General features: G+C 42.3%; 3 protein-coding genes and 1 pseudogene across 6 annotated transcripts; 1 reads left to right on the top strand and 3 right to left on the bottom strand.

Moving 5' to 3' along the window:
* Positions 1-75,977: 75,977 nt before the first annotated feature.
* Positions 75,978-193,599, bottom strand: ARHGEF12 (Rho guanine nucleotide exchange factor 12; the record flags this gene model as incomplete). The annotated part of the gene is made up of 37 exons (XM_084249558.1): positions 75,978-76,492; positions 79,515-79,748; positions 80,062-80,141; positions 80,266-80,352; positions 80,842-80,929; positions 81,697-81,864; positions 82,378-82,453; positions 84,120-84,197; positions 87,513-87,613; positions 89,059-89,173; positions 90,771-90,896; positions 94,375-94,460; positions 95,437-95,583; positions 96,805-96,959; positions 97,286-97,321; positions 97,611-97,743; positions 100,448-100,663; positions 102,023-102,128; positions 102,874-102,988; positions 103,315-103,347; positions 103,857-103,994; positions 104,430-104,535; positions 104,818-104,860; positions 107,643-107,741; positions 108,311-108,421; positions 110,304-110,396; positions 112,615-112,689; positions 116,882-117,022; positions 118,629-118,748; positions 118,936-119,013; positions 120,280-120,458; positions 122,621-122,678; positions 125,251-125,300; positions 125,943-126,041; positions 139,008-139,093; positions 140,201-140,224; positions 193,568-193,599. 37 exons carry the CDS (start codon positions 193,597-193,599, stop codon positions 75,978-75,980), a joined length of 4,227 nt encoding a protein of 1,408 aa, XP_084105684.1.
* Positions 185,970-186,395, top strand: LOC311180564 (large ribosomal subunit protein eL32-like; annotated as a pseudogene). The gene has a single exon. The product of its transcript is annotated as a large ribosomal subunit protein eL32-like (transcript).
* A 6,399-nt stretch (positions 193,600-199,998) lies between the features above and the next one.
* Positions 199,999-202,402, bottom strand: TLCD5 (TLC domain containing 5; the record flags this gene model as incomplete). Of its 2 annotated transcripts, XM_084249072.1 has the most annotated exons (3): positions 199,999-200,107; positions 200,465-200,537; positions 202,138-202,402. In XM_084249072.1, the coding sequence occupies 3 exons, from the start codon at positions 202,400-202,402 to the stop codon at positions 199,999-200,001; spliced, it is 447 nt and encodes a 148-aa protein (XP_084105198.1). The 2 variants fall into 2 exon arrangements, with proteins under 2 accessions (XP_084105198.1, XP_084105199.1); XM_084249073.1 differs by having other exon boundaries at positions 199,999-200,537; positions 202,138-202,337.
* Positions 202,403-212,756: 10,354 nt separating this feature from the next.
* On the bottom strand, positions 212,757-285,560 carry POU2F3 (POU class 2 homeobox 3; the record flags this gene model as incomplete). 2 transcript variants are annotated; one of them, XM_084250815.1, is made up of 13 exons in its annotated part: positions 212,757-212,796; positions 213,796-213,931; positions 215,026-215,092; positions 220,382-220,543; positions 222,114-222,250; positions 223,808-223,949; positions 224,338-224,520; positions 226,760-226,842; positions 229,035-229,137; positions 230,552-230,689; positions 257,182-257,216; positions 279,113-279,181; positions 285,533-285,560. In XM_084250815.1, 13 exons carry the CDS (start codon positions 285,558-285,560, stop codon positions 212,757-212,759), a joined length of 1,323 nt encoding a protein of 440 aa, XP_084106941.1. The 2 variants fall into 2 exon arrangements, with proteins under 2 accessions (XP_084106941.1, XP_084106942.1); XM_084250816.1 differs by having other exon boundaries at positions 230,585-230,689.
* Between the last annotated feature and the right edge of the window lie 2,798 nt (positions 285,561-288,358).

Genomic DNA, 288,358 nt, shown 5'->3' with positions numbered 1-288,358 from the left:
GGAACCTGGAGAGGGGGAGGCGGGTCCCCAGAGGAAGCCTGCAGGGAAGGGGTTCCTGTGCCCATTGTCCTCTCAACACGCGCCCCCTCAACCGATTCTCAAGGACCTGATAACAGGCCTCACCTGATCTTCCTGTGCGCTGTTCCTTCACTTACTTGATTCAGGCCTGAATTTCTCCAGGCAGAGGCCATCAGATATGTTGTAGAGGGGACCCCCTTCATACGCTTCCTGCTAGTTCAAAGGGGCATGCACAGGGTTGTGTGAGAGGCAAAGGAGAGAGGCAATCATGCCCTCAACCCTTATAATCCACACTCTCTGCCACTGAGTAGACCGGCCACCCAGAGAATATCTAGGTCACATCACAGACCCTGGGTTTCCGCCTGGGAGCCCTGGGCAAAGCCCAAGCAAGGCTTCAGGATGCTAGATAGACATTACCCATGGGGCTGGCTAGAGAGAATGGGAAGGAGAGAAGAGACAGGGTTGGTGAGGCCAGATGGAGGGAGGACCATAGTGATGGCCAGGAAGCACTAGTCTTGACTATGGTAGGAAGAGCAGGAATACAGCTTAGAGGGAAGAAGGGAAGAAGAACACCAAGCATGAGCCAGCAGATCTGAGTAGGAGTCAGTCCTGCCACATACTGCCATGACATGCACGAGGGCCCTGCCATGCCTGGCCTTTCTAAAAGTCAAAATCATCCCACAAGATGAAGGAGGATTAACCTCCCCATGAAATCAAAGGACCATGTGGGTTAAAAAAAACAGGAGATCGAGCCCAGGGGCGAGGACACACCTGTGCACCAGGGGCAGAGGGCTCTGCCCTGGGTGGCCAGCACCATATTGTAACTCATCACCAAGTCCTCATCCACTACATTATGAAAAAGCTCCTGAAGGATGTGCTCCATCAAAACAATGGGGAAAAGCAAAAAAGAGGAAAAGGCCAGATCCCAGAAATAGGGACTATAAATCAGGGACAGGCAAAGGGAATTGCAGAGTAATCTCCATGTCACAGAACTCACAACAAAGCATGCAGACAGAATAGAGGCGTCCAGGAGCGATGTCTCCAAGAAACATGCTGGAACTGATTGATGGCCTGATGACACTGACCTTGAAAGAAATTATTCTGTGAGGCTCCTGGCAAGTACAAGGAAAAATTTAAAAAAAAAAAGCAAAACATAATTTAATAGTCAGCTGTGAATAACAGTCAAACAGGCATAACAATGTAAATCCTGAATATTAATTTAACTAAAAATTAAATACACCATAGGAGGTGGGGGGTTAAGAATCAGATGGGATGACAGTGTAAGAGAATTAAATCCTCATTATCATAAATGGAAATTCAATAGATAATGTGATCAATGCATTAAAATACAGTAAATATAGATACAATATTTAGAATTAAGAGGATATGTAAATGTCAGAAGAAACAAAAGTTGAAGTCCATTGCTTCTAAGAAGGGACACTGGTGGGGGGGGGGCGGGGATCGCAGGGAAGGGGTAGGGCAGGGAAATATTGTCTATGGTAGAAGGCTTATTAATACTATTTGACTTATAAACTATGAGCAATTATTACAATTAGTGAGTTTTTTTCTTCTGGTAAAATACACAAAGCGTACAATTTATCACCCAAACTATTTTTAAATGTACAGTTCAGTAACGTTAAGTATATTTGCATCATTGCATACAATTAATTAGCTTTAAAAATGCTCAAACCCTGACCCTTGCAGCTGGCAGTGGAGAGGCTTTCCAGAGAGGCAAGGCAGCAGGCTCTCTCTACCACAACACTGTCGCCACAGCTTCATCTCAGCCAGTGGTGGTGGGAGGTTCTCTGCCCCCTGAGGGCTGATACCAGCAGGGTGGTCTCAGGAGCAGCTGCCACCCCTTTCAGATAAAGCTTTGTATGGAGTTGGATGCTTTGCCTTAATCCCCACTAATGAGACTGGCAGGATTAAATAAAACTTCTCCAACAGCCTGGAAACGCAATGGAGAAAGAGAAAGTGCCTCTTCTACCCAAACTGGCCTCTGCCCGCTGGTTAGATGTTCTCCAGAGTTGCCAGCTCACCTTCCTGGCTCCTGACCAACTACAAAGAGAAAGCTCTGGTCCCCGTGCCCACCCTCCTCCAGCCACCCTGAGAGCCTCCTGGCCACTCCTGCTTCCCGGCTAACAGGCATCTTCCTCTCCCTCTTGCTCCCAGTGGCTGACGCTGTGGGGCACTCCCATTCAGGGAGCCCACACGTCCTCCACCATATCAGAATTCCATATAAACACTCTGACAGGTGTCCCGCAAGGGGACACCGATGTACAGAAATAGGGGGAACAAAGGAGGAGGAGCCTCTTAGTCTGAGACAAAGGAGAAATATATCCCAAAGTCTCAGTTTTCTCATCATTCAAGTGGGGATAATAGTACCTGCTCCTGCCCTGGGGAGGTTATCAGGATCCAGTCAGATAATAGCTGTCCCTTACAAACGCCAATTATTATGATCACTGTTAATGTTTTTTAAACTAGCAGACTACAGGAGATCTGTGAGTGGCAGGAAACCAGTGCACTGAAGTTAAAAGCCTCCTCCCCACTGGGCAGCCCTTTCCCAGGTGAACCACAGGGGTGGGACCTTGAGGGTCTGTGATGAGCCTTGCAGCGGTGCCAGCTGCCCCGCCTGGAGCTGCAGACGGCCGGGGCACAGACCTTGATGCTTCAAGCAAATAGATCCAAACACCTGTGCCACTTCCCCTTCATAAAATAAAATTGCTCACTAATGCTCCTCAGCTTCTTTCCCACGAATGGCAACAGCCGTTGTTCTTATTGGATTGTAGATGAATCACTTGGAAAATATTTTTGGGCACATTATAGAGGCAATAACATAAAAGTACCTGGGAAATGGTTCTGTTTTGTTTTCCACTTTGCAAACCCAAACTGGAGCCTGGGGTTGTATTACATATTTTTGTCTCCTTTTTTTTTTTTTTTTTTTTTTTTTTAACAGAAATGTTTTGCTCATTTCCTCTCCAGGCTGGGGAAAGGGACATGTTAATCACCCTGAATGGAGAGTGAAACCTCTCAGAGGGGCTAGCTCGGTCTTCAGCAAGATAAATCTGAGCTCGAGAAGAGATGGCTGGAAAAAAGGTGCGTTACATCTGTCTTCACCAAGGACAGAGCAGAAGAAAATGGCAGCGGTAATGACTTAAGCTGGACACCAGGAGGAAAAGTGGTAAAGTAAGGAATGGAGCAACATTTGGTATATCCCCTGAAGAGGTTGTAAGGCCTTTGTTGGAGATTTTATGTGGCTGGACACATGTGTCTGGAGGATCTTTTAGCCCTTTCCTGCCTTGGCCTTGCGGTAGATGAAGGGACAGATGACTTTGGAAAAGCCTAACTGTCATATGCTAGTCACATGTGTCTGAGAAGGGACTGTGGGCTTCCCAGCCTGGTCAGAGAAATCTCTCCATGCCAAGAAAAATCATCATTTCAACTCCTCGTCCCCTGCTCAGGGAGCACCAGCCTATCTCTGCAGGCTGTCTGACTCAAGGCTTTCCATCATGTGTCCACAGCCTACACTCTCAGCAGTTCTGACTCAGACACAGAAACCCCTCTCCAGCCCCTCTTTCATCAGCTGAGAGCTTTCTGAGTCTCGTTCCAATATTCAATTCATCAAAAACACTGAAGTGCGGAAGAACGAGGACAAAGTGCTGAGACGTGCCTCTAGAAACTCCCTCCTAGTTGACATCAACCCATTAGTTGCTCAACCAGTAATGGCTTCACTATATCAGGTCCCATTCAGGAAACTAAACCTAAAAAGGCAAAAACATGGAGACAATAAAAAGATCAGTGGTTGTCAGGGGTGAGGAGGGGAAAAGTTGATGAATAGACAAAGAACTGAGGCTTTGTAGGGCAGTGAAAATATTCTCTATTATAAGGATAGATACGTGTCGTTACACATTTGTCTAAACCCACCAAACAGACAACATCCAGTGAACCTTTAGATCAACTATGAACTTTATGTGGTTTTGATGCATCAACACAGGTTCATCCTGGCTAACAAATGTACCATTCCTATGAATAATACTGATAATGGGGCATTAATATTGATAATGGGGTGTTATATGGAAAATCTCTGCACCTGCCTCTGAATTTTATTGTAAACCTAAAACTGCTCTTAAAATAAGTCTTTAAAACTGAACCTGGGCCTCCCTGGTGGCACAAGGGGTTAGGCATCAGCACTATGAAGCTATCCACAGCCACTGAAGCATGAGTTTGATACCCAGTCTGCCAGGGAACTACCCACATGGCAGAGTAGACCTCTCCTGTCTCACCAGCTGCTCCCCTCAGCAGTGTATTTCAGTCAATCCACCTGTTCTGTTCCTCACTCTGTCCCTGGTGAATTCTCTCACTCCCCACAGTCTGGCCTGCACCCCAGCTCTTGTATGCATACATAAAAAAATCTTTAAAACAATTTTTTTAATAAAATAAAATAAAACTGAACCTACAAGCAACAAAGGGGTTGTTTGTTGTTGGAATCATTTATGATGGCTATGCTAAGTGCCTTCCTTGGTCCAACTCCAGAGGGTCCAAAACACTTTTGTTGGCCCAATCTAGTCCACAGATTAGTTTGCAATCAACTTAAACAGATGCTGTCTTAATACCACCTGGATTAATACCTGACAACCCAGGCCTGCATCGGTAGAAGGTATGTGGAGTCTGGGCTCTTTCTCTGGCAATTCCTGGCTGGATGACCCTGCACAGGGTGACTTCCTCTGAAAAGCAGACTAAATAATATCTCGCCTAGATCAGAAGATCTCTTGAAGTCCCTTACAAGTTCAAGAGCTACAATTTCTCACTAAATGACCCCCTACAAATGAAGAACTTCCTTTTCATCTGTCAAATAAAATCTGAGGCCTCGGGTGATAGGCAAAGGACAGGATCTGGAGTGTGAGGGACCCCAACCCCACCCAGGCTGCCACTGACCAGACCTGGTATGTGACTTCCCCTCGCTGGGCCTCTCAGTACTCAGTCATGGAAATACAATAGCAGAGCACCCACAGCTAATGCATAGTCAACAGTCTCACCCCTTCCAGGCTTAAGTACCAAAGTCCTTCCTCCCCCAAGCCCAGAAAGACCACATAACTGAATTCTTATTTATTTATTTATTTTACACAAGAACCGGGGTGCAGGCCAGATGCATGGGAGGATGAGAGGATTCACCAGAGACAGAGTGGGGAACAGAACAGGCAGACTGACGAAATACACTGCTGAGGGGAGCAGCGGGGGAGACAGGAGAGGTCCGCCGTGCCATGTGGGACCCTCGCCAGTTTCTTTTCCTTCTTTTTATTTTTTTAAAGATTTATTTATTTATTTTATACAAGAACTGGGGTACAGGTCAGAAGCGCGGGAGGAGCCAGAGTGGGGAGCAGAACAGGCAGATAGAGCGAAGCCACTGCTGAGGGGAGCAGCGGGTGAGGCAGGAGAGGTCTGCTGCACCATGTGGGTAGCTCCCTGGCCGGTGGGGAATCGAACCAGCACAGCAGAGGCTGCGGACAGCTTTGCAGCGCGGCGCTCAACTGCTGCGCCACTGGGGAGACCCTCTCCCAGTTTCTTATGCTGCCTTTTTTACTCTCTTTAAGACAAGATGACTTTGTCCATTCCCTACCAACTGATGTGCTATTAGTTAACTTTTTTCTCGTGGCCAGGTATTATGTCTGAATTCTCCATGGAAAGGCTGAGATGGAGGAAGGAGCCAGGGAGGCAGGGGTAATTAATGAGAAGAAGCCTGAATCCAGACCCTGTATTATGCTCAGGTCTCATTAACCAGGGAGTGTTGCCCTGGGTTGGCAGCATCTCCCCCTACCTGTCCCTCCCTACCCCCCTGTTCTCTGTTGTACCTCTTACAATATTGGATCTGTTAAATGCTTTATATTCCGTTTGCCAACGCAGGGATGATTCAGAACAAGATTGGGTTATTACAAATTCAGGAGGCACTACACACACGGCTGTCATGTTTCAGTTACCCTTTCTCTCCATTTAATAAAATTTGCCTCACTAATACAAAGCCATCTTTTATCGTTTTCCCTGCAGTTGTAACAACTTGTCCAGCTCCCTCCTGCTAATTAAAGGAGGAGATGCGGCAGCTCCTTGGAAAGCCAGATTCCAGGGAGGCTGTCAGTATCTTTGCAGCCACTTAGCTCCGGTTCTTATGGTCCTTTAGCCGCCTGTTCCTCCATGATAGGATCCCTAATGAGGTCAGCAGCCGGTGGCTACCAGGCAGCAAAGCCCCGCTTGGCGGCGGCCAGGGCACCTCCGCTGCTGGCAGGAGAGCCACCAGCTCTCCCCACCGACAGGATGACGCGCGCTCCGCAGTCCGCCCTCCCACGCCTGGCCCAGCATCACCTCCTGGGCCCTGACGCGTGACAGCCCCCCTGGCGAAGGGTCCCCGACAGAAGAACCGAGGTCGGGAAGTGGGGGCGGCTGGTCAGGACCCGCCCCTCGCGGAGCAGAGAGCCGGAAAGGGGGAGGAGTAAATGGGGAGAGTGTCTGGGGCTGTAAACAAAGAGCAGTCCTTGTGCAGAGTCCAGAGCCGGGTCCAAAGCAGCCTCTTCCGGAAGGCCCAGGCTGGGCTGGTCACCCTCTCGGGAGCCCGTGTGCAGCCAGGCCGGGGAGAGGCGCCAGTCTAAGCCGCCAACCTCTGCCTCCGCACCGTCCCCATCTGTCCAGCTAATTACCTGCGGCAGCAGCCGGGCCGCAGCTCTTTAAAAAGGAGGCGCGGGGCCTCGCCTGTGGCGCAGCGGGTTGAGCGCCGCGCTGTGAAGCTGTCCGCAGCCTCTGCAGCGCAGGTTCGAGTCCCGGCCTGCCAGGGAGATACCCACATGGCGCGGCAGACCTCTCGTGTCTCGCCCGCTGCTCCCCTCAGCAGTGTCTTCAGTCCATCTGCCTGTTCTGCTCCTCGCTCTGTCTCTGCTGAATTCTCTCACCCTCCCGCACCTTTGACCTGTACCCCAGTTCTTGTATAAATAAATAAATAAAAATAAAGTACAGAAAAATAAAAGAAATTAAAAAAAAAAAAAAAAAGGAGGCGCGGGCGAGCGGGTGCATTATCATTCCCGGCCCCGGCCCCGGCTGGCTGCCTCCCCTCGCGGCGTGGGCCAGCGCCAGCGGATCAAGGCCACCCCCAGGTCTGGCCACCCCCAGGTCTGGGCGGGGATGCACCCCGTCCTTGTAGGGGAGGAGGCGTCCTCCACCTGGAGATACCTTTCTGCTTTCTGGGTCCTAAGACCCTTCCCATCTGTGCGCACGGACCCCACTCCCCGGACCACGTCGGGGAACCGGAGCTGGCAGAGCGCGGGGCTCCGCTGGGGGTGCGCTAGGGCGCCCCTCCCGCCCCTCGGCGCAGCCCGCCCTCCTGATTAGCATGCGGCGGCCGTCGCCCCTCGCGTCCCCGGCGCGGCGGCCCGCATTCCCCTGCCCGCTCCCCGCGCACGCACACTAATAAGTTTACAAATGGTAGCCGGTGGCGCCGGTTGCAATAAAAGGCAGAAGCTCCACTCGGGCGCTTCAATGAGAGCATTTTCCCCTGTAACAAGGGGCTGGATTCAGCTGCCTGGTGCCTTCTGAGAGGGGCGAGTTGCCAGAGTAACGCGGCCCAGTGCACACGTGGTGAGGGGGAGCCGGCGGGGGCGCTTGGGCTCGCTGCTGCCACCGCGGCCCACTTCCAAGCCCAGGCCCTGGAACCCGACCTCATCCCACGATGCAGTCCTCCAGGGCGGCGCCGCCCCCAGCCCAACTTTCCCATTGGACAGGCTCTTTCCGATCCCCAAGGCCCAACCCCCAATCTTTTAAAAGTCTCCATGGAAGCGCCTGGAAAATTCATGAGACACACCTGGAGCACCTACCCGCAGCAGAAAAAGTGCCAGGCCCCAAGGCGTCTGTGGACACTCTAGGCAGGTCCACGGAGGCAGAGCCAACGCCAGGCGTGGAAGGTGCCAGAACTGGCACAAACAGCCAGAGAGAGCAGGTGGGGATTTATGGGCTTTCTGAAGAGGAGCTGGGCTTTCTGAATGCCTCAGGACTGGTAGGAATTCAGAACTGAAGAGCCAGAATGGCACAGCTAATTTCCTTGAGTGGGGGAGGACCAGAGGATAGAGCTCCAGAAGTTCTTGGGTCTGATAAGCTGAGGGAGGAAGCCAGCCAGATGGTGGACAAAACCCACCCCAAGACAGCTGCTGGTGCTTTCCCCCTAGCCCTCAGCCTAGCTTGGCCCAAACTTTTAGTCCTCAGTCTTCAAAAGTGCACATTTTACTCCCAATGGTGAAGGTTTCCCATCCATCCTGCTTTTCTCCAGGGGATGTAAAGATACAAGGCTTGTCTTACCCCCACTGACAAGCTTCTCCTTGGGCACTGGGTTCAATCCAGGACCAGGGGCTGTTCTCTGTAGCTCAGAGAGGCCAGGGTTCTGGGGAACCTGGAGCTGGGGGGGGGGGGTGGGGCAGTGCTGGAAGTACTACCAGAACCTCTCAGCTCCTCTCCTGAAGCTAAACTGAGGGCTTCAGGGCAGCTGCCTTCCAAGAGGCCATATGCTAAATACCAAGGAGACTGGGTCCAAAAAGTCATGTTCCTAGTCAAGCAATCCCTAGGCCACACAGGAACGCAACAGACAATGTCCGCATGTCCAACAGAGTCTACCTCATTTGTAACCAAAAAAAGAAGGGTTTTGCCTGGGGGGAAGATGAGGTGGGGAAGCAGCCAGAGAAGTAGCAGAGATCAGATCTGGGCCAGCTGAATCCCTAACTTCAAGACTGACATCTCAATAATCAAGCATCCCACTAAGATATCCAGTGGTTTTAAATACATCAGTTTCATCCACCTAAGACTAGAAGGGGCCCATGTCCACAGTAAAGACCCCCACTGCCACCAGGCAGGTAGGCCTTACTTAGATGGGTGTCCATCCTGATCCCTCAGACTTGATTCTTCTACACACATGATACCCGCCATGTCCAATCAGCATTGGTTCCTATCAACTCTACTTTCTAGAATCCCTCTAGAAATCCAGACATTAGTTTAAGCCACATACATTTCTCACAAATGTCTGTAATAGCCTCATGGTCTCAATACCTCCTGTCCAGCCACAGCACCAGCACAGAGGACCTCAGCCTGTGCTCCAAGTATAAATCCCCACAATGGCTTCCTGGTGCCTTTAGCCACTCGACAAGGACCCCTTGTGATCTAATCTCTGCTACCTCTCTGGTTTCTTCTTTCTCCCCTTACACCTTAGTTGCAGCCTGCTAGCTGTCATCTAAACACAAATCCTCATTAGTTTCTGAGTCTGTTGAAGCTCCACCCCAACTTCACAATGCCCTAATTCCCTTTGTCCCCTTTGCTGGCTCCTATATAGTCTTCTAGATTCAGTTCGGGCATCACCTCTTCCAGGAAGCCTTTCCTGATTTCTTGCCATCCATCCTAGTCTGAGTTCACCCCTCAGATAGACTCATCTGTTCCCCAACTAGACTGTGTCTTAGGGGCAAAGCCTGGCTGCCTGTTGATTTTCAAAAAAGCCTTACTGGCGAAAGATTAAAAGTGATTAAAAATCAGATATAGGTTTGATTCTCAGCTCTTCCATCTGAACAGATCACTTAATTAGGCTGAGTCACAATTTTGTTATTAAAATGGACAATACTAATATCTTAAGGCTCTTAGCATTAAATAATGTGTTTAAAAGATTTAGCATAATGCCCAACACCAGGTAAGACAGGCTTTTCTCTTTCTTGCTTGTATTTCTTTGGTATCTAGCACATCTGGCACATTCTAACTACTTAGTCATAATTGCTGAGTAAATGAACATATGAAAGGAAGAACATGACATGTTTGAGTCTCCTCACCAGCCCTGGCTGATCTTGGTTTGTTTAGTTTGTTTGTCTCAAACGGGTTACAAAGAACCGGTGACCCATTCCCATGCCCACTACCAGCTGTATACAGTGCAATGGAGGAGTGTCAGATCCTGACACATGACCAGGTAAGAAGGCAGTAAAAAGAATAGAAGATGAGGCTGGGGCCTCCCTGGTGGCGCAAGGGGTTAAGTGTCAGCACAATGAAGCTATCTGTAGCCACTGCAGAACAGAGTTCAATCCCTGGCCAGGGAGCTACCCACATGGCACAACAGACCTCTCCTATCTCGCCCGCTGCTCCCCTCAGCAGTGTATTTCAGTACATCTGCCTTTTCTGCTCCCTATTCTGTCTCTAGTGAGTCCTCTCACCCCTTGCATCTCTGGTCTGTAACCCAACTCTGTATGCATAAATAAATAAATATTTACTTATGACTCCAGGTCATTCTGGGCTTGGGGAGAAGGAGCCTGGTGATGGGGGTGTTTTTCTAGAAGGTAGAATCACAGGTAGAGGCCTCACCCAATCTCTTCACCCTTGGACATGGGTGTGCCACTGCCTTTGTGTGGTTTGGGGAGGCCCTTTCTCTATGGGAGACACCTCAAAATGTTTGCGTTTGCTGGGTGGGGGATGCCTACAAGGTACACAGGGAAGGCGCAGAACAGGTTCCCAGCAGCGCAAGGCACTAACAGAAAAGCCCTTGTCAGCAGCACCTGAGGCAGGGGAAGGGAGGGGACCCTGCCTATGAGCAAGAAGGCTGGGGGGAGGTGGGGGAGATGACAGAGGGAAGCTTGAAGCCCAGTAGGGGTGTCCAGGATGAAGATCCAGAACACAAAGAGAAAAGTCCTCCATCAAAACCGTCTGAACTTCAAAGTCCAGATGCTAATGACCTGCAGCAACCAACTGTCAGCAGACGCCCTTAGCCCTGCGCCTGCTCCAGTTCTGCTCTCCAGCAGCTGCTGCAGGAGCCCTTTGCCCCACCCACTGTCACCCTAAGACCACCCACCAGGGGGCTGGCTTCTTCCCAGGCTGGTTTGCAATTTTAATTTCTCACCTTCCTAAACAGCCAAGATTTATGGCACACTTGACAGAAATATTTAATTTTCCAAATGTCTATTATTCAAAGGCTGTGGAAATCTCCAGCCCTAACATTTCTGCATTAATATCCATCTAGCGCGGAGGCCAAATAAAGATCTTCCCAGAGGCGTGAAGGGGGGAGGGGGAGGAAGAAATCCTGGGCAGAGAGGAAGGGCCACAAGAAAAACTCCCACGGAGCTCATATTATTCCCACTCTTCGCTAAATCCAAATGGAAGCCTTTTTATTATTGTCATGAACATCACTGAGCCCTCACTATGTGCCCACTATCATGCCAGGCCATTTTAACCACCATGCTCCCCTTTAATCTTCACAATCCTAAAAAGTAACCCTATAATTAGCCCATTTTTGAGATGAGGAAACTGAGGCACAGTAGTCTAAGATCACCCACCCAACTAGTCAGTGAAAGCCCTGAGATCAGATTCCCAATTTCACTCACCTTCACCATCATCCTGTCTCCTCCATATACATCCTGTCTCTTCCATCCTGTCTCTTCCATATGTCATTTCCATATACAAAATGCTCTTTCCAGTATTCTAACTATGGTAAATTCCATTTAATTCCCTATCTCATTCAACAGATTCATTGATAAATTCACTGTGTACAGGGTCCAGGGTCCTAGCTATGCATGGAGCGCTGCTGTGGGGACAGCATAACAAATATAAGCTGAGGTCCGTTGTCTACCACAATCTGAAAGTCTATTTGGAGCCCTGGGCATATGTACAGACAACACAGCACTGACATAGGAATCCAGAAAGCAACCAAAAGGATTCAGAATAAAGAAGAGAGACCCCCTCCAGCCCCACTCGAAGCCTAATGCTGAGAGAGTTTATTCACAAAGAAGAGGGGGAGGGAAGCAGACAGGCTGGCAAAAGAGAAAAAAGAAAATCATATAAAAAGAAAAAATGGATAAAAAACTCAAGTCTGCAGTCCTGGGTCACTTGTGTTGGGGAAAACAGAATAAGGTTCCCCGGCTATTCAAAAATAGTGTTCCTGTTCCTATGAAACTTTTCCTAAGCCAAAAAGGCATAAAGTGAGGAAATAATTACCATTTCTATTTGGGAAAAAATGTGAGCATTACCAGACCCAAATATTAGCCTCCCATATAACACCTAAAACCTAAAATCACAGTCACATGTAGTGAGAAGCAAGAAAGAGAGGATATATGCATAGCCTGTAAAAAGCAGTTTCTGAAGAGGTCCAAGCTTGGCGGGGTCACTGCTGCTGCCCAGGGTGCCATCACCTCTAGAATGACTGCTGTAAAACAACACGGAATGCTATTTTCCCCTGTAGCCTTCCCTCTTAAAAGGGATTTCTTTCAGTGAGCGAAAACAGGTATTAATGCAACTCTTGTAAAGGCGAAATGGTAAAGTGATCTTTCAAAAAGCAAGGGTATACCTGAATCCTACTGTCCCCTGTAGATTGGTTCATTAGCACACAGGGTAGTAACGAATGTGCATATTAATGACTCTGAGTAATGAAAAAGGATCAATATGTTTTATAAATAATATTTAAGAAAGCACGCATATTAGACATAGCTTTTTTGTGTCCATTTGAAAGGAAATATTTTAAATGAACCAACTTTTTTTTTTAAGTTTTGATGCTTCAGTCATTAATTCTATAATTAAGTACCACTGCCAGTCAGGCCTAAGAGCTCCTGGTGGACCAGAAGACTCTGTCTGACACTCTGCTCTGAAGCCCACACAAGTAAGCACCCAACAAAAGATCGAGAGTCACAGGGTGCCAGTGCCCAGGTGCCTCACTCACGCACGGGCTGAGATGGGGCAGAGCCAGGCAGTCTGGGCCTCCTCCTTAGCCAGCGCTCGGAGCCAAGGGGCTCAAGGCCGAGCTTAGAGCAGAACTGCCACTACCTAGTCCAATGGGACCTTTGCTACCCAAGAAGCATAACCAGTCCAGACTTCTCTAGGACTCCTGATCTCTGATCTATGTCAGCTGATAAGACAGTAGTTTTCTCCATCTGCCTTCACCTGGAAATGGCTCTACTCTGCGGTTACCAAAAGGGGGACAGGAAGAATAAAGAAAGCATCACTGTGGTGAGGCCTTATGACCACCTTATCTTGGAAGACCTAGGAACCCCATACCACGCATGCCCGCCCACCTTCCTCCTATGTGAACCTGAAATGTCCCTGAAGGCATCTCCCTCCATTTAAAAAAATGTATTTCACTGATACTTGCATGTGATCTACTCACCTGTTAATTTTCTACCATTTATGACACATGCAAATGCCGCTATATCAGCATGACTATCTGAACCAAAGACAACCATGGGGTCCTTAAAGCTTACTTCCCTTGGGAGAAAAGAAACTAACCTACACAGAGTACTTGCTATAATATAGCCACTTCATGTAGGTTTATGTCACTGAACCTCCTATTTCTAAAGTAGTTAACTATTTCCTTTTTACACTTAAGAAAACTGAAGTTCAGAGAGGTTAAGGAACTCATTCAGAATTGCACAGCAAGTAAGAGTCAGAGCAGGGATTCTGTTTCATGGCCATCTGACCCTGATTCCAAGTGGCCTACCCATGATCCCTTCTTGATGTTATCACCAGCAAGAGAACAGAGAGAGGCTTCTCCATTGGCAAATCTGGGGACAAGACATACCCCTTCTGACTTCAGATAAGAACACTCCCTCTTTTTGGCCGAAGCCAGGCTGAGATTTCAGGGACTGACTTGCATGATGAATGGGCTTGGGGCACACAAGAGATGTAATAAGTCTTGATTTACTGAAGCGCTTGATAGGTCGTCTGATGAAATTTTACTTGCAAAATTAATTCAGATTGTCTTGGCTGGGTGCTCCCATCACCCAGACAGCAGAGAGGCTGGGAAACGGTAAACAAGTGGTCAGGAGAAGAGGCTAGTGACTGCTGCGCAGCGCCAGGGGCAGGGACTCCAGCAGCAGGAGGTACTCTGCTTTCTCCCCCCTCAGCCTCCAGTCTGCAGGCAGTGCAGAGATTGAGAGTGGATGTGAGGGCAGGGGTGCTGAACATGCGTACCCTGGACAGGGAAGAGGGGTTCCCCCACCGTTGGGACTTGCTTGCCAATGGGAGAAGCCAGGGGAGGTCACAGTCACCTTCTCAATCACCTTCTGGTCCCTGAACTCTCTACGGTCACAACACATGGCTCAGGACGAGACAACAGTCAGCCCGAGTCCGTGGAAGCTGCCATGAAGCATCTCCAAGAAGAAGCTGTGTCAGGGTGATGAAGTCACAGCCAGGTCAACCGGGCAGCGGGAGTTAGAGGCTTCTATGGGCAGGAGGCAGCCCGGATGGGGTCAGCTCAGAGGGGAATGTCAGCTCACCCCAAGAAGAGGAGATCCATACTGGCAGGCAGGAGGGAGGAAGGGTGGCAAGACACAGGGGAGGGAAAGCTCACTGGGTTCAGCTAAACTGACACAGGGGGTGGGAACGTGACTGCCATTCACAATTAACAGAGGAGCAAGCGGAGATGAATTACTGTAATTATGAACCTATGGAGCACAATTAAAAAAAAAGTGTCCTTTTGTGTATGTATGCATTAGGTAAGAAGAGGTGGCAATTTTTTTGTCTTCCTAAAGCAAAGGGTAGGGGGTAAACCCCCATTTCCGAAAGCAGATGTTACCCGTGATGTAGAGGAATGAAGCAGGGAGCTAGGGACCCAGAGAGAGTGGCTGAGAGGAAATGAAACCAGGCAGACCCAACAGAAAGCAGGCAGCAAGAAATCTTGATCCCAGCCTCCTGGAGGAATTGGCAAGAGGTAAGTGGAATTGATTGGGGGTTGGGGGGTGCGCCCTCCTGGATGCGCTCTGTGTTATCCTCCTGAAATGGCCAGATCTGACTTGCATTTTAAAAGGCTTGCTGTGGGTGTGATGTGAATAGACTGTGGGGAGGGGGCCAGAGGAGTCAGACAGAAGCAGGGAATTGAAAAGATGGTGGTTTGGACCCGGGTGGCTGTGGCTAGCCGAAAGTGAAGAGCAGTTGATGGGAGGTACATTTAGAGGGCAGAACGAGCAGGATTGTTGAGCAGTTAAATATGGGGTATGAGATAAAGAAGGACAATGAATGAATAAACAAAGGAACAAATGCCTGCCCCACTCTGACTGCATTACTTTGTGAACCCACCCAGTGGCAATGACTCTTTCTTCCCCCAGGCGGCCCCCAACTCCCCACTCTTTCTCTTGCATTTAAACTTTGTCCTAGACACCCCCCCCCAAACTATCTGATGATTTACTTTAATCCGACTTAAACAGCCCTTTATGTGTGGACATGGAAACGCACATCCATGAGAAGAGCTGGGTTCAAGTAGCCAACAGCCAATTTATAAATAAACTGCTAGAAATATGGCCTGTACAGAAGGGGGATGTGTCCATATAAACGCTGTCATAGCCTAAGTCGTCAAAGCCAAGGTAAACCAATTTCTGTGCCCCAGAGACGAATGGCACCCGCCTGGCCATGATGGGGGGCTGGGAGGGCAGAGTGTCCATAATGGTGAGGGTGAGACGAAGCCCAAGGTCTCTCCTGAGGACAGAGTGGTTGGGGATGGAGGTTAGCAGAGGCTACACAGAAGAGAACTTGGAGAGAAGGCAGGTCTTCTCTCTCCCCATCTCCCACCTCGCCACCTCCATGATGGCTAATTTTCAACTTGATTCACCAAATAAGGAACTGCCTAGGAGCAGGTGGAGGGTGAGAGAGGATGCCCACGGAGTGCACCTGGCAGCAGCCTGGGCCCCCGAAGTGGATTCTCCTGAGGGGAGATGAGAAGCCTGTGAGTGCTGGCTGGCGAGTCCGGTATGTAAGCAGGCCCTGGAGAAAGCTTTCTTAGCAACCTCTATGCAAATCAGACTTGGAGAAATAAAAGCCAGACCTATGACTGCTGTGTCAGCTCCAGAAATGCTTTCCCACTTCTCATCGGGCCCCCACTGCCTCGCTGTGCCTTCTGGTTCACCACCCAATAACGAGAGCTCCCAGACCTAATGAATGAATAAACAGGAAGCTGCTAGCCGGGCTTTGCATGCGGAATACTCACCAGTGAAAACAGTAGAAGCACGGGGAATTTTCCCGGACTTAATATCTCCATGTGCAGCAGTTAAGCATGAAGTGGTAAAGATGGGTGGACCGAACAGCCACATCTGCACTTTGCCCCAAATGTGCAAGGCCTGCAGGGCATCTGGGCAGCAGCTCCTCTGCTGTTTAGGTTTCCTTTTTCTCCAGGTTTCTCTAAGCGGTGCTGCAGAGCGCCAGCCTTCTCAGGTGTCCCAGGCAGCAGAAGGGACCTACAGTCCCATCCCAGGGGCCTCCAGGACTGAGGACTCCAGCCTTGCACGGGGGGGGGGGGGGGGGGGGGGGGGGGGGGGGGGTCGTCCTTGTGAAGGGGTCAGAAATATCAGGGCAAGTGACACATGGGCAGGCAATTCCTTGCCCCCCTTCCAGTGCAGGCCTCATCTCAGCACTCCCAGGCAGACATTTCTCACTTGAAAGGAAGGGGACAGGATGCATAGGATACCCCTGCCCCCCAGGATTGTGGGCTGCACATCTGTCTGGGGGATGGGGAGACAAACTTAAAGAAAAAGGAAACCTGAGGGGAGGCAGGAGCCCACGCAGGGGGGGCAGGATTGAGAGATACTGTCATCCAACAGGGGACCTGATCACCACCGTGACACTAAAGAGATGGCGAGACAAGTTGTGAAATGTGCCAAGGCTGTCACGGAGGAGTCCAGATTGTTGCCGCCGACTTTACAGGGCTATTTCAGAGCATAGCCTGTTCCTCCCAAAGATATCCTGGGCATAAAAACTCTTCCACCTATAGGTATTTTTGCTAATCCCATTTGGGCCCAACCCTGCTTTGTTTTTTTTTTTTTGTTTGTTTGATTGCTTTTTTTTTTTTTTCTTAAAATGACAGCTATTCATTCCCTTTGTTTCATCCATGGACACTTAGGGCACATGGCTATTCTAGGAACTTGGGGGGAACCTATTCCAAGGGGGGGGGGGAGCCTGTAACATTTTCCTTAAATGTAACTGTCCCAAATCCAGCCCAGTCACGACTGCTTCTCCCTCCAAATGGCTTTTCTGTATTAAAGAGTGGCCTTGACACTATGGCCTGGACCTTCCTCGGTCCTCCCTGTCTGCCCCCGTCTCCAGCCGCCGGTGATGGAGTGTGCAATCTACTTTACACAGAGGTCAGAAATCTCACAGCATAAGTGACACATGGGCAGACAATTCACAGTTACTCAGCTTGTTCCTATTCACTAGCAGCACAGGCCTCACGCCCAGTCTGTTCCCTGCGCACCCCTCCAACTTCTCCAGTGATGGGGTGCTTACTCAATTACAGCTCAGGTGGGCCCTGAGGAAGCCAAGGGCTGCACCCTGCTTCCAAATATAACCCCCGCATTCAGGTCCTTTTTCCCCCGTAGTCTCCTGGAAAATTAACACACTTATTTCTCCAGACCTGAGTCAGGTTTCCTCAGTTGCTGACACTTGTAATCCCTTTGACCCCGCTTGCTCACTGCTTCCATTTTCCCCTTCCCTTCTGCTCTACCAGCTCTCCAGGAGGTCACCAGCAGCCTCCAGGGCACTTCCTGGAAGCAGGAGTCAGGCTGGGCCACTCCTGCTCTTTCTTCCTCTTGGTTTCCATGGCACCGAGTTCAGTCTCCCCAGAAGGCTCCTCCACTCACCCCTTCAGTGTTGACTTCAGGCTTTGATTACAGGCTTTCCCCATCCCCCTCCACATGCCCCCCGGGCAACCTCCTCTAAACCTTTCACTTGCTGCCCATGAGCTGAAGATCCCAAACCTTTATTTCCAGTGTCTTTTCGCCCTAGGAAGTTCTTGGATTTATTCATGACAGCTCCTAATCACCCTCTCCCTTGCAAATAACCAATCCTACACCCAGTTATCTGTCTTCTCCATTCCTGCACCTCAGCACCTCAACACAGAAGGAGAACCCACAGAGTCAGGTCACTGCTTGCATTTTAATTCTATAACCACAAGCTTCAAACAGCCCCTCACATCACCCCAGTCTCTGCCCACAGATCCCAGGTAAAGTTCTTCCCAACCCTCACACACCGCTCTTCTATGCCTGTCCTCTCACCTCAGTGCCCCCAACACCCTTAGCCATCACCCTGCTCCATGGTCCATTGAGAAAACATTAAACAGGAACCCCCTAAACTTCCCACCACCTGAGCTACAGACCTCCCTCTCGCTGTTCTCTTGGCCCCTGCCCTCCCTCCCTCTCTGCTCCCTCCAGGCCAAATCACTTGTTCTCCACCCTTCAGTTTCTCAAGGTCTCCCTTCTAGAAGTTGGCCCCCTCTTCCCTGTATTAACTATCCCCCCTCTAGTAGTTCATTCCCATCACTAGACACACACAAGCTCTCCCGTCTCCCTTCTTTAAAAATAAAATGGTGGGCCTCCCTGGGGGCGCAGCGGTTGAGTGCTGGGCTGTGAAGCTGCCCGCAGACTCTGCAGCGCCAGTTCAATCCCCGGCCACTGGCGAGGGTCCCACATGGCACAACAGACCTCTCCTGCCACGCCCGCTGCTCCCCTTAGCAGCGTGTTTCATCAGTCTGCCTGCTCTGCTCCCTGCTCTGGCTCTGGTGAATTCTCTCACCCTCCTGTGCTTCTGACTGTACCCAGTACTTGTATAAATAAATAAATAAATCTTAAAAAAATAATAAAATAAAAATAAAATGGTGCCAGGAGTTAATAACCACAGCACTGTAAAGCTATCCGCAGCCTCTGCAGCATGAGTTTGATTCCAGGCCGGCCAGGGAGCTACCCACATGGCACAGCAGACCGCTCCTGATTTGCCCACTACTCCCTTCAGCAGTGTACTTTGGTCAATCTGCCTGTTCTGTTCCCTACTCTGTCTCTGGTGAATCCCTCACCCCCCACACCTCTGGCCTGTACCCCAGTTCTTATGTGTATAAATAAATAAATGTTTAAAAAATAAATAAATAAAAATAAAATGCCCTCACTGGAACTTCCACCAGCCCCTGCACCATTCCTCTGCTCCTGCTCATGACACAGAAAACCACCGTGTTCATCCAACTATCCCCTGCTCCCCTCACCTCTTCACCCACTCCAGTCTGGCTCCGGTCAAGGTCACCCATGACCACCACGTAGCCAAGTCCTGAAGACATGCTGCACCCTCCCACGTGACCCCTCAGCATGGGACACAGCCTACTGTGCCCTCCTCTCCCCCTTCTCGGCGATGCCCTGACACCCCAATTCCTTGGCTCCCCTCCTGTGTCCCTCCATTTGTATGGCTGGCCTTTCCACCTGTACCTGCCACTCATCTGGGCTAACCTTGGCACACTCCAGACTCTGTCACCTGTTCAGCCCTCTTCTGCGCAAACTCACAGTTTTCTCCCTACATTACTCACTTTCCTCTTAATCACTCATGACTTCCAAATTATCACTCCAGCCCTGACCTTTCGCCTGGACAAGAAACTGACACTGAACTGCTGACTTGCTATGGCTACCTCATTGTCTGATCAGCATCTCAACATTAACCTGCTCAAAGAGAACCCCCAGCCCATAGACACCCAAACTCAGCACCACCTACCAGCCCCCACGGCCCCCAGCACTCCAGATCCTCCCAGCCCCTCCATAGCAGGCTTGCTGGTTCTCCGTCCCTCGATACCACGACTCCGTTGGTGCCGCCCACCCCACCAGACCACCCCAGATTAAGTCACTTCTCCCTCCTGATGACCGCGAAGGCCTCCTGAGTAGCCCCCACCTGCCCCGACACCATTCATTCACCCCACTCAGCCAGAGTGATCTTTGTAAAATGTAAATCAGATCATGTCACTCTCAGCTCAAAATCCTTTAATGGCTTTTCATTGCACTTAGAACCAAATCCATTGCAAGTGACAGAAAGCCCAACTCAAACTGGCTTAAATGATAAAAACTAATTTATTGATAGAATGGCTGAAGCAATTGCAGACCTCAAATCTTCACACCTTGATATCTCGGAGGAGGTGGTAATGGGAGGCTTTTCTAAACACTACAGAGGGGCCAGGGAGGCTGGAGCAGCCCTGAAATTCAACTGGGAACCCCCAGTTGCTAAGCACTCTGTCCACTTAGTGGTTTCCCTGGTCTCCCCTCATTTCAGCCGTGGCCACCTCCTCCTTCCTCTGTACCCCAGCTGCTCTCAGCCTCTGCTCTTTCTGGTGCCAAGTCCAGGAAACCTACTCAGGCTTGGGGGGTACAGACTCCTGTGTCTCTGGCATCCTCTCTGCAGCCCCACATCTTGTAGAAGGAAAGAGGCTTTCAAACACATGTGACTGCAGCTCTCTACGAAGGTGCCACTTCGCCTTTATTACACTTTGCATCTGACCACATGTACCATCTAAAGTAGCCCATGGGGGCATGTTCCTTCTGATAAGAAATGGGGAAGAAACACGGCACCCCGCAGAGCCCCTGCGCTGCCTGCGAGGATGAAGCGAGAAGAGGGAGACCAGACACCCTACGTCCCGCATTTGCTGTTTGACCTCAGGTTCTCCCGGGGAGCCTGTGGCCTGAGCAGAGATGTTCTCAGAGGAGCATGGCCCTTCCTCCCACACACACAAAAGCTGCCCCCAGTGCTGAGAGACTTTCCATGCACCACTCAGCCACTCAGGGCTCTGATGTCCTGTCTGTAAAATGGAGGAGCTGGCACGGTGAGCCCAGGGCTGATTCTGCTTCTAAGTTGCAATGCTTCCCTGGCTGGGATGTTTCCAGTAGTCCAGACAGATGCCTAAGAGAATGTTTGCTGATGCAATGCAGAGGGGTCTCAGGACTGGGGGCAGGAGGGAGGGTACCACCCAAGAACGTGCCCCTGCTAGAGTTCTTACATTGACGGTAAGACCCTTGGTTCGCAGCCACCCTCCACACCACCATGACGATGCTCTTCCCAAGATACCAGGGGATCTTATGACCCTGAACCCATCACACAGACTCTCTGAATGCATTCCTGGAAGAGAAAGGTCGAAATCCCCCAGCAAGGCAATCAGCCGCTGTCTCCTGTCATTCCTGCAAGCCTGACTTACAGCCAGGTGAGACTCTCTGGACCTTTGCTGACGCCTCCTCCTTCCACGCCACCAGGCCTGCCTGCACTCAGCATTCCTTGTGCTTGGGATCCGATCCCCTGCCTCTTCCCTGTGTCTTGACCCACTGCAGTTCTACTTAATAATCAAGGCTCTGCTCCAATCTTTGTGCACACCTGCCCAGCCCCAAACCCGCTCCCCAGCACAACCAAAGGCAACTCATCTGGACATCCAGGCACTGGATCCTCTTCTATGCTCTGACCAAGGCAACACTTATCCCCTGGCACAGGTGAGTTTCACACATCAGGGAGCTGCTGGGTGGTAGGTGGGGTCAGGGAGAGTGCTGGGGGGGTAGGAGAGAGTGTGGGCTCTGGTCAGGCCTGAGCTACCATCACGCTTAGTTACCTACCAGCACCAAAACTACGCAGGATACCTACACATTAATTTCCCTAGTGTCCTTTCCACAGTGGACAGCACCCCCAGAGTCAGCACGCTGGCATGTATCCTCTCACAGGAACCCTCAGGAGTCACCCTGACACAGGCCAGTGACCCTGCTCACCCTGGTGGGCACCCAGCTCCACAAAGCTGCAGGTTCCCCTGCACCCAGCACATTCATCCCACTAATGAGAAGTTCCTTAAAGCCCTAATAAGGCTCTCTCCACCGAGCAGGTTCAGTAACAAATTCTTACAGAAAATAAATTCAGCACATTAAAGCCAGATTTCAGCACATTAGTGGACTCATGGGGAGGGGCCTGAATTTACCAAATACCAGGCAGTTGCTGTCTTTTAATTAAAAAATAATAATGAGGATAAGCTCGTATAATTTCTGGTCTCTCCCTAAGAAAGACTTTCTGATTTCCCAGGGAAGATGATCCGGGGGAAACGCTGCATGCTGATGTCAGGACAAAACCGGCTCCAAACAGCTAGAAGCAGGAAGAAATCTCTGACTGGCCCCAGCAACACAAACCCCCTGCAACTCCTCTTCCCCCACTTACCTGACTACTGCAGGGAGGTGTGTGAGGCTTCATGCCTGTGCAGGCCATTGCTCAGAGCGCAGCTCCCTGTCATATCTATTACGCTCTCCCTCCAGCCACCCTGTCACCTGTTGAAGCCACTGGGAGCAGGGAGCTAGATATGCAAAGATGCTTCGCGCAAGGCTCTGACCTCCGGGAGCCACAAGGAGAGCAAAACTGAGCCACAGTACAGCTGTGCACAGGTCACCTGGGGACAAAGAGGGGGTGACTTTCCAGGAGAGGTTTCACGGAGGGGATGAGTGAGGATGAGCAGAGGGCGGAGAGAGAGAAGGACACTTTAAGTAGATGGAACTACCCAGGCAAAGGCACTGAGGCACCACACGTCAGACACCACCATCAGGGAGAAATGCCAGGCAGCCCAAGGGGCAGCTCCTGGGGATGCCCCTAGGCTCTGCATGCTGACGTTGAGCCGGCTGGTCAGCCCCCCTCGCCATTCTGAAGCGGCACTCTGTCCCAGAGCAGTGGGATGAGAGACAGAGCAAGTTGTATTTGGTTCCTCTAGAAAGATGTGAACCTTCTTTATGCCCACTTCGTGGAGGCCTGAAGCCTCCCACAAATTCCATCCTAGCCTAGTCACCACACCATGGTGAAGGGACTTTGGGAGTGGGAAAGAGGCACCTGTGACTCAGAGAGGGAAGTGATGGACCAAAGCACTCAAGGAGGACGATGGAGCTGAGGCAGGTCCCAGGCCCTCCCCATGGACTTGACCTGCCATGGACTCTGTCCTTCACCTTCCAGGCGCTCCGTGTGACAGGACTCGCATCCTGTACCCACCACCCTACAGGTGCTGACCGAGGTGCAGACTGCATTCCCCTTCCTCTGAGAGGACCTCTCCAGAGAAGGAAATAGGCTACTGGTGACACAGAAGCTGCCACCCTCCCCAGTGTGCAGGAAGCGGGCAGGCAGAGTCTGGTCAGTTCTCCCAAGCTTCACCCACCACGACCCTGGCTCACCTCTTCTGACCCTCACCCAGCACGGAAATGGCCCTGTTCACTTCTCTGGCCCAGATCGAGTTCTAGGTCCTCTTTCTTGCAGTGCAGTTGTGAGAACTGCAGGAGTAAACCCACATCAACTGGGTTCGAACCAATTAAATGGGAATGGCTGAGCTAAAGCTAAGGGTGGTTTCCAGGGAGGGCTCCTGTATTTGTCTTCCTCCTTCTGACTCATTTTGCTTAGCATAATCCCTTCTAGTGCCATCGATGTTGTCACAACATCTTTTTTTAACAGCTGAGTAGCATTCCATTGTGCAAATAAACCACATCTTTATCCACTCATCTGTCCTTGGGCACTCAGGTTGTTTCCATAACTGGGTATAAATAATGCTGTAATGAACACAGGAATGCATATATCCCTTTGAATTCATTTTTTGCATTCTTTGGTAGACATCTAGGGGTGGAATTATTGGATCATATGGTGGATCTATTTTTAATATTTTGAGAAACCCCCATACTGTTTTACAGAGGAGCCAGGCCAGTCTACATGCCCACTAATAGTATAAAAGGGTTCCTTTTTCTCCACACCTTCACTAACACTTGTTGTTTCTGATCTTTTGATATGGGTCATTCTCAGAGGGAGGAGATGGTCTCTGGTGTGGTTCTGATTTGCATTTCCCTGATATGTGCTGATGAGCATTTTTTTCATGTGCCTGTTGGCCATCTGAATGTCTTCACTGGAGAAGTGTTTGCTTAGCTCTTCAGCCCATTTTTTGTTCAGTTGTGTGTTTCTTGTCGAGCTATATGAGTTCTTTGTACATTTTGGTGGGCACAGTGTGGTAACACACATCTAAAGCAGTGTGAACCTACATCCCCAAATAATATACCCTGTTATAAGCCAAAGTTACTGCAATAAAAAAAATTTTTTAAGTTGTTTTAATTAAGAAAATTAAACCTCCACATACTTGCAGCCCTGGGAGGATGCAGCCCCAAGGATCCTTTTAGGAACAGAGGCCCCCTGCCTCAGGGCCAAGACCCCGGCCAGTCCCTGAAGACCAAGGACTCTTGGCCATTGGTCACAAGGGTATTAAGGGGAGAACCCCATGGTAACTCCAGCAGCACCGTGGGACAGCGGAACACAAATCAGCACCTGTGGGACAAGTGTCAAGTAATCTGGGCCAGGGCCACTTCCTTTGCTGGGAGGAAAGAGATACGATTTCACTGTTCACACATCTCTGTAAGCAGGCGCTGTCAACGGAGAGGAATTCTCGTTATGATGTGTGGCGCCGCAGTTCTCAATAACTCTTACTCTGTCTTCATAAAGCCTGAGTTAAAGAACCTCTAGGTGCTGTTATCTAAAGATTCCTGAAACAGGTGGTCCCTCCCTGACAATTAGGATCAAGATTTCTGGAGTGCCAAATAGATAAACCCAGTAAATAGCCTCAACTCCTCCCTTTCAAAATTTATTGCCGCTGCTAATTTCACACAAGAAAGAGAGAGTGAAGGGCCCAGGCCCTGGAATCACACTGCATTTTGAAAAATCTTATCACGTCCCGGCTGTGTGGCCTTTGCCAAGCTACTTAACCTCTCTGAGTATGTTTTCCTCACATATTAAAAAATAATTATAGTGTCTTTAAGCACTTAGAAGAGTGCTTACTACATAGCAATGTTAGTTATTGTTATTAATAAGATATACACGGTAGGAGTGCGGTGAGCCCCACCCTTCTTACATTTTCAAATTTTCACTGTATTTTTAAACTCTTCCCAAGAAGCATATTCCACCATTTTATAACAAGGGAAAAAAGGATCTTAGGAAAATAACCTCAATTAAATTAATGTAATAAAGCTGCAGCCAAAAGAACATTCTAAAGATGAGAGATGAGGTGGGGAGTAGTGAGTGGGGTTCATTTCTGGAACGGCGACATAGCCCACAGAAGTGCTTACAGTCCCTTTGTGGCCAAGCCCCGCGTCCTTGCTCACAGCTGTGGCTGAAAAATTATAACCCCACAGCAAACCAGGGGCAGCTGGCGCACCCCCACTATGCCAGGCCAGACCTCTGGTTTGCTCACACCTTGGCCTCACCACTGGACTCTCAGCTGAGTTCTGACCCTAGTGCTGACCAGCTATGTGGCCCTATGTCAACAGTGCAACTTCTCTGCCTCAGTTTCCCCAGTCACAAATTACTGAAAACAGGAAGTCTCCAGCAGAGGGCTGCTGCTACCATCAAATGAGACAACTCAGACCCTGAGCCTCTCATGGTGCGGGAACCTGTGAACCTGAGCTGTGCCCGGCAAGCCTTGCCTCCTCTTCTCACCTATTCATCAGCCTCCATTTCCTGGCCCCCTGGTAAGATGGGGCAAATGTGGTTTCCACGATGACAACTCTGTTGACAGTTCCCAGCCCTGACTGCTCGCCCCTATTTTAGGACCAGAGCTCTGAGGCTCCACAGGATGTCGCTCTGGTAACTCAAACTTCATCTGTTTGAAACCCAAAGAGATATCACTGGGAGGCTGGAGGGCAGAGGACACAGCTTCCTAAAAATAGCAGTGCTGTAATATTTCTAATTTCCAAGGTTAAAATAAAGGGCATTTTGCTTTCTACTTACCTACTGTGGTCCTTTTGGAATTCTGGTCAATTCAACACATTGTATTTCAGGTTTACTCCAAAGGTTTATTCAGAGAAGACCAGCCCTGCCTTTGAGAAGTACCTAGTCTGGGGCAGGGGATGGGGAAGAAGTACCTAGTCTTCTTGGTGAAACAGACACCGAGTGAATCCTCCCAACATACTCACAGGTAAGTGCCTCCGTAAGCCTAGGAGCCTGACACTGGCATACGGAGGGGTGACCACCTCTGCCAGGGGAGGGTCATCAAAGGCCTGGTGTGGGTGGGAGAGGATAAGTAGGAGTCTGGCAGGTGGGAAAAGAGGCAAAGCTAGAGACAGAACAACACTGCAAAGGCCGTGAAACTTAAGCTATCCCAGCAGGTACAGGAAGCTGTCCCTAATGTGTGTTTGGACCCCAAGATAAGGGGTGGGGGACAAACTGATAAACTGGAGAGACAGGCCAGAGCAGGTGGAGAGGGCCTTCAATAGCAGGTGAACCAGTAGGTCTTAGATATTTGAGACCACACCGCTCTTCGGGAAGCAACAAATGCTATGGACCTCTTACAGGTTTCTCCTGCTACCTGAAAGTAGAGTGTTCCTATGAGGCCTTTCCTAAGCCAACACAGCGTCAAGAAGCATCACCATTTACTTATGTGGGAAAAATTTTGTTCATTCCCAGATCCCCAAAATAGCCTACTGAATCACATCAAATAACACACAAAAACCTAAAATCACACTCACATACAGTCAAAGCAGGAATGAGGTGAAAATACCAGCCTGCACGCAGTCGCTCCTGGGGAAGGAGCTTGTTGGGGCCATTCTCACCGCTCCAGGCGCCACTGCCTCTAAGCGGGCAGGTGCAAAGCAAGCACTGGGCCCTATCTTCATTCTCGGAGAAGCAAAACTCTGTTTGGATCTTTCAGTTAGCCAGAACTTACTAATGGAGATCTTTCATAAAAATGAAGTGGATTAAACTTTTATAAGGCAGGGGATACCTGCACCCGCCCCCCAAAAGCAGACTCACATTCTACATCCAACTGGAGAGGCTTCCCCGCTCCTGAACCTAATCAATGACCCCTTTATATTATGAAGCTCTGGTCATAAGCCCTGGGTGAGGCATTCTAAGGAGAAACCCCTGTATTATGACGACTTCCTCTTACTCAGACCCTACACTCTCTGACTTGGAATATTCCTCCCTAAAAATGCGTAGTCCCAGTTCCACAGCAACTCTGTTATTTAAAAATGCCCCTGGGTTGTTTCCATAGCTTAGCTATTGTGAATAGTGCTGCTATAAACAGGGGTGCAAGTGCCCTTTGGAATTAATGTTTCTGTGTCCTTTGGGTAAATACCTAGGAGTGGAATTGCTGGATCCTATGGAAGCTCTATGTTTAGTAGGTCCAGAAATCTCCACACAGCTCTCCATAGTGGTTGGACCAGTTTGCACTCCCACCAGCAGTGCAGGAGAGTTCCTTTTTCTCCACAGCCTCGCCAACATTTGTTGTTGCTAGTTTTTTTAATATGTGCCATTCTCACTGGTGTAAGATGGTATCTCATTATACAACCCAAATACCCAAAAATAGATGACTGGATCAAGAAGATGTAGTACATATACACCATGGAATATTACTCAGCAATCAAAAAAGATAAACTCATGCAATTTGCAGCAACATGGATGGAGCTGGAAGGGATCATGCTCAGCGAAATAAGCCAGAAAGAAAAAGAAAAATACCGGATGGTCTCACTCATAGCAGGAATTTAGAAAACCTAAATAAGGGACCAGGAAAAAGGGCTAATTATAATAAAGTAAAAATCAAAATCAACAAGCAACTATAAACCAGAGACGCACTACGGAGAGGGCAGGAGGAGGGATTAGGTCAAAATAAGGGGGGTGGAAATTGTATGGGGACTATAACCAAGACGAAAATGCATACATTGTGCAAAAATGGAAAATGATGTAAAAAATATATTAAATAAATAAATAAAATGAAACACCCCCGGTGGGGGGGGGGGGTGTGCAATCTGGAAACAGCCTTTGAAGCCAAGCAGGTTAGAGCTGCTGCTCCCCTACACCAGGCTGACTCCTCGGCCTTCCAGAGCATCATTCTACCATCCCAACACACACTCTCTTTGCAGAAACCCATCCTCTGCCCCCAAATCTCCACAGAGGCATTTGGCTTATGTATTGGGTGACCCTGCTCAGATAAGAGAAGTTGACATGGCTTTAAATATTTAACATTTTAAATGCATTTGTAGTGATAATAAGTCTGTGGATGACAACTCAAATTAAATTCCAGATCAAATAAGATCTGTTGAACCTAAAATACTTCCAGTTAACTCCCTGGCCAGCTTTCTGCACAGCAGATGGCAACCAGGGTCACCAGGGGCAGCTGTGTGTCCCAAGCAGAGCCTTGGACTTGGAGTCCATCTGTAACAAGGGGCAAATGGACCTTATTCCCATTGTGTTGTGAAAGCAAATGAGATCGTGTTTGCAAAAGTGCTTTCTTTGGTGACCTACTATTAAGCGAAAACAAATGCAAGGGATGGTTATCATGTATTATTGTCGTTATTATCATTAATAAAGATATTCCAGCTCATCCACAGGTGTCTAAGACAGATGTCTTAGCTAGAACCTTTTCAGAAGGGTGGGGACGCAGGCCTGGGATGGTTCCAGTCCCAAAAAACCACGCCAGCATCAGCAAGGAGGCTGTGCTCTCCTCCCACAGGGAGTAGTCCCTGTGAGGGCTCCATCTGCTATTTCCCACCCTAGGGCGCTCAGGTCCAGCCACAGCCTGACCCTTGTGTCTCTCAGCTGTTCTGGACATGGCTTTGGTCTTGGGGGTACCTAAGGAACTTTGGAGCCAGGTGATCAGAGTACTTCCCTGCCCTAATCCAGAACTTCCAGCCAGGAATGCCAGAAGAGGAGGAAACTCCAACCTGGCCCCCAGCCCAGTGAGGACCCCATTCTTCTCTCTGATACCTCCCTTGGGAGGACCTCAACCCACCCTGGTAGCCAGCCATCGCCTGGCATCAGCAGGATTGTCCTGTAGACCTGCTGTGAAGGGATTCCCTTGCCCAGAGAAAAACCCAGCGCCTTTCTTCTCCTGACTTGTGGAGTGAGCTAGTGTCCAGGAGGCTGCCGTGTAAAGACCTCAAGGGAGCAGCAAACTCCAGCACCTGGCCCATCTCTGCTCTTCAGGAAGAGAAGGAGCAGAGGCAGTGTGCTCGGCTAGCCCTAAGTGGCAAGGAAGCCAAAGATAGTGGCTAATGCAATACAGACTATTTCATTACTAATGCGAAAATTGATTCTAACTCACGGAGAAAGAAAAGGGAAATCTGCTTGGCATGTTAAGTCCCAAGGATGTGGAATACTGGATGTGCCGGCACTGGAAGAGTGAGCCTTTACAGCATCGACCTCCTGGGGAGGGAAGCAGACATCTGCCTGACAGACGGGAGTGGCTGTCACCTGGACATCTGCTTCCCTGAAAGAGCACCTGCCTGGAACCAACAACATGCCCCGTCCCTTCTTCCCAGGAGGAGCCATCACATCCAGAAAAGGGCCCTCACCCCAATGCCTGGGCACCAACCCTGCCCAGGAAGGCAGCCCGCCCCAGCCAGGCACACCTCAGAGGCACGTGCTGAATTACAGCGATGGATGATTTGGGTACTTAGGCTTCTCAGTATCTCTAAGAAAGATTTCTGCCCTCATTAGAGCTCTGTAATATATGAACGTCTGTGGCTGTGACATCAAAACATGCTTTTCTTGATTAAGGCTAAATAATTAAGACGCCGTTTTTATTTAAACATTGGTCTTGAAGATAAATCAGCAACTTGCTCTGTGGTTTTCGTAGCTGCGTGGCACACAAATCTCTCTCTATATCCTGCCCTCCACCCGGGGCCCACCCCCCTAGCAAGGAAAACCCACTCAAAGGTTGTTTTGGTTTTTAAGAACAAGCAAGTATGTGTTCCAACCTGTACACAGAACAGATTTAGACAACAGATTCTCTCATTCATTATTGAGCATCTATTTTGTGCCGGGCGCGGGGCCAGGACCGAGGTGTGAGATGAGGAAGGAGCACCACGGCGTGGTTAGGGGTGCACCATCCATAATGCACTCCCAGAAGTGTGCTGGGAGAGGCAGGAACCAGCAAAGTGTTTGGAGAGCAGAGAAGAAGGAGTGATGGATTCTGCCCCACGGGTTGGAGAGCGCTTCCAGGAGGAATTTGCATTTGCTTCTTTCACTGTGGTTTTCCAGTAGGACACCCCCACCCCAGTACAGAAGCTGCCCTGCTAGAGCTCAGAGATCTCATTTGTACACTCATCTGCTTTCTCTTCATGCTCAATAACAAGCGATGAGGCACCCCATTAAGGACAGTGCCTGTTCACTGTGGAGCTGGCTCTCTGGCTGGGAACCCAGGAAGCATGAAGACATCACCAGCTAGGAGCTCCCCTGGACCACAACCCAGATGTCCTCCTACTTTCTATTCTTTCATTCCTAAACAATCTGTTAATCAGCCACGGAGCAGATGATGGAACTGTGGGACAGAAAAGGAGGGGTTCTATGTGTCCACTGGGGGGCAAAGCATCAGAGACAGCACACAAATAGGGTAGACCCTCCCTCCTTCAGCCACACTTCATCAAATGTTGGAGCCATTTCCCTGAGTCTTCCCTCCCGCTTCTTGCACCCCCTTCCATCTGACCAGCGCACTCCTGCATGCACTGCCTCAGCACATTTCAACTTGACACGGTATATACTTATCAGGGTGCAGTGTGGGGAACATGCCTTTCAGCTGAACACATGGTCCCTTCCTCCCCTGGCATCTGGGTCTCATGGACCTGGTAGTCAGCCCCTCCTCCATGTTCTCTGCTAAGTCAGGCTTTCCTGTCTTTCATATAATTGGTTTTGTTTTGTTTTTTCAAGTAATTGATTTTTTTTTTAAATCCAGATTCAGGACTTTTCATTTGCTCATGGTTCAGTCCATCTTGTTGGTCTTGCTCCATCGTTCTGTGTATCGATCATTCTACAGGCCGATTATGTCATCGGTAGGAGTCGCTCTTCTTCCTCCCTGCCTGGGATCATGTGTGAATTCCTGCTTTCTCTCTTCATCCAAGTCCTCGATAAATATGTCACCCAGATGATGCCCCATGGCACTACAGATCTACAAGGGCCCAGTTTATATCTGTCACACAAATAAGTGAGTAGCAGAATGAAAAAACCGACCAATCTGACCCCTCTTGAGGTCCACTCTGATTCTTAATCACTGTTCAGCAAGCCCTGCACCCACCTACGGGCACCCGCCTATGGGCACCTCACGGTGGCTCCCAGCTTTCCCTCTTATCCCTAACAACACTATCAAGACTTGGCTCCATCAAGGCTCGCAGAGGTTCGCTGAAAGTACCATGCCCCAATTCTAAGATAGTTAGATATGCTGAGCTTTGTAAATAAAGAAAAGGAGGTGATCTGGACTTGGTTTGTCCCTCACGGACCCTTGCCATCCCCCACGGCACCTCTCGGGTCACCCAGAGCCCCCAAATCATCTGCTTCATACATCCTTTTAAAACATTGGAGGAAAATGCACAACATTTACTGCTTTATCATATTTTTTAATCTGCCTTTTTCTTCTCTGTAAAAACATCTGCTTGTCTTCAGACTCCTGGCACCTCTTACCCTCCCCACAATCTCTCAGCACAGTGCTTCTAGAACCTCATTTATAATCTTCCACTTCTCCATTAAGAATGACTTTATGGCTGCCTTTGTTTGTCGGGGTCTCAGATTTACCCTGAGCTTTGGCTCTCCAACGTATAAACGCAGCCCCATGGTCAGGAGCAGCCAGTTAAGCTTGCTAATACTGTATTCATGTGCATTCATGCCTACCATCAAAAAATAAAAATTATGCCCACTGATTGAAGGTGGCTGAAAGCATCACTTTCATATCTTAGGGCTGCTCATTATGTGTGAGCAAGGTATGAATGTGTGTGGCAATGCAAACAGGAGCAAATGCGCATATATATGTGTGCCCAAAAATTCAACACCCATTGAGTTCCTGCTATAATAATAACAGTTAATGTTTATATCACTTACTATGTTCAGTACCAAGTGCTTCAGATAGCTTACTATTTAATCCTAATATCCTGGGAGGTGACTACCATCATTATCCACATTTTACAACAAACACAAGCACACAGCTGTTAACAGTAGAGCCAGGACTGGGGTTCAGGCAGCCTGGCCCCAGAATTCAGGCTGTCAACTACTCTTGACTCTTTTTAGGCTTGCTTGCATGTATTAGCAGCACCCCATCCTTCAGCCTCTCAGTACATACCTCATTTTTACAGCTGGAGTCTCCTCCCTGCTCTCTTAAGACTCCATATACTTTCACAAAGTTGTGCCTCTGTTCATGCTATTGGCTCTGTCTGGAGTCTCCTTTCCTTCTTGTCCACTCAGAAAACTCCTATTCACCCTTCAAAGCCCAGTTCATTATTGCCATTTCTACGAATCATATCCTAGTCCCACCCACTGCAGAATGACTTGTTGCCTCCCTTCTGGCCCTACATGTACTATATCACAACCAGCTAGTTCACACTTCACAAACAATGAAAGACTCTAAAACTGGGATGTAAGAACTGACAAAAAATAGTAAGAAAGAAATAGGCAGATTATTTGGGCTTCTCACTTATTCATTCAACAAATATTTATTTAATGCCTACTGTGTAGCAGGCACTGTTCTAGATCCTGAGGCTAGAAGTCCTTCTGGAGCTGCTAGTGAGGGGAGAAAGATAATAACAGAACAAACAAGTCACTCAGCTACCTGCTGAGCATCTCCACATGGTTGCGCCACAGCTGTTCAAGCCAACAAAACCAACATGAAACTGAACCCTTCACCTTCTAAAGCCTTGTCCTGCCCATCTGCCATTTTGATGACCTCCTACTGCCCCACTAAAGACCCCAAGAATCATCCCAGCCCCCCCGCCTTTCACCCACTGCCCCCATCAGTCAACCAAAAGATGCCCTTGATTCTGCCTCCTTCCTGCTCCCTGGCCCCTGCTCTGCTCTGCACCCTGAAATCCCACCTCCGCCAGCCCCAGGACCACTGCTACCTCAGTAGCTGCTCTTGCCCGTCCTCCAGGCTGGGTCCGGCGCTACCCTCCTCCACACCATGGCTACAGTGACTGCTTCTAAAAGCAAATCTGACCAAGCTTTTCCTCTGTTTAAAAGTTCTTAGGGGCCCTGAATCTCTCAGGATAAAGTTAAACGTTATAGTATAAGACCCTCCATAACCTGGCTCTGCAGGCGCCCAGCCTTGGTGCAGCATCCTTGGGTCACACAACCTCTGTGGGGCAGCAGGGTACTGAAGGAGCCATCACCCCCAATCAGGCACCTGAGTCCCAGCTCTGATCCTCTACCAAGTGACTTGGAGCTGGGCTCAGGCAGCTCAGCAAAGACGGGAGCTAATGGACAACATGAAGGGCAGTTACAAGGGATAAACCAGACAGATAACCCAAAGGAAGCCATTAGACAGCGCCCCCCCACCCCATGCCCACTGAGTGCGTGGACATTACCATTATATAATTATTATTGGCCCCAGCTTACTCCTGGTCACCTCTCCTTCAAGTACCCCTCGGTCTGGCCACCACACTATTTCCCCTGCCCTTTGCCTGGCTAACTCCTTCGTCAGGCTCATTTCTATTTGTGCCTTGAAATTCAGCGCAAGCTGTATTACAAATATTGTTCTTCCTCCAGGAAGCCTTCCTTGTTCCCCACAGTATGACACTAATGTCCTCTCTGTGTCTCCACGGCCCAATGCTTTGCCCTCCACCTTTGCATGTCACACTACGTGGCATCATCTATTCACTTCTCCATCTTCATTACATAATATTCAACTCAGAAATTTGTTCCCTCGATGCCGAACACTGGGCCTCTAGTTGGTGCCTACAATATATTCGATGAAGGAATAAACAAACAGACGGACGGGTGTACAGAGGGACAGATGAATGAACATCCATGAAGCAGCAAAACCAGGATTCATCTGCTACATCTCCAGGCTGCTGCCCTTTCTGCCCCCTTCCAGAGAACAACTCAAAGCGTTGAAATCCCCCAAGGCAACGCACCAGGGCAGCTGCCTTTGTCCTGGCCCTCCGGGTACTTCAGAGAACTCCAGTGGAGGAATGAATCACAGGGATCCACTTGGGAGAAACTAGTGGCTACAGGAGGCCAAGGCTGGTGCCAGAAAACAAAACACACTCATTATGAAGCCAGTGAAATGAAACCAAGGTTGGGGGCTCAGAGAAGGAGTCCATGTTAGAGAAAGAAAAACGAGGGCAAAGCGAGCAAACTATTTAAGCAGTAGACTGAGACTAGGAAGGGAAGGACAGATTAAATCAAACCTCTGACAGGCAATCAATGGACATTCAATTAACAGTTACAATATTACTAATTTACACAAAATGTCTAAACAATACCCTTTCCCCCTCTGAGAAGACCTGGAGTCAATAGTTCCCAGCTGTTTGGACACTCCCCACTGGCCCGGCTGGGCCACCCCGTCCAGGGCAGACCCCATGGCCAATGGCCACCAGATCAACGATGCTAGGGAGGCGGCTGCAGAGAGTGTGGAGTGAGGCAGGCAGGATGATGTTGAGAGCAGGGGCCAGGTCACTTCTAGAATGGGGAGGGATCGCCAAGGACAGAGGCTAAATCGAAATCCAGCCACTAGCCTGCATGTGCAGCCCAGAGGTCAAGCAGTCACAGCACCCATCTCAGACCCTTGGTGTCTGGTGCCTACGGTGCTTTGAACACCTGCCAGGCCTTGGGAGGGTCCTCTGCTCAAAGCAACTAGGGATGGAGGTGGGAGCAAGGACTCCATTTGAGTGAAAGAGGAGAGGAAGTGGTGGCATCCACCCCACAGGGTCACCCCCAAGTCACTGACCCAATCCTGGGCTTGACATCCCTGGACCTGTTTTCAAGTGACCTCCCTGCTCTGGGCCTCAGTTTCCCGCTCTGGTGCCCACCTCAAGGTGGGGTGCCATATGTGCAAGCACACATCCCGCGGCGGGGGGGGGGGGGCGCTTGGCATTTAAGCACTAATGTGGGCAGCGCCACAGAGCAGGCACCCACAGCAGGGAGGGGAGGGGGAAGGGGAGCAGCGGGGAGGGCCTGCCGCTGCTCTGCCGACACACAAATCCCAAATGCCCTCACATTTTCTAAGCCTTCCAAAGTCCTGCATGAACAAAACAGCTTCCTGAAGAGAGTGTGAGTCTCCAATGTCTGACAGGCTAGCAGGACCTTGCTGTGTAGACAGCCTGTTCTCCCTCTTGACCCCATGAAGTGGGCCAGGCAGGTCTCACCATCCCATTTCACAGATGAGGAAACTGAGTCACAAAGGGGCTGAAGAACTTGCTCAAAGTCACATAAAACAAGGACTTTCTTAAATATATTTTGCAGGTCATGATGCTCTTGAGACACGAGCAGGACCAACAAATTATAGGGGCGGAGGTACTGGCGACTGTCAGAGAAGGGACCTAACAATCAGAGCTCACTCCAAAAAGCCATCCAGGTCCGAGCTCCCTCAGCATCCCAGGACCCCTCGCTCTTCCTACATTCCCTGACCTCATAGAGCATATGGTTTGTCCCAAGGTTTTTCTCCGAACCCTCTTACGTCTTGCCTGCTTGACAGAACCCAGGCAGCTCAGAACCCCGCCTGAGAAGGCTCACAGGCACGGGACAGCAGGAAGTGGCTTTCCAGCTAAGGATTTTCAGCACACATGACGGGAATAGACATTTGGGGAGCTACTCATGGAGCCAAGAGCCACCTTCTCAGCCTGGAGATGCCGCCACCATTGGCCAGTGTGCTCCTGAGCAGCTGTAACATGCAGAGCAACAACTGCCCGAACTGGACCCGGAATGGTGAGCTGCCCCCACCCCCAGCAGTCTTCCCATCCCCCAGCCTTGTAAGGACCCCGAAGTAGCTGAGTTCCCCTGTCACACCTCCCCATGAAATATCCTTCCCTGCATCTTCTCCCCATAGGCCATCGACCAATTCATTTGCTCAACATTATTTTTTAAACTCAAATTTTATTAGCACTGGAGCATGAGTAATAAATACTAATACACTGTTTGCACTTGAATTAGCCCTGCATGCCTGGGACCACAAGGCCATTTGTCAAAGCCAGACATCCCCCACACCTGCACTTTGTGGTTGGGACATTGGCCCTTCCAAGGTCACAGATTCTCAGGTGCCAAGCAAGGACAAGGGGTGCTCTGAGGACTCACACTGGGGCTCCCTGATTCCTAAGCAGGGCGCTGAGCTGCCAGGAAAGGCGGCAGCTGCAGTGGAACTGTAATGCTGCCATTAGAGGGACTGGATCCCAGCTCTACTGTTCACCGGCCATGGAGCCTGGGGGCATGGAGCATAACCACTCTGAACTTCCATTTCCTCATCTGTTAAATGGGTCAGTAACACCCACCTCCCAGGGTTGCTGGGGAGAGAGGGGAGTTAAATGAGAAGCTGCCTATGAAAGCGCATTGCACAAGGTGGGGATGGTGGTGGTGCAGATAGGAGGCAGTGCAGGAGGGACTCTGCCAGAAGTTGTAGGGTACCTGCAGTTCCTCCCACCAGGTTCCATGGAAGGATGAGTACCTTTCTTGGGTCTCCCTATCCCACTAGCTACAGGGGACTCATATATTCAGATATCCAGACATGTTCATGAGACACTATTGTGCCCCAACTGTTTGCAAATATTGGCACTCAGCACAGAATAAAACAGATGTGGTCACTGGTGCTCAGGCTATGCTCTAGACTCCCTCCTCTAGCAGCTGTTTTGGGGTTCAGAGTCAGCTGGAGGGAGTCACAGCCATGGGTGATCCTTTCCATACAGCAGCTGGATTCCCAAAAAAGGCTCCAGGAATCATGTTCCTCTCTTTGGCACTCGACAGCCTCAATTCTTTCAATAAACTTGTAGCAAGGTCCTCCCATGTGCTGGCTCCATGTAAGAGTTTAGGACACTAAACTGAATGTAATGGCCCAGTGTAATACCTGGTTTCCCAGAGTTGCGCCCAGTCAGGGAGGCTAAGCAGTGTGGGGAGAGCTCCAAAGGGGAAATATGCAGGAGCCAATGGGAGCACACAAGAACAGCCTGTTAAGGCAGAAGGAGGTAGTAGGAAAGGGCTTTCTAGAAGAAGAAATAAATATGTAGGAGTGAAGCAAGAGGAGAGGAGGTGGAGTAAAGAGCTCAAAGCAGGGTGAAGAGCATGTGCAAAGGTCCTGAGACAGAGAGCATCGAAGATATACTGAGGAACTAGAGTCAACCCACAGATGGGCACCTGCTAAGTGGACAGAATCCGACAATGGAAGAGTCCTCAGAATCTCTGCCCTCAGCCAGCCTCCAGGAAAATTGGAGTGAGAAGACCAATGCATGGGAGACAGACAATATAAAGCCATAGGCAACCAGGACATATTACTTTGCCTACTCTACTCGCAGCATATGTTCTTGCTGAGGGCTGGGATGTTATTAGGGGGAGCTGAAGGGGTTAATCAGGGCAGGCCTCCCAGAGGAGGTGAGGGGGGTTAGCTGGTAAAGAAGCTGCCCACCCTCCAGTACCCTGAAAGGCACCACCAGGTCCTTTTTCCCTCATCTGATTAGAAACCTTGGACAACAATAAGGCTTTATCTGCTTTGCCAGTTGCATATAAACATGGACACAATGCCATCTCTCTCCCACCAGACAAGGCCACACGTCAGGGTGGCTTAGGCTGAGTTAGGCTGACTTGCTTAGCCAAATAATAAAGGCAATAAAAGCACTTGACATCTCATCTTCCTCCCAGGCCCCAGCCCTCCCCCTGTAGCAGGTGCCCCAGGCTTCCCCTGGTGAGCAGTGAAGTCTCCAAGAAGATGCAAATCCACCTGACCAGGCTCTTGGACACAGCGAGGGAATTCACATTATGCAGAGGCAACTCTCTCCTTCAGCTGCCAGAGAAAGATCCCACTTCTCACTTTCTCACCTGGCAAAGATCAACCAGGGAGGGTTTTGAGGGGCAGCAACATCCTTTGCCCTGAAGCCTCCATCCTGACCCCTGCTCCATCCACCACAACCCTGTGAGATCCTGCACCTGGCAAAGCACATCCTGCCCTCAGTCAAAAGTGGTCCTCTGGCTACTGCTTCCCACTTACCTCCATGTTGGAAGCATCTACAGATCAGGGCTGGCGTGGGATCTGTGGCTGTTCTGCACCTTCCACTGAAGTGCCCAGCACAGTCAAGATTGCCAGGATAGCACAGACCCAACAGCCAGCCCCAGTTATGGAAGAAGGGGTCAGGGCAGCCCTGATGTCCAGCATACTCCACTGAGCATGCCAGCTCTGGAGTCAGACCTAGCTGAGCCCATCTCTGCTACAGGCTGGCTGTGTGACTTTGGGCAACTGAGACAACCTCTCTGAGCCTCAGTTTCCCCATTTGTCAAAATGGGGGGTGGTGTAAGGAGCAAATGAGCAAATGAGTATGAAGGGATTTGTGCATTGCCTTAAATGTTCAGCAAATATCAGCTACTATTTTTATTAATGTCATCCAGGTGTCCTCTGGGACCTTCTGTCAAGTGACCCAGACTCTAGCCGTTTAACCTGATCATCATATGCATTATAAGCACTTTAAAAAAAAGCTTTAAATTGAAGTGCAACGTATGTATAGAAAAGGTAGAGCTCACAACGTATGTATAGAAAAGGTAGAGCTCAGCGAATTTCCCATCGAACAGCTCTCAGGTGAAGAAACAGTATTATGGGGGGCCCCTTGAGGTCCCTTCCAGGGCATCAACCATCCTGATTTCTATTACCACAGATCACGTTGCCTGTTCCTGAACTTTATATGAATAAAATCACATAGTATGCATGTGATTAAAAGCACTGTATGATAAAAGAAAATCCTTTCATAGACGGTATCAGATTTGCTCTCCCCCAAATCCTGTGAGATTAGATTTTTAACTGTTCCCATTTTATTGCTGAAGCAAACAAAGGCTACAGATACAGTAACTGACTTGTCCAAAGCTGCACCATAAGTAAAAAGGCAAGGACTCCAAGCCCAGGCTGGCCAAGCCGCTCTCCTGTCACCTTTCCATCATACCAGGTACTTCCCATACAGCCTTCCCTGTGCTGCCTGCCAGGAAGCCTCCTTCTCCAGGAAGCTTCCTTGGATTGCTCATAGACAAGCCATCAGCCTGTCTACTCTGCCTCATTTCACATGGAAAACAGGTTTTAAGATGAAGCTGATCGAGCATGTATCCAATGAGTATGTGCTTCCTCCCTGCTCTGGGTTTGTGCAATGTCTCTGCCCACCTCCTGGGGTCACAACCTCCAGAGGGCAGCACCATGCCCTGCCCAGGACGATGGGGCTGGCTCAGTGCTGCAGTGGGGAGGGCACCACAGATTTCTGCCCACCCAGGTGGGGATCAGTGGAGCAGGGGACTTGCTCCCTCATTTGCTAAGAGGTTCCTTGTTAATTAGTCTGAGGATAAGACAAAAACGGACTGGGGGCAGGGGACCCCATTTAGAATTCTGATTGTGCAAGTCATGTAACTTTGGACAAGTTACCGCCCCTCTCTGAGCCCTGGTTCCTCATTAGTAACACAGAACGATGAGATTAGATCTGACGTGACCAATTCATTGGATCCTATGGCCACGGCAGATTTCCCAGGGAGCCCAGGCTTGACCCCTGGCTCCCCTCAACCCAGCACTGCAGGTACCACTGACAATCAGCAGAAGTGGCCCAGGAGGAATCCTGCCAGCACCACATGGCCAGAGTCACTACATGTAGATCCTGATCACACCCCAAGTCCACACAGTGGAAGGTCACCCAGGGACCATCTCTGGGTCCCGGGGAGCTCCTTATCATCCTACACAAAGGCAACCTCTTCCTGGGTTCCAGGCGTGGTCAAGCACTTACAGCCAAGGTCCAAACAGACGTAAGGTTGCCCTCTGCTTCACTGTGGGTGATAGTAATGCCAGAGGTCCCAGAGAAATGTGTTTTGAGATCCACACCACTGACTTTGATTCCATACATCTGTGAGCTAAAGCAACTCACCTAAGCTTTCCAGAGCCAAGGCTTACCACTAGCCCAGGATCCAGGGCCTCTGCAGACAAGCAGCTCACAAAAGGTGGTGTTTATTCAACAGACCCTTATGGAGCACCAGCTGGATGCCCACACTTTCCCAGATGTTGGGGCAAGAATGCTGAGAAAGACACAAGCCCCATGACAGCAGGACCTGTGCCTTACAGGGGAGATAGACAATGACCCCTGTTGACCTCCTGGCAGCATCCGTGAATGGCCAACCTGCCTCCAATACCACCCTGACCTTCCCCCAGGTGAGCTGCTTAAGTTCCTGACCTGCTGGGGGCCGGAGGCTCAGGTAGAGGCTCCTGCTGGCCCCACAGAGAAGCCAAGCAATGCTGTTTCAACATGACCTCGTGCAGGGTGCAGGGTCTTGGGGTATCCATCCTGTCCTGGGCCAGGGGTGTCCAAGGACAGATAATAACAAATCCCCTGGATGGAGGAATGACAGCGAGGGTTTGCAATGACATGTGAGGATGGACACTCCAGACCAAAAAAGAGTAGCAGCATCACTGGCCCGGAATGTGGGGCAAAGGACAAATCCACTTCTGCTCCTGAGATCCAAGGTCTGAGCATCCCCCCTCAACTAACCCTCCTCCACAGAGGAACGCAGGGGACCAGATCACCCACCAGCGCCTGCCAGGAAGACCTCCTGCTAATGGAAATGCACTTTCTCAGCTGACTTCCCACTATTCACACCGTCCAATTGCCTTGTTTACTTCCAATTTGCACCATACCTGGCAGATCTCATGTTCCAGCCTATTTACGCTGGACTCTGGCAGGACTCATACTTTGCAAAGGAGAGTGGAACAGGGCTATTTTAGCTCAAATCAACTGGCGAGCTTTCTCCACCTAGTTGCCCACTCTGTACACTCAGATTTGGGTCATCTGAATTTCCTGGCCCTCTCATGGGGTGTCTGCAGCATCCCCTCGCTTCCTGGGAGCTCAGAGAAGCAAGATCATCTCCATCCTCAGTCCCCTGTCCCCAGGACCTGAGGCCCAACCTAGCAGCTGACAGATTCAGAAGTCTGCACACACATTTGTCAGGGACCAAGGGTCAGGCGGCTCTCTTCCCAAGAGGGGAGTCCTACTGGGGACTTTTCTCTGGGCCCCCAGGCCATCATCTTCCTGGCCAGGGGACTCCCTCGGGGAATCTCAGACAACAACCAAGGTGGCGGGAAGCAGAATCCTGGCTCTGGGGCTTGCTCTGGAGGCAGAGCCACATGCCGCTGGAATAGGGAGAAGGGGGAAGTGCATTATGGGCCTGGGGTAGTTTCCTCGCAAGCATCTTCACTGCATAATTAATTGGCTGATGGTAAGGTTATTTTTCTGCAAAAAGGAAAAGGATGAAAAATAACAGGAGGACATTCAAAAGGACATAGTGAACTAATTGGCCATAGGACAACTTCGTCAAAGAGGGACACTCCAGAGGACATCCTAAAACACCAAAAATTAATTACAGAATTAAAGAGACAAAATACAAATATTTGAATGCATATAAAATGTGAAAAATACAATATTCTACCACATTTAAAACTGTATGTAGATTCATGACAATGCTGTGTGAAGAATTAACAGTCTTTTGTGAATTGTACCCAAATCATTCCATGTCTTTCAAGTCTTGTTGGTTCGCAGCACCATTTTTTTGTATTTTTCAGTGATTAAACTTACTATAAGAGTGAATTAGAGTGTAAAGCCAGATTCATGCTACTGTACCAGAAAATGATAACACATCCATTTGCAAAGAGTTGGTTTATTACTTCGTCAATGGAGAAATTCAGTAAATAGAGCTTAAATACAGTAAATAAAGCTTAAATACAGTAAATAGAGCTACCGAAGGCGGTTGATTGATTGATTCATCAATGGAAAAATGAAACCAAACTCTCAGTCAGTTCTTTTCTCTTTTATGGCCAATTAGTTATGCAGTAAAATGTTTGCAGTGAAACTGCTTATGTCAAAACCACCAGACACAGTACAAGGGACTCCAAGGAAGAGAACAGAGCAAGGACCAGAGAACAGAGCAAGGGACTCCAAGGAAGAGAAGCAGATTTGCCTTTTATAGCAGGTAAAAGCTTGTGAAATTTTCTGAAGAAAACCAGTAGCATTGGTGAGCCCCTTCTTTGTGCCAGGCAGTGGCAGGCACCCCCACAGGCCATGTTGTTCACAGCAGCCCAGGAGGGATGGCCAGCCCTACAAGGGGTCAAGACCTCCCCTCCACCAGGGGATGTCACCTTGGGCAAGCTGCCCCACCCCTGCCTTGGGTTTATTCATACGCAGAGTGAGACAACAGAAGTCCCTGCCTAACAGGGTCAGCTGTGGGCAGATCAGTGTGATACACAAAAAGCCTCTAAGCAGGTGAAAATGTTGGTTTTTCAGAAGACAGGGAGGAGGAAGGGAGAAGAGGCAGCTGAGGCTGCATAACTAGCCAGTGGATGTTCTGTCTGCAGACCAGAGGAGAGCATGAGGCAGGATGCTGAACAAATGATCCCAAGGACGTTCTAGAAATTCTATTCTATGATTCAAGGTACCTCCCAGGGTTTCAGTTTTCCCAGCAATGAAATGGGCATTATCACTCCTGGACCAGCACTGTTTTGTTCTGTGTAATACTCTCAGCCTTGGGAAAAGCAGGTGCCCAAGGACACTCCAGAAGGTGCTGGGTATGGACACAGCCCTGGATCTTGATCCAACCTCTCAATCAAATAACTCTGGTATTTGGCTAGTCACTCAAATTCTGATGGTCTGGGACAAAAATTCCTACCTGTTCTGTCTAGTTCTCAGGTGAGATCCCTGGGGGCGGGACAGGTCATCAAGAACATCGTAAGTCTCTGAATATGCAGTACCCATGTGGCAGAGGCAGCATCAGCATAAGGGCCCTTGTGGGGGTCCGGGAGCTGCTGGTGAGGAGCTCCACAACCTGCCACCCCCCCCCCCAAGCAGTGATGCCATAGTTGTTTCCAGACTCCCTAAACCCACTCTGGTCTTCTCTGCTTCTGAAAAGGCTCTGCTGCCTCCAGACATCCAGGCCTCATCTGTCATCAACCTTGCGGGAAGTTCTTTCATGAGCTTATGAAGGGAGCCAGGGGAGGCTGGAGAAATCAGTAAGAACCACAAGGTTAAGAGGACCTCTGGTCCCTGACTGCAGCCAGGTCCCGGGCAGCCACACCAGGCAGCTGGGTGTAAAGTGTAGGACCTTGGAGAGGCAACTGATGGTGGTGGACCAGGAAGGGTGGTCTCACCTAAGCCTCATCCCTGCTCAGGCTGTTTGGCTCATGAGAACATCTTCATGTCCTGCCTTTTTCCTGCCTCCATCCTAGGCTCTCCACAGCTGGCATCCATGATGGGCTGGGAACCTGACTCGGGGAACTCCACAGTAGGTCTGGGGGGATGGTGGTTCGTGGATCACCCAATATGCCCAGTGACAGCTCACTCCAGGATCTAAGAAATCAGGCCAAGGAAAGATCAGACCCACAGCCCCTCTCCATGCCCACTGCTGGTTAGACAGGCAAGCCCAGGGCTCAAGGCTATCAGCATAGAAATGAGCTTTTGCCCCTTTGGTTTGAGATGAGGAATAGGAGAAGAAGACAGGTAGCCACAGCCTGGGAAGTCAGGGGAGGCTCAGTGCACACTTCACAAACCCACGCATAAGTGCACACACCCAGCCTTTGAAACCAGACCTGGGTACAAACTGACTCTGCTCTGTAATAGCTGTGGGACTTAGGGCTAATTAATCTTCTACGCTGAACCTCAGACACCTCTTCTGCAAAATGGACATAATAATAACCTTAAAGTTAGAAAGAGGATGAAAGAAGGTAATACGTAAAGCACTTTGTGTTCAGTTAATACTGGCAATTCTCACCAATGGTAGTGTTGTTCGTTACTTTGTCCACTTACAAGTAACTCCTCAGAACCCACTGTGTCAGCCTGGTACTAGAGGCAAAGAGACAAGTCCACGTCCCTGCCCTCAAAGCCTTAAAGAATCAAGACTATCCTCCTGCTTGATAATCTCGCCCCAGCACATGCCCCAGCTCTGTCACTCCCCACTTTGTAACTTGGACAAGTGACTTAACCTTCCTGGGCCTTAGCATCTTTCTCTGTCTGAGGTTTGCACTAAACCCCCTCTAGAATTTTCTGATGATAGAAAGAAAAAGAAAAATCCCTGCTGCCTCCCAAACAGCCAGGGCCATGCCCCATGCCCACCTCTCACCAGCCTTGCTGGGGACATTAGTTTTGTTTTTTGTTTTTTTTTTTTAAGATTTGTTTATGCATACAAAAACCGGGGTGCAGGCCAGAGGTGCAGGGGGTGACAGGAGTCATCAGAGACAGAATAGGAAGCAAAACAGACAGATCTACTGCAATACGCTGCTGAGGGGAGCAGTGGGCTAGAGAGAAGAGGTCTGCTGAGCCATGTGGATTAGCTCCCTGGCCTGGATTAGCTCCCTGGAAGATCGAACCCATGCCATAGTGGCTGGCGATAGCTTGATAGCGCTGAGATTTAATCCCTGCGCCACCAGGGAGGCCCGCTGGGGATATTATTCTGTGTTCCTATGAAGGGGAAGGGGCTGGGAGAGACACTGGAGGGACGAACCATGAGCATCCTAATGGTGACAAGGCTGAGCATTTACTGGGTGCTCCTGCTGAGATCACAGGGGCTGCACTATGCCCAAAGTCACAGGCTACAACTCGGGCCACCCCAGAAAGGCAAACTGAGTAGACTGCCCCACAAAGGGGACAGCAGCACTTTATTCCCTTACCCCTGGCCCCCTACTTGAAACCTGGTGAGCAACAGCCATGTCAGCCTCCCTGAGCCCCAAGATGCGTCTCCACCCAACATGGCATCTTAAACTTTCCTTTTTTATTAAGTGAGCGTGGTAGCCAGCCTCTCACTTACACATCTTAACCTCCTCTGGGCTATTGATTTCTCATCCTATTAAATCCTCCTCTTTAACTCTGGCCCTTAAACTCCAATTCTAAACATGTGTTTACTCCACAGCCACTCTCCCCAGCCACGGCTGTGACCCCTGTCCTGGGGGTCATCTGCTCCCTCCCCTCCAGGCTGCCCCCTGGAGCCTTCTCTGACCACTCACTGAATCAGGGAGCAACTAACTCAGGGAGGTAGCTGAGGAGGCCCATGGTGAACAGAGGAAATTGAGGTGGTAATACATAACCTGCATTTCCTGTTTCTAAGCCTGGCAGTCTTTCCACAGGTCCACAGCACACCCTCTCCCCCCACAAAATGCTCCCAGAGACTCTGCACACCCCAGGCTCTCATGGCCAAGAGTCCCCCCCCCAGTACCCCAAATAGCAGTAACAACCACTTAGTTTCCCTTGTTTCCTATGAGCAAGCTGTTAAGCTTGAGGGAAAGGAAAGGCTGGGAACGTGAGGGCTGACATTCAGGTGAGGGCCGGTGACTTCCCGGTAAGGGCAGGAGCTCACAGCAAAGCAGCCCTGCCCAGGCCTCGCTTCAGCCTTACAGTCAGAATGAAGTAATAAGTGAGGCCTATCGGCCTTAGGACCCACTCTCCTACCCCCGTACTCAGGCCCCAGCAGCCGGGGGGTTGGGGGGGGCACTTCAGGCACTGGTGGATGGACATAAAGGAGAAGAGAGGGTCACAGATCGAAGTGCTGACATACCAAGGCCCCTGGGACGCCCCATGCCCAACGGCCCCTACAAGCCTTCCTCTCCCCTCCTCAGCCCCCACCTCTGTGGATGTATGAATGGATCTCTAGAACATGTCAAACGTAAGATGACGTCACTTAAAGAAGACAAAAATTTATGTAGTACCCGCCTGTGCACGAAGCTGATGGGCAGCACCCCTCCAGGTGCCCTGGAGGAGACAGAGCAGACACAGGTGAGCAGCTCCACTGGCAGTGAGGCCTGGCACAGGGATCTCAGTCCAGAAGGAGAGGCAGGGAGGCCCTCCTGGGTGGTGGTTTTCAGGCCTCGGGGGTGTCTAGAGCCAGTCCCCAGGCAGCACCTGCCCCGAGGTGCGGCACATACTCTCCGCATGCAGGGCCGCCCAGCTGCTGTCAGGCCCCCGCGGGCACCCAGGCCCGGTTCCCCATCCCTCACAGCAGGGCTGGGCACCAACTCACCAGCTTTCCCTCAGACCCGCCCCCCTTCTGGCTTCCCTATTTCTGAACGTGCCATCACATTCTCCCCAGTCTCCGGGCTAGAAATCTCAAAGTTCTCTCCACACTTCCTGCTCCCTCATCTGCTGATCCCAATCTGTCGGTGCTTCTGGTGTTGCCTGGAAATGTCACTCAAGAGCACCCCCTTCTGTCATTACCCCCAGGCTCCCAAGAGCACTGTGCCCCTCCAAGGCTCCCCAACCCTGCCAGGTCAGTTGACACTTCATCCCTTTGGCCTCTGAGGTCCTCCTGAATCCAGTTGGTCCCACCCTGCCCCTGCCTACCCTTCTTCCTGCTGACAGGACCCCTTCTTCGTATCCCTGTACCCCAGTCTGCCCTGCAGGTCCTGCCTCCCGGTCACTGGTCACTAAGCCCAGCCCCATGTGATGGCCTGCTTTGCTGGGGCCAGGGCACCGCCACACACAGCTCATGTCTAGCGGGGGGTACACCCTCTGTGTCCCCCTCCACATCATCACCCCACTGAAGGAGAGCCCTGCTCCACCGTGCTGACAGCCATGCATCCCTTGCTGGGCCCCCTGAAATGAGTGACGTGTTGGAGGCCCATGTCTAAGAGCAAGAACCCAGGTTCTGGAGCTCTCACTGGCCCATGACATGGGGGCGGGGGGTGTGATACACCACAGGGTCCCCTGTGGCCCCCTTTTCCTCATCTGTAAAAACGAGGTGCTCACATCTAACTCGCAGGGCAGCGGCAGTGATTGAGCAAAAGGAGTGGCGTGCGCAGTCAATACGAAGCTGAATTGATTCCCTCCTTCCTTCCATAATTTACCTCGCCTGGTACCGTAGCGTATAATTTTTTGCATATTGGATTTGCTAAATGTAAGGCAGACTCTATTTTATGTACCCAAATGTTATAACCAAGTATCAACCATTTCCTACGTTCCCACCATGAGCAGAGGCCAATTTACGGATGGCGAACGCCAGCGCTTGCTCCATTAGGTGCCGGAGCATGTGGAAAGGCAGCAGACAAAAGTCTTGCTCCTCGAGGGACTTGCCATCTGGGTGGGGGACAAACAGGGACAGACACCAACAGCAAACCGGAGCTGCATGATGAGGGAGCATGAGAGGAGCCCCACCCCTGGGCACCCACTGCGCAGCCTTGACAGAGCACGTCTCATCCCACTCATAATCAGGCTGAGACACCTTTCAGGCTTGTGAGGTCATCCCCACTTTACAGGTGAAGCAAGTGGGGCTCAGAGAGGTGAAGTGATTTGCTCAGAATCCCTCAGGGCGTGACATGAGGGGACCCGGGTCTGCCTGACACTTAATGCTGCAGCGGCACCACCCTCATTTGGAGGAAGGGCTGGGCTGGGAGGGGGCTGCCCCTGGAAGGTTGGGAGGAGACTGGGTGAGGAGGGTGTAAGTGCCAAGGGGGGAAGGTGGGCAGAGCATCCATCCTGTCCGGAGGCATGAAGCTGGGCCCGTATGCAGAGCCCCTGGGGTCCAAGTTGCCCCATCAGAACTTTGCCCAGCAGCCCGGGGAGCCTTTGAGGGCTCCTGAGAATGGGTCATAAGTTGCAAACACCTTCCTTTGCAGGAAGGCAGGTGTGGCCGCAGGTACCTGTAAACATCCTGCAGATGCCTCTCCTCAGTCCCAGTGACCCAGGAGGAGGCCTGGGGCCAGTAGGGACAACAGCAGCGGCAGCTCAGCGAGAACGGAAAGGTTAGAAGGACCCAAAACATCCGCGTTGAAGTGATTCGGGCCAGGAGAGTGGGCTGGGGGAGGCGGAGGATGCGGGAGGCAAGGGCCCTCATGTCCAGGCTGGGTGCTGGGAATGCCTGGAGTTCTCTCGGCAGAGGAGTAAGAGACAATCCAGGTCTGGGTGGGGGTGCAGGACACCACGGGGGCTGACACTGAAAGAACGTAGAATCAAGAAAGAGCCAGGCCCCTGGCAGGGGTGGGGAGCCACAAGGTCAGCCCCGCATGGCCTGCTGGGAAAAGCGCCGAGCTGACCCTGGAGAGGAGGAGATGAGCCTAAACCTGGAGCAGGGAGAGGAAGGGTCGGGCAGCCGAGGGCTCACATGCAACAGGTAGCAGTGGGCAGGGAGTCCAGGCGCCTGGAGCGCCTGCAGAGCCCCAGTTTCTGGGGATTGACAACAGCTCTCTCCCTGGCAGCAGTGGATCAAATGCTTGTAGGGCCGTAGTGGAGAGCAAGTGAGGTAATTTTTCTAAAGGCATGTGGAGAACTGCGGAGTTCAATAGGCGCACGGGGATTAGTACTATGCAGAAGTCACCAGAGAGGCCGTATGCTCTAGGCCACTGCCCACCCCCACCAGCCACTCGGCCCAGCCCAGGCCCCTCCTGCTGCACCTCTCCATGTCTGAGCAGCTCTGCCCCCTAAACCGGGCACCTCCCCACACTGCCTTCCCTCCAGCTGGGTCAGACGGAGACCCACATGGGGAAGGTAGGGCCCACCCTGCAGCAGCCACCGTCCCGCTGGCTGGGATCTTCTCCCTAGAGACTCCTTTTCTCTCCCACTCTGAAAAGTTCCTTCTCCATCCTCAGGGAAACCAAACCGGACAATCAGACCAAGAAACAGATCTAGTCTCCAGAAGAACTCGGAGTGCTGAGGAAAACACCAGTCGTTGCCGGAGCCAGCCAGGATGGGGGAATGGGAACCAGAGATGGCCCAAATGTCCTCCCCACAGAGCGTCCCCTGGGAACTACCTCTGCCCCATCGTCACTCCAGAGAGTTCAAGCTCAGGGTGCAGCCTGGCCTCTGGTCTTGGGTGGCAGGTCCAGAGGAGGACGGGGAGCGGAGGGGACAGAGTAGGAGAGGCAGGCAGGAGGCGGGTGGCAAGCCCAGGCTCCCCACGGAAGGCGCACACCCCATGAAATGAACAAAATAGGGAAAATTAACAAAGCCAGACATTGTAATGTGTGCATATGAGATTAACTCTCCAAAGGGTCATGACCTTGAGAAACACATCCAGCCAGTGAGGAAAATAATAAACCTGATTAATGAAGAGGCATGAGCTGCAGCTTCAGCAAATATAAGCAGCCTGCTGGTGCCCAGCGGAGCTCCCGGGGCTTCCTTCCCGAGTGGGACTGGAACGCGGCTGACCTCTCCAGGGCTCCTGCGCCCATCACAGGAGCACAGGCAGTCGGGAAGGGGAGCGGGACCAGGTTTCTTTCAGATGCCCACTGCCAACCCAGACGGCCTCTAGCCCATGGTACAGCGCGCCAGCTGTTTGCAGGTGCTCCCAGAAGTGTCACTATTACCCAAGTGACCCAGGGAAGCCAACATGAGGGTAGTTCTCTTTGTTCCTGGCAGGGCTCAGTGCTCTGGGCCAGTCCTGGGACCTCTTGGTCTGGTCTTGACAGATGTCCACTGCCTGGCACGAGGGTCCAGCTGAGCCCAGAGCTCTCCTCCTCTTTTCAGGCAACCCAGGCCCTTGGGAGACATGCCCAGGAGAGCCGCTGGAGGGAAGCAGGGAGGTGGCACCGCGTGGCATCACCAGACAACAGCACCAGGAGGAAGATGGCAGCATAAAGTAGAGATGCCAAGAGCTGGGCAGCCAAAGGTCCAGCGGGCAGAAGCCGGCTGCATTGCCCCACCAGTGCCAGACAGGCAGGCCAGAGGGCCCGCCCAGCCCCCACTGCTGCCTCCCCCACCCCAGAGGCCCTGGACAACTAGGTCCGGCCCCAACTCCTCCCCTCTCACTTTCTGCAGCCCAAGGGAGCCAGGCAAAGAGACACAGGTGCTCCCAGGGCCAAGAAGCCCCTGTCCCAGCGTCGCAGGCTGGCCCTCCGCCCCGGCCAGGTCTGAGCCGCTCGGCTCTGCCGTCCTCACTGGAGAGAATCTCCATCGGCGCCCCTCCCCCTCCGCCCAGCCCCCTCCCCCACCCCGCCCAATGCAGGTCTCTGGAGTTTCTCCCTCACTTCCCACTCGCGTGAACTAGGGTGGGATGGGCGAGAGCCCCACGCGTCCAGGGACGAGGGGCATCTCTGGCAGGACGCTGGTTTCCAGGCGAGCCGGCGCGCGGGGCGGGGGGTGTGGTGGTGGCCGGAGTCCAGGGCAGGGCAGGGGCAGAGGCGGCGGGGGGGGGGGGGGGGGGCTCCGTGGGCTCCGGGGCGGGCCGGGCTGGGCACCGCGGCCGGGGAAGCGGGGGGACGGGGAGCGGGGGAGACGCGCCAGGGCTGGGAAGGGGCCGTCATCCCTGCAGGGGGCAGAGGCAGGGCCGGGAGTTGCTCGCAGGAAGGGGAAGCCCGGAGCGCGAGGGCTGCGAGCCCCGAGGAGGGATGCGCAGGGGGCGGAGGGGGCTGGAGACCCGAGGAACTACGGGAGCAGCGCCGCGGGGTGCCGAGCCCCACCGCGCGCGGAGACGCAGGGCTCGCGCGCAGGGCACCGGCGGCCGAGGGCGGGAGCGGGGAGGCAGGGCGCAGGGGAGGGGGCGGGCTGGGGGGCAGGGCAGGGTGCGGGGCAGCGGCCCCGGGGGACGGGAGAGGCGGAGACGTCAGAAGTAGGGGGCGCGGGAGCGGGAGGGGGCGCGCGCGCGGGGCCCCGCGCGGATGGGACGCGGGGGGCGCAGGGGCAGCCCGAGGTGCGGGCGGGGGGCGCCGCGGCGGGCCCTGCCCTTACCTGGGCGGCTCCGCACTCCGGCGGCTGAGTCGGGGCCGGGCGCTGCTCCGCCGGCCGCCGGGCTGTTGTTCGCCTTTTTTTTCCTCTTCCGCAGCCGCCGCGGCGGCTCCAGCGCGATCCGCCCGCCGCTGAGCAGACTCTGTGTCCGGCGGCGCGCGAGCGGGGAGCGGGCAGCGCGGGAGGAGCGCGGCCGAGGCGCGGGGCGCCGCCCGGCGGGCAGCGCGGGAACTGCGGGCGGCCCGCGCACGCCGGCTGAGGGGGGGGGGGGCGCCCCTACGGGAGCCCTCGGCGTCGGCGGGGTACCTCGCCCGGCGCGCCCCGGAACCGCGGCACGCGGGGAGCGGGTCCGAGCCCCAGGGGTAAACTTCCCGCCGCGCCGCGGGGCCGAGGCCGAGCGGGAGGCGCCGGGCAGGCGCGCGAGGGGTGCGCGCGGCCGAACAGCCGCGGGGCCGGGGCCGGCGCTGCGGTGTAACGACCTCAGGGGGGCCGGGGCGCAGCCCGTACCCCGCACCGCCCTGCGCCAAGGGGTAGCCCACCCCGGCCCCCGGAGTTCGAGCCCGGACGGTTTTGGCGGGCAAATGGCGCCCCCTGGTGGGGCTCCGGGGAAGCGCGCGAGGGACGAGCGTGCGGGCGGCTGAAGAGACTGCGGCCTCAGAGGTGGCGAAGATGCGGAGCCCGAGGTGTCGGGAGAGAGAAAAGACCGAATTGTTCCGGGAAGCTGAGGAGAAACAGCTGGCATTTAGTAGTTCCAGGGCACTGTTTTATAAATACAAACATTTTGGGGGGAACGGTCATCCTCAGGTCCCGGATGGGACCCCAGAGTCTAGGACACTCAGGTCCCGAGGGGAAGAGCCGGCCCCGGAGCCCAGGGCTCCCGCTGAAGCAGGCAGCCCAGCATGAGGGCCAGGAGGGCAGCCAGGCTTCCTGACACAGGCCGGTGCGCCTCTTTCTACACCACAGCTGCTCTCAGGAAGAGGCCGGGGAAAGGCAGTTCCTGGGGAAGAGGACCCGGGAGACAAGGGACCTCCTCAAATGTTGCTTCTCTCTTCCAGCCCACACGGCCTTGTCAGACAAGGGGCCTGTCCCACCTGCCCTCTCTTCTCCCGTGGCCTAAGTGCCCACACCCAACCCACAGCCAAATCAAATTTGCTGTGAAGGGTTTGTTTGAAATGGCCTCAGCTGGGCCCTAAGCTCGAAAGGGTACTGTCTGGACTAGGGAGCATTGGCTGAAGGGTGGGGGGGGGCCTGGGGCTCACAGGTGGTCTCCCAGTGCCCCAGCTCCAACTCTGAGCACCTCAGGGAGGGCAACCACTTTTCCAGTCCAACATTATTGAGCACCTACTGGGTGCCACAGTGACAACACTTGGAGAAGTGATTTTCAATAACCACAACAACTTTGCTGGCTGTTAAGGTGACTCTCCCCCCATTTTACAGAGAAGGCCTGTGAAAGTTATGATCACCTGTAAGCCAAATGCAGCCTGAGGTGAACAGGTTACCCAGAACCCATTTCTGATTCCAGCCCTTGCACATGAGGCCTCATGTGCAAAATGGAAAGAAGGACCATGTGGACAGAGCAGAAAGTACACTGGGTTGGGAGGAAGAAAGGTGATCTCTGGGACTCTGGGGCTTCCTGTCCCTCAGCTTCGGTTTCCACGTCTCTAAACAGGAGGGGAGTGAACTAAATCTCTCAGTTTGCCTCAGTCTCTGAAATGCCAGGCACAGGCCCCTTTTATCAGAAGGATGCAAGATAGGTGAGACCATAGTGGCTTAAGCATTTGGAAAGAAAACTACTAAGTGAATCGCTTCCTCTTGTTTTGCTTGGTGAGCTCATCCTATTAAGCAGAAAGTGCAGAGGAGCTTTTGGCAGTGCCGAGCGATTGCTGGTGGCTCCAGAGGTAACCTTGTCTGTGGCCCAGCGAAGACCCCAGTTCCTGCCCTGCCACGTGGAAGGGAAGGACTTTCTTTCCATTTCTTTAACGTCTTTGCTCTGAAGTCAGGGGGTGACGACGCCAGATAGCCTGTTCGAGTCCCACCCACTTTCTAGTCTCTTCTCTTGGGTGCCTGCTGACTGCTCTTGAGGTAGTCCCTGCTTGCGCTACTCCTGATTATCAGTGCCACTTGTTCAATTAAAATGTAATTCCAGACAAGCTAGCATCCCCAAGCTCATCAGGGGAGAGGGGTCTGGGGAGGTCAGTGCAGTTCAAGTTTGGACTGCAGGGCAGGGGTATGTTTGTCGGACAGGAATGAGACTGGCCCAGCTGATCTATTGCTGAGGCTGCTGCCTTGAAGGAAAATGCATTGGAAAGGCCTCCCCGGTGGCGCAGCGGTTGAGCGCTGGGTTGCGAAAATGCCCGCGGCCTCTGAGGCGCCGGTTCGATCCCCGGCTGCTCCCCGGCCACTGGAGGAGGGTCCCACATGGCGCACAGACCTCTCCTGCCGCCCGCTGCTCCCCTCAGCAGTGTACTTCGGTCCTTCTGCCTGCTCTGCTCCCCGCTCTGGCTCTGGTGAATCCTCTCACCCTCCCGCGTTTCTGACTGTACCCAGTGCTTGTATAAATAATAAATAAATAAATCTTAAAAAAGAAAAAAGAAAATGCATTGGAAAAGGGTTGGGAAATGAGGCTCCCTCTCCTACAACCTCTCATCTAGAGCATCCCCCACAGGCAGCTGCTGTGCTGAGCTAGATGGACAGAGTTCACATGCTTCATCATCAAGGTTAAATCTAGTAGATCCGAGCTCTTAGGGAGCTAGAGACCACCAGGAAGGACTTTGTTCTCCTGGATTTATTTTTATCTTCTTCCTTTTTTGTATTTGCCTCAGGTGTGTGCACAAAGAATAGCTGATCTTAAATGTACCTCCTGTGTCTTTTCCAGCAGTCCTTTGAAGGCTCTCAAGTTCATAATAAACCTAGTGTATAAATTGGGCTAACTGAGGCACATTGACTGGGCGACCTGTCGTCATATTGCTTAGTGCCACCTGCCATCACATCAGTGTCTCTCAGAAACTATTGCCACAGTCTTTGAACTGGTCTCCCTGCCTTATTACCACCGGCTACCAGCAGCACATCCACAAACAGCTGCCGGAGTGATGGATCTAAAACAAACTTAACTGCTTCACAGCCTGGCTGAAAACCCTTTCTCCGCCCCAGATGACCCCCAAGATAACACTGAACCTAAACTCAGCGTAGCATCAAGCCCCTGCTTTCTCACATCCCTCACCCTCTTCGCTTACTGCCCATCTTGTACTCCATAGGTACTGAACTGCTTCTGGTCCTCTGGGCCTGCCCATTTTGTATATCTGTGTCTTTAACACATTGAATTCTGCTTGGAATCCACCCCCACCACTCCCCAGCGCGCGCACACACACACACACACACACAATCACAAGTCCATGTTATCTTTCAAAACTCACTTTACTTATCCCCTACTAGAAGTGTCTCCTACCATGCTATCTAGTCCCTTCCAAGCAGAATTCATTATTCCCTTATCTAGACTTCTCCCACATTTGCTAGAGCTTAAGGTAACTTACTTGCTTCATGTCTGCTTTCATTATGAAGTATGGACATAGGTTTATGTTTCACTTTCCCCCTCTTTGTGTTTGCCCCAGGTTCACCATGAAACGGAATACTTGTTCTAGAATTTACCTCTCCTCTCTTTTCCAAAGGTCCCCCTGAAGGTCCATCACAAATGCCTAAGGGAGGCAAGGACTTAATAAAAGCCTCTGTGCACAACTCAGCATCTTTGCAGTAGATGAGCAGTGAGTGTGTCCAGTGGGTGACTTGACATGGCGTAAAGGTGAGTAGGGCCGCCATCCTGGGAGAGGAAATCGGCCTCTGTCATTGGTCCAAAAGGGTTAGATGAAACACCTAACTGGCAGTATAAAACCATTGGTCCCCCTAAACGTGAAATCTTCACAAACCTAAGCCGAGATTGGGGTTCACATATGAGGAACTGGAGGTGCCAGAAAGCACAAGCTGCTGCACCTCTTTGTTGCCATAAATGCGGCAGTCCCACCAGACCACACACCTCGAACTCCAGATTAAATGAAAATCAATTCTCTGTCCTTTATGTCATCTGTCTGGGGGATATATGATTCATTCCTAAGGGATTATGTCTAACACAACCCGTTAGAAACTCCAGTTGAAATTTTATTATTTATTTTCAATTGAAATTTTGGAACAATCAGTGTTCTTTTTTACTCACCCCTTAGAGAGCAGGTGTGTGTGTGTGTGTGTGTGTGTGTGTGTGTGTGTGTGTGGACATGTATAGTCCCTAAGCCTGGCAGCAGCCTATTGCTCAGCCTGGTCGCTGCAAGACTATATATAATAGTAAAAAGCCCCACCTCCACTTGACAACTAAATTGCACGCTGCTCCCTTCCCCCAAACTCTCTTATCTCCATTTTATTAGTCTGGGCATAAAGAAGACTGCTCACACTGAAATTAAAATGAAAACTTGGATCACCCTTGATCAGGCTACAGTCTGCCTCTCATTCTGCAGCCCTGCTCCCATCCCTAATACAAGAACTGAATTCATTCCCACCACGTGTCAAAGTTTCCATTCACTACTCGGCAGAGGAGATAAGCTGCCATGGCAATTTATTCTTCAAGAAATCTTTGGTGCCTATTGATGTGCCAGGCCCTGGAGACAAAACAGAAAAGCAGACAAATCCAGGGCTTGCCCTCTTGGAGCTCATACTCAAATGAGGGGTATAGTAAAGGTAGTCCATTCTCCTTCTAATAGTTCTGTTCCATACTGACATAAGGTTCCCCATAGAATCAACTCTGTGACATGGTTATCAGCTAGGCGGGTGGACCTAGGGGGGTGAGGTAGAGGTATGTGGCAGTTTCAGGGTTGGAACAGAGGTCCTTTAGCATGCTGACTGGGAGTGTGCCCAGAATCCCCAGCCTGGACCTTCCACAGACCTACACTGTGGCTGGAGATCTCAGTACAGCTGCAGCAGGGTGGACGAGCACGTGCAGGCAATGGCCTCCACCATGAAAGGCCTGTAACTAGTACAAGAGAGTGGAGTGCTATGTTCATTTCTAAAAGCAGCCTTTTACCTATGATAGACTGTTTAATTCCAAATTCACCTTTCCTCATTTGATCCTCATGGCTAACTAAGGCAGGTTCCACTGCACTGTGGTCTGAACCATTTTGCAAGGAAGCAGCAAAGCTGGCTCCAGGGTAACACGCCAGGCTCCGGCCCCAGGAGAAAAGCCTACTTGCTGCATGAAGGACACTGTTCAAAGACCACTGTGAGAAAGGGCTCTTACTTAAATTGGGTAAAAAGTTGAATAAGGCCTAAAGAAGTTGTATCTTTTTTACCCTCTTACTGTTCAACTTTCAGTCTCTAGTGATAAGAGTGAATGAAGAAGCAATACATCAGAAAGGAGGAAGAGGAGTGTAGGGTGTAAAGTCTACCTGGGAGCAAAGCATAATCACTTTAGCAATGGAAGACACAGAGAGAAGGGTCTGCCTTCTCAATGCAACAACCCTAGGATATAAAAATAAGGGGACACTTCTGTTACCCAAGGTGTTTAGGACTTGCAATTTATCCAGAAAACAGTTTGCATGAACAGTGGCATTAAGTCTTCCTATGAACTATTATGAAATGACTCTGGGAGATTAAAGGTATTTGAAGGCAAAAAACTGTGTATGTTTATGTATGTATATATAGGTCTCTTAGATGATGGATGGATATTGTATGTGTGTATGTGTATGTATACATATATTTTATATATACCCAAAACATATATTTCAACATAATGTAGCCTGTTCTTATTTTCAGCTCAATAGAACAGTAATTCACAGAACAGCTTCTATCTGTCAGGTATGATATTAGGCACTATAGAGGACAGAAAGAAAAATTGAACATTGTTTCTACTTTCAAAAAGTTTATATTCTGGTGCTTTTACTTTTCCCCTCTAAAGGAAAAGCCTTAAATTTTACCTCACAGCAGTTTTTAGGTGCTGTGCTCTCAAGGAATTCAGAATAGCAAAGAATTAAGACAGGAGAATTTCTGTTTGTCCAGGACAGATCTCTTAGGAGGCCTAGCTAAATGAGGAATCTGCCTACATATACATACATAAACATACGCACAGTTTTTTGCCTTCAAATACCTTTAATATCCCAGAGTCATTTCATAATAGTTCATAGGAAGACTTAATGCCACTGTTCACGCAAACTTTTCTGGATAAATTGCAAGTCCTAAACATCTTGGGTAATAAAAGTGTCCTCTTATTTTTACATTCAGGAACTGAACAGTGGGCTGGGCCCAAGTTTGAAATATTAAGAGAGGCTTTACCAGCCAGGCGAAGTGGCAGAGGGAGTTTTGTATTGGGTGCCACATGGTCTAACACTGAATCATTTCCATCTTTGTTCTTCCAGGTTCTAGGCAAAAGTCTTAATTTAGAAGAATTCAGTTATCCTAATTTGAAAAACACTAAAAGGGACATGTGGTAGTTGTCATCAAGTACTTAAGATCTTTACTAAGATATTCCATGACTAGAACCAAAGGATAGAAGTTATGGGTCGATTTTAGCTCAGTAAGAAAGGAGTTAGGAGTTGCCAGCTCCTAACTGGCACCAGGAGATGACAGCTCCCCAGCCCTGGAAGCATACATGCAGGTGGACGCCGTCTTGTATACTTCAGCTTGTGGACCTCTAATTCTGGGGTTGCCACCAAGGTTAGCTCAGCACTGGATTAGGAGGTTGACTGAGGGACCCTCCACCTCTAAATTCTCAAATTCTCAATCTGAGTCCTTGACCCAAGGCAAGCAGGAAATTTTAATCTTTGGAGAACATAACTTATTATTGATCGTAAACTCTTGCCTATACCTGTGGGCCTTTCTCTTTAGAAGCAGTGACAATACCTAATACTAGAAAGTGCAGTAGTAATTTAAGAGCTGTGACAAAAGTATTGACATACTCCAGTGTTGCCAGATAAATAGCACTAAGGCCTTGCTTAAAAAAGGGAATATTTTTGCGAGAGGAGGATAGTTCCAAAATAAGACCAATCTGACCAGGAGGTATAGCTCAAGGTTAGAGCATTTGACTACAAAATAAGGCCAGTCTGAATAGATGAACATCATGCTTGCTTTTTCAATGACTTCTTATGCATGTTCAACATAAGAAAACTTCAAAGTCTGTCCCATGTGGGGATTGACAATGCCCTCCACCTCACCCCCCATGAATACTGCCTTTCCTGGTATCCTTAGCTATCAGATTTCTCATTCTCCTCTTTGCATACTCAAACTCATTGTTAAATTTGTTTCTTCTTGTTTAGAGGTCGTGAAACTCCAATTCCTACTCCAAGAGGAACAACAGCCAATCCAAACACCCCACTCCTTGGACTCGGTCTACACCCTCCTTCCAGAACCAGCATCAAGTACCAATCTCAATTCAGGGGTTAGCACTAGGGATACCATATCCCAGCCCCAGACCATAATCCCAGCTTTCTGCCCTGTTCAAGCCTAAGCAATTACAGAAGACTGATCTCCCCTCTCTCCTTCAACTCCCCAAAAGATTTTGGGCTAGATATAGTCAGGGACATTTGATAGAAGTATAGAGTAGAAAATTTAGAGTGTAAGTTTCACAAGTCCAGAAACCAGAGGTGGGAGGTAAAAATGATAAATGAATTGTTAAACCAGCTATGGAGGTTTTGCAAGGCCAGGAATTGGAGGTAGGGCAGAGATTATTATCAGTCATTACAGAAAACCAACCCAACCAAACCCCAAAGCGAAAAATTCCACAAAGAGATGAATCCATCAATGAACAATATATTGCTACAAGATCATCCCTTGTTCTGCAAAACACAGCTCTTTTCCCTTTAAAACTGCTGCCAGCCTGTGTTCTTTTTCTTTAAAAAACCTGCCATGTGCCACTAAACTAGAGACTGCCAAATCCTTTCCAGAAGGGACTAAGAAACTCACACATTGAACAGCAGCAGCTATACTATACAAGTTGGAAATGTGGAGTGGGGGGGTAGAAAGTTTAGGAAATAATGAAATTTATCACTGGGGAGACATTTTCAGCCTTCAGGTGGGTTTAGTAAAGAATATCTCAGGGGCCTCCTAGGCAAAGGGTCCTGCTGCTGGGAGGCAGGGATGCACATGTATTTGGGGAAATCCCTGCCCTGTGGAAGGCCCCTCACCCCTGTAGGTACCTTTGTAGAACTCATCCCCACTCATCTCCACCCTCAATCCAACACTGCTACCCTGCATGTTCCTTCCAAACAAAGTCAGTCGAAGTGTGTGTGTAAATACATTTGCACACATTGCTTCCATAAAATACATGCAATATAAATTAAGATTTTTCAGGACACTTCTCAATTCACAGTTTATAAGTGTCTTCACAGCTACTATCATATTGTTTCCCTATCAGGGCCCTCCTGCATCCTCCCAGACAGGAGAGTAACCTACCTCATAGTAAATCATTAACCTTCAAATTGTATTTTCTGACTTTCAACCAGGAAATTCCCCATCCAATACCACTGTATTTTAATCACCCCTCTACCATCTTAATGTCAGATAGAACCCAAAGTCAAGTGTTTAATTGAACAAAGCTAGGCCACTTCTGGATGAAGTGAGTCACAGTCCAAACTGGTGCTGCTCTAAGTGCCAGGCATTTTCCTTCTAACTCAGCCAAGCCACCAAATTTGCCTTGGGCCAAATGAAAAGATCAAAACATTCTTGTAGAATGAAAAACATAGGTGAGACCAAAATAGCTGGGAAATTCAACTTATCACTTGAAATAAGTGCAAAAGTTAAACCTTACTTTTAAATCAATCTTACTTTTAAAGTAAGTTCTCCAATGTATTCTATTTATATCTCTCATTTTGTGCCTTTTTTCATGTACGTTTCCCTTTTTTCCATATCTCTTCCAGAGGCAGGGTGGAATGTTTCATAATTTAATATAAAATATTTGGAGAACATCCCCTAGAATGCCTGTACACTGTGCAGTATACATTATTGTATTTTAGTCACCAGGGCTGAAACTAAACTCACCAGCATTCGCAATTTTGAATCCAAACAGTGCCATGCTAGCTCTGTGTTTAACAGAGCACATGGTTGACATTTAATAAATGTTAGATAATAAAAATAGAAGCAGGACTTCAAAGCCATAATATCTGAAGAATCTCATTAAGCACAAAGTGAGGTAAACAAGCGACCCCACACATCTGGATTCGCGTAGGTAGGCACCTTCCTGCTGCTATTACGGTAGACACAGACGGGCTGGTGGGTGCCCCACCAGATGTGCAGGACAGCATTCTTCACCGACACCATGGTGAGAGAAAGGAAAATAAGCTCTTTTGTTCAGCTCTCTTCCCTAATTACATGTCGGATCTAAATAAAGAAAATACAGCACACATGATCAGAAATCATTTAGAAATAAGTGAAAAGCAACCGAGTGGGGGATATAATCACATTATCAGTGACAGGGCCAGAGAAAATGGACAGATGGAAAGGTCAAATGACCCACAATGGCATGAAACAAAGGAACGTTCAAACCCAGAGCAGATGAGTCAAGAAATTAAACTTGGTTTCCATGTTAATTCAAAACTATTTGTTTAGGGGCTGAAGGAAGGAAGAAGCAATGATAACTCCAGCAGGGAAAGTGCTCATTAATGTCCTAGCAGGACAATAACCTCAGATAATAGGAAATATTATGATATCTCCAGAGAACACAGAAAAATTCTGATATACTCTCCCATCCATGGAGTTCAGTTTAATAGAGTATATTCAACAGAGCTGAATAAATATCAACAAGAAGGTTAAAACATTGATTAGGGGATATCCTTCACACTACTGACATCTGGAAATGAGTGAACCAGTTTAAAAACGCAGGCAAGAAGATTTAGGTGGTTTTATTCCTCTGAAAGCACCACTGGTGATTTGTGGCTCCTGATGCCCTGTGGGGGTGGGGGTGGGGAGTAAGAAGCAGAGGGAATGTGAGATGGGAGGAGACACTCCCTTGGTGCAAAAGCTATTGAAGGCTGCGGCTATTGGTTTATTACGTGTTTTATGAAGCAATACGAGATTACCCAGACATCTTCAGCTAACACCAGGATTGCACTAGACACATAATATAACAAATTGCTTGTAAAAGGTTACCAAATCTTCAAGATGATTGAACCTAAATAAATCATCTCCTGTCTAGGATATTGGTGGCATATCACTTTACAGTTATCTAACCTTAGCCCAAACAAGGATAAGATGTGAGATTAGGACCAGGATCTAGGAAACAACCTCTCTTCCCTTTCACATACCTTACAGACTACTTTTCTCTTAACATCTTTAGTTACCACAGGGCACAGGAAGGTTTGGGTAGAGTGCTCTACACGATGAGACTGCTCTCACCCTTGTCACTATCCCTGTTTCTTTTGGGGATGAGAAACATCAAGAGAATACACAAAGCAGTGTATTTTTTCATCTGCCTGTTCTGTTCCCACTCTGTCTCTGGTGAATCCTCTCACCACCCCCCCCCCACACACACCTCTGGCCTGTACCCCGGTTCTTGTATAAAAAATAAATAAATCTTAATAAAAAAAAATAAAAACAAAACAAAACAAAACCCACTAATTGATCCAATATTTGCACAACTCTTTTAACCTCATGGCCTCAATGTGATAGACTTCTGGGGCTATCAGAACACCAGAACATGCAGTGTTGTGAGTGAGGCTTCATTAAGTTTTTGGCGCTGTGAAAAGCAGGCAAGAAATAAGCTAGCGATCTTTTGTGAAGTGTAACTGTGTGCTAGGCCCTACACACCTTACAATGTTTCATTGGCATCAGTACCATCCTGTGAGGTACATACTATTATTACCCCCATTTTGCAGATGATGAAATTGAGCCTGCGTGAGATTAACTAGCCTGCCCAACACCACACAAGTTTGTCAGTGGCCGAGATAGGAAAGTCTAATGTCCAAAGTCCATGCTCTTTACCCACTGTGCCATATGTACCAATTAGAGGCCCCAAAACATGGAATGGGCTTCTGGGTGAGAGTAAGTTACTAAGACAGTGTAAACAGATGATGGAGGAAGACACTGACCCACTGGGATGGGGACAGAGTAGGTGATCTCTGAGGTACTTACTTCTTAGTGAGGTAACTTGGTTTACAAGATTTAGGGGTATAGGTTCACATCTGTTCAGATGTATGTTATCCCACCATGTCCATCACCAAAGCACCAATAATCCTTTTTTCCCCATTTTTTTTTAAAAAGATGTAACTCACATGCCCTAGAACTCACCCTTTCACAGTGTACAATTCAATGGGCATCAGTGTACAATTCAATGGTCTTTAGTATATTTGCATGGTTGTGTAATTATCAACACTAATTCCAGAACATATTCATCACTCCACACCCATTAGCATTCTCTCCTGTCCCCAGCCAATGGCAACCAACAATCTACTTTTGGTCTCCAGACAGTTCATATAAAGGATTCATACGTTATGGGGTCTTTTGTAACCGGCTTGTTGACTTAGCATCCAGTTTTCAAGGTCTGTCATGTTGTAGCATCTATCAGTACTATATTCCCTTTTGTGGCTAAATAATATTCCATTGTGCGTCCCATTGTGCTTATCCATTCATCAGTTGATGGGCTCTGCAGTATTTTCAACTGAGATTTTATAAACATAGGCCCCTGTCCTTAATCCAGCCAGAAACACTAACAAGTATATTTTCAGGGCTGCACTTGCCACTTCTTGGTGGGTAATTCTAAGTTGATATAATACCACTGCCTAAAACTCAACATGGCTGAATTAAACTCCTTTCCTGCTTAGGCCCATCTCTCCTTCATGCTACTTCTGTTAACAGCAATACTAACTTTTTAGGTTCAAAAAGTCTTATTTCTCCCTCTTCTGTATGTTACAAATCAACTTACATGCCAATGTCTGTAAATTCTATCTCAATTATACTATTTTCCCCTCCTATCACTTTACCAAATTTCAGCCTCTTGTTGGATGTAACAGTAGTCTCCCTACTTCCTAACTCCCCCTTCCTACTGTATACTACTCAGTGCAACTCAGTTCCTGAACTAATTTTTTTACGTTCAGCTATGCCCAAACCACACCCAGGATCAAACAGCTTGAATGAGTGCAAAGTTCTACCTCTTAGTCTAGTGTAACTGCAATTTAGTAAAGGAGAAAGTCAGAAGTTTGATTCACCTTTTTGCCTTGCTTTCACTACTTGACAGTAAATACTTTTTTTTTTAATTTATTTACACAAGCACTGGGTACAGTCAGAAGCGCGGGAAGGTGAAAGAATTCACCAGAGCCAGAGCAGAGAGCAGAGAGCAGAGAGCAGAGAGCAGAACAGGCAGACTGATGAAGTACACTGCTGAGGGGAGCAGCTGGCAGCAGGAGAGGTCTGTGCGCTATGTGGTGCCCTCGCCCTGCGGCCGGGGATCGAACCGGCACTGCAGAGGCTGCAGGCAGCTCTGCAACCCAGCGCTCAACAGCTGCACCACTGGGGAGGCCCTTGACTGTAAATACTCTTTAAGGGCAGAAGTTACTTCCATCGTGGGGTAATGAAGACAAAGCTTTAGAAGATAGACCTTGTCTTGAATTTGGCTGTTCCACCAGGAACATGATTGCCACTTGTGTCAATTACCTCATCTATTGGAAAAAAAAAAGGGGGGGGGCAAGGAAGAACTACTCATCCATCCAGGTGCTTGTGAAGTTTAGAGGAAACACATGTAAAGCAGACCCTACCATGCAGTTCACACTTAATAAACTGTAGCTACTACTTTTAACCCTCACTGTTGAATCTTCAGCAAGACATGGCACAATATTCTGCAGAGTGTGCCCTCAAAAATACTTGTTATCATTAAGTGGAGGCAGGGGCATCAGGCAGGGGAGGAGATACAACCAACCAATCTATCAAATTGAGTTGGCCGATAAATGACAAACATCTCAGAAACTAAACAGAGTTTAATCTCACTACAACACTAAGCATAAAGCTTGGGCAGGCAAACGCCATGATGAAACCAAGAGGAGGAAATTCATGCTGGAGTTTTAAGTATCCTCATGTGTGGCAAAATGATCTGGTGACAGTGGGAACTGAGCAAGGGGTAAACTGGAAAGATATTTTGAAAGGGGAAAAAAAAAAAACAAACCAAACCACAGGCTCTTTTAGAAAATACTGTGAATGATCTTACCCTGTAGTCTCATTCCCTAATTTTCTCCTCTCCAACTTAACTTCAAACTCTCAGTTCCTCAAGTCTTTGTTTCCTGAAACAAAACTGGGAATTAGTTGATTGATCAATTCATCAACTCTTCTCCCTATTGCCAAGCTATTCTGGCCCAGGATTGAAAGATTCCAGCTTATTTTAATCTACTTAGGTGTGCCTGGTCTTATTTGCAATTCATCTCAGAAGTTCTCTAAGAGAAAGGAAAAAGTTGAGAATATAAATTAATCATGATTCATATGTAAAAATCCTCAATCTTCCCCTCACACTTAGAGTAGAAATATCTCCAAAGGAAGCAAACTTTAGGCTTTCTATGTATTGTAGCTAAATGTCACTGATTGCCCAATCAGTTAGAATTGATCCCAGGAAGGCCAAATTCTAAAGAAAAAAAAGATAGTCAAGAGTATTGGGGTCCTTCAGTTTCCGTAGGTGACAGAAGAGTTTTGTCCCAACTTTTTCCTTCTACCTGAGCTGTTTATAAATAATTTGCATGAATCTTCCAAGTTTCTGGGACTTATTCTTGCTGGCTGTGGTAGTTTTTCTGATGGTGCAATTTGCCTGCTAAATCATCCGTCCAGCCAGCTCACACTCTGGGCACTCCACTGGTAGTGTCTCTAAGTTTGCTGTCTTTCAGGATAGGCCATCACTCTGAACATGAGCTGAAGTGGTGTTAAGCCCTTTCAGTCTCATTCAGTCAGAGCTCAAGACAGTATCCTCTGAACCAGGAATGTCAGATCTTTCCCCACAAAATCCCCTAAGTTTTTGTAAACCACTAGTGAGATCAGGGCAAAAGAAAAAAAAATGAAAATAATGATCCATCAGACTGCAGTAATACTGGATTAGCGAAAGCTAGCTAAAGAAAGATATTCTGAAGAATTGGAGAAAAATTAATTTTCAGGTCAGACTTCAGTGAGTGGTATTACACTGTTACTGGAGCTACCCACGAGGTTGGGTGTTTACCTGAAGTGAACAAGAAGTATGCTCTGTCTGTGTGCCCGTGTTACCAATTTCATAGTGTCAGAGTTTTTGAGGGCCCTAAAAGAGGATCACCATCCAACCTCCTCAGCGTAATGGAGACCCAATGACTTGTTCAGCTTAGATAACCAGCTAATAGCAGAAAAGAGACCAGAAAGAATGCAAGTTTGGTTTGGTCTTGCTTCCTTGGTATTTTGTATAGGTCTTTCCCTATGGATAGCAGAAGCCAGTGAAAAATCCCAGAAACCCTGCCATACACTTGACTTCAGACCATGATGTGGACCTATACAGTGTGGGCTCTCCAGAGAAGGCCTCAAAATACTATCATAATTTGAACTAGCGAGCTTATGCTGTTTAGTGCAATGGACATGGTAACCAATGCTTTTTTAGAAAAACACAAACTCATTAAATAATCACAATATAACTCAGTCTGTAAGTAGCTCATACATTTTGAGAATAAAAGATGTTTCAAAACTACCAATATCTAGCTTTATTGGAAAATAACTCCAGGTAGAATTAGTATTTTGCATACTAGGGGGCTTTTAGCAAAATGAAATTCACTAGTTACATACTGTTATTAAAGTTTCTGGAACATCTCCTTCCACCACATGCCACCCCCTTATAACAGAAGCACCAAACAGATCTGTCCAATATACAGATTTCTGTAAAACAGAATCACAAGCTTTTTCACCTTTCTTTACATTTTAAAGAACAATAAGGTTAGACAGCTACAGTATCATAGAAGTCAGTAACCTATTTTTAAAGGATAAACACACACAACATACACCCATACACACATCCCCTAAGAACGTAGGGTTTAGACACACAAAACCATTATAACACAGGAAATATATTTGTTTCAGTGAGAGATATTCACACATTCTAAGTTCATTAATCATTTTTTACCTCTTCTGCTTTAAGTACTCAGATCTGGAGTGGGGGAAAAAAATTTGGGGAGACATCAATCACATGCTTGATAATTCTCAATTATTCCACACACCTCTGTCAGGGTAAGGATTATTTAACCCAATTTATTAGAAGAAAATGGAAACTGAGAGGAGAACCTGCTCAAGTTCACATAGCAGTTAAAGAGCTAGAATTGAATCCAGATCATCTAAGTTTGCGACACTTCTCACAAAGTGGAGTTTCCAGACCCCCAAGAGTCTCTCCAGCTCTTTCAGAAGGTCTAGGGAGTTCAACTATTTTCGTAAAACTATGAAGACACCACTTGCCTTGCACCATGTTAACTGATGGCACAAAAGCAATGGTGGGCAAAGCTGCTGGCAACAGGCAGTGGAACCAAATTTTACTGTCATTGCATTATTCACTGCCATTTACTCACAGTACAAAAACAGCCAGTTTCACTTTGAAATATCCTTGAAATAGTTAAAATGAGCCATTTATTAAATATCAACCCTTGAGTGTACATATTTTAACATTGTGACAAAATGGAAAGTATGAATAAAGCACCTCTACCACACATGGAAGTACAGGTTTCCCCTGTAAGAAAGAACACGCCTATGAAAAATTTCCTAAGCCTAAATGACAAAAAAGTAAAGAAAATGTACACGGAAAAATGTTTGAGTGTTCCCAGACCTCCCAAATAACCTGCTAAATCAAATCAAATAGCACTAAAATAACACTAATATACAGTAAAAGCAGTATGATACACAACCTGTATGTAGTCATTCCCAGAGAAGGAGCTTGGTGGGGCTGCTTGGGGTGCCCTGCTGCCTCTAGAAGAGTTGCTGCAAAACAAATGCTGCACATTTGTTTCGCTTTTTGCTCACCTTTTCACCTTCTGCTGAAGTGGAAATCATCTTCACGTTTCTTTGTGACTAAAAACAGGTACGATGTATGCCTTTTGTAAAAGAGAGCTTTTGAAAAGCAGGGGTATCTGTAAGATGTTGTGTCAGAAGGAAAAGTACTTGTGCACTGAGTTGAGAACAAAAAGTAGCCACTTTTTTTTAAAAGACTGAACTTGAATGACTGGTAAGCAATGGCTGTTCAGTCAAGTATTTAACAGGTAATTTCTCAAAAATAGAAAAGTGATTTTGATTTTTACTTTATTATAATTAGTATTTTTCCTGGTCCCTTATTTAGGTTTTCTAAATTCCTGCTATGAATGAGACCATCCGGTAATTTTCTTTTTCTTTCTGGCTTATTTCGCTGAGCATGATCCCTTCCAGCTCCATCTCTGTTGCTGCAAATTGCATGAAGCAACTATAAACCAGAGACACACGATGGGCGGTGGGGGAAAGGGGTGTGGAGAAGGGAGTAGGATCAAAACAAGGCGGGTGGGAATTATATGGGGACGATAACAAAGATGAAAATGCATACATTGTGCAAAAAATGAAAAAATGATGTAAAAAATATATAAAATACAATTTAAAAAATAGAAAAGTGGGACTGACATTTGAAAGAAACTGTCACTATTTGCTGCCAATAATAAAATTTGCATTTGGAAGCAAAAATTAGACATTTTAGAGATTTACAACCACCACGAGACTTTTTTAATGAGAGTGGTATTTGATATAAAGAAACCTGAGTTTTTGATATTATATAATGGAATGTGTTAACATTTGGAAGACCTGAATCATTCAGTTAACCAGTACTTTCCAAATGACCAATATAGGGTATTATATAATCATCATAGGCAAATGACTCCTTTCTTCACATATTTAAAGTATAAAATGGGCTCATGGGTTTTAGTGTAACCAAGTATAAAAATTTGATTGATATAGTTCCTGATTCCACATTGCAGCAATCTTTTAAGAAACTACCACTTGTTAAATTTCAGTGTTGTATCTACCCACAATTACAGGAAAAGACCATTAAAACACCCTTTCAAAATATGTCTGATGCTGGCTTTTCTTCATATACTTTAACCAAAACAACAAATCACATCAGATTGCATGCAGAAGTAGATATGAGAATTTAGTTGTCTTCTATTATACTCAATATTGAAGAGATTTTAAAACTATGAAACACTCTTCTCAAATATTGTAGAAAGCAGCAATTTTCCATTAAGAATGTGAAATTATGTCAACCTGTAATGGCATCACCATTATTTTAAATGAATTACTATTTTTATTATTTCTCATTTTAATTTCAATAAAATGAATATCAACAGACATAATCTATATGACCATAAGCCCCCCCATCAGGTTCTCAATAATTTCTAAGCATGTAAATTGGCCCTGAGCTCAAAAAAATTGAGAACCAATGCACTTTATCACTGTGAAGTTAACATTTAAAGTAGCAGAAAAATTCTCCATATAACTACTTCTCTAAAATTTTAAAGATTACTGAGAAGTGTCCTAATACTGTTATTGGTCAAAATGTGTTCAGGAAGCCCCAATCCTGTGGTCACATGTACTAAGAAAGGAATACCCTGAAATAAAATATTGTACAGAAAGTCTTAAGTTATAGGTAAGCTAAAAAAAAGCACTAATCAAATTGGAGGCAAATACTAGAATAGAAGGAGAGCTCCACCTCTCTCAAATTATTTCATCCAGGGCCTCCGCTGATGCTCAAGGAGGATGGTGTCTCGTTAGTAATACTAGGTGGCAAAACAAACATATTTCCTGACAGCTAAAATTGAAGTATTTTCAATTAGTAATAAAAATTACACTTGATATTACAGGGAGAAAAAAGGGAAACACCTACATCTATCAGTAACATTTTATGACATTCATCATAGCAGGAAGACATCAAATTTAATTGAAAAGCAACTTTTTCCTTCAGGATACATCCACTTAGCTTTCAAGTTGGTATTAGTGTGATGAACCCAGTCACTTGGGTTGGAAGACGACAGCAAGAAGTAGAAGCAACTGCTCGCATGCAAAGACGAGTTTTGCTTTTTTCAGTGCTGTTAGAACAGGGCATCTAGGAGCAGGTGGGAATGGTGTGGGTATTTGTTTCTACCAGTTAGGTGTGTAGACAGAACAGTACGAACAGGTTCTCTGTAAAGTGTGCTTGAATATCCTTACTTTTTAAAAGGTTTAAAATAGCCTACAAAATGCTCAGAATTTTCTGTTAAGGTTATTAGATCAGCCAAAAATAACATCCTACAAATAAGTCAAATTATATCTATGTCAAAAACACTATACGAAAAAGCCATTTCAGAAAGAGCCATCTGAATTGAAATAGGCTCCATAAAAGCATAGAAATGGTGATATATCTGGGACTCCAGCATTAGGGATAAGAATGGCAACAAGGACATCGTATTTTCGCTTAGGGGGCCATTAAAATTATCTTCAAGTGAGCCATAAAAGCTGCCATGTCATAATTCAATAGAACTGTATGCTTAAAAGTGGTTAAAAATGACATTTTACACACATACACACACACACACCTCAAAATGTTTTAGAATGAATAAGGTAACATAACAAAATCACTCAACTGTACACTTTGAAGTGGGTGATTTATACGGTATGTGAATTATATCTCAATAAAGCTGTTAAAACAACAAAACTGCCCCAGATGGTAAGGCAATCCCAATTACTGGTGTCCTCATGGACAGGTATACATTATGGAGATAAACTGGCTGGTCTCACTAGTAAAGATGTTCTAAAAAGCAGGAAGATGTTTGATAGCCACTACTACTGAGATTAGACTCCTTGGTACCTAAACCTTTTTAATATAACTTGTATTAGACAAATCAATAAGAATACAAATAAAAAGTCACATACTTAGTTCCTTTAAGCATATTTAATATTTGAACTCTCATTTTCTATTTTCCCAGGCCCCAGAAAACAGAAAGGTTTTAGATGACCAATATTTTGTTCCAGAAACATATAGAGCCTTATCAGGTAATTCATAAAAGAGCTATTTTACAAAGGTACATCTGGATAATTAGAACAATAAAGTCTTTTAGGCATTTCAAAATGTGATCAGTAAAAATACATGATTATTAATAAAGTTTTTTAAAAGATAGTTCCAGATTTTTTTTTAAAAGTAATTTCTGTTAAAGAGTACATGATTGTATGGTGAACAAGGAAATAAAATGTTCTAGTAGGAAGAGGCTTATTAAAAATAACCAACAGTGTGCACATTACAGTTATCATTTTGCAGTATATCTGCTTAGCAGTTGGCACCTGGAAATGGCAGACAGGGCTTCCTTCTAGGAGGTTCATTATTTTTCTACCAATTATCAAAGCCATCAGTACCACTGGGGAAGGCTTATGGAATAAGGCAAAAGAAACTCTTTTCTTGAGGGAAGAACAAATTTGCAGATCACTTTGTAAAGGGGTGGAAAGTCAGGAAAAAAAAGGATTTATGAAACAAAAATAGTAATACTGGGGGAGGTGGGGTAGGGAGTGGCCAGTAGAAAGATGACTGGATGGTCCTGCTTTCTATTTCAAGATCCTCTGTACACACCTCTCAATGTTTCTCTGTGACACACAGGGAAGAAAATATTGACCAAAACTCTAGTATTTCAAAATAACATCATATGCCACCCTCAAAGGAGGAAGCTTCCCGTTTGAAATATGGAAGCTCCATGTAACACATCAATAGCTTCTCCTCTCCAAAATCCAAGAAACTTTTTAAAGGGGGCCTAACCTTTTTAATAGTCATTTGAAGTTATTTCAGGGAAAAGAAAGTCAAAATGCTTATGAAATATACCTCCCATACAGTATAATGCAATAGAAGTTACTGGATTCTAAAAGATAACTCAAACAGTCCAAGCTAGCTGATTTTAAAGTATGCAAAACATATGGCTTCGAGGGCAGTAATCATGATTTTAAATTACAGCACTTTGGGGCTGGCTGATTTGCCTTGATTAATTCTGTTCTCTGAAAAGGAAGGAGAGACTCCAAATATAATTTGCCACCTAATAGCAAAGAAGCCATTAGGCCCAGAGGAGAGAGAACAGGGTCACAGAGGGTCACTTCCATAGCTACCACCAGCTCTCCTGTTCTGGGAAAGTCACTTTGGCTACCACCCTTGCCTACTTCCACATGGAAGTGGGCTCCAACTTCTGATCACCTAACTTTGAGAAAACTGCTTTGATGGTAACCAGTGTCACTCAGACAGGATGAGTATCTAATTCCATCATGTTGAAAAAGTGTCATATAAAATGGGTGTGATTATAACGGCTAACATGAAACAGAAGGGGTGGGAGGCCAGGATGGAAAAGAAGATGAAAGAAGTTAGGCTGCTGAGATAAAAAGAACACTTAAAATTGGGGAAACTTTTCACAATTAGCCTTTGTTTGAAAGTCTCAACATGAATTTAATAGAAGTACTAGAGCTATGGTCAGATTATTTTTCCAGTTAGCCCTGTTCTTATTCCAAGGAGAGGTTAAACTGCAAGAAAAGAAAAGCAGATTGTTACTACGGATGAGATTCTGGCTAAGCTAGAAGAGAAACCAAAACTTTGCTAGCCTAGAAAGCTCCTTAATTGAGTGCCAGAGAATTATGTAATTACCCTGCAGTGTCTGAAGTTAAGATGAAAGTTCTATTTATATTTACCTTTCTCCTGATTAATTGCCTGCCAATGGTATCAGTGTCAAGTGGCTACAGGTGTAACCCTTTGAGTTGGGAGGGACTACATTTTTCCAGCAGCACTGTGTAACCATTTGGTTTCTACTTGCTTCTCTTAAGAGATACAGAAAATTCAAGTTCCAAGCTTCATTTATATATTAGCTTCTGCTTCTAAAAATTTTTAAGCCCATTCTGATTTAATTTATACTTGGCCTAGGACTCAAAATATAACTCTAATTTACAGATGAGGTCCAACAATCTAAACCAGATCAGTTTTGGAAAGACATAAACAAGAATCTGGACATAGATGTGCTTGCTAAGTTGTAGTGGTGTTTACAAAAGCAGTTGGGAACTTGTCATTTGTAATGAGGGGGAGAATGAATATATATATATATATATATATATATATATATATATATATATATATAGGACTGCAGGAAATAATAAAATTATATCCTGTCTACCCACAGAGTTCAGGGGGTACTACTGAAAGATTATGAGCAGTAGATGGACTCCCTGCACATTAACAAAATTTTAACATTTGACAAATAATTTAGTTTTAGTTGGCAAAATTACTCCAAAACATGTACTTGATGCACAAAGAAAACCACAGAAAGCCTATAGAATTGAAGGAGTACTCAAGTTACAATTCTGAAACATTTATCCTCTGTGGGGTGTTGCCAATGCTACTATTCATCCTAGAGCAGGCAGTTTCCAACACCTTGCCTGCAGGATCCAGTGTATGTTCTGGTCTGCAATTTTTAAGGTCAGTCATGCACCAGTGTGGAAAAAGCTCCAGCAGTGAAGGAAGTCAGAGGAAGTGCTTCTGGAGGTGGTTTGAGCAGCTCTGCTTTCTTCACCACATCTTTCTCCACTCCGCTCTCGGCTCTCCTTTGTACTCACAGAGCCCTTTGGCACCATCAGTGCAAAAATTAGAGTCAAACCTCCAGGTACTAAAAGTTTACTGGCCTTATAATCAGCAGTACCCGTGGCTAATAACAGCCATTGTTCAACTCAGTAGTGATTCAGTTAGATAACCTTCCCAAATCCTACCCGCTCCCAGCCCACCCTTCCTCAGCAACCCCCACCCCTGCCACCATCTGAAGCATCTCCATTTACTTGGTTTTACTTCCTGCTCAATCTGCAGGGATAATTTAACACAAGTGCCAAAGTCTAATGAATAATTATAAAAATGAAACAATACCAAGAATAACAAATTTATAGTCAAGAAAATAAAATTTGCTTTCCTCTCCCTCCCAAATCCCAACCCTCAATAGAAAAGAAGACAACAGAAGAAAACACCCATTTTCAAGTGCCTGCTATTTAGTACGTTGAGGATTCCTGTTAATTGGGGGTTGATCCCAGTTACAGAGAAGAGGTGCTTGCCTCAGGTGGGGGCTGTCCACCTACTCTGACCACCTGGGTAGCACTCAGTGCCAGTCCACTGCACATAGGAGCCACGGGCATACCACACCTTTGAGGTGACCCACAGAGAAGCAGCCTATTGGACAGCAGAGGGCATGGAGTACAGTTTAGTGACGGCAAGATGCTCCCCCACCCTCTTCTCACCTTCTCCATCACTCTCCCCAACCTCCTAATACCCCATTTGAACTCTGCTTCAGGAGCAACTGATCCTTGGGTGTACTAAATACGAAGGGCTAAAACTCTCACTACTCAATTAAAACAAAACATGGCAAAAAGAATTAAAATGTGCTTTCAAATATGGAATGAAGTCAAATAAATACATCTGATTTTTTTTCTTTTTCTTTAAGTCTAAGTAAAATTTCATATCCTACACCCAAAGCTCTATACATTTGGTTTTTGTTCTGAATCAAAATGAATTTCCAATAGTGAGGAGAGCAGAGTGAGAGAATGGATTCCCTCACTGACAGACTAGTGCAGCTGCCACACTGTGAAGAACTAGTCCCGCTATGGGCACCCTGGGACATGGCTAACCCCAGGGGGGTTCACAGGCAGATCCTCTGTCACACACTCTCTGTGTCCACACTGCAGCCAGGATGTGGTGATACAAGGTCGAAGCTCAAAATCCAACAACCTTCAGTCACCTCCAGGACACACGGCTCTAACTTTTATCTGAGAAGAATAAAAACAGGTGAACATCAAATTAAGAACAAAAAATTAACACTGTAAAGAGAACACCTATGAAATCTAGGGGAGTAGTTGTATCTGTGCTTCTGGATCAGAACAGTCTTATCCAAAAGCATGATGAGTGGAAAATGATGTGCTGAACACAGATCCATTTGCAGTTACTGTCAAGAGAGACACACAGGACAGCAAGACTTGAGGAGCACCTAGCCTGAAGCACCCCATCACAGCAGCACCAGCAAACCTCACCCAGGATCCAGGGTTTTACCAGGCTTACCACTGCTCTGCCTTCTGCTTTTGCAAAGCTGAAGAAAAACAGAGAAGGGGAGATGGCATGGGAAGTGACAACTGCAGCTCCTCTTAGACAAGGAAGAGCAGAGTCAGCAGACAACAGACTCTGCTTGATATATGATGTTTGGAAACAAGCAGCTTTTTAAAGACAGAAAAGAAATAGAATCTCAGAAGGCTTTCACTTTAAAGAATAATAAATCATTCCACTCAATGTGCTGTTCAAGCAGGATGATTCTAGAATCTGGAATCTATAATTCTCACCTGAGTGTTTGTCTGTGAGGGCTGATCCAGCCAGCCTTTGGCAAAGAATGGTGTAACTCTCTTCTACTTTCTGTAAAATAAAACCCACAGGTTTTTCACTTGAACATCATAAAAGAAAAAAAAAATTGAAAATAGTGAAAAAGGCTTTTTTATATAATAGGTACATGCTTCGAAATTTCAGTATTAACAGCATTAAAATTTGTGTTACTGGATAAAAAATATTCTATTCCTTTTAGGTAAAACAGGCTTTCTCCCTTGAGTGAATAACTTACAGCTTTCTCATGTAAAAGAGAAAGAAGGGAACACAACAGGTAAAGGTGATTCTCCTTCCCTGAGGAGTTACCCTAAAAACCGTCCTGCATGTGGCATGAACTCTCCTAGAGCCAACATCCCCACAGGATCTTTTAGATCTCTTACCTCATCAGCCACAGGATGAGACTACATGTAATCATGTGAAGAAGGAAAAACCAATCATATAAACTTAAAAGAAAAACTAAGGGAGATCAGTGTTCAGCTAACATGTTAAGAATACTTTTCACTCTCTCCTTAAAGCCTCCAACAAAATGATGCCATGAAAAAACACATGGGCTCTAGCATCTGTGTCTACTGATGGCAGGCAAATACAGAGGCCTTTTCTCAGAAACTGCCACACAAGTCAATTTTGCAATAGTGGTTAGTATAATGACATTTCCAATTACCAATTTACAAAAATCCCATTATTTCCGGGTTTTTAAATTGTGATGGTGACTGCAGCCAATTTCTACCTGGGAAATCACCACCATCAACTAATAATTCACAGATAATTAATAGGTTCTAGCATTTCCCAGCCTAGGTTCATAACTACACAAATCCCACCTTTCACAGCTTATTTTTCACAGCTTCTCATAGAGGACAATCACCCAAAATACATTTAGGCCCTTATACTCAAAAATCCACATTGACACACAGTTTATAGAGAGAGCTATTACTTTTCTGATCGTGTGATATGTAACCAGACAGACAATGTTGACCTCGGCTTTTTATCCAGGCCTATTCCTGGATAATGGTCAAAGAAAACATACAAATTCATGACCTAAACAAGCTTATAAGTATCAGCATTTCAATCATTCCACACTTCCTCTCTGCGAAACATATTTCTAAAAACCAAGTCCTAAGGATACTGAAGTCTGAAGTACCTTTAAGCGTTCAAGGTCAGCCTCTATCTTACGAATGTACTCCATGATCTGGCTTTGTGAATCTGCACAAGAGGAAGGACTCCGGACCTCAAAACAGGAATCCTCCATAGCTCCCCAGTGCTGCTGGACCAGGAATTCTGGGGTGAATGGTGAAACAGCCCCATCAGAATGAGCATTCTTAGGAGAATGTTGGTGCTGGTGGGCAGAGTCCATGGAGGGGATGCCTGCTCTGTGTTGCGGGGGAAGTGAGGAAGCAATCTCCTCATCCGTGGAACTCTCCTGCACTGTTTCATAGCCATCGAGGATCAAAAAGTTTCCTAGTGAAGAGACAGAACAGTCTGATGAGATCGGTACTGCCACCATCACAAAAAGAGATGACAAGAGATACGGTGAGACAATGACAACTGTAAAAGCTATTAAAGAGAAGAAAACGCTATCACTTTCTAAAACCTCATGTTTAGTTTTGAGTGCATAAGAATTTTCTCTCTTCAGGTTCAAGTTAAACTTAGCAAACTTTTGCAATAATTTCATAACTTTTTAATATTTCAAAAGTTACTTTAACTTAACTGCAGCATCCCTATATGGTCCTTTCTCCACTTCCTCTGCTAAACACCTCTCTTGTCTCATCTCCTACCATATTCTTCTTACCCTGTATTCCTGAACCACACAAAAATATGATCTTGCTGCAGAGCCTGTGTGCTAGTCTTCTCTACTGGAACACGTGGCCTCCAGATATTCATGTATTATCTCCCTCCCTTCCCTCTACTCAAATGCTGCCTCATGGAGGCCCTTTTCTTGGCTACCTTGTCTGCTCCCATTACTCAATGGCCATTAGTCTGACTATTTTCTTCCTAATACTTTAGGATGTCAGATAGTATCTGACATCTATTTATTTGTTTATTTATTTACCATTGTTCTTCCCCTAACTAGTACTTAAGCTCACAAAAAAAAAAAAAAAAGTGAATTTTTCTGAGTTTTATTAAATGTAATACCCAGCACCTAGAATGACCTCTGGCACTGAGTAGACTGAGTAATTATTTACTACATGAAAGAATAAATACCACAAAATATACACACATACACACACACTCACATACACACAATATGCTTGGATACCCAAAAACATCCATTTCAGCACACAGGACAGTTAACAACAATCAAAATCAAAGTTTGAATGTGAAAGAAACTTGCCTGAGATGCGTAAATTAACATCCTTCTCTTCCTTTTTAACTGTTCCATCAACTTCTGATGGATTATCATCACTATGTGCTTCACGGGCATCAAAAAAGTGCTCTCCACTCTCATCAAGACCCCCTTCTGGCTCTGTAGGAGGCATCTCTGGGGTCATAAGCATGTGGTCCATTATTAAAGTGTTACTTGCCTGGCTATCTTGGAATGCCAGTGCTACTGAATCTCGTGGAGCAGAAGATTCAGTTGAAGTCCGTGGACTATAACAAGTTGAAATGTCACCAGTTCCAGTTCTGAAGGGCATCTGTCCTTCACCAGGATGATAGGCCTTAATGTTTTCAGAGTTCTGGGTTTGACTGTCTGCCTGCCCCTCTGGAGAGGCTGTCCTGTGTCTGGGGAAATGTGGCCAGTCTTCCTGAGCACTCTTCTCAGTTAAACCCAGCTGTTGTACCAGCAACTGCTTCAACAAACCCACTAAACGATTTAGGGAGGAAGAAAAAAGAAAGTCACAATTATAACCTCAGATTGCCATAATTAAATTAGTCGAATCACCAATTATCTCTATTATGTACCTTTTTAATAATTTTAGTCAAAATATTAATTTTGTATAACCATTTGTTTTGTTTGAGAAATAAAATAAAACACCATTTAGAGAAGTTTTAACATTAAACTAGACTTGAAAAGACCTAAGGGGGTAATCCTGGTTAGAACTGCTAAATAACCAATACTATAGCTGCCTCTATTTTTTCTTTCATGTGACTAGAATAATACCCAAAGAAACTTAAGGATGCTGAAAAAAGTTGTGGTAAATCAGACCAAAAAACCCCCTGCAAGCTCTGCTCTTTCCAGAAGCAGATGCATATAACATGAAATTCTTTTTTATAATTTTATTACACAGAGAACATTAATTTTATCATTTATAATAATCCACAGAATCTCCCTACATGGTAAAGGAAAAATAAAACTGCACAGTAATAAAATTTAATTCCAGTGATTTGATAGCATGTATAATTTCCAAAGATAAAGAAACATTTTATTAGTTTTGAAAAAAAAGACCTTAGTAGCACAGCTTCCTTAGGTTGTTGAAAAGAGAACTGATTTAATTTTGAATAGACAAATGTAAGCTGTGAGGTCACTCATACAATGATAAGAGTTACTGGGATATTAGTCAAACCATCCAAAATCATGAAGTCTGTTAATTCAACAGAATTTAGAATGATCTAGGTTTTAAAGAACTGGATCAATTCCTTACTTTCAACTCTGCCTTAATTTCTCTCTTCTGTTTCTTAAAGTATACAGTTTCCACACACATCTGAATCCTTGTCCTTCTATCTTTTTGCTCTACATTTACTTCTTGATATGCTATACATTTTTTTATGGTTTTGACACTCAAACCCAACTCTCTCCTAAGTTCTAATCTTAAAACTCCCAACTACTGATGTTCTTCATCAGTTATTATTAGGAACATAGAAATCAAAACCAGTAAGACATCATCTCACACCTGTGAGAATAGCTATTTTAAAATACGAAGTGTTGGCAAGAATGCAGAGAAAAGGGAATCCTTGTGCACTGTTGGTGCGAAGTAAACTGGCTCAACCACTATAGAAAGAGGATGAAGAGTCCACAAAGGATCAAGAATAGAGACACCATGTGATTCAGTTATCCTGCTTCTGGTGTTTACCCAAAGAATCTGAAAACACTACCTTGAAAAGATATATGTACTCCTTTGTTTACTGGAGCATTATTTACAATAGCCAAGATTTGGAAACAATGTAAATGCCCATCAACAAATGAATGAATAATGAATATGTACATACACACACACACACACAGAGGAATCCTATTCAGCCATGAAAAAGCTGAAATCTTTGTGTTGAGCAATCTGATCATAAGCAAGGAAACTGAAAGAGCAATAAAAAAGCTCCCCCAAAACAAAAGCCCCAGTATCAGACTGCTTTACAAATGAAATCTTGCGATGTGTGACAACAGGGGTGGACCTTGAGGGTATTATGCTTAGTGAAATAAGTCAAATGGAGAAAGGCAAATACTGTATGACTTAACTCATACATAGAAGATATAGAAAGAAAACAAAAGTGAACAAAACCCCTTAGACTGTAATAACAAAATAATGGTTACTAGAAGAGGAGGTGGAAGTAGGGGCAGTAGGTAAATTGGGTAAAAGTGGTCAACTGTACCATGGAGGATGGGAACCAGTCTTCAGGTGGCAGTCAACATAGAGTATGTACATATCTCAAAATAATATGTTGTAGAGCTGAAATCTGTATAATGCTATAAACCAACGTTAACTGAATTAAAAAAAAAAAACAAAAACACTCCAACTTCCAGTTCATCACTGCCTTTTAAATGGCTTTCCAACCACTGTATTAATCTCAACATGTTTTAAAATTGAACCTATAATCTCTGGCAAATTAAAAAAAAAGGAAAGAAGACAAGTATGGCAGTGGGCAGTAACAAGAATACTGAAAGTATCCCTAAATATTCCCTTTCCTCTTGCCCTCACATGTAAACAAGTCAATTGTTTTAAGTATCTGTTGACTCTTCACTTTATTTTTATGCCACTGACACTATTCTAGTAGAAACCCTTTAAGCCCCAAGCCTAGATTACTACAATAGCTTAATAGTAAACGCACCACTCCAAACCTGTTTCCATTCAAATCCTGTTGCAGCTCTCAGCCAAATTAATCTTTTTTCCTTAGTCATACCCTGGCTTAAAACCTTCAAATAGTTCTCTACAGTTAGAGCAATCATTCTCAGCCCTTTCCCACCTTCAGTACACCTGAGAGATGTGACATACTCATAGTGTTACAAATGGGAATTTGTAACAGTGATACCTCTCCCTCTCTCTCTCTCCCCCCCCCCATAATTCTCCCTCCTTCCCACACCCCAGCCCCGAGTGTCATTTGGGAAGGCGAGCCCATTATGGAGAATACTACAACGTCCTCAAGAAAATTAGAGGAATACTTGTAGTTTGAAAAAAAACTTCAAATCACTGTGTATCTTTTAAGTATGGAGGACTTAATCTGAGATTTGAGGTTCACACAATGGAGCCCATCAAAACTACTTTCTGACTTCCCAACCTGATTCCCCATGACTCCTTTCACTTTTGTATGAGCTACCACACACCAACTGGTCTACTCCCTACTATGGGAACATCTTCAGATTTTCTGCCTCTTGTCTGAATGACTTCTATTCTTCTACATATCTAGCTGAATCTTACTCATTCTTGAAGGCACTAGTCACCTCTCTCTCTCATTTTCTTGGGGTCACTCCAACCAGACCAAATTTGACATACCTGTATCATGTGATTACATAAAAAGATGGGAGGTTTTTTATCATCTTCACAAGTAAACGCTAAAACTCTTGATGTGAAGTCACAATTTATATTTCCTTGGATTCTTCCTACATGATTAGAGTTGTATATTATACAACTCAGGTACTCAATAAGTATCTGTATTAATTTATGAAAAAAACTTACAATTCCTTAGTGCATCCAATGCCCACCGTTCTTCTGAGACAGGCAAATGTGGATCTGGGATTGTGATTTGATAATTTATTCCAACCTCCTTTAGAGTCCCATCTTCATGCGGCGCTTTTGCAAACTGTCTCTCAGTAGCAAAGAGATCATCTACCTCCGATTTTCCAGAGGTGTCCAGTGAATGTGATTGAGGTTTGGATGATATTAAGGGAGACACTAATCCCAAATCTCTCTCTATTCAGTAGAACAGAACAAGTGGAATATATCTTTAAAAAAAGATCTTTTTTAAGTTTTAACATTAAACATTCAGGAAATACTTGGGAAAAAAACAAGCACATGAGCTACAGAGATTATTTGTTAAGGAAAATACACAGAACTTAGAGCACTGTTGTAATGGCAAGAGAAGGCTGATAAGTGAAATTTGTTAGAGCAAATCATGCCACAAACTTCATAAACTTCATAAACTTTTATGAGTAAAAGTGTCTTTGCATTTTAACAACTAATTACAGACTACAGTCTTCTAGGTAAACTTAACAGATCGGTTTACCTGGACTCTGCATACCAGTGACTGAAATACCATGATGTTCCACTTTTAATTTTGGAGGTTCTTCTTCATCATTGTCTCCTCTATGAAAAAAAGAAAAGCTTTCAGCCTCATGAGGTGCCCAACATGACTGCAACAGAGAATGAGCCATTTCTTTTCTGACCAAATCACAAAGTCCTTCCTATGACTAGGCAAAAGTACACTCACTCGCAAGGTGATGACTGTGGCAATGGAATGGGCTTTGTAGATTGCTCCTTCACTGATGCAGCCATCCGACATATCAGGTCCTGCCAACTGCAGGAAGTTTGAAAGGAAAACAAAATACAAAAGGAAAAGGAAAAAGACATGCCCTTTAAATACACTCAGAAAGCAAAAATAAAAACAAATAAGCTAGACACCAAACAAACAACAAACTCTACTTTATCAGACAATATCTTTACTTAGACAATATCCTATTAAGTAGAAATTATAAAAACCCTATGCCTTAAAGAAAAACCTAACGACATTATGAACATACTGTCCACTAAAAAACTTTACTTGGCAACTTTACTTGGCACTTCTGAGAAATTTTTCTTTACAAAAGCGCATTCAATAGAATAGAATCACACTAAAAGACATCAATCTAAAAAGGAACAAGTTCTTACAATAACATCTATAAAAAATACAAAGTGCTTATTTCTACCTACTGTTTGATTTCCAAAGTTATAGTACAAAAACAAAATTAAGTTTATTGACTATTATATTCAGGATAATAGAAAAGTTAGAGCTATGTCTAGTACATACACAGTCTTTTCAGAAACTGTCTGTGCCACCAGTTCATAAATTTGGGCTCCGTTGTCTGACATGGAGATGACAAATAAAGCTTTGTTATCTGGAAAATAGAAAGCAAAACTTATTCTAACAATATGACCTACAGAGGACAGGGAGGATGTTTCTAGGGTTCTGGTGTTATTTTTTATCTTAATCGAGATAAAGATTACACAAATATTCACTTGAAAACATGAGCACTTTATAAAAATCCATCAAGTTAAACACTTAAAATCTATGCAACTTATATTTCATACTGTATCTAAAGTACTCAACTGAACACTATGACTCTTATGAATTTATTTTGAATTGCCCTTTTCCTGAACTCTTAATAATATTCAGTGGGTGTTGGAGAAAGAGGTCCTAAATTGATTTTGCCATAATGGAATGAACAACTTTCAAAAGAGATCTCTTTGTTGGTACAGTTAATATATAATCTGCTAACTTAAGCGGTTTTCAAAAAACCTATACTATACTTACCTCTTCAGGTTTTGCTCTTTTTTCCAAAATCAAAATCATACCACTCCAATGAAAGCCCTTTTTTTTTTTTTTTTGATATTACCTCCAAATTCAATGTTTGAAACATGGAATAAAGGCAAAAGTAACATGCAAAAAATTTTAAATGCAGAAAATGACTCAGAAAAATCATAGGCATCCTGAATCCTTAATTTACTTTCCAAACAGTGTGTGTGCATTTTTTTTTCATTTAATTTGTAGAAGAGTATAACAGGAACGAAACTGTATGCAAGTTGTGTTATTTAAACAACACTGACTATACCTTATGCAACTTTACAATAAGCCTAGACATCATATTACTCAGGACATAGTCACCTGTTGCCACTTGTCGAACCAACACGGTATTCAACTTAATGACAGGGCTAAATGTATGTTTGCTATCAGCTGTAGATGCTAGGATCTTACTATGACACCTTAACACCAGTCTGTCATCCTGCTTTTGTAACAGGACAAGAATGTCTTCCAGCAGCAATGTATATAGATCTAAGAAGAAAAAAGACAGAAAAGGTGATCAGTTCAGAAATTGAGATGTGCTTTGTAACTTTATAACAATTCGACAGAGAAATGTTATTTCTATTAAGTCTAATAAATTTAAATAATTGACTTGCTATTTTATTAAATTTCACTTTTAATAACTCATTTTTATTGTATTACACTAAAGTATCAATCTATGACTAACAAAAAATAAAGTTTCTCACCACAGGTAATTTGAGAGATAGTGGTCTAAAGAAAGCTTAGACTCATTACAATACAAGAAAGATGAAGAGAGGACCGAAGCATGATAAAGTTTCATGCTTCATCCCTAAGTGAATATTTGACACACTTCAAATATCAAATAACCTAAGTAGATCTGCAAATGCATAAGTAACACAAGGTAGCACTGTTAACTGCTGTAAATGAAAACTGTGAATGGTTATCTCTTCTCTTGGCATAAGAAATCTTTCTCACGCTTTTCTTATCTCCATTCTCACCAATAATGACAGACATGAGACCTACCAATAGATTTATCTCTATTCACTTTCCAGACCAATGGTCCTTCATGAATCATCTTCCTTTTCGTTAAATCCAAATTCTGCCAAAATAAAGAGAATTACACACAAATCATTTACAAACACTCGCTGAGATGATATTCTGTATCATCTGATTTCAAGAAATTCTTAACATAAAAGATCCCATTTACATTCACTATCATTATTGTATCTGTCAACTATTAAAACAGAATAAAGACCAAGTTAAGTGCAAAAAATTTTCCAAAAAGGAAAAGGTATCTTCCCCAAACACTCAGGAGTACTGGCTTCCAAATCTCACTCTACATAGGTTATGATAGCTTATGAAAATGAAGTTGCAAACACTCAGCCACTAGATTCTTAATCCATCCCTTAATTTTTCTATGAATAACTAGATGAGGATGATGCCTAACTCATCTATAAGAGGCCTCCAAGTTTCAAGGCTCTAGTTCCAAAGGAAATTCTAAGGAACAGCAATCATGAAAAGTTGAGCTTTCTCCACATGTTAATAACTCAGTAAGAAAATCTTTTTTCAGTATAAGTAGTTCTACAAAAATCTCATTCTCTAGAAATTAAGAAGCTAAAAGCACATCAGCAAGTCTATTTCAAAAGCCACCAAATAAATCTACAAAAACTACCACCTATGGAAATAGTACAAGAAATACCTAAAATCCTAAAAAAGTTATTTTTTTTAAAAAAAGATTTATTTATTTATGCATACAAGAGCTGGAGTACAGGCCAGAGATAAGGGGGGGTGAGAGGATTCACCAGAGACATAGTGGGGACCAGAACAGGCAAACTAACTGAAATACACTGCTGAGGGGAGCAGCGGGCAAGACAGGAGAGGTCTGCTACACCATGTAGGTACCTCCCTGGCTGGCTGGGGATCGAACTCGTGCTGCAGAGGCTGCGGATTGCTTCATGGTGCGGTGCTTAACCCATTGTGCCACCAGGGAGGCCCCTAAAAAAGTTCTCAATACAAAAGTCCATGTACTAGAAGTGGCACTTAGTACATGCTTCACTACCTTTCCTGTAATGTTTTCACCTTTTATCCTGTTAAAAAGCTTCAAGGAAAAACAAGTTACCTTGCTTTTTATTCAATAATCTAGAAAGTTCTCATAGTAAATAGCCTTGCTTTTACTCAAACTATGGAACACAATTAAATTTAATAGTAAGTACTACTTGCTTCATCTCCTGCAAATATTCCTGACCCAAAAAATTACAGTTTTGCACAAAACATTCCGCTAATGAAAGACTGAAGTAATCTTTATATAAAAAGGAAGGATAGAGGGCCTTCCTGGTGGCGCAAGGGGTTAAGACACAACCTATGAAGCTATCCGCAGCACTGCAACACAAGTTCGATCCCCAGCCAGGGAGCTACCCACAGGGCGCAGCAGACCTCTCTTGACTCGCCCGCTGCTCCCCTCAGCAGTGTATTTCAGTGGATCCACCTATTCTGTTCCCCACTCTGTCTCTGGTGAATCCTCTCACCCCCCACACGTCTGGCCTGTACCCCAGTTCTTGTATGCATAAATAAATAAAGCTTTAAAAAAGAAAATAATACTTCTAAAAACATTTAAAAAATAAGAAGCATAGAATCATAAATACAGACAAATCTAGGATATAAGAATTCCTTCAGGTACTGTATGTTCTCACTGAGATGTTAATTACCTGTCAGGTCTTTAGTAAATTTTATTTTATTTTTTAAATTATGATTAGACCATCTCTCACCCTGAGCTCTTCAACATTTGGGTACTCTGACAACTTCAGATTGGAGGTATCGAGGCGACGCTGATAATCTTCCAAGCGCTGAAAATTAGACAGGGTGGAGTCAGGATTATTGCTTTGAATATCAATGACCTTCCTGTTTTACTGAACTCCCTGCAACATTAGACACAGTGACAACTCACTCTTTCTTGAAACACTCCCTTCTCTTGACTTTGGTGGTATTACATTTCCCGGGTTTTCCTCTTACCTCTTTGACAGGTTTCTTCCTCAATCTTTTCAAACTCACTGGCCTCTCACAAGCCTGTATTTATTTTCTGAATATGTAATTCATGTACATGCTACAGTATATGGCACACAATAAATAGTAAATAAATATTTATAAAAAGTCTCCCTCCAATCTAGTCCTCTTGCATTCCCAGCCTCCAATTTTCTTTAAAGAAATAGGTATTTCTTGGGTAGCCTATGAGAAATATTCTAAGAAAATAGAATATATGTGTATATAAGTATGCTTGTTTCTATGCATACTGTGTATATATCCTTTTAAAAAAAGATAGAATAAATATTTATACATATATTACTCAAATAGTAACAGAATAGATTCATATGCATTACTGATCACCTCCCCACGTTTGTTTGTGTGTGCAGCTCATCAATACATCCTGCAGAATGATCCACATTAGCACATATAGAAAGAGCTGTCTCGTTTTTGATGGCTACATGGTATTCTAGACTATGAATGAACTATAATTTATTTAACTACATCTTAGTGGTAGTTACGTAGATTACTTTCGATCTTCTATAGCAAACAATACTGAAGTAAAATAACTGCACTCAGAAGCTTTAATACACATATACAGGATAAATTTCTAGAACTTTAGATAAAAAGGTACTTGCTATTTCCCCCATGATTATAAAAATTTCCAAATACAAAGAAAAGATTAGTCTAAATGTGGATAGAGAACATCCACCCATATACCCACCACCTACATCCCACAATTAATATCTGCTACATTTGCTTTCTCATATATCTATCCATTCATCTCTCTATCCATCAATCCATATTATTTTTGGATACATTTCAAAATAAGTTAGATATAAGCATACTTTTTTTTTATTTTATTTTATTTTTTTTAAATAATAAATTTTATTGTTATATTCCCCATACAATTGCAGCCCCCCCATTCTGACCCCAATCCCTCCCCTCCCACCCCCGCCCCCCTAAAAGTGTCTCTGGTTCATAGTTTTTTGTTGATTTTGATTTTCACTTTTGATATAAGCATACTTTTTACCTCTAAACATTTCGGCATTTATATCATTAACAAGAATCCAATATAGTTCTTTTTTAAGTAAAATTTACATACAGTGAAATGCATACATTTTAAGTGTAACTTTCACGAGCTTTTACAAATGCATACATCTATGCACTCAACTCCTATCAAGATACAAAACATTACTATCACCTCAGAAAGTTCCCTTGTACTTCTTCCCAGTTAATATCTGTCATTTAATATCATTAGTAACTTAATCACTTTTCTGTTAATTTTTACCTATTATAGATTAGTTTAGCCTGTTCTAGAGTTACATATATACTGATTATATGTATGTACTCTTCATGTCTGGCTCCTTTTATTCCACATAATACTTGTGATATTCATCATACTGTGTGTATCAGTAGTTCAATGTTTTTTATTGCTGCATTATTCTAGTTCATGACTATAGCACATTTGATTTATGCTCTAGACATTCTTATACAAATCTATGGGGTATATATTTTCATTTCTCTTGAGTAAGTCAATAGAAATAGAATTGCTGAATCAAAGGGTAGATGTATAATATGTGCATTTTAAATTTATGTGACTATTGCCAAACTGCGCTTCTGTGGTTTTATCACTTTACACATCAGATAATATTGATGCATTTGAAAGTATTTGTTTTTCTATACCCTCACCAACAGAGTTGCAATCGTATCATTTCCTAAGATATTATATCCATGTCCAAGGATACAATTAACATGTATGATTTCACAATCTTAAATTTTTTATCTTTAACAGTCTTTTAGATGTGAATCCATATAGCCAATTTGCTGTACACTTCACCCCATATCCCAAGCTCATCATCCTCCCCATAGATCTGGGGCTTCTCCACTCATGTCCATCTAAATGTGCAAGTCAGGGGTTTATTCTTATCCATCATCTTCCTTCAAATCCTTCTTTAAATTGGTCACCAAGTCTGTTAATTTTTCCTTCTAAATACACTGCTAATTCTTGTAATTCTCTAAGACACAATCATCAATCCTGGATTTCTGCTAATTGAGCCTTTTCCTCCACTCCTTTACTCCTTCTAATCCATTCACCAAGGATATTTAAAAAGTGAAAAATCTGAATGTGCTATTCAAAAATGTCTATAGTGAATTCCTACTGCTCTTAGGATAAAAAATAAAATTATTTAACAGTCTGCAGGCCCCTGTAGGACGCTGGCCAACTGTACCTCATTTCATACCACTCTGATTTTGTTTAGGAATGATCCACACTATTCTCACATTTCAGCTCATCAAATATACCATGCTTCCTTTTTTACCCCAGGACTTTTGTATACGCTGTTCCCTCTACCTATAGTCCCCTTCTATAGTCTTCTGGTTATTTCTACTCATCATTAAGAGCCTGGCTTCAATGTCAGTTCCTCCAGGAAGCTGTCTCTGATGGCCATTGCCTAATATGCTCAAACTAGGCTAGATTCTCTTCCTACACATGCCTAATACCCTGAAATTCTCCTTCACAGTAAGTGATACAAAATACTGGCACCATAGGGGTTAAAAATCTCAGTGTTATCAAGATTATTGCCAGCCATTGCAGCATGAGCTTGACCCTGGCCAGGGAGCTAACCCACATGGCATAGTAGGCCTCTCCTGTTTTGCCTGCTGCTTTCTCAGCAGCATATTTCAGGAGATCTGCCTGTTCTACAGATTCACCACTCTGTCTCTGGTGAATCCTCTCACCCCCTGTACCTCTAGCCTCCACTGCAGTTCTTGTATTCATAAATAAATACAATAAATCTTTAAAAAAAAATACTGGCACCTTAATGCACAAATTTTCTTAACCATTCTATATACTCAGTGTGTGTGTGTGTGTGTGTGTATATAGTAGAATCTCTGTAAATATAGTTAATTGAATAGATGAATGAAATGAATGAGCAAACAAGCAGATAGAGAGGCTCAAATACAACCCTAGTTTTCTATCACAAGTTGATCTGGATCTACTTATTATATGAATAGTTAACAAATGTCCTGACCTTTAATTATATAATGATAGCTTCAATTAGCATTTCACAAGTTCCAGGTAATACTAATTTAACATTCTCACTATGTCATCCTATATTTTCTTCCTTTTCCCATCTTACCTGCTTGTTTTCTGCTTCCCTGACAGCCTGATTTACATAATTTAAGATCTGACGACAGTGATCAGCAGCTTTCTTCACCTTCTCCCTTTCTATTGGCCATTCTAAATAAGGGAAAGAAATCAAAAATGGAAAATGGAAAAAAATCAGATATGATCTTATTTCATTTTAACAGTTGTAAGTATATACTAAGACGGTGGTTATTTTTATACCAGACTAAAATCTTTGGTAGAATCTCAATTCAGGTAATTTTTGGACAAGTGAGACTTCCAATGATGTTTAAAAATAAAGCATATTAGAAAATCCCAAATATAAGAAATGATACTTGTCCAATTAAGTATCAGGGCCGCTATGTTACACATTCCAGGGAGTGTTTCCCAGTCATACTGTAAACTATATAAATGGGATGAACCCTCTCCTAGAATTTCACAGTATAGCCTATGAGACTGTGTCCACTGACCTATTCAGCAACATTTTTTGAGTGATAACACAATTCAAAATACTCAAAGTAAGTTTCTTGAATTTGAGATTATGTTTAAACAAAGAAAATAAATTACAATATTTGGATTATTAAAAGAAGATGAAAATCACTAAAATGTGCTGAGATTATATTGAGGTCTACAATGTAAAGAATAGCAAAATCAGACTGTGTATAACTACAGTTTTCTAAGCAATAGCCCAATTTTACTGAACAAATCTATTGCAGTATAAAAATTAGTATGTGTGGTATAAGTCACTTTGGGTAGCAGGTACCATATTTTTAAATTGTCCAATTATGCATTCAAATTCTCAGGTATAAGAAACAGGAGTTTGCACAGAATTCAAAGCAAGTATGATAAATGCTACAGGAAGCATTGATAAACTTTTTCTGTAAAGGGCCAGATAATAACTATTTTACAACCTTACATGCTAAATGATCTTTGTAGTAACTACTCAACTGGGCTGTTGTAGTGCAAAAGCAGACAATGCCAACAAATTAGCATGACTATGTTCCAAAAGAACTTTACTTACAAAAACAGGTAGTGAGTCAGACTTAGTCCATGATGCATAGTTTGTCAAACTCTATGCTAGAGCTACTAATGAGATATATTAAATCAAATTAGCCTGAAGAAGTCTGGATTGAATCTTGTTATAAAATTTAGCTATACTGGGCCTTTCTGGTGGTGTAGGCGGTTGAGTACAGCGCTGTGAAGCTGTCTCCAGCCTCTGCAGTGCCGGTTCGATCCCCGCTAGCCACAGAGCAACATACATGGCACGGCAGACCTCTCCTGTCTCGCCTGCTGCTCCCCTCAGCAATGTATTTCAGTCAGTCTGCCTGTTCTGTTCTTAGCTCTGTTTCTGGTTCTTAGCTCTGTTTCTCACCCTCCCCCACATCTGGCCTGTATCCCAGTTCTTGTATAAATAAATAAATCTTTAAAAAAAATAAATAAAATTTAGCTATACTACTTGGAAATTCAACGTCCAAGCACCAGGATGCTGTGAGAGATTAGTTAGCAACTTATGGTTTTCTTTGTGCCTTAGCTTTTTTATTTCCGCAAGAATAATATACCTGTGTATTTGGCAATATTATCCAATAGAAGAGGGTACTTAGTAAGCCTCTGCATTTGGGTGGGTATGATATCCTTCAGTTGCAGACGACGACACAGTGGATTACTCTCAGCATCCTAAAATTAAAGTGAAATAATTGATTTTGTATTTCTTATTTGGACTAATTAAATACATATCATATATTCATCATAGGTGTCTATACAATCACAGGTCTAATTGTTAAATCAAAACTTACCATTTCCAAAAAAAACAAAAAAAAAAAAAACAAAAAAAACCAAACTTACCATTTCCACATCACGCTTTTGTTTTCTCCTTTACTCAGAAAATGGGGGAAGGTACCCTTTATCACTAAAGCAATGGCTTCTTATCTGTTTAGGGAAGGACTGAGAGCCTCCATAATCAACTCTAAGAATTGCTGTCTTGTGATTCAGAAAATATATTTACATTTTCCTAAGGGTAGCATGCCTACCAGTTATACCAGTTAATTTATACCAGTGCTGTGCAAACTTTTCAGTCAAGTACCAAGCAGTAAATATTTTAAATCTGTCGGGTCATACAGTATCTGTTATAACCACTTCAGTCTGCTATTTGCACAAAGGCAGCCACAGACAATACATAAAAAAATGAACAGAGTTATATGTAGTAAAGAGTTTTAAGATGACCTCTAACATTTCCATAGTGTAGCACACACCCCCTATATGAATCCTTTCCCTGGAGTAAAAATAACCCATCAATGTGATAGGACGGCACTCCCGTGAGAAGGTTACTATCAGCTGACTAGGAATTAATCCAAAAATCTGGTGAATCTGACCTAATCAGAGGAACCTTCAAAAATAAATAAATAAATAAATAAATAAATAAATAAATAAATAAATAAATAAAGGCTCTGCCAGAGAAACACATTCCTACTGGTCTGGAAAAAGGAAACATTCATTTTATAAACTGTCTGAAAAAGCCACATGCCAGAGATGTAGACATTTTCTAGGAGCTGAGAGTAGTTCCTAGTCAATAATAGCAAGAACACAGAGATCTTAGTCACACATTTATAAGGAAATAAATTCTGCTAAAAAACAGAGCTTAGAAGAGGAGCCCAAGGCTCAGATGAGAATTGAAGCTCCAGCAGACAAGGTGATTTCAGTCTGATAAAAGCATGAAGAGAGGGTTCAGCTAAACTATATCTTTTAAGCCACAAAAACTATGACATGATAAATCTGCATTGTTTTAAAAGTTGTCACATTTGTGGTAATTTGCTACATAGCATTAAAAATGAATATACTATGTTCTAATAAAACCTTGTTTACAGGTAAGAGGCTGAATATGGCCTGTGGGCTGAAGTCTATTGACCTTTGATAGATACCACTACAGACCTCAGAAAGTGTGACTGCTATTACAGTCTTTCCTGGGCTTGTTATAAGCCCCAATCCCATGTATTAACTATGTCATTTTAATAATGCACAGGGATAATTTCCTGACAATATCTATCTCCATGGCAATGTGGACTTCTCTGTCAAGTATTTTAATCTTGACATAGTATTTACTATTCATCACTCCAACAATATCCAGTAATTTAAGAATAATGCATGGCTTAAAAAAAAAGGTCAACATAGGTAAAATCTCTGTAAAAGGCTTAGTCTTAGAATTCCCCCAGTTCATTTTATAATTGATAATTTAAAAAATTGCATTTTTTTCTCTTACACAACTTATTCAACTCACTTGCACAAAAGTCTGGAATCGAGAATCCTTTTTTTGACGAGATTTGATCATTTCCAGGGCAAAAGGCTGGTTGCTGCAAAAGGTAGCAGCAGCTTGTTTCAACTTCTCCTCGCCTGGTCCACTGAACTGTGCCAAGAATGCAAAGAACACAATACAGAAGTGGGTACTGAGCTTGTATAAGGCCAAAGAGACAACTGCATTCTGTTCCATATTCCATTAAGTATTCTCTGGTGACAGCAGAGACCTATACATTTGTGTGCAGCATCAATGTTTCTCCATTAAAAAGGTCTGAGTCTGACACAGACAGACCTTTTCTGATCATATTCCAATGCATTCTTGCTCATTGATGCTTACCACGCTTAATACTTTTTCATTACCTTGCTAGACCACTTCCAAATTGTATAGAGAAGTTAACATTTACTGAATATGAAGACACAAAAACTTGAAGACTGAGATTAAACCTTCATTCTCATAGAATCTGACACCTTCACAAAAATTACTTTGCTATTGCTCCAGGAACAAGAGACTTGGGATTCTGGTCTTCTTTCTTACTCTGAAATACAGGGCTGGTCATAACTTTTCCAGGTTGCAATAAAATCAAATCATTGCTACAGCAGCTGGAGCGCCATGCCTTGACTCTCCCTTTGGGGAGGAAGCATCAGTATAATCTTTTGCTAAAACATTTTTACTTCAGTCAAAAAAGTAGAATCTTTTCCTAAAAAATTACATAATTACTGATTTTTTTAATTTCTAAATTTTTTTGTACACATCATGATTTAAAAATTCTGATAAAACATAATAATGTTTCACTCATAGTAAGTACTCTTAAAAGTACAGGTGGAATAACTTATTTTGAACCATCTTTATATTTGTAATAATTGCTTTATGGTTTATATGAAAATGTTTTATGAAAAATCCTTTTGAAGTACATATGTTGATATATTAAAAGTAACTTTTGTTCAACTAGGAACCAAAGTGTTATTTGAATAGGTTGCTCCAATGTTGTATTCATAATCTATAGTAAACTTGGCACTCAACATGTTTAATATGAGACTGGTAGCAATTTTGATATGTTAATCAAAGTACAGCTGGACTTAGAAAAGAAAATAATATCCCCAAACTCAAGCAATTTTATAGTAATTTTACCTAGTTAGTCAACTAACAGGATGATTTTAAGAGAACAATACTAGAAAATACTTTTCTATACTATCTTTAAAGATATAGTAAATCTAAAGGTTTATTTATTTTTGCCTTTTCTATTTCTGGTCAGTGCTTTGCTCTAAATTAACCCTCTGTCCCTAACAGTTACTGACCAAATTGGTTGGTCATTCTGTTTTTCTTCAACTTCCTATGGGTATATACTGATCACTGATCAGTAATACACTGATCAAAAATGCTCATCAAAAGATGCTGAGAGACACCTTTTTGGGGCCTCCCTGGTGGCATAGGGGGTAAGTCTCAGCACTATCACCACTGTGGCCCACGTTGGATCCCTACCCACACAAGGCACAGCAGACCAATCCTGACTTGCCTGCTGCTACCCTTAGTAGTTTATTCCATAGATCTGCCTGTTCAGCTCCCCATTCTGTCTCTGGTGTATCCTCTCACTTCTGCTCTCCCCAGCCCACACCCCAGTTCTTCTATGCATAAATAAATAAATTTTTTTTTAAAGATTTAAATCTTTTAAATCTTTTTTTTTTCTTTAAAAAAAAGATTTATTTATTTATGCATACAAGAACTGGGGTACAGGCCAGAGGAGTGGGGGGTGAGAGGATTCACCAGAGACAGAGTGGGGAACAGAACAGGCAGACTGACTGAAGGACACTGCTGAGGAGAGCAGAGGGTGAGACAGGAGAGGTCTGCTGCACCATGTGGGTTGCTCCCTGGCTGGCCAGAAACGAACCCGTGCTGCAGTGGCTGCGGATTGCTTCATAGGTTGCATCTTAACCCTTGCACCACCAGAGAGGCCCTAAATAAATAAATCTTTTAAAAAAAAAGACATTTATTGGTCCTGCTCTTTCTCAATTTTATTTTACCCTGTAATAGATTTATGGAGTCCAACGGACTGTGAAGAGAGAAGCAATTGCACTCTATCCCTTACCAGTAATGAATCTCATTTGACACTTGGTGCTGAGCATTGTTTATCTGAGATACAGATGAAATTCCTGAGGAATCAAGACTGATTATCAAGTACATACAACTTAGTTATTTTACTCCAAGCTTGACTTGCAAATTGATGCTACACTATGTCATACTACACATTTTCGGTTTCAAGTTGAGGAGAATGCTGCTAAGTCACTAGAACTATTACAACTTTCATTGCTACATAGAGATCAAGAAACAAAATGAATTACATTATAAAAGAGCAGTCATAGAGAAAGTTGAGCTTTTTAAGGACACTAAATCTCCTCAATAACAACAATGGCAGACTGGGCCTAAGGAAAAATGCTTTAGAAAATTCTATGAAGGCGAGAAAAGACTGGATTATGATTCCCTAATTCTGGTCTAAGAAAAGATCTACTGCTGAATCAGTAAGTTCTGGTCCAAGATCTAATCATTGATGAAAGGAGTAAGATAAAGATTGTTTTAGTCAACCAACTAGTATTTCATCTTTTGAAAAATTATCATTGTAGAGTTACCAAAATCTGTGGCATTTCTTCAAGCAGTCTACATATTGAAGCAGTATCTAAGCAGTTCTTGTTCAGGCTTAAGATTCTGAGAACTTCATTATATACTATTATCAGCTTTAACTATAGTATTTTCTTTAAAAGCTTGGTTAGGGCCTCCCCTGGTGGCACAGCGGTTGAGCGCTGGGCTGCGAGGCTGCCAGCAGCCTCTGCAGAGCCGGTTCGTTCCCCGGCCGCAGCCGAGGGTCCCACAAAAAATAAATAAATAAATAAATAAATAAATAAATAAATAAATAAATAAATAAATAAAATAAAAGCTTGGTTAAATCCACTTCCCCTAGGAGTATTTTCCATATGTTCGATTAAGTTTCCTTACTAAATATTCCCATAACAACCTGTACTCTCCCCTTTTGCAATACTCATCACACTTGAAATAATAACATTTTTTCCATCGATTATAAGCCCCACCATGGAGCAGAAACCATGTCTGATTTGATTGCTAGCATATTTCCAGCATCTAGAAAGATGCTTGACACATAAATATATACTGACAAAGAGTCAGGCAGAAAGAGTAACAGAATTTGACAGATACCAACGTCTCTGAACTCTTCCCTTATACTACAAACAAGTTAATTTTCACTTTTCTAATTTTATAAGGGTAGTTCTGGATCTAAAAATGTTTAACAATATACAATTCTGAAATTTAGATTAACAGATGATAGTTAAAATTCTACATCAGTTAAATTATTTTTATCAAGATCCACTTTATTCTATATTCTGTAGGACACAAAGAACTATTATTTTTAATTTGATGGAAGAAAAGCACTTTGAGCACTTATTCAAGAGAATACAAACTCTGAACCCTTTACATTAATTGTGAAAAATGAATGAGTTTGCATATTTAGAAAGGCTATTTACTTAATCTTGAATCTGGTAGTTGTTTATGAAAATATTGAAAAAATAGCAGATTTCCTTACCCAGGTCAACAAATCTTCCCCAATCTGATCAATAACAGAAGTCTCATTCCTCTTTCGAACAGCCTTCATTTGCTCATTCAATCCAACTAAGCAGGGGGGAAAAACAATGGAAAAAATTAAGTATGCACTCACTTCAGGATGAGTTATTGGTGGTACCAAGAACCTAAACTTTCAAAAAAATAATTTTCAGAAAAGTATAAATGCTTTTAATCTCCTTAAAAATAAATATAAACACAATTCTTATATCTCTAGATATCTGTGAGCTCTATCTAAAATCAGATGCCAAAGCATAAAACAATGTGTAAGCTTCAAGATTCATCTGTCACCATGTTTATAAAAAACTTAAATTTTAATAGTGCAGGTTTTAATAGTGCATTGTTTCTCTCAAAATGTCTGTGTTCACAGGAATGGATGAATTCAAGCCTGAAATTTTTCATGTATGCTGATGAAACCTAAGATCACCCACAAAAAAATAAAAGGCATCAATCTGATTGACAGGTACTGGTAGGTGGTATGGCATCCTTGGGGAGAGATAAGATATTTTGGGTCATGGGGAAAAGGTGACTGTCAAAGAGAGGAACTGATACTACTGTCTACAAAAGTCTAAACTGACTACACCAGGAAAGTCAGCAAGATGGAAATTTTATGTATGTACTCAAGTGTTCCAAACAACAAAACAATAAAATAATTCCTGAAAATTATCCTACTGTGGGATTATATACTGTATATGACTTTATAAAATGCACTTATACATATTATTATATGGAATATATATATTTTAAAACATTCATAGTATAATGGATAGGAAATTTTACACTATTGTTTTCATCTTGGATATTGACTAAATCCTGTGCTAACACTTTGTATACAGAAAGTTGAAAGCAGGGTTTAGATAGGTTTAAATAGCCAACTATTTCTTTATTTATGCTATATGCTCACATATAACTGTATAATTTAAGGAATGCTACCTGGATACATTTATAAGATTTTACTGTTACAGTGCATTTATGTCATTTATCCATTGAAAATGTTAGGAACAAAGATCAGAATCATTTCTCTTACTGTGAAGTTGAAGAATATCATCCAAGTTTGAAAAAATTTTCCGTAGTTCTGAAGATGACAGAATTCCTTCTCTGGACACTCGCTGATAGAACACCTGATCAAGAACCTTCAATGTTCGAACATGAGCTCTTTCAGTATAAAACAATTCTAAGCAGAAAAAGAGATATGAAATGTCACCTTACTTAGAATAATTCCATGCAACAAACATAAGCACTAGCTAGAATTATATAGCAAGTGAGTTATATAATAATTATAGTTTAGGACAGACATAGTTATCTCTGAAGTCATTTTCAGAATCTTGATTCCATGAAACTCTGCCACATACCAGCTCTAAGAGTTGACTACTGGCCAATGAAAAACATCATTCAATGTACTTAAAAATTAACAGTGCACCTCCAAATTCCTCTCCAAATCCCCACAAGTCACAACTACAACATGAGAAAACTGTAAACACTATCATATAGCCTTTAAATTGAACCCTTTTCATAAACAGCAGTACTTTTGGTTATTGAATTTGCCTATAAATACTCAGTCTGAAGACAGACTTGCAATTTCACTGTATCAACTTTTTTTTGTATCAACTTTTTTAAGAGCTAGGAAGGCTATTTTTCAAGTCACATCCTGAAAAGAGCAGCCAGTACAGCAGACATGTCCTATCTCTGTCACATACATGCTAAAGTAAAATAAAGAAACTGTACTAGACAGAATAATGGTAGACCTGGATCTTATTTTTCACCTATCACTTAAGAACTGTATGATTCTGCTTAAGTCAACCAACCACCCTGAGCCTTACCTTCCTCATTTATAATTGCTGCATAAAAATAACAAGTGATAGGGCAAATGTCTCAAATTTTTCAAGTTTAAGATCTACAAATCGGGCCTCCCCTGGTGGCGCAGCGGTTGAGTGCTGGGCTGCAAAGCTGCCCGCAGCCTCTGGAGCACCGGTTCGATCCCCCGCCACCAGAGAGGGTCCCACATGGCGTGACAGACCTCTCCTGCCGGTGCCCAGTGCTCCCCTCAGCAGTGTATTTCTTCGTCATTCTGCCTGTTCTGTTCCCCGCTCTGGCTCTGGTAAATTTTCTCACCCTCCCGCGCTTCTGACTGCCCAGTGCTTGTATAAATAAATTAATTAATTAAAAAAAATCTACGAATCTATGAATCTTAAATACCCCAACGGTTAAACACAGAATCACTTATGTTTTTTGAATTGGAAAGTTTAAGGATTATCTATCCGGTTTAATTTCCTTTGTTTAAAACAAAAGATTAGCAGAACTTTGACGCAAACTCCTAGACTCAGGGGTTAGTTTTACTCCTGAAAAAACTCAATATATGCGAACAACTATAACAACAAAAATTGATTGAACTCACCATTAATTACTTCCTGTCTTTTGATCTCACAAGGCTTTAGTCCCACTAACACATCTCGACCAACAAGCTGCTGCCAGTTGGGTGGATCTGTCTCTAAGTCATTTTCAAACTGTTCATCTTCACTTTGACTTTCTCCAAAAGCTGAGCTATCGAACCTTAAAAGGAAAAAATGATAAATTCTCCTTGAGGATATCAGGTGGACAGATGGCAAATGACACAAGTTTTTACATTATAGTAAATCAGATTTCTGAAGTATTGTATAGCAAAGAAGCTAAGGCGCAGTCCTCCTACAAATGGCTAATATGTGTTACATACACTCTATAAATAACTTTTCAATGATTAATGTTTATTAAGAACTTTGCTTTATACTGTCTAACAGATTTGTGTGCAGGAATTCTTTTCCTTTAAAATGAGAACTTTAGGGGAAAAGATATATTTCTTTAAATACGCTTCTCCTGAAAGCTATTTCAGGATTACTTACTTTCGAAAGGGCTTTGGTGTTCCATGTTCAGTCACCCTAAAACAATGGAGAATAAACAGTTAACATGAAAACAAAACTGTAATCAAGAAATTCATGCCCAAGAGAAGCAAAACTGGGTTAAACTACCACAGCTGACAAAGAATTCTTCAGGATTTAGCAGCAGATAAATGAAAAAACAGTTGAGTACTTGTAATAGTAACTCTAAGTTCTAATTCTTTCCCCCCCAAAAAAACACACGTGAGAGAAAAAAAACAATAGGAAAAATAGGAATACAGTACAGTCAAAAAACTTAAGCAATGTCTACCCTAAGATATCACTACATTACCTTTCTACTTCGCACTCCTCCTCCTGTACTTGGTCTAGTGTAGGAGGTGTGAAATCAAAGAGAGTGTTGGGTGTACGTGGTGTACCATCTAGAGAGTCTCCAGATGTTGGTGTTTCTCCAACTTGCTTTGATCCTGAAAAGACAATAGTCAGACATTAGGGTGGTATCAATTTTTAATAAGGACAATAATTACAAAACTGATTTAGTCCCCAAAAGAAGGTCCACCTAATCCATAGCCATATTCGTATTTAAACTGTTACAGGTTATCTAGAACCAAAATTCTAACATATAAAATGTTTATATGCACTAAAAAATAAATAGGAAAATCATTTGTTAGCAGTTTTTAAAAAATGAATGTAAGACATGACAACTCAGAAGAGCATATGATGAACAGAAACTTTTTGTCACCTGATTTACCCTCAGAATCAATCTTTTTTTAAAGTTTCAAATTTTAGTGACTATGGTAGTCCAATTCAAACCTCATACTTCTTATTCTTGATTTATTATCTTTAGGTAATAATTATTTCTTCCTCTGAGGATTTTGCTCACTTATACTTCTCGCCTGCACTTTCCCTCCATTTCTTCCCAATGTCTAGTAATTGTATTACTATTACTAGTTGGGTTATTGATTATTACCCAAGTTTCAATAGCATGACTATGTTTTTGTTACATGAAGGAGTTAGGATCTTAGCTCTCTTCTGTTAATGTGCTTCTGTGTCAGATAAGGTATTAGCATCATATCCTCCTCTCTAATTATATTCTTTCCAATTACCTTTCATTTCTTCCAACTAGTAACTATTTTACTTGTTTCATTAAAATTTTTTACATGTACATTCTGACCTGTAGCCCCAAATGAAAATACTGTGTTTTGCCTATCAGGTTGCTTCTAAAAGTCTTATGCCACTGTCTAATGTTTGGCATTACGTATTATCTTAAGTATTAACTCTAACAAGCAATTTTTACCAAGAATGAGCGGTGCTTTTCATATTTAAGAATGTAAGACTTGGATATGATTTGGCTTTCTTTTGATGCCAATATGTAAAAAGGTCGTTTAGTATGGAGCTCTCTAAGAAGGGAGTGTACCTCACATGCGCACTGTCAGGCTTTAGGCCCCAAATGTTAGAACTCTAGTCCACTAACACCATGAAGGACTTAACTATCCCTACATAATCATTCAATTTCTCTTAAAAAAAAAAAAAAAGAAAAAAAGAACATAGTGTTCTTCAGTATATAAATGACAGACTTCATATTTCCACACTGTAAAGATCACAGATTTCTGACTCAATTGTTTTGATTGTAGACCTTCAATTAATTCATCGTTTTCAGATTTACTTCTTACTCACACATTCCTTATCACATGCCAATTCTAAATCCAATTCTCTCCAGGGTTCCAATGGGCAGACTGGCTCCCACATTGGACTCAAAAACAAATTATAGGCTCCAGCTTCCTTTATGTTGTTTTATCCATCAAATTATTCTTGTCTCATTTCAATCTCCCCCAAATTTGTTGAAATCTTTCACTTCAACATTTTACCTTCCTTTCCCTACATATGTTTTTTCTTTTTTGATTACCTACCCTGTTTTCATTTCAATGAGAAACGAAAGCCATGAATTAATGCAGGGTCCTCAATTCAGTATCTTCAGAATTCCATATCAGACACAATCTCCAGACTATTCTCCAAATCTCATCCTTACTTCATAATAAATAAAAACCCACCGTTCTATCTTACATGGGTAATCTCTTCTCAAATAGAGGTGTTTCTGCCATATACTGTGGACTTGAGTGGAGATGAGATGGGTATTCTTTCCCTACTACTACTTTCAGATCATTATTTTTCCTTCTTCTTATAAAAGCCTTTGCTTCTTGGAGGCTCTCATTTTTTGGATATTGTCACATATTCTCCCTCCTCACAACTATCACCTACCAACAACTGCAACTCTGGCTGCAGGTCAAATGTTTCCTTTCTAGACTAATATCACACAAGGTAACCTCAAAACCCATGTATACTAGCTATTACCTTCTTTACGTCTAGTAACCTCCTCTATGCAACCTTAGTGTCCACTTCCAGAACTTTATCCTGGATCTGCCATCACCAGAGACTGAACTGCCTCCAAAACGCTAATGGAGCTAGGTAGTCCATTCTCCAACTATAACCAGTAGTCTCCCGACTCACTTACTTAAGAAGCCCATTGTAACAAATTATGAAAAAACATGGTAAGATCTTTTCCCAATTATCTACAATTAACTTCATATCTTTCTTTCCTTTTCAAAATCTTTCTTTCCTTTTCACTCTCAGTAAATAACTTTAACTTTCACATATACTCTGCATCTCCTCTCCCCTATCCTCAAATTAATGTTCTATTGGTTATGGAGTCTATCTCCTGTATCCCCAACACCCTTCTCTCAACTGGCACTAAATAACAAACAAGAAATCTTTAATATCTCAGATTTTGGAGTCTTTTTTAGACCAACCCCACATATGCCTCTAACCGCTATCCTTCAACACTCCCTTTACTTTCCTTTATTGGACACAGCAGTTTGAATATTTTATTTGTGTGACTATCTTCCCATAAGAATAACACATGGGACAGGAATCTATGTACATCTGGTACAAAATTAAATTCCGACAGAGAGCTCAATAAGTTATCATTCCGTATAGATTTGCCACTATTTACAAAATTTTAAAATGTTAAAACTAAACTAGATAGGAATTCAGTTTTAATTCAGAATTTAATTATTGATTAAAATAATTTGACATTCTAAGACTATCAAATTTCTTAGTGCTATTGTTTTAAAATTTTGATAGTCAAGAAGTTAAACTACACCATTAGCTCACCCGTATCATTCTCTTTCCCTCCTTCCTGAGAAAGAGGAACCCCTGAAGACATAGAAGACATGGAATTGGCTTGCAAGTATCCTATGTCTGCTCCATCGCTTGCTAAGCCACTCTGGCGCAACTTAGCAGAGTCCTGTGGTTCAGGACTCACAGATGAGGGTGTGGATAAGTGCTTAGGGTGGCGCTGCTTCTGTTGTAGTTCCATGGCCCTGCCAACTAAACAGAAAGCAATGCTTAACAATTTACATTGCAAGACAACTACAAGGAAAAAAAAAAAAAGATAATGTAAAGGATCTGGAAAAATGTTGGAACCTAGAAAAATCTATGGTGAATTATTACAGAGTAAAGAATAGATAGATTAGGTAGACAGGTAAATAGGTAGATAGTAAGTAGACAGACAGACAGACAATAGAGCGGAAAGGGAAGAAAGATGAAAGAGAGAAAGGCAGAGGATGGTGGGAAGAGGAGATCAAGCAAGGATGAAAGAAAAGGAAGGGAGGTGGTGGGAAATGAAATGGAGAGAGAGGACACAGATGAGATGAGAAAAGATGAGCGTGATGGTGAATGTGGGGAAAGGGAATGCCAAGATAGACACATACGGAACTATATATATTTCTATATGTAGAGCGAAGATGAAGCCTTTCAGCTCTGTGAGTTATTAGCAGCCCCTACCCCACTTTTCCTTGGCACTCTCAACTTTATTACAATACACCTCAGTGACCATCCAGACTAATCACTATCCTGATCATTATCCCTGTTCACATCACTTACAGTACCTGGTCATCACCCCACTAAGCACTGCATGTCCTTACAAAGATCTGTACATCCCTCATCCTGAAACTCTTCCTACAATTCTTCTGTATCCTTTGAAACTTATGGTCAGCATCTGTGAAATGCTCCATCTTCTCAACATTTTCTCTAAAAATTTCCTTCATTTTCTTGGTCTTTCTTGACAAGGGGCACTATGGCATCTGAGTGAGAATTTCTGCCATGTGAACATTCAGGATCACTGTGTCACATCAGCACCTCCACTCCAGCCATGCAAACGTTTTCCAATGCAGCACTGCTCAAGCTGAAGACCACTACAAGACCTAGCTTCCCTCCCACATCATCCCTACTGCTCTTGCAGTTCTCTCTGGGGAGCTAATATCTCGCCATTAGCCCTGAAGATAGAAAGAGATCAGGAAATGAAATGTAATGGAGCAATGGAGAAATTGCAGAAGTATGGAGAGAATGAGTTATATATGCATAAAGCGATTAAATAAAGTATGGTGGAAAAATCTATGTGCACTTTGCTTTTTTAATTTAACAATCTGAACTTGAATGCAAACAATCAAAACAGGCATGTGAATTATTCTATAGATACATTGCAGTACTCCATTGTCATTAAAGAAGATGTTTATGAGAATTATGTATTTACACGGGGGTATTTAATTCATAAATGACATCGAATGGAAACCAGGCATGCTGGAAATTCAGTGGAATCATTTCGAGAACACGTTTCTCCAGCAATTCATTCCAGCTAATAAGCATCTGATATTATGTGCACGAAGCAGCACCTGAACTGCAACCTACTTGCGCTGCTGTCCTGGCGGCTTGGTCTCCTCGGGGGCCCCAGGATGCTGGGGAAGCCTCTTCTTTTCCCTTTCTCTTCACCTTCCCTGTCTTTCTTCATGCTTTGCTAGAGACACAGCAAAGAGACAGGAGATACACAATCAGGTAGATTTTTTTTTGCTTTCAAATGCAGAAACACAACTCTAATGGTCTGTTGAAATGAACTGATTAAATATAAGTGAAAGACACACTCAACAAACATCACACCACACCAGACACGGACTTACCAGATGCGGGCGCACAATAACATGTACAAATCAAACTCAGAGTTATCTTTTCAAACTCTACATAGTTGACAATTTTAGATGATAAAAACATAGTTTATTAAACATTTATTGGGAGCTTGTTCTAAGCAATTCATTCATTCATTGAACAAATTATTTATTAAGCCCATAGTATGTGCAGGCACTATGCTGAGAGCCGGGTACAGTGATGAAAAAGGCCCTTGCCGGCACAGACCTTCACGATGAAACAAACATTAAGCAAAACCATAAACAATTACAAACTGGGATAGGCACCATAAATGAAAAAAAGAATATTCCATAACAGAGCTGGGGTTGGCACTCTGAGTAAAGTGCTATCTTTACTTTTCACACTGTCTAGTAATTAGTTTACAGGTCTGGATTTTCATTAGATTTTGAGTTTCTTGAGAACAGAGACCTTACAACTATTAGCACGTCTAGCATTTTACCTTACATCTATTAGCACGTCTGGCATTAAATTGCTGAAAAAGTAAACAGTAAGAAAAAAGAAAGCACTGCACCCAAATGCAAAGAAAACAGAAAACTGAACAACTATTACTTAAGTCTTACTTTGATTTTTGGAAGAAATCCAATCCGACCCCGCTTATGCTCCAAATTTCGTGGTTCTTTCACCTTTACTCCCAGATGCTTCATGTACATAAGAATAACATACTGCATTGTGGAACTGGAGGAGAAAGGATTAAGTAAAGTAAGACTTCTGAGAAGGAAGAGTGGGCAGAATAATGGTACCAAATGACTTCCAAACCAACAATGTTGAATTCTTAGAAATAATTCATCAAGTAAAAAGTATGGAAGTAGGCATTCACTGAAAACAGAAAAGGATTCTAACTCCAGACACTAGATTATTAGGTTAAAAAAAAAAAAATGCAGGCCACAAGAGGGAGACAGTCTATGTTTTTAAATTAAAAAAAAAGAAAATTTACAAGTTAGAAATGACAGGAGTAAAGACAGTTTCTTTTCCCTTGACATTTTAGGGAAAAAGTTTATTACCTCTTATCTTCTTCTACAGCCTGAGCAGTCATCCTAAAAAAAATTATTTTTAATGAAATATTACAGTTTAATAAAAGAGCTGCTTCTAAATTCAAGATACCTGAAACAACAAAACAGAGCTAAGTACTTTAGTTCCCACCCCGAACCTCTGCTGTCTGGAATAAAATACCAAAAAAACTTTAAGCCCCAAAGGAATCACTTGCTTTTCACATTCACATCATCAATTACAAACATTTCATAGTAAGATATAAGGTAAGTAATATATCTTTCCAAAGATATAATTCCAATGAAAGTGTTGAACCTGTTTTTGATCAGTTACTAGAAATTTTATAGTTAACTCATTTTACCAATACCCAGGAAAAAAAAAACACAAGAACTTTACCTAAAGTATCAGTCAAAATAAAAAATTCCAGTTTCTGGAATATTGTCCCAAAATAGACAGCTACACATACACAAAGCTCTTCTAAATTTATTTAACATGTACTTTCAGTATAACTAGAATTTCAGGAGAGGGAATTTGTATATGTATTCCCATTACTTACAACACTTCTTCAATTTTGGCAACAATCTGTTCTGCACATGCCCGTTCCTTGTCCAGAGTTGCCCGGTCCTTGTCTCGCTCTGCATCAAGTTTAGTCAGTTCACTTTCGGCTAAGGTCAGTCCCATACTACGTTTCTGCCTAAAGGGAAAAAGGAGAAATTTCCTGAGGTAACCTAGAGAAAATCTATCTCCCTCTGGAGATATTTCATCAGAGTTTCCATAGCTATGAGTTTCTAGCAACAAGCAAAATGTCACAGTTTTCTATTTTTGGCCCATGTCACCTAGGACACCAGAGGAAAAAAAAAATTCCAGAGGCAATCATTCAACAGAGCACAAATCCTGAAGGAACACACTTAGCAAAGAGCTAAGTACTGAGCTTAAACCCTGAAACTGTATGGAATGTGGACTAAGGACTCTCAGTACCATTACAGTCTTTTGATTTCAAATGTACACTATATTTTAAAAACTGGAATAAAGACCACATATGCTAAGCCAAGGACTTACTGTATAACTTTCCCTACCTAAAAAGAAAATTTAGAATGACCATATAGCTTCTATCTACCACCACGCTTACCGAAAATCTTCTAAGTGTCTCTGAACTTCTGGGTAGACTCTTTCTTGCATGGTTTGGATATAGTGACGATGCAGATCCTCAGGAATAAGCTCAGGTCTTCTTTTTTCTACAGAATGAAAAGGAAAGGAATGACCTGACCTAAAGGTATATTTTAACTTTGCAACATATCTATGCTACTTGGTAGAAATTTAAGTAAGACAAAGAGAAGTTCTTCATTGTAGCTCATCTCAGAATTCAGATCTCATTTACCTTTAAATGTATTATAGACTCTGCAGAGAGAGTGAGATGACCCACTAGTCACCTCTTGACAGATAAAACCTTTAAAGCTGAGCTGAGCTACATATCTAGAGAGATGTCATTCTCCAGGTTATTGGTACTCCAAACTTACCTAGATCTACTGATATCTCATCAGGAACAGGAACTTTCAGGTGCTAAAATAAAAATTGAAACAGAATATTAGGGACTTCTCAAGGTGAATATAAATTCTTGTATAAGTAAAGCGATATAACTTCAATTCCTGTTTTCTAAACCTGAAAATGAGTCCTTTCCCCAAGAACCACACTATAAAGGAAATACCTACAATCATTTTGCCAAATGACTAGGTGTTTCTGTGCCTCACATATTCCTACTGGCTTTGGCTTTCTAGAATCATTGGTTAATATAAGCAGTTACACATCACTGAACTAATATAGGTAAATAATGTTCATATTATCATATTAAAAATCCACTTATATGTAACCATGAATTGTATCTGCTGTATTTGAGATGGTTACGCCACAGACATCCTATCCCTAGTCACTTGCCTATATAAAGCTAAAGAATTCTCATGATAGTCACACTCCCAATGAGAATGTAATAGTGATCAAGGTTGAAGTTTTGGAGTCTTAAATTTTCAGCAACCATCTGTTGTTCTTACTACTGAACTAAGGTAATTTATCATGATTTGCTTCTTCTTAGTTAGGACTTTCCTTGTAATAATTGCAGTTTCAGTCCCATTACCAAACTGTTGCATTTCCCATCCCATCAATTTGGGAAATGTCTTGGAAAAATTATTAATAGTAACAATTAATAATTCTTACCATATTCATCATGTATACTTTGTATTGTAGACCTATTTAAGCAAGATACTTTTAAACTTTAAACAATCCATAAGCTCTGAAATTTTACACTGGAAAACAAGTCATTGTTAAAAATTAGAGATCTTTAATATTCATTTGAAAAACTCTTCAAAGCTTTTTCTTTAACTGAAGTTGCCACCCAGTAGCTCAAATCAACTTTCTTGAAAGCACTTCAAGCACAAATGTAAAAAAGTATATAAATGTTTGTTGTGTTTGTGGATATTTGCACGAAATAAATACCACAGGAGGCATAAAAGAATAAACAGCAAATTAATCTATCAGGGTTCTTATACTTCAATGTTGACAGGAGTAGCAAAATAGATTTTTAACTTAACCATGGAGCTCTCTTAAGAAATGTGAAATTCAAACATTCAAACATGAAACAGAACATTTCTTTGTGGAAGCAAATCATCTTAATAAATACTAAAAAAAAGTATATTTTAAACAATGGTAGTATAATCAAGATTCTAGGGCCTCCCTGGTGGCGCAAGGGGTTAAGACGCAACCTATGAAGCAACCCACAACCTCTGCAGCACAAGTTCAATCCTCAGCCAGGGAGCAACCACAAGGCGCAGCAGACCTCTCCTGTCTTGCCCGCTGCTCCCCTCAGCAGTGTATTTCAGTCAGTCTGCCTGTTCTGCTCCATGCTCTAACTCTGGTGAGTCCTCTCACCTTCCCGCATATCTGACCTATACCCTGGTTCTTGTATGCAAATCTTTAAAAAAAAAAAAAAAAAAGATTCTAACTAACAAGTTCATTCAACAAATACCTAAGTAATTACTCTGTACCAAGATCTATTATTCAGTGATGGGAAACAGCAGTGAACAAAGAGAACAAAAACATCTGCTCTAATGGTGCTCAGATTCAGGGCAGAAGTGCAGGGATATAAAAAAATCAAATAAATAAAGATATAGGCTCTATGAGCAAAAATAACACAGAAAAGGTGACCATTAAGTGAAGGGAATGAAATTTTAAATAGGCTGATCAGAGAAGATATCACTGAAAAGATAAGTGTATACAGCAGTGTATAGGGAAATAGGCAACCTTATAGAGAAATTTACAGAAAACAAGGAGGCTAAAGCAAGAAGTAGAGCCAAATGTTTCTCTGTGTGTGTGTGTGTGTGTGTGTTTAAGATAGTAGAGCTAATGATGGTTGCATGCTAATGTGGATGATTTGGTAGAAAACTAATATAAGAGAGTATGAGAATAAATGCTGGAATAGTATCTTTGACAAGGTATATGAAAATACAATCTGAGTTAACAGAGAAAGTGTTGACCTTAGATTAAAAACAAGGACTATTCCTCCATAGCATCAGGAAAAATGGCAGAGCATATGGGTATGATAGAATAGGATAAATCTAGTAAGAGTTAGCTTCCGTGTACTTTAAATTTCTCAAAGAAATAGCAAGGTCATCAGCTGAGAAAAAGACAAAAGAGATTTAGGAGAGAGGCATCAGTCATGAGAGAGACCTGCAAATGTTAAAGGACTAGAAACAAGCAGGATGATTATCCAGGAGGCATTAAGGATTAATGATAAAGCTTACTAGTGTAAAAAGCTAATGAAACTTTCTATTGGCAAAATAAAACACTATCACCCTTTATGTGAGTGTGACCTTTTCCACCACTTTAAACGTAAAACTCCAAACTTCTAAGAGGTCAACCAGAATTCAATTATGCAAATATTATCTTTAGGATCCTAATACAGCAAGCCCTCACTTAATGGAATCGACAGGTTCTTGGAAACCAACTAAGCCAAACCACATGTAATGAAACCAGGTCTTCAAATAATGTCAATGTTCATTCAATATAGGCTAGGATTCATTTCTCACTGACACTATAACAAAATGACATTGAAAGAAACAATTTTATTCAAGGACCTAATGCATATACCTGCATATCATTTGTGTTCTCTTTTTCAACTACCTCATTCTAATTATGTATATGTATAAACCCAAATATAGAATAATAACTGAGATATAAAATAGATGTCAAAAAGCAAAAAAAAAAGCTTAACAACATGGGAGGAGAGATTGAAAGCAGAAGGACAAATCAATGTTACTAAAGCAAATATTATAAAATTAACTTGGTAACTTACTGCAGATCGATCCAGGAAGAACTGATGAAATTCAAGAAATACACGACGAGTCTCCTTGGAATTGGTCTGTTTATATAGGTCTGAATAGAGATAACAGAGCTGTAATAGAGAAAGAAATGGAAGAGAGAAATTGAGAATTCAAGAAATATGTAAATCTGCTAGATCCTCATTGAACAGTAATGCATGAAACAGGCAGATCACTGTAAGCAATGTAGTGACTACTATATAACCAAGTCTTTAAAAATAAATTAATAACATTTTACATATCTTTCATACCTATTCTTAGATGTTTAGAAAACTGAAAGAAACTCATCTTGTAAAAGAAAAAAGTGTTAAGGTACAGAAATGTGTAAGAACTCCTAATTGGCTAAATCATAAAATACATTACCAGGGCCTCCCCTGGTGGCGCATTAGTTGAGCGCTGGGCTGCGAGGCTGCCAGCAGTCTCTGCAGCACTGGTTGGATCCCCGGCCACCAGCGAGGGTTCCACATGGCATGACAGACCTCTCCTGCCATGCCCTCTGCTCCCCTCAGCAGAGTATTTTGTCAGTTTGCTTGTTCTGTTCCCCACTCTGGCTCTGGTGAGTTCTCTCACCCTCCCGCGCTTCTGACTGTACCCAGTGCTTGTATAAATAAATAAATAAATCTTTAAAAAAAAAATACATTACCAATGTTGCAGGGTCAAACTGAGAAACCACATGGTGTAAGAAAACAGCCAGGTGAGCAGGACGAGATTTTAGCAGCTCAATGCTCTGGAAACAGCTACACTGCCCATTGATCTAGAAAAATAAAATTAATGATACACCTACAGCCCCAACACACAAATGCAAAATGTAATGTAAGCTCAACTGAACCTAACTATCCAAAAGTCACTTTGACCTAAAAATAAAAATCACAATTTTAAAAAGTTCACTAGAATTTACTAGCAACATAGTCTATAGAATCTCTTCTTCTGAAAATGAAACACTTGGAGTCAGGTTAGAAGAAGAGGTTAGAATAAAAACCATTCTGGGAGAATGTAAGTTTAAAAGATGATTATCAAGGATTTCAGATATCTACAAATCAGTATGCGAAGAACAGTCTAGCAGCACTTCTAAAAATGTAATGGAAAGCTTCTTGTCTAATAATAAAATAGTTGTTTTCCTTTTGGGGGGACTAATCACAGAAATGGTGGTAGGAAGTTGTATGATTTCAAATAAGACAACTTCTAAAGCACTTGGAAATTCCCGAAAAACACAGAACAGAGAAAAGAGTAAAAGCTAAGCTAGACGTAATTTAGAATCACAATTTCCATATAATTTTTCACATTTAAACAAATGAGGGAAGAAAGTTAACCCAGATGAATAATATCAGTTTGACACAATCCTTTTCAGAAAATATAAGGAGAAAGGAACATATCCCAACTCATTCTAAGAGGTCAGCATTACTCAACTACCAAAACTGGACAAAGAGATTATAAAAAAGAAAGCTACAGACAAATGCCCTGCATAAACACATATACAAAATCCTCTACAAAAAATTACCAAATTAAATTCAGCAATATATAAAAAGCAAAATATGATCAACTGGGATTTATTGCAGGAATGCAGAACTAGTTCAACATGATAATATTAATTCATAAATTTCCATATTAAGTGGCTAAATCAGAAAAACCACATGATCATCTCAATCCTTAAATAAAATTCAACCTCCTTTTATTTAAAAAATCAACAAACAACTATAAACCAGAGACACGCTATGGGAGGTGGGGTGGAAGAGGGATCAGAGTCAAAATAAGGGGGGTGGGAAATGTAGGGGGAATATAACCAAGATGAAAATGCACATATTGTGCAAAAACGAAAAATGATGTAAAAAATATATAAAAGAAAAAAAAAAAACGGTCAGCAAACTGGGAATAGAAGCTACCTTAACCTATTAAAAAGTATCTTCAAAAAACCTATAGTTAAAATGATACCTAATGGTGAAAGACTTTTTTTTTTTTTAAGATAAGGAAGCAGGCAAGGATATCCTGTCTCACCACCCTAATTCCATCTCATAATGGAAGTCCTAACCAGAGCAATAAACATAACAACAAGAAATAAAGATAAACAGACAGTAAACAAGGAGATAAAAATCAACTTTATTTAGACAACCTGGTTGTCTATGTAGAAAATCCCCAAAAGTTATTTTAAAAAACTCTGCAATATAGTGAGTTTACAGGTATCAAGCCCATTCCATTCCTAAATGCCATCAATAAACAACTGCAATTTGAAATTTAAAAAATTTACAATTAATACTCCACTCCTCTAAGGAAGGACTTAGGATTGGTACAGGAGGTTAGGTGGAGGGTAAGTGAAATATGGGCACACATGGAGGAGTATAAATGTAACCCCAACGTTATACAGACTTGTCAAAATGAAAAAATTAATAGAAAAAAATGATAGCCTCCTTCCCCCAAAATGAAGTATTTAGGCATATATCAATGACTACTTACCTGCTCTAAACGCAAAATCATTTCTACTGGTCAAAGCAAAATCAGGCAATTAACCAGTTAATCTTAGTTCTAAGACTTAGCTTCAAAGTCTTACAAATATTATCTCAATTTCAAGAAATGTTCACTTTTGCAACATATCTAACAGCTCACAACATTAATTTGGTTCTTAGAAAAAAAAATGTCACTACCTGTTCATGTTCAGTACCAAAATCATCATCCTCTGCTCCAATAATATGAGGTGCTGCACGGGTTGAGGGACTCCCAATAAGTGAGTGACTGTCCTGGTAACATTCAGATAACAGAAATAAAAAAATTATCTGAGAGTCATAGGCAAAGAATAAAGTCAAACCATCAAAAAAAGACATGGTTCACTAGTGGCATTTCTTCATGTTTATTTTCTTTAGTACTTAATTTTCAAGTTTTCAAGGCCTTGAACCACTTAAATAAAGAAAACCACACAGTATTGATGCTACTTTGTGGAGCGGGGTAGAAGGGAGATCACCTGGAAAATAATAAACACGCTTTGCTCACTACACTCTTGGTTTTCTGATTCTAGTACTTTCTGTATAGTTCCTTTCATATACAGATTGCATTACAAAAGAAACTTATTTTACATTAAGTAATTTAATTAAATAAGGTTATATTTTAAAAGGTGAATGAAGGAAAAGAACAAAGGAAAAACACAAGCAGAAATGGTAAGACAAAGTTAGAAGAGATTAACTCCAAAATGTCTATTAATGTCTAGCTGAAAACTGTCACTGAACCCTATTTTTTCTTTTTGAATTTACTGTCATAGGCCCTAACATAGGATTTTTCAGTGCACACTGGCACTGATGACATTTCAGGTCAGGTAATTCTTTGTTGTGGGGGGTTGTCCTGTGCATTTTAAGTTGTTCCAGCAGCATCCCTGACCTCTACCCAACCACTAGATGCCAGTAGCAGATTCATAGTTATGACAATCAAAAATATTTCCAGACACTGCCAAATGTTTCCTGAGGGACAAAATCACTCCTGGTTGAAAACCACTGGCATAATACAATAAAATTTTCAAGTAATCATAAACACTGCTATAGAAACAAAGATAACAAAACTGTAAAATGAAATTGTAAACTGGCAGACCTCACTCCCATGCAATAGCTCATCCATCTGCCAATTCACATACAAAGTTGGATTTAGTATGAAAAAGATAGGGTAGAACTATTAATGTATAATGTAAAAAGCATAAGATGTGTGAAGACCATAAATACTAAATCTAGATCATACAGAATTAGGAGGAATGAAAATTTTCAAAGAAACAAAAAGAATGAGTTTGGTTTAAATCTAATAAATAAACAAGGAGAATGGGGTTATGATTATTTTGGAGTCATCTGCAGGCAGTTATAGCTGAAACTATGTAAATGGATCCAAAAGTATAAACTAAGTGAATAATATGTAGCTATTATATTTCCTGCTTAAGTATGTTTCAACAGTATATATTTCCATTTCCCTAACCTGGTTCTGACTTTTTTTAACCTTTTCTTTTTATAAATGCCAATGCTTTAATAATTAAAAAAAACCCAATGAAATGATAGAAATTTACTGTAGTCAAATGATTCAAATCTGATTATTTTTCAAATCTCTTATTTTTCAAGTGTTTGTTTTGCTAATAATGCATCATAATATGTTGTTAAATGTTTTACCATACAACTTTTTAAGTCTAATTAAAAATAAAAACTCAATGTTAAGATATCCAATTAAGAATATGCAAGATCCAGCAATTCTGTTTCTGAGTACATACTCAAAGAATAGAAAGGAAAAACTGGAACAGATATTTGTACTTAGCATGTTCATAGCAGGACTATTCACAAAAGCCAAAAGGTCAAAACAACCCAAGTATTCATTGATAAATGAATGGATAATCAAAATGATTATAATGGATTATTATTCAGCTAAAGGAAGGAAATTCTGAACATGCTACAATTCAGATGATCTTTGAAGACACTGTGCTAAATGAAATATGCTAGTCACAAAAGGAAAAATATGTATGGTTTTATTTATACGAAGTACCAAGAGCAGCCCAATTCATAGAGACTGAAAGAAGAATGGCTGTGGGGAGAGTTATTTAATGAGTAACAAGTTTTAATTGGGGAAGATGAAAAGTTCTAGAGATGCATGTAATGATGATTGTACAATGATGTGAATGCATTTAATGCCAGCGAACTGTATACTTAGAAACTGTTAAAGTGGCACTGGCAAAGATGTAGAACAATGGTATTTCAAACAATATAGAAATTTAAAAAAAAAAAAGCTGTTAAATGATAAACTAAGTTACTTTTATGTTATTACAATAAGAAAACATTAAACCAACTAATAATACTACAAAGTAGCAACTCATTTATACAATCTTTATTTCTTTAATAAATGTACGCTTTCTCTAAAAAAAAAGTATCAGATACATCTGCCATCTAATTACAAGGAAAACTAAAGAAAGGACTGTCATTTCATGGATTCAATACTTACAGTGTCCTGAATTATTTCACTTTTCTCAATGTTTTCCTCTAGATAAATCCTCTCTTTTAAGCCACTCTTGGGACTCTTTGGTGGGGGTAGGGGGGAAAAAAGACATTCAGTTCATTTCAAAAAGTTTATCAACAAGGGATAAGTAAAACTAGTGTGAATGAACAATGATCTGAATTTCAACTTTATATTTATATTGAGGTATTTTATATAATACCTCACTCTCCTAGTTTTTCCTGATTTTGGCAAGTCCCCTATTCACTCAGTTTTTTAGTTTTATGTGGATATAAATAATATAAAAACAGTAGAATAGTTTTAATTCTTTCCAGGCCCAAGGACTAATTTGTACTCAGTAACTTTACCTAAATATATATCTCCAACTGTTATCAAAATCAAAATCTACCCTCATACATTGTTTCTAAATCCCTCTATCCCAAACTATTCTTCCTATTCAAGTTAAAAGCATTTCTGTCTATTTTACATGAATAAAATTAAGCTCCTACTTTTCTGTTACTACACGTGAAGCTGATATATAGGTTTTTATAAAATTAACATAGCATATCTGAGATGACCTCCTATCAAATATAAACTATATGATATGCAGGACTTCAATTTTGTGCAATGAGGAACACCCCAAAGCAATCCAAGCCATTTTTCAGAGTTGCTGACAATGAGGTGAAGACATTTTTATATGAATGCCAACAGGGAAGATATATGTTACCTAAACACATAGCAAGATAAAGAAATCAGCAGTTTCAAATAAATATAAGCTCCACCTTGGAGAAATGGATGGCTTTGATTCTTAAAAAAGATAATTATAAAAGATAAAGCTAGAATAATCTTTCCACACCAAACAGCTATCAAAAATATTGGGGAATCATGTTAAAAGAACACAGGAGACAACCCAGGGGGCTACCATCAGTCAAAAAGTGGACTATTTAAGCATTAAAAAGAATAATGAATTGAAGCACAGCAACAAGGAATATGAATTAAAAATATTACACACACATTGTTGATCTTTGGAGTTTGTTAGGGTACCACTCTTTTGGGGAAAATGCATTAAAAAAGTTCATATAGGAACTTAGATAGAAGCTTTATTTTAGGATAACCTAAAATAAACTCATCTAATAAAAAGAGAAGAAATGACACAATTATAATATTATTTTGGAACTGCTAATTAAATGATGGATGCAAGCATTTTGATAATCAATGGCAGGTATAACTTCAGTTTCTAGAGAACTTCGGAATGAAAAAACCATGCTGACACCATCTGAACACCTTTAATTTAACTTCACAAAAAGACAAGCAGACATTCACCTCCTGACATTAATGTGATAGGATATACACTGTACCACCCATGAATGTTCTTGCCAAACAACTCTCAAACCTTAATCTGATCAAGACTCTAGATCTAGCTATCAGCTTTCAGAAAATATTCACAGAGGAATATATTAGCAATATCATGAAAATATCATTAGAATGTAGGTTGTTCTAATGGACACAGGACCTAGTTTCCTCAACAACAACAACAAAAATAGGGCAGGAAAAGAGACATAAATTAAGAGGTGTAAAATGACTCTCAACCAAAGGCTAAGGATATGGACTGTATCCTGATTCAAATAAACCAACTGCAAATAATCTCTGTAGTAGAATTATAGTAATTAAATTGCATATTCTTTTTTTAAAAGATTTATTTATTTGTTTATTTGTTTATTTATTTATACAAGCACTGGGTACAGTCAGAAGCGCGGGAGGGTGAGAGAATTCACCAGAGCCAGAGCAGGGAGGAGAGCAGGCAGACTGATGGAAGTACACTGCTGAGGGGAGCAGCGGGCGGCAGGAGAGGTCTACGTGCCATGTGGGACCCTCGCCGGGCTGCCGGGGATCAAATCAGTGTTGCAGAGGGTGCGGGCAGCTTTGCAACCCAGCACTTAACTGCTGCACCACCAGGAGGCCCAAATTGCATATTCTTAAGATTTGACAATGATACTGTGGCAATATTTTTGAAAAGTGTTCTTTTCTCTCGAAGATATATCTTAATGAAATAACGTCTTGGATTTAGTTTCAACTATCCAGTGTTTGGAGGGGGTGAGGAATAAAAGATATAAGCCAAACAAGCTTGTGCACATGTTGATGATTGCTAAGGCTAAATGATATGTGAGAGAGGTCATTAAATTAGTCTCCCTATGTTGGAGTAAGATTGAAAAATTTGCAAAATAACTCTTTTAAAATATCAGTTACAAATTAAAAAGTCAAGAGAAACAGATACTCTGAAGTTTAGATGATGATTTGTGATTAAGTTGCTTCTCTTGTAAGAACTAAGTATGTGGGTATTTGTCACCACAGAAGAATTATTTTCTAAAAATAAGCAGACAATGGAAAAAATTAAAAGCACAGACTCAAAAGATTAGAAGACTGATTGGTTCTTACAATTTTAATACAACACAACTGAAACAAACATGGAAATTCATAAGCACAAAGCAGCACCTCTTTAGCTTTAATGAGACACAGGAACTAAACCTGTTTGCAATGTGTTTAATAGAGATCCTACTCTGTACTACATTATCTCTCACCTGGATTTTCACAATTTCCAATTATTTATTTGGCCTTAGTTGCTTCCGTCTATAAACTATTGTTTTTTTAAGACTACTATGAGTTAAAAAGAATACCTGTAAAGCTTTCAGTACAAATGCTGACACAAAGTGCATAATCAATAATGCTAACTAGACATTCAATACACATTTAAGTTCCTATTAAACCATACAGACTTCGCTTCTTACAGATCTACCTGTTACTCTAAATCATTTTCCACAGTGGAAATGTTTCCACAATGAGTATCTTTCTGGTTATGCCTCTCTTCTGCATGCAAGATAAAGTCTATACTCTAAGGATTCATTTTGTTATTCATTCATATGCTTATTAAACACCAATTACATGTCAAACAATCTGAATTTATTGGAATACCTGTTTCTATACCTGCCAATTCAATCTTTATAAAGTTTAGTTTCCTCAACATCAATTTGATGAACACTATTATATATGAGCTTTTAATTCCAGAATTCACTTTTCCCTTGGATATCACTGCCAAATGTTTCTTTTGAGGAGAAACTTACTTGGGTAAGTCTGGCAAATTAGTTAATTTCCTTTGGCCTCAGCTTTTCTTCTGTAAAACTATGATAACAACAACACTGTTTATAAGGCTGTTTGGGGAATTACCTAAGAAATGGGCCCAATCAAAATGCCCAATCAAAACTATCATCATCTTTCATAAAAACATTGACAATTTTTCATTTCTCAAGGAACTGAGTCATTGCGTCTAAGTGTTAAAAGGTAGCCTGAATGATGGCTTAGAACAATGGCTTTTTTTTCTTTTAACCACAACCTTAATAAGAGAAAAATTTAACACTGTTAACTACTGTGTGTGTGTACTACTGTGTGTGTGTATACACACATACACACTGCATTGTATGTGTATACAAGTTACAAGAAGTAACATTTACCTCCTCTACATGCAAAGCATTCTTATTTCCTATTTTATTCTTTTTTATGCAAATTCTAACCCACTAAATTGATTTCAATACCTAAAGTTTTAAAAACACTGGTTTAGATTACTTTTTCATACTTTTAAAGAGGGTGGTCAATTTTTAAGTTATTATTCCTATTATTGCATGCTGTGTACAAAGTATTGCTGAGTAAGTTAAAACCAAATGTATTATTCATATTAACTAAGGTACACATCATGCACAACTTAAAATATTTTCTTATCACCCTCTTAACAAACATCCATGCTCATCTGGCAATTTCTGGGCTAATCATGAAAGTGTTACTAAATAAGGGCTATTAACTGAGATCTATCTTACAGGACTAAGGCTTTTCCTCTTTTGATGGCAAAGTGCCCCGTGATTCAAGACTGAGTCACTCTGCCCACAAATGGAATATTAACATGCTCTTAAAAGATATCAACAGTTGGCCTCTCGGTTCAGTAAGAAAGCACTGGCATTATTAACTTCTCTACCCACAAACAAAATGCCTGCTGGGAAATTCCATCTCCTCAAAAGAAACATTTGGCAGTGGTGTCCAAGGGAAAAAGTGAACTCTGGAATTAAAAGCTCATATATAATAGTGTTTAGAATTTCTGTTCATCAAATTGCTATATTAAAGATGGCATAAATAAGTAATGAGAGAATATTTCCAATTCATTAACTTAAAATCAAATCTAGAAAGGGGCTATGAAGAAGAAAACAAGAAGATAAAAATGCAGAATACTTACATCTGCACTGTCACTACTGGGCCGAGAAGCATCTCCACTGCTATATTCAATTCTGCCCAGTCCATCACTAGAGTCTGCTTCTATTTCGCTGACTGTTAATGTGTCACCTAAAGGCTTTGAGGGTATAACTACAGCTCCATCCTAAAACAGATTAAACACACACAAATACATTAAAAAAATCTTTCATTATTGACTATCTAAGATACAGAGTTGTACTACAAATACAGAGTTGTACTACAAACTAAATGGAGACTTAAAAGTTGGACAGTTTTATGTGATCAAAATGCTTTTAAAAATGCATGTGTGTGTGTGTATATATATATATACACTCCATTAGTAAAATTTTTCAACCACGTACTTAATTCATACCAACAAAAACTGAGTCAAAAAAAAAAAAAAAAGAACAAGAAAAAAGCATGCTTAGAGCTCTAAAAATTATTAAGAGCACATCTACTAATTCTGTGTATCTAAAATGGCCTGACCTTAAGGAGAGGAAAGTGGTATTTTAGTAAAAAGAATAAAAGTTCAACTTTCCTATTAGGTTAAGAATGTATAATAGTTTGTTACTTTATATAATTTGTATTTCCTGCCCAATAATAAATATTAATACAGTATAAACTTCTGGTTAACTATCTTCCAACACTTTCAATGAATTGCTAATTTGGGGGGGCATAAACTATAACATAACTCATAAGTTTTTACTCTAGAAACCACATTTTTACTGTTAAAACAGTAAGATTGTTGTGTTTGCTAAGTAATAAAACTGCAAACATTATTGAGGCATAATACTCAAAACTTCATATAGTTATTATAAGTCATTCAACCAGTTCAGGCCAAGTTTTCTAAACTACAACATTGTTTTTTAATTTAGAGTGAGCAGATTAGGTAGATGATCTCAAAGAATACTTTTAGTTCTACACTTCTATGGCTTTCACTTACAAACCAAACTCAAGAAGAATGACAAATGGACAGCTTTTGCTAAATTTAAATGGTGCACACAATTTGTCCATTTTCCTTTAAGAAGCTGTGAGTATAAGGAACTTTTCACATTTTAAACATGATTATTACAGAATACAAATCTGGTTGATATATAAATGCTGAGTTTTTTTTTCTAATGAGACCATAATCTTCTCCCTCACTTATACCTATCTAGAAAATTACACTGAAATCTATTTTTAATTATAATAAATATATGGTTATTAAGAATATGAATGTACTTTGAATTCATTATATTGGATATGGATTCCAGTTTCATTCCAGCAATTTTGAGCTACATGACCTCAGAGAAGTTATTTAAACTTAGTTTCTGTTAGTGTATATGTTAAATGGGAAAAAACAACAGCAGAATCCAATCTCAGAGGGTTGTTATGCAGATTAAACAAGAATTTGCTTGTCTATGTATTTTAGCACAATTCTTTCATTTTGTAAAATTTTATATATCTCTAAATAAAAACCTCAAAAATGCAAACATATGTATCTAGATACATTTCAGTAGCTTGTGACATCAAAACAAAAGCACTCCATTCTTTTTTAAAATTATTATAACAAACATGTTATAAGCAAGCAATCAGAAGAACACCTATCTTTTAGTTAATAATTATTTCTGTAACGTCCTAAACAGGACATACTGTTGGCCTATCCTAGGAAAAAATAACTTTAAAAAAGGCAACTGCAACATTCTCTGACACATTCCCAGAAGGTAATTCTCCTGCAAAAAGTTGGGTAGCACTTTTAATAGTGATGCTACCTGAGCAGAGCCTGTGGCTTTGGATAACTGCTCTTGCAGCTGAGGAATGTGTTTCTTGGCCTCTTGGATTTCTTTTAGCAATCTTTGGGCAGGTGTTCGGTTGTACTCTTCCTGCAATAACTGAAAAGTTATAAAAATATTTTGAGAATTAATACTTATATCAAGAAAATATAGAAAAATTCCATTCTTAATAGTTGATGGCATTGAATACAATATTGCTTGATTGTGACTATGATAAACACCAACTCAACTATGCCAACTCACAGTTTTTACTAGCCTGTAAACAGCCCCATTTCTAATTTAGTACCTGTAGCTGTTCCTGCTCTCTCTGTAACATTTTTCTCAGAATTTCTACTTTCTGGTTATGAACCACATTGTTTTCCTCCTAGAAAAAGATAAACACGAGAACCAATACAGGGAAAATGCAGGTAAAATAAACAGTGAAAAAGAGGCATAAGTTATTCTTTCACTCCAATTTTCAATACCTATTTAGATTTCATTTTTTTCCAGCAGTTATGAGGACAGGCTTTTAGATATGACATTTTTAAAGATAAAAGGTTACAAAGAAATTTCAGCTATTCTATTTCATTTTTATTAAACTAGGTTCACAAAAACACTAGTATTGCTATTAGTTGGAGAAAAGAAGTTGATTTAAGTATAAAATAATCTTATTTATTTCCCTCCTTTGGATCTTGCTATCAATCCTCATAAATGATTCAAATCCCCAGTGCTTTCTACTTTAAATATGAAGATAGTTCCCTAACTCATCTCCTGCCATCCCCCTAGTTTCACAACCATATAATATTTTATCAAATTAGTCTTCCTAAAACTCTGTATAATCACATTACTCTCTTGGCTGAAAATAATTTTAATGGATTTTACTGCCAACCCAATTACATGTAAATTAGCCTGATAGTTGTAATTTTTCAGACTAAATAGTCCAAGTTTTCTCAAGCTTATCTCAAACACGCACACACACACACACCCTTTCATGGCAACAGTCAAACAAGAATCCTGGCTACCACCCAAAAATATTGGTGCTTTCTTGACACTTTACCTCTATTTATTCCTCTTTCTCTCTCTGGGTTGCCTTCCTCCCCCATGGTCACCATTTATAATGTTACTGTTAACTGCTTTTCAAGACTCAATTAAATGAATAGCTTTCCTTAAAAATCCTTCCTTATCATAACTGGATATGCTTTTCTCCGTCCTTTGAATTCTCAAGAACTTAATATTTTTTCCTGTCATAACTTATAATTACTTGTTTACTTTTGATTCAGTCTCACACAAAAAGGTTTATTAAACATCTACTATATGCCGAACAGTATTTCAATCACAAAATAAAGAGAATAAAACCTATGGCCTCTTCAGTAGACATTCTAAGATAACTAAGGCCTTGAACATGGGTTATCTTAATTATATTTTTGTGAGTGGCACACTGAGTTATATATGGTAGGTGTTTAATATTTGTTGGATTAAATCCATTACCCTAATACTCTATAATCATTCCAAATCACTACAAAATTTTTCTATTAGGAAATTACTTCTAAGAATTTTGAACTTTACCAGCTCAATATTGCAAAACTCTTAATATAAAGCAAAGGCATCATGATGCAACTAAGCATTTATAAATCAGTTTCCCCACTCTTACCCCCATGAGCACAGGACTAGTAATTCTCTCCATATTCCCAGATGCTCCAGGTGAATGAGGGGATGCCATGATGGGAGACATATGTCCAGAGACTGATGGTTCTACTTCAGAATCAGCAAGAGGAATCTGCGGTGATCCAGGTGGGCGTCCCTGAACAGTGAGAGCTACAAAGGAACCAGCTTGGGATGGGGAGAAGAAAGAAAGGGGAGGAAAAGGAAAATAACATCGTCAAAATATGTTTTAGAGTATTTTACTACGTTTTGACATTTCCAAGGGATCCAGTTATATCAAAAAGTTTCATCAGCTGCCAACCATTTTGCCAAAGAATAGGGACTCAACTTGTCATTTCTCTTTTACAACCCCCGTAAAAATCTAAAAGAACAATGTCCACTTCATATAGCAAATCACTACTCATAAGATCATATATTACTTAAAAGTAAATTAAATTTTAAAAAAGCAAGAATTTTTTTTAATTTAGGGGAGGCAATATCAACCATCCACTAATGGCTATGTTCAATTAATTTCTTAAAATTAAATTTTTAAAAACTGTATTTTAACATGATACCAATTAGATAGATTAATCTCCTGGAATGTAATGATGCCATTTAGAGTTAAATTTACAAAAAGAATATGACCAAAATATTCCACAAAAAAGGAAAAAAATAAAATTTGGAGGAAAGGATAGAAATTCACTAGGTATAAAAAGGAAAAAAAAAAAAACCATAGAAAGCAAACTTAGCCATAACCAGGAAGACTGATCAAGAGACATTCATTATTTAGCTAGCACCAAGAAATGAGACTTTGCAAATAAATGACATTTCTATATAAATGACCTATAAATAACAAAAAAAAGACTTTTCAGCAGAACTTTTAAATGTATTTCACACTTTTCTCCCAATTTAATCCTTCCCTGGAACTCCCTGTTAGTTATTCCATTGGTCTAGGTTTTAAAAATTACTTTTTCTTATAATTAATGAAGACGCCAGCTATGATTTGGGAGATCATAAATATACACACTTTTTAAACTTTTTAATTTCATTTCTTTCTGTTAGAAAGTCATCTACTATTATTTATCCATATACTTGCCTCTAATAGCTTCCTCTAACAGCTGTCTTTAGCTGTTTTAAATTGCTATGATTTGACATCACTTTTATTATGTCTACAATATGCATTAAAAATAGGGCATGAGAGTGCTCTATTACAGGTACACAAATTTTAGGGAAAATTTACCTGTTTTGGATACTCAGAGTGTTTCATGCTTACTTTAAGTTTTTAGTTATGCTCTCACTATTGGATAAGTGTACTCTATTTCTATAGTCCTAGTATCTAATTCTTTAAGTAAAATTTATATGGGAATGAGTAAACATATAACCTAAAAAGATAAAGATATATAATCTTCCTTTTTGTACTCTGCAATAGTTATCAGGCACATATTTATCATAATAAATCATATTTCTACAGCACATAATCATGTATAAATCACAATTTCTTTAAATAAGTAATCAATGGTATTCAAGTATAGGGCTCTAATTTAAATTATTGCATTTTTAAAAAATGATCTAAAGTTAAGAACTATGATTGAAATGACCACTGGTTGCTGATGAACAGTAAAAGAATTCTTATGTTGCTTTACTTAAGCAATAAGTAGGAATTCGATTCATCGAATTTATTCTAAAGATGCCCACTATATAAAAAGAAATATGATTCAATAAAACAGTATTGTTTCTGTTTGGCCACAAACAACTGTCTTATTTGTAGTCCACTTTACTGTGGAATTTCCGATACGGAAGATCATAAATTTTAACTCTGGAGATTTCCAAGAGAAGATCACTACCCTGGATTAATCATTCTCTTATCTAAGAGAAAGTGATTATGCTACATAATATTTAAAGTTCCAGTTAGTTCATTTAGGCCACTGTATCTGATTTCCCACCCTCTTCCCTCTCAGATGATTCACACATTTTCTCAAATATATGCTATCAAAATTACTGAGAAAGACAGGATATTACAATCAACCACATACATGAAGTTGATGGAAGATAGTTATTAGTTATTAAAAATTTTCACCTCAGACTTTAATTTAGTGGTTGGCAAACCCAAGCCAAGGGGCTAAATCTAATCCATAGATTATTTTGGCAAGTCAAGTTTTACTGACATTGCCATGCCCATTCATTACCTATTATCTATGGCTGCTTTGCTGCTACACTGACAGAGTCAAGCAGCAGAACATATGGCCCCAAAAGCCTAAAATATTAACTATCTGCCTTTTACAGAAAATATTTCTGAACCTTGCTTTAAGGGTTTCAGAAAACAATTAAAATTGAGAATAACATTCACCTACATTTGATTAGCTCCACCACCTGGAAATGATTTGAATGAGTCACCAGAGTTCCATTCACCTATAAGAAAATGATAATAATGTATGTCAGGTACTTTTTAGTGAGAAAATGGATGAACTGGCTTCAGGAGTTATACATAATACTACTAGTTATACTATCATACACTAAACAGAACAGTATTAGATATATTTGACTCAATATTCACTCCATGGGGCCCTCTGGTGGATTAGGGGTTAAGTCTCAGCACTGACACCACTGTGGCCAGAGTTCGTCCCTGGCCATAGGTAAGGCCATTCCTAACCCACATATGGTGCTGCAGACCTCTCCTGCTCCACCTACTGCTCCCCTTAGTAGTGTTCTACAGTAAAGCCACCTGCTCTGCTTCCCAATCTGTCTCTGGTGAATCCTCTCATCCCCCACACCTATGGCCTACACTCCAGTTCTTCTACACACACACACACACACACAAAAAAAAACACATTACCATTCTGTAAGGTATAGACAAACCAGACCTTGATTTAAAAGACATTATAACTTATTCACCAGGACAAATGACAAAACATAACAAGCAGATTTATAAATCCTTCACGGTGAAGAACTCGTGCAAACAGAAAAGATGTATTTGTTTATAATTATAAATTTGCTGATATGTCAAAACCATAAATTTTTTAAAAGATCAAAAACTAATGTGGAAATCTGCAATATCCAATTTATTCTGTTTTCCAGTCATGATCTAACCTTTTAAAAAGGGCATTAATTTTCAGACAGATTAAATGTAGGCTATGTTATCCAAAGTCTTCACTATGCCAAAGAAATTAAGATAAAAATATCAAACTTGGAAAACAACTCAGATGCCCAAAAACAGATGACTGGATCAAGTTGTGGTAAATATACACAATGGAATACTATTCAGCAATCAAAAAAGATAATCTAATGTCATTTGCAGCAACATGGATGGAGCTAGAAGGGAGTATGCTCAGTGAAGTAAGTCAGAAGGAAATAGAAAAATATCGGATAGTTTCACTTATAGGAGGAATATAGGGGAACCAAATAAGGTATCAGGGAAAAAAATAAAAACAATAAAAAAAAACACAACAAAACAAAAATAAGTAGGCAACTATAAATCAGTCATTCCACAAGGGAGGGAGAGGGATCACAACGAGGGCGGGAAGAGCACAAAGGAATATGGTGATGGTGCACAGGTGAATTGGAAATTCTATAGGGGCTACACCTGAGAAAAGAAAGCAAACATTGTACAAAAATGCACAATGATGTAATATATATATAAAATAAATAATTTTTAAAATATATCAAACTTGGATCTAATACTAATACTATATATTTCTCTGAGGCAAGTAACACTAATTAATTCCTAAAAGCTTAAATATATCAGTGCATAAAGTAAGTAAGAGTATTCTCATCATGCTCACCAAAGATAATTACTGTAAACAATGATGTTTAGTATCTTTGATATTATACTGTAATAGGATATACACACATTCATACTTCAAGTGTTTTTTTCCCCTGATATATTCTCATAAATATATTATTTACTTTAATTACTTTGGCAAATTACCTGATAAAATTCTTTGCCCATTTTTCAACTAGGCTATTCTTAGTATTTTTAAAAAGTATTAAGGATATCATACACTGTGTAATAAGTTTCAAATATTGTTTCCAGATTGTTCTTTACTTATAAAATATGTTCATGGTTCTTTTCCTGTACAGCAATTCGATTTTAAGTAATCAAATTAATCAGCTCTCTCAACAGTAATTACTGTCTAAGCCTTTCTTCCCCCTCGTGATCAGAATGCAAAGCCTGTTTCTGGACTCTATTGTGTTCCAATGATAGGTCTATATCTAGATTAGAGTTACTTGCTTAAAATTAATTCACACCATCTTACCTTATACATACCCATATATATAACACACATTTTACTTTAGCTATTCCTATACTTTTGTAAAGTTTAGTTGGAAGATTAACTTTCACAAGTAACAACATATTTCCCCAGCTCTGTTAGTATATTTTGAAGAGAATTTTTTTTTAAAGATTTATTTATTTATTTATTTATTTATTTATTTATTTATTTATTTATTTATTTATACAAGCACTGGGTACAGTCAGAAGCGCGGGAGAGTGAGAGAATTCACCAGAGCCAGAGCAGGAGCAGAGCAGGCAGAGGGACCTAAGTACACTGCTGAGGGGAGCAGCGGGCGGCAGGAGAGGTCTGCGTGCCATGTGGGACCCTCCTCCGGTGGCCAGGGAGCAGCCGGGGATCGAACCAGCGCAGCAGAGGCTGCAGGCAGCTTCGCAACCCAGCACTCAACCACTGCACCACTGGGGAGGCCCATGAAGAGAATTTTTGCAAAAAGATTAATCTGAGAGAAATGATCTTTACAAGCTATTCTCCTATAAAAGGACAAAGATGACTTCACTTATTCACATGTGAATATTATGCTCTTCAAGTAAAGGGTAGTATTAATCTTTAACTATATGAAATAAGTTTTTACAGCTAACAAATTCATCATATATAGTGTGCTTTTCATAAAAATCCAAGTTAAAGAAAAAACAAAATGATTAATATATGCAGTCTTTAAATTCCACCAGAAATTCCGTAATAGTCTTCCTTACCTTGATGATACGATCGCCTGTCTGTACTCCAGCCCGCATGGCTGCTCCATCTGTAAGAGAAATTAATTCCTTAAAATGCAATTCCTTTGCATTTACTGACAATCTTCTTAAAAGACAGGAAGTGTAACAGAGTGGTTTAAAACATGGGCTACAAAGTCACACTTTGGTTTTCTATCACTTGTTAGTTATGGGACTTGTTGAAAAACTAACACACTTGTTAGTTTTTCTTTCCTATAAGCCTCAATATCACCTATAAAATGGGGATAAAAATACCTATCTCAAATTGCAGTGCCCAATATAAAGGAAAAATTCAATATATAGTAACAGTATTAGAAGACATTATTGATGTTTTTGGGGAAAGCATAGATGTATTTGAGCCTATATACATCTTTCTGTATCAAAATATCTCTGGTGCCTTGAAGAAATAAAATTCCACAAACTTTCTAGTGATGATGCAGAAAGTATCATGGCCAAGGAGTCATGATTTCTAAAACTATGTAGTTTGTAGAATACAAAGAAAATCAACCAGGGCAAATACATTCCTATAATTATGACATTGGAACTCTGGCTCAATAGGCCATATGACACATATGATATATGTGATTATTTTATGCTTAACTAGACATTATTTAAGTTTTTCTATTTCTCTGTTTGGTCCTAAATGACAACTGTTTAAAAAAAAAATGCCTTGCCTTCTTTGACAGACTGTACGAAAACTGGATTGTCTCCACTGACCGTCAGCCCAAATCCATTGTCATCCTTCTGGATGATTACACAACGCTGAACAAGACCTGCACAAGAGCCAAAAGGTAAAGAGAGAAGAAAGAGAAAACAGAGAGGGGGGGGAAAAAAGACAATAATTACATATTAATAATGGACTGTATTCTCTCTGGAAAAACACAAGGTAGCACATGGAAACATACATAAAATAAGAGTACTAACCCCATCGACAAAACAAACACAAGAACATTATTAAGAGTTTACATATATGTAATTATAGGCACTATACATTATATATAATGTATAGAACACTAAATAGTGTTGTATATATATCATATATGTGTGTTGGTTTCTCACTTAAGAGGTATGGAGGAATTGCTCCAAGATTAAAAAGAGCTGTGGTAAACTGGAAAAGATGAAGTATTAGAAGAAAATTAGAATGTAAGTCCATTCACATCTATGCTGTTGCTTTGTTAATAAAATCTTCCCCTGCTGCCCTGTGTTTTTGGTGCTCTAATTGGTATTTAGCCCCCCAAAATCAAACATTTTGGGACATTAGGCTAGGAACATTATCCCTAAAGGTAAACTCAGAGAAACAGACTATACAAAGAAAGAGGTGTTGCAGGGCACCTCCCAAGCGGGAGAAAGGAAATAGTCAAAGGGAAGGAAGACTCTGGCTCACAGAAAAAATAAACAGAAAGGAGAAAAAAAGTAGAAAAGACCAAATTCTTTCACCCAATTCTTTCACCTTTTCCATATACTTACATGATTCCTACAGGAGAATTTGCTTTTCTTTCAGTTAAATAGCAAATGAAAATTGTCCAAGCAAGGTTAAAAAAAAGAGGACCACAACCAAAGGAATAGGACTGACCCATGAGAGAATCACGATTAGTACCAAGGGCTGTTTTATCATAGATCAGATCTGAAGATCCTGAACTCTGTGATGTACAAAACCAAGGATATGTAAAAGGATGCACAAATATATGTGTGCATATGTATTTCCTACTGTTAATTAAATATCACGAGTATGTGAACCTGCTACAGAAGAATGGAATAACCAGAGGTCAGAATGGAAAATATAAACCTTGAATCTTAACTCATAACCCTACAAGAATTAACTACAAAATCTTCTAAAGATACTGATAAGAAGACAAAAAGGCAAGCCACAGACTGGGAAAAAATATTCATAATACAGATAATTGGTAAAGAACTAGTATCCAGGTAAAATAAAATAAAAAAAAAAAACTCAACAATTCAATAATGAAAGACATTTTAAAAGGGACAAATCCCTAAAAAAGAAATGGTCAATAAGCAAATGCAAACACAAAGATGCTTAATATCTGTAGTCAGTCATCAAGAAAATAAAAATTAAATCCACAAAATACCATTGTGTACTAACTAGAGTGACTAAAAATAAAAATACTGCTATCCAGCATTATCAAGGATGCAGGGCAACTGGAACTTGCATATATTGATGATGAGAGGGTAAAATGGTACAGTAATTTGGCAAACAGTTTTAAATTTTCTTATAAAGGTAGGAATATTTTTACATTTGATCCAAGAATTTCACTCAAAAGAGAAATGAAAACTCAGGTCCACATAAAGACTAGTACACAAATGTTCATAGCAGTTTTGCTCATAAGCGCCTCAAACTAGAAAAACTCAAATATCCATTAATAAATGAACTAGTTTTTAAAAATGTGTTATGTCCATTACAATGAAATACCACTTAGCAAGAAAATTAAGGAACTACTCAGACACTCAAAAAATATGAATGAATTATAAAAACACCATGACATTAAAGCAAAAGGTGGCAGTTACAAAAAAGCATACACACAATATGATGCCAGTGTACAACAAGCAAAACGAAACTATAACAAGAGGAAACAGATTAGAGGATGCAGGGTGGGGAGGAGAAGTAACAATGACTACAAAAGGACTTGAAGGAACCTTTGAGGTGATGGACATATTTTCTATCTTAATTAAGGTAATGGTTACATGAAAATATTCATATATCAGAATTCACAGAACTGAACAGTTACAAGTGCATCTTATTTTATGTAAATTGTACCTCAAGAAAGTTTGTACTCAATATTAAAAATGTGTTACCTCTCAATTCTACAGACTACTAAATACTCAACAGTATACAAATTCACAAATCCACCAATCCCACAAAATAGTGAATTATAACCCATCAAAATTCAGTCTTTTTCTTTTACTACTTCAAGTAATTCGGAGATCTACAAGTAGAATGAACTAAAAACACATAAAATCAAGAAAAAGGTATTCTTTATACGATTCTAGTATACCTAGTATATGATATATAAAAATCAGAGAACTTCAAAATGAAAAAAAAAAAAGGAGTGTTCTACAGGAATGTTTTAAGGTCCATGCCTGGATTTGGAAACATAAACAGTTGATGATCTCCTTTACAGTTACTTGAAATTTCAGAATGAAATTAGATAATATAACTTATAAATCAAAAAAACTGTAACACTGGATATATATTTATTCATACTGTATCCATCCCTCCCAATTCTCCTAAGAGCTGAAAGTCAGTGAATTAAAGATTGCCAGTATTGTATTTTCTGTGCTAAGCCACTGGGCTTAGTAAACAGATTTTTTTTCCAGATTCCCATAGAAAACAGAGTGCCTAAAAGAGAGGGAAAGAGGTAGAAGGGGTTATGAGTTTGCTATGTATATTTTACTGGAATTTTTGGTGTAATGCCTGACAAATACTAATGTTAGGTATTATTAACAAATACATTTTAAGTATTATTTTATTATGATTGAAGGTAGGATACCCTTGAATTTTCCTGCTCAGAAATAATACTCTTCTGTCCATGCCAGTGATTAAAAATCAATTCAAAACACGTTAAATTCCTGTCATTAACACAATTTCTCCCTAAGAGGGTGTAGCCTCATTCACGTCTTTGTCTAATGCTGGTTTTAACAGACAAGCAAATTAGTTTTGAATGGAGAAAGTAGAGGGAAGGCAAGTCTCACAGATTAGGGTTTCTTGTGATAGGTAACTTTAGAAAATAAAGTATAGCAAGAAGGCCTCAAGAAATAAATCACCTCCTCTTGGAAGAACTTCCTAAATATCCAGACTGGATTAGGTGCCCTGCAATAGACTCATTGTATCCTCTATTTGTTTTTATCCTCTCATTATATTATATGCTCCAAGAGCAGAGCACAAGAACTCTATCTTATTTACAGTCTTATCTCAGAAACCAATGACATATGTTCTGGCACAGGAAAAAAATTTTAATTGCTAATGAATTAATGAAAATCAAAAAAAGAGAATCTAGAAGTGGATGAAAGCTCAGAAAGGGAGCTGATCAGAGAAGAAAACAAATTACCAACACATATTTAATTATAGCAAAAATTCCTATGCTCCTAACAGACTGCTAAGGAGCAAGTAAATATAAAAGAGTATTTTAGAAAACTGTTATCTCTAATTCAAAACTGCTTCAACCCCAGACTTTCCTTTACAATTCTACATCAAAAGGAGAAGATAAAGCACAAAGGAAAAGAGCTATGTGCATAAGCTATACATCTTTCTCCTCTCCCCAGCCTCACTCTATTATCCATTTATTATTATTATTCTAAATCTATCTAGTTATCTGAGAATCTGATGTACTTTAACATATAAGAGTAACTAAACTAATCAAAAAAGAAAACACACCTTATACACATAACCAATTCAGAATCGATGGAATTCAAATTAATGAAACTATCATGTCCTATAAATCTATGCCATCTTTACAAATTAGATTTGGGGTCATAATTAAAACAGCTCTCACACCATTAAAACAGCTCTCGTACCATTAAAACAGCTCTCATACCATTAAAAATTCAGAAAACCAGTCTCTCAATTGTGTAGGCCTATTATATTATACTACTCTCCATTCGAAAACAAATTGAATGCTTTTCATTTTTCTTGAGAGACATGTTTTCCTTATTGTAGACTAGGAGCTGTTTTAACCCACCACAGAGGATAAATTCCACCCTTAACATTAAAATCACCAAGAGTGACTAAATTACCATCTCTTCGAAATGTCCTCTTTGACAAAAAATATCCATTTCTTTGTTTTAGTAGATTTGTACTGAACATCTGTCCGCTAGCTATTTAACACCGCAGTCTCTAAGTGCTGTGAGGAATAATAAAATACAAAGTCTTCACTCTCAAAAAATTTAAAATCTTGGCAGGGAAGACAATACAGAAGAAATATGACAACAATGATAATACCTAAGAATTAAAGCATGGTATAGGTAATAGGGTCTATTTGTCATAACAGAAGGGAAAGATAAAAGTAGACTCCAAGCTCCAAAAGTCATTTTCAAATTTGATTAAAAAAAATTCTATGGTTGGGGCCTCCCTGGTGGCGCAAGGGGTTAACTATGAAGCAATCCACAGCCTCTGCAGCATAGTTCAATCCCCAGCCTGCCAGGGAGAAACCCACATGGGCCAGGGAGAAACCCACATGGTGCAGCAGCATACCTCTCCTGTCTCTCCCGCTGCTCCCCTCAGCAGTGTATTTCATTCAGTCTGCCTGTTCTGCTCCCCACTTTGTCTCTGGTGAATCCTCTCACCCCCCACATCTCTGCCCTGTACCCCACCTCTTGTATGCATAAATAAATCAATCTTTATTAAAAAAGAAATCTACGGTTTTTACAAATACATATATAGTTCATTGTTTGTTGTACTGAATCCCTTACAGTCTACTATAAAGAATGCTCACTATACCAAAGGTGTTTGGTGTTTATCTCTAAATATGAGGGTTTTTTTTTTTTAAGATTTATTTATTTAATTATACAAGCACTAGGTACAGTCAGAAGCAAGGGAGGGTGAGAGAATTCACCAGAGCCAAAGCGGGGAGCAGAGCAGGCAGAAGGACCGAAGTACACTGCTGAGGGGAGCAGCGGGCAGCAGGAGAGGTCGGCGCGCCATGTGGGACCCTCCTCCGGTGGCCGGGGAGCAGCTGGGGATGGAACCAGCACTGCAGAGGCTGCGGGCAGCTTCACAACCCAGCGCTCAACCGCTGCGCCACTGGGGAGGCCCTAAATATGAGTTTTTATAAGATCATATAATCACTTCAATATGAATTGTATACAAGTACTATGTAAGAATAAGGCAGAGGGCTTGTTCAACAAGTAAGATAATAATAAGACTTAACCTTTCCTGAAACTTAGAGCAATCCTTCATTTTCACTGTTCTTGGTACGCCATGAAGATTTTTCCCACTATTTTTTAAATACATATGAAGCAGTGGTAAACAAGTACAAATTTCTATTATCGCACTCACAAAATATATTACAATTCTTTCTTTTGTACTGAACTGTGAACTATAGTACAGTATCCTATTATTTTTATATTCCTTTCCCTTAATAGCATAGTCCCTGCCATTTAGTAGGTGTTCAATGAACAGTTACTAATTTGAATTTATTTTGCATAAGGGAAATTTTAAATAAACCATACTTAATCACATTTTAAGAAAAAGTAAAATCATAGTCCTGAAAACCATGCAAAATAGAGAAATATTTCTAAAAGCATTAATCTTCTGCCCTGGTTAAATTTTAACTAAAATAATTTTATTTCCCATCTACACTAAAATAACTCCTCTTCTTACAAAACTTTTTGTTTCATTTCCTATTTTTCAAGGATTATATTTCGCCTGCAAGTTGATAAAGGAAATCATGCTTCATATCATCAGTGGAAATAAAAATGTTCTATTAAATTTATTTAAATACTATCCTCCACTAAAGTTCTGTTTGTAACAAAGGACATTTTTCTTTCTGTGTTAACAACATGGTATCTGAAACCAATATAGTAAGATTGCGTTCTCTCAAAAGATAATCACCAAGGATTATATTTTGAAAGCAAAAAAATTAAGTCTGGTAATGCTTTGGCTCAGGGAGAAGTCATAAAATAGTATTCTGAAAAAGGTAAAAAAAAACTCACAAGTTTCACTATAGTGAAACAACTTCCTGAAAATGGCAACAACTGTAGTGACAATGAATGAAAAGGGAACGTTAGATATGTAAGGAAACATGCTAAACCTTCCATAGTGCACTTACTTTGTTAAAAGCACATTCGTCTCTCTTCACCTTTGATTTTATTACATGACCAAACGTCTCTAAGTCTCACCTCTTAAGAATTAGCTTCAGGGAAGGGTGTGGAGAAAGGCCCATGTGCAACCTCATAAAAACAGCTCATTTTTTAAACTGCTGCCAGACATTTGTGTTTTATGAGTAAGACCTCAGATAATCCTTTGATTAAGAAGCTTCTTGATTCCAAATGCACAATGCTGCAAGCAAGAGGAACCTTAAGTTCCAAGTATGCTGATTTCCTTCTTTTAAACTATTATAAGCAGTAGTTCCTTTCCTAAGATGTATTTTAATCTACCTTAAATTTTTTCAGAAGAAAAATCCAGTTAAAGTGAGTCACATTTTATTCCATCAATTCTTGTTATAAAATACTTCATCCTAATCCCAACAATGGCTGATTCAACACTCAGTACAACCTCCAGAGTATCAGGCAACATACAGACACAAACATAAATACAAACAACTAGATACAAACAAGATATCAAAGTTCAGACAACAAATATAACTGGGCAAACCTAGAAAGGCCCTGAAAAGAAGTAAGTATTTGAACTGGGACTTCAAGGATGTGGAAGACTCAAACAGGGAGTTAGAGATGGTAAATGCATTCAAGACAATGGGGATGATATGAGCAAAGAAAAAGCAAAGAAAGAATACCAAGCCATATTTGGGAAACAAAAATTTAGTCTGGTATCTTTAGGTGAATGGAAGCAGATTATTATAGAAAGATAAAGTAAAAACAAAAATAGGACACATCTTAATATCCACTTGCACTCTCCTAGCAAATGAATGGCCAAATCCTTACTTATAGTAATCTGAACATAGTAGAACATGGTAGAACACAGAACATAGCAGAATGGAGAAAAGTCAACAATGTGAAATCAAAGTAGAAGAAAGATTTAAGTCTACATAATATGAAAATATTCTAATGGGGCCTCCCTGGTGGCGCAGGGGTTGAGACACAACCTAAGAAGCAATCTGCAGCCACTGCAGCAGGAGTTCGATTCCCGGCCGGCCAGGGAGAAACCCACACGGACAGACCTCTCCTGTCTTGCCCGCTGCTCCCCTCAGCAGTGTACTTCGGTCTGTCTGCCTATTCTGTTACCTACTCTGTCTCTGGTGAATCCTCTCGCCCCCCCCCCCATTTCTGGCCTGTACCCCAATTCTTGTATTAAAAATAAATAAATCTTTAAAAAAATTTTCTAATGAAATGATGAAAAACTGAGCAAAGTATTGCCGATGGAACCAAAGAGTGAGGGATCAATTGCATTGTGAAGGTAGAATCAATGAGACCTGGCAAACTGACTACAGAAAACAAGGGGAAGGAAAACATCAACAATAACCGTAAGAAAATAAAGCTGGGTGTATGAAAGAATGACATTAAAATGTCATGAAAGAATCAGGGAAATTAAGAGAAAGGCTGATCTCTAGCCACAGAGAACTATGATAAATTCCAGACTGGTCATTCTGAATTTGAAGGACAGTCAGAGTTCAAATATTCAGCAAACAATTAAAAATATATGACTATAAATAGGAAGCAAGATCAGGAACTGAAACTTGGGTCATGCCAACATTTGTGAAAGGGAAAAAGAAGAAAAAATAATTACAAAGATAAAGAACCAGATTGATGTAATATTATAGAAATGAAAGAAAAGTTATCTCCATTGCCCAATATTCAGAGTAAAAGTGGGAACTGAGGATTTTCAATTAGGATATTTTGGTTCACCTTCCAAATAGCTTGTGTTCAGACTTGAGAGTAGAATTAATAAGCATATGATTTATGACGACAAAGAAGTTCATATTGTAAAACGCTCATTGTAAAAATGAAGAAGAAAGCAAAGAGTAACTTGGGAGGGAGTAACAATCAAAACAAGAACCTGCTTTTTTATAGATATGAAAAGCCTGAATAAGAAAAATATATGAATTTTTTAAAAATACATTCTGAACTAACCAAAGCAGGATATTCCAAGTATTAACAGTGTACGTCTGTTATAGACTGAATGTTTGTGGCTCCCAACACCCATATGTGGAGGCCTGACCACCAAGGTGATGGTATTTGGAGAAGACTTGGAGAGGTAACTGGGGTTAGATGAAGTACTGAAGAGGGGGGTCCTCCCCCACAATAGGATTAGTTCCCTTATAAGAAGAGACACCAAGGAATGTATATTCTCTCTCTCTGTACTTGCACCAAAGATAGTTCATGTGAGCATGAAGCAGGAAGGGAGCCATCTGCAAGCCAGGAGGGAGACTGACCATGCTGGCACCTCCAAAACAATGAGAAAAAAATATTCTGCTGTGTAAGCCACCAAGTCGCTGATATTTTGTGATAGTACTGCCAGCAGACTAACACAGTTTTGAAAAAGACATGGCTTATTTTCCTGGAAATAATACTATTACCTGTAAATAATGCTACCACCTGTAATCCCATAAATATTACACCCATTAAAATTTTAGTGAAAAAATAGGAAATTAAGTATCATTAAAATTATAGATCAGAAAGCATAGCTATACATATTCAACAGACTCCAAAAAGTCCTAAGGACAAAGTAAAGGGAAACGAAATGAATTATTCACCTAATGAAATTCTACAACGAGCATATATTTAACAAAAGAAATCAATATAAAACAAATATTTGACTACCTTTTATCTCACAAAATAATTCTAAAAATGGTGACGCTTAAAACAAATTTTTTTTTTTAATTTCTTTCTTTATGCGTTCAAGAACTGGGGTGTAGGCCCAGGTTGTGGGCGGTGAGAGGATTCACCAGAGACTGAGTGAGGAGCAGAATAGGCAGAGATCTACTGAAATACACTGCTGAGGGGGGGAAGTGGGAGAAACAGGAGAAGTCTGCTGTGCCATGTGGGTAGCTCCCTGGCTGGCAGGGGATTGAACTCGGATAGCTTCACAGTGCTGTTTAATCCCTTGTGCCACAAGGGAGGTACAAAACAAATAACTTGTAAGTGAACAAACAGCATTTGTGCTAAGTACAAAGCTAATGAGTTCTACAAGAGAAGACAATGTATAATCTCAAAAGTTATAAGTGGGCTTGTTAAGAGGCCCCACACCAAAGCAATGCCATCAGTTGATATGATTGTACTCAGCCATATTCCAATATTTCCCAGCTCTTTTTGGCTCCCTAAAAATTCTGATTCACACATGCTGATGGCCTACAGTCTGAAAAACTGTATTCACACAGGTGATAAATTATTTGCAATGTCAAAGAGATTTAAGTTAGCATGCTAATACTATTCTGATCAACACATTTCCCTGCTAAATGCTTTCTGAGGTCTCATGGCTCAGTTCCTTCCCAAAAAAGTATATCAAGGGCTCTCGAAACACACAGAGAAGCCACACCTTACTTGCCCATTACTAGGTAAAATGCTTCTTATTACTACCAACCTGATGGCATGTCTGAACTAGTGATAATAACCCTATCACTAATAAGAAAAATATTAGTATAGCATCTAGTCATGGATTCCTAAATTGTTAGTCCTCATTCAAGGAAAACAGTGGGGGAGATGAAATACAACATAGCAAAAGTTACTGGAAAAGACTGGTATTATAGTCTTCACACTTCTAAGGGGAGAATAAACCAGAGGAAGCTCTTTATAGAGAACAGAAAGACAGGATCTGGGAAAATTTGGAAGCTACTTCTGACTTATGAAGCCAAATATTTTAGAAAGGGAAAAAAACCAAAAAAATCAAACAACACTTGACATGCCATAAAGCATGGCACACATTTCCCATGGAACTACTATAAGGTTTAACTACATAGAAAAAACACTGGTCACAAAAAACCAAACTAAGAACTATCAATATGTATATATATCTAACATATAAGCATTAGCTGGTTTAAAACCAAATACTGAGGCCTCATAGTATTAAGAAATATCTTATATTACGGGCTCAAGTGCCAGGAGATACAAACAATAAAAGGGAGGAGAGAGAGTTTTGTAGATATTTTCCTTTCATATATGTCAACCTAAGAAACAAGCAGTAGGGGAAACGTCCACTTGATAGTAGACTTCGACTCTGTTAGAAAAGGCCTGGTTTTGCTTTGAGGCTGAATTTGGCCAAATGTGGGCTCTTCTTAAAAAGAAATAACTTAATAGTCTTTAAGAAATTAGTTTAGGGCCTCCCCAGTGGCGCAGCGGTTGAGCTGCGCAAAGCCTCTGCAGCACCGGTTCGATCCTCGACTGCCAGGTGAGGGTCCCACATGGCGCGCAGACTTCTCCTGCCTCCTGCTGCTCCCCTCAGCAGTGTACTTTGTCACTCTGCCTGTTCTACTCTCCGCTCTGGCTCTGGTGAATTCTCTCACCCTCCCGTGTCTCTGACTGCACCCAGTGCTTGTATAAATAAATAAATAAATCTTAAAAAAAAAAAAGGAAAAAGAAAAAGAAATTAGTTTAAAAATCTTGTTTCCAAGCTGTGCTTCTCCTATAAACTTTTCTCAAAAAACTAATTAGATACCCCAAACAAGGGAAGAGAGCAAGTAAAACTACGCAAAGGAAAAGGAAAAATTTGCACGAACTTCACAAACATGACAAAGAGGTCACAGTCAATAAATATTAAGTATTTTAATCATCTATTGTAAAAGTTGATGATTCAGGTTAAACCTGCCCTTTGTGAAGACTATTTTTTTAAAAGTGCCATTTTGAAAATTTCTCATTCAGAATAAGCTTCAGAAAAATTTGAGACAAATCAAAGAAATTCTTCAAGCTACAAAGATAAAAAATACTCAAGTATTTTCGCTATTGTGGCTAGATTACACAAGAATGGCATTTACAAAATAAAGGAACAAAAAAATAAAATAAAAATTGCAAAGAACTGCTAATATGTCTGATTACAACAGTACTATATTTAGAGGAAATACTGGTAACACTGATGAAATGCTACATGATGCAAAACCTCAAAATAGGACATGGGAAGAATATGCCAAGAATTCAAAGCCCATCCATATTATTTGGAAAAACCTTACCAAACAGATTAGAGATAATCACTTTCCTAACAAACATGATGAGAGAGAAGATTAATTATGTGGCCTATTCTTACGCTACAATGTTAGTGTCTAGCAACCTTAAGCTTCCACATCACAGTCACATAAAAACCCCAGGCTCCCTTTCCCTGCAGTAGATCATGCCATGCAGAGCGGACAAGAGGAAGGCTGCAGTTATTTAAAAAAAAAAAAAAAAAGAAAGAGAAGAAAAGAAAGAAAGAAAAAGGACACAGCATGAAGCAAGCTCCATAGGTGCAAGGCTGAATTGGCTACATTAGCTTACCATATATCTCCGATCTACTCTCCTCTGAACTAGACTTTGTCTTCTTGGAGGAGCTATCTGCACAAGAGCGGGGGAAAAAAGGAGAGAGATATAGAAAATATGGAGACCAACATAAGGGGAAAAATTCATGGGGAGGGGGAAAGAATGAATCATGATCAAGTTAAATTATGCAAACATGAAGTATGAACATCACAGGTGATAGCACTTAGAAATAGTCACGAACAGCACAGGTAATGACATATTTTAAAGATTTATCAAAGAAAAGACAGTGCAATAAAATATGTTTAAACAAAACAACACATGAATAGTCTACAAAATGTATCATCTGACAATTGTAGAGATGACAAAGCACTAAAAGCTGTAACAATCTCATTATGAAGGATTATATAATACTACTTTGCTAAATCTGTCTTTGGAGATGGCAACACACCACATGAACAATACAGAATAAGTGGATCTAACAAGACTATAATACTCTTACAAACACAGGGCAGAAACCTGTGACCCTCATTAGCAAAAACAATAACCAGTCATATAAATGAAAGCCTCTGTGCCCCATGCAAAATTAGCTGTCAGAAATTAAGAATTACCTCTTAAAGGAGACCCAGAGTTACAAATGGCATAGTCCTGCCATCAAAACCTCCTAAATTGATGATTGGGATTTCATTTTTACCTGCTACCCAAGATAGAGGTACGTTATTAAGTATTAACTGACTACTTTTTCCTTTCTATATGATTTATAACATTTCTTCAAATAAAAGCAGTTTATACTAAAAGTATGAAACATCTTAACTAAATACAAAAACTTCACTCATTCTCTTAAAATTTTAGATATTTCTAATCTAAAATATCTGAGAGTACATACATATACCTAAGACCTTAGCATTTACTTAATCTTTTTTCACAGGAACAAGTAACTAAATAAAATAGTATGTGTTCAAAGAATACCTATGTTTCAAATTACAAAAGCAAAATTATCAAGCAATTTTATAAAATTAAATACTGAGTGAATTTACAAGGAGATAGCAAAGCCTATAATTTACAAGAGGAGTTCAATCTATCTGTATAAAATTAATAGTAAAAATTCTGTTAACATCAAAACTCTAGGGAAGGTCAACACTATGGAAGGTAAAAGACAATTCTCTGAATTCAGAATACTTTTTAACTAAAGAAAAAGGAATTTCTATTCATTTTCTTACTTTAAACTGAAGTCATTACTGAAAAACCACGGATTAAGTTGTATTTTATTTGATACTTAAAATACCATGAATGTTTAAATTACTACAGAAGTCTGTAGTTGTTATAACCTTGATTTTATGACATACTAGCTCATCTATCTGGTCAGACAGTCCTTGGTTTGACCAAAATCTTGAATTATGATGTAACTATTTGTAATTATCATCATTATTTTTAAAAACAATATGTTCTACAATGATGTTTCCATAATGGAATCCATAATTTGTTACTTAAAATGTTTACATTCCTCCTGAATGCTAAAGGTTTTATGTTATGTAAATGAAGAAAAAAGGAGACTCCTAAACAGCTTAAATAACTATTTCTCCGTGTTTCAGGGAATTATGTAGCGTAAGCTATAGGATTCTGAACTTCATGACTCTTGATATTCTTTAGAAGAACAAAATGTTTTTTACCTGTGGGGTCAAAATCATGTGATGCACTGCGCTCAACTTTCTGCTTCTTATCTGTTGGTGACTCTCGGTTCAAAATACTTCCATGCCTAAATTTAATCAAAGCAATCAAATATTTACTAAAAGGAAATCATTAGAAAAAAACTTCAATTTAAAAATCCCAAGTGTGCTTTACAAAGAGAAACCAACAAATCAGTTTATACAGTCTCATAAACTTCTCAGTTTTAAAATTCAGTCTACCTTATGTGCAATACAAATACTTGGTTATAAAATGTGTTTAAACCTAATAAAGTAGAATTAATTAATATTTAATAATTAGTATTAAAGTCTATTTTATTCTTATAAACAATTGTTTAAATTACTTTAGGGGTTTTCATAAGTTAATCACTATTCTTTCCATTTAACAGATTAAACAAAAATACCTAAAAGTAATCAAACGCATTCCCCAACCTTACATATACTATATACTATAAATCACTGTATAAGTATAGCATAGATGAGAAGAGTTTTTAAAAATTGTCTTAGGCAAGTTCCAGTTAAAGCCTGCCCTTAGTTCTCATCACAGAATTGTTAGCCAACCCCTGATGACTCTGGACTTACCATTTCTCCTATGCCCTAGCCAATTACATTGATTAGAAAATGGGTGGGTGGCAAGTGAGACCATAACTGTAAGACATATTAAATTGATTAATTAGAAGGCCAAGATTAGCATTGGTATCTTGGGCTATGCTATCCCTTAAAATAGTAAAAATACTATAATAATTAGGAATGACATACTGCCTACATTTTAATTAACTAATAGCAGTTACAGTTATCCAAGTGATAAAACACATCAAAAACTGGCAATCCATTTATACTGCCCCCACTAAGCTACTTACATCTGAAAAAAAAATCACAAATTTTTAAATAAAACCTCTTCATAAAGAGTGACCTTAAGGATCAAAACATTGATATTTAAATGTTTTGTTTTAATACTTAAATATTTTGTATTAAAACATTGAAAAGGTAATCAAAACAATGTTGTCTTAAGAAAAAAATATACAAGTTCTGTAATATTTTAAATTTGTAAAGCATTTTGATATTTTGAACCATTTAAATTGTTTTCAAAAACCACAAAAATCCACTATAATTTCAACGAAAAGCTTCTAATTAAAATATAACTTAAACCTATGGTACACAACTGAAGTCTGACTTACCTTATAGGTTTTTTGAGGGGAAACCTGAAACAAACAAAAAAAGAAGGGTAGATACAGTTATTTCACTTGTAAGATCGTTACTAAATTTATTCTTTCTACTAAAGCAGAATAAGGGATTAAAATCATATGCTAAAACAAGACTCAACAAACATGTATAATAAAAACTTTATTTTGTTAAATCTTAATTGCAAACATATTTACCATTCATTAGCTGTCCCTTAGTATGGGTTCTCTTTTTAAAAATTATAATAATAACAGCAATAGTGAAATTTATTGAGCACTTACATGAAGCTATGCATTATTCTAAACTCTTCTCCTTATCTTATTTAACCCTTAAAAAAATAACTATTAAGATGTTTCCATTTTGCAATTTCAAAAAATGAATGAAGAGAAATATTTTACCATTAAAACAGTATACTTAGTTTAGCAGCAAAAGTTCCTTCCTGCCCATCACCTCTCCCCTCCAGCAAAAAAACTGGGTGCTGATCACTGCTCTATTTATTATGATCTAACCTTTGATCATAATAAAACTATGATCTTCAATCACTTGTTTAATTTTAATAACAGAAATCTAGAAAAAAATTACCACGGAAATACCATCAGTCATTAAAAATGTTCCAAAAGGGGGTACTTTTTTTTTTCTTTTTTACAGTCTGTAAACTAAAATACAGCATTTCCTACTGGTTGTCTTTTTTTTTTAAACTAGAGGCTTCCTGACAAGAGTGTAGAGCTATTCATAAGCAGTAACCTAAGTCAAAAAGAATGTTCTTAAATCTTTTCCCATTCCTCTTTCCATTTTCGTCCTTTTAAGAAATTATCTCAACCTATGACATTTCCAGTAAAGATTATTTAGTGTAGGTAGTAACAACAGGGCCTATTAAGTCATCAGTGAAACTATTTTTCTTTTATAAAAGGTTATTAGTAAAGACAGTATGAAACAAAACAGTGATACTTGAGTGATTTTTATTTGGTGTGGAGGTAATCTAATAAAAAAACTCTTCTCTTAAAATATATAGAGTGCTGTAAACTAATATTACATCAATTAAAAAGGGGGAAAAAACTTTAAAATATAAGCTTAACTACAATTTCCTTTAATTCCTATATAAATCAAAACCGATCCAAAGATAAAGACAAATCTCCCCTAGTAAGTGATGGCGCGCTGATCCACAACAGAGTTAGAGATAACAAGACATTACATCTTCAGAAGAAAAACAAGTTCCTAAGTAGTCTATTCTCACTTGTGGCAGGGAAAGTGTGTGTGTGTGTGTGGGGGTGCTAATATGTTTTTTTTTTAATTTACAGACGAATATTTAAGTTGGAGTAAATGGATTCCCAAATGGGTTTTTGCAAAGGATAACAGCCTGCAGTTAGCAACCTTTGCCACGCAGCCTTACAGACATTATAAAAACTTCAACCCTAAAACAATACTGCTTGCGTCAGGGAATGCAACATCTAGGGAGATTCTGGTAAAGAATCCCGGAAGTTCCCAGCCTACTGATTGTAAACCAGTTTCCTGAGCTATTTTCTCTTACAAAGGAATGGAAAAGGAGGGGAAAGAAGAGGACAAAAATGGAATGAAAAGATGGACAAGGACCACCTACAGTAAAACTTAACATCATCTACTTACCATATTCATCAAGTACAGATAAGAAACTCAAAAAAAAATTTTTTTAATCACAATATTTCTCTAATCACTAAATTACTTTAAATCATGTGGAAAAACAAAGACTTACATACATATGTCTGTGTAGTTTCACATATACTAAACAATGTCAAGGGACTTTCCTGCTATTTCATTTGTTCTCTCTGCTCCAGGAGACTCCCACAAATTTGTAAAGTCCCTACTATGTGCTGGATTGGACTAATGCTCCACTGAGATGGAGATATAATTATATAACTGGCAATAGGAAGTTAGAACCCGAGAGAAAAGCCTGAAGACAGAATTGAAGATTGGAGTCATCAACACACTGGTGATTGAAAATTAAAAACAAAAACAAAAAAAAAAAAAACAACCAAGGATCAAATACTAGGGCTGAGACTAAGAATGGATGGAGATTAAAAGAGAAAGGACTATCCCAAGGTCCAAGAAAGGCAATAACACTGTCAAATGCTATAGTCAGTTGTAAGGTTAAAAAAGCAAACATATTCTAAGAAACAATTGAGACCAACATTAGAATGACTAAAAATTCTGGTACAAAATCCTATTATTTTCAAGTTCCTGTTCATTGTGTAGTTCAATTATAAAACCATGACAACTCTGTTGCTTAGATATTTGTGTAAAAAGCTATATTTGAATGCTGACATAGTGTTACATGTGCCTAATTAAACTGGGTCTGGCTTTGGAAAATACTGTGTTAATGACTTGGATATTGAGCAAACAATGAATGTGTCTTTCTATGTGTGTGCATGCATTTTTCTAGATATAAGACAAAATCAAAATACCAACATGGACAACGATGATAAAGGAAAAGATTGTCAGGAATTTGAGTCGTTGGGGATAAGGTGACTAAATGATCTTACTTTGGACTACCTATGCCAAATATACTTGTATATGCCAGAAATCCTAACCAGGGGCTTCAAATGTCACAAAACATTTACTCACTTGACACATGATATCTTTTCCTTGTTAGTTCTGACCTTAATAATTAAAGTCATATAAAGCAACAGTCCTCCCCCCAAAAAAATATGTATTTGTTACTATAGACAACCGTAACTTGGTGATTAAATAACCTTACCCAAAAAATAACATATATTGGAGTAAGACTTCCATTTTTAGCCAGGTCTAACTATTCTCAAATGTATATATACACACATATATATGGTTTGCTAATTGGGATATCCCTTTAGGATAGAATCTCTTCTGTATTAATAAAATTCCACAGAACTGCCGAAAGTTTTGTATTAAGACCTATTTGTTATAATAGCCCACTAGAAATCATATTTTCTTAGTATTGATTTTGGTGAGGAAAAAAGCTAGCCTTTTGACACTACTCAGAAGAGAAGCATTCTGCAGGACTAAATAGTGATATATACTCAAATCTTAATTTCCCTCTCTCTCTCTTCCAAGGTATTATAAATCCTCTCCTTGGGCTTAGTTATGATGGGGAATTTGGAAACCTAGATAGTTATTATCAGGACTGATCTAAATGAAGGGGAAGATGTTAAAGAAATTTTACTTTTATTGGATACTGGTCAAGCATTCATTAGTAGCAGAACAATGCTACTTACTAAATTTAGAATTAAAAAATTCCCATTGTTAAGAGACATCCTGATTTTACCAATGTTAAAATGCAAGGGGAAAAAACTGTGCACCCAGGAATCAATAAAATATAGTACAATTTTATTATAAACCATCCGAGTGAGGAGTGTTACTAGACAAAGAAGTCTGCAAAATATGTAATATGGTAATTCTGGGGTTCAGCCTCCATAAGATGATGATAAACATCAGTGGAAAAATACATACTATTTCAATATTGTTAAAGTCAACAAAAATTAGATGTGAACTCAAGGTTTTAGGGGCAGGGACTCCTGAGAAAATAAATATATCTAGGTTCATATTCTAGTTTCACAATGTAAAAGCTGCTTGAACTTGAACATGGGCAATTTGCTTAATCTCCCCAAGTGTCAACTGTAAAAATAATTTAGTATTAGTACCCATCTCACTAATTTCTTTAGAAGATTAAATTAGAAAATGAGAAGCACTGTCTAGCATATATTAATTAATATTATTCACTCAATTTTTTGTTTAGATTTATTTATTTATGCATATAAGAACTGGGGTGCAGAACAGAGATGCGGGGGAGGGGAATTGCGAGGATTCACCAGAGAGAGTGGGGAGCAGAACACGCAGATCTACTGAAAGACCTGCTGAGTGGAGCAGTGGGCCAGACAGGAGAGGTCTGCTGCCCCATGTGGGTTGCTCCCTGGCCAGCCTGGGATCCAACTTGTGCTGTAGTGGCTGGCAATAGCTTGACAGCACTGTCTCTAACTCCTGCACCACCAGGGAGGCCCCTTTACTGGATATTTAAGTATCATTCACTATTTAGAAGAACAAAAATAAAATCCAAACTGCATGCCATGTGAGATCCTCACCCGGTGGCTGGGGATTGAACCGGTGCTGCAGAGGCTGTGGGCAGCTTTACAACCCAGCGCTCAACCGCTGCGCCACCGGGGAGGCCCAGTACTTTCTTTTTAAAACCTGAATTTGTGTTGACCATATCTGCCACTTCTTACCACACAGTCCATTACTTCCTCATCTCCTTTAAAATATCAAGGGGAGTTCCTTTTTCTCCACACCCTCGCCAACATTTGTTGTTGCTAGTTTTTTTAATATGTGCCATTCTCACTGGTGTAAGATGGTATCTCATGGTAGTTTTGATTTGCATTTCCCTGATGACAAGTGATGTTGAACATTTTTTCATATGCCTGTTGGCCATTTGCATTTCCTCTTCAGAGAAGTTTCTTTTAAGCTCTTCTGCCCATTTTTTGACTGGATTATTTTCTTTGTTGTTGTTGAGTCTCATCAGCTCTTTGCAGATTTTTGTGATCAGTCCTTTATCAAAAGAAAAATACCGGATGGTCTCACTCATAGCAGGAATCTAGAAAACTTAAATAAGGGACCAGGAAAATGAATAACTATAAGAAAGTGAAAATCAAAATCAACAAAAAACTATGAACCAGAGACACTTTTAGGGGGGCGGGGGCGGGAGGGGAGGGATTGGGGTCAGAATGGGGGGCTGCAATTGTATGGGGAATATAACAATAAAATTTATAAAAAAAAAAATAAATAAAAAATAAAATAAAATATCAAGGGGCCTCCCGGGTGGCGCTGCGGTTGAGCGCTGGGTTGTGAAGCTGCCCGCAGCCTCTGCAGCGCCGGTTCAATTCCCGGCTGCTCCCCAGCCACCGGAGGAGGGTCCCACATGGCGCGCAGACCTCTCCTTCTGCCCTCTGCTCCCCTCAGCAGTGTACTTCGGTCCTTCTGCCTGCTCTGCTCCTCGCTCTGGCTCTGGTGAAATCTCTCACCCTCCCTCGCTTCTGACTGTACCCAGTGCTTGTATAAATAAAAAATAAATAAAATAAAATATCAAGAATGATTAAAGTAATCTGTATCCTGGGTGTACAGGTTTTCATTTGTCTGTTTCTAAACAATAATTTACATGCCTGGAGCATAACTTAAAATGTGAAATTACTCTAATATGAATATGAACCAGCTTGTTCTAATACTGTATAATTTTCCACAAGTAACAAAACAGCTAAAAGGGCATTTGTCTACAATACATAAATACCCCTAACTGCAGGGACCTGGAACACAGTGCTGACTTCATCTGAACCATTAATTGCATCTTTAGATTTTTGTACAGTAAGATTCATAGAACCGAAGCAGTAAAAGACTACTATCACTACTGAGAATACCATTCATAAATCCTTTTTCCACCTATAATTTATAACTAGTCTATAGTTTATAGTCACTAAAAGAACTAAAATTTGTGAAACTGGTCCCCCCCCCAAAAAAACAAAACAAAACAAAAAAAAACCCTGAACATTATCTATTCTATCACTGCACTTTTTTCCCCATTAGCAAAGAGATCCAAAGCATGAAAAGTTAGCAGAGCTGGCAATATAAAACATGAGTTATAACAGTAGGGCTCGAAAGCAAAAGCTACAGCTGACAGGATGACTGAGAGAATATTTCTAGGTGTTATTAGTTTTAAATTTCTGGATCTTGCAATACAAACCACAAGATGTCAAGGACCAGAAAGTTGAGTTCTGACGTAAAATCCAAAGATGAGTCACAAGAATGTAATGTAAAATCTCAAATTAACTTTTAAAACTAGTTTAAAAAACACCTAATAGCCTGTATCACTACAATTAAATTTCCTTCTCCATGAAATGTTTTATTTTCTTCTGAGGAAATTCTTTTACATTAAAAATACTTTTACTGGCTATGTAAATAATGAAGGAGCTAATGAAATACTTTGTTTCAAAGTAATTTCTCCTTACAAATGTTTTGGTTCTGGCTTCACATATCAACAATTCCTCAGTTTCTTATAGCCATCTACTTAGTTTATCATAAACCCCAATTTTCTGCTGTCAAATCTGTATACTTCAAATTTTCAGACTACCACAAAGGAACAAAAACCTCTGATTTTGCAGGGGGAAAGGTGAGAAGTTTAGTTCTTGCCATTTCACACTTTTTTCTACAAGAACTTTTCTTCACCCAAAATCAAGGAATTAGAGCTGGGGTACACTCTTTCAATAACAATCACTCACCACTACACTGAATAGAGCGAGTGGGAGGGCCAGGATAGGGTTTGACAATTACCTTCCAACACCCCAGAATTGGGCATCACTGATTTACAAGTTCATTTTCTCACTTACTGACATTCAATTCTACTATCTCCCTTAGATGCTAAAAATAGGACTTACCCTAATATACTTAATATGTAAAATTGACATTAATAATGTTTATATAAATCTATGTTCATGATACTGTTTTCATGACATTTTCGAGATAATTCCTACTTCTTTCTACTGGTTTTCTACTTTTCAGTATGAAGGAATGTCTTTTTATTTCCAAAGAAATACATGTAGAAAATTTTTAAAAAATAAGCAGATACACAGAAAACAAAAATCATGCATAATCTCAATGCCCTGCATGATCAAAGCTCCCCATCTTTTCTCAAGACACAGATTTCTATTTCTGTTTCTGCATAGAATGTAAATACAGTGTATTGCTTTTATAAAAATCAAAACAGAAGTACTGTTTGGTAATTTTTTAGCCTAGTAAAACATCAGCATAATTTTATACTATTAAATATTTCACTGCAGCACTGGATTTAAATTGTGCTGCTTAAAATACTAGAGGTTCCTTAGAGAATGGGTAGATGGAGCTCCAGGTTCCCCATACGTCAGAGCTATTAACTTGTATTTATTTTATATATTGAACTTCCAAATAAAATGAAGATATGGGAAAAAAAGAGCTCTAATTAATCTTGAAACTGCAAAGTGTTTTGTGATATGGCTATTTAATTAATTTAACCAATTCCCTGTTGTAAATATTTAGACTAGGTCCAGTTTTTCAGTATAATAAACATGTTGTAACAAAATATCCTTGTAACTCAAGTTATGCACTCCCTCTTGATTTCCTCCTTAGGATGAATTTATTTATAGTAAGGAATCCACATGGGAGTTTGGACTAGAAATAAGAGGAATCTGTGTGTGTATCAGATAAACAGAGAGGATGCACCAGTCCCCTAGCTCAATCCTATTTACTTATGCCTACCTTTGTGAAGGTGATTGGGGCTATTTTAGGAAGAGACCTTGTAAGACACTGGGCCAGGGTAACATTACGTTGCTGCCCAAGTGACAATGTGTGATATAACATAGATGATCTCTATCTCTGTTTAAAGTAAAAGCAAAATAGGGACCCACGTAGTAGCAGTTAAAGGTGTATTATTCACAAATTGAATAAATGTCAAAAGGCTACAATGAATTCATATTTGAAAACAAATCTGTATTTTATTAACTATATCATTTCATTGGGAAAAAAAGTAGATAGGGAAGATGCAATACTCTGAAGTATATGAACTATACAATAAGTATATATAGAGACTCTTAGATTCCTTGCATTAAACATGAAAACAATTCCTAAATTGGGAACCATTACATTTGTTATATGTTGAATTGTGTACCCCAATAAGATGTTATAGGGATACGGAAATTATTGACAATGAATGGATCTGTCAATTTGTCCTCACAACTGCATCGATTTTTTTTGGGGGGTGACTCCCTGGTGGCGCAGTGGGTTGAGCGCTGCGCTGTGAAGCTGTCCGCAGCCAATGTAGTGTGTGTGGGGGGGTTTCCCCCACATGGCAAAGCAGACCTCTCCTGCTGTGACCCGCTGCTCCCCTCAGCAGTGCTTTCAGTCTGTCTGCCTGTTCTGCTTCCCACTCTGTCTCTGGTGAATCCACTCGCCCTCTCACGTCTCTGGTCTATACCCTGGCTATTGTATAAATAAAAAATAAATCTTTAAAAAAAAAAAAAACAATTGCATCAATTTTTGTTTCATGAATTTTGAAGTTCTCTTACTAATTTATAAGTTCAGAACTGTTTGTTACATCTTTTTTCTCTTTTATCATTATCAAATGACTTTCTTTATCTCTAATAATATTTTTGCTCTAAAGTCTTCTTTATCTGACATTAATGTAGTCATTCTAGCCTTCTTTTGACTAGCATTTGCATAGCACAGCTTTTCCCATCTTTTTACATTTAAACTATATGTATACTTTTAAAGTGTGTTTTTTATAGGCAATAGTTAAGCTTTGATGTTTTATCAAATTGATAATCTCTGAATTGGGATATTTAGACTATTTATCTTTAATGTGATTATTGATATGGAGAGGTTTAAGTTTATCATCTTGCTGTTTGCCTTTTGTCTCATCTATTGTTTCTACTTTTTGCTTTCTGACATCTTTTGAATGTCAGAAAAATTATTTTAGTAAATCAATTGACTTTCATAATAATTTTTAATATTCTGTTAATTTAAATGATATACTTAAATTATCTGATTTTTGTATTCTAATTAACAGTATAGTTTTGTGCACATTCTTGATAATCCAGTACATGTTTACTAAATGAATTCACTCATTAAAAAAAATTCTATTTAGATTATAGAGGATATAACTGATTCTCAATCCATAAATAACAGTCTTCCTTCTTAGAAAACACCAAGTTTATTCAGTTATCTACTACTTTCCTCAGAAACCTGCTGACTCGGGGAAGTCAACAACATTTACAGCAACAGAGATGGGCTTTTTGGCCTAATGGTAATTCCATTCTTGGGTCAAAAAGAGAAAACGAGAATAGAAACAAGGTTCACAGGAAGCATCTGTGAAAGTATTTTTTTCACTGTTAAGAAAAAGATATACACATGAATCTTTTCTTCTCGCCCACTGGACATGAGTAAGGAAGCAAGTAGGCTGATTGTTCTCAGTATTCTTAAGTACTAGTTTAGGATAGAGGTGACACGGATGGCAAGAAAGTAAAAATGTAAAGAACCTGGGCCTTTGATAGATGAAGCCACTAAATCAAAAATCTCTGAAGCTTCTATATTAGTATTTGAGTATTTGAGCAAGAGATATATTAAAATTTATTATTTTCAAATAAACATTATTATATAATAAAAAAAAATCTGAAGCTTACCTCTAGACTTCTTTTTATGTGATCCAGTAAATGCCCTTACTGATTAAGTCAGGTCAATTTAGGTTTCCTATGACAGCCAAATACATACTAAATAACACAAACAGCAATCTATGCCAAACACTGTGCTAGATACTGGAGGTTACATCAGCGAACAAGTAAATGTCTCTGCTCTCAAGAAGCTTACAATCTATTAGAAACCTAACTAGACAAGAAACTACCAAAATAATTTCAGATAGTGGTAAGTGCTATGAAAAAAATAAAAGAGATGTGACTGTGACTAAATGAGTTAATTCAGTTTACTCAAAGAAGATCTCTAAGGTTTTTGAGTCAATACTTAAAAGAGCCAATTATGAGAAAATCTAGGGATAGCGAGTTGTAGGCAAAGGGAACTGCTAATATAAGGATTATAAGAGAGATCAGCCTAATGTATTTTTGAAACACAAAGTTCACTGTAGCTTGACTATAGAAAATGACCATTAGAGCTATACTGAGATGAGATCAAAGATGTAGACAGGGGTGAAAGGATGTAAGAACATGAGCCATGTAACAAAATCAAAGTACAATGGAAACCAATGGAAGGTTTTAAGTCATGACCTGATTTATGTTTTTTTAAAAGAAGATTTATTTATTTATGCACACAAGAACTGGGGTACAGGCCAGAGGTGTGGGGGGCGGGGTGAGAGGATTCACCAGAGACAGAGTGAGGAGAACAGGCAGACCTATTGAAATACACTGCTGAGGGGAGCAGCGGGTGAGTCAGAGAGGTTTGCTGTGCCATGTGGGTAGCTCCCTGGCTGCTAGGGATCAAATTCGTGCTGCAGAGGCTGTGGATAGCTTCACAGTGCTGTGCTTAACCCCTTGTGCCACCATGGAGGCCCCTGATTCATGTTTTAAAGGAATGGTCTGATGTATGAATATACCTTCATATTCCATAGATTTGAACACGAACAAAGTCAAATTCAGTCTATGTTTATAGTAACACTATATTTTGCCTCCCAAATCTAATATTTATGAAGCACCTAAACATGTGGAGACCACCACAAAAAGTTCATAATGTTGATATAGCCTGACCCTGCCAAGCATGAATTCCACTTTACCTTGAAGTTAGATTTTATTTAGGAAAAAGAATAACAGGAGGAGACACTAGGAAAAGAATGGCGGAGGGGGCGGAGTGAGGCCCTTAAATTGTCCTCTCTACCCTATTTTTTCTAGATAATGTCTGAAACTCATATTTTTATTTATTTATTTTTTTAAGCATAACATGACATGAGTGTAACATGACTGAAAGGCATTTGGTAAACTTAGAAGTATAGTTCAGCCATTTAGTCCCTGCCCAGGCAAGTGTTTCGGCACTTGTTCTAACACAAGCATTTGGATTTTTCCAAGAGCTGATGTCAGGGCTTTTCAGAGAGACAGAACTGCATTTACAGGCCAGAGAAGGAAAAAGGGTTTCCCCAGCAGCTATGCTCAATGTGGCCTTTGTACTGTTCCACTGGTAAAAGCAGGAAGATCCTGCTAGATAAAGCTATTTAGTTTCTGAAAAAAATTCTACACTGGGATGGTGAAGAAGAGTGAAAGGCTAGTCTCCATTAAAGGAACCCAGCTTAATTTCCTATCATTGCTCAAACCTGAATTTAAATGGGATCATCATCAGAGCAAAAGTTTCTGAATTTTTTGGTTTTTTTTTTTTAAATATTCTATTTTTTTATTTATGCATTCAAGAAATGGGGTGGAGGCCAGAGGGGCGGTAGGGTGAAAGGATTCACCAGAGACAAGAGTGGGGAACAGAACAGACAGATGTACTGAAATAAACTGCTGAGGGGAGCAGTGGGCCAAACAGGAGAGGTCTGCTGCATCATGTGGGTAGCTCCCTGGAAGGGGATTGAACTCATGCCACGGTGGCTGGTGATAGCTTGATAGTGCTGAGATTTTAACCCCTGCGCCACCAGGGAGGCCCAGTTTTTGAATTGTAATGAGAAAAACTATTCTGCTGTGTTTATATTTAAAGAGGTGAACTGGCTGGAAATAAACATAGAGAGGTAAAAAAATAATACAGTAAGCCTTTCCATATTTCCTGGGGTTGGATTTCCCTGACAAATACTCATTTGGACCCAAGGATCTGTTGAGGAACATCCAACTATGCTAGGCAGACTGCTCCATATATGTCCTACATAATCCATGATAAGAGTAATGATTATCAATTTAAATCATGATAATAGCTAAAATTTACTTGATGAGTTCTGAGTAACCATATGTCAATTACTGCATTAAGTAGTTTATATACATTAGCTCGTTTATTCTAATAATTCTGTAAGATACTATTTTTAGCCTTATTTTATAGCAGAGAAATGTGAAGTTCAAAGAGATTCTGTAACTTATATAAGCAACAGATGGAGAACCTTTGATTCAAACTCTCACAGTCTAACTAAATGACCTGCTCTCAACCTCTAGACCACCACCTTACAACAAAGCATTTTCTTTCCATTGGATAGATTTTTACAGTTAACCAAAAGTTTTCACATGAGTGAGATTCAGGAAGTGAGATATGGTTAACTACAAAATATTTTGCTAGGAAGTACTCACTCTTTATTTAGTTGGTTTAAAGGTTTATGTATTTATGCATACAAGAACTGGAGTACAGGCCAGAGGTAGGGGTGGGGAGAGGATTCACCAGAGACAGAGTGGGGAACAGAACAGGCAGATGTACTGAAATACACTGCTTAGAGGAGCAGTGGGAGAATCAGGAGAGGTCTGCTGCGCCATGTGGGTAGCTCCCTGGCCAGGGATCAAACTTGTGCTGGAGTAGCTGCGAATAGCCACCAGGGAGGCCCACCAGGGAGGCTCCTCTTTATTTAGTTTAAAGAAAAGGTAAGCCAATATAAACTGTTAACAAAAGAACTTCCAATCCTACAGAATCTGCATCTCCAAATCCCAAGTGGTGGAGTTAATATCTACTTGCATATGGGCAGCTTGCCAGCTACACATCTAAGGAGAAATCGGTTTCATCTGAGTATGCTTCCTCATGGCAACATTTTTACAAACACCTCATTCCCTCAATAAATATGCATTAAATTCTAGGTAAGGAAGGAAGAGACCAAAAAAGTAATTTTATGCCACTAGCCTCCCTTGACACTAAAAGCAAAAATAGAGAGGGGAAATTTCATCATTCATGAAAGAAGGACATGATTATAACCTTAAACCACTAATTACAAAACATACTTGCCAACTCTATTAAATTCTGGATCCATACCAAGGAAGTCTTGTAAGCTTGAACAGGAAACAGATTTCCCTAAACATAAGAATCACCGACCTGAAATGTACATCAATCTATACAATCTATACATTGAAAGCAATAGGTAGGTATGTGGATAGAATAAGAGAGAGGATTCTATGAAGACTCAGAACAGCAGGAGAAAGTAAAATCAAAGGGGGGAAAAGCATGCAGACACATTCCTAGGTTTAGGATATGCGCCAACCAACTGCCTTCTGGGCAGATCCATTTAGATATCCCACTGACAGGACAAATTTGATAAAATCAAAACTAAATTCTTACTTTGACTCTCAAAATCTGCTTCTCCATCTCAATAAATAGACATCGATCCATTGAGCTAATAATCTAGGCAGAAATCTGGAAGTCATTAATGACACCATTCTCTCTCTCAGTCCCCACATGTAGTGAGTGCATCTCACTCCCATCCATTCACAATGTTTATTGGATATTTACTGTATTCCAGGCACTGCAGTCAGAGGTTGAAGACACAAAATAAATGAAACTCCCTATTTTCATGGAGTTTATTATCTTGATTGTAGTGGATGATTTCTCAGATGTACATATGTATCAAAACCCACTGTATCCTACTGATTCTACCTCCAATGCATATCTCAAATTTGTCTATTCCTGACCTTTGCGTTGCTAGCTTACAGCTAGTTACCTTGTCTCAAGCCTAAATTATCCAAATAGTTTAAAAGATCTTGCCACTTCTAGTCTTGCATAGAACATCCAATTCATTTTCCCAGATAGCAGCCATATAATTTCAAAACACAAATTTTATATATTATGTGCCTCCCCTGCTTAAGTTCTTTTAATACCTTCCTCTTCCATTTAGGAAAAAACTGAAAACACCAAACATGGCAAGCAAAGACCAAATATAAAATATAGCTCTTATTACAATTCTAATCTTAATCTCTACCATTATCCTGGCTCACTCACTATCCTTCAGCCACAACAGTCTCCCCTAAAAAAATGGGTATCTTGCATAGTGCTCTATCTAGGGCACCATCCCCACTAACCCAACTTCTCAGTAAGTATACTGTAGGTCTTTGTGTCAAGGATGCTACCTCAGAGAGGCCTTTCTTGACCTCTCTTCCATAATTTAAAATATTTTCCTCCTTTTACTGTGCCCCATAATTACCATTTTTTTTAAACTATCATTTACCACATTTCTAATTATTTAATTATTTTGTCTTTAATGTTGCTCTATAATCATTAGAGAGCCCAGTAAGTACCCGGTAAACCTGGGACCTGGCACAGTTCTTCAAAGTGTTCAATAAATATCTGTTGAACAAACTAATAATTCAACCAAGGAAAAGAGACAAGAGTACAAATTCTAAGCAAAGGCAGAAGCATATGCTGATGTGTTTGGAGAAAATGCAAATAGTTCAGCATGACTGAAGCATGTGGGTTGAGGTGGAAGAAAGTACTGATGTCTAGAGAGATGAACGGTAGTGAGCACAACAGGAGTCTACATACTATATAAAGAAATTTTAACTTGTGGTCTGTAGTGGTATCAATTACATTTCCAGTGTTATAATAATAAACATTCCTAAAAAACCTAATCTGATAAATGATATCCATAAAAAACCTACAGCTAGCATCATACTTTTAATGGTAAAAAACTGAAAGATCCCTCTACCCCACGATCAGGAACTGAATTTTCCACCTCCAATTCTCTCCTCCCACCTGCCCCAGAGCCACCTCATCTCACTTCCCACCTCCCCTCACACCACTTCTACTCCACATTGTAGTATATACAGTAAAGTAAAAAAAAAAAAAAAAAAAAAAAGAACAAACAAAAAAGACATCCAGGTTGGAAAGAAGCAAAACTGTCTCTTCGTAGACTACATAATGATCTATGAAGAAAATTCCAATCAACAAAAATGCTATCAGAGCTAATTAGTAAGTTTAAGTGAGGTTGCAGGATTCAAAATCAACCATCAATTTGTAAAATTACAAATTTTACATATTGTCCTAGCAATGAACAATGAGAAATGAAATGAAAGCCTACAACCCTAGAAAGACATGTATGAATAAAGCGCTTTCTTTTTTTTTTTGTTTTTTGTTTTTTGCATAGAACTGGGGTGTAGGCCAGAAGTGCGGGGAGTGAGAGAACTCACCAGAAACAGAGTGGGGAGCAGAACAGGTGGATTTCACTGAAATACACTGTCAAAGGGAGCAGTGGGCGAGACAGGAGAGGTCTGCTGTACCGTACGTGGATTAGCTCCCTGGCAGGGGATAGAACTCAGGCCTTAGTGGTGACAGTGATGAGATTTAACCCCCAGATGACCAAGGAGTCCCCTCGAGGCAATTTATTCTTAATACTCAAAAACTTGAAACAATCCAAATGTTCATCAAGGGATGAATGGATTTACAGACTATATATAGTATGTCCTGAAATTAGAATATTACTTTGCAATACACAGGAACATGGACAACTTTTAAAATAATTATGCATAATGAAAGAAGTTCAACAAAAAAAGAACAATGAGATTCCAATTATATAAAATTCAAGAAAACACAAATTAATCTACAATGATAAAAAAAAGCAAGAAGATGCAACAAACCTATAGTGTTAATATTAGTTGGTACCTGAAGATTGATGAAAGGGAAGATCCACAAAACACATGAAGGAACAAGGAAGCTTTTTGGGTAATGGACATATTTATTCTCCTGATTATGGTGGATGGTTTCCCAGATGTGTACCTATATCAAAATCTACCAAACTGTAGACTTTATATATATAGTTTATTACACACCAATTATTCTTCAATAAAGCTGTTAAAAAATCTCAAAAAGCTTAATATTCAAGCACATCAAAAATCAATAAACACTGCCATATTTTATGAAATATCTTCTAAGTATAAGACCAATGATCTGAATATTTTCTACCCATTGTAAACTAAGCCAAAAAGGAACTTTGCTACCATGTTTCTCTTTGCTTATATGGAATCATTTAATAAAACTTTAAAGCATTTTAAAATAGAATATTGAGTAAATCTATGGTTATCAAGATCTGTACTATCAATAATTCTGTATGTTGAAATTCCAGCAAAGTTAAGTTTACTTAACTAAACATAATCATTATTTAGGTTTTCTTTTTTAAAGATTCTCACACTAGTTTCTTAAAGGATCGTTGTAACAGTAAACTGAGTAATTTTAGCCCTTAAAGAATTTATGAAGATTAAAAAACATGAACATACTTACATAGTCTGACAATGTATGAGATAAGCCTGTTTCCCATTCATTCATTCATTCATTCATTCAATACATAGATTTATAATTGCATACTACATGTCAGGCACTCTGTAGTCTAGGTCCTTGCAATGTATTTGGGAGAAGGGAATGGGGGGGACAAAAATGATCTTAATAAATGCACACTGCAATATATTAGGTGGTGATAAACATTAGTGTCATTATCCCCACCTCACCCCCCAAGAAAAGCAGACCAGGTTCTAAGAAGCAGGAATGGAAACTAGATATATTGATAATAAAAACTTCAAAGTAATAACATTTACTTCAATAAGCCAAACATGAAAATCTCTTACAATGAGTAGAATCATATAATGTTAGAATTGAACTTCTGGTGACCTAGTTCAATCTTCACACAGATTAAAGTAAGTGACTTAACCAATCAGTTTTTGGCAAAAACTAAGGTCTCTACCTCCTTTTAAAGCTACTAGCATCACTTTTTTGGATGTCAAGGCATTGTCTTACTCTGTTGCTATGGAAACAGCGAAGTGTTTTTGGAGTTTGAGGGGTAAGCTCTCGAAATATCTATGTCCTCATCTATAAAAGAAGAATGGTGGTAATTTTGTCACTGGATTGTTATGAGGACTATTGGAGTAGTTTATACCTACATGTCAGTACATAAGTATATAACCAACTAATGTATTCTAGCACCAAAAATAGTGAATCAGATGCACAAGTTCTTTATATCCTTTACTAGACTATAAACCTTATGTATATCTAAATGAGTAAATACTAATAAGCAGTTGTTAATATTCAGGCTTCAAAATGTGGCAAACAGTGTAACTCTTATCACTGTAATGGAAATAATGAAATTAATGAAAGTTTCAGGGTATGTTTAAAATGTTTTTGGTCAGCCTCTTATGAACAGAAAAGTCTGTAGCACTGAATAGCTATAGGTCCTGGGTCTTTCTATAGACAAGAAATAAATTTCACCATAAAAACACCTTCAGAAGAAAACAAAATGCCTGCAGTATTTTATTCCACTTCTACTTTTCACACTCATGCTGCTGGTTCCGTATTCACAGATCTCACTGCAAGCATACACGCGCGTGCACACACACACACACACACAAACACACACACACAAACCGGAATGCAATCCTAGTGCCATCACATAGTAATCCAGCAGCTCCTACATGTTTATAACCAACATTTTAGCTGACAAGAGCAGAAATACCAGAAACTAAACAAAGGATAAAATAATTCAAATTGATAAGAGTGTTTGGTGTTTCTGATACCCCCTTTTCCAAATGACTTCATTTCAATTTGGTTTCAAATGAAAAAGCAATAATGAAGATTACTTTGTAAAAGCATTCCCTTCCCCCACTATAGGATAAATACCCACCCACCCTGCATTCCCCATCCAAGGACCCTGGGGTATCAAAGGGAAACAACCATCCTGAAGCTTCAGATAATTAAATCACAATTCACAGAATAATAAATCAAAGTCCCCAGCTAAGATTCAAGACGTTACAGCAATTCAGGTCTAAGAAGGTAAAAGAAGGATGTTTCATCCTATCCTTCTGGAAAAAATATTCCAGCAATGCTGAGTGTTAAAACCTTTGTTCTCAAGCTAAGCAATTAAAGCACAGGTTTTCAAAACTAACTAAAAATTTTCTTCCTTTAGGTTAAATTAGACTTTTTAAAATATGAAAAAACCTCAAATCCTATTGTAAAAAAATGAGCAATGTAAAGATATCCTTATCCTTTATTTATTTATTCCTCTGTTAAAGGTACATCCCTTTCACTGAAGCTATTTTTCTACCATTTTGCTACATTTCATACACCACAGAGAAAACAAAGACTACTACAGATTACCTGGATCACCGGACAAATCAGCAGACAGTGAAAGCTCAAAAGGCTTGTTTCCAGGAAACAGAGAATGAAATCCTCACCCAAACACCACTCCCTTAACAATCCTAGGCTTTCCCTTTATACATACACTCGACATCCTTGGAAAGGCATTTTGTCGGATGATTTCACTGACCACAAGAGGGATGATATGAAGAAACCCCACCTCTTCTCCACCCCCAATCATCTACCATCACCAACTGAAGCCCAACGCTGCTAATGGGAAGGCAAAGGACAGCAACCATGTATACTGCTCTAGGAAAACTCCATAAATGACAAAGAAAGCAAAGATGTAGCTGACAGTTTTTTAAGGGCGCAGGCCAACCAACTCCCATGAAATTAAGAATGCTTGTTAAAGATCCAATTATAGAGCCACAAAAACATAATTTTCTCCAGAAATTCCTGAATAAAGAATGAATTTTAGAAAAACATCAGTGTGTCTACCAAAAATAGAGTTCCTGAAATATCTTAAAATTTTGTTGTTGCTACTGCTCCTTTTCCTAAATAAAACCAAATAAACACAATAAATTAGGATTTGTCAAAGAAAGAGCCTACTTTTGTGGTATGTGACCCCTTAAATGACAATTTGGGACAGGAGATGGGGGTGGAAGAACAACAGATAAAATGGGAGGAGGAAAAATATTTTCTGCCCCAATAAAGTCTTACTAATATGTAACCAAGCCTGGGAAGATTAAAATTTCTTCCTGCTACTCTCTGTTTGATTACTGTAAATTTGTCCTGGTCTTTAACTATGCCCCAGGCATTATATCTGAAACTCTTTTAACTAGCATCCCTGCCACTTTCTGTAGAATAAGGGAGTGTGAAGAAACACATTCACTTTCAATCTAATCCTCAGAAATCACATAATTTTGATAAAACAATAATTTATCTCAAACACTGCTCTCTAACAATTGCAGTGCCATAATGAGAAGACTGATATATTACTATATATTAGATATATATTAGCCTCTTTCCTTTTCTGAAGCATCACCCAACTTGACAATTTACACACATGCGGGATCAATATATTAGTAATATATGATATATATATATACACTGCTTTATGAAATATATCCCCTAAAACATTAAATACATAATCTTAAAGCCCAGTATACATTTCAATCACATAAATATTAGCCCAGGATTATGTGAATTTGTTTATAAATTCAGAATCACAGTTAGTGATATACAAAGAATAAGGTTCCAAGGTCCCATACTTTGGCAAATACATTTTGCAATAAATCAATAAAAGTACCAAAAATCTATTCATAGATGGATGAGTATATTTTTTAAAAAAGGTTTATTTATTTATGCATACAAGAGCTAGGGCACAGGCCAGAGATGGTGAGGGGGAAGTTGGGGGCAGGTGTGAGGATTCACCAGAGACAGAGTGGGGAATAGAACAGGCAGACTAACTGAAATACACTGCTGAGGGGAGCAGTGGGGGAGACAGGAGAGGTCTGCTTTGCCATGTGGGTTGCTCCCTGGCGGGTCGGGGATGGAACTTGTGCTGCAGAGGCTTTGGATTGCTTCATAGTGCGGTGCTTAACCCCTTGCGCCACGAGGGAGGCTCTGGATGAGTAGATTTTGTAGATTTTCTAAACTACTACAAATGACTTTAATGATTTCCTTGGGCAATACAAAAGAACAAAATTACTGAATTCATAATTTATAAATACTTAATAGACTGGTGATACGACTAAGCATGTGACTCAGAACTCACACAAGTGATTTGAAAATATAAGTCTACATAAAAACCTGTCCATGGATTTTTACAGCAGATTTGCTCATAATTATTAAAAACTGGAAACCACCATCTTCTCAACAAGGGAATGGATAAACAATCATTTATCCATACAATTGATTACTATTTAACAATTTTAAAAGAATGAACAACTCACATAACGATATGGATAAATCTTAAATGCATTTTGCTATGTTAAAGTCAGAAGCAAAATCCTAAACCTTTCATATCATTCCATTCATAGAACACTGGAAAATGCAAAATTAAAACAGATCAGAGGTACTAGTGATTAGGGAGGGGGAGAGTAGTTAACTACATAGGAGACACTCGGGGGAACACTTCCAGTGCAGAATCTACTCTGTACAATACTATGCTGGTGGACCCATGACTCTACTATAGTTAGAACTCACAAATCTACACACTATGAAAAACAAACGTTAATGAATAATAACCAAACAGCCACCAAAAAATCATCAACCAAAAATGTCCAAGAGTCTAACATGACATGCAGACTGTGACAAATTAATCTAACTGCATTACAAATTATGATATACTACACTGAAGGGGTAGGGAGAAAGGAACTGGCCTAATTAATTTGGAAAACATTGTTTTGACCAGAAAGTGTATGACTAATGACAAAAATAAACACTCAACACTAACTGAACATTTTGCTTTTGTGGGTATAGGCATTACCAGTTCTGAAATAGCTTTTCAGCTGGGGTTGAACTAATAGGTAAGTGGATATAAATACAGGTTTCTCACTGTCAGATAAGGAAGTCACATAAACAAGAAAGGAAGACTAGTATGAAACCCGTAGTACTGATTTAAAATCAGAATGAATGTATGTTTAACTTAATATATATACAAATGGATCAATAGAGAACATGGGTTAGTATACAAACATGTATTACCTTCCTCTGTCCTGAGCCTAAAAGCAATGCAATAGCAAATAGCACATCTGCAGTTCACATTTTGGTTTCTAAATACCATTTCCTAATATTAAAAAAGGATGGGGGAATATGGCAGATTCTATAACCAGAGGAAAGAAAATATAAGACGCACCTGGAATACCTTATAGTACCACAAAGTAAGGAAGTGCTTAAGAAACAAGTTGGGGGGACTCCCTGGTGGTGCAGCGGGTTGAGCCCAGCGCTGTGAAGCTGTCCACAGCCTCTGTAGCGCCAGTTCGCTTCCCAGCCGGCCAGGGAGAATCCCACATGGCGAGGCAGGCCTCTCCTGCCTCGCCCGCTGCTCCCCTCACCAGTGCTTTCGGTCCATCTACTGTTCTGCTACCCGGCTCTGTCTCTGGTGAATACTCTCACCCTCCCGTGACTCTGACCTGTACCCCAGCTCTTGTATAAATAAAAAGAAATAAAAAGAAAAAAAAGAAAAAGAAACAGGTTGGGACAATATAAGCAACAAAATAAAAATACAGTATTAGGTTAGAATTCAAAGTACAAAACCAATGTACATTAGTCCATACTGATCTAGTTGAATAAATAAATAGATGGAGGGGAAGACATAAATCTTCCGTACAGAAGAATTCCAAATCATATGTAGATACTTCTCCCTACCCAAGTGGACTGAACTTGAATGACTTGCTCCTAAAGAACAGAGTGTGGAAAGAGGAAGAGAGTAACTTTTGAGTAGAAAAATCTGGCAATTACTACTCTAGCCCAGATTTATAGTGATTATCATAGGGATGTCATGTGAACATTTATATATATTATATAATATATATTATATATATATATATATATATATATATATATATATATCACTCATAAGATTAAAAGGGGATTTCTCCTTTATGGCATTCTTTCTAAAATTGCATCACTCCAGACAATTGATAAGAAATAGCAGCAAATCCAGACAGGAGGACATTTTAAAAAATACCTGGCCAGCTGGCCAGTACTCAAGACTCCTTAAGGTCATGGGGAAAAAAAAAAAAAGACTTAGAAACTGGGGCATCCCCGGTGGAGCCGGGGGTTAAGCACTGCGCTATGAAGCAATCCACAGCCACTGCAGCACCAGTTTGATGCCCGGCCGGCCAGGGAGAAACCCACATGGTGCAGAAGACCTCTCCTGCCTTGCCCGCTGCTCCCCTCAGCGGTGTATTTCATTCAGTCTGCCTGTTCTGTTCCCTGCTCTGTCTCTGGTAAATCCTCTCACCCACCCCATCTCTGGCCTATATCCCAGCTCTTGTATGCATAAATAAATAAATCTAAAAAAAAAAAAAAAAAAAAAAGACTAAGAAACTGCCACAAACTGGAAGACAGTACAGAAACTTGAAAACTAAATGCAATGTGGTGTCCTGAACTCGATCATGGAACAAAAAGAGACAATTAATGGAAAAGCTGGTGAGAACCAAAGAAAGTCTGTAGTTTAGTTAATAGTAATTTACCAATGTCAGTTTCTTAGTTTTGAGAGATATACCATAGTAAAGTAAGATGTTAATGAAGAAAATTGGGTGGGAGTTATCTGAGAACTTTCTAGATTAACTTTGCAACTTTTCTAAAGTCTAACATTATTCTAAAATAAGAAGACTATTTAGTAATTAGTATATGATGTTTGAAGTCAGAATACTAGATGCCTTTATGAAACAGTGATTTCAACTATTGGTTAAAAATACTCCCCTAAAGAAAATTCCAGGCCCATAATACTTCACTGGTGAAAAACAAATGGCAAAGAGCACACTAAATACTTAGTGTCATTAGAGAAATATGAAGAAAAAATACAATGAAATGGTCATCACAAAAATGACTAAAATTAATGACTGATAATACCAAGTGCTGGCGTGTACATGGAGCAACTGAAACTTATGCGTTGCTGCAGAGAATGTAAAATGATAGTTTGAAAAATAGTTTGACAGTTTGTTATTGAGTTAAATATATATAAATCAGCAATCCTCCCCCAAGGTGCTTACCATAGTTAAGTGAAAATGCATGTATCACACAAAAACTCAAATGCAAATGCTCAGGTTTATTCAAAATAGCCACTACTGAAACTAATCCAAATGTCTACCAACAGGTCAACATGTTTATAAAGAAGCTTATATTGTAATCACACAATGGAATACTATACAGAAAGAAAAACAGTGCAACTATTACAAGATGCAACAACTTGGATACATAAAAAAAAAAAAAACACTGCAGTAACAGACACAGATAACAGACAATGATATTATTTAGATGAACTTCTAAAAAATGCAGTATTTTTGACAGAAATCAGATAATTGATGTAGGGGACTAAATGAACTTTTTGGGGTGATGGAAATGTACATCTTAATTATGGCAGTAATTTAACACTATATACTTTTGCCAAAGTTCATCAAAGTATATACTTTAAGTAAACTTTATTATGTGTCAACTGTATTTTTTTAATCCTCCACAAAACCACCCGTGCCCATACCCTGTCTGCCTCCATGCCCTATCCCCTCACCTTTTCCTCTATTCACCCTGGTAACTATTATATTCTTTTTTTTTTTACCAAGTTCAAGTTTCATTTCTTCTATTGCTTTCATGTAATTGTTTTGGGGGGTTATTTCTATTCTGCAATTGAGTGAAGCCATCCAAAATCCGTCTTTCACTTTTTGGCTGATTTTATTCAAGATAATCACCTCCAGGTGCCAAAAGCCACCTCTTCATCTTTCATCACAGCTGTATAATATTCCACTGAATATATGTGCCATAGTTTCTCTATCCATTCATCTGTTGAAGGGCACTTGGGATGGTTCCATGACTTAACAATTGTAAACAGTACTGCTATGAACATAGGTGTAGCTAGATCTTTACTTGTCTGGATAGACACCTAGTAGCGGTATTGCTGGGTCAAATGGGATTTCCATTTTTATTTTCTTGACACATCTCCACACCATTTTCCACAAGGGCTAGTCCAGCTTGCATTCCCATCAACTGTGAATGAGAGTTCTTTTTCCACCACAATTTCACCAATATTTGTTAATTCTGTTCTTTTTTTAAGGCCATTCTCACAGGGGTGAGATGCTATCTCAGTGTGGTTTTAATTTGCAGTTCTCATAATAAGTGATTTTGAACCTTTTTTCATCTGTTTATAGGCCATCGGAATGTCTTCTTTAAAGAAGTGTATATTGAGGTTCTTTGCCCATTTTTTAACTGGGCAATTTTAGTTGTTAATTGTCTTTTAAATTTGTCTTTTAAAATACAAATTAAAAAAGTTGTAGTTTTTTAAAAGATAAAAGGAAGAGAGTTAAGTCCAGATTTTAAACAGCTGATACACTGACCAATTTCTCTAACTTCCTACTTAAAATATTAAAACTTAAAAAAATTTATTAAAACCTAAGTTGTTGCTTTAAAGAAACACAAAAGCTCTAGCATTCCATAGGGAAATTAACCTTTATTTCAAAATTAAAACCTGAAGACCAATTAATAATATTACCAAAAGTGAAGCAGGGAAGGGAGTAAGTAAAAGGAGACAACTGTTTGGTGAAGGACAGAATTGGATTTTTAATGGTAAATTTAATGTAGTATATACATGTTGAATTTTAATGATGTACCCATAAAACTTATGTTATAATGCAATGTTACTTCAATAAAAAATAAATAAAACGTGAAAGGCTGAACATGCAAAACTTTTGCTTTTAGCTGAGTGTATTATTTATTTATTTGTAAAAATAACATTTCAGTGAGCAATTTATCAATATAATTTGGTAAAGTCCAACCAATTATAAGAGCTATTCACCTAACTAGAATATTCATACCAGAATATTCTAACACTCTATAGTAAAGAAATCTGACAAACACTACTTTGGCCAAGTGATCACGGTCACCAGCAACAAAATTATTTTCATATTATGTACACTTGATATGGTGAAAACGCAATTTAAAATGGTGATCTTCCTTCCAACAACACATAAGCTCCAATCTAATCGTGACAACAATATCAGACCTCCTACAAAACATCAGACGAAAAATCTTCAAAACTGTGAAGATCATGAAAAGCAAGGCAAGTCTGAGAAACTGTCACGGCCAAGAGGAGCCTAAGAAAACATGACAACTAAATGTACTGTTGTGTCCTTGACTGGATTCTGGAATAGAAAAAGAACATTACATAAAAGGTAAGGGGTTACTCATGGGTGCACGCGCGTGCGTGCGCGCGCGCACACACACACACACACACACACCCCAAGGAAATCAAATAAACTTTGGACTTCAGCTAATAATGCATCAAGGGCCTCCCCTGGTGGTACAGGCAGTTGAGCGCAGCATTGTGGGGCTGTCCGCAGCCTCTGCAGTGTGGGTTCGATGCCAGCCAGCCGGCGAGACTCCCACATGGCACAGCAGACCTCTCCTGTCTCGCCTGCTGCTCCCCTCAGCAGTGTATTTCAGTCACTCTGCCTGTTTTGCACCCTGCTCTGTCTCTGGTGAATCCTCGCACCCTCCCACACATCTGGCCTGTACCTCGGTTCTTGTATGCATGAATAAAAAAAAAAATCTTTAAAAATAATAATAATAGTAATAGCGCATTAAAACTCCACTGATTTTAACAAATGTACCACACTAATGTAATATGCCAATAAGGAATCTGGACGTGAATGGGGAGTACATGTTCCCTCTATACCAGCTTTTCAATTTTTCTATAAATCTAACCCAGTTCTAAAAACGTAATTCTTAAAAACACTCTCTTTCCCACTACTCTCTTTCCCACTCTCTTTCCCACTACTACCCAATTAAAAAATCTCACTCTTTCCCACTACTACCCAATTAAAAAATGAAGTCCAATTTCCTATAGAGTACTATAGGAAAAGTAGACACAGAGGAAGGTAATCAAGAGAAGGATTATATGGATATTATTTTAAAGTATATCATTACAGCTTTGGTAGAAAATTATATAGCTTTTCCCCCCTATTTAGTGGAAGAGAAAGGATGAAGATAAAAGGAAGGGTCAAAAGATGATCTAACAGGGACTTTAAAAATACCATTTACACTGCTTATACAGCTGTATTGGTGTTTTGACGTCAATCTCAAAACTCCCATGGATTACAGCAACAATTCAGTCTTTGGTGTTTGTTGTGTAAGTCTCAAAATAAAACCAGTTGTTAATGAATGTTCACAGTTTTCATGATGAGAAAACTAGCTTTGCTTATAATTTGAGAAATAGAGTGGCTAACTATGAGGGCATCAGAGGCCTGAATGGAGAGGACCATTTTGAGCACGCTTACTTGAATTTAGCTTTTTAAGATATTTAAGTTAGCTCTTAAGTTCCTTATTTTCTCAATTTTTAAATCTTTGTTAGGAGAGTAAACTGAAATACTAATTTCCCGCATTTCATTCACAAGTCTGGAAAAGATTTAGTGGGTAAAAGCAAATTATTAGTGTGCCCTTCAAAACTAAAGAGCTGATATCAAAAAAAATTCTGAAATTTCAAAGTCCAGCATATCTGTATATTATGTGGTAGAATCAATTTAATAGAGATATGTTAGTAATTTGAATACTTACTTGTAAGACTCAATGTTACAAGTTATTCACAAAAGCATATTCTTCTGAAACCATTATATAAATTCTTCACTATTCAAAGAGAAATGCATTTTAAGAAAATCCACTTTTTACCCACAATTCATAAGGTTAATTTTCTAACTGGAAGGCAATTTCTGCTATGTTGTATATAATCAAGAGTATAATCAAGAATCAACAGTCTGAGCTTTGTTAACCTCTGGAGCTGAGCAGAAAATGTTCAGTAGCTCTAAGACTCTCTTTATATCAATTATCATAACTTTCACAGATACTTGGCTATACATAATAATGCAACTTTATCTCAAGAAGTAACTCTGTACTCTTTACAGGTGATTACCTCAAAAGGAGTGAATATTCTCTGCCCAACAATAAAATATCCAAGCAATGTCAAAATTGCAGAACTGCCAGGGAGAGTTAAAACAATTCTAACTATGCAATTCATTTTTATGAGAAAAGGGATATCTAAAAGGCATAGCATGGCTCCTCACTGAGCAAGGGTGACACTGTAAAACGATCACAGGAGGACACAGGAGTCATTTCATGAGAGCCACTAGATGATATTTAAAGAAAGGCACAATAGAAGACAGACCTTTAACCTGGGGCATACGTAAGAAATAACATATTTCAAAACAATTTTTTTCTCAAATTTTGTTTTATTTCCAGCATAATTTTTAAAAATGTTCATTGAAAATAATATGGAAAAGAAGTATAAAAGAGAGAAAACATCTAAAATTCTACTGTCCATCACCATTCTACTAGTTAAATTAATAAGCTATTAATACGCTATACAAAGTGGTTATTGTACAGTCACTGAACATAAGCACTCACAGAGAAATAGGAAATTTTAAAAGTATATAGCCAGATGAAAATTTCAAAGTTATAAAACAGTACATGGGGGCTACTGCTGGTGAATCAAATTAGGCAATTTGGGAGAAGGGAAGGAACTTGTCACTCTATACCATCTTCTATGGCTGAAAAAAAAAATGCTAGAGGGGAGATTCAGCTCAATAGCCTTTATTTTTTTTTTTAATTCTCAAAGTAGGTACCTCAGTTAGATTACCCTTAAACAAAAATGATCAACCCACTGTAATAAAATAATTCTTTTCAAAGTATTGTTCAACATTCCTTGAAGCAAATATCATAGTGTATGTACAGATCAGCAAAACAAAAGCTAAAGAGGCTAAGAAATTTTAAGTTAAAGAGGCTAAGAAATTTTCTCAAGGTGACTTAGTTAACAAATGGTAGAGAGCGGATCTGAACTAATCCATCTGACTGCAAATTCTGCCTGCTTTCTATAAAAAGTTGGAAAATTTAGTGGGGGAAAATCCCACAAAAATGGGCCACCTTTTCTAGCTCTAAAAACCAAACTTTAGTTTTCCATAAATAAATCTTTCAAATACAAGAAGGCAGCCAAGAAAAGACCCTTCTACTTTCCATTGGTCCTTTGTCTAGAGTTATCAGATGTCTGAGAATAGACCTGAACCCTGTAAAGTAAAATCACTTAATAACACAATGTTTAAAAAGGTCTGTTGGAAAGAACTGGACCAGTACATGACACAGGATACAGTAAATCACAAATAACTTCAAATCTGAAGTATTAAATATCAAGTCAATGTTAAAGGTGTGTATCTCTTAGAATATAAAAGAACTCTGCTCCTTGAATACAGAAGAAAATATTATCAGAGCGTATCAGAGCAATAAACAGTCCTACTGAAACACAGATTGTAGTGTTAACAGCGCTGGTTAAATTGAGAGATGGCCATGGATTCCTTCGTAATTTATTTTAAAAGATTTATTTATTTATATAAGCACCAGGTACAGTCAGAAGTGCGGGAAGGTGAGAGAATTCACCAGAGCCAGAGCAGGGAACAGAACAGGCAGGCTGACGAAATACACTGCTGAGGGGAGCAGCGGGTGCAACAGAAGAGATCTGTCGTGCCACGTGGGACCCTCGCCCAGTAGCCGGGGATCAAACCGGCACTGCAGAGGCTGCGGACAGTTTCACAGCCCAGTCCTCAATCACTGCGCCACCAGGGGAGGCCCTCTTTCATAATTTATAAAAGCATTTCTACTGTCTTAGTGGTTACCTTGTAGTTACGACTACTTATCTAGCATTCTCTTGAAAATTTTAAGGGTGCACCAAAAATTCCAATATTCAAAAGTATGAAGGTAACACAAAAATGTCGAGTACCACTTCTCTCGATTATAATTCAAGTTAGTGCTTTACACATTAGATTATAAAACATCTAAGTAGGTCAGTCTACTCAAAAAAACAGTTCTGGTGAACTATGCTTTGTCATTCTCTCAGTTTTTGACTAAAGGTCATTAGGAAAGACATTAAAAAATTGCTCATGACTTGTCATGAAACTGTTGTATGTGGACAATAGTTTTCATGAATTTAATGGCCAATAATGAAAGTTTGACTCTTTTGTTACAAGAGGAACTATACCCACAAATAGAAACAAATCATTTTTCTCTTCCTGTCATAGCATCCTGAAAACAGAGAGGCTTAATCACAAGTCATATTTGCATTTACCTCACTTAATAAATTTTCTATTTTTATTTTAACACCTTAAAGGGTGTGTGTGTGTGTGTCTATTATAAACCTCTTCATATCCCCCTTGGGGAGATAGGGGATAGGCATCATTTTAAAAAGTCTAAATATGCTTAAGTACTCAAAGGATTTTTCTAGTATTGATTAAAATCAATACTATAGTCTGTTTTTTTTTGGAAATGGGGCTCTCCTCCACCCCAGACATAACTTTTTTGCAACGAATGTTTAATTAGGGGGGGAAAATCTACCTATGAGAGCCATAAAATATTTTTCTACCTATCAAAATATATTATTCTACTATATAAGTAGAATTAGACTCAAAAAACAGTCTACCTAATTATTACGTCATTGTCAAAGGACAAAGCTAGGTCTCATTTCCAGCAATTCTGACTGCCATACGCTGTCCTCAATACATACCTCCTTAATAGAACATTCGTCAAGCAACAGAAAATTGAAATATTAGGTGATAAGGAAGGGAAGAAAGGACAGAAGAAAGGAGATAGGGAAGGGGAAGGAAGGGAAATAAAAGAAAGGAAGAAGAAAGGAAGAAAATAGTATTGGAAGGGAGAACAAAGGAAGGAGCGGGGAGAGAAGGAGTAAACCAAACAATCATTCATAATAGCAGTGAAAATCATAAAGTATCTAGGAGTACACTTGAAGTGTTTTGAGGTCTCTATGGAAAAAATTATTAACATAAGAGAAGTCCTCATAGTTCTAAAGGAATCTCGTGATCATATTTATACAGCTAGACAATATAATAAAGATGTCCATTTTCCACATACTAAATTTTCAATGCAATTACAATATATACTATTGTATATATATATATATACATTTACATCATTTTTCATTTTTGCACAATGTGGCAACTATATATATATAGTATATATATATATACAATAGTATATATTGTAATATTGTACTATTGTAATATATTGGAATACTATTCAGCAATCAAAAAAGATAAACTCATGCCATTCACAGTAACATGGATGGAGCTGGCAGGAATTATGCTTAGTGAAATAAGCCAGAAGAAAAAGAAAAATAGATGGTTTCACTTGTTTACAAAAGCTAAAGCAACTGAGTCTGGTGTTGGTATAGAACAAGTCAAATAGGTAGCACTTCTCCGCCTTTGCAGGCAATCCTTTTTCTGAATAAACCTGCCCCTTTCAAAATGCACTTTCTGTCCAGTTGTCTTTTTCCTTAATAAACCTGCCCTTTTACAAATGCAAAAGAAAAGTCAAATAGCCAAGGAAACAGAACAAAATGCTAAGAAACAAATCCCCAAAATATATGACAAAGGTGGCAGAGCAAATCAGGGAAAAAGAGATAGACTGCACAACCAACGGGGCAAAACAACTGGTTACTCATGAGAAAAAACAAAACTCAATCCTTATCTCACACTATATTGATAATATTTTATTAATTAAAAAACACCAGCTGCAGAATACATAGGATATGAATTCAATTTTTAGAGTCAAAAATCTGCAAGACTATGCCGCAACTCTATGTTTGAAGATATATAACTATGTGGCAACAGGATAAAAACATGCATGGTAGCAATGAATACCAATTTTACCATATATACATAGTGTTTACTTCTGGAAAGGGAAAAAAAAGAATAGGATCAACGGTAAGTATGTTGGAGAGCTTTGACTTTATCTGTAATTTTTCTTTTTTCCTTTCCGTCAAACAAAGACAATGTTAGGTAATATGTGGATGGCTTCATATATCATGCTATTATATGATTTCTTTTTTGCCTTATACTTGTAGTATTTTACAACAAAGTAAAATAAGACAAAAAAGAAAATTTAAAAATTATCTGTTGTATCTAATTGGGGCTTCTACCTACCAACACTAAGAAAAGCACAGCCTTTTTTCTTTTATATATTTAGAATTAATTTGCTTAAAAAAATGAAACACGGGCCTCCCCTGGTGGCGCAGCGGTTGAGCGCTGGGCTGCGAGGCTGCCCGCAGCCTCTGCAGCGCCCAGCCTCGCAGCCCAGGTTTGTTCCCTGGCCAACGGCGAGGGTCCCACAAAAAAAGAAAAGAAAAAAAAGAAACACGTACCTCCAGAATACTAATTTAGCTTAAACTGTATCACTAATTAATCTATACGAAATGACAAAAGTAATGCCTAAATGGTTTATACCACCAGTTCATTGACTTATAGCTCTCTAAAACTTATCAACAAGTTTATTAGAAGCTTTCACTAAAAACCAAAGATTTGAGTGTATACTACTGAGCTTACCATGTTATGCAGATCTGGTTATCACACAACTTAATTAAGTGTGCAATCACCTACTTTTTCAGCAGCTAAATAATGACCACTGGCACTATATGCTGGCAAATAATAATAATTTAACGGCCAGATGATGTTTATTTATAAGGGTTTTTTTTTAACTACATGGGTAAAAGTTTAATGAAGAATAGAATATTAACATATTCTCAAAGTAATTCCTCCCAAATTACTTTCTTTTTTTTTGTACAAATATTGTATAGTATCTTCTTTTCTAATTTTAAGTTTTTAATTTTATGTATTTTTACATCATTTTTCATTTTTGCACAATGTATGCATTTTCATCTTGGATATAGTCCCCATACGATTCCCACCCTCCTTGTTTTGATTCTACCCCCTTCTCCCCCCACCCCCGCCCCTGCCACTGCCCCAGTGTGTCTCTGGTTTATAGTTGCTTTTTCATTTTTACTTTATTATAATTAGTCTTTTTCCTGGTCCCTATAAGGGATATTTTTTATAAGGGAAACATACATAGAAAAAATATGGGTTTTGGTATTGGTCAGAATGAAGTTAAAACCTGCCACAGTGACTCAATGTGACACTGAGCAGATTAATGAACTTCAATGAACCTCAATTTCTTCTCAAATGATTAAACTAAGTACTTGCTTTACAGGAATGTTGTGAGGATTAAATGAGATAAGTGATACAGCCCAGTATTTAGAATATACCGGGTAATAAACAAATGCTGATTCCTTTTAATAAAAAGGTTACTCAAGTAAAATACTATTTAAAATTTCAAATAAGTTTTCCTCGCTGTTCTATAATGAAATCTTTGGGTCTTTATCATTTAAAAATGTGCTCTAAAACAACAGAAATTTTGTGTGTGTGTGTTCTGTATACCTTAGGAAAAAATCCCATTAACATATTTCCTTCCCCCCCCCAAAAAAAATTATAGGGATAGTTTCAAAACTATTCACATATTAAAACAGTTTTAAAAATGAAAATGCATACATTGTATAAAAATGAAAAACTATGTAAAAAAATATATAAAAGGAAAAAAAAAAAACAGTTTTACGACATGAAGAGCCAAACTACAAATCAATCAATACTCCTTTCTTCCCATGCTATGTGATCCCTACTTGTGTAACCACCAGAAAAATCAGGTGCAATAAAACTGTTAGAAACATTAAGCTTCTTAACTGCAGTGACTGGTTAAATATATTTCTATTCTTTTCATTCCTATCCACCTATAGAATATGCTATTGTGTGACCCGGGGGAAGGGAAGATGGTACATTTAGAATGAGGAAACAGTCAAGGTGTTGTGGTCACTGTGGTCATGTTAATTTACCTGCTGCTCACGCCAGAAAAAGGAAGAGGTCAGATAATACTTTTACGGAGAAATGTATTTGACATGCAAGAACAGAGTCCTCACTTGAATTACCACCCACAGCATCATGAAAAAGGTCAAAAATAAATTTAATGTAACTCCTTCAAACCAGATACATTTAAATTTAATTTTGTTTCCTCAAGAAAAAAATCCCCTTAGTATTGTTTTCTTTTTTATGATTGAGTAGTATTTTTTCTTTTATTATTATTATTTTTTAATTTTATATATTTTTTACATCACTTTTCATTTTTGCACAATGTATGCATTTTCATCTTGGTTATAGTCCCCATACAATGCCCCCCCCCCTTGTTTTTAACTGACCCTTTCTCCAGAATCTAGCGACAGAGAAATAATTGGCAGGATCTTTCTTCCTGCTATTTTTGTTGTTGTTGGAAGCGCTACCAGGGGTACATGTAATTTCTATAATTTGGCCTAAAAATTTTCTTTCCCTACTAATACTTATCAAGATAACCAATTCACTGGCTGGCAATCCAGAGTGACAGATGTCAGAAACAAGTTACCTTCACAATCACACCACCTGTGTGTTCTCTTTCACCTTAACAAATTGAAAATAAGATCTACAACAGAAGACTTAAGGAATTAAAGTACACACACACAGAAAACCCAGGAAGCTGAACCTAATGACCTCACTAAATTTAAATATTCTCAAACAAGAAAACTTTTTTTGAAAAGTCATGTTTTCATCTCAAATTCTTTATATTTACCTTAAATATCCAGAAACATGGGAGTCATGTTAAAATCCCTCATTTTCTTTTATTCCTCTCTTACTGGCCACTGTAGCTGTCTCCAATCTATCATTACACCCCTATCTCCACAAGCCTCCCAACTGTATTCCTAGTCTCAAGAATTACTTCCCTCCCTCTCATCATCTATTGAATCACCATAATTTTTCATTAAAATAAAAAAGAATAAGAAATCAAACAAGTATATAAATAAAACTACTTTTCACTTAAAATCCAAAGTAACACATATTCATTACTGAAAGGCTAAAAATACAGATACATTGACACAAAGAATCACCATAATCTCACAATTCAGAAATACTTTTAAAATTACATGTCTAAAATAAAATGAGTACAAGTCACAGAAGTCTCTTTCTTAATGCATTACATGTATGTTTTTGTAAACATAATGGATATTATATTTGAAGTTTTATCTACTCACATACCAACACCACCTCCCCATTACAGCTTATTTGAAAATGTCTTTAATGTTTATATCGCATTTTATTAAATGGTCATACAGAAATTTATCAACATCAGCCTCCCCAGGGAGTTTCTTGTCATCACAACTTCTAAGTTTACCTCCTAAAGGCAGCAGGATTAGATTGGCTGCGCCTACTACACATGATGGTGTGGGTGATATCTTTGTATAAAAATTGACAACTACATCTTTACTTCTTTCATGTCTTGAGCTATATACCAAAATTGGCATTACTTAATTAAAAAGGCTTAAATATTTCTTAGACCTTTGAGTTATACTGTTAAATTATTTTCTATAAAGTTTAAAACAATTTATATGTTCGGGGGCAGAGGATAAGAAAAACTGCTTTACCACAATCCTCCCTCCCTACTATCAAGTATTCATTTAACTGCAATTATAAAAAGAAAAGAAAAAGATGAAGTTTCCAACACAGCAAGGCGTGGCCTCAAAGATTTTTCAAAATTGTTTTGCTTGGTACCCGAAAATATTAAGCCTTATGCTATGGCGTTATAACTTCTGGGGGGGTTATTTGTTCATTCATTCATCTATTCAAATATTTATTGACTGTCTACTATCTTCCAGGTACTGGAAACTCAAAAGTGAGTTAGACAGACAAGCTCAATAAAACTGGAAAAATTAGTTCCACGATTCCTCCATCCAAGCATTGTCCTCAGAGCAGTCAAATTCCCTCTCTATTAATCTCCGGATCAGGTCTGGGCTCAGTCCTTGAGGAGAGGCAGTCCCTCGGTTGATCAACAAAAGATCTGTGATAATAGAAAGTGGTTAGACAGGAGGCTGGAAAAGTTAGGCAAAGGCCAAGCTATGAGTGGCCTTAAATATGAGTTAGGATACGCCTCTACCCATAAGGCTATTGTTTCCCATACTTAAACACTACCTTAACGATTTGCCACAGTCACAAAATCCCTGAGCTATTAGTTACTTGATGCTTTTCTTAAGTAACATTACTTAAGAATCCCCCCCCCATCACAGGGTTATCAGAGCAGGCTGGAAAAAGAGGCATTTCATGTTTCCTTCTCTTCCAGTTTCCTTAGTCATGATGGCCCTAGAGTCGTCATAGTAAAAACTGCCGTCATTCAATTCATTGAACCAGTAATTGATCATTTAATGGAAAAGCACAGTTAAAATAAGAAAACAGTTTTGGGAAAAAAACCCATCATGTTACTTTAAACTTCATTTCAATTTATGTAAGTGTACATTTATTGGCCAATCTTTAAATGTAGAATCAAGGCCTTCTCTTTAAGTAAGGATGTGTCCATCATTGAAGTGTCCTATTACCTTTTTTTGTGTAAATGTAGCAGTTATGATTTATTTCCAGTTTCAGTTTCCTTACAGTGCAAGACTAAAGGCACTCACTAGACTGCTCTTCCCTAACAGCTAATAGTTGTTTTTCATCCACATCTAATTTGACAGTAATTTCTTTAGTGACAAGTCTCTACTTGTATTTCGAAAGGATACACAACTCAGTTTCATAAAAATAACTTCCTTTTTTGTGCTCATCTTTCATGGGTTTTCATAATATTTAACTAAACTATCTAATTCCAATGCAATTACAACACGTTAGGATTACACAGTTCGAATGGAAGAGGCAGAAGTATTCAGACATCCTACAAAGCAGTCTACTAGACACAAGCACATAAAAACCACTGTGGATAAAAAGCACACTCTGTATAGGGAGCAGAGTGAATCCATTACTCTGAGTCAGCTAAGGGAACCTGCTGCTTTTTCTCTCTCTTCTTCCTAAATACAGTGGACACATCTTTCAAGATGTGATTATGTTTAGCTTCTCTTGATCTTACTGGACTCCATAAATTCCTAAATGACTACCCACCTATACCACATTCCATTCAGCAGTTCCTGAAAGTTACCCTGCTATCCTGCACTCCAAAACTTCTATTTTAACATTAGAATGATACTGTTTCTTCCCACCTTTACAGCATCACTAACACTGTCATTTGCATGGCTTTTTCCAGACATTACAGCTCAAAACCATTCATTAAAAATCTTATAAAAGTACTCCCTATCAACTTCAAAATTAGCGCATATAGAGTTTGGCAGAAAGAATGGAAAAGTCTTCACACACCTACTTGAGCTACAAGGAGAATTTCAAATATTTCTGGAAGAAATCACTGTGAGATCATATATACAACGGAGGCAAGCTTTGCATAATTATGCACATCTTGACAAATATTATCTCTTCATGTGAACAACCTAAATTTATCACGACAAATTTAAGTATTCCATGTAAAAAACAAAGTGAACAAAAAAACTGCAAATTAAAACTATGAGATATGAGTTGGACTCTCCTTTAAAAGGACTACTTAAGGGCCTCCCCTGGTGGCACAGGTGGTTGAGTGTAGTGCTGTGAAGCTATCCGCAGCCTCTGCAGCGCAGCACGGGTTCGATTCCCAGCCGGCCAGGAAGAATCCCACATGGTGCGGCAGACCTCTCCTGTCTCACCCGCTGCTCCCCTCAGCAGTGTATTTCAGTCAGTCTGCCTGTTCTGTTCCCCGCTCTGTCTTTGGTGAATCCTCTCACTCTCCCGTGCATCTGGCCTGTACCCCAATTCTTGTATGCATGAATAAATAAATCTTAAAAAAAAATTTAAGCACTCCTCTGAAAAACCACTTAAAAAATTTAAATATTATAAAAGATGGCTAAAAGATTTAATAATTTTAACAAGAAATTTTCCAAACTGCAAGGCAACAGCAATTGCGTATAGTAGCCAAAAAAGTAGATGAAGAATCCCTTTCCACTTCATGAACATCAGCTAATAAATAACTTACACATTTAGAAGCAGATTCTAAAGACTATACTTTAGGTTGTTTCTAGAACAAAATGTCTAATTTTTATTAGTATTAAACTGTAGACCAAACCTGACCATTAAAGACCTTCAGATCTTTTCAACAACAAATACTTGAGGGTTATTGGGATTCTAACCTCAAAATTTTGAAATAGTTTTTTTTGGAAATCAAATTCCAATTTTAACAGTAATGTTAAAGAAAAACATTAAGCAACCTATAGTTCAAGGATTATAAGACTATGGCAAATCATTAGGGTAGTATCTTAATAACTTAAGTTTGGGATATAATAGCTCACAAGACAAAGCCAAGATCCTTAACATGCATTCAATACCATTTGAATATGCCTTCCAGTCTCTTTCTAATTACTTTCTCTCCACAAACTTCATGTTCAAATAATATCCCACAAATCACAATCCATTCTTTCTGCCTAAAATGTCCATTCTATCAGCTATATCACCACCACCCTGATTCCTCCATACATACCACCACAAACACATCCCACACCTAAACACACATCAACTCACTTTTTAAAGAGACTTTACATTAAGATACTAGGAAGTTCCTCCAAGAAATTGTCCCTTACCATATTTTCTCAGACTGTATTACAAGTTATTTATTACTTTGTCTTATTCATTTATGTATCTTTCTCTGGGTCTCAGTGTAGTTATTGAATAAATATTTGTAAGGCTAACTCATAATTTTTACTTGACTATTTTATATCATTTAGCATTACTATTCACATTTTATTTTCAATTTTTATCCTTTCATGACGTTTCCTTTATCATGTACTCTCTTCCTACTCCTCTATGCCTTGATTCTCCAGAACTATTTTCTTGATAGTCTTTGAGAGCATTCTCTCCTTCTCCAAACATGTGGCCCAAGATACTACAATGACCATGCTCTGGTATAATCTCATTCTAGTTGACTGCACTTACTCAAATCACTCCAACTACTATCACAAACACAACAACAATAGCTAAGACCTCACTTCTATGCATCTAGTCACCTATGAGACATTTGCACTTGGATTTTCCATTGGTTCCAATGGTGAACAGCCTCTAAAATAAACCCTAATGAATCTTGCCTCCTGGAATTCATGCTCTTGTATAGTTCCCACCCACACAGACTGGAGTTGATCTGTGTAACTAACAGATTAAAAAAATGACAGTGTGACTTCTGAGGTCAGGTCATAAAAGCTATTATAGCTTCCAACTTGTTCTCTATGATCACTTGCTCTGGGTGAAGTCAGTTGCCTTCATCATCCCTAAGGAGCAGTCCACCTGGTGAGAAGCCAAGGTCTCCTACCAACAACCACCACTCACTTGCCCAGCAGGTGAATGAGTCAGCCTACAAGTGGAGCCACCAGCTCTAGACAAGCCTTCAGAAGACCAAAGTCCTTGCTTCAGTAGCAGACATCTCAACTGCAAACTCATAGGAGACCTTAAACCAGAACCACCCAGCAAAGATGCTCCAAGATACCTGATCACATTAAACTATGAGATAATAAATGTTATCTCATTAGTGTCGGCACTAAAAGAACTTTCGCAGTGATTGTTATTCTATGCCCAGTGTCTAATACGTGGGTTAGCCAGGGCTGCGTGTGATTAGTTTTGCTGCTACTATGGTTTACATTTAGTACTGAAATGTGGTTTAGTGTGACTGAGGAACTAAATTTTCATTTTATTTAACTAATTTAAACTAACTTAAATTTAAATAGCCACAAGTGTCTTGTGGTCATCATGTTGGATAATGTAGATTTACTGTGTGGGGATAATTTATTATACAGCAATGGATCACTAACAAGGTAGTTTAAACTAAATCTGTTCCTTACTACATCTGTTCTCTTTGCAGTAGTTCATCTAATTACTCAGCCAAACAAAACTTTGCCTTTCTTTTACATTCCTCATCTTGGTGAATGCTATCAACAGCCCCCCAAAATCCAAGTCAGAAAGGCCCTTTACCTTCACCACCTATGGTTTTCATACTACTGATATTTTTCATATTTTCTTAATGGCTCTCTTTGTCTCTTCTCTTCTAAACACATTGTTACAACTTCAATTTAGGACTTCAACATTTTTTGTCAGTATTGAAAAATGTCTCCACATTCATCTCTGGCCCTAGAACTACTTTTCAAGACTAATTCCTTCTGCCACCCAAATATTTTTTTCCCCTGATTATCTTTCTATAACATAACACTGATCTTATTTATTATCCCACTGATTAAAGGCCTGCTGTTGTTCCCATGATAAAACTCAAACTTCTCAGAAGATAAAAATAATTTGGTGTCTCTGATCACTGCAATTTTACCAACTGCTGTGCCCACAATCACCCTCCATGCTTTAGTAACACTGAACTATACGCACTAAGCTATTTCAGCTCTGTGCCTTTATTTTACTACTTTTATCTGAAATATTCTTCTATCCCTCATTTGTGTGGTAAATACAACCTATCTTTCAGGATTTAATGGACGCATTCATGGGCTCTATGAAGCTGTTTCTATTTATCCAGAAAGTATTACTCTTCTCTGAGTTCCCACTGTACCCTATATACTGAGCTGCCCATATAGCTGCCTGTGTCAGACTAGAAGCTCCTGAAAGGCAGAAATAGTACCTGATTCAATGCTAACTATAAGTAGTAGTAAAGCATGGTGTTTAAGACAGACGGCTAGGAAGTCAAACAAACTCCAAAATTCCAGTTTTAATCACTCACTAAGCATGCGACTTGAACTTTCTGAGCTTCCATGTCTTTGCTTGTAAAATGAAGATTATATTGTAAAATTATTACCTCACAGGGTCACCATGAGAAATAAGTAAAATAATATGTACTACATAACTTTTATTCAAAATATGTATTTTGGAGAGATTAATGATTGGGTTACTACTTCCTAGAAAGATAAAGCAAGCATGAGAAAGGGCAAAATAGAATGTATCAACTTTGACATAACTTTTACTAGGTTAAAGAAAAATAGTAAATACTCCAAGAACCCTACTGGATACCTACTATGTGATCAGAAAATTTTGGGAAATAGCAAAAGGACTTGAACAGCAATAAACAAAAGACTGAGGATAGCACAGGTCATAAATGGAGTCAGATAGGGGTACATACAAAAAGGGTATGGGGGAGAAGAAAGTAAGAGATGGAAAAACATAAACTGAAGGTAGATTCCTTCCAAGAGGGCAAGCAAATATGTTCATAGGACAAATCATATGAAATTGCAAAATTAGACTGTTTTTGACTAATAAAATAAATTGGGCCATTTTTAAATAATAAATTAAACCTTTTTAAAATAAAAACAAAGTTTGAGGATTACACATTAATTTCATTTTACATTCTACCTTTTGCCTTGAGTGCCTGTGATATCAAAAGTCACATAAGAAAATTGGGCAAAACAAAAAATTATATTCCCATTAAAGAATCCAGAATATTCCCTGGAACACAATTTGGAAATTGCTGCTGTAATTTATATTAAAAGACAAAGGATTAAATAAACTTTCTCTGAAATTTTTTATTTGAAGTTTACTTTCTATTTGCTTTTGGACAGTAACTTCACAAAAATGATATTACCCAAAATTGTGTGCAATAGCAAATATAATGAACCAAGAAGAAAAGACTTGGATTTTAACCTGGTACCAAAAACATACTAGCTAGGAATTCTGACCGTCTTTGAATCTTAAGACTTCACAGCTTACAGTCCTTAAGGCACTTTAAAGGGTTTTATTTCATCTCTAAAATGGGAATAACATCTGCTTTATAGTGTTGTTATATATTAAATACAATTCCTATAAAGTACCTAGGATGATACTCAATAAATGAAAGTTACTTATTACTGTTACTAAATGAGGAAACAGGGTTAAAAATATAGTAAAGTCAAGTGTAAAAATTACTACTGGTCTCACAAATAAACATCTGAAAGTGAGAATAATTTGACTTGTTAGATGTGACAGAACTGAAATGCAGAGTTGGTGTGATAACCTTTTCATTTTTAAATGTAGAGAAATAAGCATGGGCAAATATTTTTATAACAAAATGACAGACTGTGCATTGGTTGTTTACCTCTGCATTATTTTTTTTTCTAATCTGACTTTTTAACTTCATCAACCCTCAAAGATAACAGAACACTCTCCAGACTAGTCATATGGATAACAATAAACTTTTCAAGCTGGATAAGCAAAGGTCTCCTTATTGCTAACAGTGTGAGGAAGCACTGCAAGCTAAAATGAGATATGGTAAATATTTATGCAAAATTAACAGACCTTTACCCCACAGAGAGGCTGCAAGCATGGGAAAAAGCAGCTTCCCAGAACTCAGCATAGCGGATGTCTGTAGAGCTCCCCAAGGGCTATAAACTATAAAGTCTCTTCATCTTATAAGAGTGCTTCAAAGGGCATTGCCTTTCTGCATGCAATTCCTTTGTAAATCTTAAACCGAGTAAAATTCTTCTAATTATAATTTCTGGTCTTTTTCTACCTTGAAACAGTACTCACTAAGTAAAGTTTAATTTGTGGGCTTCTTTTTTAAATCAATGATATATCTGCATAACTGTTCTAGTTTCTCTGAGATTACTAAGAAAGTGCAAGAAAACAATTTATAGCTAACACGGGTTAGGTTAAAAAATAACACACTTATTGATCTCTGAAGCAAATTTTCTTTCCACTATTATGGCATGAAAAGGTAGCTAAACATAATGCCACAGAATTTAACCGAAAAAAAAAAAAAAACAAAGAATGAAGATTAAAACAACAAAGAAATGAAGATTAAAAGTGACAATGTTTTATGACTCAGAGGATGAATCCAGAACTAGAATAAGAGTATAATAACTTATTTAAGTGGTAGAAAATATAAACTCAATGATAAAGGGAAAATCACTACTTTAACAAAAAAATCTTTAGAAAGAATCTCCTTTGTCATTTAACCACAGACTCTTGCTAACAAAAAACTTAAACCCAATTTGCTTAAATCATTTATATGCTTCACAAAGGACTGATCACCTATTCAGATCATCCATTTGCTACCTTGTCTTCCACAAACTCATATACAACATTTTGAGTTACTTCCTACTGCTGTGTGCTTACAATACACACACACACCCTTTGTACTACATCTACCTTAAACTTCTTAAAACTTTAAAAAAGTGATAAAAGAAAATTATTTATAAGCAATATATGTTAGGGTTCAAAAAAGTTCGATGTTTACAGATATATGCATATTTAAACAATGAATAAGAAACAAAAAAACAATGTAACTGTTCTTTAGATGATATGAGACAAAGCCCCTCATGTCAGAAATCTGAAAAAGTGAACAGGTAAATAAAGAGTGGCAAGAATAAAACACAGAAGTTAAAATGTGAAGACATGACTTTAATGGTGTTGTTAAAGACAAAGTCAACCTGAATTTCATCCATCTGATTCAAAAGATCAACGTGACTGATGGAGATAAGTCAACGTGAGTATGGAGAGGTCCTAAACCAGTAAGCCGAATAAAATAGGCACTGGAGTCAAAATTCCAGTTCCTCTTTTTAGAAACTACATGACTTTGAGTAAGTTAGTAATGCATGAAAGTCTCATTTTTCTCTGTTTAAAAACAGAAGGCACAATATTGAACCTACTCAACTAAGAAGACTAAAAAAGATGATGCACAGTACTCACCACTTAGTATGTACACAAAAAATTGAAAATCCTTTACCACATTCCAAATTTCTTAATACAGAGTAATTACCAACTATTTTAAATTCTCATTTTCACTTACATTCATCTTGTCAACTTTCAAAGTAGAATCTCAGAGCAACAGGTCATGACTTAAGCACTGTCTTGCTAATCAAACTACTGTAATTTCTAGAATCCGTCATTGATCAAATCATCCTCACAGTTATCACATTTTCACTGAATGCAAAAAGTAGCAGCTTAATAAGCTGCTACCTTCAAAAAGGTAGCTAATTAAGTAAAGGGGTGGTTCTTCAAGCAGAGACTAAAGCAATAAAATATGATTTCCTCTATTCACACAACATAAATATCTAAAACTTCTTAAACTTAACTTAGACTATGTCCTTTCCATTTTAGTCTAGTTAACTCACTAAACTATAATTAAACTAAAAAAGGAAAACATAAAAGGATAGTATATAAGCAACACTAATTTTTTTAAATTGGAAAATAATACAAATGTAATCATTAACAATGATTTCATATCATTGCTTTCCCCCAAATACATGACTTCTCATTTTGACTGCAGTGCTAAACAATGAATCACTCCTACAGGCAAATTTCTAAATTCTTAAATATAAATTCTTAAATATAAAGTAGCAATGTTTCAAAATAACTTTGCCAACCCAAAGACCTACACAGAGCAGGCACTCAATATTTACTGAATATATGAATAAATTAACTAATATTGCAAAAATAAAACCAGACAAATTGTGAATGATCAAAGACACATTTAAAAGTTAACTGTCAATACTAAAAAACTCACCCATTTTCCACTAAGATGTCTTTTTACATAATCTGAATCAAAGTAACTGTTTCTCCTTTAGCCTATTCCTTACTTACAACTGCACCTTAATTCTAAAAATAGCATATAATTTGAAATATAAATGATAAGGCACATTATCACAGTAAGGTAACAGCACTGAGCAGCAGCCAATACACATGATTCAAAATCATTGTACATGCACAAAATTTGAGGAACATCTAACTGATTTCTGAGATTTAAACAATAACATCTGTTATACATTATTTACTTCATATGATCTAGATATTTAAATACATTCTCATTTAATCTTTATGAGGACTCTGTGATGATAGTGTTACTGTTAACGTTTTTTACAAATAAGAAAGTTACTGTTCAGAAGTAACCTAGTAAGTAGCAGGAAAAGGCTGAATGAAAAACCATGCTCTTTCCTCTATCATGTCATTCTATGCCTTGTATTGCTCCTTTCTTACAAAGGCTAAAAAAATAAAAATTAATATATATAAAACAAAGTGCCAGAATAATTTTTCCTTTAAAGGCTTCTACTTTTATCTTTGACAAACAATAGTCTCAAAAGGAATTCTGGCAGGGGAGTCAAAATTAATAATAAACTAATATCTAGCCATATAGTATTTCACTTAAGTCCTACTTTTGGAAACAGAACTATACTTTGTATCCCAGTAAGCAATAACTGAATAGTGAAATGCTTCTCTTTTTTTACTTTCACATTCAGACAACATGCTCAATTTATTTTTAAACACTGTCTTAGAATTCTGATCATGTAGGGCTTCTGGGTAAATACAGTAATGGAAACCACAAACTTTTCCCCAAATTGTGCAACTAATATAACAAAAACGCAACTGAAGTACAAGTATATTATGCTGACAAAGGTACTGACAAACTACTATCTCTGAAAACTAATGTTTTTCAGTCATAATACAATTTAAAAAACGTGCATAACAGTAAAGTTACTACCGATGGGGGAAAAATGTTTATTTACACTTCAAATAGACTATTATCCCAAACAATCAAAGCCAGAATCAATTCAATGTGAAGAAAAACTCAAATTTAAGTAAAGTTTTATTTACAAGTGAATGACAGTCATCTTCTATTATAATTACTAGGTGGATTGTGAAATGAGATTTACAATATAACAATTTTAAAAATGAAAACTGTATGAATATCTAGAAAGAACACATTGTCTCTCTGAACAACAAAAGAAGCCAGTTAAAAAAATAAAATTAAATAGTAGTACTATACTAAAATAAACTATTTTCATCTAGTTACAACAATTTACAGCCAGTCTTTATAAATCTCTTTGATCCCTCCCTCATTGTTATCTGTCAAGCTACAAAATAAAGGGATTATATCTGTTGAATTTGCTTCCCACTGTTTATTATGTAACACCCCCTCCCCAAACAATGTCCCATGACACTGACGACCCTAGATCCATAATGTAAGGCCTATTAATCCCCATAACCACAGAAATGCAAATAAACTTAATATATTACACTTTATGCTAGCAAAATTTGTGAAGCATTGAGTCAAACCATAAGTTACTTTGAGGCCCTCAGATCGCAAACCTAAGTAGCTAAAAGTGGCTACAATTATTTATAAAGTAAAATTAGGTAGACTCACCTCCTTACTTTATATTAGGGATCTCCTTAAAGATTTGATAGAGCCTTTCTCTGCACAACAAAAAGCACAGGTGAATACAGGATTTTTATAAATGACTCTGATGTTCTTCTCCAGAGTAAATAACATCACTTGACTAGGAATTCTCGGAAGACTCAGTGCCATTAAGGGCTGGGATTCCTTTCAACTGGCATCATTCCAACAGAGGCTCAAAATCAAATCTGTTGCAATGTTATTTTTTCCACAGGTTAATTACCTGTTTCACATATATATTAAAATGGAGAAAAAGAGACGCTGGAAAAATGGTAACATCCTCCTCTGGAATACTCAAAATGAAGTGAAGACAAGTTTCTGGCTGTCAAATTTGAGATCAACTGGATATAAGAACATCCCCCTAATTGACAGCCACACTACCATTACCTTAAACTATTAGCAAAAATTCACTATAGGAAGCCACAATTTTAGACCTTTTCTTTCAAAGATAGTTAGTGAAATATTTATGGTTGAAGTATGATGTCCAGAAACTGCTTTAAAATAATCCAGGGTGGAGAAAGAGGAAGGAAACAGATACTCCATGACTGTCCATGCACTGATAATCACTGGCATTAATGATGGGAACATGAAGATTCATCATACTATTATATTCTGTTCTTCAGTATATGTTTGAATTATACACACACACACAAAAATTTTTAACTGATTCAAAATATCAAATTTAATAAGCACTTATTGAGCACTTCTTGTGGTAGCCTATATTCCTGTTTCTAAATTATTCAATTCCCTTTCCTTCCTTAAAAGGACAATGAAGCTTTATCTACCATCACATGACTTTTGCAAGGCCACCTCTGAGAGGAGTATATATCCCTGGCCCACTGATAATGAACTTAACCACATGACTAGCTTTGGCCAGTAACATGTGAGCTGATGGGATTGACGGACACCACTACTGAAAGAAGGTTTGAGTCTTGGCATATTTGCATGGGTTTTCCTGTTCTTTCCCTTTGCCACAATAATGGCATATCCCAGGCAGGGGTTTACCTTCACCCAAAATTCCAAAAATTCTATACCTATCCACAGCTGGTTTATTATGCAAGAAATAAACCAGTGCTGTAAGTCACTGAAATTTGTTGTTGCTATGGTAGCATAATCAAGCAAAATCTGACAGATCCACCCACTATGAACTAGGTGCAAAGAACATTTAAATAATAAGCTGATATATTTATAAGAATGTTTTGGAAGATAGACAAAAAAAACCCTATACTTACATCTGAAGAGTGTCTGAGAATTGGTAGGTGTGTACGGCTAAGTATAAGATCAGAGGAAGACCTTATTTATACCATTATATATCATCCGAATTTTTATATTGTGCAAATGTTTCTGTTTTCTTTTTTTAACCTAAGCAACATCATCTGCATAGTTAGAAATTTGGGCCATTTTTTTCTTCCTTATACTTTTTAGAATTAAAACATGCATATATAAAAATAAAGCAATAATTATGAAAAATGAAGTTTTAAAAAATGGTGTATCCTCCCACCCTTGAGGAACACACACAAAAAAATCAGCTGACAATTGAGTTTTAGCTCTCTTACTTGGCGCTGCCTACGGTGGTGGCCACCGTTTCCATCCAGCATTATGGCTGTCCTCAGACCCCCTCAGAAAGTCCAAGATGGTCAAAAAGAGGACCAAGAAGTTCATCCGACACCAATCAGACCGATGTGTCAAAATTAAGCGTAACTGGTGGAAACACAGAGGCACTGATAACCGGGTGTGCAGAAGGTTCACAAGATCTTGATGCCCAACTTTGGTTATAGAGCAGCAAGAAAACAAAGCACATGCTGCCCAGTGGCTTCCCCAAGTTCCTAGTGCACAACGTCAAGGAGCTCGAAGTGCTGCCGACGTGTAACAAATCTTACTGTGCTGAGATCGCTCACAACGTCTCGCCAAGAACCGCAACGCCACTGTGGAAAGAGCAGCACAGCGGCCATCCGAGGCACCAATCCCAACGCCAGGCTGTGCAGCGAAGAGGAGCGGCCAGCTCGCGGGCATGTATCATGTTAATAAAACCATGACACTGCCTTCTGGCAACACCCCCCTCACCCCCCTCAAAAAAAAACCAATTTAGTTATAAAGAAAGTTCGTTTCTCCCTCAAAAAGTTATCGTTAAAATGGCAAAGGTTAGATTAAAAAAAAAATCAGGAGTATGACAGGCAAGTCTATCAGTATCCTCACCTTTAGTTTTCATCAAAGCAAATACAGGGTTTTGCATATGGGTGGAAATTTTCTCAATTAACATTATTTTAGTGTGCTAGTTAAACTGGTGAAGACATTGGCTCTAGACATTAAGTTCTGTGAACAAGCCTTAAACAATAGTATAAACAAGTTATCTACTCCACTAAGTTAATCCATATAGGATAAAATTTGTTAAAAGTTAGAAGGAATTCTACTCATGACTCTTGTAGTAATTAAACACTTGAATGATTATAGGAGTCAAAAAACTTATTAAAGTAACATTTTACTACAACAGCACGTTTTTACTTAAATTTGAGCAATAGCTGAATATAGTAGTAACCTGCAGATATAAGGAACATGCCTGCACTTTTCATCCTGATCTCAAGGCACTTTACAAACATTAATTTAATACTCTTATCACCTGAGAGGTAGCTGTATACATTATAACCATCTATCCTGCCACTGCAAAATATTAAAATACCCTTTCAGAGGTACTTGCCCAGAGTAAGTCCACCCCAAACAACCAATAAAACCGGAAATAAGCTGACAGTGCATGTGCCACCAACAATCTGTGAAAAGATCAGACCTTTACCCACAAGAACCACTTCCTCTGAGTAAACCACAGAGACCATACAGGGCAAACCACAGCATATCAGATTGTGTCTAGAATACACGCAGATAACACATCCTTTGGAAAGATATGTCTAAGACCATCAAAGGATTTCCTATTTGTACTTAAATGTTTGGGGGGGGGGGTATTGGGGGGGGCCTTATTACTCTTCTGACAAGGTACAGCCAATTCTATACTATGTGTCCAATTTCACACAATTTCTTCTGATGCTGTTTGAACCTCTGACTTTTCAACAAAAGGATGATCTACATTTTCTGAATCCATGGGAAGACCTACAAAATTTACTTTTGATCTCTTAAGTCTATGAACCTAAAGTCGGCATTTAAATGTAATATTTAACCAAAACTGTAATCTCAGGGCAGTATCTTCAGATGTCTACAATAAGCTTTAAAATGTCAAATGAAAAAGCACTGTGACAAGTGGGTAACTAGCTATAAGCATTATAACTAAGCCAGGTCTTCTCATGTATTTTCAATTTCTTTGTGAATTGTTACTCACAGTCCCAAGACAGGAAATCTAATTTTTTCATTGGCCATTAGATTTGCTTGTCTTTCAACACTGGGAAGCCAACCAGGCCTGCCATGTGACTATGATCTCAAAAACCAGGATTCAGCATTTGAATTAGTAAAAGATTCTGTTTTGGTATGAACTGAAACTGTTAGCTGCCCTGGTGCATGCTAATTCAATAAAGTTAACTTATTAGTACATTTCTCCTTTTTCTGAAAGTCAACAATGTATATTTATGCAATTTAGGCAAAACATCTGACCTTTAGCACCATCATGTATTATCACTGCATAATTTAAAAGCTCAAACACTAGGTACTAACTTCATAGACTTTTCACTGAATTAGAAATAGTCTTACAAATGTCCTTTATATAAGGTTATCTTGGTACTCTAGATATCCTAAGTTGAAAAGTAATGTCCTAAATTTCTAAAATCTAAAGTTGATGCAAAAGAACAAAGACAGACCTCTATTTAAATAATTTGAAACTAAGAATCAGTAAAAAAAGGTATATTAGGAAAATATTCAAGAGCTTGATAACCTTACATATTTTATAATAGTTTGAATATGCACTTTTTCATTCCATTATTGTCACTTATTATTAGTAACAATTTTTACAAATACAAAAGCAAAAGAGTAAAATGTTACTTTTAATTTGAACAATAGTACATTTTACTGAAAAAATACTGCTAAGCAATGCAGGTCTATTTCTTTTCACTACTATAAAAGGAAATAAAAGAAAAAAAGAAAAAAGGAAAAAAAGACATACAATTAAAGGTAAAACTGAAAAAACACAGAAAAAAAAAGAGTAACAACTTCCAGATGTATCACACCACACTGCAACTAATATTTTACTTTAAAGCTACAGTCACATTTCTTTATTTACTTATAAGCTCAAAGATGTTTTATCCTCACTTCTGATTTTCAACCAAGGTATTGCTTATTATCTCTGTATGCTACCCTTTTGTCACATCTAACACTTGTTCATTAGAGACACATTCAAAAAAGAATCACTTTGTAAAGACACTTTTTAGAACATGAGTAATTGCTCAAGAAGTTGATATGGTAATTATGTTGTCTATAAATCTGTTTGTTTTATTGACTGTGATATTTCCCACATCCATTCTAAAAACTATCTAAAATAAAAGTGAATTAAAATAAGCCTTGAGACTCTTGATAGACAATTTTGAGCTGTGCCTGGAGAAAACTTGAAGGCCTTCTGAATTTAAGTAAAACTGAAGTTAGAATTTGTTGCTCTAGAATATGGATAAAGATAGAAAAACAGAGTATGACATTTTGTACTAGAAGAGCAACTAAGGAAAGAATCATTTTGCACAGGAAAGTACCCGGGGAGACTGAGTAAAACATTAAGCGAGACTGGGTGATTTTTAGACAATGAATCAACATAAAACGTAGAACTTAGCTAAGTTAAGAATAAGGGTGAGGGGAGGGGAAAGGAGGTGGGTAACTGTCTGAACAATTTACAGTCACATAAACAAAAAACAGGAGGAGAGCATTATTTAAGCCTGGTACAGCAAGTATATACAAGTAAAAGGACAACTTAAAAGTATGAGCTAAAGAACAGGAAAAACTTCCTGACTACAAGATCTATCAGATTGTTGTTCAGTCTCCTGAGGAAGTGACGAGAGCTTTATTCTCCAGAGATACTTAAAATTAGAATGGATAAGGTACTAGGAAAGCATCCTGTAAGAGAAAAATCCCACTCTGACTTGGTCAGGTTGGAAAGTTACTAAAGGAAAGCAGGACAGGAAAAAATGACACAGACAATCCAGGTTAAAATCTAGGGTCTGTCCTTACATAAGAAACATTTCTAGTAACTTTGTCAAATAATCACTATGTAAGAGTATCTCCAATTACCTCTGGAAAAGCATTAAAATATATTTCCGTTTCTGTGGCCCATAGCAGTTTGGCAAGCAATGCATACCCATTTCTAGATGGCTTTTAGAAGACATTTGTTAACACATTTTGCATGAAATCACGATGCTCCATAGAAAAATATGTAAAATCCACTTTTATGGGTTTCATCAATATTTGTCTCAAATTTCATTTTTTAATCTGAAAATTCAGACTGAGGGCAAAAAAATCCCTATATGTTAATTCAATATTATATACTACATTTTAACACTGGAAACCACCAATGTGTTAAGCAGTACTCCCAAGTTAACATTTTTGTAATGGTTCCAAATAAAGCTCCTCAAGTCTCATGAAATAAATGTGATTATCTTGTAAGTGTGTCATTAGCCAGGCAGAATATAGCTCTGTAATGTTAAAATTCTTGTTGGACTGTATGTACTGATTTATATAAAACTGTCCAAGTGAATGTACAATTGCTTACCTGTCTAAATCAGTATTTTTATACTGAAACAACTAAAAGACAACAAAGTTGAAAACAAAACTGGTACTGTGATCCTGATTGATCTCCAACTCCAATTTTGTATTTATTGAATGACTGACTTCACAAGTAAATGTTATAATTTACTTGCAATTGACTTAGGTAACCTTGAAAATGGCACACATACAGTAGGGTTTTGTTTTTTCATCAAAACCACTATATGGCAATGTTGGCAGAAAAAGTATCATGAGTGAAAATGCTAATTACTGGGTATATACATATAAAGTGATAGGTTTCCAGACTCCTTTAAAAGCCTGCATTAGTTAAACATGCTAAAGCTGAACTCAGTGCGAAGAAAATGCCAATACATCAAAAACCTGTTTATCTATAAATCAAAAAAAAAAAAAAACCACCCATAGATAAGACAAAGGTCCATTTATTTCAAGGAAGATCCTTATTACAAAATTCGATTGGTGTTATCCCTGAAAATTCACTGTTCTAGAATCTAGCATGAATTCACTTATTGATTCCACTGAAAGAGCATTCTCTCTTCTACTCTATCTCTCAGAAATTCCAATTGTCCTAATGCCCTAAATTCTCAGTGACAGAACACAGTTATCCATGAAGACTAGAAATAAATAGGACACATTTTAGGACTGAATGCACTATCAATGCAAACTGAAAAGCAGAAATCAGGTATACCCAGCACTTTTCAAGTGCTATAGCTGAAAACTATAACTCCAGGTCTCCCAGAAGTTATAAAGCAAGAGACTGGGTAGCTCATAAACCACTCAGATTTTTTTAAGCTGTTCAGATATATTACCAAACAAGCTAACAAAAACCAGTAGCTACTAAGAACACAGTTTGGGTTTTAAATTGATGACTATATCAATTCAAGTAAGGAAAGTCTGCAGACTAGAAGGTGAAAAGCAGAGTAAATGAATGTGTTAATTTAACTGCAAAATAATAACAGGATATAAGAGTTCTGAGTATCCAAAATGACCAATCAGAGCCTAAACATAGCTGAATTCCATCCCAGCCCCAGCATGTCCCTAACACAAGAATAAAACCCTTCTTATCTTGTTCAGCCATGTGTCGCCTGCCACAAACTGCAAAACAGAACAACGCCCAAAACCAGCTAGTCTGATTTCAACTGAAGACAGACAGACTCTGTAGTCAGAAGCACCACAATGAAAGAACTCTAACTCACACAGCTGGGCTGGTGGGCCTGCACACTCTACAAAACAAAGCCATACCACATACAGTACTTCAAACTTGAAAGGATCTTTAAAAAGCTAAACTGGCATGGTTAATTTGCCAATAGCTCTAAAACCAGCAAAATATACCTAAACTACACTGGAGTTAGTGAGAAAAGAGAGATGGACAAGGATAGGTAGAGCTAAGAAGCAAGGAACTATTCGATACTCAACTTTGTTAAAGCATCCTGACATAGAAATATTAAGCCAGTAGCTCCAGATTTCATCCTAACATACACTCTTATCAACTACTTTTCCAAAGAACAAATCACTGCTTCATATTTACTCAGTAAGATACAGAATAAAGTAGTAGTGGTTACTTAAGAATACTTCTTGTTTAAAAAAAAAAAAAAAGCTAGTAGTAAATACCTAACACACAGGTGCTACTACTCCGTAGTACTTATTAAATGGTTTTTAAGAGTTTTTCTTTTTATTTTAAAATTTAAAATCAGGCAGCACCTAAACCAATTCAAGGATATTAATACCCAAACCAATCTGGAGATTTTCTTTTACTTAGAATACTCATCTTTTAATCCCGGCGTCAAGCACAGTGCCTGGCACTGCATTATAAGTACATATAGGTATTATATACTTAACATCTCATCTAAATTATAAAAAGGACACAAACCCAAAATTTTATATCAAGATACTGGAAACAGAAAGGTAGGTCACTGCTTAGGGGCTTTTAGGGGACTTTTACGTGAAATAAGTTTTGTATATTTTTGTTTTGTTTCTACAAAACTGAACACCCTTGTATTCAATGAAAACTACCAATCCTATGTTAATTCCTAATAAGACTTCTTGTCTACAGACTCAATAGAAAGGGCAAGAACTGAATGAACAGGGAAAACAATTACCCATACATCCATGAAGTGATTTCTCAGAAGCAAAACACACTGAAAGAAAAAAAGAATGGGGATCACTAGAATAAATCAGGATGAGCAATGTTGTTACTCATGTTAAGTGTACTGAGACAAGGTGAAAATTATTTGACTGAAAATTAAAAGGCACTGTAAAAACACATGAAGAATAAATATAGTTTAAATATTTAATGGAATCTTTTAGGCGAACATTCACGTGACAGTGGAAAAGCATCAACAGGAAGAGGAAGTTGGGTTTCTGGAGTAGCTGTTATGGTATGATAATGGAATTTGGCCCTTTTAAAATCAACAAATAAGTCTTACAATTGGGTGAAACTCTCTTATTAGGAAATTGAACTACTTGTGCAGCCGTGTTATAACTACGCTTTTCATCAAAGTGCTTTTTTTGGCCCCCTAATTCAGTTATTTCATCTCTTTTTAAGTGACGTACTAGTTTGAAAGTTGACTGAAAAAAAAAAACCAAGAAGCCAGCTAAAATTTGGGACCAAGAGAAAATGTCATCATTAAACTGAGAAATAAAATGTGGTAAAGGAGTGAATATGTGTTTATCGCTTAACCTAACAGTCAAAAGCATTACTCTAAAGGCTAAGGTTCTGCCACTTAAAGCACAAATGGTCTAGCTCAATTCACCAACTACCATCAGGCATCTTGGATAATCACTGCAAAGGACTCACAGAACTCAGCAAATTTACCTGCCACACTTGTACTACAAAAGTCCCTTCGGGTTTAATCTCAAATGTTTCTGGAAAATGAAATTTGAAAATACCCTAATAAAAATCAAGCCCTATGTCTTCCCCCTTATTAGTTTTAAAGCTCCTCGATATTGCTTCAGCAAGCGCCTGGGATGCTGCTAATGTCAACATTCTGGAAAATTATTAGACAATAATTAAACACTCTACAGGTCAACAGTTGAAAGAGATAAAGTTCATAAACCATCACGCACAATCTCAAAATGAAGTTCACAGCTAGACATTCCTAAGATGTAACGGTGTCTACAGAAAGACAGGCCAGGAGTAAAACTGATGAAGCACCAATAACCCAGCCGACTTCGGGCATTGACCTTCACCCAAAGTGACCTTCCTCTGGTTCCAAGATTAAGTCCTGAATCCTAATGCACCCCACAGACAGGAAACCAGCCGAGGTCTGACCAGCCCCTCCTCGAGAAAAGTTTCCCTGCAGGGAAAAAAAGCTCCATTTTCAAATTCAATCAACCGGGTGACTTGGCAGCAGCCCTAGACTCACTGCAGAGCTCGAGACAACCCCCTTTCCGAATGCCTGTCAACTTCACTGGGCACAGGCAAGGAGCACCCCCAGACTCCCGCGAGGTCGGGCCCAACCCAAGGAGGCTAATGAGCGAAGGGGGCGCTTCATACCCACCTGTCGGTGATAGTAGACTGTGTGCCACTCATTGGGGCCCTTGGCGAGAGGTCCTCCTTTTATCCAACTTGCATTTTACAGGAACACCTCCACCCCACCCCCCGTGCTCTGGGATCAGGCCCGACTCCGCAGGGGACACAAAAGTCCAACTCAAAACTCCATTCAGTCATCTAGAACGTCCGACGGGAAGAGGTCAAGGAGAGGGGCTGGGAACTGGAGCAAAACGAGTGATCTCCCAAAACAAACCGAGCAAGTCTGCCAGCAGGCGCGTTCTAGAGCCAGAGCTCAACCCTCCACCAGGCACGGGGAGCAAACTCGGTGGCCGAGGGCCGGCGGCCCGGGCGGGATCAGCTGGGGGCTGGGTGCCGGCTCCTCCTCCGCAGTCTCGGGGGCCTGCGAGTCCCCGCCGCGGCGGGGCCGGGCCCTCTGGTCCCCGCGCTCTATCTGGGGCTGCCGGGCGCTCGTGGCCGCAGCGTCGGCCGCGTCTCGGGCCGTCCCGCGCCGGGCTCGCGCGGTTCCATGTCCCAGGGCCCGGGCCCCCTCCTGAGCCTCCTCGCCGCCCCCACCAGGCTCTGGGCGCCGGGCCGAGCGCGAGCGCCGGGGGAGGGGGTCCCGCGGCCGGAGGTGACAGGAACCGGGTCTCTCAGCGCCGCGGGCAGCTCCCCATCCCTCACAGGCCCGGACGCTTCCGCAGTGGGCAGAGGCGGCGGCGGCTCCTCCCCGACGCTCCGGTGGGCGGTGGTTCCCGCGAGGGGCGGGAGGTTCCCGTCGGGCCCGGCCTGAGGCACCGGCCCGGGCGGCCGGCGGTGACGGCGACTCGGCGCGCCGGGCAGGCTCCCGGGGGCTCGGGCCGCGGCGGGAGCGCGCGCGGCGGGTGGAGGAGGCCCCGGCGCTGGGGGGCCGCGCGACAATCGCCGGCGCGCGCGCGCAGGTTCCGGTTCCGGTTCTGCCTCCCCGGCCCCAGCCGCGTCCAGCACGAGCGAGCTCGTCCCCTCCCTTCCCCTCCCCTCCCCCGCCGACTTTTTGGGCCTCCTCCCCTCTGACTTCGCGAAGCCGCCTCACCCGGGATCCCTCCGCGGCGCGCGGGGCCGCCGCGCCGCCCGCGCCGCCCTCAGCCCGCGCCCCCGCCGGCCGTCCCCGGCGCCTTCGGCGGGCGGGCGCCTCCCGCGCGCGGACCACTCCGCCGAGGCCGCGGCGGGGCGGTGGGGGGGGCAAAAAGTAGTTCTGAGGGGCGGAGGGAAGTGGGCACCGTCCAGTCGGGAGTCCCACCCACAGACCCACCATGGCCCCCCGGGTCGGGGGATACCCGCGATCTGGTGTTTGGTTCTACCTTACATTTACCAGAGGCCGCCGAGGAGCGCCCCCCCCCCCAACCCGGGGGTCTCCGGGATGGAGGCCCCTTGGAAATGACCGCCCCCTTGTCCTGGAAACTTTCCTTCCTTAAGGGAATGTACTTGTTCTCCTTATTTTCTGCGAACAGGTATAGACTTTATGACCGAGGCGAGCACACTCTGGTCCAAGGGCCGGGGCACCGTCCCTCTCCTCGGAGGCAACTCGCAAGAGGTTTTGGCCTCAGCCGCTCACCTGGGCACCTGCTGGGCTCATCTCCCGACAGGAGCCGCCGCGCACATGTCCTGGCTGCCAGGGGAGGGCTGGAGGAGGACGGAGGTGTTTAGGCCTGGGGAGAGAGCCCGGGAATTGGAGCCAGGATTTCTTGTTATATTGATTTTTTTTTTTTTTTTAGGCTGCTTCTGCCTTGGCAAAATGAAATGTATAATTTGCCAAATTGAGAAAGCATGGTGCTTTCCACGGCGACTTAACAAGCTTGCTGTGGAAGAAAATGGGAGAAAATAAAGTGCATTTATCCAGTAAATAGCAATACAGTTCTCTCTGCACAGTTCTCAAATTTTGCTCCGTTGTTTCCTATCTACCCGGAGATAGATTTAGATACCCCTCTCGTTTGAGGATCACGTTATTCAATATTGTAGCAATATAGGTAGCGCATACAGTATCTTTCTTCAATTCCGCCAGCAAACATCTAAAGTGGCTATTCCTGGATGCAAATGTCTTCAGATTATTGAAGCCAAACCTGTGTTTTGGGTAAGGGACTTCTGCCTTTTTTTTTTATGGAAATCAAGCGGCAAAGCAAATCTAATAAAAGTGGATGTGGAGGAAACAATGACCTCAGCAATGCTGTTTCTAAGTCAATCCGCAACAGTTCACGAAAGGATCATTATCCCTTAATAGATGCATGAGCTAACACTGACGTTAGAAGAGGGTAAAAAAAAAAAAGAGATAAACAGAGGCCAAAGATGACTCTTTAATGCTTGATTTTTTTTTTTTTTAAGTTCAGGGCACAGCCAGCTAATTTTGTAATGTTTATTTTGGGTAAGAATAGCAGCAGATAAGGGTTCCAAACCTCTTTCCTAAGGATCAGACCAGGACACATTGCCACCTGCTGGTATATCCTGGCATAACAATTCTATCCTGAAAAATACACTGCGTATTTTCTGTAACTGGGAAGAGCTCCATCCATCTCCATACAATGACCAAAATGCAAGTTTTATCCCCAAATTTATATCTTCCTTAAACATACTAAGCGTCTGTTTGCCCTATTCGAGTACTTTTACCTGAAGGTATTAAAATAATTGGACCCAATGACTCATCAAATCATGCATTTTTAAAATGAGCTGTTCCTCTCTTCCTTTTAAAAATGCCCCAATACTTGAGCTTCAGGAATAAAACAAACTGGGAAAGTTTCCTAAATCACCTTCTCTTCCTTGCATACAAAACCTCTTGGCAGGCTGCTTTCAAGATCTTTCCAAAATTCAGCAGACCCAAAGTCCTAGCTGTGAGCAAAGAAGGCTTTTGCTGTGGGAAAGCTTCAGCAGATGCTAAGCAAAGGATTTAATTAAGCCAGTTGTTATTCATTCTAGAACATTTTTTAAGGGTGAAAATCTCTATATTCACCCACAAATCTTAAATCTAGCTAGAACACACTCCCCAGGGTCTTCACCTGGAAAAAATGGTAGCAGTGACCCTACACACTGAGGTTTTCAAAAGGGATTTAATTAAACCTCATTCTCTCAAAGCGCTTACATTGAATACCTGCCATGAGTCCAACATCATTTTCTGGGCATTGGAAGTACAGTTCTAGAGACCTGAAGGCCCTGTCTTCAGAGTCCAGACACTGAATCCTTTTTTTTTTAAGAGTTATTTATGCATACAAGAACTGGCATACAGGCCAGAGGTGCGGGGGGTGAGAGGATTCACCAGAGACAGAGTGGGGAACAGAACAGGAGGATTGCCTGAAATACACTGCTGAGGGGAGCAGCAGGCAAGTCAGGAGAGGTCTGCTGCACCATGTGGGTAGCTCCCTGGCCGGGGATCGAACTCATGCTGCAGTGGCTATGGATAGCTTCACAGGTTGTGTCTTAACCCCCTGTGCCACCAGGGAGGTCAAGACACTGAATCCTTTTCAAGGCAACTGCCACACAGGCAAAATGAGAATGAAAGTAATTCTTCCTCTCTCTCTTTTGGCAAACTATTTTCCACATGTAGATTGTTGCCCCCACCCCACCCCCCAAGTAAATATTAGGAATGGCTGATGATAAGTAGCAGAGAAGAGGTATTTCACTGATAAGTAGAAATATGGGATAACATTTCTACAGGCCAAAAGTTTTTGTTTTTTTTTTAACTTCTTGGCAAAACCATAACAAAAATAGAAATGCAGAGTCTGGATTGATAAAAAGTTGTTTATTTTTATAAAATATCATACAAATCTTCTTGAAATATAAATCCTTCAGTGTTAGTAATTATTACATAGTAATCCAAATGCAAATGAGTACTTCATTTTGTCTTATCCTATCACATATGAATTAGCCCTTCATTTACCTGTGATGTAAAAAGTCAGCATCTTAACTGCTGAGTCATCTTCATTTCACATTTTTCTCTCTGAGAGATTCCTTCATATTAGATACATCAAGAAAAGCTGAAAGAAGGGATTCTCTTTCCCTTATCATGGTTCAGTTTTCTTAAAATTAAAAGAACCTATGTGCTTTCTCAGGAGAGGACCCCCAAACAGCAAGATCTGCCGTCCCTTCTCTTCTAAGGAACAAGGAGCAAAGAATTGGTACCAGATGAAGCCTATTCATTTGTCTGGTATGGAACAGGTTGCACTGTGCCAAAATCCGAGAGCCAGCTTTTTCTTTTGCTCTTTTTTAGCTCCTGTGCCAAGCTACTCTTTTTCACTAGGCTTTTGCTAAAATCAGCATTCCTCAGCATCCTACTTTGACCACAGTTTTGTTGGAAAGAAGCTAACCAGCCTTTTAGGGACACTGATCATAGGGAGACAAGAGATGGAGCTGATGCTGTCAGACTATTTCCATGTCCAGCAAAACTCTTTAACCAAATGTCAGTCCTTTGAAAAGATCTACTGTTAAAATGCCTGTAAAACTGCTTTTCCCACAGCAATTCTGAATTTCTGCGGTTGCAACCACTCCCTCATGTCTGGCCAAAGACCACTCATTAGGTTAGTATTACCAGTGACCAGAGAATGGGCTGACACTTCCTACTGACCTTCATACTTGACTTCGATGGCCCCACACACTTGCCCACCCACTGAGCTAATCAGTCACCACTGGGCTGACATCACCAAACCAACACTAACAAATATGTAAATGTATAATACTTTGTGTTATTTTTTTTTTCATCAAAGCCCCACATGAAAAAAAACCCATACATCAAATGCCATATAATCTCTTTCTGAAATATGGCATATTTCATTCATTCACAACAGGGTTGAAACTGAGGCAAAGAGTAAACAAGGGACTTGCCCAAAGGGTCTGGCAAGTGAGTAGCAAAGCCAGTGAAAAGAACCCAGGAATTCTTGATTCTTAACCCCTTGGTTTAACATTCTTGCTCTTCGTAAGTGAGATTTAGAGACTATCATACTAAGAAATATTTTTTTCCTTCCATGACCAGTCTTGTCCTAATACCTTGTCCATAGTGAGTGAGATCTTTTTCAGAGAAAAAGAAAAAATAGTAAGAGGACTTAAAAGAAGTGTGTCTAAAATGGAAAAGAAAAAAATTAGCCTTGTCACCCTGAGGCCAGAACTCGCCGTAGTCTTTGGTGCTAGTTTGCAGAATGTATAGTAGAACTGAAACCTGAACTGCCATCTCAAGCACAGTGGAATCCACATGGTAAATCCCTATGGAATTTAGTCACAGCCTCTCATGCCTAGGAGATTAATGCACAAAAGCCCTGAGAACTGGCATCGTTTTCCTGGTGGGGCAGAACCCAAACAGGACTCAGTAACTCTGCCCACACCTCATTCATCTTGCACCCTAGACTGATGGTTTTTGTGCAGAAAAGAATTAACATAGCAGGCCTGAACTGCTATCCTCGGAAAGGGCTGCTTGGAAGGTCGGCTCTTGGTGGCATCTGGAAACTTAGATTTTGGGAGGGCTCCCCACATTAGCTGATTGATGACCAGTCTGCTGAGCCTAAATTGTTTGTGCAAACAATGTGGTTTATGCTGAACACCCACTTTCCTTCTGGGAGTCAGGAATTTTACTATGTGCCAGCCAGAGGCTGCCTACAGGACCAGCCCCCGATAAAAACCTTGGGTCTCTAATGAGCATTCTTGGTCGACCACATTTCACACATGTTGTCACAAATCATTGCTAGAGGGATGAAGCACACACTGTGTGATCTTACTGGGAGAGGATTCAAAAAACTCAGGCCTGGTTTCCCCTGGACTCTGCCCCAGGTGCCTTTTCCCTTTGATATTTCTTTGTATCCTTCCGCTGTAATAAATCAGAGTCCGAGAGACCCCTGACAGTTGGCATTGGGGGGCCCCACCAATGACACAGTTTTACCCCTATCCTTCTCTCTTCCCTTTATCCCCCCCTTGGTTTAAGCAGATCCAAATCCCTGAGCAAATGCTCAGAATGCCAAAGAGATCTATTTTCCTGGAAGCTCCTTTTTTTATAGTAAATGGGATGAATTTGTTTAAACTGTCCCATGGAGAGCAGAATCTACTGAAGTCATCATTTCTCAAGGGAACAAGGAAGAAATAGTGCTCATCTTTCTCAAGTCCCTTTTTAAGCTGCCTGAACATCGAGCCTCCAGGACAAGAGAGCCCAGAAACACCACACACTAACAGGAATGCAGGAGTGCTCACCTCATAGCTCTTATTCACAGCCACCACTGAGTAGTCTTACTTTCTGTATCTGTGCCCTGGAGACGTTAGCAATTTAATACCGGCACATGCTCTGCTCCAAGTCTGACCAAACTTATCAATACATTAAACCAGCCCCCCTTTTTTTGATACCTAAGTTTGTTACAAGGGTGATTCCTTAACAGCTGTATTCCCAGTCTGGTTTCCATGGCTGACTTAACCCAATCCATTATCTGGCGCAACCCTTGTCTAGTGCGTCTTGAGATGTCCATTATGTGTTAGCTGCCGCTCCTCGCTCCACCTGCTTCTCCAGGCATGGTACTTCTTGATGCTTTTCTTCCATGCAAAGCGCCAGATGCTAACCATGAAACACCAAGACACGGCATACATTGCTATTCCCCCAACCTTCACAAACCACTTGGGCTTAGGTGAGACCATTTCACAGAAGAGGAGGCGGGCTCCCACGCCAATCCTCACTCCGGTGAACAGGGCTACAAAGAGGAAGTCCACCACGTCTCCAGTGAAACTGTGGTAGCGCCCTGTTTCACGGAGAAACCAGCGCATCTGTAGCAAGGGGTTGGTAATCTCACTTCCAAAAAGGACCGCATTGACCTCTGTGCCTGACTCACCCAGCACCAGGGCCATGATGATGCCCAGGATGCTCAGTGTGTGGTGAGCCAGCATCAGGGCACCCTCGGACTGGAAGTAGATGCACCAGCTCAAGTCGAAGATGAAGTAGCCCAAGGTGAGACATAAAACGTGCACTTGGAGAGGTGTATTGGGTGAGCCTGAAATAAACCAAGACAAAAGCAAACTGAGTGACCAGGAACTGAGCTGTCCGGCATAGGGATCCTATGTTGTCTTTCAAACCATTTTGAATCACTGAAAGTAAAATCAATGATAGATACATGAGTCTTAGTGATAACCTACTTTAGACTGAAATCTAAAATGTAGGTCTTTATCAAACCAAGCAATGTTACAGGACCCAGGAAATGCTCTTCTGATGAGTCAAATCTTAAGGAGTGATTGGGGCACCAGCAACAGTGTCTTCTGTTGATAGCACCATTCAAGCGAACTATCTTGTTTTTTCAATGAATATTCTGCACAATTTCTTCCTTTCTTTCTTTCTCTTTCCCAGCTAGTGGTCTGTTTCTGCACTCTATTTTTTCTTCCCATTAATGGCTTAGATTAATGGACCCTGGTTGGCCCTACCCACCTTGAAAGCAGACTCTGGAAAGAAACCCATAATTGAATATGTTCCCAGTCCAAGAAGATAAGGTACAGAGACTTGACATGTTTGAATCTATTAAGAACCTTCATATAAAACACAAAGCTTAAGAATTATATTTGTATTTGCTTGACAGTTGGGGGGAAAACTTTGAAGCTTTATATGGGCATCTAAGGAAATTTTTTTAAAAAGAATCTAAAGTAATTTTTAAAAATAGTATTTTAAGGGACTTATGAACTGAATTATATCCCCCTAAATTCAAATTTTGAACTTCCAACTCCCCAGTACACCAGAATGTGACTGTATTTGGGAGCAAGGCCACTACAGAGGTAATTAAGTTAAAACGAGGTATTCAGTGTGGGCCCTAATCCAATATGACTGGTGAATATGACTTAAAGAAAAAGATTAGGACATTGACAGGCATGAAGGGAAGATTCTGTTAGGACATAGCAAGAAAGCAGCCACCTGCAAGCAAAGGAGCTAAGCCTGAGAAGAAACCAGCTGGGATTGACCTTGATCCTGAACTTCTAAACTCTAGAATGGTGAGGAAATTAATTTCTGTTGTTTAAAATACCCATTCTGTGGTATATTGTCATGGTAGTCCCAGTAAACTCACTCAGGGGGATATAATTTTTGCATTCTGAGGAATACCTGCACATCTAGCAACTTAGAAATTAATATAGCTGCCAGAAATAAGAGGCATTTGTTAAGTACATGATGGAAAATGCATATAGCACAATAGCATATAACAATTTAAAAGGACAGAGAAGGTCCATTTATATAGACATCAGATGATGACACATTTTGAATATAATCAAGTAAGAATTGCAGTGTGCCAAGAGATTTGTATAACACAATTCATTTGTGTCTGGAGTGAAGGAGGAAGATATAGATATTGGTTTCATGTTATGTATGTTTTGGTGGATTTACAATATAATAAGCATTTATATTCTGTTTTAAAAGTAGAGCATTATGAAAAGTGCAAGTGGGGGTATATACAACATCAGCATTAACAATGAAGAAGACTCCCTCTACAAATTATAATATTAACTACTCCAATATTCTTCAATATAGTTCAGATTCTGTGAAAAAGTCCCATCCTTTTCAGACTACCCCCAAACCATTCCCTCAGGGGAAATCCTCTAATATCTCCCACCTACCTGGGTGGGTAAAAGGCCAAGGGCCATCAATGAAGCCAATATAAGCGGAGAGGCCTATAGAGAGGACTCCATGGGTGAAGGTAACCAGCCGGCAGCTCCACTCATAGCTTCGGTGCTTATTCAGGCAGCAGAAAGAACTGTAGAGCGAGAGCCAGCCCCCCAGGCTGCACAGCACCTGCAGACACAGAGCTAATGCCATCCTATGACGAAAAGACCGAAACCAGAAAAACAAAGGATGCACCCTAAGAAAATAACATCGGGTCATTACGTGTGTATTTCTATTATAGAATAGCACAAACATACTGCCTTCGCTTCTTATCTGCTGCACAGCCAAGAATCTTCCATGTAAGTGTGGCTGCGAGCTGACTCCCTGGTCCTTAGAGATAACACATCAACTGGTGAACTGAAAACCAGGAAGTGCATTCCGAGTTAGTAGATGTCTAATTAACATATTATTCCAATGTGTAAATGTCAGTGACAACCTCACAGCCACGGCTGACCTTGACAACTGTACATGAGTAGTGTAATACATGTATTAGACAGTGTGTTCACGTTTCAAAAATCTCAATAAGAAGTTCTGCTGAAAAACACCCTCACCACTTGGGGCTCTGCTTGAGGTCAAGTGGCACACAGCAGTTTAATGTGGTTTTTTGTTTTTTTTTTTAGTTTAATGTGGTTTTAAGCTGACACTAAACTGAGCTGAAATTTGGATTTGAGTCACAGGTTCATCAGTCAATCTAAAGTTGAGGTTAACCTAAGCATAGAACTAAAAAAGATAGCTTGGAAGGGAAAAGTTAAATGAAATAAAAACTTTAGTTTGATTCAGTTCTGATAGCCAACTCAAAGACTGACCGAGGGGAAGCAGAAGGATTTTGAGGTACAAAAGAGTTTTTGTTAAGATAAAAAATATCTTAAAGGCAGTTACTTAGTTGTAAGTGCAACAGAGTCAGAAAACTACTTTAAAATTTTTACTGGTGACAAACATAGCAGGATAAGGAAGACTCTAACATTTGGTCATACCGGACTAAAATCTAAAAATAATCACGATATTATTAATATTCATTAGCTCCTCTATTGAAAGAACAAATAAAAAAGTCAAAAACATTTCAGATATCTGTCTCATCTCAGCAGGAATTTTCTGCATGGCTACACTCCTTGCTTAACCCTCTTCTAACAAGTGAAATAGAATCTGTGGAACAACACCCTTCAATACACAAGCCACTCCCAGGAATGCTATCCAAATAGGGTTTTATGAAGGTCAAGTTCTGCAAAACTTTCATCTAAAATCAGATTTCCGGGTCTCCCCTGGTGGCGCAGCGGTTGAGCGCTGGGCTGTGAAGCTGTCTGCAGCCTCTGCAGGGCCAGTTTGATCCCCGGCCGCCGGGCGAGGGTCCCACATGGCATGCAGACCTCTCCCGCCGCCCGCTGCTCCCCTCAGCAGTGTATTTCGTCAGTCTGCCTGTTCTGCTCTCCCCTCGGGCTCTGGTGAAATCTCTCACCCTCCCATGCTGCTGACTGTACCCAGTGCTTGTATAAATAAATAAATAAATCTTTAAAATAAATAAATAAAAAATAAAATCAGATTTCCATTCAAGAAAACAGTAGCTGTGAATCACAAATCCAAGTTCCAATTCTGTCTCAGTTCTAAAGAGCGCAGAGTGTGAGTGTGGGTAAATTAACTTCTTGAGCCTCCCCATTTAAAAAAGGAAAAAAGGAAGGAAAGAAAAAAGAAAGGAAGGAGAGGGAGAGAAGAAAGAGCATTGAAAAACTCTATAATCGGGCCCCAGTTCTGACAAGGAGTTCTGAGATAAATTTTGCAAAACATCTAGGTCAATTTTCAGCGCAAGGACCAGAAATACCAAGTACCCAGAATGAAAAGAACCGTCCTCTCTTTCCTTTTAAAGGCCAGGGTCACCGGGCAGTAATGCGGATCAGCTCATTTGGATATACCGATTAGTATTTTTAGAGTCCTCTTTCCTGAATCCTAATTCCCTGGCAGAACACAGAAAACAGTAGCCCATTTACAAACACTCAAATAATAAACATTTGTAAATGGCAGCTACAATTCTGTGACCTTGGGGAAGTCACTCCATTTCTGGGTTTCTGCTTTTCACTCTCGGGTTAAAGCAATGGCAGGGGATTTAGATGGCACTTCCAGCTCCGAATTCCAAGACTCTTGTCCTTCTTCCTCCAGTTTCAGGGCCAGAATCGGGGGGAGGAGCGCGGGGCGGGCCCACCTGGCTCTGGGTCCCCGAGCAGGCGTGGCTGGGCTTGCAGCACCCGCTCCTCGCAGGCACCGGGCGCGCATCGCCCTGGGATGTGCCTACCAACTGCCGGCCACGCCCGATTCAGGTGCACCCGCGCCGGACCTGTGTGCAGGGATCGGATCCGGCACCCGAGCCCCGAGCGGAAAGGCCTCCAGCGCCCGAGGCCCGAGGAGGTCCCCTCCGCTTAGATGTCAGGCCAAGCCATCTGCCCGCTCCTTCCCCACCTGCAGGCCCGGCAGGCCACGCGCATCCGGAGCTCAATCCGCCCGCGGGAGCAGGGCGATTCGCGCCACGATATTACCTGGCCGAGAGCCTCGGGAAGCCTCGGCGCCCTGGCCCCAGAGCTCAGGGCCCGGATCCCGAGAGCAGGAAGCAGCGAAACGAGGGAGAGAGATGCTGACGGCTGCGGAGGAGGAGCTGGGGGTCTGGGGGCACCTGGTGGCTGGGAGGACGGAGCGCAGAGCCAGAGCTGGACCAGGGATGCTCAGGAAAGCCTGCTGGAGGGTCCACCTTGCAGGAGTGGGGCACAGGGAGTGCGGGGGGTGGGGGGGTGTAATCTAGCGGTGACGTGAGCTCTGCAGACTGTTGCTCTTGCTTGTTGTCTGTTTGTTTGAATAATTATCCATCCCGCTTCGTCCCCCTCCCTAAACTAGTTGTTGAGCACCTACTATGTGCTTGCTCCCCTACTAGGCAGTGTGGGAGATGTAAGACATACTGCCATACTTCGTGCTTGAGTCTATAAATTGTAAAACAAACACAAATAATTACCAGGGACGTGCTCAAACCTGGAAATTAGAAGTTATTCCTTCTCATGTCCACCCGGATGCCTTCACAGTAGGGCATAAGGGTTAAGAATAAACCTGGCTTGATTACTGTGTGTCTTTTGAGCAGTTACTTAATGTTTCTGTTCTTTCTCAATGAAAACAGCAAAAAAAAAAAAAAAAAGCGGGGCACTCTCATAAGGTATTTGTGAGACTTCTACACACCTCGCCACATGTAAAGTTCCTAGAACAATCACTGGCACATGGAAGTTATTATATAAATATTAAATGTTGTTACACTACCTTGGGTAAATCCTTTCTGCTCTCTAGATCTATTTTAAAGGTAAAGAAAGTAAGTTTGAATAAACGACCAAACATAAGTATGGAGGCTCAAGCAGGATAAAGGGAGCACCTGGCTTGGTTGGTCAGGACAAGCAATGACAGGGAGCTGAGGTATTCAGCTCTTAAAACAAGAAGCCCTTAAGCAGGTGTGAGCCTTAGGCCACGTCTAGAGAATAGTATTATAAATAGTCCAGCTTTGGTCATTTAGCTTGCCAACTGCTCAAGAAGAAGGATCACAGCAGTTAAGTTTTTGTTTCCTCTTACCTTATTTGAGGCAGATACAATAATTGTTTGCTGGTTGAATGAATGGGTAATAAGCCTGGAAAAGGAAATTGCAAGCATATTGTGGCTCCTAAACCTTGTTGATCATCTATACCACTTGAGAAACGTCTTCAAAATATTCTTGTACAGTCTGGACCTTGAAGAGAATGATTTAGTAGGCGTAATGTGGAGCCCAGGGATCTGTATGCTTTAAAACCTGCCCAGGGGTTCATTCAGATGATCAGTCATGTTTGAGAACCACTGCAGTTAAAGCAACTTAAATGACTGCAGTGTACCTAAGATGCCAGGTGGATTCATCCTATTCAGTGGATAACAAGAAACCTGTGATGTCATTTGGCAAGGGAATAATTGTATCATGTTCACCAAGCCCTTGCTACTCAAAGTGTGGTCCATGGACAAGCAAAATATGCATCACCTGAAAGTTTATTAGAAACATAATCTCAAACCCCAGGCCTGGATCTGAGTCAGAAATTGCATTTTAAAAATTATCTTGGCAGCTCTTGTCTCAAGACTACCCACCTTTGACTATGCAGGTGTCTCTTTTCACAAACCTGTCTTTTTCAAGGGCAACTCTTTCTGCTTGCTTGTGTCTGTGTGAGCATCCTTTTCCTTTTCTTATGTAATAAACCTGCCCTTTTTGGATATGAAATAAATAAATAAATAAATAAATAAATAAATAAATGAATGAATAATCATCTTAACAGTGATTTATATGTACATTTGGGCAGTGGTTCTCAACCACAATAGCACAATACAACCACTTTTAAAAGTCCCAATGCCTTGGGCCTCCCCTGGTGGTGCAGCGGTTGAGCACTGGGCTGCGAAGCTGCCCTCAGCCTCTGCAGTGCCAGTTCAATCCCCGGCCACCAGCGAGGGTCCCACATGGCGCGATAGACCTCTCCTGTCTCGCCCGCTGCTCCCCTCAGCAGTGTATTTCGTTGGTCTGCCTGTTCTGTTCCCTGCTCTGGCTCTGGTGAGTTCTCTCACCCTCCCGTGCTTCTGACTGTACCCAGTGCTTGTATAAATAAATAACTCTTTTTAAAAAATTAAAATTTATAAAAAAAAAAAAAGCCCCAATGCCTTGGCCTCCCCGGTGGTGGCGCAGCGGTTGAGCGCTGGGTTGTGAAGCTGCCAGCAGCCTCTTCAGTGCCGGTTCGATCCCTGACTGCTCCCTGGCCATTGGAGGAGGGTCCTGCATGGCGCGCAGACCTCTCCTGCCACCCGCTGCTCCCCTCAGCAGTGTACTTCGGTCCTTCTGCCTGTTCTGCTCTCTGCTCTGGCTCTGGTGAATTCTCTTACCCTCCCGTGCTTCTGACTGTACCCAGTGCTTGTATAAATAAATAAAAATAAATCTTTAAAAAAAATTTTAAAAAAGGAGACTTTAAAAAAAAAAAAGTCCCAATGCCCAACCACATCCCAGACAAAGTAAATCAGAATCCATGTGGATATTAACCTTTTTCAAAGCTCCCTAGATGATTCCATTGTGCACCCAAAGTTGACAATCCCTGCTACTTACTCAACTGAAATCAGTGTAAGTGGAATTGGAGAAGACAATCTGTTATAAATGGGTATGAACAAACCAGATAAGAAAACATCAAATATTCCATTTCACTGAAAGGATACTATGCAAAACTCAAACTTTTCCCATCGTATCTGCCTGAAACTTTCTTCAAGTTGCCATCATTTCCCAGCAAAGAACAGAGTAATTAAAGACTTCAGGGCTCTAAAGCCTGAGGGAAAAGGGGGGGTTGGGAGGGAGGGTACCAGTTGTTTCACTGGAGCCTTTAACCTAGGGTGATTGGGATTCCAGGTTTCATTTTCTGGGATTTAATTTTATTAACTTATATATCTTTGGCCACAATTCTTGTTCTGTCAAATCGAATCCTTGTCAACAAGTGTCATTCCCCAGAAAAGTCCTGGGCTGTTAGGGAGAACAGGGGACAGGATGGCCGCCAACTTACTTGAATTACCATGACAACAACAATTAAAAGATAATGGATAACACTTATTAATGTACCAGGCATTGTTCCAAGCACTTTACATATATTAACTTGATTAATGCTCACAACTCTATGAGATGGATTCTATTGTTATTTCCATTTTACAAGTCAGAAACTGTGACGCAGAGCAGTCAAGGAGCTTGCCCAAGGTTCATGATTTATAGGACACAGATTTGGATATGAAACCCAGGCAATATGGCTCTGGAAGTCTTTTCTTCTCTCTCTGTCTGTTTGTTTTTTTTTTCTTTTTTCTTTTTGTGTGACATTGGTTTAAAGCCCTGTATATGATGGAAGTCATTTTCTTAACCACCATAGTGTGCTGACGGGTATAAATCAGAGCAGAACATTTGACTACAAAATGTTCTTCACTGAATGAGAATCTCCTCCAGATGTGTACTGTCTTTTTCTGTATTCACAGCTCTAAGGGCATCACTGAAGGGCATTAAAATGGTTTGGGGCCTCCCTTGTGGTGCAAGGGGTTAAGCACAGCACTATTTAGCTATCTGCAGCCTCTGCAGCATGAGTTTGATCCCCAGCTGGCGAGGGAGCAACCCACATGGCGCAGCAGGCCTCTTCTGTCTCGCCTGCTGCTCCCCTCAGCAGTGTATTTCAGTCAATCCACCTGTTCTGCTCCCTACTCTGTCTCTGGTGAATCCTCTCACGCACACCCCACCTCTGGCCTACACCCCAGCTCTTGTATGCATAAATAAATAAATCTTTAAAAAAATATACAACACAAACCATGGTCAAATAGAGAATCATTAAATACCTCTTCATCAATATCGTCAACTTGGCCTCCCTGGTGGCGCAGCGGGTTGAGCACAGCCCTGTGAAGCTGTCCACAACTTCTGCAGCACGGGTTCGATTCCCAGCTGGCCAAGGAGATTCCCACATGGCACAGCAGACCTCTCCTGTAGCACCTACTGCTCCCATCAGCTGTGTATTTTGGTCCGTCTGCCTGTTCTGTTCCCCACTCTATCTCTGATGAATCCTCTCACTCTCCCGTGCCTCTGGCCTGTACCCCAGCTGTTATATAAATAAAAATAATAATAATAAATCTTATTTATATCATCAACTAATCTTTGACAAAGGAGCTAAGGCATTACAATGGAGAAGTAACAGTGTCTTCAACAAATTGTGGTGGGACACTGAACAAGTTAGTGCAAAAAAATGAGTCTAGTCACAGGCCTTACACCCTTCACAAAAAATGAATTCTAAATAGGTCACTGACCTAAACAAATGTAAAATGCAAAACTATAAAATTCCCAGAAGATAACATAGGAGAAAACCTAGATGACCCGAGGTAAGGTGATACTTTTTAGCTATCACACCAAAGACATGGTCCATAAAGAAATAATTGATAAGTTGGACTTCATTAAAATTAAAAACTTCTGCTCCGCAAAGAACAATATCAAGAGAATTAAAATACAAGCCACAGACTGGAAGAAAGTACTTGCAAAAGGCATATCTGATAAAGGACTGTTATAAAAAATATACAAAGAACTATTATAACACAATGATAAGAAAACAAACAACCCAATTAAAGTATGTGCCAAAGAGCTTAATAGACACCTTATCAAAAAAGGCATACAGAAGGTAAATAAGCATGTGAAATGTTCCACATCATGTGTCATGAGGAACAAACAAATTAAAACAATAATAAGATACAACCACACATCTATTAGAATGGCCAAAATCTGGAACCCTGAAAACAAAAAATGTTGGCAAGGGTGTGGAGCAATAGGAACTCAGTCACTGCTGGTGGGAATGCAAAGCAGTGCAGCCACATTGGTATAGTTTGTGCTTTCTTACAAAACTAAATATACTCTTACTAAATGATCTAGCAATCATAATCTTTAATATTTAACAAAAGGAACTGAAAGTCTGTGTCCACACAAAGACCTGCACATAAATATTTACAGCAGCTTTTTTCATAATTGCCAGAACTTGGAAGCAACCAAGATGGCCTTTAGAAGGTGAATGGGTAAAAAACACTTTGGTATACCCAGACAATAAAATATTGCTCAGTACTAAAAAGAAATGAGCTATCAAGTCATGAAAAGACATGGAAGAAACTTAAATATATATAAATAAATGAAAGAAGCCAATCTGAAAATGCAATATGATTTCAGGTATGTGATATTAGAAAAGGCAAAACCATGGAAAGAGTAAAAAGGTCAGTGGTTGCAAGATGTAGAAGGGGAGAGAGAGGAATAGGCAGAGCAGGGGATTATTAGAGTAGTGGATGTATCTGGATAGATGTCATTTTCTTTAAAGATTTATTTATTTATGCATACAAGAGCTGGGGTGTAGGCCAATAGTGCGGGAGGTGAAAGATTCACCAGAGACAGAGTGGGGAACAAAACAGGCAGACTGACTGAAATACACTGCTAAGGGGAACAGCAGGTGAGACAGGAGAGGTCTGCTGTGTCATGTGGGTCAACTCCCTGGCTGGGGATTGAATTCATGCTGCAGTAGCTATGGATAGCTTCATATTGCTGACGCTTAACCCCTCATGCCACCAAGGAGGTCCTGGATAGATGTCATTTTATACTGTTTTCCAAACCTTGGCATGTATGACACCAAGAGTGAACTCTAAGATAAATGATGGATTTGTGGTGACTCTGATGCATCAATGTGTTTTTGTCCTTGGTAAAAATTGTGATGTTGATAATGGGGGAGGTTATGCATTGTGGGGGCAGGGATATATGGGAAATCGCCAATCCTTGCCTTGCTTTCAATTTTGTTTTAAACCTAAAGCTCCCCTAAAATAATAATGTATTTTTTTAAACATCAAATGGACTAAAATCAGAGTCTTTGGGAAGAAGATCAACTTTTAGCACTCACCTGAGCAAGACGTGAAGCCAGGCTTACTGCAGAAAGGGTCAGCCCTGGCTGAGGACCACAGACGTGAACCCAGAGCTTGGGGTGGGGAGTAGTCCCTTTATGTACTTAAGTCACTGTTGAAGGCCACTCTTGATGTCTCTTTGCTAGATGCCTATCCCCTTTCAACTAGACCTTTTCTTGAAAAAGTAATCACTACCAATAAATAGGACATCTCCAACTTCATGACATGAAATATTAGTCATAATATAAGCCCCATTTAAATATCAGGAACAATTAACTCTTGATTATTTATGTATAGATTTCTCACTTGGATATTATTATTTGCAATAAGTGTTTAATCCCAATTTTAATGCTTCCCTTCAGTCATTACGTTTTGGAAGGTCCTCCTTTTCCCACAGATGAGTATTTATCTCAGGGATAGTAACTATTTAAATTTTTATTACCCTAAAGAAAAATTAAAGGGTATAGTTTCCTTGCCCCTCAGCCTTCTCACCAAGAGTCACGCTGCATTCCAAAGCTAAATATATGTAATTATTGAATTACCCTATGTCTCGAGTGTGTATTGCTTTCCATTGTAAATAATGAGTCATTGACCTTCGGGATGCCTTTGCTATCAGCTCTCAGTCCCAGCCTCTACCTTTTAAGTCTCCAAATGATTTGATCTTTAACATTTACTTTTTCTCACTTACTCAATGAGAAAATTAGTCTCTTGCCTACTCTGCTTTCAAGGTAGTTCTATCAAAGAGAACGCTGAACTCTTCAGAGCTCTGTGCTAACATATGTCATCATTAGCACCAGTTTGGGTAACAACAGACTTCATGCACCAATTTGAAATATTTTCCCCATCCTGTTTCATTATATGCATACACATCCTCTCCCTCCCACCCCTACCCCTAACAAAAGACAGAGATAATCTAAACCTCTTTTTATCAATAGCGGAATAGTTTATATTGTTACTATACAAATTTATTTAAGAACAGAGAGATTCCTTTGAATCTCAACATTTTCTTGGATATGCAGTCTTTCAAAAAAAGGTCACCATTTCTACAATGGCTTCATGTTACATCTCTACACACTGGCCCACAAAGAAGGAGAATCAACATAATGTTCCCAAAGAAGCCAACCAGGATTCCCTGCTCACGATGGAACTCTTGTGGGAGCTAGTACAGTATTTCACACTTTGGTATTTTTTTCTTTTTTTTTTTAAGATAAAATATTACAGAAACATCTTCAAAATTCACACCTGAGTTAAATATTTTGCTGGAAAACTCCACATTAAGAAAGGAAGAACATAATGCAAAAACAGGACAGGGTTATATACAGTATTCTGCCAGCATGATTGTTGCACATTTCTTTTTGTGTTCTTCCTTCTGCTGCCAGGAGAAGGAAGAGAGAATGAGATAAGGAGAAAGACAGAGAGAGAAGAAACAAGGATTCCTGAACTCTGGAGCCAATGTAAGCAAACAGAAGAGCACCTGTAAACAGGGAAATGTGCCCAGGGGACTGAGGCTCTCTCCGCCTTCTGAGGGGGAAAGTAAAAAAGGAATCAGGAGAATTGGTTCTAGAAAAGGGGGTTAAGGAGAATGAGGTGAAATGGAGATTCAGCCAGAGAACTGCTGCCCAGGGAAAACACCAAGAAGGCAACATCAGATTCAACTCTTCACAGGTTTGAGAGTCAGTTCAGAAATGGCCAAGTTCAAAGTCAAAACCATTATCTCTCCTTGCGGTGATTTGGCACAGCAGGCAAGTGGCTGTCCCAAGAAATCCAGCATGTGAGTTGGAGAATAATGGCAAGGCATCCTTCCTCTGAAAGACTACTGCCACAGTGAAGCCATCTGAAATATTTAGAACTAGAGGCAAAGGGCACAGGCGAGGAAGGTGAAAATGGTAGACTCCTAGGAGGAGGCTTTATCTCAAGAGCACTAGGAGTCAGCACATGGTTCAATCACAGTTTGGATCTCTGAGGCCCTTGCTCCTGAAGAAGGCAAGAGTTTGGGTCATGGATAGTGGGAATTCTCTTCCACTCTTCTGAAAGCAATATGTCCATACAGAGGAAATGTGACTCCCTTCTTTCCAGTGGGGAATACAAGGCCAGGTGGAATAGGAGGAACTTTTTGGTCTCAGTGGAGGTAGGTGGGATGATTCCATCGGTACCAAGGTCTAGAAAGAAGAAACAAGTCAATCAGTAAAGCTACTAAAGTGATGAGTGAATACGGGGGTGGGGAGTGGTTGCAAACAGCATCAGATTTTTTGGGGGGAAAGGTGAAAATTAGATTATCTAATTCTGGAATTAGATAATGCTGATCATTGTACAACCTTGCGAATATACTGAAAAGCATGGAATTGTACCCTATAAAGTGGTAAATTTTATAGTATGTGAATTATATCTCAAAACAATTTTTACAAATGCATATTACATAGTTTTCTCTCTCCCCATGGGGATCTCTGAGGAGCTCCAAGTTTTTGGGCTTTCAACCATTGGCTAAGAAGAGCTGGCTGCTTTGCTGAAAGACCTGGGTTGGACAAGGTTAGGTCTTTAGCCTGTCACCTAACTTTCAGGTTTCTGCTTTCTTCTGAATCAAGGAAAAAAATCTCTCAAGGTAGTATCGTGAGAATACTTCTGGAGAAGATTCTATGGTTCATGAACTAAAGGCCAGAGGCTGCTATGCCCACTGCCTCCCAGGTGGGAGTGTGAGATGGCGGGGGGTAGGGGGGTGCTGGTGGTGACGGGGTTAGGTAGGAGGCAACACCATTCCTGGTCTCATTGTGTTAGCCGTGCTTGAGCTCAGGCTGGCACTGGAACACCTGAGAACTGGGTTCCTGGCCTGAAGTGCAGCTCTCTTAAGCCCAGTGAAGGACCTGGCCCTTTCTGAACAGGAGTGTTTGGAAATTTCCATCCTCCACTTGGAGGATGGAAATTTTGGCTTTGTTGACATCAGTTACTTGCCAGGACTGTGCACTGGCTGAAGCTTCTCTTTTAAATCCCCCTCCCTAGGGATGAAGTCCAGTCTGGCTCTCCACTCTGTCCCCTCCCTACCACCCCATTCCGCTCATCCAACCACGTGACCAGCTTTCTTCCCCAAGCCACTGAACCAGCCCAGCATCCCACAAGGCCCTCGGCCCGGCTGGGGTGGCACTGTGCTCTCCTGGCCATCTTACCCTGAAGAGTTAAAACTGGAGGGGGAGTTCACTGCTGCCTTGGAGTTATTTTGAGATGCAGTGGGGCTGCTGGCATGGAGTCCTGAGCCAGGAGACGAAGGCCTGCTGTTGTTCCCAGGGGAACAGGATGACGTTACTGAGGACAAGGAGAGGCAAAAACAAGGGAAAATAATGCTGGTGGGTCCTGGGACCTTGTGACATGGCCCTTTAGATGTGTATCCTCAAAGGGACCTCACCCTCTCCCTACCCCCACCCATCTGCCCACCTCCTACTCTGTCAGAATCAACACCTGTCCCCAGAGGGGCTCTCGTCATCCACGCTTTCCTCAGCCCAGGCCCTGGAGAGCAGCATGGCTGGTTCTGCAAGTCCAAGACTTGCCAAACACAAGGAGGACAGATGCCAAAATCATCTCACTGCAGGACACACCCTGAGCTGGGCACACCCAGCGCCAGCCCAAGTGATGGAGGGGGTGGGGGAGGAGCAGAGAGGAAGAAAGGAGGAAAGAGAAGTACACAGGGCAGGGCGGGAAGGAAACCAGTGGGCACAAAGGAAGACGGCCAGCTGCTCGAGCTTGCCCACTTCCACAATGGAAATGTGCACTATCTTCGAGAAAGAACACACTCAGGACCAGGAGCCCCAAGGCTCATCCAGGCCTTTTTTGAAGCAGCTGTGATTTGTGGTGACTCATCTCACTTCCCTGAAATTATTTTTGTCCTCTCTACAATGGCAGGTTCTGGTTAAACAGAATTCTTGTACTTGGGTTTCCTGAACAGTGTTCCATGGATAAGGTGACATCTATTTTACCATCCAAACTGGGTGCTGTCCATAATTATGTCAGCACAGGAGGCAGAAGCTGGTCTGTCAGTGCATTCCCAGGCATATGACCCCCAGCTGGTTCCTTAGGGAACTCTAGGAACTTGTGGAAAAATTACTTCTGTAGAAAATGACTTTGGGAAACCCTGCTTTCCTCAGCCTCCCATGCAGCCCATGTAGGAAGGCATATCACACTCGAGGGCTGAGGAGTGCTGCAATGACAACAAAAACAGACACTGGTTTCAACTTTGCTTACTCGGAATTTTCCAAGAAGCCCTCCTTCACCTAGCACAGAGTTGAGTCTCCTTTGAAATACATTTAGGGAACACGGACTTAGAGGTAGGCATCCTTCAGGTGTAATATCCCCTAATTTAAAGGAATTCTAGGGTTATTCAGAAACCTCATTTTAACTCTCACCTGTTCCAGGCATGGTGCTGTGGACAGGTGGGACAGACAGGGGGCCCAGAGACCCAGAGGGAGAGACCTGGAAGGCAAGAGAAATTGTAAATATCCATTTCCACTCCCTTCTGGAACCTCTGGTGCTTCTCCCAGGTGCTGGGCCCCAGCCTGCTCAGCTTCCTTGGTGATTTCCTAATCCGCAGCCTACATGCATCCCCCATCACAAGATGGCCTCAGGACACTGTACAGCATCCCTCCAGCCTTGCCCTGCTCCCCAGGCTCCCAGATGCTGACCCAGGCCCAGTCTCCCTGAGTATGCCCTGGCAAGGATTTGGGGAGCTGCAGGTAGTAGCTGCCTTGTTCCAGTGCTCTCGCTAGAGCTGCCAATTTCCTAGCCCCCATTTCTTCCTTCCTAAAAGACTCCTGCTCTTGCTTGGGGGAGCAGAGTGCATAACCCCAAGGACGTTGCTTCTGGTTTCCCAGCGGGATGGAGGAGTGGGCCTTGTATTCTCTGGAGACAACAAGAGGAGAAAAACTTTGGTCTCTGAAGCTTTCCATTTCAACCTGGAAACCTCACAGCATCATCAACTCTCAGATTAGAAAGGCACCTAGGATAATTCAGTTTAACTTCCCACACAGTTCAAGAATCTCCCCTCAGTACTATCTCCTGGCACAACCTAGAAAAAGAAGTGATAGAAAAAAATAAACTTCGGAGCCCAACAGATCTGGGGGTGACTCCTGGCTCCAGCACTAACCATCTGAGTGACTTTGCACAAGCCACCTACCCCCGCTGAGGCTGGGTTTTCTCAGGCGTAAAGGAACAGTCAGCCCTCCCTTATATTTTCTTTTAATTAAGATTTAATGAGATAATGTTCATAAAGCTTCTAACTCAATGCCTGGCAAAGAGTGCCAGGCTTGTTAAAAGTTAGTTCCCTTCCTTTTAGAAGGAGGTTGTCAACTACTTTGTCTGGCTGGACGCTGCACACCTCTTCCTTTGAGCTGAAATCTGCATATTTTCCCTCCCCCAGCCCCCCCTGGTTCTTCACATGCTGACTGGGGAAGCTCTGATCCAAGTTTTTAAAGGACGTTGAAAGGAAGTTCTGCTGGGAGCTGTGCATTGATATCCCTCCCCTCCTAGCGTGGAACATCCCATCCCAACAGGATGCAGCCTGTCTCATTTCCTAATTAATCAGCCTGGTGGTTCTCACTGTGTTCATTTACCTGCCCTTTGACAATGAGCTTCCTCAGTAAGCTGGGGGCCCACGAAGGGTGGAGACAGGTGTGGGGCAGCATGGTAGGAGATGTTATCAAGAATCTCTCTCCCTCTTCTCCTCCTCCCTTCCCTGCTGCCACACCCAGGACATTTGTTGTTGCTTTAAAATAAATAGTGTATTAAGTCACTGTGACCAGCTTCTTCCCTTTCTCCGGGAGACAGGCTAGGCAGACAGGCTAGGCATATGCAAGCACGCCTATATATGGTTTCCTCTTTTTTTACTTTTTATATAAATGGTAGCATTTATATAATGCTACCCAAGCTGGTCTGCAGCTTCCTGCTCTTTTGTTTTGTTTTGTTTCATGGGATGTCTTGGAGGCTATTTCATATCAGAAGAAGGTATTAGGTCCTGGTCTCAAGGGACTGTCCTGAAGAGCCCCAAGAAGAGATCAGCTCATTTTCCCCTCTCCTCTTCTTTCTCGACATCACAAGTATTAATGTCATGATTTAGCTAATGTCTTTCTCCCCCACTGGGCTGTTGATATCTTGAGGGCAGGGTAATGCCTGTGTGGGTCACTCCTACCCCTCCCAGTGTCTACTACAGTGCCTGGACATTTGCAGCTGCTCGGCGAATCTGAGCTGAATGGATGATAAGAATGGGGAGGCTCCTTCATACCTCCTATATGTGTCCAACCACTTTTCTCCACGTTGGTGTCCTGTCCTAGGTTAGGACGGAACCAAAGTGAGAACCTACCTCCCATTTCTTAAAGATTCCAATGCTCTTATGACATGGTTCAGTTTCTTTAACATGGCCTACAACGCCCTACATAATCTAGCCCCCACCTACCATTCCAGCCTCCTCATTCAACTTTCTTTCACTCCCTGGGTTCCAGCTCATTCCAAATGTCTATGCTTCCTTGCTCCATCTACCCAAGCCTCAGGGACTTTGTACACACACTTTCCTCTGCCTAGAATGTTCTTCCCTACACTCTTTCCTCCCTGGATCCCTTGCTTCCCCCATTAGTGTCTACTCATACTCAGTAAAGCCCTCAGTAAAGCCCTTGCCACCTTGGTTAAGTCCCTCAAATACCTGCACATCTTCTCAAAGACTTGATCATAAATAGCATTTACTTATTGTCTGTTTTCCCTGCTGGACTGTAAGCAGAAATCATAAGAGTCTTATGTCCCAGGGCCAGACATATGATGAACACTCCAAAAATATTTTTAAAAAAGAATGATGAATGATTCTCATGTTGCCTCCAACCTAAAATTTCCAGTCATTTCTCACACCTTTTCAGGTAATTTAGTATCCACAGTCCATCATGATCCAGTCCTCATCAATCTCTCCAGCCAGACCGAAATGTCTGGTTCTCCAAATGAGGCATATTGTTTTCTAAGTCCATGCCCTTCCTTCATTCACAGACCCTTCCTTCTGCCTGCTGCTGTTCTTGTGAACTCCTAATCTGTTCTTCTAACAGTTTCGAGCGGCAGCCTGTTCTCAGACCCCATTCTGACCTGACAGTCTCATCTGTGTTCTCTTAGCGTGCCTCCCTTTCCAGCACCCGTTATATCTTACTTTGGTGCCATTTCTTGGCACTGCCCCTCCCTTGATCCTCTTTCTTTGCCTGCCCCTCAAATGGCTGTTGTCCCCAGGGTTGAGACCTAGACTGTCTTGCTTCCCCTGAATAAACTCCATAGGTATGGATTTTAACTACCACCATATGCTTATGATTCCCCCATCACTGTTTCCATCCTGGTCTTCTCTCCTAGCCTCCAAGACCATAATTCCAAATGCCCAGGGACCTTTCCAGTGGGGTATCCCTCAGGCCTCATTGTACATCGTACTGATGTAAAGAACTGAAGTGATCACTTTTTCCTACACTAAGCCACCTCCTCCCTCTGTGTTTGCTTAGTCCATCAATGGCCCAACCACCTGCCCAAGGGGCCTGCCTGAGTGCTGAGAGTCATCCCAGAGGATTCCCTTTTCTTCATGGTTCTCCCTGCCCCCACCCAGTTTTCAATCTATTAACCAACACCTAATAATGCTACTTTATAATTATCTCTTGAATCTCTCCCATCCTCCTCATTCTTACCACATGGGTTTGCTTCAGCCCTCATTATTTCTCGCCTGGAGAACTACCATCACATCCTAACTGGTCTCCCTGCAACCAATCTGGTGCCTCTCCAAATACCCTTTATATTGCAGTCAGAGTGATCATTCTAAAAAGATCAGATCTAAAATCTGATCATGCCAATGCTCTGTTAATATCCTTCAGCAATGCCCCCCACTTCCAAGTTCGTTAGCATTGCACAGAGTCCCTTTGGTCTGCATCCCCTTGCTGATGCTCCAGCCCCCGAGTTTCATGTTCCTCCCCAGGGGACCACCTGCAGTTCCGTGAATATGCCGCATATTCTCCCTGCTCCAAACCACTGTTCGCATCTTTTCCCTGTGAGAACTCCACCCTACTTATTTGCCGCTTCACTCCTACTTGTCCTTTTAGACTCGGCTAAGGTAGTAATTATCTCCTTGGGGAAGTCTTCCCTAACCACCACCTCTGAAGGCTTTGTTAGCTGCTACTCCTAGGTTCTCCTAGAGAAATTATCATGTTGTTTATCATACGTTTATTTGTCTCCTCCACTTAGCAGTAAGGGCCTCTGGGACAGGAGACAAATATTTACTTGCATATCTCCAGCCTTCTGCACAGTGACCAATACATAGCAGAGGGCCAATACATGTTTGATGAAAAATGGACAGTGTGGGGCCTCCCTGGTGGCCCAAGGGGTTAAGCACCACACTATGAAGCAATCCGCAGCCTCTGCAGCATGAGTTCGTTCGATCCCCGGCTGGCCAGGGAGCAACCTACATGGCACAGCAGACCTCTCCTGTCTCGCCCGCTGCTCCCCTCAGTGGTGTATTTCAGTCAGTCTGCCTGTTCTGTTCCCCACTCTGTCTCTGGTGAATCCTCTCACCCCCCACAACTCTGGCCTGTACCCCAGCTCTTGTATGCATAAATGAATAAATCTTTAAAAAAAAAAAAGAATGGACAGTGTGAAGTTTATATGAAACAGCTATATCCTACCCCAAAGCTGGATTTTACCCATCCTTTACTGCTAAAAGTCTCAAGCACAACACCATTATCCCTATCTTTCTTAATCTTCAGTCGTCATCGTCTGCATCTAGGTCTACCTGAACTGCCAGTTATTCCCAGCTCTGGATTCTTCCCTGACCACCACTTGGCACTTCTTCTTGGAAGCCTGGGAGTCATGTCCTACTTCTGATGACCAGTTCTAGAATCTTCGATCCCCCCTCCTCACCCCACACTTGTTCTTCCTGCAGTTTTTCATCACCTCAAAAACTGACAGCACCATCCAACCGGCTGCTCAAGCCAAAGCCCTTGAACACATCTTTGCCTCATTTCTCACACTGCTTATCTGAGTCCCAGAATATCTTGTGGCTCCATGGTGAAAGTCTACTGGGAATCCATCCACTTCTTCCTCGCCGCCCTGGCTACCGCCCTTGCCCAAGCCTCCACCACTCTCAGCCTGATTGTTGTAAATTCTCCTCCCACACAGATTACTACTCTCCACTAGCTCACATAGTCAGCTCAGGCTACTCTGCTCGGGGTTCTCCAGGAGCACATTTCATGCAAACTGAAAGTCAAGGTCCTTGCAATTGCCTCCAAGAACCTGGGTGGTCTGCTCCCTGCTGCTTCTCTGATTTCATCTCCTATTTCTTGTCTCCTTCCTCACTGTTCTCCAGCTATACTGGCTTGCTGGCTGTTCCACAAACATGCCAGGTCTTTTCACTTACTGGTCCTTCTGCCCAGAACAGCCTTTTCTTCAGATACTTCATTCCCTTTCAACACTTATGTCTCTGCTACAATATCACCGTCTCAAAGAAGACCTCTCTGATCTCCCTATTAAAAAATCATTTCACCACGATCTCTTTTGATCCCCTCATGCTACTTTATATTATATATATTTTATATCCAGCTTCTTTATATTATATATATTTTATATACAGCATCTCTGCTTATTTATTTGTTGCATGGCCCCCTCAACTCCCAACCTCCATGCTCCCCAGGATGGAAAAGATGCTCTTGCCCTCTGGATATCATCTCCTCCAGTGCTTGGCAGACAGTTTGATTCCCTGCCACTCACCAGCCGGGAATTGTAGATGGGTGATTTGATGGGTGTGGCCACAGGGCAATTGATTCGCTTTTCCTTTTGGCGTCGGTTGCAGAACCAGACCCTCACCACTTCTTTCTCCATGGACAACTGCTCTGCAATCATGGAAATCTCCTCTGAGCTGGGTTTGGGATTCTGCAGAGATCACAGAGATGGAGTGTGAGCAGGAGCAGAAAGGAATAGGGCTGGGGACAGATGTTCCTAGGAAGTGGGACAGAACTATAGATGAATCAAAGCTTTAAAATCAGACCTGATTCCTAATGGATAAAATTCTGGCTTTGTCACTTATTGTGCATCCTTAGGAAAGTTTCTTAACCTCTCTGAGTCTCAGTCTTATCACCTATGAAATAGAAATAATAATGCCTAACATACAGGATTATTATGAGGATTAAGTAAAAAAAAAATGTGTGAACTGCCAAGCATGGGCACTGACACAAGAGTGGAGGCTCCAAGAACTTAAGTTCTCTCCTCTCTTTCCTTCCAGAAGTTCTGAAAAGAGGCGGCCATTGACGAGTTATGTGGGCAAACAATCCCCAGAACCTATGCTCCCCTCTAAGTTCTTTCCTTATAACCTGATATTCTTCTCTCATGTCATTTTTTCTTCACCTACTTCAAAATAGGAAATAAGAAAGCTAAAACAGACAGACCTATGAAAAACAGTAGGGGAGACGTGTTTCTCTCTCTCTCTCCGCCCCCCACCTTGTGTGTGTGTGTGTGTGTAATTGTATATATGTATGTATTATATTTTACTTATTATATTATAATAAACTTATGATACTCCCTTGTTCTGATCCTTCGCACCCCCTCCACCGTCCAGTCTTTGACCTCAGCCCCTTTCTCTCCCTCTTACACCTTCCTTTCCTGTTCTTGCTCTGAGAAACCTTATCAGAAGGAAAAATCAGCTTGTTCATCCTGCCAGCAGAATGCAGCCATCAAATTCCTAAGCACATACATTGGAGAATCTGCTGGTGGAACAGCGGTGCTGGAGATGTGGGACCAGAAAGGTTAGACTAGGCCTGCCCTTTAAGTGCCTGTGTCCAGGTGTAGGCCCTGGAGCCTCATGTCTTGGGCATCCTGGCCAGAGCTGTTTAGACCACACCTGCTTTTCCTCTTCTCTCCCCAGCCCTGATAGGGCACGGAGCTGGTATTACTAGTTTCCATGCACTGGCTCAAGAATATGACTTTGTTACAAGTTAAGAGAAAAAAGTATATAATATGATCACAAATATTTTAATGTGTGTGGAAAAAAGAAATAGAAGGAAGTACATTTCGATGACATTTGATGGTATTTTTTTTTTTACTTCTCTGTGTTTTCCCATTTATGAGGAGTATTGCATTTCTAATTTGAAAAAATACAAAACAATGCATAGAAAATTAGGAATTTATATACAATGCTCTGGCTCTGCTCCTTTTGTCTCAACTGAGTACAGAGATACACCCTCTTCTGGGGCCCTAAATCCCCTTCTTTAAATCTCCCAGTGAAAAGATCAATCAGTCAATCTCCCAGTGAAAGGGACCAAACAGATGTCACAACTAGGTTCAGTGGGAAAGTGGTCCCTGGAACTCAGTTGAAGGGAGTTTGGGGTTCACTCAAACACTTGGGCAGCTGGACGCTTTCCCAGGGGCAGGTGTATGGTGGGGTGTATACCTGCTTGCCCACCTAGGCAAGTGGGTCCACCTTCCCCTCCCCAAGCAAACTGCTCACGTCTTGAAATCTCTTTTCCAGAGTCAGGCGGATGTTGGTCTCGATGCTGGTCCGCTTCTTCCTCTTCCTACCAAACACTTCACTGAGGGTGGGGTAAGAGCTGGGGGTGCTCACTGAGGGGTCTGATGGAGAAGACTCTGCGGAGAGGAGAAAGAGCAGAGGAAGCTCAGAAAAGAGCATGCGCAGCCAGCTCAGGGCCTGTCTCGGTGAACGTGAGGCCCACCAACCCTTTCCCTGTGGTTCTGCAGAGGCATTTTCAGGACCAGCCCCCTCCCCCACCGAGGCGAACCAGAACAGACCAAGAATTTTGCTTCTTCTTGTTCTCAGGGCAAACATTCTCCATGACTCCCACCGCAGAGCCTCCAGTGTTTGCAGTCATGGTTCAGGGACACCCAGACATCAGTGGCATGTGTGGGTGTGAGGGGCGCTGGTAGAGCTCCTACGAGTGACACTTGTGAATCTGTCTTTTACAAGTAGGCCTGCATGTGCACACCTAGGAGAAGGCAAGTTGGGGCTTTGGGTGCTTGGTGGCAGAATGTGGGTGATGAAGCCATTTTCTTTTCAGTGTAAGTGTTGGAATGAGAGCTGTCTGGTTGACGCCCCGCAGGCGTCTTGGGGGTGACACTAGAAATGACCTACGAGGTCCTTTTGAGAGATCCTGAGACCCTCGGTCATATCTCCCACTGTCTAAAGGATAGACTGCTGGGGGGAGCCTCCTCACAGCCCCCTGCCTCTTTCTCTGCAGAGGGACTTCTGAGAAGGTAACGCCCCTGGCTACCCATCCTCCGGTCCTTTCCTCCCTGTCCAAGAACTCAGTAACCCACAGGTATCTATGTTCTCAACCAGGAATGATTTTGTACCATCGCCACTCCTTGGGAGATATTTGGTAATATCTGGAGACATTTTTGGATGTCTCAGCTGGGGACAGGTGCTACTGGCATTTAGTGGGTAGTGACCCGGAATGCTGCTCAATACCCTACAATTCATTAGACAGCCCCCCACAACAAAAGATTGACAGGCCGTGGCTGAGAAACAGCGCACATTATTCCCTGTTGCAGTTCTTCCATTCATTACTCCTGATCCTTTGCACTTGGCATACACCCTTGACCTGGAATGCTTCCCTGGCTTCCAGGTCTGATGAATCCCTCTGCAAACCCTACTCCTGCTTTAAGATTTTCCAGATTTATCTAGCTCACAGTCACTTCCTGCCCTCTGAAAGTGACTCAAGAATTAGCTAGTAAGACAATGTATTGTGTCTGCCACCTCCCTGTCTCAGGCATGAGACCCTGGAGCACCCACTTCTGTTTCTCCCCTCCCCCTGCCTCTGACCTCGGTCTATCAGGCAGCAATCTGGGCAAGTATGTCTGCTCTGCAGACCTGAACTTTGCCTCTGGTGAGCTGTCCTGAGGTCTAGTCTGGTAGGTCTGGGGTCAGGAATGGAATGAGGATATATTTTCAGGGCCACAGACCTAAAGTCACACCCTCCAAAGGGCCTTATCAGTAATGAAGCTGACATTTTCATCTTCCCTTGCCTTAGCCCCTGTGTCTCAGTTCTCAGTTGGGCCCAGATTCAGGAGGAGAGGAAAGGGGGTGTTCAGGATCGACTCCCTTAAGCCCCCTTATAGGCAAGTCACTAGCCCCTTGGCTGCAGAATCCTCTCGGGCACACCCCTCCTTGCGTCCTTGAGTCCCCACCTGCATCGTTCAGCCACTTCTCCAGCAGTGGCTTCAGCTTGCACATGTTCTTAAAGCTCAGGTTTAGGGCCTCAAATCTCGAGATGGTTGTCTGGCTGAAGTCATTGCCGTAGAGTTTCCCCATTGCCAGCCCCACGTCTCCCTGCAAGAGAGGAATTGAGAGAGAGGAAACTGAGAGACAGGCTCTTTCTCCTCTTTACCCACACCCCTCACCATCCTAGTATCTATCAGGTTCCCAGAGACCCTTCTGGTACTCACCCACCCCTTTGGTTCCTTTCCAGATTATTTCCCTCTAAGATGGGGAACTGGCTGAATTTTCTCCCTAGACTCTGGGTGGGCCATGCCTGGCTCTCATTCCTCTCCCACCACCAGCAGTGTCTTCGGTTTCCCTCCCTCTCAGGGAGCACTGGGACTTGATGGATTTTCCCCAAACCCACTCGAGCTTCTGATTGTTCTTTAGCCCTACAGTCAAGAAGCCCAGTCTCTGCTCACTCAACCCATTTCTTCCTCTGCCTCCCCCTAAACCAGACCTGTGTGAAGCCCAGCTTAATGCGCCTCTGCTTGAAGGTCTTGGCAAACTTCTCCAGCTCCTCCAAGTCACTGGGTTCATCGGCCCCTCCAGAACTGGGTAGGTGCTTGGGCACTGGGAGATGCTGGGATGCTTCCAGATGGGGTTCTAAAGAGGATCCCGGCAGCCCGGGGCGCCCAACTGCCTGAGAGGGAACACATGCCAAGCAGATCCACAGATATTCAACAGGTCAAAAGGCAGGGCCTGCTATTCTATACTAATAGGCACACTTAGCGGAAGGCAGATCCCTGTACATTGGCTTCCTATTTTTGCACTGGTGTGGAAATTGCAGTTTCTACAAAGGGATAGCAAACAGCATAGCTGAGTAGAAACACCAGGAGTATCAGACAGGGAAGTGACCTTTCTGGGTCTTAGTCTATGACTCACTGTTTGACTCTCAGCAGGTAACTTCCTCCTTTTAGTGTTCCACCATAAAAGGAGTTAGCAGGGTTGTTTACAAAGATTCCAATCACAAATCTCAGACTGGACAAGGAAAAGGTTGTTTGCTTTGCCTGCTCTTGGCCACAAAGCAAAGCAACTGAGATGTTCAACAAGCATTATCTGAAGATAACAGGACATCCCAGACTCACTGTTAGTGGAACTTCCATAAAAATTCACACTTTTGTGATTGCCATTTTCATTTCTAAACCGCCATTTTCTTTCATGAGATTGTTTTGTTTCCTTTTTTTTTTTTTTTAGTCAAAAGCCTCCCAGGGCTATCTAAATATACCTTGATCTCAATGGCATTTGTCAGGAGGTATTCTTACTTTAGTTTATTTTCATCAGAAAATGCACACTTAAACCTAGAACCCATGCTGTGCCCATCTGGGGTCAGAGGTGAATTGAACTTGTGAAGACAGCTGTCATTCCACAAAGGAGGCATGGGAACCAAGCCCAGGGGTCCAGGCACCGTTCAGGCCAGGGAGGCTTCCCATGTAGATAACTTGGCCTAAACCCATTCTCTTCTGTCTCCTTCCTAGTTTACACTTTTCCTAGACTAAGTTTAATTTTTTGCACTCTCTTTCCTGAGACAGAAGTTAAGGGCTCCTTCCCCAAGTGAGGGGGTCTTTAAGGACAGAAGGATTTCAAACCATTGTGGATTTGATCCTGTAATGCAGGGAAAGAGGGTGGCATAGACCAGACCCTCAGGACAAGTCTCAACCCTCATGGAGACTTCCTTTTCATTTGTTCTGTCATCTGACAAATTTGTATTGAGTTCTCTGCTAGACCTTTTCCCTCGCCCCTTCACATCCAATCAGTTATCAAATTGTATTGACTCAGCTTCTCCAAACATCTCCTATTCATCCCCTCCTTTTTACACATATTGTCACAGCCCTAAACCAACCCCGCCCCCCACTCCATGATCTGAAGAATCTTCTAAACAGTCTTTCTGTCTCTGATCTCTCCTTGCACTTTTACAAATGGGAGAGTTGACCCTGAATACTCTCTAAGTCTATGGTGATGAGTCTATGGTTGATGAGACAGAGCCTGGAGGAGGTCGAAGGGCTTATAACGCCGGCGTCCTCATTTCTTTTGGCCACTAGATGGCACCCTCCCCTGTTCCAGATGTCTCCTAAGAGGTCCCTATCCCTTCCTTAAGTCAGGCCTTAGTCATGGGGATCTAAGCGCAGAAAGGACATTAAGATTTCTGCAGTCATCGCCAATCCTTCTGCACAGCCATCTCTGCAGAGCCCTCTCATGCAGCTGTGCAGGCGGTGATCTGCACAGGGATACCCATATGATGGGAGGAGCGGCAGGTCTGCACCTTGGTGTGAGGCTGATCTGGAGATGAAGAGGTGACTTTTTACTAACTGGCTCTGTCAGTTAGTACTGTTGGGCCATGCAGCTCTGCGCTCGGCTCTTTTGCAGTCCTTAGTCCTCTTGAGCTGCACATGTCCCCACTGCTGGAGGCAAGCTAGAACAGTGTGTCTTAAGAAAGACATAGAGGTAAGAGACACTGGATTTGTGTTGTTGGACATCAGGCCACTGGCACTCTGGTCTCCTCCTGAGGGCTTGAGAGCACCCCAGCAAAGCAAGTTGGCATCCCTGGAAATTTCACTGAGCCTTGGTTCTAAGAGCAGGACCCTTCAGGCCTGGTGAGGGCTGGAATAGGTCAATGTAACCCCCTTCTCTGCATTCAGGAGCTGGCTAGCCTGGAAGCTGAAACTTCTGGGTTCTAATTCTGGCTCCAGCAATGATATTGGGACAATCGCCTCTCTTGGCTGTGGCTGAATTTCCCCAAGTGTCAACAGGGATAATCTCCTCTGCTTCCTCTTCCCAGAGGGGTAAGTCTACCATCAAGGGGGTGGGGGGAAACCAGTGAGCTTAACTGTGTCAAGAGCTGAGAGATTCCTAGAGGAAACAGGAAGAATGTGGTTGTTTACCTGGGAGGCCAGGCCAGGCCCAGTCTGCGGGAGGAGGAGAGAGCTTTGTTGCTGTGGAAAGGGGAGAAGATTTGGCTGCAGACCTGGATGAAAGGGGAGGGACAAAGGAACAAACGAGTAAAATCCAGGCCATGTGAAAGACATGATCTACAACTCTGGAGACACGATAACTGTCCCCACCCCCTGCTACCTAATCAGGTCCCTCAACCCATCTTGAGCCCAAGAGAGCCCCAGGGGCACTGCCAGGCATTGCCACACATAGGTGGAGGCGAATCAGACACAGGGATAAACATGTAAACAGCAGTCCCCAAACCAGTCCTTCTGCTTGCCTGCCTGTCTGGTGCACAGGCTGAGGAGGGTCAAGGCCATCTACTTGGGGAGCTCATTACCCGGACTGAAGAAACCCAAGAAGGAAGGAGGTGCAGGGGGTGATTACTAGGAATTCAAGCTGGAGCAGAGGATTTCCGTTTTGTCCATAGAGGCAGCTGGGTGGTTACCTAGGCCTCACCAAAGCTGCAAGCATGTCGGACCAAGTGATGAGGCCGCCCAGCTCCAAAGGGCAGTGGGCCACATGCCAGAGGCTCTTGGAAGAACCAGGACATTTTACACTTGGGAGAAAGAGCTGACAGGGAGAGAGGGGCAGAGGTCTAGCTTCTGGAAGCTCTGTCTGGAGGTATGGACTACCCCTGCTGGTCACACTGTCCAAGCACCTCTTTCTCCTTCCCTTTCCAGGGAAGTTGTTCATGAGAGGCTCTACCTGGTTGGTGGTCACGACAGTGGCCCCTTCAAGGATGCGCTACAGTCAGGAACTCTCAGTCAGTATAGAAAGGGGGCCATTAAACTGCCAAAGCAGACAATAGGAGGGTTGTCCCAATTACAGCACAGAGCAGAACCTTGGGGGTCTCTGCTGTCGCCAAGTTGTTTTGATGCTAACCTTCATGCCCCTCAATCTGAAAAAGTCAGGGCTCAATTTTTCCTTATTAAATAGACAAGGGAGAGGCAGCTTGTACAAAGCTCGTACAAAGAACCTCAGACTGGGAATCTGGAGGCCTGAATAATAATAATAACCTAGCATTATTGTATCTCAAAGTATACAAAGCCTTTTCACATGCATTACCTCAAGTAACTCTCCATGACTGTGTGAGGTAGGGTTTTGCTCTTATTCCTCTTTTATTGAAGAGGAAACGCAAGCTCAGAGGAGTTAGGTAAGTTTCCCAAGAACCCATAGCTAGGAAGTGATTTCTTTTCCCTAACCAATGAATTTTCTCAGATTCTCATTTTTTTCACCCTCTGCATTGTATGCTGAATCATTGGTTATAGCCCTGGGCCATTTTTCACATCACTCTTCAGTCTTCCAAAAAGAAACTAAATTTTAACTGTTATCTTCCCTTTCCTGTTCTAGGAGTATGATGTGAGTATGGTATATATTATTTAGCTAAAATAAATACTAAAAGTTCAGGTATGTTCTCATTCATCATCACAGTGTTCAGAGATGCCTTGGAAATTAAAGATAGGAACAAGTGCTAAAGGCAGAAATCAGAGTTACATTTTATTTGGATTCTGGATTTCCAGAGCTCCCATTTGGAATCTATACAACAGAGGGGACTTAAACTTCCCTCACCTTTGGTCCCACTTGGTGGAGATAAGGGACAGAGGGCCCACAGTGAGTAGGCCAAGAGCATGGATTTTAGGTACACTATTCTGGAACTTTCTACTGGGTCACCAGAGATACAATATGACTACCTGCCACATGTGGTTACTTTTAAAAATGTCAGGAAAATCACTCAGCAGAGCTCCTGGCACATCATGCTCAAGAGGTTTCTTGTTATGAATATTCTAATCTGTTTGCTCTTGGCCCCGTAGTTCTCTGGTAGTAACTTTCCTGCCAAAGAAAGCCTGAAAACCTTCTCTTCTGCCTGTGGGTGGCACTGCCACTCTACCCAAATAAAATCTCAGTCAAGCTTCCGGGAGGTAAAAGTGTGAAATCTGTGTCTGAGAGATTTCCAAGGAATTGGGACTTGTCTGGACAGTGTGTCCCAAGGAGCTCCTCCCTCTTTGCCCCTCCCAGCCCCCCCCAAACTCCCCCCCACCTGGCACCTTCAGTCTCTCCTTTCCATGAAATGGAGGAAGCAGGGAGGGGAAGCAGAGAAGGAGACAGCCTGGAGGGGCAATTCTAGGGTCCTTTCAACACCCTATACTTGGGCTCCCTCGGCCAGCAAGTAGCCATGGCAGCATTTTCCTGGGCCCTTCTGTGTAGAAAACCCCTGTTTCTTACCTTGCTGCCCAGGTTGGGTCTGAGATAGTAGGAACTGGGAGACAGACTGTAGGTGGCTGGGAACCAACACAAGCTGCTGGAGCGGATGAAGAGAAGTCATGTCCTGTGCACGGAAGACACAGATAATTTACACGCGGGGGGTGTGGTTCCATCTGCCTGCTGCCCCTCTATTCCATGGATCTGAGAGTTTGCAGGGAGTGATCTTGCCACATGCCTGTGTATCTCCTGGTGCTTGGCGTACAGTTGTTGCACCATTGGTGCAGGTGGTGTTATGTCTCCTGCATTCAGCTAAATTTGACACCTATTGTTACTTAAATTGTGCCTTGTTGTTTCATTTTTGTGTGTGTCAGTCCCATCTCCCAACTATATATGCCCTGAGGACACAGACTAGGAATAACCCATGTCTTAGGGGCTTACCCTAGAAATGACATGCTATCCCAAGTGTCCTGCTTATTTTTATTTTTTAAAAAGATTTATTTATTTATGTTAGAGGCACGGGAGGGTTAGAGAATTCACCAGAGGGAGTGGGGAGCAGAACAGACAGACGGACCAAAGATATTGTTGAGGGGAGCAGTGGGCGAGGCAGGAAAGATCTGCCACGCCGTGTGGGAATCTCCCTGGCCGGTTGGGAATTGAACCCATGCTGCAGAGGCTGAGGACAGCTTCACAGCACAGCGCTCAACCCGCTGCACCACCAGGGAGGCCCACCAAGTGTCCTTTTAAAAAAAAATTTCATGCCACTTCACTATGCTTAAAGCCATGTCTTGGCCACTTCCTGGACATGAACCTTTCCTCGAGGACAAGAACATTTCTTCCTTAATAAAACCTATTTGATTAAACAGAAAACCTGTTTCCCCAAGGCTCCTCCCACCAGCTCAGGAAATGGGAATGCCAAGCCAATACTTAGGGGATCTGGGAGTCCTGTGCACCCCCTCAGGACTGCTTATATCTGTGCATGGAGGAAAGTCATAAACTCTTGCTGAATGCACAAGTAAAGGTATGGAGGCACATTCTAGTCTTAAATATTTCTGGAAAAGGGGTAGCTACTCCTTCCCTAGGTGACTCACACCAGAGGAAGGCTTCAGGCATGCTCTTCCTTCTCAGATATTTGCTAAGCTTCAGGAGGCTTCCTTCTTCTTCCCCATGCAGCACTCCCTTGTAGTTTGATTTGGACATAAAACCCTGGGGGAGGAGTGAGCCCACTGGTGACAGAAAGGTCCTTGAACTAGAGCGGTAGCTGTCATCACAGAGCTCCCCTGAATGCGGGGGTAGGGGACACCAGTCCCACAGCTGATAGTTCCATCATTTTGCAAGATTGGCTCCTTCTTCTCCCAGACAAGTGGAGGCCTTGTTTTCACATAACCTGTCAGGTTTCCCTTTAAGAGGAATCCCACCCCAACCCAGGCCTCTGAGTCTCCTTCTCCCATTCCCTGCAGGGGCTTCTTTGGACCAATCTGGGTTCACTGAGTGCCCAGGCTAAATGGCCAGCATGTTGCCGAAAGTTGTCTTACACTCACTGGCCCACCGGGAATAGCAGGGCCGGCATTTACCCCAGACATCTGGTTTCCGGACATCATGGAAGGCCCTTGGGTCAGGTGGCATGGCCGGTGGGGGAGGGTCTGCTGCAGTGAGTCGCTGAGGTCCTCAGTTTTAATCTGTAAGCAGAGGATGTCAGAGATGTCAGTTCCAGGTCTCCCCAGACCAGGCCAAGATCAAGGCAGGAGGTAGGGGACACGACAGGACAGAAACGAGCTAGCTCAGTGCCATCTGGGAGGCAGCCGGATTTTCCTACCATGTGTGTCCAGCAGGTAAGGGACAGTACGAGTGGCATCATGAGTACCAACCTGCAAAGTGGGGAATCCACTTGGACAGGCCCTCCTGCGGGACCATGCCCGCACATATTGCAATTTTCTCATTCTCATTGAAATGAGAAACAATAGGGATATAGTAGAGATTTTAAAAGTGGTTAACTCTGAGATGATTTTTTGGGATTGGAAATATCTTAAAATTTTTTTTATGAAATGGCGATCCTAAATCGTGCTTAACCCCGTCCCCCCAAACCCTCAGAGTAAAAATTTGGCTGCTTTATCAGTTCCCTCCAATATTCTGTTTTTTACTTTCAGGGTCCATGAAACCCCAGAGTCTAGGATTAACTCCCCCCACCCCATACTTGTTTTCCACACTTCTCCCCGCTGGGTGCTGAGCTGATCTGCAGCTGGCCCTCTTGGCCTGTGGGGCTTTGGTGACAGTCCCTGGCTGTCTCCCTGCAGGCTGGGGCACGTCTCCTCACACTCTGCTGCAGTTGCAGCTCGAGGGGCCTGTGGCGGTTTCCAAACTCCCTCCAGCCTCTGCCACCTTCAGTGACAGCACCAGCCACCCACTCATGGGTTTCCCAGGTGTCCAAGGGCAGGGCACCAGGGGCTGCTTTTGCCCACCCTCCCTCCAGCCCCCAAACAACTACCTTCTCACAGTTTTTCAAGAGGTCTCAATTGGGGAGGGGAAAGCCAAGTGACTTTGAATTCACATAAAATGGCAAGGCATATAGGCTATAATACACCTTATAAAAAGACACTGGGGAAACCCTCTGGTGGAGACCTTGGCCATGAAGATCTTGGTTTCATACATTTTCTTCTTGGTCTATACAGGGAATGCCACTGACACCTTGGACTCTCTCCTGTCAGTATTTATGTAACTCAACTTGAAGTTTCAGATGAACAGCTACTCTTGTGCTTAATCCCTGTGGGAAAATAGTGCTTTAGGTCACTAAAGAGAGATTTCCCTTTGCTTAGAGAGTTAGGACCGTCCTACCGAGCAACATTAGAGACTGAGGGGGAAGCTAATGTCCTAACCATGGTGACTCTCGCAGAGAGTGGGAATCCAGTGTGTGTTAATTGAATAAGAGACATAAACAGATCTTATCTCTCCTAAGTCAATAGCGGCAAAGTGAGGACAGCATGGAGCAGGGAACCAGGACTCCTTTCTAGTCCTAACTGACTCACTCGCTATGCAACCGAGCAATCATTTCTGGTCTGGGGCACTCAGTGTCCCCAATCTGCTATATAATTCTACCTGATTTCTCTCCCTTAGGATCGGAAAGTGGAATTATAAGTTCCGATTCTGTAGTGCAGTTGGCCGACTCCGGTGGGCCAGGCTGCCACAGTGTCCCACAGAAAGCGAATGAAACAGCACCGGAAGCCCCGGCTACACAGATAATGTAAGAGGATATTTCTTTCAGGGATGGTCTTTACAAATCATTCCTCCCTTCTCCTCTTGCCTAAGGAGACTGACTATTCAGGAGTGTTGGAAACAAAAAGGAGGAAAGGAGAGAGATGGGAAGTAGCCCCATGGGGGCAGAGTTAGAATTTCTGAAAACTCTACAGGCATGGCCACTGGGACTGGTCTCCAGGAAAGCCCCGATCCCTACCCCCACACTCCTTCAGCAATTCCCACCCACGCTTGGCATCTCCATCCAAGAAACTCTGGTGTCCTAGTTCTTCCCCCAGAAACTAGAGTTTTCACCTCCTAGATTCTAGAAAACATTTGTTCGCTGGTTTTATTTAAAAAGCTAGAAATAGATAATAACTTACTTATTTATTTAAAACTACCACCACCCACTTTAAGGTTTGCTCGGAGAGGAGATTTCACTTAAGCAAAGCCTTTGGGGCCAGCTTCCCCTGCCCACATCTCCCTTCTAGAGTCCCCCTCCTGGCTCCAGAGCATCCTTCATCCCAAAGGGGCGATAGGTGAGGCAGGATGGAGGAAGGGGGACAGAGAGAAGGTGGAAAATTGGAGCTGAAACCAGGCTGGTGGAACCACCGCAGGCAGCTTGGCCTGGCTCCAGCTCGGAGGCAAGTGGCAGGGTTCCTTTATAGACTCATTATGCTCAGTGGGGAGATAAGAAGGTGCAGCTATGACAGAGCTTGAAAACATGTGCTTTGCCTCCAACCCGGGCGCTATCTGTTAGAATCAATGCCAGGTCTTCCTGCAACACTTAATTTCAGAAACCAGCGCCATCATGAAAGAAAACTCACCCTTTCATCTACTTCCTGGATCAATTGCCCTCCAAATGCTTTTAGGGGCATGGTCGACCTCCTAGTCTGAAAATGAAGTGCCCCATAGCTGAAAATTCCATTGGGGTTAATCTGGGGATTTCTCCAAACGTTTTATTCCCATACTTCATCACCCCCTGGGTGGGAGGTGTTAACAATACCCGCCCCCCCAGTCCCCAAAACAATTCCAAACAAACCAAACTAAAATATCCTAAAGGAGACTTTGTTTTCTATGGCAAGTTCTAAAATCTCCGGTGTGGCCAGAGAGTCTCAGAAAAGAACAGAGACGAACTAGGAAGAAAAGAAGATACAGCAATACTTCCTGCCTCCAGCACACTTCTTCCACCAGTTCTCTGAGAGTCTGGGGGTGTAAGAAACTAAGAAATTAAGAAATGAAGTCTTTCCCAAATCAAAAAAATCCCTTTCACAGCTGTTGAAGGGAAACGTTTGGAACATGTCCAGGCAACTGGGTGTTGGCTGTGGATCCTGGAAGATGAGATAGAGAGACTTCTGTTGGACCCCTTGGACTTGTAGTGTGAGAACCGCAGGCAAATTGGACGAAAACCCAATTTCCCCCATACTTGTGAAAACCCAACCAAACCCACAGCCTGCCTGGAAGACTGTCTCTAGGAACCCTTTGGCGGATCTTCTCACGCAAGTGGAATATTTCTCCAGGCTCTGCTTGGGATGAACTAATCTCTGGAGACATGGTCACCCCAGAGGGCTCTGCCCTGTCAGAGACATTGATCATCCCATGCATCTATCAGACAAGGTTATTAGTTTAGGATCTTCTCCGCCCACTGAGCTGTGCAAAGGTATTACATGGAGTCTTGGGCAGTGACCAGAGAGGTAAAGAGCTATCGCGGGTGATTATCTTTTCTAATCCCAGTGAACTCCCTGACATCACCTATTTTAGAAAGCAGTAGCCTCATTCTGGGAAGAGAGGGCCCCTTCTGAAGAGCTGGGAGCATTTCAGACATTCCTCACTTGGCTTGGCCTCCCAGTCAGGGGGTGTGGGGACAAGTGTTTACTTTCCCACCTCACAGAGGCCCTCAGAGCTTCAGAGGTGGGTTAAAGGCACATAAAAAGGTATTGCAACCCCTCTTGACCACCACCCCCATGCTCTGTCTACAAAATATTACACTACTACAAACTTCCTGTCCCAGAGATAGGAGACAGAATAGACCGTAGGTGCTGGAAAAGGCGGGGTTCTGGTCCAGACATAAACTTGGGTCCTATAAATGAACCAACTCTTTGGGGATCATGGGATAGGCTTGGTGGGGAGAGGGTGCTCACCTTAGCCCCCTCCCCGTGGCTTGTTCACATGGCGCTCTTGGGGGGCAAACAACCCAGCACTAATGAATATATCACTGACGATGAAAACGATCAAAGCTGTGTCCCAGTTGCATAACTCGTTTGTGGAAAGTGTTTCATAAACATTTCACAAGAAGGAGAATTTCAAAGCATGAACATCTCCCAACCTGCCTTCAATTACAGGCAAGATTTTTTTTTTCCTTTCTCCCCCCTGCTTTTCCCTAGCAGTGAGGAAGTTTCTGTTTTGTAACTGATCTCTGAAGGGCTGGCAAACGTGTTGCTCATGAAAATATCCTAAAAATATATTCTATGCGGTAGGATGGGGCAGGCAGGTAGTTCACCTCAGGTGAACAGGGCTGAAGGGTCCCTCAAGAGATGTTGGCTGTATTTCCTCTTCTTTTTCCACAGTTCTTGGCTTCTTCCCATGAGTCCAAGACTCCTGCCTCTTTGGATGCCTTGAGGAAGTGCCTGGAGACATGGCCTCATCCAGCTCTGGTCTCTAGTCAGCCCTACAGCAGGCCAGCCCAGATGCGCCTTTGCCAGGCACAATGCCATCTTCTCCCTGACTGCAAGCAACTTCTAGGCAAGAGAGGGGTGCAAGTGAGGAGACCCGGGGCCCTCTAATAAACATATAGCTTCTTTGGAGGCTTGGGGTCACTTGGAGTGGCTTCCTCCGAAAAAGAAGCTCTCTGAAGAGGCATTTCATTTCCCCTGCTTGCACCTACTCTGGAAACACAACAAGCTTATCAGTCATGTTATTTAACGCCTTGGCTTTAGTTCTTAGGACACAGCATTGCTAGTGCTGACATACGCATGAAAAACCCCATCATTTGAAGCCCATAAAAGTTTTCTTCTCCCTCTGGCACATAGGTCTCTGAATTCAGGTTTACAGAGTCTGGGAAGGTGCTGCAGCCTCACTGAAGACATATCATCACAAATGTTTCATGGAAGCAGGACTGGAACAGCTTAACCCCTGCACTATTCTCCAGCCCCTCCCAAGACACCATCAGCTTCTGGACGGGAGGCTGATCCTGTTAGAGTAAGAGTCCCATGGTTCCTTTTCTCCTGGTATCTACCTGGATGACAAGATCACAGAGCTACCTGCTCTGGCTATTTGGCTAGGGATTTGTTGCCCATAGAACTGCTGAATTGTCCATTCTGACCCCAAAGAAGTGAAATAGCAGGGGGAAGGGGTGGTGGCAGTGGGGGGAAGAAATGTTGAGCATGACCTTTGAATTAAAGTCTGAAAACTATCTCAGAGCCCACTGTTCAGGGAAACTGGTGTGAGAATGCGGTTGATCATCACACCGAATCTTTTGACCTACACCTGGTTTGCCTATCACTGAAGGATGCTGCTAATTCTTTCAAGGCAGGGGATGATAAAAGACATACAGGAAACAAGTATGAGGCTCCAAATCAACCAGGAGACTTGACCTCAGAATTCATCCCTGCCTCTATTTGAAAGATCTCATATTAAGTTAGTGCATTCATCTCTAGAGGCTTCGATGCTTGCTCCACAGCAGAGGGAAAGGGACGAAATGGGACCTACACAAGAAGTTTATAATGTATAGGAGAGTGGTAGCAGACCAGTAGATATGCTTATGGTGTTGTTAGACCCATTTTATAAATGAAAAGACTGAGGTTCTGGATGTTAAGAAATGTATTTAAGTGTAGGATAGAGCTGAGATTTCAAACCAAGTCGCTGACTCATCTGATCCATAGTTCGACATAATCCTGACTCTCACCGACTGTGTGTGATAGAATCCTAGAATCATAGACTCTTCAAAGAAGCATGGTGCAGATAGTGCCAGGTCTTGGCAGACACATAGCTAGTGTCCATTCCCTCCCTTCCCCATTAGAACAAGAAGGCAATGTGACCATCACCTGGCCCAAACAGTTCATTTTACAGCTATGATTCCTGAAAACCCAGAGTGGAGAAATAGCCTGCTCAGAGCAACACAGCTAGAGTTGCAGCCAAGTTGAGGTCAATCAGGACGGGTCTACTCACTGCCCATCCAGATGTGAACCTTACCGCTGCACGTGACATGACTCTATCTTTTGTTTCTCTCTGATGTTGTTGCCTACTCCAGCTCCTGTAATAACTCAGTAGTAACCCTAATCCCATTGCTCTAATGAGATTTAATCTCAGCCTAAAGAAAAGTCTCCACTCAGAGTTTTCAATTACCACATAGGGTAAGGTAAATTTATACAGATAAACCACACACCTGATACATAACATAATGCACTTGGCTTGGGAACCAGTATTCTGTATTTCCTTGACTTTCTCATGTAGGAATTAACTTCAGGGAGGTGTTTGCTCTTTCTCTCCCTCATTATAGTCAAAAGAATAGAGACGGGAAAGAGAAGATGCAGCCATGCCATGAAATCCCCATTCTATTGTACATTTTCCGATGGGGTTCCGGGGGAAATGAATAAAATAAAGGCAGACACTTTGCTTTTCCTGGACAAATAGATACACACACACACACTCATTCACTCTGCATCAGCTTGTGGTTATGAAGTACTAGATAGGTTTGTTCTAAGCGCACAAGCTCAAGAGAGACTAAGATTTTGGGGGGTGTGTTTTAAAGATAAAAAGCAGTTTCAAATGTATTGTCATTTATTCTTCGTGATAAGTCAATGAGGGAAATGATAGCATTGCAATGGCTTTACAGCTATAGGAGTGCTAGGAAGACACAAGCAGCCTGACACCATCACACAGCTAGGAAGGGCAGAGCCCGATGTTCTTTGTGTCTTTGGCCTCCACACCCTCCCCCTCGTCTGTCAACCGACATTAATATGTACCTACTGTATCCCAAGAGGAACCATGTCACAAAGAAGAATAGGGACCTCCGACAAGTAAAGATGAAATCACCCATGGGCAATGTGCACCCAATCAGAACTATGCACAGCAAGTCCTCACCTAGACTTCTTGGAAACTAACTTTCAGCAAAAGGATTAACAATGGAAGTCCCCTGATGGTGCCCTTTTGTCCAGCATCACCCCGGACTGTTTTTTTCTCATCAACATTATGACATGATGTACCGTGGTGGCAGGAAGGTGTGATAAGCATTGTCAGGAAGGAGGAAGCTAGAGCAAGGGGGCCAGGTAAGGGAGGCTCCAAGGAAGAAAACTGGTGAGCCTCCCTGAAGGGTGAAGAGGGGCTGACCTGGGGAGGCAAAGAAGGGCTTGTTCAGAGTCACTAAGGATGACAAGAAATTCAGTGCCGTGGCCCTGTGGGGTGGGAGAGGTCTCATTAGGCAGCCAGAGCCCTGAGGCCAGGAAGAAGCCTGTGGGATGTACAAAGGAATCAAGACGAGATCGGGCGCGTTCAGGGTGGTATGGCCGTAGACATACAAAGGAATCAAGACTGGACTCTGGGGGCGAAGCGCAACTAGAATAAGAGGGGGAATGGGAACATGGCGAGATTTTTCGCTTAATTCAGTTATGCTAACAGCTATGTGGAATATGGATTTAAAGAGAGTACAGCTATACACAGGGTGACTAGTTAAAAAGCTGTTTATTGCAATAGTCCCAGTAAGAATTGATGAGGATGCCCCTCAGGCCATGACAATAAGAACAGAGAGGAGGGAGGAGACAGAATTGAGAGCCTCCAGGATGGGAAACATATTTCCACACCGAAACGTGTATCCACCATAGAAAAGGACTGTTTATTTCAGGGATTTTCTGTTGAATACCTGCAGAACTAACATAGAAAAAAAATTGGAAATTTTTAAAGCCATATTGCCAAAAAAATAGATGGAATAGAGGACATTTGGGGTTCTGGGAGGTGTTCTTCACTTCCTAAATCATATATTTCTGCCATATTTGGCTTTAAAAAGCTTATTGTTAGTTTTAAATTAGAAAAAAGTAAGATTGAAAACATCGCTCAGTATTTCATTTATCTGTAGAGAACCCTGTAATTTATAAGGTGTTCAACTTAGTTGTAGAGTTTCCTCTTTTGCCTGGTGAAAGTAAAGTCTTAAGAAGTTTAGGGACACCTAATTTAAACAAACAAACACACAGATATGCAGGTGTGTGTATTAAGCAATACTTAGGCATCTATCTCTTCTCCCCCCACATCTTAAATCACTATCTTCCAGCCCACAACCTCGGATGTGGCCTGCGTTACACATTTCCATGATGTTCTACAGTTAACAAAGCACCTTTTTTTGGGGGGGGGGGTTAATGTTTGTTTAATTAAAATAACAATGCATTATTATATTATATTAGTATTTGGTGTTTCGAGTTAAGAATCAACATGTGATATTTTAAATGGCAGAAGAAATATTTCCATCTTATTTTGCAAAGTACCTAATTAGGGAGAAATCAACTTATTTTCTTACCACTTTTTGAATAAAATTTTTAGAGCTTGGTATTTTTTTTAAAGATTTATTTATTTTATTTATTTTTTTTCTATATTAGAAAATGTGGTAAACAGATTCTAAGGAACCTTCCATAATTCTTAAGATGTTCATACCTTTGTGTAAGTCATTCCCCTTGAGAGTAGGCAAGACCTGTGGTTGGCCTCTTCCACTGGAAAGTGGCAAAGGTGATAGGGTGTGCACAAAAAAAAAAAAAAGAATCAACATGTGGGGCCTCCCTGGTGGCTCAGGTGGTTGAGCACCACACTGTGAAGCTGTCCGCAGCCTCTACAGCGCCGGTTCTATTCCCGGCCGGCCAGCAAGGGTACCACATGGTGCGGCAGACCTCTACTATCTCGCCTGCTGCTCCCCTCAGCAGTGTATTTCGTCAGTCTGCCTGTTCTGTTCCCCGATCTGTCTCTGGGGAATCCGCTCACCCTCCTGTGCATCTGGCCTGTACCTCGGTTCTTGTATAAATAAATAAATCTTTAAAAAAAAATCAGCATGTGTATATATTACATTAAATTCACTGCTAAAAGCCCAAATCTACCCTTCACCACCCCATTGTCCCCTTTTTGCTGGTTTTTTCACCCTTTCCTTTCTTTCTGGTAACCCCAATTGGTCTTATAGTCCAAAAGCTTGTTTTTACTTTACTTAGTTTATCTCTTTGTATTATAATGTGTTTTCAAGTATACCATTCTGGTTGATTTTCAAAAATTGGTTATTTTTAGAGTTTTCAAATTCCCATTAAATCAAAAAGGCAGATTATGCTATTTATTCCCATTTCACAGTTGAGGAAAACAAGGTTCGTGAAAAGTAGAAGATTTATCCAAGGCACATGCCTGGCTGGCAGGAGAGCTGTGATTTGAACTGAAGTCATGTTTTAAAATCAACATATCTTTCAAATTCCCAGGATGTTTCCAGGGAAGTCTTCCCCCATGAGTGCATTTTCAATGCCACTGCAATCTGTCCCTTGCCACCTCAAAGCCTTTAATTTCAGTTTTGGATAGATTGCTATTGGTTTTATTTTGAACAGAGATATAGCTAAAAGGTATTATACACATCTCTACTTTCCCTTAAAGGGCACCTGAAAGATAATTTAGCCAATGACTCAAGTGCTCAAGTCATAATTTTGAGCTCCTTTAAAAAGCAATCATGCCCTCGGGGATACTGAAGTGTTTGGCCTCTGTTGGTCCATGCTCTAATGGCCCCAGATTGCTTTTTTCCAGCTCTGCTTTTTCCAGGTTGTTGTTTTTTTTTTTTTTTTGCCTCCTTTCTCACAACCAGGTTTTTATCTGCTACTGATGGTATGCTTGCTTCCAGTAGTCCTCTATTCTAGCTCAAATTTGCATCTATTATTAGCTAAGGGCTTGAAAAAAACAGATAATTAAGCTTCTTACAACTCTTTCTAAAATAAAAGCTTCAGCTGAGAAGTGGCCCATTTGAGGTCTTATTTTTGCTTCCTTTTTGTGCTCAATGGAGTTCTAAAGAGAACAGGGTGCTGGCTCTCCGGATAAGTGAGTTACTGCAGTAGCTTTATATAGTTTAATATTGGGCTTGCTCTTTCATTTAGGTTTTATTGAGCACATAGCTATTCTTTTACCCTTATTAGCCTGGGACAGGGCTCCAGGTGTAATGGTTGTTTCAACCCACACAATGGACAGTAGAAGCTAAGTTCTCCAAGGTAGTTACCAAATTTGTTATCAAAAGGCTGAGTGAACTTGTATTAAGGGACTCTAATTGTATCTGTTTCCCTACTTATAAAAGGGAAACAATCTCTAATTTTTATCCAGGTCTCAAGGTTTAGGACTAAATGTCTATAAAACCTACTTCAGGGAGGGTTTTCCTTATGTTTGTCACCAAAACAATGTGAAGATAAGGATTTTGCATAATTATTACTTGAGAGGCCTCTCTTGCCAACTATAGCCTACTCAGCATGAGCATAATGCCTGTCACCTCATAAGTGCTTTTGAAATATATGAGGAGTTAATGCAGAAATACTTTCAACAAACTTAGAATACAAGCAACTGGATGTCAGAGAAGTCAAATGATTTCCCAGAGGCTGTACAGCTAGCAAGGGACTGAGCTGGAATTTCAATCTAGGTCTGACTGGATTCAGAATCAATCCTCTTTTCACCACATCGCACTAACTTAAAGAGTTATGCCAAGGGCTTCCGTGGCGGTGCAGGGGTTAAAGACAGCGCTATCAAGCGCTGCCACTGCAGCATGAGTTCAATCCCCAGCCGGCCAGGGCGCAACTCACATGGCGCAGCAGACTTCTCCTGTCTCACCTGCTGCTCCCCTCAGCACTATGTTTTAGTAGATCCGCCTGTTCTGTTCCCCACTCTTTCGCTGGTGAATCCTCTCACCCCCACACCTCTGGCCTGTACCCCAGTTCTTGTATGGATAAATAAATAAATTTAAAAAAAAGTAACGCCAAATTAGGCTCATTTCCTCTTACATTGGGTTCCTAAGATCAGGTGAATGTTGTTACTTTTCATTGTAGTCATGCATGCATGTATGCGTATATTGTCTCTGGAGGTGAAGATGGGACATATGGGTTGAGGGTTAATTAACGATGGGTCACTGTCATCCAAGACAGTCATCTCCAGAGGCATGCCGTAGCACTGCCTGTGGTCCAGCCTTGCTAAGAATATTATCACTAAATTAGATAAGGTTGTGGAACACATATTTAATAAATCTCTGTATGAGAAACAGGAATAGCTAGTGCCTTGAATAATGACATCAAGATTTTTTAAAAAGCTTGAAAATATGGAAGGGAGGAAAGTAACATGATAGAAACTAAGAAGTAACTAAAAGCATATACTTTACTTAAGAATATGAAAATTGGGGCCTCCCTGTTGACCTAGGGGTTAAGTCTCAGTGCTAACACCACTGCAGTATGAGTTCAATCCCCGGCCAGGGAGATAACCCACAATTGGAGCAGCAGACTTCTCCTGTCTCACCCGCGTATTAGCAGTGTATTCAGTAAATCTGCCTGTTCTGCTCTCCACTCTGTCTCTGGTGAATCTTCTCACCCCCTGCACCTCTGGCCTACACCCCAGTTCTTCTATGCAAATATAAATAAAAATTTTAAAAAATATATGAAAATTAACTGTATAAGCTGAAGCAACAGTTTATATTTTAAAATGCCTGACAGGTATTAGCTGACTCTAGGAGCATGAAGCTGACAGTGTGATATAATTATCTCTAAGGGAATCTGTAGGATAGGGTGTAGTGATGGAGTACAGTATCGAGGGAGGTTCCCCTACTTGACGGTCTAAGTTCCATAAGGACAGGCCCAATGATATCTTATCTGGGACTGACATGACCAGAATGAGGGCACAATATAGTCTCTGCTCAGTAAAAGTGTGTTGAATGAGTAAAAGGATGAACAAAAGAACAAACGGTCCCACTGAGCTGGCTTCTAGCCAGATGTCATCTGAATATCCAATGTCCACACTGCAGATACTAAGGAGGGGGACTGGCAGACGCAAACAGGCCCATAAAGGCGTCAAGGCACAAACAAGTTCAAGGAATTCGAAGTATTATTGCAAAAATGAACATCTAAAGCAACCCAGTGTCCATCAATAAAGCAATGACAAAGTTAAATTCCATTAAAACAGTGGAACACTATGAGGTCATTAGCAAAAATCATATACCTCTAATAGGTACTGCCACAAAAATCATAAATCTTATTTTTAAAATCAAAAAGAAAGTTACAGATTACACCCAATATTATTTATCCATTTTTCCATGTATCCATATTTACATATGTTCATATATGTACATTTTTAAAACTCCACAAGCATTTAAATATTTTCATTTGTACCCATATCCATGTAGTGCAGAGAGCAGTGTTCTAGATGTGGCCACACCACACGGGTAGCAGCAGTTACTTCTGGGAAGAGGGCTGAGATTCAACAGGGATCAAAAGTCTTCTTTTTTATCTCTAATATAAAATTTTTTACAACAAGGAAGTATTCCTGTATTGTGTGTATAATTGCTTTAAGTAAGGCAATCAGAGCCTGATACGTAAAGTCATTTAGATATCTTTCTGTAGATATTTCTGTGGAGAGGAGGCAGGCTGGGGTGCTAGCTGTCCTCACACATGGAAGGTCTGAGATAGGAGCTGAAGCCGGAGAGTGACGGCCACATGAGGTGGACCAGAATCTCACAGGAGCAAAATGACCTAATACTTCAACCTACCCCCAACCTGGAGTTGGCTGCATTCTAGGTAGGAAGTCCTAGAATTCTAGGTAGGGAAAGCTCTGGCAGAGAGCTGGGACCAGGGGTCATCTGATAGGTGGTAGGTGAGTCCTAGGGGATAGTTTTGGTGGGGGGACATACTGGCTCCTGGTCTTTTGCATTTGCTGCAAATGAACATTTCTCCCCCCCCCACCCCAAGATTTATTTATTTATTTATTTCTACAAGCACTGGGTACAGTCAGAAGCGCGGGAGGGTGAGAGAATTCACCAGAGCCAGAGCGGGGAGCAGAGCAGGCAGAAGGACCGAAGTACACTGCTGAGGGGAGCAGCGGGCGGCAGGAGAGGTCTGCGCACCATGCAGGACCCTCCTCCAGTGGCCAGGGAGCAATCAGGGATCGAACCGGCGCTGCAGAGGCTGCGGGCAGCTTCACAACCCAGTGCTCAACCGCTGCGCCACCAGGGAGGCCCAAAAATTTCTTTTTAAGAGTTTAGATAGGATTGCTTTATCTTGCCAAGAAAGATTAGTAAATCACCTAATATCATATATACAAACCATCTTTTTATTACATACAATTAATATTTTAATAGCAAAAAAAAGGAAAATCTCAGATGGTGCAAAGTGAATATATTCAGTTTTATGAAAATCCTTTGTTGTCTTCTTTTAAAATGTGACTGCAGACAGTGAAGACTTCATTGTAGAACATTAGATTATGGGAAAATAATATTAGTGTGACAATAAGTGGATGGGAGGGAGGAAGAGCACTACCTTTGTGCCAGGCAGCAAAGATGAGTGGCCTCCTTCTGGGAGCAGGAGACCGAGGGCCTAAGGGACCCTTTTGCCCTAAGAATGCACATGTCTCTGACTCACTCTAGAGTTAGAGATTCAAGACATATGTGTCCCCAGTTTATGAAAAATAAAGTCACAGTGACGTCAGATGTCACTGTATACCCCAAACACACTAACTCTGTTATGACCATTGCCAAGGGGCAATTGTAAGGGGTGTCTTGTGGTTTGGGGTGTGCCGGTTGGTACTGAACTACCAGCATCAAAGAGTTTAGAATACAGGGACAGCCAGAGACTTCTAAGCAGACCTGGGTCCCTAGAGGGTAGACACTCAGAAAACAGTTGAGATGCCTCAGCAAATACCTCCTGGGTCCTGGCTAGTCCCTGTTGGAGACTGGATGCATCTCACTGGACACTCTATTTGCATAAACCCAGCAGATGCGCCTTCCTGGAGGTACGTTTTTTGTGGCTCACTGGTTGAAAGATGAAGAGCAGGAGATGGGTGCTCATGGACCCCAGAAGGGAAAGAGGGTGGGTAAGCAGATAGGTTCATCAATCTAGCTATTTAGGAAACACTTATTGAATGTCTACTCCAGGCCAGGACTACTGTGCTAAAATAAATAAAATACAGACCCTTTCTTCAAATATATCAGTCTGGTGGGGGAGGCAGATATACACATACCAGAGCCTGTCAAAGGGCTATAAGGAATAGTAGAAGGAATAGTTCTGGAGGTCTCCCTGGAGGAGGAGACATTTGAGCTGAGTTTGGAAAAATAAACGAGAGAGATATAGAGAGTAAGGATGAGGGTGGAGGATGATGCTAGGGCTCAAAGCACAGTCAGATGCCTGCTATTCCTCAGACCCCCCACCCGCCTCCCCCCACACACACACCTCACTTTCACGACTGGCCATAATTTCAAATAAGATTCACAATTCTTTTTACAAAGCATGCAGGCAGTACTTGCAAGTCCATAGGACCTGGGAAAAGGGAGTAGAAGCCTCTTGTGAGGCCTCCCTAGGTCCTATTCCCTCAGAGGCCTGTCTGAGCACAAAGGGGCAGCCCACAGGAAGAACTAGAAGAATGCTGGGTCTTTGCCAAGTTGCCAAAACCCAGGGCAAAGTCCCAAACCCCAAGTCCTACTTCTCCCATCTTGTTTTATGCCAGGAAAGTGTCTGTTCCTTTCAGGCCCCTGGGCTAGGCCAGGCTCTGGGGTGTCCCACTGACCAGGAAGCTGCCTGCTGTGTTGCCAGGCTGAGCTTGGGGAAGCACCAGCTCCTCAGAGGGGAAGTTGGCTCTGGTTCATGTCAGAAATGGAGGAAGAGACTCCTTGCCTGGGGGTAGTGGTCCTGCCTCCCTCTCCAAACAAGATGGTGACTCTTTCTGGCCTGGTGGTTCTTGCCCTAAAGCTAGAAAGCTCTGGAGCTTTGGGAAGGTAGGGAGAAGCCCTCCAGTGCAACTCCAGTGAATGGGTGTCTCAGTCTTTTCTGGCTTCAGTTTACCAGTCACACTAGTTGCCTACACATTCCACTTCACAGGCCTCAGAGCAGCCCCCCTGTAACATACCCACTGTGAGAGCCTCAGTTAAGTTTATAATTCCTTGTTCAGATGACACACATCTTTGAGAAGATGTCTTCAGGGTCAAGGCAAGATTAATATATAACTCATTTTCAATAAACCCAGCAAATGATGTTGGGGTCTGACCATTAATAGGGTGCTCTTGCTTTCTGAAAAGATTTAGCCTAATATTCCTTTAAATAGTCAGCTCTCTCGGTAGAGATTTTGTTTACAAACCTGACTTGTGTACAGCATCTCGGGCACACCCTTTCAGGTGTAGAGAGGCAGGCCTATGTTTACCTGGCACAGACTGAGCCTGGCATAGTCCTTATTTTTCTTTAGTGACGGGCTAAGTCAGGAACAAGGACACAGGCAAGAACACTTACAGGCAGGTCAGCAGCGGGGGGAAATCTGAGCAGAGTGCCATCTGGAAAAGGGTGAACTCCAGGTCTTCAGAGCCTACAAGGGAAGAGCTAAGAAAGCAAACTATAGGGGCCTCCCTGGTGGTGCAGGGGTTAAGACAGAGCTATCAAGCTAGCCTCAGCAACCCACATGGTGCAGCAGACCTCTCCTGCCGCGCCTGATCCTCCCCTCAGCCATGTATTTCAGTCAGTCTGCCTGTTCTGTTCCCCACTCTGCCTCTGGTGAATCCTCTTACCCCCCACCACCTCTGGCTTACACCCCAGTTCTTGTATGCATAAATAACAATGATAACTCATGTTTACTGAGCACCTACTATATCCTGGAAGCTTTATACTCAAGGTCTATTTACTCCTCCTCCTAACAACATGATAAGGCTGATGCTATTATTTCTGCCCATTTTACAGAGGAAGGAACTAAGGCTTGGAGAGGGTGAGTGGCCCAGGTCCCGCAGCTCCTGTTGGTAGAGGCAGGTCTGTGAGATGTGAGGACTCTGGCAACCACTTTGTCATCAAGCCTAGAACCAGCACACCCTGCACAGGCCGTGCCAACAACATCTGTGGAGAAAATATTAGAAGATGCCAAGGCAGGGAAGGGGCTGCCAAGAGAGAAAAGCAAAATAGGATGTGAACCAAGAATCCCTGTGAACCCAGGTCCCTCCAGGGTTAGATGCCAAGGGGATTTTGGTATTCATGCAGGGTGGGGTAGGGGTGGAGGTGGGGGTTCCTGCTTGGTCTGAACACAAACAGCAGAGGTCCGGGGATAGGAGGGGTATATGGGGGGTGAGGAGGACAGATGTGATTAGAAAATAACCTGGATTTAGGGGCAAGAGACCAGCGGTGAACACAGTACTTGACATCAAGAAGGCGAACTGAGGTGAACTGAGTAAGACACAACTCTGCCACTTAATTGCAAATCACTTTACTATTCCAAGCCTCAGCTCTCATATTTGTCAAATGAGGGTAATCACACCCACTTTACACAGTTACCGTGAGAGGAAAAACCTATTGGTTTAATGAAGTCCCCGTAAGCTGTCAGGCTGAGAGAGACATTAAATGGGATGTGACCTGATAGGGAACTGAGTGGGTCCATAGAAACAGCACCTGAGCCCCCTGGGATGGCCTCCAAAGCCACTCTCTGGACTGGAGGGCTGGACTTGGGGCAGGGAAATTACAGAAAACGCGAATTTGCAGCTGCGATTCTGGCAGAAGTAAAAACCTCCTGGTTACTAGAGCTGCCTTGACAGCCCTCTAACTTGGGGGCAAGGAGAAAACCAGGTGCCACCCCTGCCCTGCAGGCACGCACACAGGCAAACAGCACTCTCCTGCTCCCTTCTCACGCACAGGCCCAGGGAGGTGCTTCTGAGGGCCCAGGGGAAGCCTCTGGGTGGGAACCCTTCTTCACCCCTCCCTTTACCTGGCACTCTGCCCTGAGTCTGCAGATCCTATCTCTGTCATCCCAACTGGCAAGCCCCAGCCTCACTGTGGGATTCACCATGAGCGAGAGGGCTCTGGAAATATGGAAAAATACTGTAAGGTGTCAGATGGAGGCTCTGGGGAACGTGGGTCAGGGCTCATTGGCAGGATTTCTCTCCAGCAGCCTGGTGTGGTACAGTCAGACAGGCCTATTGTACATCTGAGCTCCACCTTGGGTAAGTTACTTAACCTCTCTGAGCTTAATTTCCCCAGCTCTATGTAATGGTTACCTCACCGGACTGCCATAAGGATTAAGTAATATTAAATAAGATACAACTTTATGTAAAGTGCCCTGGATGTCCCATCATTCCTGGGATTGAATTCTGGCCACAGGCCAATCAGCTGACCTTTCCACGCCTTGGCTTCCTCATCTGTGGAAATTATAAAAGTCGCTGCTCTGTGCTATCAGGCCAGAGATACTGTTGCTGAAGTGCTCGGTCCAATGCCTATTAAACTAAGGACTCAAAAACAGTATTAGCTTCGTATGTCATTGTTCCGGGGCCAAATCTGGCTTCACATTCAAGACTCCAGCTCCAAAGAGACTCCTAAGGAGAAGAGGAAGAGTTGGCCTGCTTCTAGTCTCACCAGAGTCTGCAAAGGCAGCTCCCTGAAATTGCCAAAGAAAATCCACTTGGGGATTCTCATGGAGTCAGGGAGAGGGTTCCCACACTTCCCTTTCCTGCTTGCTTCCTCTCTCTTTCCACCTCACACTCACAGGAGAGAAGGTTCTAATACCACTCCCCATCTGGATGTATCCACAGGCTTATGCCAGTACTGGAGCAAGAATGAGCTAGACCCAGACCAGGTGCCCAGAGGGACTTTTAGGTGGTGTTGGGGCCACATGATGGGCCAAGGGTTACAAGAGACAGCCACCTGCAACGTGCAGCTTCTCCCTTCCTGCCTGCTCCTCACTGTCTCAAGTTAGGCCACAAACAGGAAACAACTGACATCTGAGATTCAAGCCAAACTGTGGCCAATGAAGGAGGACAGATTCCCACTTCTTCAAAAGCAAAAACACTTCTCCACTGCTTCCCATGCAAACTTAGAAGATAGAGGCTGGGACTGAGAGATCATGGATTGCAGAAAATATCACCTTTCTAGTAGCACCTACAGTTCATCTGAACTGGTACAAGCCCAGCTTAGCAGCCACACAGGGGGGAAGAGAAAATTATAGGTTCTTCTTCATCAAAAAATAATAAAAGCTAATGTTTATTGGTTGATTACTGTATTCCAGAGACTGTTTTGAGTTACATGTCGTAACTTTCTTCACACTTGCAACATGCCAGGAAGTATATATTAGTATTGTTCTTTCAGATGAAGACTATGGGGCACAGGAGGGTTGACTAATGCAGGCAATTGACTCAACTTCTACATGAGATGGCCTCTCTCCAGGCCAACAGGGCCATGACATTGGGAGAGCCACGGGGCCTGGAGTGTGGCAAGTCTGGCTGTAAATTCAGGCTTTGCTCATGGCCACTGTGACTGGGGGGGAAATTTCTTAAGTTGTCGGGGCCTCTGTCTCCTCATCTGCAGAATTGGAATGATTCCAACTACCTCGCAGGGTTGCTAGAAGTATTCAATGGAACCATGCATTTTGCACTCAGGACCTGGTGTACACACAAGATTCCATAAATCTGATCACTGCTATATTATCTTGACAACAATGGAAAAACAGCGTGGAGAAGGGAGTTCTTTAATCTCCCCAATTATCTTCTGCCAACAATTTTGCTCTACGCCCGAGTCATTCAACAAGCCCAGCTCATTCCCTGTGGAGGCAGAACTGGTTTACACAATTCTTGTTCTGCCGTTTTGGGGCACACTTCTCATGGGTCTCTCTCACAGGATAGCAAGAGCAGAGGCTGTGTGTGTGATTTCTGGGGTGGGTGGCTCTTTCCAGGCTTCTCAGAGGCCCAGAGTCTCTGTTTTCCATGGTGGCCTTGTACTTTAATGGAAGGGCTGCAGCTAGAGGAACACCTTGCTTTCTCTACTCCCAGCTCAGTCTAGGTGAGCAGCCCTCACTAGGGTGAGGGTAAGGTAGGGGTAATAGCTAACCTGGAAACCATTTTCTGAAATCTGTGAGAGGTTTCTTTTGGTTGCCTTAATAATTAGGAGGCTGATTTGCAATTACTGGGCAGAGGGCGGGCATTCTAGACATCTTGCAATGAAGAAGACGGTGCCAAACCAGAAACACTTGTTTGTGTCCCATACACATTCATACGAATTTCAAATGCTCCGCTAGACATTTGTGTTGGTAAGGTAAATAGCTTCCCTATAATCACAAAAATCTAAAACCTAATTCTGTGTTTTATGCAAGCATAAAGTATCTTTTGCACACTTTTAACACACAACCACTTTTTCTAGAGGTGTCATTTTCAGCATAAATTGAAGAAAGATTATGTTTTAATTTTGTACTTGTCTACCAAGAGTTGTTTTCCACATTTTGGAAAATTGTGGCTTTTGAGCTGCCAAAACAGCATCCTGTTATTAGTTTGTATTTGGGGCTGTCCCAATCATACAGATACAAGCATCCTACTAACTCATTAAAATTTCCACGTGTAAGCATTTACTTGCTGAAATACATATTTTATCTTACATTACTTTTGGTGTCACATTTATTCAGATTAGAGTATCTTACTGGCTTTTATTTGTTTGCTATAGATTTTATACAGGATATTATAGGGGCTTTACAAAATCCTTGTTAGAAGGGACACTGGGTCTGAAAAGGCTGAGAACCATGGATTTAGAATGAAGCGTGTATGTGTGTGTGTGTGTGTGTGTGTGTGTGCGCGCGCGCGTCTATGTGTGTCTGTGTGGCTTGGCTCTTTCTGGGACCTGCCTGTGTCTGGTAATATATTTCATTCTGGAGCGAGGTCTCTGAAAGTCCACAGTGGCCGGACATCAAAACCATCTCTCTCTGCAGCTGTATCTCAGGCTCCTGTATCTACTTTCAATTGCTTTGGTGTCTTGGAGGGTTCAAAAAGAGGGGTGGTATGCATCAACACTGTAAAAGCCAACCCTATGCTTAGGGTTAAGCTAAATGTGGTTTGCTCACTCCTATTCTCTTTTTTCTCTTAGTCTGCTCATCCGCCACCAGCAAACTGCCTCCCCCTGTAAGAACAGACCCAGAAGCTGGCTCATGAAGCAGAGACAAACACGCCCCAGAGGACCAAGAGGCTAAGGTGAGGAGGGGGTTTCTTAGTCACTGTAGACCTTCCATGGCCCATTTGAAAGTCTGGTCCTGCCTCCACTGTCCCCTGCATAGATCTCCCTGAAGAAGCATCATTCTGGATCCTTAGAGGCCTTTCCTTAAGCTGAATCTTGTTGATTTAGAGAAGATGCACCATTGAGTCAATTAAACACTACAAATCAATGCAACCAGAAAGAGCCAGAGAACCACGGTCATTCACATTCCAGCAAACAAGAGTTTACTGCAGCGTTATTTACAATAGCTGAGACACCGAGGCAGCCTAAGTGCCCACTGAGAAATGACTGGATAAAGAAGTTGTGGTATATACTTAATGGAGTGCTTTCAGCTGTAAGGAAAAGGGAAATTTTGCCATTTGCAGGAAAATGGAAGAAACTCAAGGGGATTATGTAAAGCAAAATTAGAAAGATAAAAACAAATATTGGATGGTATCACTTAGATGTACAATACAAGGTAACAAAGCAGATGAACAGACACAACAAAATAAACAAAATAAATGAGTGAACATTGATAAAGGAACTGAGGTGAAGAGGGTGAAGGGAGGGACAAGAGTGGTAGGGATATTATGAATGGTGGTGAGTGCTTTGTTTTTCCTTTAAAGAAAAATAAAATGTTAAAAAAGAAAGGAAAGAAAACAGTGGAGGAGCGTCCCATGTGATTTAGAAATAAATATTATCTGGAGGCAGACTGGGGCCACTGAGCTGAACTAGCGGGCCCGGGGGTGGATGGGAACAGGAGTGGCGGTGGTACAGAGAAGTGCAGAGGGTACGGAGAGAGGCGTAGGGGTGCAGAGAGAGGCGCAGGGGTGCAGAGAGAGGCGCAGGAGACACGCAGGCCTGCCAGGCCTGGGGCTGAGAGACCCCCCCCCCCCCTACCTGATTCTCGGCTTTGGGGACGGGAAGCTTAGGGACAAGGACACCTGATAGCTTCCTTCAGACTCTCTTCTGGCTTCAGAGAACTTTTGGGACAACACTCCCATTGGACATGGAAACATTGCTCTGATCTGTCTGGTGGGAACCCATGGCCTTTTATGACGAGGATCCAGAAGCCACCGGGACAGAACAGGCACGTGGACTCACCAAGCCCCGTCGAACCAGTTCTACTTCCCAGTGTCCTTCTAAAGTTAGCTGCTGGCCCAAAGAGCAGGAAACAGCAACAGGGAGACTCTGTGCCATCACCAGGAGAGCTACCTTGGCTCAGCAGCAGGGCGCTCAGCCTTTCTTCCCTCTCAGAAGAGCCGTCTCATCTTCCAGGCTAACCCTCCTCTGGATCAGTGTTCGGTCCATGTCCTTTCCTGTCCATCTCCTACACTGCACCTCTTCTCTTTCCCACACCCACTGACATCTCCCTCACCCCTCACACCAGCTCTATCGCAGGCTAACACCTCCGCCCCTTTATCACCTCACTTCCAGAAAGGGAATCCATAGTCCTGGTCTCCATCATTTCCTTCAACCCACTTCCGCTTTAGCTGCAGCACTGGCATCTGCTCTCACTAGGGACACAACCGACACTTCCAGAAGGCCATCACCACTCACCTCACTGACAAACCAAGGCCACGCTCACACTTTGGGCTCCACCATGTCTCTTCATGGTCTGATGTGGCTGGCTATGCCTACCTTCGTGAAAATCCTGCCTCAGTGAGTGCAGCCCTCCTCCTGTCCCATTGACCACTCCTTCTCAGTAACCTCATCACTAGGTACCCGACCTCAGCCTGTTCTTTCTTCTTCAGGCCTCATCTTAATCTGCATATCCTCCCTAGTGGACCTTCGCCCTCCCCTCCCTTCAGGTAGCACGATTCAGTGGTGACCCTCCAACATGCCTCTTCCCTCCTGACCTGTCTCCTGGGATCCACATCTGAGTTTCTCACCACGAATTGGGCACCTATAGGCCATCATCTGCCCTTCCTCCTCCTCCTCTGGACAAATTTGCCCCTTGATCTCTGGTTGCAATCCCACGAATGGTCAGCACACTAAACTAGAAATCTCAGAATCATACTGAGCCCATCCCTTTCGTGTTACCAAAATCCTCTTGATCTTATACTAAAAATATTTCTCAAATCTGAGTATCTTCAGGTCTACTGACCATCGTCGTCATCATCACCACTGCAAATTCTTGCTTGTTAACTATGTTCTAGATACTTTCTAAGAAACACGCATACACTCTCTCTCTCTCTCATTTGACCCTCTCAGCAACCCTGTGAGATAGGTACCACTCTTCTCCCCTATTTTACAGATGAGGAGACTGAGGAGCACTGAAGCTGAAGAACTGGCCCACTTCTTGGCCAAACCCAAGCAGTCTGGCTCTATTTTTGTGCTTAGTGTTTTTTCTATAATCTTCTCCTGGGCTCTGCCCACTTCTTCCTACCACCGCAGCATTCCTCTCCTGCATCAGTCCTTCATCCATGTTTCCTTTCCTTCTCGGTCACACTCCCCTCACATGTGCTCCACTAAATGAAGTCGGCATGCTTGAAAATGCCAAGGGGCTCCTACTCCCTATAACATAGAGTCCACACTTCTGGATTCTATCTGGGCCTTCAAAGTTCTTCATAATTCAGTCTGACCCACAGCTTCAGCCTCATCTTCCACTTACCTCATCTGACCTTCTCCAGTTCTCCCCAAGCCATGTCCTGTTACAGCAGGGAGCTTTCACACTCACTGTGTCCTTGTCCTGGGATATTCTTGCTGCCCGTTTCTGGCAATCAGGTCTCCTGACATCCCCTTGTCGCCCAGTGCAGAAACCATTTTTTTGGTGTCATCCTCAGGCAGTATCCCAGAGCTCAGCTCTCTGACATTTCTTGCAGAATTCATCATGCAGAACTGCAATTTATTTTCTTACAAAGACACGCTCTGTCCAGCTTTTAGGAATGACTAAATGTTCAAAGAATGTATGGATAGCCCCAGTTCCAACCTGCTGATTCCTTCTGTCTCTGCCCCTAAAGTACAAATTATTCTTTTCACTGGATGACACAACATCAGACAGGCTGGAAAGAACCCACATGACACATTGCCCTTCACGTCCTACAATTCAGGGTGAAGAACAGTTTCATCCCATTTCTCTTTAAACCAAAAGTTGAGAGTGGAAGTCAGACTAAGCAGTGGAACATGGCAAGGGAAAATGATGGGACCATAGCACATAGGCCCCAGGGGGCTCAGACCTTACCTCATCCAAAGATGAAGAGGATGGGGCAGGGCAGCATCTGTCAAGGGGCAGATAGCATTGGCACATGGGACTCCCGAGTACCCCCTCAGAGATCTGGCTTATGCTGCTTCTTCTCAACTTTGTGTTGCTTTTTTTTCCTGGGAATTGAAAGTGGCCTGGCTTCTGGGTCCCTGGGTCTTCCCACAATTATTCCCAAACAGGCTCAGGCTGCTTTCCTGGGACCGGGAAGTTAACAGACTCAACACGAAACTTCCTGATGAGCCAATGTCCCTGCTCAGGCAACTTCAGGTCTGCGGTCTATCCAGCATCTGGCTGCAACTTCCAATTGCACCAACTGGCTTGGGGCCTTCCAACCAGACTCTACCAAGGGCAATGGCTCATGCCTCACTATCTTGCGTCTGCCAACCCCTTTTCTGGATCTAACACAGGCTGCTCCTACACAACCACTCTTCCTCTCCCCACTCCCTCTACCTCCCATTTCCTCCCAGTTAGTCATGGTGAGGTCACGCTTAGCCTCTGGCTTGCAGGCCTCTCCCTAAGGATGGTATCTGTGTGTAGGGAGAGGAGAGTTGAGAAATGGTAGGGAGCATGTAGCAAGGCATCATGGGAAAACCAGGCTCTGGAATCAAAGAGATGTGGGTTCAAATCCCAGCTCTGCTAGGTGACCAAACATGTGACCTTCGGCAAATGATTTAGTCTCTCAAATCCTTTGCCAAAAAAGGTGGGGCTGCCTGAAAGGCAGGTTCCTCACCTGTCTATTAGGGATAGTGACACTTGGTTTACAGTGAGAATTAAGTGAGATGAAGTGTCCAAAGTACCTGGTGCAGAGCCTGGCTGTGAATGTTAGTTTATTTCCCATGTTGTGATGTGTGAGGGCAGAAAGGTTGATGCAGAGGTCTGTGAAGTCCTGGGGACTCACCTGCACCCCTGTAGGGGGACACATGTGATTCTGAGCTCATGGGCATCTGTATCTGAGGGCATCTGAGTGAGAGGGAGTAAAGCAGGCTTAGGAGGGCATGGATGTGTGTGCTTGTGAGCAGAGAAGAGCTCCAGAGTATGTGTGCAAATGAGTGTGACCTGGTTGAGCCTCTCTTCCTCCAAAATTCCCCCCTTCTTTGAAGGAACGATCTATCGTGTCTGTTCTTGTCAGTAATGAGAAATCCAAAAACCCTTTCCAGAGGAGGGAGGAAGGGAGCGACCCACCCCATGAGGTTCATCCAAGGAAAGCAAACCCCAGTGAGGCCCACTCCTGGCAGATATCAGAGAGCTTTCTCCCAACAGGTGGGGAAATCACACCCCAAAAGATGTTCAAAGGTTGGGGGGCTTCTTTGCAAGTTACTTAGAATCAGAGGAGCTTCCCCAGTCTTGTCCCAAGCATGAGGGTTCTCAAGCTTCAAACCCACTGGGCCTGTGGAATGGGCCACCTCCAGGTTGGGCTGGTCTAGAATACCTTGGCGTAGGACACGCCCCTATATGGGCCCTCCATGTATCTCATCCAAGGGCCTAGCATAGTAAAAAGTGAACCCCAGGCTGGGTTCCTGAGTCCTCATGCAAGAAGCATAGGGCATAGACTCCACCCCAACTGCCTGGAGCTCTCCTTTAAGATGACAGAATCCTCGGGCATCTCCTATATGTTCCTGCCCTTGAAGCTGACCTGGCCAAATGCCCCCTTATATAAGAATCTGTCTCATATTTAAAGACTGAGCAAGAAGCTGATCCCACTGTCTCCCTTTGGCTAACTCTTCCAGTGTTTGATAAATCACATTGGCTTCAGTGTGGTTTACTGAAGGTGGTTTATTAAACACAGAGGCGACGGTGTTATCACTGCAGCCATGCTGGTTACAAGTCCTTCCTCACAGCTAACTTTGACATTTTGTGGAGGGAGAGTAAATGGCCTCAATTGTTAGTGAACTTCCTCAATGAATAAAACTGCAGAAGTTGCTTGCCTGAGAGGTTTTGGCTTAAGACTCAAGATTATTCCTCTCTGTGAAGGACAGATCCAGAGTTAACAGCCTTTAAGGAAATGTTAGTAGTGACTTCAAGTCACTCTGCAGATAAAGGAGAAGAACATAGGCCGTTGGCTGTCCAGACCCACACCCCAGACATCCATCTACACCTGGACTCAGAATGTCAGTGTGGGAAGGAATTTAGTGATCATGCCATGCAACCCCACATTGGAGTTGTCTTCCTCATTGCTGTCTTCCTTTCCAGCCTACTCTTCTTTGCTCGATGAACTTGTATTCACCATTCAGAGCTAAGAAAAAATATCACCTCCTCCATGAAGCCTGCCCTGAGCTCCTGTCTTCCTCATTGCTGTCTTCCTTTCCAGCCTACTCTTCTTTGCTCGATGAACTTGTATTCACCATTCAGAGCTAAGAAAAAATATCACCTCCTCCATGAAGCCTGCCCTGAGCTCCTGGGAAGAATGAACTGTTCCTGTTTCTGTTTGATAACATGGTTTTTTTTTTTTCACAAAACTCTAGTAAAGCATGAATAAGGTTTATTGTAATTATTCACTTAATCTCTTTCTCTCTCTCTCTCTCTCTCTCATCTCTCTCTTTTACCCTCTCCTAGCCCCTCTAGTTCCCTCTTTCCTACTCCTTATATGGGACTGTGAGCGCTTCCAAGTCAGAGTCTTCTTTGTATTCCCAGACCTGGCATAATATATATCCCCTGCCCCCACCAATTTGTAAATTATATTTCAGGTAGGAAAAATCAGACCAAAAATATTGAATGACTTGATAAGGTTATATAGGTAGAGGCAGAAATGGGACCAAAACCCCAAGTTTCTGACTTTATATCTAATTCCCACCTTTCTACCTTACTCCAACCCTGCTCTTGCTTGTCTTCCACTTAGATTCCTACCTCCCAACCAACACTCCCGCCATCTGCTTCTGATGCCAAATCTGGTCCAAACCCTCGCTGCCAGTCTTCCCATGAGCCCCCAATTGGAGGGGGAAGAGCTGTCCTCCCACACACCACACCTCCCCTTCACTTCCCACATCCACATCTATCCATCCTGCAATCTGTACAATAACCCCCGACCCCCACCCTGCTGTCCTTGAGTGATTCCAACCACTCACCTCAGTCCCTCAGTCTCCTTCAAAGGCACCAAGCTTGTGTCTACACTGGCCCATGGCTGAGCTATGAACTCCTTCCTGAGCAATTTTGGTTTTGTTTCCCCCCATTTTGTCCTGGAGTTCCCTGAGGAACCCAGGAACTCCACCCTTCCCCTCCATGAATTCCGCCACACGCAGTCAGTCGTGCAAACAGATTTGCTCAAGAGGCAACGCAGGCTGAGCTTTGACAGGAAAAGGGCATTTGTCCATTTTGCGCCATATCTGACACACAGTTAATAATAAATAGGTGCTCCATTTGTCAGTGCTTTTTTGAGGGGACAGTGAAAAATAGACCCTCGACATTGCATTGTGGGTTGGAGGGGAGGGATTAGACACAATAGCCCTTTTTAAAGGCCCCCTCCCAATCCTGGAAGCTGAGTTTACGAATAAACACCATCAAACTTGACTTACTTTTTATCCCCCTACACCTCACCTCATATGATCCCCAAAAGTGACAGCATAAATATTCTTTCTTTCTTTCTGAAAGTACTTACCTGTCTGTTGAAATCCAGGCCATTGCGGTCATTTCCTGGAAGAGATTTTTTAAAAAGAAAAGAAAACATTAGTTGCTAGCAGGGTGGGAAGAGACAGAAGATTAGAGGAACATAGAACCTTGGGAGGAGATTGCCCTGTGGCTGAGATGCTCCTGCTTATGCTGTTTCCTGGAAAGGTCTTTGGAAAATGTCCTCTAGGGGAGAGGAGCACCAGGATCAGGGGAGACTGACTTGCTCAAGACACATAGAATCAAGTGAGATCAGAAATTGCCATCCCAGGGTGATTTGCTCTATGACACATGTTTGTTCAGGGGCTGCACTGCCAAGACAGAAGCTACTGCATGTGCTTTCATGGTCAAGTGAGGGTGACCACTTGTGAGTCCCAAAGGATTTGCCTGAAGGCAGAAGTCTTCCACTAACCCAGCCCTCCCTGGGATGACTCGTATATCATGTCACATAGGAAGGCGTCTGTCCTTTTCCCCTACCCCACTTTCATTTCTGAAATCTTTTTCCTTTTGCAATAAATGTTGGTTTGAAAAAGCATGCTTTATAGAGAAAACATCTTTGGCATAGTGGAAGCACAAAGTAGCAGAAAAATTACTCTGTGAGAAGCTGCTACAATTAATATTTTTGTATATTTTACGGTCTTTTATGATTAGTTTTCCTCACTGATGTGTGTGTGTGTGTATATATATATATATATATATTTTACACATATATATCACTCTATATAACTTTTCACCAACTTTTTCAAGAGTGCCTCATAAACTTTTCTCCCATACTATTAAGGAGCAACATAAATCTTTCTCCTAAGCTTGGCTACATGATATTCCATTATATAGACATACCATAACTGCTGAAACATACTTATTATTAGGGAATTATTTCTTTCTTTCTTCTTTTTTTGTTATAATAAACTTTCCTATTCATACAGCTCTCTAGGGCTGGAGCTGCCAAATAATCTCTCTTTGGACCTCATGGATCATTGGCTCAATAATGGCAAAGAAAGTGATAACTTATTAACTACCATACATAATAGGAGCTCCAGATACATTGGTTGAATGAATGAATAATTGAACAAATGAATGAATTCAGAACTCTCCGTCAGAAAATGTTGCTTTTCAATGGATCTTCAACAGTTTTGGAATGAAGTCCAGATTTCTTAGCACGATTTATAGCTCTCCATGTGACCTGGTTTCAACCTTCCTTCCCTGCTTAGTCTTCTGCCCCTCATGATCCCACCTTACTCCCTCCCAAGTACCCTGCACTCCAGCCACACAGAATGCTTGTTCTTGCCAGACACCCTACTCCCAAGCTTCCACGACTCCGTGCACAGTTAACATCCCTTCACAAAATTAGTCCCCTGCCCCTCTGGAGTTCCGCAGCCCTGTCTACCAGCCACTCACCCTTTTCATAACTCCTTGTATGTCTCTATGCTTCTCTCCCTCTAGTCTATGAATTATTTGAAAACAGGGATCATGGCATCCAATTTTGCATGCTGCATGACCACCACAGTTCCTAACATGGGCCAGAGGCTCAGGAAATACCTGTTGATGGATGAACGGGATCTAAGTGAATCCTTTGGAGTTTCACCTTAAGCCTGGTCTCCTTTCCTCTGTTCTAACGGATGACAGGAAGTGAGGCCTTTTCCTGTATGGAAGTGAGGCATCCAGGCCAGCAAGATGAGAGCAGAAGGCAAAAGGATTTGGGACCCAGAGACAGAAGAGTATGACGAGGCGCAGAATGGGCTCTGAGATCACCCAAAGTGATATAAAAATCTGAGCAGGACTAAAGAGAAGAAACAGCCCATGGACTGAAAATATTTGTAGGTAGAGGAGTGGATTTAAAGGTAAAACTGATTTTCTCTTTTAAAAAAACCCAAATCTTTCTGGACATTGTAAAGTTGGCCTAATGCGGAGTAATTTTAAAATTTGACAAAAGAGCAAACCTATTAAATCAACAAGAATTTAACAAGCACACTCTATGGGCCAGACACTGTTCTAAGCACTTGGAATAAAATATTGGAGACGACAAACAGAAGTCCCCAAATGCATAGAGCTTTTTTTTCTGTTCGAGGAACTATAAAAGGGACATGTAAACAAATATATAATTTCATGTGCAGATTATCCCTATGGAGAACAATACATGTTTAGGGGGTCAGAGCAATGTGGTCTGGGAAGACTACTCAGGGTAACATTTTTGTTAAATGAAGGCAAGACCTAATCTCTTGAAGGCCTGAGGACTATCATTCCCGGCAGAGGGATCAGGACCTGCAGCAAGAACAGACTTGCATACTGAGGAACAGTGATGGGGCCGGGGTGGCTGGAGAGGTACATGGCGGTGGCCGGGGGTGAGATGATGGGGCTCTGGCACATGGATCATGGTGAGGACTCCAGTTTTTTTGCCAAGGATGATGGAAAGTGATTGAGGGTTTTGAGAAGAGGAGGAATATGATCTGGCTTAAGTTAAACTGTAGTGATTAACTGTAGGGAGTAAGAGAATACCTACTAAGGGGGGGGGGGCAAATGGGAGACTGCATCAGTGGCCAAGGTAGGAGAGAGCAGCAGATGGAAAGGTTGCAGTGGGGGTGGTAAAAAGGGCCTGGATTTAGAATACATTTTGAATTTATAGCTAACAGGACTAGCTGATGGATGGGAAGTAAGTGCATAGAATTCCTAGGGTTTGAGTTTTCTCGATGGAGTGAGGGGGTGGTGTCCTTTCCTAAGATGGGGGTGACACAGGGAGGAGCAGGCTGGAGGTGGAAAATCAAAAGCTTCATCTTTGAATATGTTAAGTTTGAGATGCCAATTAGATATCCCAGAAGAGGTGGGGAAATGAGTTTGGACTCTGACCTGGTGCCAGTTCAGAAGTATAATTGGGTAGTTCATCAGCTTATAGGTGGTATTTAAAGTCAGAAGACTTGGTGAGGTAACAAAGGAACTGAGTCCAGATGAAAAAGCAAAAAAGGGTCAAGGTGGGGGTAATGAGCCAGAAGTAGACTGAGAAAGAGCGGGCCCTCAAGCAGGAGGCAGGCCAGGCAAGTAAGGCATCCAGAAGGCAAGAAAAGAAGGTGCTTACAGAAGCAGATGTGAAGAAGACCTAGAAAGTGAGAGAAACATGAGGGGGCCAAAACAGTTTGATCTGGAGGGGCCGTCCAGTTTGTGGACAATTTCAAAAGATCTTTGCATTTATTTTCCATAAATGCCATTATCATGTTGCTTGTGTGAGCCACAAAGTGAAAAAGATGGGTAGAATTCAGAGATCAATTTTAAAACTCACCAGCCAACCGAATGAATGATTTGCCCAGAAGTTTATCTATGCCCTTCTCAATGGATGCACCTGCTGGTCTAGAAGCCTGGCGATAGAGTTTTCCCTTCTCATCAAATTCATTCTTATCTGCACGGCTATTTCTGGCTCAGTTTCCTTGAATCCCTGAATGGCTGCACCTGATCAGCCAGGCCTCCCAGGAGACTGGCCCACGACACTCCGAGGAACAGTTGAGAGTGCCACAGAGCTCAGTGCTGATACTTAATAAGGGCTCAGTTCCCCAAGAGCGAATCTTGTGCTTATTCTGATTGCACTGCTAAGCAGGTAAGAGTGTTCTCACAAGATCCTGTTTTCCCCTGTGGCCCTCAGCCTAGGAGAAGGAGCTCAGAGCATCTGGGGGTCTAGGCTGAGATGGTGGCATAGTCTACCAGAGGCCTTAGTTAATAACTAGTTAATGTTTTTGATGAGGCTGCTGATTCTCTATATTGGATGAGGGGAAACCACCCAGCCCTCATTTCACTGTCTTGCTGGTTCCTGCTTCTCCTATGGTCCACTGGACTTGTTCTACCTGGCACCTCTCCATACCCAGCCTACAGGAAAGACCTGGGAGGTGGTGCCTGGGAACTGCAGGCCAAGATCTAGTTTACTGGGGTTCTGCTGGTGCCCTAATGCTCTAAATTGAGAGGTGACAGGCAAGCCATTCCCAGAACTTAATTTATTCATATTTGAAATAGTAAGCAAAGTGTTTCACTTTCCCAGAGATAGGAAGGGATGCAATTATCATATCACACAAAATACTGATCCATGATCATCAGAAGTTTCTTGTCTACCTGATGAAGATGCTCTGTGGAGGAGCAGCAGGGCATACTTGGAAAGGGTCTTGAACTTGAAATCAGAGGACTGGAGTTGAAGCCAAGCTCTATCACTCCTAAGCTATTGACCTTGGTCCTGGGAGGAAGCTCCAGCTTCTCAATGGCAAAATAAGATCGTAATTCCCAATACAATTTCTCAGGAATATGGTAACATTCAACTAAGATACAACTGGTGACTGGGCTTTAGAAGCTGGGAAGACTATCTAATTGTGGCACTAGGCTTCAGACCTCCCAGCCACTCGCAAACAGGCTGAGCCTGGTCTTGTGTTAGAGACTTTGCACACGCTGCTCACTCTGACTGGAGTGCCCTTCTTTCTCTAGAAAATACACATGCATCCAACATCACAACCCCCAACTTAGATGTCACATCCTCCATGAAGCTTATCCAAAGCAAAATAAGGGATTTCCTTCTCTGTGTTTACATGTCTTATTTATATCTCTTATAACACATTCCACTTTTAGATCAGCGGCCTGTGTGTCTGTTCCCTCATGAAACTGTGAGCTCTTAGATGCGAGGGTAATCATAGCCTCTTCATTTCTGTGTCCCAGGAGCCCAAAACAGCATCTAACACATAGCAGGTGCTGAATCACTATGCCTTTGCTCAGCATTACTGAGAAATTGCTACAAAAAATGAAGCTTTTCTTCAGACCTAAGAAGTCAAGGATCCACTGTCTATAGAAAACCAAACATTCTATTTCCAAGTGGTGACATCTTCCAGGTGGCACTCCCGTGCAGAAAATAGTAGACAGACACACAGGAGTGGAAGAATTATTTTTAGAGCTGGACAAACACTGAAATTCACCCTCAGAGGGAAGCACCTTGCTGAGGTCGCATTTGCTCCCAGCGCCTGCATGAGGATCAAGGCTCAGAGGCCTCAGTTGCTTTCCTCACACCATTTCCCCATGGTGCATGGCAGCCAGTGGCCACACAGACAACCCAAGCTTAGACCTTAATCAACAGCTTGGGCAAATAAACAGGAAAGAGGCTGATCGGATTTTGAAAAGATTCAGGGCAGAAAGTGAGACTAGTACTGAAAATTGGATGATGGAACAAAAAGTAGAAACATTTCAGTAGGTTCTAATCAGGGGCCAAGCCAACAAGATAACATATAATTTGAATAAATGAGAAGGACTGCATTTAGGTTTAAAAATCAACAATAATGAAAGATAGGAGAGGTTGAACTGTACACCGGGAAATAGTTAGATGGTAAATTTCATGTTTAGGGTTCAAATTTAAAAGAATTTTCAAGCTGTGTGGAGATTCCTCAACCTACTGAAGATAGAACTTTCATATGATCCAGCAATTCCACTCCTAGGTATTTACCCAAAGGACACAGAAACATCAATTCCAAAGAGCACCTGCACCCCTATGTTTATAGCAGCACTATTTACAATAGCTAAGCTTTGGAAATAACCCAAATCCCCAAAAATAGATGACTGGATCAAGAAGATGTGGTGCATATACACCATGGAATATTACTCAGCATTCAAAAAAGATAAACATACGCGATTTGCAGCAACATGGATGGAGCCGGAAGGGATCATGCTCAGCGAAATTAGCCAGAAAGAAAAAGAAAAATACCGGATGGTCTCACTCATAGCAGGAATCTAGAAAACCTAAATAAGGGACCAGGAAAAAGAATAGCTATAAGAAAGAAAAAATCAAAATCAACAAACAGCTATGAACCAGAGACACACTGTGGGGGGGTAGGGAAAGGATGGATTGGGGTCAAAATAAGGGGGTTGCAATTGTATGGGGAATATAAAAATAAAATAAAAAATGCTGAATATACAGAAACCCTATAATTGTAATCACAACTTTAAAAAAATAAAAAATAAAAGAATTTTCAATTTGAAAGAAAAAAGTAAATGAATGTTTTTTTTTTAAACTGGGGGATTCTGTTTGGATAAGTACTATCACCTGGAAATCTTCTTTTCTACTTCATATTAGATAGTCAACCCAAATAGTGAAGTTGCACAAAGGTGTGTTCAACCTCTAAGACTACTTGCCACATACGATGCAGCAATCTTACCTCTGGGTATATATCCAAGGACAATGAACACAGGCTAATGGAGAGTTATTTGTACTTCCATGCTCATTGCAGCATTCTTCACACTAGCCAAGATATGGGTATACCCTGTGTGTCCATCAGTGGATAAATGGATAAGGAATATGTGAGATTATAGAGATATATATAAATAAAATCAATGAAATATTTTTCAGCCATAAGGAGAAGAAAGTCCCGCCACATACAACAACATGAATGGACCTTGAGGGCATTATGCTAAGTGAAATAAGATAAATATGGCATGATATCACTTATATGTGGAATCTAAAACAATAACAATTGAACTCATACAAACAGAGAGCTGGAAGTGGCTGCCAAAGATTTGGGGGTGTGGGAGACAGAGAGACTGGTGAAAGGGTACAAACTTTCCCCTATATGATGAATAAGGGCAGAAGAACTAATGTAAAACATAGTGAGTGACCATCGTCTTTAACATTGTATTTTATCGGGCCTCCCCAGTGGGTGGTGCATCAGTTGAGTGCTGGCCTGGGAAGCTGCCTGCAGCCTCTGCAGCACCGGATCGATCCCCTGCCGCAGGCGAGGGTTCCACATGGCGCGTAGACCTCTCCTGCCGCCCCGCTGCTCCCCTCAGCAGTGTATTTCATCAGTCTGCCTGTTCTGTTCCCCGCTCTGGCTCTGGTGAATTCTCTCACCCTCCCATGCTTCTGACTGTACCCAGTGCTTGTATAAATAAATAAATAAATCTTTAAAAAAAAAAAGTGAAATGTGTGACTATATATTTAAAAAAAATGGTATTTTATCACTGAAAATTGCTAAGAGATTGGAACTTAAATGTTCTCACCAAGAAAATAAAAAGATGCATGAATATGTGAGGTGATAGAGATAGGAACCCTTTAATAATGTGTAGCAAAGCACCTGGTGTATAGCAAATCACCAGAATGTGTACTTTAAATATCCTTTAATTTTATTTTAAATGTAAAATTATTTTAAAAATTATTTTAAAAAAACCTACCTGCTATCATGTAAACCTGATAGTTTCTTCAACAAAACCAATAACCACCCCCCAAGTGGAATAAATTATAGAAATTATCATAGCTAATATAGAAGATGATAAAAAATTCAAATGTGCATAATTTAAGACACTTGACCATCAAAATAGCTACATTCTATATTCTATATTTTAAAGAAATCCAAATAATGAATCTCCCCACCCCACAAGAAAAAGAAAAAAAAATCTCATTTTTGTTTATTTTTGGACATTATTTGTAAGTAAATAAGATGCTTTTCCTTGAGAGGAGGGGATGGTAGTGGAGGCTGGTGTTAGAGTAACTCAAGTGAAAAAGAAAAATGCAAGAGATTTAGTGATCGAAGCTCAGTTTTGATCCAAAGCGTCTGCCCACGTGTGGTGTGGCTGCTTAAAAAACCAGCATTGTCTATAAGGACATGCAGCTTATCTGTTCTGGAATCATTTTTAAAAGGGACCCCAGTGAGCTGGATTGTAGATCATAAGGATGAAGACAGTGAGGGGTCCCTGAGATCACAGCAGATGAGGCAAGGAGGAACATGCACCTCTAGATAAAATTCTCTTCATAGGCTCACAAGGAGAATGAAAAAAGAGATTCATTTTGAGCAGTGTGATAATGGTAATGTGGTTAAGAAGGAAAATGCCCTTATGTTTTAGAGTTTTGTACTCCCATCTTTGAGCTTGAAATGTCATAGCATCTATACTTTATGTGAAAATATCCCAGCATCAAGAATGGCAGAAATTTGATGGTTGCTGAATGAAAAGATCCACAATAGAAAATTAAAAATAAAATATTTCAGGAAAGAATAGGTGAAGCAAATATAGCAAAATGTAAAGAATTGTTAAATCTAGATGATGATCTATAAGAAAGTGAAAATCATAATCAACAAACAACTATGAACCAGAGACACTTTATGAAGGGTGGGGGGCGGGAGGGAGGGATTGGGGTCAAAATAAAGGGGTTGCAATTGTTTGGGGAATATAAAAATAAAATTAAAAAAAAATCTAGATGATGGTTAGGTCGCTGCTCATTAAATGGTTTTCTCTCTTTTCTTTATGTCTGAAGATTTTAAAAATAAAAGTTTTAAAAAACAATTCAATGAAGGAACATTTGACATAACTGGCCCCTTTAAATAAATGACAGAGGACTTTTCTTTCCTTCCTAAATATTGACATGGACATGAAGCAGGCTTGCCTATAGTTCCGAAGAGCAGAACAAGCATCCACATTGCAAGCTGCTAAGAAGCGTGTTTGCAATTGGTGTAAGGAAGAATTCTGTATAAAGTGGATTGTCCAGCAGTGGAACATACAGTTTTACATGGACAGAGCTCCCCATCGCTGGGAATATTTAAGCAGATGCTCCTTATTTCAGGAATATTACAGAAGTGGTTTTTAAATTGAGGCACAGGGCCTCCCCGGTGGCACCGTGGGTTAAGCGCTGTCCACAGCCTCTGCAGCGTGGGTTCGATTCCCCGCTGGCCCAGGAGAAACCCACATGGCGCAGGGGACCTCTCCTGCCTCACCTGCTGCTCCCCTCAGCAGTATTTTCAGTCAGTCTGCCTGTTCTGCTCCCCGCTCTGTCTCTGGTGAATTCTCTCACCCTCCCGCACCTCTAACCTGTACCCCAGTTCTTGTATAAATAAATCTTTAAAAAAAATAAATTGAGGCACAGTTTGATAGCATCAAGAGGGGGTTCTCAGGTAACCTCCAATGTGCCTTACATCTCTAAAGTCTTAAGATTCAATAGAGCTGATTGACATATATCGGGGCTTTTTCTTCCCCTCCCGGGAGTTGGTCACTATCTATAACATCTGCAGAAAGAGTCACAGGAAGGACCAAATAATTCACACCATTTCTCTCTGTCCTATTTGTTCTGCATGTACATAAAAGATAAGGACACAGAGGGATGGGAGGGGAGGAACAGAAAGCATTCACTAAGGAAGACTCAGAATCCCCTATTTGGAGGTCTTAGGAGTAAATGGATGAGATCTGTGCCAGGATGTAAGGGTCACCTTTGGGATCTCTCCAGGCCTCTTTGGTTCTCATTGTCCCCGGGAATCACTGGGTCACAATGCCCACATGGCAAGAAAACAAGAGGGGAACAAGCACCTGGCTGTTGGGATTGAGAGGGAGCTCAGGAGATCATCAGGGCACACTCCCTACCTTTGGGAAGACGAGACATAATTATTCACCCCATTTTACAGGTGAAGAAACTGAAGTTTCCTCAGTTTAACCTCAACAAGGTTAAATGATTTGCATAAAGTCACAGCTTTTAAAATACGGGCCTGTGTTGGAAATGATCCTGGGGATGGGGGAGAGACAAAAACTCTTATTTCCACCCCCAATGTGTGCAATCTCCCCACTGTAGCCTGACTCTGGCTAGCATCTCTTAACTTGGAGGTCTGAGGACTCTGACCAAACCCATTTTAGCTTTCCAATGCCAGCGCCTCCATGGTCCCACACAGCACCCACAACAGTTCATCTACACCAAAGAGCATCCAATGTTGTAAGAGATCAAGGTTGCAGTTAGAGGGATCCAGGCCATGGAAAACAGGATCAAATGAGAATGAAAGGCACATTGAATCAGTGAGCAGCTCCAGGACTTTGGACAGAATCTCCCTAAACCAGAGTTGCCACAATACCCAGTGGAGTCCTGATGGCCAGGATCTGTCTGTAGGAGGTGCCTGGGTGACAGCTTTGCCTGTCCCCACCTTGACATTTGGTGGGCACTTGGTCAGCAGCTGCCTTGGGGACCTTGGCTGACAGCAGGAGCACAGCCTGCTCTCTGCTTTCCCCACCTCTGAGCCTCAGCCTGGCAGGCCCTGCTGATTTGCATAGCTTTGGCAGCACTAGGATGTGAGTTTGCCTGGGGAGCAATTCTCTGGGTGAGGGAGGTAGAAGCACAAGAATGGAGAACTGTTCAAGCAGGATTTTTCACTTCTGCCTGGTAAACAATGCAGAGAGCACTCGGCAATGAGGCTGAACCGCTCCCATTTCTGGACTGCTCTTCTCACCAGCTCTGCTCCAAGTGCGATCCAGTAAGACTTCCAGTGGCCCTTTATGACCGCTCGGCAGCTTGCGGGCACTTCCTGGAAGAGCAGTTATTAAAGTTGCCAGAACCTTGCAAATGCTCCTGGGCAGCTGCCCAACAGAGCAAAGCAAGCGGCTTCGTGCATGCACTTGAACTAGTCAACACCATTTCTCCCAGGACCCCATAGGCACCACGCCCGCCTTTTTAAACTTAAGATTCACTTCAGAGTCCTCTAAGAAACTGTTATCTAATCGTTGGAGCTCTGTACAGAGGAAACATTGTAAACTGAGCTTGAGGGCTAATTCAATGACTGTTCTACAGTGGACTTTGGGCAAGTGAATTAATCTCCATAGCCTTCAATTTCCACCCCCGCCCCCCATTTACATTCTTGCCATCTCCTTTGTAGGAGTGGAAAATGGCCAGGAGAAACCTGGGGTGGCCCCTGAAGTTACCTGAAGAAGGGGTTCCAGGTGGCCCCGTGTAGGACTGTGGAAAAAGCTTAGACCTAGAGTTGGGAGTTGTAAATCTCCATTAGCTGAGTGTCCTTGGTCAAGTCACCTCACCGCTGATGGTGTAGATGGCAGTACAGAGATGCAGCAGCTTCTAAGCAGAGGCCAGTGCGGTCATTGCTAATGGACGGCTATACCCTCCTCCTTTTCCTACACTTGGCCACTACCCATGGTCAGAATTATGGCCAGGAGAAACCCACTTGCTGACCGAGGATAGGGTCACCTCGGAGGCTCCCTCGTGCTCTGCCTGTGGATTTGGGGATTTTCATGATTTACAGCTGCTGCTTCTCTCCTCCATGGGAGGGAATGGCAGCTAGACCTATCCGACCTCGGGGCTTCCTTGTGATATGACCTGTGGGAGTGTCCTGATAACTTTTTTCCACATGCACTGGCGAGATTTTGGACCCCACGGGCTGTTCTCACTTCCATCCACAGCTACCGGGAGCCTGAGGCGAGGCAGAGTGGACAGAAGGTGCTTGTGGCAATTCTACGCTAAGAGGAGTCTGGTGCCTGGCCAACTTCCCCCTACAACTGCCACGTCCTTCTTTGATAAGTGAAAGGCTCCTCACCAAGGTCCTCTTCTAATGTATTTTTAGGAAATTCAATGCCTACTTTTTCTCAGCATAAGTTTAGATGGGGGTGTCTTTGCTTCCCCCTCTTCCACTGGCCACACAGCCACAATGGCCGCATTATCACCATGGGGCCCCAGTTGGGCATGTGGTCATGAGCTATTCAGTGGCATCCCAGGCAAAAAGTGCCAAGTTCCAGAAAGAGGGGACTCAGACCATGCAAGGAATAAGGCCAGGAGTGCCAGATTCCCCAGTGTCCACTCTCAGTCCCTATACTGGAAAACAATAAAAACCCCACTTCAGAGGGAAGAGCTCTGTGAAATAGGCCCAGGGTTCTGGTCACACCCAGAAGCACATCTCAGAAAAACATCTCCCTTCCTTTTTTCTGTCAGAACTTTTTCATCCTCCAGGGGACTAGAAACTCCTGGGGGCAGGACCACTATTTACAGGTGGGAAACTGAGTCTCAGAAAGAAGGGGCCAGCTAAGGTTATTAGGACAATAAGTGGAACAAACCACAGAGCTCCAGTGCCCACACTGACTCTCCCCAACAATTGTGGGGTTCTTCCCAGGTCAAGACAACCCTCACTCCACCGTGAAAGAGGAAGAGGCTCAAGAAGTTCAGTCAGAGTCTGAGTGCCTTATTCCAGTCCTCTGCCCAGGGCAGGGTGAGGTGGGCTCACACGGGGGTGGGACAGGAGGCAGGAGGAGCTACCGGAGAGGGCACTGCTGTTGGGCTCTGCTGATGTAGGCACAAAGATGTGCTTTATGGGGTGTAGAGGGGTGCGTGTGCAGTAAGAAAGCTTAGACGGGAGATGTTATCTCACATTTGTAGAACAACCCACACTTTGAAAGTCGCCACCAATATGAAACTCTCGTTGTGTTCATTTCTCACAACTTGTTTCACTGATAAGGAAACTGAGGCTGGATCACTGTGCCAGAGCTGGAGGGAATGAACTGGAGGTCAACGCTCTGGGGCCCCTGTGCGTGCCAGCACACTTGGGTCACAGTGACTTGAACTGGGTTTGACCCTTTGCTTGGCAGTGCCCTTTCACACATATCTAGTTCCCATTTAATCCTCATGCCATCTATGGGTCTGCAGGGCCGGAAATGCAGAACTTCGTTGTCCGGAGAGTGGACAGAGAGGCTCAGAGGGGCTTATTAGACAGTCACACATTGAATGTGTCCAGACACCGCATCCTTTCCTTCGTGGGGCTGCCAGACTCACACTGTCCTTCTCCCCTGGGGCTGGAAGGGCTGCACCGAGGCAGGGTGTTGGAAGAGAAGGTGGGGAGGCTTTGTCCAAAGTGAAAATAAGACAGAAAAATAAAAAATAAAAACAAAAACAACAAAATAAAAACAAAGGATGGTGGACAAGCCTCTGGGGGTAGGGGAAGGGTTTCTAAAGAAACATGAGTCTCAAACACCTGCTGTGACCTTGGGAAAGTCATTCCCCTTTTCTGACCCCGGTTTCTTCTCCTATAAAATAGAGAATTTGCAAACATTTTGGCAGCAGAACACTGTTTTCAAATAATAAGGATTAATTAATAGCTGACATTTACTGAGTATTTACTACGCCCTGAGCTCTGTAGTAAACATTTTATACACATGGCAGCATTTAATCCTTGCAGACACCCTGTGAGTAGATGCTCTTCTTGCCCCCAAATCACCGAGTAGAAACAAAACCCTCTCTGTCCCCCAGCCCAGGCTGTCCACACCGCACCATGCAATCTCCACTAGAAGGCAAGGATGGAGCTGCTACAAGGCTCGAGAGGACCCTTAGATTTTCCACAAGGATAAATGGCAAGGGCTCTTGTTGACTCTGTCCTGTCTCAGCACTGGCCTTGAGCGGAGGACAGGGGTGAGGGATGGGGGGGTGTCTTTCCACTAGCTTCCTCTCCTTCCTGAGAAGGGAAGTCAACTGCAAGCGAGGATCAATAAGAGGGGGCCCCACCCTGGAGGACTACTGGCGGGGTGTCCACTTAACTTTTCTGCTGCTCTGTGGGTCCCTGCTGAAGCATGCTCCTCAGCCCCAGGGACACCAGGATGTGGCATGGGGAAGCTACTTGCCCCAAGGACACAGGCTGGTGAGAAAGATGGGTCCCACCTGGCCTCACTCCTCCTCAGCCAAACCAGAAAGCGCCAATCTTGAGCGCATTCACAGGCCACCCATGCCAATTCGCTGAGCGAATTCACAGGCAGGTCTACACAGGGACAGGCCATATTCCTAATTGAGTTTCCCTGGATTAGTTGTTGACTCGCTGCCCCACCATGTGAACGCTTTGTCCCTCTGATACTAACACTAGCAAGTAGCATTACTATACGGCGGGCACTGTTCTAGGTGCTTCACAAACGTTGACTCATTTAATGCTCACAGCAGCCTAGAGAGGTGTGATTTATTCCCCCACTTTATGGAAGTGGAAACTGAGCACAGAGTCATTAAGTAAGTGGCCCACATAACTAGTAAGCAGGGAGGCGAGGAATCAAAAACAGACTCTGGCTCCAAAGTTCATGCTCTTAATGAGTCTTGGTAGACTGGGTGGCAGGGGTGCCCCTCCTAGCACATTCATGGAATCGAGGGGTGTGGCAGCCCACACTGTCCAAGTGTCTTGTAAGTAATAACCGGTGTGTGGGAAGGATGGCTGTGCCCTCACGGAACACAGCACCTGAGAGCTAGAAGTGAATTCGGAGGCCCTCCAGACAATGCACAAACTCAGGCCCAACGATGGGAAGTGACTTGCCCCAAGGACACAGGCTGGTGAGGGAGATGGGTCCCAGCACCACCTGGCCTCACTCCTCCTCAGCCAACCCAGAAAGCGCCAATCTTTGTTCAGTTTCACCGAGAGGAAAACTGAGCTCACCACGGGGAGGGATGCTTGGGCTCACCTGAGCCCAGAACTAGAACTCCTCAGGGGTCCTCTGAAGTTCTGGGCATTGGTGTCCCCGGGTTCCTTCAGGGAAACAGCCCAGGGCAGAAGGGGACAGAGACCAGGCTGGTTCTCCCCGTGGGCAGAGGTCACTAACGCCCAGCCCAGTCGGCCGCCAGGTCTCCAGGGACCTGCGGAGACGGGTGGGACCAGCCAGCTGGGTGCCGCCTCCCTTTGATAACTTTGAGCAGGAGCAGACCTTTGCCAGCCGGCTTGCTTAACCCCTTTTGTCCGCGCTTCCCTCCTCAAGAAAACCTTAATCACCCTCATTTGAATTTCAAATGACCTCTCCCCTCTCCCCCTCCCCGCCCCAACAGGCTTTGAGGCAAGGATATGGAAATTCGCCCAGCAGTATGGAAATCATTGCCCTATGCAAATCGGGCACCAAGACCCCATCGTCATAGCAACCACTGGGTTTCCTTTCCTTTCTGTACCTCTCTGGGCTCTCTAGCTTAGATGTTTTGTTCCTCTTCCAGAGCCTGCAGGCGGGAGGGTGGGCAAACCCCCTACTGGGGGTGGCTGTACAGTGGAACAGAGGCAGATGGGGTGGCCCTACCTAGGGCGTCTAGCTGGGTCCAGACCTGCCTCTCCTGCAAACCTGGACCAGGCACACCCAAGCAAGGGCAACTACTGTTTTTTTTTCCCTAGAACTGGGTTAATCCAAGGATGGACTAGATGGTGGTGGGGAAGTCCTAGAACCTGGGTGCCTCCAGAGCCCCGGTGGCAGAGGGGAAAACTGGGGTGCATGTGGAAGGAGGTGGGAGGCACTGCATGGAACCTGTATGTAAAATGCCATGCAAATTAACACCTATTATTTTTTGAGTCAACAGCAGTGGTGCTTTTGGGGAGATACCTGCAGCTCTGTTTCCCATGATCCCAGCCTGGCACAGAGGCCTGTCCTCCCAGAGTAACGCAGACCCTGCTGTCTCCCCAGTGTTCCCCCAGTGAGCACTGGCCCATGCAGGAGCCAAAAGGTAATACTGAAGTCCCTAGAAATGAAATCCAGCAGCTTTTGAGGGCTCATTCCCTGACTTGGCCATGTTGACTGTTGGCTGGAATAAGGGGAAAAGAAACCCCAGCTCCTGTGATCTCATATTGCTTCTAAGTATACTCAGCCAGAATCTTTCCTGCCTCCTACCCACTCCCCAAAGCAGGGCATGAGGAGCAGGGATGAGAGGGAGCTGGGCTGCTTCTTCCTCTCAGCAACTCTTCCTAAATATGGGTCACCTGGGCAAAGCCCCTCCCTTGGAGAGTGGCAGGAACACAGGGCTCACAGCCCAAGTTTCAACTTTTGTCCTGCGGCCCATAGTTTCACAAAATGCCCCTCTGAAAGAGGCTCTCCACCAGAAAGGAAGTCTGCAGCGGAGCACTCTGTGCAGCCCCCAGGGATTCTGTGATGTGAGTTTTTACATGTTTGTGTCTGTCTGACTGTGAACTGGGGAGATGGGTGGACCTCAGGGTGGCAAGAGGCAGCCCAGGGGTGCCCCCATGGGTAACCTTGCTTTGTCATCTTAGGCTGGAGGAAAAGGAGGCCCATGTTCTTCTGGGGACGGCAGAGTTGGCAGCTGGGATGTGGTAGTAGGACATTTCTTTCTAGAGAACTCCAAAAGGAAGTGGGGCTTGGGCCCATTAGCTACCCTTGGCTCTTACAGCATTGTGATCCTGCCTTCCCCCTGTGGGGCTGGGTTTGGGGATGAGGAAGTGAGAAAGCATCTGTGGTTGTAAGGCAGGGGACAGGTTGGAGTGGCTGGTGGAGCTGTTTGGTTTGCTCAGGCTTTCTGAGTGGCAGAGGCAGATAAGTGATGTCAGCCACCACAGCCAGCTCCCCTGAGGTCTCAGGCACACAGAGAGCCACAGTATGAAGACTGGGTGGCGATTTAGTACTTTCTAATCAACCTGTCGTGGAATCTGGAAACAAGGTAGAATGGAAGCTACTTGGTTTTAGAAGACCAGGACAAGAGGCAATAGAACTTAGGCTGCAACATGAAGGTCTTAGGTGAGACTTAAGAAAGGACTTCCAGCACTGAGGATTGCCTCATACAAAAATTATTAGCCAAGAGAAATGTGGGATTAGTTTTGCTTACGGATGGAGAAAATGTTTAAGAACAGTAGATTCTTTCCCTTTTCCAGGAGGCTTTGAAATGTCTCCAAAGGAAGAATGATATGGACAAGATGTCCTTTCAGAATTCTCCATCCTCAAGAATGCCTGTCAGTTTCCCCTGGATATCTGGAGTGACTACATTTTTCTTTTCCAGAACAGCACGTACAGATCGGGGCACAAGACCAGAGTCACCTGGCTGGAATCCTAGAGGCATGGAGTTCACTCCTCCACTTCCTCCTGCAACCCTCTCCTCCCATATCACAAAAACTCAAGTAGACTTGTCCCCTATCACTCAGTGACAGAGCTTTGTCTTGTCCCTCGAATGTTTCCAATAATTATCAGCCTAATATTGGATTGCATTTGTATGTGTTTTCAAGCCCACTCTGTCATTTATCATAATCACAAGACAGAGAAGGGTGTATGTGTGTGTCGTGTGCACGATGCTTCTTGGAGAAAGTGTTGTCAATAGAGTTGGGGACTCTTCTCTGTGGTTTCTCCCCCAGCCCTTGCCTCACCCCAAATACTTCCAGATTTCTCCTCTCCTCCCCATCAGGGAAAGAATAGTTTTATTTGGGGAAAGAGGAAGCACAATGACTTACAGTGGAAGACTGTGGACGTTTTGGTGGTGGGAGATCTATGATCACCACATCTAGGGGACAAATCCTATATTGTCAAAACACTAGTAAAGATGTAAAACAATGTTACTTCACTAATTTAAAAAACGGGGGGGGGGGAAGGGAATAGTTTTATTCAATAAATATTTGGGTCAAAACTTAACTTACTCTCATCCCTAAAAGTCTTTTGCCTGTTTCTGCCTCACGCCTCACTCTTGGTTGTGATGAGACAGTTTCTCTATTTTCAGTTACTTGCTTGGGCACTAGTAGGGTGCAGATGGTGAGGAATGGGAGAGAGTTGACTGAGAGGGAGTTTCTCATCTTGGGTCAGTTACTCATTCTTTCTCCGGAAACTTGTGAGAATCACTAGCCTCCCTCTGCCTCCTTTGAGCTGCCCTATGAAATCAGGTTCACTCCTTGTTAAAACCATGCTGAAAATTCTCAGGTTAAGTGCAGAGACTTTCTGCAAAGGGTCATCACACAACTAATAGGCCTGTGTGATCTTTCTGGAAGTGGGACAGATCTTAGTCACTTCACCTACAAAACAGGACAGTGGCAGCTGGAGAAGGGCAGCAGAAGGGACAACTGGCAAAACCCAGACCCTCCAAGAACTCTTTCCTTCCCTTGACTCCCCTTACAGATTTCTTCCTTCCCAAATCTCTGTAGAGGACAAGGCATTTGCTCCACTGTCCTCTGGGATTGCAAGCCCACCCCACTCCTCAGTTAAATGGTGAAGGTGGGGGTGGGGACTGGTACACTGGTGAGGCTGGAGCAGGATGATTGGAGGAAGGAGTGTTTTCTCCAAGTTCCACCCTCTATAGTTCACCAGAATGGAGTGAATTGACCTCAACTCTTTCCTTCTTTTGCCCAGCAAGCATGCTTGGTTCCCGAAAAGGCTTCTGCCTCTTGGTAGAACTAGGCGCACACAGCTTCCAGGGGCCCTTTATGCTTGTGCTACCTCCATAACATTGGCATCTCTTCTGATGCTACCACACTTGTGTCCTCGTCCCCGGTGCCCTGTGTTGGCCCCCAGGCTTTCTACCACCACCACTACTGGGTAGAAAGTCACCACCAAGACCCAGGTTTAATTGTCAGTTGCTAGGTATGGAACCTTGGGGGATATCAGCTAACATTTTCCCCTTGCAAACCTCAATTTCCCCATCTGCAAACTGGAATGATGACACATCCTCTCCCAGGATTGTAGTCAAGGTCAAATGCAAGACGTGTCAGAGCATGTTTTCCAGACACAGGCCCATTGTCCTCCTGCACTAGGAGGAAAGCTCCCAGAGGACAGGACTGTGGCTTCACCTACCTGAGGATATGAGTTGGCGGCTGGAGGGTGACCAACTAGGTCAGAGAAGAGAAGAGGATCAGAGACCCCACAGCAAGGCGGCTGAGGTGTCAGAGGAGAGGGCTCTGAAAGGGAAACTGGACAGAAGGGAAAGTGAGGGAGGAGGGAGCTGGAGTGGGAGGGAGGGCCCAGCCTTGGACAGGTCTACACACAAATGCAGGGTGTGGCTACAGAAGGGAGAGAATTTGGAAAAGCAAAATTCTTAGCAATTATCCAGCCCAAATCCCTCTTTTATGGGGAGCAATATCTAGGTCTGGGTAGGGAAATACTTACCCGATAATCTGCAGGGAGTTAGAGCAGAGCTTAAAACCAGGTAGACCCTAGTCTGATTCCTGGGTGCATGTTTCTCATTCTGAGTCACAATTTCCTCATTGATAAAAATGGGGATAGTAAGAATTAAATGAGACAATGTATACAAAGTCCTGGGTTCATATATGTGTGCCTGGATCTGGGGTGGGTGCCCTGTGAATGTGACTGGCCTTTTTCTTCTTCTGCAGTCCACTGGGTTTGTCCTTCCCTGTGCCTGAGACCGCACTGTGACCAGTGTGGCCAAGAGTCATGGGTTGGCTGCATGGGTATTTTGGGGTGTCTGTGATAGGCCTGGTGATTCTGATAAGGTGGTTAGGGCCATATTCTCAGCCATTCAGTTGAGGAGTAAAAAAGAAATGTTTCAGCCTCAAGAATGAAGGAAAAGTAACAACAGTTAGCGTGTTAAAAGGAAGGGCTGATGGTTCAGAAATCTAGAAACAGCTCAGCTCCAGAGCTGTGAGGGGTGTGGATGGGGCAGATGGGTCACCTGCTCTGGTCCCTGGTGCTGCCACAAAGATGTTCTGAGGCCTTAGGCAGTTTTTTTTTTTTTTAAAGATTTTATTTTTTTGTGTGTGTGTGTAGGAGAAATGGGGTGCAGGCCAGAGATATGGGAGGGGGAAGAGAGGATTCACCAGAGACAAAGTGGGGAGCAGAACAGGCAGATCTACCGAAATACACTGCTGGGGGAGCAACGGGTGAGACAGGAGAGGTCTGCTGTGCCATGTGGGTCAGCTCCCTGGCCAGGGATTGAACTCAGGCCTTTGGGTGGTAGCACTGAGACTTTACCCCTAGGCCACCAAGGCGGTTCCATGCCTTGGGCAGTTTATCCTTCATCTGTGCTGTGGGTCCTCAGAGGCAGAAGGAAAAGGAAAGATGGGCAGCTCTACCAGGTCTCAGCCAACCAGGAGGTCTGTGTCTGGACTTCAGGTGCCCTCTTTTGCAGACAGGACAGTGTGGGTGGGGAATTACTTCCCTTCTCCAGATCCAACCCCTCCTGGGATTTCACACAACCCAGAGGGTGCTCTCAGGGAGCTGGAGCTTTCTAGGTCATCTTTGTTTATAGTTCCTTTAAAACCCAGATACAAACCACCCCTTAATTCATGCACTGCTGGGAAGGAGAATCGGCCTTTTAAAAATCCAAAGGAAGCCATTAAACCAAGTTGCTAACCATTGTGACTCATAATAAGCTTTCCTCTCTTAAAAATGAGTCAGAACGACTTTCCAGGAAGTTTGGTTACTTTAATTAGCTACCTCTTTTTTCTTGCCTTAAAAACATGCAGTAATTTGATGATCACCTAAGCATGGATGCTACCAGCCACAGAGCTGAGCCCCTCAATGAGAAAGATCTAGGGATGGGGAAGTTCCAGACACATGGGCTGGGGGCCAGAAGGACAAACCCAGAATTCTTCTCTGAATAGAGAAAGGAGCAAAACCAACTTCCTGGCCTGAGTAAAGGGGAGAAATATACCCCAGCTACCTGCAGCCCAAAGCACTGAGTGGGGATGTTCATTTTGTAGATTATAGAATCACAGTATCTTCGGATGCCCTTAAAGGTAAATGAGGGCCACAGATGCCATGCCCAGCACATGGGCTAAAAGCGTCAGCTCTGATAACTCTCACCCCCTGCTCTAAGAGAGACACTGAAGCTGCCCCGTTACAGAAGAGGCGAGGCTGAATGAGCTTACCAGATCATACAAGCAGTAAACAATAGAGCTGTGGTTTTTATCCCAGTCTGTTTGAGTCTAAATGCTTACTCTACAAAGGTCATCTGTTCCGACCTCCTAGAGAGGCAAAGCAGTTGGTCTAAGATCACACAGTGAATTGGCAGTAACTCTGAAAAGAGTCAGATTCCCAAAGCCCCAGCCAATGTCCAGACTCTTTCTCCTGCAACTTAGTCTGTACAGAGCTCCCACTCTCCCGGGGAGGAAGCCAGAATTTGTTCAGACTGCCCACGACACCTTAACCTTCCTAACCCAGATCTGAACTCCCTGCCCTCCTGGCTCACCAAAGTAGCTCCTTCTCATTCCCAACACTACTACCCTGACTTGGTCATGTAACTAATAACAGAGCACCAGTGCCAGCCTATCTGTGACTCCCGTATATCTGGGGACACAGCTCAAATGAACAGAGTTGGCTCCAGCCAGCCTGCTTCCAGGAAAGGATGAGCCAGCTTCTGAATCATGGTTCTGGACAGATTTTTCTCTTGGGAAGAGTATCCGAGCAGAGATTGTGCCATCTTTCTCTAGCTAACTTAAAGCCATGCTCAAGTTCTTGAAATTGCAGGATATTTTCTTCTTACTTGGGGAGAACAGGTGCCCCCTCTACTGACTCTTAGTAAAAATAATCTCAGTTAACAAATCCATTGAAAAATGGACGCAATTGGCGCAGTCTCTTAGTTCTCCTGTCCCTATATAGAAAGCAAAATAGAGCTCTATCTGTGCAAATAGACACAGTGTCATTATTAAATTGAGGGGTAGAAAAGTTTTTAGTAAATGGTCCCCACAGGACCCCGAATTATCTTGCCCCTGATGCTGAGTGTTTTAGCTTTGCGAACAAAACTAGACTCCACCCGAAGACTTGGGAAAAGAGTTTAGCTCTGGGGGACATCGATTCTCTTCCACTTCTAATTTCTCTGTCTCTAATGATCCAGATGAAAGACTAATTGAGGTCTTGTTGGGATGCTATTAAAGTTATTTGGTGGTGTTACAATTTATACTCATCCTTTAAGTTCTTTTTAATTATATGGAGTTTTCAAAGCAAGGCTTGGACTATGGAGTTAAAAGTAGAGAGCTATGAAACTTTCTTCTCAATTCTTTCTTGACCTCTTTCTCTTCTCTACAAAGCCAAGTCATCTCCAGGCACCAAGCCTTCCTCTCTACCACCCACTTGCACATAATCTGGAAGAGAAACTCTTGCCAAGGACTCTTTGGTTAGTTCCTTGAGCAGGACTATTGAGAAATTTGGTGTGAAAGGGCCCTGGTCCCCATCTACTAATGACAGCCTTTTCTTAGCAGCTGGGAACATAGCCGGCAACTTCTAGAGGGCATTGGAATGGCACATCAAGAGTGAATTTCCTCCCTAGCTTTTTTGTTTTGTTTTGTTTTGAGAGCTCTGGCCCATTCCTAGCTTTATTCCAGAGGTTTTGTTCTACTATAGTCCACTATCTCCTGTTTGACGTTTCTAGAGGCATGTGCCATGTCTCCAGGGAATTCTTTCTTTCCTAAGATCTAGCTCTGGGGTTTGATTGGCTGAAAGACACAGCCGAGAGACATTGTTCCACAATTCCCACAACTTCTGCCGATCCATTCCCCAGAAGAGAAGATCCTTACCTGTCTCCACCTGGCTGAGAGTACCACGAGCATCCGTGGAATCAGCTACATCCCCACTCATCTTGATAGCTGCAGGGAAAGCACGCTGATTTTAATAACAGGTCACAATTTTTCTTGCTATGACATATGTGGCTTTAACGAAACAGCAAAGATGAATGTGTAATTACAACAACCATCAGACTTTCAAATTCCTGATTCCCGAACATACAACCATTAGAATATTCATAAGCTCAGGGGCATATATCCCCTCCTCCCTTGCTTGCCTCCTTTCCTTGCCTTTCTCTCCCCCTTTCTTCAGTGCTCCTGCAGGGGCTCTCACCTTCGCATCATTCATTGCCACTTCCTTCTATCACCAGACTCAGTTGGTAAAAATTTAACAAGGGGAGAGGGACAGCAGGAGATAGGAGAGGACACATCCTCAAGCCTCACTTCGTTGAGCGAGTAGGGGAATTTATTTTTTAAAGTAGCACATGATATATCCAGCTCCCCCTTCTCCCCGGGATAACCCCTTGCCTTTCTCACCTTTTTCCCCCAATTCCTGCCTCTGCACTCTGTCTGATTTCAGAAGAAAGTCAGTCCACTATCTGGGGATCACGCCCTCACTCCTATGTTGCCGTTCTGGGAGATCAGGCCCTTTGGGGGATCCTTACCTTCTTTTCACTCCTTCAACTTGCTCAGTGAAAAAGGGATGGGCAGGCCGGCCAGTGCCCCACAGACAGAAACTACCTACACCAGGCCCTGTCACAGCCCCCAAGTGCCGCTGCTCCAGCCTCTCTGCCCTGCTTCATCACAATAAATTAAACATTTACCCACAAAAGACAGCTGCCACCACCTAAGAGGCCCCTAAGTCTCCTCCAGGGTCAGCAGAGAGAAGGCAAGAGGCAACTTTGAACTAACTCGCTCTCTCTGCTCTTCTCCTTGTTAAACCACCCAAATACTGAAGCCGTTAAAGACAGAAGAATATTTTATTCAAATCATGTTGACCCCCCCCTCACCCCCACCCTCTTCTCTGGGGCAGCACTTTAACTCTTTCAAACCAGATAAAGTCTTGGTGAGTCAATTTGCATACTGACTCCCCAGCCAATCCCAGTCAGGCAGGCAGTGTTCATTTGCATCAGGTAATCAGGCAGTTGGCAGTCTGGACGCCCGAGGTCTGGAGATGATCAGGATGAGGGAAATGTGTGGACCTCCGCCCCAGGAAAAGAAGACCTACTTTTTTTTTTTTTTTTAGGACAATGACTTCTGCTCCTCTGGCAGAGATTTACATTTTGGCCCCTGGGGCTATAATGACCCTGAGCAGGAGCGGGGACTGCCTGGCCCTGCAAGAGAGAGATGAGGAGAGGAAAGCGGAGGGTCTTCAGCCCTTAGGACACCCCTAAGGGTCTTCAGCCTTTAGGACACCCCCAAAAATGGGGATGAGGTAAGTCACCGTAGGGGCCACCCGTGGTTTAAGGAGTATTTTTGAATACTCAAAATATAAATATTTTGAAATACAAATTGAGGACACTCAGGTAAATACATAGGGCTCTGTACAGCACCCCCCAGCCATGGACATCCACGTGGATGGCACAGACCTCTAGCAGTGAAGACCCTGTAACTACACCCCGACACCCCTCCCAGTGTACTACATTTAGAGAAGCACTTCTTGAGCCTAACCTAAGTCCTTCCTGCTGCAGTTTGAAACTTTCTGTGGAGTCGGTCATGCGTGAACATGCAGAATAACTAGGGTGGGCCACCTGGACACATCTGCACAGGGCTTCAGGGCTGTGGCCTTCCGCTCCAAGGGAGAATGGCCTTTGCTTTGTGCCACCCACCAAGGCTACCCCTAAGATGGGCATTGCTTAGCACGCAGGGCGCCTGCAGCTCACACTTTCCCACAGAGAAAAAGTCAGAAACTGTAGGGAAGGTGAGGGAGGGGGCAAGTCCTCCTCCTTGCTAGTTTTGTAAACTGCTGCAGCATCCACTGGAATTCAGAGCATGATTTTTGGGGCTAATGACTGGGATTTAATCGCAGTGTCATGCTAGCTAACTGGACAGTCAATCCTGGGCACAGCTTTGAAACCTGACTTTTGAAAATTAAAAAATGGGTGTAAAGATAACTTAATTCCCTGAGTTATCGTGCAGAATAAATGAAATACTGAATGAAAACCACGTGGCACAGTAGCTGGCACAAAAGTCAGCATGGAATAAACAAACTTATTAAACAGATACTTAGATTTCCATTTTTGGTGCCCGTCCCTCCAATCCCATTACAACACACAGTTTTGACACTGTGTCTCTGCACAATTTTCATTTGTCCTTTACCCGGGGAAGCCATCTGCTTTCTCTAAACTCTGACTTCTTAGGAAAAATGTTCATGGAGACAGGAAGAGCTTAAGGGGCAGCAAGGCTGGGATAATGATCAGATTCTCTAAATCAACTTATTCAAACTCCTGCCATTTAAGATGGGTAGCTCTTGGAGCTAAGCCATAATTTTATGCCTGTAACCAAACTCTCCTTTAGTATCATTTCCCTCATGCCTTTAAACATACCCAGAAGTCATCTTACTCATCCTTGAAATTAACTCAAAAAGTAACCTCATCATGTTTAAAAATAAATTTTGAAAGTGTCAAAGACCCCACACTCTGCCAGAACATCTGTTCCTTTGATGCACCTTTTGCAGGAAAGACATGGTGATACTTGGGGATCGGACAGGGATTTGAGCTGAATGGAGGGGCAGAACAAGAAGGTTCTTCCTAAACACCATAGGATGCTAAGATACTGAGAAGCTGTTCCAGTTGGGTAGGAGGCTGAGGCTGATGGGTGGAACAAGCTCTTGGGTCTCAGCCTAAAAATGGGCCAACACCGAAACTCCCCGAGACGCTGTAACCCTTCACTTGTCGGACAGCACTTGCCGCACTTGCCAGGGGTGAGTGAGAGAGGTGTGGGGTGGGGCGGGGCTTCTCACTGTTCTTATCTCAGCCGGGGACTGAGTAGGCTCCTTGCCATCACTCCCTTCCCTGGGGAGGTTCAGCTGCTCTGTGTAAGAGGCTAGATGCCAGATGCAGACCCTCATCGACCTCTCCTGGCACCACTGCACTCTGAAGCTGGGGAGGATGTTGGGCTCTGGCCTTGCCCTCCCTTTTCCTTGGCTCCTCTTTACGTGTCTGTGACCCAGGATGTATGTGTGAGCCCACAGGAGGAAAAGTCCAAGGGGCATCGGTTCCCCCCAGGCTGCAAGCTGAGCATCTTCGACCTGGGAGGGAGAGGGATTCCAGGTTGTCCTGGGAAAGTAGAGACCCACACTTCTCTCCCCCATTGCCCATCTTCATCTTTGAATAGGGAACAGAGTTCCCTGCTGACTCCTCCCTCACTGATGGGGAATTTTACCAGGGAGATTTCAAGGGGCCCACCATCCCACTTCAGCTAGCCAAGCCCCCAGTGCTCCCTACGGGAGACTGCTCTTTGCCTCTCCTTCAGGAGAAATCCACTGCCTCTCACCATGAGGCCTTGCAACCCAAGTGGTATTTCTGAGCCCTAATTTTTGTCAGTCTGTGAGACTTGACTCTTCTTTCCCAACTCTGATGGGGATCAGCTCACAGTGAGAAGGGCAGACAAAGAGATGCCCTGGGGTCAACCAGATGTCCTCTCTCCAGCTGGCTTCCCACTGTTTTGCTGTCTCTTCTTTCCCTCTCTAGTTGTCTGTCTGTCTGCCTATCTGTCTGACTCTTGTCTACCCCTCTGCCTGTTTTTGGCCTGGGAGCAGGAGCCCCTCCTTAGCTGGGGTGCCCCCGTGTCTGGTGACCTCATGCCCGCTCAGGTGTTTGTGCTCCGGTGTGAGAGATGCTCTATAAAGTACAAAGTGCCGAGGCCCCAGGCCAACCTGAATCATGGCTTGCACCCTGGTTATCAGAGCAAAAAATGGGCTGACTCAGGGCTGCAGTGATGTAGAGCTGAGTGGGGGACCCGGGAATAAGCCCACGCTCTCCTTTGAGTGCCCTGCTCCCCCTCCTTCTTCTACCCAGTAAATCAATTGAGGAGGAGTATCCAAAGGCTGAGGGCTGGGAATTCACAGGGGAATTGCTGTTTATAGAGAATTAACAGGATACAGGATTACTGCTAAGGGAAAAATAGAGCTCAAACAAGACCAAATTTTCACAAAGAGGATCCTGGACTGAGAGGCCCTAGAGAGGGTCCCATAATGAGACACTCCATGGAGGGGCTTACCCTCACAGACCCCACAGCAGGGTCCACTTTGAAAGACCCCACAAAAACAAAGACAACCCTAGGCTGAAAAAGTCCACAGAACAGACCCAGCAAAGTACGTCCTCAAATGAAAACCCTGTCAGAGACACCCCAGAAAGTTCCAAACAGAGAGATCCCTTTGAGGTGCCCCTAAAGAGGAACCAGACACCACAGATGTGCCGAAACTATGAAGCTTCATGGGGAGGCCCAGGCAGTCCTGAGGGAAGCCCTAAAGACTAGGCTGAGGTAGAGTAGCAAGAAGTAGACCCCATCCTGAGGAGACACCCATTTGAGTTTAGCCCTGTCTCCCCCTTTGTGTCCAGAAGTCCTGCCTATAGATGGCAGGGATAGGTCAGGTAGCTGGGCTTTTGAGAAGCACCATTCTGGAACTTCTTCCACAGCCAAGGCATGGGACTTGATGCTTTTTGTCTCAACTTCACTCCCTCTCCTGCCCTCTCCTCTCAGCCTCCAGGCGGCTTCCCTGCTGGGTCCCAGCTGTCCCACCTCCTCCCACTTCCCCCAGAACTGGAGCCTCCAGTAAGTAGACAATGAGGTGGAAAACCCCCAGGAAGTCTCTGATCTTGGTCCTAGAGAACTTCCCACTGGGGGGCCCAACCTTTCTGATGTCTTTCTCCCATTCAAACCCCAGCCTTTTGGTAGGAAGCGCAGGCAGGAGAGCAGGCGCTCTGCCCCAGGTATGCTAGGCTCCATTTCGGTGCCACAGGGTCTGAAAGCAGACTTTCCTCAAACATTGGATAACACTCAGTTGGACGGCTTGTCCTGCCTCACCAGCCCTTCCTGGCATGTCCTGGCACCTGGGGATCCACACAAATCCACACAAAGTCAACATGTCTCTGTCAGTCTGCCTTTTACTTAGTCCTGTATGGACTGTGTCTGGGAAACCATGGGCCCCTGGTCCCCTGCGCATTCACTGCTGCGTGATATCAGGGTTGGTAGGTGTCAGGGATAGCCAAAGCTTCCAGCCTGCTCTGCTCTTTGGGACAGGTCAGAAGAATTGCCTCCTCCACACTTCCTTGTGACTCCTCCAGAAAGGAGAGTAGGTAACAATTCCTATCAACAACGCTGATATCTTAAATAAAGATCATTTCAAATGCTGCCCCATTTGAAAGGCAAGTTGCTGGTTTCAAATGGCCAAGTCAGGTTTAGCTTTCTTCACCTCAAGTCTGTTTTCTGTGTAGACCCTCGGGCTTCCAAAAGGCTCATCCTAACACCTAGAACAATCCTTTAGGATTAGTAGTACAGCTATAGCCTGGCTATGGCAGGAGAGATGAGCAGGGTGAACGAGGGCTTGGCCCACACCATGTCCACTTATCATTCACCGAGAGGACCCATCTCTTGGAAAAGCATTTTGTTCTCTTGGTTTCCAACCCTCTGGGAAGGAGGGCTTGCTGTCTGAGTCCCTGGGACATGGTGTCTGTCACCAGGCCCTCTCAGACACAAACATGCAAACACCTAGTCTACAGACCCATGTGCAGGGTCCCTGCAGCACCTGCAGACTCCCCAGCCCCACCAGGCACTGCGACCCACCTGTAAGACCCAGAGAGCCTGTGGGTGAGCACATGGGGTCGGTTCTACCACCTCTCCCAACACAGCTGGGGAAGTGTAGACTCACCTCAGAGATACAAGCGGACATATGCTTGCACAAGCCCTAATCAATACATGTGTGACATGGCACCTGCCTCAGGTGTTTCTCCCTAAGTGCCCCGCCCCCTCACTTTCCCTAGGTCCCCCTCCAGCCCACCGGAGAGACTGCCCATATTGCCTCCACTTCACATATATTCGCGGACACCAAAATGGAACATGTGGATACATGCATTTTCCTCACTTATGCACTCCCAGGCCCACACCCCTGGCTGAATGAGTGAGCCGCCCTTCAGCAAGCCGCGAGCAGGGTACCTCACGGAGACTCCAGCAGTTCAGCACACCCAGGTCCCACACACCTGCCAGTCTCCAGAGTGGGGACTTGAGAAGTCTTCCCGCCCAATAGCCCCCACCTTCATTCATTTCCAAACGCCCCCAGTCACCTAACTCCTCTGTCTCCCCGGGAGACCCGCTATCCACACTGCCCTCTCCTGGCCGCCAGGGAGTAAGACCCCCGCCAGGAGCGGAGTTACCTCTCCAACCCTTGCCGGTGCGCGGTGACACCTGTCAAAGCTCATCCCCTCCGCCCCTCACCTGTGTGCATGGGTTCCAGATTCACCATCCTGCCCCAGGCGGGGCCAAAGCCAGCGCCCCCCCAGGCCCCTCGCGTCTGCCCCAGCCGGGACCCCTGGGAAGCCAGGGTCTCCTGCCTCCCGCCCCGGGCCGGCCGCCGCCGCTGCGGGAGCCGCTGCCGGAGCCGTCGCTGCAGCCCTGGCGCGCTCCGCTGCTCCCGCCCGGGCAGCACTCGGCGCGGCCAGGATTGCCACACTCCCCAGGTGAGCACGCGGAGCGCGCGGCGCGGGGCGGGGGCCGCCGGCCACGCCCCCTGGCAGGGCCCCCGCGCCTGGCCCCGGGCCCATGCAAAGCGGCGATTTGCATACGCGGAGCTGGGGGTCAGGGGAGGGGGCCTGGGAGGCTGCCGGGGCGGGTCCGACCCTGAGGAACACCTGTCTGCCCCAGCCTGGCCTTGTGGCCTCTTCCCACTGCACCCGCCCGCAGTGTCCCAGCCTCCAGGTCCAGCTTGCCCTTTTTAGGAACCGCTGGAGCTGGCGGATTATCCAGCCCCTGCCGGAGCTTCCATCTGGACTGACTCCCGAAGTATTAGCGCTGCGAGGAAGCCGTGGGGGTGTGCTGGAAAGAATCTGGGTTTGGAATCCTACCTGCTTACCGGTAGTGTGCCATGAGAAGAGGCTTTTCACCTCCCTGAACCCATTTTACTCCCCTGTACAATGGGGCAGGTGCTAACCAGCTCTGGCATCTGTTTGTATGGAGCTTAGCAGGTGGCCAAGCTCACCTAGCCCCCATGCATCCTCATAGGGTCCTGATGGGGACCAGACGATGATCACATTTTCCAGGTGAAAGTGTGCCTTTTCCCCTATGCCCTGGGTTGCTGTAAGACTCTATAAAAGGATGATGTGAAGGTTATTTACCAGGGCCAAGGGGTGTGGGAACCACCACTTCCCTCATCTACAGAGCTGGGAAATGACTAAAGCGAGTGCTTTTGGTCCAAGAGTGCAAGATCCCCTAGAGAGAAGCCAGGCAGGAATCAGGTCTCAGGACCGACTCCACATGCTCTTCACATCTCTCGTTACAGACCCATCATCTGAGCTTTCCCCAAACTTGTCGGCTCTTCAGATTACAGTAAGTGATGCCCAGGCCGAGGGACCACCTGCCTACAAACCTAGAAAGCCAGGTACCTGCAGGAGGGTAGGGTCTCCTTGCCAGCCCACCTTCACCTCACTCCCAAGGACTAGGGCCTGCTCACACAACCACTCCCGGGCTTTTCTGCCTGTGTCTTGTTTACACCTGGTGTGTCCACTCACCACTCACCCCAATAACCCACATTCTTGAGCTCTCACTGTGTACCAGGTACCGTGCTAACAAGGCTTCTGAACTTGTTTAGTTCTCCTAACAACTTATAAATTGAACTATCATTATTTCCATTTTACAGATGGCAAGAACAAAGCCTGCAGAGATTAACTTGCCAGTAGTTAGCAGCAAGCTCTATGCCCTGTGCGCGGTTCCAGCCACCTCCTTTCTGAAGTCTGAAGTAAGCTGATTTGTCTTTTACTAAATTACCATAGCACTTGGTGGCACTTTCTGTGGGACTCTTCTGATGGTTTGGCAGCCCCAGCAGAGTCAGGCACACAGTAGGACTCATTGCAGGCCCCAGAGGAATGGAAAGTGTTTAATCACTGCTTATGGGGGTCCATACTAACCACCCTTCCCCAGTAGCATGGTCTTCTCTTAACCTCAATCTTAGCAAGAAGGGAGGAAACTACTTCCTGTTTCTTCGGGCTGGGGAAGCCATAAGTAAAGGTTTCTAGGAGGCCTAGTGAACACCCCTACCCCCTAGTCTGTACCTTTCTTTCCTTTACTAACCCCTTCCTTTTCTTCAGATTGGCCCCTTCTTTGAGGTCTATTTCTTCTTTACAAATGCACTTCACCTATCAACATTCTAGAAAAAATGCCAGCATATATTTTATATACCCCAGTGTGCTTATGATTTTCATATCTCTATTTGCATGTCATTTGCATGGCCATGTGCACCGAGGGTCTGATTCCTTGACCACCATATTTGGGGCCTGTTTCTCGCTCTTTCTTTTTTTAATTTTTTTTAAAGATTTATTTATTTATGCATACAAGAACTGGGGGTACAAGCCAGAGGTGTGGGAGGGTGGTGAGAGGATTCACCAGAGACAGAGTGGGGAACAGAGCAGGCAGATTGACAGAAATACACTGCTGAGGGGAGCAGTGGGTGAGTCAGGAGAGGTCTGCTGCGCCATCTGGCTCACTGACATGGCTGGGGATCAAACTGGTGCTGCAGTGGCTGTGGATAGCTCCATAGGTTGCGTCTTAATCCCCTGCGCCACCAGGGAGGCCCAGGGCCTCTATCTCTTGCTCAAGTGCAAAATCATATTTTTTCTTTGGGCTTTAGTTTTCCAGAAGCCAGAGGAGCATGTGCCTAAGCATTTCCCAGAGAATTCCAGCTCCAGCAGACTAGGATTCTGGGGTGCCAGGGAGGGGAGGGGAAGTGAGGGTGGAGTTCTTGGGGAATAGGGCCCATTAAGGCAGTGATGGGACTTGGAGATTCATGCTTTGGTTTCCAGACTTCAGATGAGCAGGTGGGAGAGGGTGGGAGTGGGAGAGGATGAAAGACATAACCTCACTCTTTTTCATTAACCTCATTCATTCCATATATGCTTCCTATATGCCAAGAAAGGTGCTTCATGTTATTTGGCCAACACAACTTTAGAAGGAAGGTAATTTTTTTTTTAAGATTTATTTATTTATTTATTTATACAAGCACTGGGTACAGTCAGAAGTGCAGGAGGGTGAGAGAATTCACCAGAGCCAGAG

This window comes from Talpa europaea, assembly GCF_964194135.1.
Source record: "Talpa europaea genome assembly, chromosome: 12".
Classification (NCBI taxonomy): Eukaryota; Metazoa; Chordata; class Mammalia; order Eulipotyphla; family Talpidae; genus Talpa; species Talpa europaea.
Note: the sequence above shows the minus strand (reverse complement) of the source record. Positions and strands in the feature narration are given on the sequence as shown.